This window comes from Rhododendron vialii, chromosome 6a (genome assembly GCF_030253575.1).
Source record: "Rhododendron vialii isolate Sample 1 chromosome 6a, ASM3025357v1".
NCBI classification, from domain to species: Eukaryota; Viridiplantae; Streptophyta; class Magnoliopsida; order Ericales; family Ericaceae; genus Rhododendron; species Rhododendron vialii.
Genome location: NC_080562.1, coordinates 32,281,713 through 32,555,868, shown reverse-complemented (window position 1 = coordinate 32,555,868; position 274,156 = coordinate 32,281,713). Strand labels below are relative to the sequence as shown.

The window sequence follows — 274,156 nt, the reverse complement described above, 5'->3', positions numbered from 1 at the left end:
CAAACAATTCTGTATCAAAACTGCAATCCGATGGTGGGTCTTCATGCCAATACAAATCTTAATAATCGCCTTAGCATTCAATTCGATTACTACCTTGGGATAGTTTTGTGCAATTCCCATGTGCACCTTACCGTATAGCTAGTGGCTCTGCTGTTCTAGAGGAGCTTATACCATCATGAAATTTACCCGAAATACCCAGTATTGCCCATCTGCTCCTCTAGCTATAGCACCAGTTTCCACCATGTTTAGCTCCTTTGAAACTATAATGTCAAGATTAATTTTTACCGTACTGATAAGTGCCAAAATATATATATTTTGGCATTCCAATTTACATTTATTAGTCTTTTTTTTTGTTAACTGGTTTTTATTTTGTGTTTTTATGTTTATAGATTGCTCGAGCCCGTTGTCTGAGACTTTGGATAAAAAGAAGATTTTAAAGAAGTTTGGGATTAATGTGAAATGATTCAAAATTGAATAGTTGATTTATTATTTCATGAAGTCTAAAGGGCCTTTGTGTAATTAAGGTCTGCAATTCCCTGTATAAGCATTTACCCTAGGGCGCCGCTATGCGCAGCCCTCTATTTACTCCCGTAGCCCACTAAATTTCGGTAAATGATTGTTGAAAATCATAAATAACATTTCGGTAAATTGCTGTTGAAAACAAGATTATATTTTAGTAACTACATGTTGAAAATATGTTCAACTTTCGGTAAACAACTGCCGAACATGCATTTTCGGTAAACATCTGTTGAAAAAAATATTATATTTCGGTAATTGGATGCTGAAAATATATCTCAATTTCGGTAACTAACTATCGAGTATAATTGAAAATTTTTAACGGGTTATGAGAGTAAATAGAGGGCTGCGAATAGCAGCGCCCTTACCCTACAGATGACGTGAGTGCTGGCCCTGCGTGAAAAAGAAAAAGGGTTAAATACCGAGACACCCCTCGAACTATTCTCGTTTGTCTCGCTCACCTCCTAATAGAACTTTGCCTACGGAGAGAACCTCTCATTAAAGTTTTATTGTCTCGTACACCCCTTCCGTTAGGGTTCCGTCTAGAATCGTTACTCTTTTCACCTAAATTCTGTCAAAAGTTGTATAATGTTCCAATATTACCCCTAATATTTTCCCCACTTTGGCCAAAAAAAAAACTACTCCATCTCTCAATTCCCATCATCAATGACACCCACCTCCCATCTTTTCTGCGCCTTACCAAATGACACCCACCTCCGCCACGCACCACCACCAAACGCCGCCGACACCGTCTCTCCTAACTCCCATTTCTCTCTCTCTCAACAAACCCCAAATACCTTCCCAAAAAACAAGATGTCTCTCTCTCTCTCTCTCTCTCTCTCTCTCTCTCTCTCAACAAACCACAAATACCTTCCCCAAAAACAAGATCACAACGAAGAGGGGGGCTTCCTCGAGTTCGTTCGAAATCTCCAATTCGCTACAGGACTCATTCCCCGGGCCCATGGTCTTCTCCTAGAAGACGATCCCCTATTGGATTTAATGGGCTTTCGAAATTAATTCACAGGAGATCTCTCGGTAATGATTTGAGGGATCTGGAAGAGACCATGGTCATCTGAGGTCTGCTATGCCCAATAGGAGAGGAGCCCACCTGACTAGGTTTCACCTTGAAGGAGATTTGATATTCTAGATCCTCGAGAGAGGACAGATAGCGATGACAATGAATATTTTGGTTAATTTCATGAGCTTGACGGTGACAGAAATGGTGATGAGAGGAGAAAGAGGTTGTCCTCCGCTCAATGTAATATCCGACGACGCTCTGCTCTCTCCGGCGGCCTACGACTTTGATTCCTTCGTCCTCCAGCCTTCAATTCTGTCGTCCTCCATCGTCTCCAACATCGTCTTACCCAGTGTAATCGTGATTTGTGATTATGTATTGAGATATTTTCGTAGTGTTTGTGATTTTGTGATTTCGTAGTGGTTGGGTTTGTGATTTTCCTAGTGTGATTGTTGCGGTTGAGTTCGTTGTCGATCAGCAGGGTCAACTTCGTCGTCGTCAGTTCTTCTTCTTCTTCTCTCTGTGTGAGTGTGCCAGGGAGGGGAAGGAAAACATGGGGTATTTTGGTCTTTTTATTCATTCTGTCCAAAGATGTTACCCCTCCACATGGAAACTTTGCTCAAGGGGTCTGGCCGTAGGCAAAATTCCATTAGGGGGTGAGCGAGACAAACAGGAATAGTTCGAGGGGTGTCTCGGTATTTAACCCAAAGAAAAAAAGGCTGCTGCCATGGAAAAATATGGGGAGGCGATCAGGAATTGTTTTCAGCACTAACGTACGACGGGGAGCTACATTTTTTGGTTCGAATATTGTTTAATTTTCTTTGTACTCTCTTTCTTTCATGTTATTTAATATTTGGTTCAATTATTCGTATTCCGGTAATTCGGTTTAATTTTTATTCTTCATAAAAGTTTTTCGTTGGTTCTTGTTTAACTTAGATTTTTGTTTATTTTTCATCTCGCGCAATAGCAGTATGTTTTAAGTTAGGGTTTTTTTTATTTTATGCGCAATGATTAATGAGTAGTCATATGAGTAGGGTCGTGGGTTGATTAGCACATCATGGACAGTCCAGGCACTACTTTTATTTTCAAACAATGAAAATGACAATTTTAGATTAGTAAAATATTTCTCGTAGACGAATCCAGGCATTGTCAGAGCCTATGTGAACGGGGGAATGGAGGTCCAAAACTCATTCTCCGCTGCGCATGGGTAAACGGCGACAATTAGGGTTCACATCTTGTGGGGTATCTTTTCCAATCTAAAGTTGAATGTTTTTAAGAATACTGAATGGAGTAGATAATTTCGGACTGATTGCGAATGCTATAAACCCTACGACTGTACCTCATTTAATTATTTAAAAAGTACAATCAATTTCTTAGGTTTAATTAATATCTCAATCAATTGTCAAGGGGTGGCTACCTAAGAGCCAGTTTAAATTATAACAACCCAAGTTTTTAGTCAGCACACATCACTGTCTCTGTGGTTCGACTCCGGACTTACCAGATATTTTGCTACGTCGGTCTCAGCCCTACGCTTGGGGCAACCCATTATTTTAGGACTAGAAATCCATCAAGCACGTACTGTTTACACCCATTTTTGGCTAACATTTTGGGCTTCGGTTGAATTAGGCCTCGATTGAATTGGGCCTTTGATCGAATTTGTAGTAGGCCACAATTAGGCCGAATTGAATTTGGAAGGGCTGAATAGAGTTTTGAAATTAATTTGGCTGCATCATTTTGAAGCCTGGCCCAATTAGTTAAAACCCAAGCCCAAATCAATCGAGTAAGGCCTAGGTTCATTGTCAAGCCTTGACCCATTTAGCCCATATATGGTTTAGGCCTTGGCCCAATTAATTAAAGTCTGAACTAGTTGTTCAGGCCTATTTAGCCCAATTGATATAAGGCCAATATTCATTTTCAGGTCTGGAATCAATTTTTCGAATTTATTCAGACTTGAAAATGAAAAGGTCCAAATGAATATATAGTGGAATGAGAAGTAGGAAATAAACTACCTCGGGCTAGGGGACCAACCACCTAGGATCAAAAGCCAAAGAAAACAGCCTTCAACTAATTGCCTTTTTTGAGAAGGCATAAACTGCTCACAAGCAGCTCAAGGCTTGAATGGCCACCATCCTTCAGCATGAAGCAATGCTTGGAACACATGGCAGCCATGCATGGAGACAGCCCAAACAGCTCAAAAACCTAGAAGATTCTCTCTGAACAACTCACAAGCAGTTCAATCAGGCCTACACAAGCTGCTCACAAGCATCTTACTTAGACCTGCTTGGCCTTTTATTGCAAGAAAAGAGGGCACAAGTTCCAAAAATTCCTCTTGTCTTGAATCTTCTTGCAGAAGGAACTAATTTAGGAGCATCAAGGGCCCCAAGGGACGAAAAGTGGCAGAAAAGTCTTGGTCTTTACAAAAGATTTCGGCCTTTAACCTTAAAAGTCCCAATATTTCCTTTTTTTTGCAAATATTTATGCAAAAAGAGTCAATTAATGCCTGAAATAAGTTGATGAAGTTTTGGAGTACAGAGCAAGGTATAGGGCCACGTGGCACTCATGCATTGATCTAGGCCAAGTAGCTCAAGCTTGGAATGGACACATGGCAGCTCAATCAGGCCTGCAGAAGCTACTTAGTCATGCCTACAGAAGCAGCAATCAAGGCCTGGAGCTTTACCTATAAATACTAGAATTGAAGGTCTTAGGAAAGATCTCCGACCATCAAGCCTATGACTTATGCAAATTTATCTTTCAATTATCTTTACTTTTCAGCAAAGTATTTTACTGTCTTGTTCAATCTGTCCAGTCTAGATTTTATTTCCTTTTATTTCATTGTACCTAAACTTCGTTAAACCATTAATGAATTTCTCTTAATTTCCATAGCACCTTGTTTCTTTTTCTTTCCATTTTCCACAACGGTTTGAAAATTTTAAGTCTTTATCCCGCAAAGGCAAACTACGAATCACATAAGGCCTCACCCCTTAGGTCGTATGCAATCGCTCTAGAAAAAGTCAGATTTGAGACATTCAGACCTTAGCACGAAGTTGGCCGGATTGCAATCCAGTTCTAACACGCCCGCAACGCAAGTCAATTTGGTTTTGCTCTTTTTGAGAAAAACACATACCTTCGTCAAGACGTTTCCAAGTATTAGCACCAGAATTTGAATCCCTGAAAATGGCTGAAGGATCCTTCTCGTTTGCATATAGAAACTCGTAAAAATCAGCTTGAGCTTTTCCACTGACCGCTTCTGCTGTTCGTCTTGTTCCATTAAACACAAAATCGTTCCTCATATGCCAAATCCATTGAACCATCTTGTTCGAGTGATGTATGGTATTATATTTTGAGGCATGGTAAAGACTCGATCGTCACACAAAAAAAAAACCAAAATTTCATGTAAAACTCTATCTTAAGATAGTCGTTCCATAAAAGCCAGTCTCTTTTTTTTCTTTTTTCTTTTTAATAAATAGGGAGATAATATAAAACTAACCAAAATAGATTTTTGGATATTTAGCCCCTACAGAGTCATCAAGAAAGTTGAACCAAAATAAACAAAGGAGCACAAACTAAAGTACTGAGGGATAACCCAGCTCACCACTCACTGTGTAATCTAATTTTGCATTGCATGTACCTTGTGGAGCAGGTCACTACCGTGCAAATTAGCCACGTTTATCGGGAACAATACAAGTGCGCAGATATTCTTGTCAATGAAGCTCTTAATCATGCTTTAGGATTTATTTCTTTTTATGTTCTACCCCAGACTTATTATTTCAATTTAATCTAATTTCGCGCGTTCATTACCAAAAAAAAAAAGAGTTGAAAGTTGAAACCATACCAATTGGGATCATAGGTCTGCTGTCCTATTTGCAATTCCTTCCACACTTGACAAATCTCTCGCACATTGCAGTCTGAAATCACGAGTCAAAGCACTCAAAGAATGGTTACAACCCTCGATCGACAACGAGATTTGTGATTCCAAGATTTATTGCTAAGAAGGATAGGCCGTCGCGAAGAGTTTTTCAGGGGATTTTTCGGATGAGCTTGTCATGTTTTCCATTGGGCCAACTGATGTTCTATGTGGGCTTTGTACGATTCAATTGTTGCTTCGGTTTATGTGGCTAAAAACAACAGCCGCGAGCTCCTGGGCCGGGCCAATGTTTGGCCCCTTTTAATCATTCAAACTTCTTCCAACCTCACTAGAACAGTCGTTTATGATCATTGATCAGCAATAGAAGTGTGTTTATATAATTTCCCAGAAAAAAAAAAAAAAAGATCATGTCATGTGTATTTCTTATTAATCGGAAAAAGGGATTTTAGTACTATTATGGAGACTTCAGACATTGAAATTTGGGAAAATGACGGTCAATGACGTGTTTTGATAATTAATACGTGCCAAGGACATTTTCAACATTAACAAATGTTCTTAGCTTGTCCTTGGCAGGTATTAATTATCAAAACACGTCATGGACCGTCATTTTCCCTTGAAATTTTCATTTTTGGATTCTTCATTTTATGAGCCTGTCAATATAGGATGTTTTATTCAACCTTTATTAGTGGAGATGCTGGAGACTGTAGACAACGTGGATTTTTATATATGTATCACAAGACAGTTGAACTGTTGAACAAGGTTTTCTATAAAAGCGTCAAGCTACGTAACTCTAATAGCCGCGATGTAACGGTATGGGGAATATCGAATGATATGTAACGAGAATGGTAGTAAGTTGTAACGGGCGGGAATCTTTTTAAAACTCATTTTGGACAAAAGAAATTTTCATGTGCCTAAATAACAAGCTAACAGGAGTGAACCAGTACGTGAATCGAAAACGTACCGAGACCATGGAAACCGGTAGATACGCTCGCGATTTTCCATCTCAACGATACATAAGGTTATAGTGGTATCGAGCCTCGAAACAGTTACATATCAGCAGATGCAATACGTAAACGATTTTCTATCTCAACAAAACATTAGGTTATAGTGGTATCGAAGGCTCAAAGCAGTTAGGTATCGGTAGATGCAAATACATAACAAGGAATATTTCATAGTTTTCATTAGAACAAGGAGAATTTCTTAGAACTTTGGAGGGAATAATTTCTGTCTTTACGTAAAAGACGTTAGAGGGAAGTCTTCTTCTTTTTTTTCCCCCTTTTAAATCTCAGTATTTTTTGCCACTTTTAAAATTTGTAAAAAAAGTATGTGTACTATTTGATTGAGGAAGATATCCTACAAAACTAAATATAAACACACGAACCCGTCTGTTTGTTGTCCCTGTCAAGGGGCTTATGACCCAATATCATCCGGAATTCTTTTATTCTCGAGAGAAAGGAGGTCAAAAGTTCAATTTTCTTTTCCAAAGTGCTAATTTACCCATTCTAACAATACTGATTTTCTTCAATAAATAAAAAAATGTGCGCTTCCTTTATAATATGGACAATAGTAAAATCATAAATAGTGCTCCTCTTTTTGCCAATTCTAGTTCTTGTTGGGAAAAATTTCAAAAAACCTCCCAAAACTTTGACATCAATTTTAATAGACACTCAAACTTTCTTAAATTTCAAATAGACACCTAAACTTTTGAGGCGTTATTCAATTAGGCTTCTATCGTCTAAATCTGTCAAATTACTAACAAAAATTGCTGATTAGAATTAATTTTTCCCGTTAAATGGGCCCTTTTTATTTTTTGGACCAAATCGAGCCGAAAACAGAGAGGATCGATTAGACAGAGGTGGGTGAGTTCATGATTAGTGGGTTTGGATGGTTCAATGGCTCGAATTGATAGAGTTCGAAATGGGATTTTGAAAGGGGTCTTGGCTTAGAGTGAGCAGCAAAGAACTAGTTAGTTTTGAAAGGGATTTTGAAATGGTTTTTGGTTTTGGTTCAATACCCTAAAAATATTTTCCTCCACACCTTAAATTTTCTCTCCAGTAATCTTAATTTCTCCTTAAACCCCTAAATCCATGATTAGCCCTAGTTGGTATTGAAGTGGGTTTTGGCCTGCACGGGTACAGTCTTACAATAACGGGCCGGCTTGTAAGGGTCCCAAAATTTAATTATCCGGTCATTCATAGGACTTCGATTATAAAAAATGGTCAATGAGTGCGATGACTGTGATGAAAATTTTGATACTTTGCCACCATGTGGCAAGAACTTAAATGAAGTTATTAATTGAAAACAAGTTTTATTCAAACTGAGCACTCAGTGATCGGCTTATACTATTGTGAAAATAAGTTTTATTCAAATCATTTTGATGATTTTTTACTTCAACATAAACATAGAATCTACTATATATTTTAAAGCACAATCTATTTTTAAAATTACAAACAGCCAATTTGAGAAGTTAGTCAGATGAAATTCACACACGTTGTATTTGAAATTATACTCAAATCTAAATTAAACTATCCACCTGTTAAATGTTTAGATTTAAAATTTGAATAAATTTTATCCATTATGTTTATATATAAACATCACAATTACTTTATGATATATTTCCTATGAGCACGTTCTATATACTTTTCTTGTTTTGCATTAGTTAGACGATTAGCTTGTCTTTATCCAAGATCTTTGTAATGAATTCCGTTTTGTAAGTGTCGTTGGGCTTATATTGATACAACTTATCTCTTTTGACCAAAAAAAAACTAAAATACAAACTTAATCCTTATTTACAAAAATAACTGAGAAAATTGAATACAACTACTTCCAGTTATTTGAATCTTTACTAAATTACATCATAATTCCTGATTATTAGCTACTAATATGCTTAATACATAAATAAGTATTTAAAACAATACATAGGTACAAGTATACATTTTGGGTGATGCCGAAGGCCCGTCGCCCCCTTATAGTGCCGCCCTTATTGCACATTATTTTATTAGCACAATTTGACAACTTCAACTCAAATAAAAGAAGGAAAAGGTCCCTGTTATTGGATGTTTTTTTAATCTTCAGTTGGGATGTGCTTCTCTAGTTTGATGCTTCGTTTGCATCCCCTCAATGTACCTGTTATCGATTCAAAATAAAGTTCTTTCGCCGATCAAATAAAAAATTCTATGTTACTTCTAACCCTTAATATGTGTTTCCATCTATAAAAAGTGTGTTAATGCTCCAAGGAATTTAACCATCTCTCATCCTTAATCTTAGCCAAAACATGTCTTCTTCAAGACTTCTATCTGCTCTGTATCTTCTCTCCCTCTCTCTCCTCCTCCAACTCGCTCTTGGAGCCAACCTCGTCACCTATACATGCTATGGCTCTGGAAATTTCACTCCAGGTGGCGTTTACAACCAGAACTTGAACAGCCTCTTGAATATTCTCAACTCCAATACCCCGCTGACTGGGTTTGCTTTTAGCTCGCTGGGCCGGAGCCAGAATATTCAGTCCTACGGCCTTGCTATCTGCCGAGGTGACATCAATACCACAGCCTGCCAATCCTGTGTTGACGAGGCAACCACAGAGATTCAAAACCTTTGCCAATTCAACAACGAAGCAGCCATATGGTATGATGTTTGTCAAGTAAAATACTCCAACGTCGATTTCTTGGGCGTAGTCAGTACCGGGCAATGGGAATTAATATGGAATACTGCTAATGCGAGAAACCCAGTTTATTTCAATAAAAAGGTCATAGAGTTATTCAGTCAGTTGAAGGGAGAAGCTAAAGATAGCCCAAAACTGTATGCTGCCGGAGCGTTGGAGATTGGAAACTCGATGACAATATATGGGTTGGTTCAGTGCACCAGAGATCTTTCCAGTGATAATTGTGCCAAGTGTATTGATGTGGCTGTTAAGATTATTGTGCAAGATTCATATGCAAAATTAGGAGCGAATTTCCTGGGTGAGAGTTGTGATGTGCATTATGAGATGTACCCATGGGTCTAAAGAAAATGTACCATGATTGTTAGATGGCAATGATGAATAAGACCCCGTTCCAGAAATCTTCTTAAAAAATAAGCAGCTTATTTCACATTTTCAATTTCAAAAATAATGTAAAAGAAAAATATATTTTCAATTTTTTTTTTGCATCGTATAAAAGATCTCGATGAGTTCTTTCAAACAAGATTCATATTGCATATTATTAAATTTCAATAAGTTCATAATATTTGAACTTGAAATTGCCTTTTTAAAAAATAAGGACTTTTTTCGCGTTCTGGAACGGGCACTAAGTGTTATAGGAACACCAATCTTTTGAGGTCATTACATGTTGTTTTTTTGTACTAAATGGATAAAATAATATTTAGTTATTGTTTTGATTATATGGGATTCCCCTTTCCTTAATTAAGGCCCCGTTTGATAAACGGATTGAAAGTTAGGATTGGATTACTAAGGTGATGGTATTAGTAATTCTTTGTTTGGTTTTCAAAATTGGTTCGGATTGGTAGTCCCATGGGATAAACAATCCGGGCTATAGGGGGTATTAGCAATATCCCTTGGGACTTAGGGTATTCGTAGTCAAATCACATTTCCTCATTGCCAATTCCTTCTATTAATCCAATCTCATCATCTAATCACATCTCAAACAAACGTACTCATTATCAATCCATTTTCATTAGCAATCCCTTTTCATTACCAATCTCAATTTTAATCTCATCTCCTTATGAATCTCAGCCATCTATCACTGTTATCAAACAGAGTCTAAACATAGTACGTTTACGAAGGAATTGAAGTAGTCTTGATCTATAAAAGCAAACTAGTAAAGTATTCTGTAGAATTAATTGAACAATCATTATGAAAACTTTTCTCTCTCTTTCTCTATGTTATATACTCGGTAATAACGGACAATAACGACAAGCTTTACAAACTTTCTACTATGTGTCCATAATTTACTCTATATGTGTATATATATTTTTTAAGTGAGTATGACTTCTCTGCATGGAAAACCAATTAGCCTAGACCCATGCTGTAATACCATTTCAGCATACTATTTTTCTTGGGTTTCGAGAGCTCCAAGGCAAATTTGAGAAGGCACAGCCGCCTTGTTTTTTTTGCCTGGGAGAGGCGCCCCTCTCCCTCCTCCCCTGGGCTCCTCCTCCTCCTCCGCCTCTCCCTCCTCCCCTGGGCTCCTCCTCCTCCTCCATCCGCTTTCCCTTCTCCGCTCTCCTCTTTCTTCCCCTTCTTTCCTATGGTTTTTTTCTTTTTGTTTTCTTCTCCCTCCGATTTGACCCTCTCTATTCGGGGGGTTCCGCCGTCACCGAAGTCATTTGTCCGCATGTAATCCGTCACCGGAGCCCTTGTGGCAGCAACGGTGGAGGTAGTGAGGGTTGCGATTCGTTCAGCGGTTTTTGGGCAATGGGATTTATAGCAAGATCTGGGGGAGTTTTGTCTCTCATTGTGAGAGTTTTGTCTCTCCTTGTGAGTGTAATAAAGTTCACCTGTGGGCGATTTGTTTATTGTTCGGGCTCAAGAAGATTAGTATGTATCTATTGGTGGTTTGCTAGAAATTCATTAGTGTGTTCATTTTTGGTCGAAATTCATTTGATCGTCTGGGTTCTTATTGTCTTTTTTTCTTGGCTAGCAATGTATTTCTTTTTGAGACTGCTATAGGATATATGAATTTTTCGCTCAGCAAAAGATGCATAAGGCGATACCTGGGCTAGGGATGAAAGAGATGATTAGTTTGGCTTTATCCAAATTATCTGTAATGAATTTTGTTGTGTAAGTGCCGTTGGATTTTATTAATGCAGTACCTCTCACTTTTGTCTAAAAAAAAAAGACTTCTCTACATGTATCTTAATTTCCTAATATATAAATGTACTTATGCCACCATCAGATCGATTTTGGATTTGTATGTGGTAGTTATTATTAGAAATAGAAAAAAAAGGAATTTGAAAATTTTTTCAAATAAAAATAGTTTGTTTTTAAAAAACAGTTTAAAAAAGGTTTTTGTGTAACTAGAGTTTGTAAAAAAGTAATTTTTATATGAGAAAAAGTTTTTTAAAAAATAGTTTAAAAAATAGATTTTCAATTTGTATAAAAATTGTTTTTGAGAAACAGTTAAAAAAATAATTTGGGGGAAAAAATAGGTTTCTAGTAAAATATAAAGAGAGAGAACGTTTTTGTGTAATGATGGCTGTATTTAATTGAGAATATGTGAGATTCATTAAATTTGGTTATTGGCGAAAGATTGTTAATTTTGATTATCCAAAACCCGAATTTGATTTTTTTTAAGGAGTTTGTTAGGTTTGATTATAGCGTTGTGGATACCCTGGGAGTGTCTCCAATTTGATAATCAAAACTAAAAAAAAATTGTAAAGTTAGTAACGCTGGTCCAATAAATGGCTCACGATGGTATAACTAAATTTAGCAACCCCTTAACCAATAATCAAATTTTGGCATTTGGATAGCCAAAACTAAAAATCTTTTCTCTTTCAATAACCAAATATAATGGGGACCACACTCTTTTTTTCCTCTCTATTTCTATTTCCTCTCATCACTATCAATGAGCCTAAGAGTATCCACAACGGCATAATCAAAAGAAATATGTTCAAACTAAGCAACCTCCTTAAAAATAATCAAATTTTGAATAACCAAAATTAATAACCTAATTAACCAAATTTAATGAACCCTAGATTCTCAATTAAATACACCTATCATTAAAAAAAACGTAAACCCCCCCCCCCAAACCCAATTCTTTTTCAACAATGTTTCGGAAAAAAATATTTTACTAAAGAAATTTTTTTTTTAAACTGCTTTCCCCCAAAAAAGTGTTTTTTAACTGTTTGTAAAAAACATTTTTATGCAAAACAAACTGTTCTTTTTTTCAAAAAATTATTTTGTTTTTAAAACTGTTTTTTTCAAGACATTTTCTTATATAAAATTTATTTTTTAAAAGAAAACAATATTTTTGAAAAAATGTAAAAATTATTTTCTATTTATAATAAATAGTTTTTATTAGTCTCAAAACTATTTTTAGAAAAAACTATTTCCTATGTTCACAGTTTTAATTTTTTTTTAATTTGAAAAAGTAATATGACATGTTTTGGTTGTTCAATTTTGATTATGCCATTATACACCTATGCATTGCTAACCTTAGCAATCTCTTAAATGGATAATTAAAAGCTGATGTGAAAACTTTTTGTTATCCAGTTTTGATTATAGCATTGTGGAGACACTAACTATCCACTTACATTTATTCTCAACTCTCTCTATCTTTGTCTAATAAAAATAATTTTTTAACCACGAGCCATTGTGGGATATCATGATATTAATTCTAACAACCTCTAAATGGATAATCAAACGATAAAGTGATCGATAAGTTTTATTTACCCAATTTTGATTATGTCAGTTAAGATACCCTAAGTCACATAAAGTAAGACATGAGATCACGAGTGTGAAAGTTTCTTTTTAAAATATCTCAAACCAAAATTTTGCTAGAGTTAAATTAAGAGACAGGGTGTGAATGGTGAATAAGGTTTTCCTGAAGAGGCACAGCAGCTGTGCACAGCGGCCGTTTTCTCTCGCCTCGGGTCGCGCAAAGATGATCTGAGCCGCTCATTTTGTGCCTAAATTCTGAAGTGATTTTGGGTGTTTTGTTAACGCCTCTAATGATATTGAACGAAGCTCATTTTTTACAGAGACCTTAAACGATATATTTTGAACAAAATGAGCGGCTTCGATCATCTTTGCGCTACCCGAGGCGAAAGAAAAAGGCCGCTGTGCACAGCTGCTGTGCACGAATCATTTCTGTTTCCTGAAAAGTTACTCGTACTTGACCTAAAAGTTTAGACACTCGTTGGTTTTGCTCTATGTGTTTATTGATTATATTTTAGTTCGATCCGGATTGGGTGTATCCTTATTTCTGTTTTGATCATGAAAACTGTAAAATGCCGTATAGTTTTATTGAATGCAAAATTGCATTTTGGATCGGAAAAAAAAAATACTCCCTCCGTCCTTTATTTTGTGTCCAGTATTTCATTTTGGGCTATCCCTTAATAAGTGTCCATTTTGTAAAGTTAGGGGTAAAAGTTGGTACATTGTCTATTTTGTCCCTAAAAATAGATTTTATTTTAAAAAGTGAGTGAGTAAAAGTGTAATGATGATGGGTAAGTAGGGAAAGTGGAGGAAAAAGTTGATGTGAAAGGTGTAATGATGATGTCTTTTTAATAAGTTGGAATTACAAAGCAGGACACTTAAAAAGGGACGGAGGGAGTACTATCTTTTTTTTTTTTGATCCGCCAAAAAAAAAAAAAAACACTATTGCAAAAATACTACTATAGTGGCTCCAAGAAATGGAGCTCGGACCAATCACCGAGCCCTAGTACACTGAGTGAGATCTAGAAGACCTCTGAGCCTCGTGCAACATAGGGCCCGGGGACTCCGCCAATTGCCCTCGGGAGCATCGCTCGATAGGTGGAGTCCTCTCGGGTTATGTCACTATCTAAGGGAGCGGAGCACTCCCGACTCGACTCCCTGAGGCTGCTTGAAGGAAGACGGTTACTCCAAGAGGGCCTTATGCGGTTACGCCACGAGATTAATCATTGGGGTCTGACCTGGCTATGTGCTCTGTAACTGTCTTATCCCCTACGTCACCTATGACGTCGCCCAAGGTGGTTATCCGAGCGTACTCTCCACGCACTAGCTTAGAGGCCAAACAAACCAAGGTCTATAAAAACAAAGGGACTCTAACCTATAGAGGTATGTCATTCTACCATAACCCTATACCTATTCACTTTTCCCTACATCTAACTTGATCGTCGGAGGGTCACCGAGCTACCATAACCCTAGTGACTTACTGCGGGTCAAGCGGCGGGCGCGCAAAACGAAAGATGAATGAACCGGAACCGATCTACGGTCAAGATCCCGATAATTCGAACCCCTACAACTACTACTACTCGTGATGATGACCTTTCATTATCACACGTAGCTGCTTCTGCTTGGTTTGTTTTGGGAGTTAGCAGGACAACTTTGGATTCTTCCTTTGATATTTGTCAAGTGTGATCAGATGGATTATTGCAGAGAAACAGAAACAAGTCATCTCCATCAGTTTTTAGGAGGGAGGGGGGACAGCAGCATGCTGCACCCCATTTTGGGGTTCATCCAGGTCTCGCTCCGATAATTTGAATCATTCATTTTGTAGAGCTCGTCGAGTAGAATAATTATGCAAAAAATCAGCTTAATTGGATATCATTAAGTATCTGATCGGAACCTTTTTATCTTAAAAAGAATAGATCCGAAACACTGGATCAAATCCACTGTAACCCATAGACTGAGAGTTATATGGGCTCCGATCAGGTACTTAATGAAATCCAATTAAGCTGATTTTTTGCATAATTGTTCTACTCTATAAGCTCTACAAAGTGAACGATTCAAATTATCGGAATAAAACCGAAATGGGCCCCAAAATTGGGACAGTAGCACGCTGCTGTCCCCTCGGAGACAGCAGCCCCCCCCGCGTCCCAGTTTTTATGGCTTGAGAGGAGAGTTGAGGTACGTACAGAAGCAATCAAAACACCTACCCAATTCCGCCTAGCCTATGATGATTTCCGCCTAGCCTATGATGATATCATTTCATTTCTCTGTTTCTAGTACTACTACTACTTCCAAAAGCATCAGATCCCATGCTTTTTTTGAACCAAAAATTTCTATTTTCATTTTTGCACGCAACCAAGCATGGTACCGTTTCTGACCGTGAAGAACCGTCACTCTCTCTCTCTCATCGGTAGATGGAGCGTGACGACAAATTTTGTAGTACTAGTTGTTTTTAATGACATTAAAAACTTATCAGATGAGTTACCAAATAAAAACTTATCAGATTAGTTTTTAAGTAAATGTTTGTCGCTAAAAGTATTTTGTGACAACCATATTGTGTTACTAATGACTTTTATCTAGAGATGACTAAGGGGGTGTTTCTGCTAATCGTTAAGTTATGGGATTGTTCCGTTCCGCTGAATTGATCAGGTATCGTATTGTACGACGGTTCTAATCTCATCTCGACAATGACCGACTGCACTCGGTGCACAGCAAGATTGTAGTCCATAAACATCAAATATTTTCACTAAACTACAACAAGTTCTAGAAAATGTGCTGGGTTAGTAGAAGAGAATGTGTTAGACAACAAAACAATATAAATTAGGCCTAATAAACTTTCAAATGATATAATCGAGGACTCGTTCCGTTAAGAAAAATAAGTACTTACTTTTCAAATAAATACCCATTTTTTGAATAAAAAATAATGTATTATGAGAGAATGACATGTCCCATAAAGCGAAAATCTGTACTTAAAAAATAAGAACCTTAACGGAACGGGGCTAAATACTTTTATTTTATATATAGATCTTTGTGTTCTTAAAAAATAAAAGTATTTATTCCTGTCTTTGTGTATATTCTCTTGTTTTATTTTATCAAGTTAATAGTAGGAGAAAATAATCTTTGCATTTCTTATCACTTTCATTTATCCTTCAATAATTATCTTTTCTTTCTTAGTTTGTACTAATCTATAATGTGAAGGATAAAAGATAAAATTCATTAAATATTGTCCATTTAATTTTGAAGTGTGACAATGTGTTTGGGACAGCAAAACGTACTAACTGAGACAAAAAAATGGGGATAGAGTGAGTAATTTTTTATTTTTATGTTTTTATTACCGTTGTACAAAAGGCTAGAGCTGCCTCTGGCATGAACGTTTGGCTCTTGATATATCGGTAGAACACTAGTATTCAGGAGGAATGTACGTTGTATAAGTGCTTCTCCAGGAGGCTCGCTTAGAGCTCCGACGAAGTCTAACAGGCAAGAAAACCCCCATTTTCTGGTTCCCAACAGCTTCAGCTAGGTCTCGCCAGTTGAGCCCCTCGCTCGATCACCTCGCCTAGCCCAGCGAATACGGAAGGCTCGCTTCAGCCCCTCTCCTCGAAAACATATCGGCAACGCCCTTCGACAAGTCAGATCTGGTTGCTCCGGTGAAGGAAAAAACAGTTGTCATACTTCGAGATATTCCGACGAAGACAAAACCCCTCATCTCACAGTCGCCCTCCTCTCTCTCTCTCTCTCTCACGGATATGGCTGTCGTTTTGGTTGTCGCCGTCGTTGCTGTTGTCGGCTGTGGCCAGATCCGGCGATAGTGGCTTCAACGGAGACTTAATCCTAAAATTGTTTTGAGTCCAGAGGATTGTAGATATCGTCGAGACGATTCCAACGCCACCGATCCCGTCGGCAATTGAGGTCACCGGAGCTCTCATGCACCGATCAAAGACCGCGCATGAGAGAGAGTCAGATCTACTATCGCACGTGTTGGTCACGCTCCCGTCTGATTTTTTTTTTTTTTACTTTGTTGAGGTTTTTATTGAGGCTGTTGGGTGATGAACATGTTTTGTGGCCAGCCAAGAGGAAAATCCTACGGTAAATGGCTAAAATTATGGCTACATTGCTGGAGATGCTCTAAAGAGGTTAAATTTATTGCTTCTACTTATTAATAAGACGTTGTATCAGACTACTTATCAAAAAAAAAAAAAAAAAACGTTGTATTAGACTTGCTCCCTTCTTTAATACAGCGAATGCTATATGTTCTCTTCTCCATGATAACAACAGTAAAAGAATGCTATACTGTGAATTAGGTTATTCAAAGTCATATTTTATTGTAGTGTCCTTCTCCACGTGACAAAATATATTTGGTAAACAACAAATGAATTCTTTCCAATTACCATTGGCAATTTGGCACCATAGACTCTCTAATAAATTACCAATCTACCTACAAAATATTAAGGGCAAATTACATTAAACTCCCTTCAACTATACCTCGGTAATGAGTTATTCCCTTCATCGTTTAACTCGGACACTTAACCCCATTCATCTATTATATCGCTAGAAATTGAAGATGCCGTTAACAGAACGTGTGCAATTACTAATTTGCCCATCTGAATTTATGAAGGGAAAAGATAAGAACATACTCTAAGATCACGATTGGAGTTTGGCAGGAGACCAAACCTATTTCCCTCCAATTTGACCTTGAGATTGGCACCCTTTCTCGTGTATTGTACTTTGTTTAACTACCCATTTGCCCTAAATGGTGCTCTTATGCCACAGTTGTACAACACTTTTAGATTCTCATCGCAAGATCTAGTGCTACCTTCCATCACCGAGAGAGAGAGGGGGGGGAGTAGTACCGTTGGGTGATATAGATGGTTAGAGAGAGAGAGAGAGAGAGAGAGAGAGAGAGAGAGAGTACCATTGTAGAAGATGATACATATCTCTATGTACTTATAAGGGCAACACCAGTCATTAAAAATTCATGTGATACTCACATGACCTTCTTCCGTTTGAATCCAAAACGACTCACTAACAGGAGATGGTTAGGTGTCACGCGATAACAGATCAAGGAGGTTAAGTGTCCGAGTTAAAACGATTGATGAAGGTGCCAACTCGCTACCGAGTTATAGTTGGAGTGGGGTTAATGTAATTTGCCCAAATATTAATGGATCCACAGTGGTGGAGCTGAGATCAAAAAAAGAAAAAGTGGATGAGTCATGAGTGTATTACTATATCGGTCTTGCTATTATCAGCCTACTGGGCTGACGATAATCACACTAGAAGACAAGAAAAATATATTTTTTTATGTACTTTTTATACCTTTTAATACTTATTCATACACTCGTTAGTGTCAGCCCACTGGACTTATTTTAAAATTTTCCTTACTATATCACCATCAGATTACCTCTGCAGAACTAAAGAGTTTACAGTACAAGCTAGTAGTAGTATCTAGTTTTTGAATCATATAGGGGTAATATTACTATTATATAATGGACCCCCTCCATAATTATTGTCACCCACATCATGTCCTTCCATACAGATCATAACCAAAACAGAGAAAACCAACCCCCATCTGAATTTCGTGCCATAACATTCGAGGAGTCCAAATACACTGACACCACCCCCCCCCCCCCCCCCCCCCGGGCAATGCATGCGCAACTGTTCTCGTTTTCCCTTATCTCTCGCACACCGAGTCACGCGATTCGCGCGCGTACGGGAGCAAGAGCGCAACACAAGCACTAACGAGTCTTTACAACATGGTATCTCAAACTATTCAAATTCTCGATCGAGAGTGAGAATTGAGGATGCATGGAAGCTCACACGCACAATTGAATGCTCGCTCTATCTCTTACACAGTTGACAATAGTCTAGGAGGGTAGGTTATTACTCCATTAGAGTTGTCTGTACGATCCCAGTCACTCTTACCTGCCCCATGGCCCCTACCAAATTCACATATTCACCCATATCTCATCTCTTCTTTTTTTTTTTTTGTTTGAGAGATCATCTCCCAAGCTCACTTTAACGATTTTCAATTTGAAAATTGGGATTACTACTTGTTAATGGAGTAAAGTAAAACACAAGCATTAAACATGGCACACATCTCTAGTACTATAGTAATTATTAATCGAATTAAAACCGATAGGCTAAAAAAGAGAAGATTTTTGGTGCAGCGAAGAGAGAGAGAGAGAGAGAGAGAGAGAGAGAGAAGGTAGATGGGGGACGGGACGGATGGATGGTAGCACTGTGTAGTGCGTCCTTGGTACACTCCAGCTGGCAACGGAAATTCTAAGAGTAGCAAGAAAGATTTCTCAGGAATCATCAAGAAAAAATATGTTTTGAACTCATTTCGAATATTATAAAAGTTTCAAAAAATATTCATAAAGTTTTTAATATTATTTTATGGAGTTCTGTAAAAAAATCAACTCCAACGGCCATCGATAAATATTATTTTTGGATTCGTAAGTGCGATTATAAGATCCAAAATGAATTCAAACACATTTTTTCTTGCATGATTCTCAACAAATGTCCCTTGCGAATAGCAGAGCTCGGCTGGCAAGGCCTCTCAGCAAAAGCAAAAAAAAAAAAACAAATAAAGGGGGGTGGGACCCAAAGAAGATAAAGTGGAATGCCCTCATTTCGATGATAAACCCAACTCATACTTGCAGGCAGCTGGACTCTCTTTTACCAAAAATTATACTATGCCCTTGGGGCATGGCCATGTGGTGTTTCAGGGGCTCTCTGCACTATACAAATATGTGACCCACATATTTGTATAGTGCAGAGAGCCCCTGAAACACCACATGGCCATGCCTCAGGGTCACATATTTGTATAGTGCAGAGAGCCCCTGAAACACCACATGGCCATGCCTCAGAGGCATGGAATAATCTCTCGAATCCAAAATTTTTTTTTTATGAATTGACTACATATAGTAAATATGCAGTTATATTTAACAGTACCCTTTCTTTTTTGCCCATGCACTGTTTCCTGCTTCCTGTTTTTTGTTTTGTTTTTTCTCTTGTCTAAATTTTTTCCCCCTTCTTCTGTTGTCAATATATCTATGTATGGTATTAATACAACAGAAATGCTAGGGTACAGCAAATTCCGTACAGCAGTCGAGCACAGATTCATTTTGCTTCCGTCTCGGGTCTCACAAAGATGATCGGGCCGCTCATTTTATTCAATATATATCGTTTAGGGTCCCTGTAAAATTTCATCTCAATCCGATACCGGTTAGGGCATTTACGAATCATACAACTTTGCTTAATAATTTGGCCTAAATTTCTGAAGCAAAGTTGGATGATTCGTAAATGCCTTTACCGGTATCAGATTGAGATGATTTTTTACAGAGACCCTAAACAATATATTAAGAACAAAATGAACGGTTTCAATCATCTTCGTGAGACCTGAGATGGACGCAAAATGAATTTGTACGCGGACGCAAAATGAATTTGTACGCGGCTGCTGTACGGAATTTGCTGTACCTATAGCACAACTATTAATACAATACCTACCCACCCTTTTATTTTATTTTTTTTGTTGACATTTATCTTCTACGTCTTATAATATTAGGAGTACTTTTAATTCTAATGCTTCTTTGATTTCCAATAAAATACAAAACCAAACAAAATAACGAAGGAACCAAATAATGAATCAAATCAGGGCCGGCTTTGAGTATAGGCCAATAACACAACCACATCGAGCCCTCAATTTTTTCCTATTTTTTGGGCCCAAAAAATTTATGCCCTAATGTCATCTATATAGATATCATTACAAGGAAAAATGCCTAATTTAAATGGAAGATCAAAATGAAAGGCCCAAAAAAATGGTGGCTAAACTTGACTACAAGAGCTTAATTTCTACATTTTGCCGCAAAAAATGCATTAAGTGTGATGTTTAAGTAATAGTACACTCTAAATTAATAGAAGCGGGGACGAAACTAGAATTTTGTAAAAGTGAGAGCGGAACTATGAACAATAAGATTTTGAAATTTCAAAGATTGGAAATTTAGAGTATTTAAATGTCTAAATTAACACCGGATGCAAAACACAATATATTGGTGCCCTTAACGAACAAAAAATAACTAATATGTATATTAAAATTTTGAAAAAACCTCGAAATTACGTGGGGTTCTTGGCCCCCATACGCCTACTCTTAGTTTCGTCTCTGAATAGAAGGACTATTTAGTTTTTTGTTAATATGATTTTGAATACTTGTAGTAATTTTATTTTACTTTTTTACTTTTTAGTTGTGAATTATAAAAGGGCCCCATCTTGAAAAATCACACAAAGCCCAGAATACTAAGAGTCCGTCCTGAATCAAACTACAACAAATTTTGTCCGTGTTTGTTGGTCCATTTTAGACATGTTTATTCGTGCCTTTCAATTTACAATATTGGGTTTCTTCATGATTTTGAAACTTTTGTATGATAGAACTAATTGAGATCTATCAAATAAGATTCATATTGAATATTTGAGGTTCGTAATAAAAGATATGTACAATTTTTCAAAGTGTATGAAATAGTAAAAGTGAAGTAACAAACACGGATCGGATAAAAAAAAAAAAGAGAGTAACAAACACAGACGAATGTAATATTAAGCTTTGTTTGGAAAAGTTTTTATTTTTACTTTTTTATTTTTGTTTCCGATATTTTTTGTTTCAGTAGTATTTTGAGAATAACAACTTTGTGCATATTGTTAAAGGTTAGGTTTGTATCTAATCATCCATTTCTTATACTCCCAATAATTGAGGATTACATGAGTTCTGTTATTGTGTTGTTTTCGATATTTTTTAAAGCAGACACCGTAAATATGTTTGTGTTACTGTTTTTGTTTATATAATACATAATCAATTCCACTAATTTACGAAAATTCTAAAAACAAAAAAAATTGCGTTTTAATTTTTTCTGAAAACACTTTCGGCAACCCAAAAAAAATAAATAAAAACTACTATTATGTTACCAAACATGTTTTTTGCCTGTGGTTTCTGGGAATTTTGTTTTTTTTTAGTACTTCGGAATATTTCTGGAATTTGTTTCAGCCATGGCGTATCCTTCACTCTAAAAAAACGTCTCGCTCCCATGCAGAGCGAGTAGCCTCTGTACTACCGTACGCATGAGCTCCGTGCTTTAACTCCTTTTTTTTAAATGCCATCATCAGTGACAACTGGACGTCGATCAGCGGCCAGCTGTAGGAACCCAGGTGGCGCCATTCCATTGGGTACGATCTGCGCTCGGCCTTTTTCCCACACAGCGACAAGACGTACCGGGTACCCTCCCTCACCGATCACAGGACCATTTCTGGCCAGCTAATCCTACACCCCCCTCTTAACGGCTACAAAATTTGATTTTTATTCTCACATCTTACGTGGAATCCTACGTGGCGCGTGGCCCCCGGCCCTCGGCACTTGGCTATAAATTGCCCCCACTTTGCTTCCATTGGTTTGTACAGAGCAATTTCCTCAGTCTCAGCTTCTCTCTCTCTCACTCTCTCTAGAAATCATGGCCTCCGCCTTCTTTCGTTCCCTTTCAATGTGTGCGGCTTGTGTGGTGGTTTTGGTTCTCTTGATCGCTGGTGTGACGGCGGGTTCGGTTCGCACTTCTAGGTTCGATGAGTTGTTTCAGCCGAGTTGGGCGCTGGACCATTTCACGTACGAGGGAGAGGTTCTCAAGATGAAACTCGATAACTATTCTGGTAAATCCATTTGCTTGCTTTTTTTCCTGATGAAACGATGAGTTTTTCGTGCTGGGTTTTCTGGGTTTTGTTTGCTTGGCAAAGATCCCCTGTTCTCTGCGCTCAATTTTTCTCGAGTCTTTTTTGTGAAATTTCAAGTTATTTTTTACGTTCCTGCGATGATATTTCATTGTTGTTTTTGGAATTCAGGTGCTGGGTTTTCCTCAAAGAGCAAGTATATGTTTGGGAAAGTCACTACTCAGATCAAGCTTGTGGAAGGGGACTCCGCTGGAACTGTCACAGCTTTCTATGTGAGTTCACAACAGAAAAATTTACAGTAGTATTTCTATGCTTATTTCTTCACACAAACGTACCATCTAAAATAAAAAATAAAAACTGGGTTTAATCCTTTTATGCCTTTAATCATCACCGCATTTACGATCCCTTTCCAGTTGGGGAAAATTTTCAAAGTTCTGAGGTCATTTGGATTCATGAAAAGATATGTCGTGACTGTTGCTTTCAGGCCCCGTGAATGGATTAAATGGCTTTTACTTTCGCGTTTTAATGGGAGTCCCACCTACTATTTTGTCCATGAAACATTAAAAACTTTCTTGTGGCGAAGCTCTTTTCTCATTGGCTAGCTTTGCTGTGAAATCGAAGTCGTAGCCTATTGATTATGACGGTTCTAGCTAGTAGCTTTACTCTTTCGTTGAAGGTTGATACAGTGATACTGATAGTATTTGTGATGCTGATATAGTAGTGATTTTCTGTGATGTGGGCAGATGTCATCGGAGGGTTCAAATCACAACGAGTTCGATTTCGAGTTCCTGGGCAACACCACGGGGGAGCCCTACCTGGTTCAGACCAATGTGTACGTCAATGGCGTGGGGAACAGAGAGCAAAGGCTCAACCTTTGGTTCGACCCCACCAAGGACTTCCACTCATACTCTCTCCTCTGGAATCAGCGCCAAGTTGTGTAAGCCCCTTGCCCCTCTCTCTCTCTCTAGTAATGGCAAAATGCCCTGCAAACGTGAGGCATGCCATTGCTTGTGCAGTTTGCAATGTAACATTGATCGTGGGGCTTTAAAAGAAAGCACTGGAAAATTTGGAGATAAGGTTCTCTGGACTGTGATATTAATATTCTACTCTTGACAGTCAAGCAAAATCTTGGGTGGTTTATACAAAGCGACAAACGAAAACAAACACATAAAATGCGTTGGGCGGATCGCATTCCAATGAAGGGTCCCATTGGGATTCCCACAAACACATTACCGATGCTCTGTCTTTGACGTACTCATGGATCACGATAAATAAAATTCTGGATAAATTTTCAGAGGAACCAAATAGCCTCGTGAAGTTTTGAGTAAAATTTGGATTCTCTTATGTCGAACAAAAGGATGTTATAGGTTAGTTGTTCGTGATTGTAACGAATGTCGGCAACTGAGGACCTCCCCCTTAAAGTCGAGCTTGAGTGGGTTTTAAGAAATACTTCACCTAAATTTGAATCCGAATATAAAAAAGGCAAGGGGTGGAGATGCAAGAGCTTGTTTAATTGGTTCTGAATATTAGGCACTACTTTTTATTGGATTTTAGGCTCTATTTGGGAGGTTTTTAAAATCAATTATGTGGAGTGCTTTTACAAAGTACCTTTAGAAACTTGCAATGTTTTCTCGGTATTGTTTGTTAATATTAAAATGTTCCATCTCAGAAGGGTTTAGAAAGAGGTTGCCATAATGGTAAGGGCAAACTGTGCGCTGCAACAAGGCATGATTCAATTCCTTCCGAAAGCAAATCATGATTTAATTGGGGGTCCTAGCGGCCCGTAAACTGGTTCGAACACCTCGATTACCCAAAAATAAGAAAAGGGTTTAGAAATTGTTAGCCATGAAAGTGGAGTAATAAATAACTCTTCCAGAACAGTAACATTGGTTATTTTATCAGCAAATTATAATTGTTGTTTTGTTTATTCAGGTTTCTGGTGGACGACACTCCAATACGTGTGCACTCCAATCTGGAACACAGGGGAATCCCCTACCCAAAAGACCAGCCAATGGGTGTCTACAGCTCAATCTGGAACGCAGACGATTGGGCCACACAAGGCGGCCGCGTGAAAACAGACTGGACCCACGCACCCTTTGTAGCCTCCTACAAGGGCTTCCAAATCGACGCCTGCGCCTGCCCCGCCACGGTGGCGGCCTCTGACAACGCCCGGCACTGCTCCAGCAGCGCCGAGAGACGGTACTGGTGGGACGAGCCCACCGTGTCGGAGCTGAGCACGCACCAGAGCCACCAGCTGTTGTGGGTGAGGGCGAATCACATGGTGTACGACTACTGCAGCGACGCGACTAGGTTTCCGGCGACTCCCGTGGAGTGTCAACACCACCGCCACTAGTTATTTTGTTGGTTGAATGTCACCTTTGTAAAAAGAAGGGGAAAAAAAAAGTGGGAAAGTCAAATTCCTGGACGTGAACTCCGTGTTCTGTAGTTTGGGTGATTTTGTTTGGTCTTTTGGGTTTGTGTAAGATAAGGATGTTTTAGACTTCAATTTACAATCTTTTAGTTCGTTTATCCATGTATCTTTGCGTGCCTAGCTAAAATAATTTGGTCAGAATTTGGCAATCTGCAAACCATTCACCCTACTTTATTTTATTCTTGATCTCAAAAATTACATCAACTATCTACGTGTATAACAAGTATTTATTACATGACATATACATCACATGAATACGCTTATTTAAATTTAGGGTGGGTGCCCTGTTTTGGATCCTGCGACCTGACTGGGTAGGTCGATCCCCCCATAGTCTTGTAAAGTGCTGATCAAATTGAATCAGACTTCACATACCCAATAAGACGTCCGTGCATCAAATGATTACCTGATTACCGGCGTATATCTAATTTTGTGCACGCGAATTTGTATCCTCACATTTCTCTAAATCTTATCACCAAATCATGCGGTACATTTAATCAATGCTTTTCAAAACTCTATGATATAGAATTTTGGCATATTTTTAAGGTCGGTGGAGGTTTGTTTGGAATTTTAAATTCCATTTAGACAAACATTTCAAACTTTTAGGTTAGTGAAAGTTTGTTCGGTCGTTAATTTCAGGGTTTCAGAATTAATCGATGTTTGCGCACACTAACTTAGATATATATCCGGTTATAAAAAAAAAAATATGTTAATGCCTCGTGACAACTTTCCTCATGTAACATGTGGAAAGTGTGCTATATATAAGTTTGAAAGGCTATATTATAAGCTCCATAATTAATTGATTGGGGTCCCGGTCCCATGAATGTAAATCTCAAAAGAATATAATCGGTCACGGGTTAGGTCACGGGAGCCATATGATGGGAAAATACTGGACCCAAGTGGGGGGGGCCATGCTGACTCGGTTGGGGTCCAAAATCTAGTGGGAATATGAAGGGTACCCTTTTCTTGTGGGGTCGATTCAAGTGCCCTTGGAAGCAGGGTAAAGACCACACAGCTTGAAATTGAATTGCTCCAACAGAAACTTCAAATACTGGAACAGCTGGAGCTGGTACATAATCCCCACAGCTACATGAAAATGTAGAAACAAAAGTAAGAGAATGTGAGGTGTGGATGAGGTTTATTTATTTATTTATTTTCGCGCATTAGGAAAATTACAATTTGTTTATCTAAGAGGAAGAGGAGAGAAACATGAGGTATAAACTCCCGGCCACCATTACGGGAATACTCCAAATGGTGAGATTCGAGCGAGCGACTCTGTTGGGACAACCAAAAAAGTGTCGACTTAACTACCCCATTCGCAAGGCTTTGAGAATTTGAGGTGGGTATAGTTAGTCAATCGGGTAATCAATCTCTACAAAAGCTACAATTGAGTATTACTCTCTTCGGCTCTTGGTCCACTATTTTATTTTGAAATCTCTCTCAAAAAAAAAAAGATATTAGATAAAAATTAAACAAAAAAAATATGTGTTGAGATTTAGATTTGAACAAAACTTGGAGGACATTGGGTTTTTTGTCGTAAAGTATCTTGTATTTACTAGAAGAAGAAACCCTCCTACAAGTTACAAGGCAGAGTTTAAGGGCTAGAGAGTAGAATTTAATCTAAAAAATTCTTTTCTGGTGGGGAATTCTGAAAGAACTAGTTCGGTCATATTTCGTTAAGGTTCTTATTTTTCAAGTATTTACTTATTGCTTTACGAGACAAAATCATTCTTTCGCAATAAATCACTTTTAATTAAAAAAATAAATACTTATTTTAGTCAGTAGAACACACGCTTAATTAAATTAATGCAGAATCATTGTATACAAATAGCAATTATTGCATGAGTTTATTTTAAAGAATGTCTGTGTTTAGTATCTTCTGCTAATTAATCAAATAACAAAAGGATGATGGCAGCAGCACTAATGGAGTAGCGAATATGTCCAAAGTGCAGTCTCCGTAATTTTATCTACTAATCAATTGCTACTTAACTGGACCACAAGGTCAATCATATCACTCCCAAAATATACTTAATTAGTTTGAATGTGATAATTAAGTGGGTATCTGACTGACCTAGGGGCACAATCATGCAATTTACGGAGTAATTCCTAACCTTATATTCTATTAGCCATTCGTTGACAAACCATGATTAAAAAACTTTACAGTGAGGATAACTGTATGCCACTTGTTTCTCTCCTCTAGTGAAACTCCTTTTTCATTGCAAAAGCAACAGACTTTCGAGTGCAAGGACAAAGCTACTATTTATTTCCTGTATTTCTCTTGGAAATGTGTGCTTTTCATGTTGGGAATTACACATGCAGTGGATTGCAAAAAGCCTTGTTGCTAGGGAAATTCTGCAGTGCAAGGCCATGCAACACGAGTCATCAATTTTGACAATGAATAATTGAGATATGATTTTTAATTATTACAAGTTTATCGGTCATAATTGATTTTTGATCTGAACTGTTGATTAATGAGATCGACGGCCGTGTGTTGCCCTACACATGCACTAGACGAGGGTGCACCACAGTACCCCTAGATCCGACTACCCACACCATGTATATACTCCCGCGTCCCAGAAAGATGATTCCAACTGCTTATTTTGTTCAAAATATATTTTTTAAAGTCCCTGAAAAAAATATCAGCTCATTTGGACCCGCTCATTGAATATTTCATAAACATGCTTACCGATATTCAAATGAGCAGAGACTTTACAGGGATCCTAAACAACTCATTTTGAACAAAATTAGCGCTCGAATCATTCTTATGAACCCAAAATGGGTCCCAAAGATGTGTGTACGCGAGAGTATGTACATGGTGTATGTACTCATATTCTTTTCGTTTGAACTAAATGCCTTTCGAAGAACTTAAAATGTACAATTGCAATTGAAACGAGCAAAATATATAGTATTATTCTCTCGATTGTTTCTTACAACTCCCTCACGGAGGCTGAAGGTAGGTGATGATGCTTTCCGGACATACTTTAGATCTTACGACGGAGAAGTTTTTAGGTACCGCAAATAAGGTATGGGACACGTAGTATCCGGTGCACATCCAAATTGTGAGTCCTTACGACGATGCTCATCTCGCTATCCTCTTTCACCCTCTCTTTCAATTTCCTCTTCTCTGTCTCTTTATTTTGCATCTTCTTTGGACAGAAACTTTAAATTCTCAATTGCGAATGCACAATTTTTTAATCACACTAATCGCTCTATGGTTAGAACTCAGTCGAAGGGTAGGAAAAGGAGTGATTATGAACGCTGCTTTGGTTTTCCCAAATAAATTAATCATGACGCGTACATTAGCTTGCTGCTCTTTTGCAAAACAAAATATAGCAAACCAGACTGCAGGGTATTGATTACTCAGAGCATTATTGAGCGGTGGGATGATTAGATTAGGTAGGTGGAGATGCCCATTCATAGTGGGCCCTAATCTTTTAAATCGGCCATGAACGTCTTTCCATTTTACTACTCCTGAGTGCCCCCACAATCTTGTACTCTTCTCTCACTAGTAATGGGGGCGACCGACTGCTTTTAATTTGCTCTTATCGACACCAGTAACTCTCGATGAAAAATCCCTCGGGCCTTGTTCGTTTTGAAATCTTGAAAATATTTCTGGGTACGGTCTTCGATAAATTAGATATAGATTTCGACAAAGATGTGCCCGAAACTCTCACATGGATAATGTCGAATTCACGTCGGATTCGTGTACAGTCTATATTCTTAACATTACCCTCCACTCAATGCATGGACTCCAAGAGAGAGAGGGGAATGGATTTGGACCATATCAAGTGATGGACAGCAAAAAGAGAGGTTAGTAGGTATCAGTTTTGAGAATAAATTTCTTCATGGGGGACCAACTGATGTACAACCTGTGGTTTTTGGACACTGTTAAAAGCATTTCTTTGATGTCTTCCCAGAAAAAGAGGACAATTGGTGCAAGAAACTCATACATATCAGAAGCTAACAGGAAGAAAAAGCCTTTTGGAAGTGTTCAAAAAGGGATGCCGAGAAGTCTTTGGCCCAACGGCATCGGAGATGCACTTAGCTTTTAGGAGAAAATAGGTCATGAAATCAAGTTCTCTTTTAAGGTGTTAACCTTAGCATTCTAACCGTGCTGAATTTCGCAGACTGGTTGATCAGGAAAAAAAGAAAAGAAAAATGGAACTGTCTGAAAGGGTTTTCAAGTTAAGGCCAATTATTACACTTATGACTTATGTATGCCCACATACATCAAAAATATCGGTTGAATGAATGAGGGGTTCGAAAAGATCAGTGGGAGAGGAAATGAGAAGACAAAAATAGACAGACTGGCAATTTTAACCTAGTTAATAATATGGCTGACTGAGAGACGTTTCTTTCAAATTATGAAAATTCTACAATACACAACCTTTAAAAGGGTGTATCACATGTACCTATTTTATGGTTCATTCATAATATTTTAGCGTGTTTCGTAACTTTTGTTTTAGAATTCATAACTTTTCAACAATACGATTCATAACATTTTCATTATGATTCATAACATTTTGGTGTATCTCGTAACTTTTATATGATTCGTAACATTTTGTGCATATGATACACATCCAAATAAAGGGTGTGTATTGTAGTATTTTCGTTCAATTATATCATGCACTTGCATTTTGGAAAATTAGGCAGAAGAGATATTTTCAAAAAATCCAAAGTGGCTCTGTGTATTATTGGGGACCCTATTTCAACGTAGTCTGTTGAAAACTTGAAATCATACAATAATATGTGTCCAGAAGCACTTACATTGTTTAGTTAACTGGGGAAAACACTCAGTTTCATTATGCAAAAGTTGAAGCTACATTCCCCTTGATCATTGTTCTTTCCCAACACGCGCGCTCGCGCATAAATCCAAAATAAACAATAGAAAAAGACAGAAAAAAATAGAAAAGAAAACTCAACGTCAGGCAGGTAGTCTCTAAATATCTCTCGCTAGGTTGTTTTATTCGCTGCCTTGTATTTCATTACGTATCCGATGGGGGGTGTCCTCGGAATTGTCGGCTGATAGTTGAGTAGTGGTATGCGGATTGGAGATGTACTGCGACCATGATCCAGTAACTTGGGTCATGTCCAAGTTAACATCAGTTCTATGCTTTCAAGGCCTATCCACATACTATATAGGTTTGAGTGGGTCAGTTGCAAGAGCTCGATTGTCCGGTTCTGTGCCGGTTAGGCCCAAGCTTTCCATCTAATAAGTCACTGCTGATCCAAGTTGCGGGTTTCAACTAGTACCATCTTGGTTGCAGCTGTGTCTAGCACCTCCTGTCATTAGATTGGCTCCTTTTGTCCGTGGGTTTCTTCTCCCTCTCTTTTGATGGATTGCAAACACGTGGTTGGCTCATTCTCAATTTCCATGTACGTAGCCACTTGGCCAAGTACTTTCATTTCTTTCCTTTTGTTTTGTTTTTTTTCTCCTGGTGTATGTCTCTTGTAGACTGTATATTCGGATAGTCTCTTTTATATTTCAAGCTGATTTACCCACACAGAAAAACTCAACGTATGTTAAGAAAAATCCTATAATTTGGGGTGTGAAAAAAACCGACGGGCCGAAAAAAAACGAACCATTCAGATGAGTTTTTGGTTGGGGTAAGGGTAGGTTTGGTTGGCTTCGCTTTTGACCGAACCGATATATGCCAAACCATACTTTGGATTGATTTCGACCAATCAACCAAAGCCGTCGATCTTAAACCCAAAAAGAAACAACAAATCTCAACCGTCCATTTCAATCTTAATGCCGGACCAAAAAATCAAAAAAAAAAAACACCGATCGGACAGAACCACCTTGTACCAATTTCAGTCCATTTTTTTCTGGTCGGGGTCGATTCCCGGCTACATTGCCCTGAACCGATCGGTTCAATCTTGAACACCCTAAAAACCGAACCGACCGATTTCCCAAAAACCGAACCAACCCGACCGACTTTCACCCTATTAATACCTATAGAATCACTACATGATTATAGTTATAGATATTACCAAAAAAACACTGAAATAGAAGTAAATCATTGGTTCTTTGTTCTCTCAACGTCAATCCTAGTCCACCATTAATTATAGATTACCATAATTAGTCACTAATTTCCGGAAAATTAGTCAATAAAAGAAAGGATTTCGGTTATGAAAAGGCATGATTGATTCAAAAACATGTAAAAGGATTCAAAGGCATGTTTTGTTTCCTTAAAAAAGAAGGTATGTATTGAAAGAGATTTCTGTGATTAAAAAGACGGTACTCCTTATATTTTCAAATCAAATGTGAGAATTGTATTTCCGTAAAAGGTATGTATTAAAAGATGGTATGTATTTTGATTTCGGTGAGAATTGTATCTTCAATCCAATGGTGGAAAATATGAAAATATAAACCACCATCACATATTATATAGATATAAACGACGGAACCAGATCTGGCCACATATCTCCGGGAAACTCAAGAAACCCACCTATCAAACTCACCGAGAAACTCGAAAAACCCACCGGAGGAAGTCGAGTTCGAACGGAGACAGTTGAACGGTGAAGACGGCAAGATCTGACTTACCGGGTTGAGTGGCGGTTGATTGGTCGGTCTTCCATCCACCAAATTATCACTTTGAAAATACAACTTTAATATAATTTCATATGTTTGTTAGTCCTTGCAAATTGTATATATGTATGCCGACGATTAAACCATACATGACCTTTACGGCTTTCTATAATCAAAATTAATCCTCACATTGCTCCTAACATAAAATTTTCTCTAGTTTTTTTTCCCCCCTTTCTAGGCAGCAGCGATAGAATTCTGATCCCGCCACTGCTTCTAAGGAAATCAATATCACAGGATAGGCTCCACTATGTATGACGATCTGTTTACACTCGTTTTTGGCACCTAGTTCTGAGCAAGCGTTGGAAGGCTATTTAATTATCTTTTAATTAAATTGGGCCAAAAAATAGAGATGAATTGGGTTAAAATTAATGGGCCAAATCCATGTTGACTGGGCCCAATTAATTTTAGTTTGGTTCGGGCTCGAGTTTGGAGGTTTTGGGCCAATTTGTAAAAGAATTCAACTGGCCCAAATGTTGATATGGGCTAAATATGTTAGTAGGCCATTTAATTTAATTAAATAACCCATTACCCAAGTGGCCCATGAAAAGTGGAAAGAAAGAAAGAAGTTGTTACCTGGTGAAAGCCATTTGACCGAGTCAAATGGCTGGGGGTTTTTTGCTACCCACAAAAGAAGGAAGAGAAATAGGCCCATTATCCCATTAATTACCTATGATCAAATAAACACGTGGGTAATTGTTATTTACCTCCAATAACTACCCATGATCCCACTAAATATGTTAATGGGTAGTTACTAGGGACGCGTGGCAACATCTGAGGCCTACTCGGGACACATGTCAGCTCGTGGCGAAGGCGGGAAACTCGGCCTAGATCTGGACCAGTGCACTATTTGCCCATGATCTTTTGTAACTTCCAATAACTACCCATTACACCATGATCTCATGGAGGAGAAGTTACAAAAGACACATAGCGCCATGAGAAGAGGACAACAAGCCCTTTACATGCAGAAAATCGAAGACCCTTGGCCTATAAATACTAAAAGACAAGAAGAAAAAATGGTTCACACACCAATCAAGCTCAACGCTTAAAACCAAAGCTTTCCCAGTGAAGCAACTATCTCATTTCTCACCTATTTCTATCTCTCTTATACCCCAACTTCGTTATTACGACATAACAAGTTATTCATATCTCCCTTGTATCCCTAACTTTATTATTACGACATAATAAAGTTACTTCTACGTTGTTACTTCTTTTCTCACACGGTTGGGAAATTTTAAGTCCACTATCGTTGTGGCAAACCACGAACCTCATTGTGGCCTCACCCTTTGGGTCACACGCAGTCGCACTACATACGAAGTCAGATCGAGGCGCACTCACGCTTTCCATACGTTGGACGACGACAAGTCCTGGCACGCCCGCACTCACACAGCACACGCGCCATTGGATTTTCCGCTCACGCCTACCTGGCAGAAAAGTGGGAAACACAACCCAAACCCTTTGTTGAGGCCTCAGGATGAAAATAAAAATAAGACGTGTTTATTGGGTCATCAGACGATGATGGTTTGCTCCACTGGTTTGCCTTCAATATAGAATGAGAAAAGGGAGAAGTGAAATGCTAAGTGCAAATAAAATGGGCAAATAAAATACCCTTAAAGTGTACATGAACGGTTCAAATGCACTGCACAGTGAATCTGAGCCGTTCATGTACACTTTAAGGGTATTTTCTTTGCTAATTTTCTTTGTCCCTAGTACAGTATATTGGATTCAGTACTTGCACAAAATTTTGGAGAGAGAGAGAGAGTGAGAGAGATTCAAGATCGGTGTGATAGGAATGATGGAGCTGTTGCTGATCAGTTTCCGAGAGTTGGACTTTATGGTGAGTTGAAACCGAAGCCTGTGTTCTTAACAGGCAGGCCATTAAATGGGGAAATTGGGCCTGGACTATGAAAGTGAGGTTTGGGCCCAATGGTTTCATATTTTGATCCTTTGACGGGCCTCTTTGTGACCTGATTTAAGAGAAAATGACGGTCCAAGACGTATTTTGATAGTAATTAATACCCGCCAAGGACAATCTAAGAATATTTGTTAATGCTGAAAATGTCCTTAGCGGGTATTAAATATCAAAATACGTCATTGGCCGTCATTTTCCCTTGATTTTAACGATGTATGGTCATAATAGCAAAGATATCGTATGTTGCATTAATTAATAGGTTAAAGCCTGACTAAAACTTGGTTTTATATATATAGTATTTTTTAAAACAAGTGAGATTATATTGATAAAAGCTCGGCAGCATTTACATATCAGAATTTTTTACAAATATTTTGTATTAAATCAAACAAATCATCTAACTAATAGAAAATGAGATAACGATGTTATATGGTTGCTGACCCATTGTGCATATGTGGGTGTGAGGGGGCCCGTCTGAGGCTTTCCACACAAAAAATTGAGCCATTTTGTAATTTCAGTATTCTATTTGGATAATCAAATTTGGAAGCTGGCGATTTCAGTATCCACACAAAGCTGGCAATATTTTCTTATTTTCTTTTTGATAATCAAATTTAATGGAGATCACATACTCTCTCTTTCCTTTTTTCTCTCTCCTTCCATCACTATGAATGAATCCACCCACTAACATTTTATTCTCAACTCTATCTACCTCACTCTACTAAAATGATTTTTGATTATAAATCAATGTGGGACTTCACATTGTTAATATTAACAATCCTTAAATGAATAACCAAAAGACGAGGTGACAAGTTTTGAATCTTTTAATTATCCGATTTTGATTACGCCCTTAGGCAGAAGAAGAGGAGGCCGTACGAGTGTTGCCATGATTGTGAAGGGAGCAGGATGGCCATGTCGTCCAACTCGTTCGTATATAATTCCATCCTCACCCTGAACGGATTGAAAATTTGGAGATCTGTTTGGAGATTGGGTAGGATATGGAATTTTTTTTAAGAAAATTTCAGGGATTGGGTAGAAGGCGTGGACAGACATATCCCTGCCCCAAATCTATTTCTCATTTGCTCACTTATATTTTTTTAGGATTACTTCTCATTCCCACTCTCATTTCCCAGTTCTCACTTTTGTAGCGCCACACACATTTTTTGTGCCTCTATTGTTCTTTGTTGTTTGGTTGCCTCTATTGTAAGCAAATTTGTACTCATTTTATTTCAACTTCAGCTATAAAAAGTTTCTTTTTTATTTCAGCTTTAACTATAAAGTCCTTGAAGTTCTGCATCTTATTTTGAATCTTTTATTCATTAAAGGTTTCCTTTGTTGCTTTCTATTGTTTAGGAAATTTTTATTTATTTATTTTTTTTCAGTAAAAACTTTGGATATACTCGAATCTCCTTGGGGATCTCCGTTCGGAGCAGGGATGGAGGGAAAAAACAAATCCCGTTGGGGATCGGGGCGAAAACGAGGAAGGGGTTCAGAAATTAGGGACTGAGATAGTACTCTTCCACCCCGATCCGTCCCCATTGCCTACCCTAGAAGGGAGGAGTGGGAGGGACGCCCTGTTTTGCACAAAGACAGCTTATATGTACCTCTATTAAATGGCTTGGAAGATCTTGACAGCCACACTCTAGTAACTCTACAAGTGTGTTTAAATAGAGAACTCTCACTCACATTGTAAAGCTCACTTCTTTTTTTTTTGGTTATGTTTAATAGAAACGCTAACGGTTCTAATTTACTTAAAAGTACAAGGGCTTCAAGTGTTCAGAAATATACTTCAGGCGATGTAAGCGAAAAGTAATTTTTTGACTTTCAATTTACGTAAATTTTACAGGTTTAAAGTTTCCGATGAATTTTTTAAAAAAAATAAGAGAAATGATTTTCACTTCTTTTTTTTTTTTTTTTATAATGATGACACTCCATTTTTTTTAAAAATCTTTTAATGAATCTTTCGTGTGCATTTTTTCATTAAAAGACAAGAAAATGAATGTCTCATAATAATTAAAAAAAGTGAAAAAATATTTTTCAAAAGAAATTGTTAGACACGAGATAGAGCCAAAATCCGGGACTGGACTGGTCAAAATTTCTTCCAAACTGTGAGGAGATGGTTCCATTTATTTTGGTGGACTAGTATACTGTTGCCATTGACTGGACGGTGCACAGATCCGGAGCAAAACAATGCCGTCCCGAGATTGAAAGCTTGATCTGAAACATTCACTTGAAAGATCTCATTGCTTACTATGGCCTGGCGAAAAATCAGGTCAATTAAACATCGAAAACCTAGTGAACAAATCCCTCTTTTTGACTTAATTTTGGCTGAATATTTTGGATATTGATAATAGCACCATAAACAATAGATGATTCGTTCGCTAGATTATCGACATTCGATCGAATTAATTTTTTCCTAAGCCATAGTATGCAACGAGATCTTTCGATTGCCGAACGTTTCAGATCAAGTTTTCAGGCCCGGGATGATGTCGTTTTGCACTGGGACAGCAGCCTCGCAGCCAAAATCCGCACGGACGGCCGGTACATGTATGCTGGATTCTCATTGACTCGTTGTCCCCATTCCTCCACGCGTCGGCTTAATTGGGACTTCCAACGGTTTTAGTTAACTTTTTTAAACATTTCCCACTTTGAAAAAAAGTAGCTCGCTAAGGCCATCCACAGTGGTATAATCAAAAAATGATAATCAAAAGTTGACACATCAGCTTTTGATTATTCACTTAAGAGGTTGCTAAGCTTAACAATATTAAGCTTTACTATGGTCACTTCTAGTCCATAATCAAAATATGGGGTCCACTACAATTTCATTCTCTCTCCCCCCTGTTTTCCGTCATTCACTTCCCTCCATTTACGTTTTTTATGAGTTAAAATATATTGATTCCCTCTCTTAATTTTGAAAAAAAAATCAGTGATTTCCTTCCCTCCTATTATGATTTTTTTCTCTTTTTTTTTCGGGGGTGGGTAGTAGAAACAGAAAATAAGAGTGAAACACCTTAATCCGGCGACGATGAATTGAGTTGTAGATGATCGAGAGATATGAGTTTCACTTTTGGAAGAAAAGAAAGAGAAATAGTTTGTTGGCGAAGTGAAAAAGATATAGAGTAGCGAAAAAGCTTGGCTACATAAAATTTTTATTCTTCAATTTTATTTTTTTAACCAAAAAAAAAAGAATGGGCGAAGAAGGAAAGAAGAAAATATTAGTTGAAACACGTGTGTATACAAATTTTGGAACTAGTTAACTTATGTGGTGTAGGATCCATAAATTTTGATTATTGAAAAAGGTTGTTAGTTTTGGTTATCCAAAGCTCAAAATTTGATTATTTCTAAGGATGTTGCTAAGTTTGATTATACCATTGTGAGTAATCTTTTACACCAACATTGTTAACTTTAAAAACAATTGGCATTTGATTATACTACTATGGATGGCCTAAGCTAGCCACCTATTTTGACCAGAACCTCTCGATCCAGCCTTCGCGGTCTAATAATAAAAAGTCCTCCATATATATATATGGTCATGGTCTTTTACCAAAGACTTCTTTTGACTCGTGTGAATGCAACGCCCATCTTAGGAATTTGACACTCCTCTAGTCTTTGGTGGTTGGAATATTCACTTGTAAGCGCAACTCTCGTTTCTCACTTGGTCGAGTTGAACTGAAGACCCCACTGGTTGAGACGGGTATACTGTTAACTAGAGCTGGGCAACAGACACGAGACACGATAACACGATACGAACCGAACACGAAGTTAGCGGGTTAGGGTCGAATATTTTTGACACGAAACACGAAAATGACACGACTCGAGAACACGAATTCTAAATGTGTCGGGTTCGGGTTGAACACGCGAGACACGAAATTGACACGACCAACACGGTTACGAATCTGTGTCACCCATTTTCACGAACATATATACATAATATATGGTATATCTGCAATTCTATATAGAGTTAGGCAACACACACGATAACACGACACGAACCGGACATGAAGTTAACGGGTTAGGGTTGAGCATTTCTGACACGAAACACGAAAATGACACAACTCGAGAAACACGAATTCTAAATGGGCTGGATTAGGGTTGGGTGATTTGTGACACGAACCCGACTGACACGACACGAACACGACCCGACCCGACATGTTACCCAGATCTACTGTTAACCGAATATCAGTGAATCACATTCATTACATCCTCTCTTGCGGGGTTTTTTTTTTTTTTTTTTCCGGTGAGGAAACTTTGTGGAGTTAAAGAATTGTTCGGTTCTCAACTTAGTTTTAGTTTTAGTTTTGTTTTCAATCATTACCCTACTTTTTTCTCCAATCATTACCATATTTCTCCAATTATTACTTTTACATCTCTCTCTATTTCTCTCCAATCATTATCCCTATCTTCAATCATTACTCTATTTCTCTCTTTACCCACTACCAAAACTAAACTAAACTAAACTCTCAACCAAACACTACCGAATTCAAAGAAACTCATGAATAAATCATATGATGGCATGGAAACTAGCTACCACACAGTACTCTTTTGACTAACTCCGAATTTCAAGAAGCAGCAAAAAGATTGGAAATGGACTAGAGACAAATATTATTGGAACAAGCAACCAGCCACATTCCAGCTGTGACCGCCAACTGTATATACATTACATCCTATAGTTGATAATGATGTTCTCTGACTTTTCTCTCTCGGCTGTAATCCCAAATTGGGATAGTTCACTACTTCTTAAACTACTCCTGCAGGCAAACTTGAATCTTGCATTGATTTGGCTGGCTGGCTATTCTGCACGATGATCATCAAAGGACCTACGCCCGGCCCCCATATATAGAAACAATCCTAGGGGTGGGTAGAATTTTATTATCTGGAGGCCAGGCCAGTGGGATGAGTGATCAGTCACTGGTCCCCAAACAGCCAGAATACTTCTGAATTTGGACTTCTTTCCTCCTCTGGGCCTTAGGCTTCAACATAGCCTAATAAATTAATGGAAATGCACTTTTATGCAATTACTATTCTCTTAATTAATAGCTAGAGCTGCAAATTAAATGAGCCAAACTAAGTACAATGTTGGAGTTTATATAACTTGATGTGAATTAGTTCAACACAACCTTGAGTCACGTCATTATTGTTATTTTTTTTATAACAAAGTGTCCAGGCTAGTTTTAGTGCGTTTCGACTAATTACCTTCAGTTATCTCAATTATGTGAACGAAGGAGCCTGCCTCGAGGTTAAATTCAAACTATACACAAATAGATAGAAGGGAGGACACTGAATGTGTACGAAACAGCTCTGTTCGATGTCTAAAAGAGTATAATCACAAGAAGTTATAGTTCTCAGCTTTGCAAACTTGCTCAAAAACAAACCATAATATATAGATGGGTCCTAAATATATCCGTAAATCCTATCTCATGCGAGATTAGCATTACAACACTCGCATCTAAAATCTTTTCCTCATATAATCGGAGTGTTTCTGGATTCTGTTTCTTTAGGTTGAACACTTCAAACATGTACCATTTTCTTTTGTACGATTTTAACCGCAAAATTACACAAAAAAGAAGAAGAAAGAAATACTAAATAAATGACTCCCAGACTCCGGTTGGTGGTAAAGGGAGTGTTTCAGGTAACCTTTTTTTTTTAAAACTTTTTTTCTTCAATTTTCAAATTCAAATATAATGAAAAGAAAAAATAATTTTTTGATTTTTCTTGCACCGTATAAAAGATCTCAATGAAATCTATCAAGCAAGATACATATTGGCAGAAAAATTATTTGCGTAAACAGATAATTTTTGAACTTAAAATTACCTTCTTTTTTCCAAAACCTTCCTTTTGTTGGAACACCACCAAAGTCCCTAGTTGTTCTGTGTCGTACCCAGCACAGCACCAGTTGTCTCCTTCATATGTGCACTATTGACACAAGGAGTCTGTGTACAGATTGTGCACAGATTGCGTTGTGGAACTCATTAATGGTTTCATACAAATAATTCGATCTGTTAATTATGTTTAAAACATTTTTTCAAGGGCCTTTGCAAAAAATTAGTTCAATTCGATACCTATAAGTGCTCGATCTACCTATAAGTACTCGATCTACCTATAAATACTTGATCTAATCATCTGACTTTTCATTTAGGTTTTTAGAGAATGAAAAGTTAGACGATTAGATCAAGTATTTATAGTATCGGATTGATCTGATTTTATGCAGAGACCCTTTAAAAAATATTTTAAACATAATGAACGATTCAAATCATTTGTATGGGATCCGTAGTAAACCTCCACATAGCAATCTGTGAACAAATTTACTGTGTCCACAGGCTTTCTGGTTTTTTTATTACACTCCACAGTCCTCAGACTCCACACACACCTACTCCGTAACTTCCCTTCTTTTCTCTCTACTCTCTCTCTCATGGTTTTTTGGACAGCTCTCTCTCTCATTCACACCCCAACTTTACCATGTGGCCCCCAACCCCCCCACCTGAATCTTCTCCCAAGTTTCAAGCCTCACGCTCACAAACGCGCAAATTAATCTCCCCATTCCTCCCTTACACTATATATAGGGCCACACCCTCACACTTGATCTCCCACACGAAGTCTTAGCAAAAAAACATAATAATCCCATACTCATTCAAACTTCCCGAGCTGAGTCAACTCAGCGATCTTGTCTAGTGAGTTAGTATGAGACAAATGGGTCGATTAGTTCTATCTTTCATGGTCTTGTCCCAAATCTTGCTGGCTCAAGCAACGGCGGCAAGACCCGACGGGGGGAAAGAAGCACTGGTCCGGACCGGCGACGAGGCGCACGCGGCGGTTGGTATTACGACAGCGGTTCCACCGTCGTTGTCGAGTAGTAGTAACGGCGGCGTAACGGAGTCGTCATCGGAGGACGAGGCACGGCCGTCAGGTGCGACCCAGCCGCCGGGGATCGGACGGCTGGGAAGGCGCCACGCGCACGCGCCTGATAAATCGGTGGCGGGTGGTGGGGTCATCATCGGTGGACTGGTCACCGCCGTTTTCGCCGCTGTTTACTGCTACATACGCGTCACCGGAAGAAGAGCCGATGAGGAGAAGCACTGATAACTGTTTTTGGTGGCTAGATACGAGAATATTCCAGTGTGATGGTAAAATGAGCTTCGGGAAAACAGTAAAACAAATGTGAATAATAGGGTAGGATCGATTATTATAGTTAAACGACATTTTCGTGTATTTTCTTGCGTTCCGTCTCTAAGCCTTTCCGCCTGTATCCCTAATGATCGGGTACTAGATCGACTGTTATTGTTGTGATGTACTCCGATAGCTAGAAAGGAAGTGAATGGAAAAACAAATACGAAGTGAAAAATTTTGATAGTGAAAAGTGGAAAGTTCTCTTTATAATTTGACCAATATTAGGGTCATCATGAATGCTTAAGGTTCCTAGTTGGTAGATTCCATACATACATGCTACACTGTCTCTTGGAGTGTCCCTTTTACTTAAAGTTAATCAATTCTCATGAAGCACTGTTACGTGGTATTTTAGATCTTTCATCAATCACGTCGTAGGGGAGGGGTTCGTAATGAGGTGCTTACGTGTGAGTGTTTGTAAGCTGGAGGGGTTCGTAATGAGGTGCTTACATACATGCTACATCTTTTGTTTTCCTTCAATTCTCGACGGCAACAACTTTGCCGACCTTTTAGGATATGTCATCAGAATATAAAAAAATATTCCCAGTGCACGGATGTTACTCAATACTCATGGCTTATGATGAGCCATGCATTATACAATTCCCCAACCACGCCGCCCCCCCCCCCCGGTATTAATTTCTCATCTTCACAGGGCCCATTATACACATCATCACCCCAATCCATTATTTGGAAATTTGTCAAAAAACCAAGATATAATCAATTTTGAGTTGTGGAAGAAAATCCGACAAGGTTTCCTAAGTTAAAAATATTCTATAATTGAAAAAACAGAAGAAGGTAAATCTAAGAAATCAACCAATTTTGCCCCAAATTGATTTAGGTTTAGGGTTTTTAATTTCAAAGTGGAGCCGAAGGGTTCATTATATCACCTGATATGGTGTAAAGAAAGTTAATTAAAGGCCCTTTGACTGCTGTGTGGTGTTCAAAAAAAAAAAAAAACACCCAAGCTTTTGCTTGCCATGGTTGTTTGAAAATGAGAGAGAGAGAGAGAGGGGGGGTTCATACCTCCCATGAATCCTTCATGGCGACTGAGAACTCATTGGTGATGAAACAAAATGTTTTGGGGTTTCTGTGGGGAAAGAGATAAATGAGATTCTATTTTGCCCCCTTTTTTACTTAGTATCAAATCTTTGAATGGGTTATGGCAAATTAGTATTTTAAGTGGGGTCAAGTAAGTAAAAATTGGGTTAAAAGTATACTAATTCCTAGCAAAATTTGGAAAGAAGTGGGGTTAGCTGACCCAATTGTCTCTCTTTCCGTCCGCCCTTGAATGTGTTGTGTATTTGTTCGTGTAAATTATTTGAGGTTGTAAATGATTGATACTTAATTTTTTTAATGGGGGCCAGAGAGGACAGGTTAACTTTGTGGTGCACTTGGGGGCAGTTGGGCCCTTTACAATCTACTAGTACTAATTTGATCAGTTTGTAGACTTTGATGATTAAAACAGACCGGTAAAAAATCTTTCAAACCCGGGACGAGTCGCACTCCACTTGAGGCACCGATCGAATACTGGACTTTTTGGTAAATTGAAATTGTTGGGAATCAAAAAGAAATTTTTTTTCCATTTAATGCCTTCGTTCATTTTTTTTTCCCCTTTCGATTGCTTAATCACATAATATATTAATAATATACACATAATTAATTTACTAAATTTATAATTTAAACAATCTTAAAATATTTGAAATTCAAGATTCTGAGATTACCAAATCCAAAGAAAAGACTAGTATAGGCTATATTGACATTCGGACTACATGTACAAAGTAGTCCATGCCCAGCCCCGTCCAGCCCAATCCAAAGACCCATTTCTTCTTTCCCTCCCAAATAACGAACTGTACAAAGCGCGGGAACGGTTAGCTCCTCTCTCTCTCTCTCTCTCTCTCTCATGGCGGATTCTTGTTCACACTGGTGGCACTGCCCATTCTACTTCGCCATGTCCATAACCCTCGCCCTCGTAGCAATCTCCGCATCCATCCATCTCAACCAAACCCCATCACCCCAAACCCCCCTCCCCCACAACCTCTCCTTCGCCGCCTCCCTCACTCTTCGCAGACACGGCTTCGCCGCCACGGCCACCCTCCTCCAAATCTCCCCCGAACTGCTCCTCTCCTCCCCCAAAACGACCCTCTTCGCCATCCGAGACTCCGCCTTTTCCAACATCTCCGCTCACCCGGATTCCATGAAACAACTCCTCAAGTACCACGCTTGTCCTTTCAGACTCCCAATGGGAGAGCTCTCCAAGAATCCCAACGGTACTTGTTTTTCCACCCTTGTTCCTCGCAAGAGCATCGCAATCACGAGGATCGACCCAAAACAGGGGAGTCCCAGTTCGATTGAGATCAACAACGTGTTGATTACCCATCCGGATTTGTTTCTCGGGGGACCCATTTCGATCCACGGTGTTCTTGGGCCTTTCTCTACGTTGCCCATAAAGGAAACCGATCGAGATTGGGAAATCACTCAGCCATCCGTCTGCAATTCCAGCGGCATAAAAATCTCAAGCGCAGGGGAATTCAAGAACACGGTTGAGTGGAACCGGATTGTGAGCTTTATGAGTTCTAACGGGTTCGTGTCGTTTGCAATCAGATTGCGTTCGGTTCTTGATGGGATTCTTGTCGATTACCCGGACTTGAACACGGTGACGATTTTCGCCCCGTTGGATTTCCTGTTCGTGACCCCGTCCTGGCCTCTGCTTGATAGGATGGTGAGGTTCCATATGGTTCCTCAGAGGCTCACTTTGGTCGAATTGGCTCCGTTACCGGAGAAATCGATTTTGAGCACACTGGTTCCGGGTGGAAATCTTGTGATCACTAGAAATGCTTATTCTGTGAGGAGGGCGGTGGCTGTTAACGGAGTGGAGATAGTAGCACCGGATAGCTTTTCGTCGGAGCATTTTGTGGTTCATGGAATTGCTGGAGCTTTTACGATGGGGGAACTTCCCAGTTTGTGAATTGGTTCAGAATCATAGTTAGGGCGAACATTTTTCGCCGATTGCGCTGTTGATTCCAAAGACGAAGTAGATTTGGATTTGGATTTCATTGTAGCTCTTTTTTAAAAAATTTGAGACCCAATTCAAACTGGACCAATGTAAATGTGAAGATATGCTTAATAGATCCTTTTTTCCCCCTGTAGATTTGGATGAATGTGGTATATAGTATATGGAGGAGTGCAGCTGATCTTCGTGGTTCCTACATTTTTGTTAAAATCATTTTGTGCATGCATATATATGGTACGAGCATATTATTATGGTCTGTCCTCACAAAAAAAAATGGCAACCCAAACAAGTCACTAGAGTTTAGTGTGTTAAGATCCAAATAGTGAACTGTAAATGAGATCAGAGACTTTAGAAATACAATTGACATTCAAAGCCTACTAATCTACAGCAGTAGCTTGAAAGTGAAAATTTGATTATAATTATAATGGGTTTCGTGAAGTTGTTAGTGTTTTTGTGTCTAATGGCTATGCATAAACAAAGAAAAACGCAAGAATTAGTGAAAGACGATAAGTTATCTAGATTTATGTCTTCACGGTACATTTTTATCCGCACGATTTGTTTTAAATTTCTTTTTAGATACTTCTTTATATGGTCATGTGGCTCGGGTCCTGTTTCCATCAAATGAAAATACATATTTATTTTTTGAATTAAATGTGATGTATTTTTAAGAATCTTAACGGAAGTAGCCTAAAACTACACCGAGTTAAAGAATATCCAGATTTTCCGGTTAGATCAACCGGACTCCGAGACACATCCCGAAAAATACTTTTTTTTTTTTATCAAACATAAACTTATCATATATATATATATATATATATATATATATATATATATATATATCCAATAAAAATGGTACATCCATCGTTACAGGTTACAACCCAAAGACAGAATCAGAAAACACAAGGCAAACAAAAAACACATCCCAGTCAAAACAAAGAACAAAGACCTAACATAACCAAACAAACATGCAAGATTTGAACATAAATAAAACACCCCACAAATCGCAAAAGAAAGCCCCAAACAAGCTCTCAATGCCGACCATGCCACAAACGATACCATAAACCTGCAAAACAAAAATTAGGCCCAGAAGAGATAAGTCAATGAAACGCACGACGTTGAGGAGCACGATAGGAATGCGGGTTAGCCTCTATAACCCTTTCCCTTCTCCACTTCCTCCGAATGGAATGTGGGAGTGACTTATCACCACCAATACTGCCTTTGACATTAACGACATTCGTCTGCTTCTACTTGCCAGAGTATCTCACAAAAACATTATCACAATCCTCCATCTGGTATCGTCTAAACACCACAATCCTCTTCGCTCACAAATTCTGAGGTCCCAAAGCAGAATCTTGACAATCATTTTCTCCTCCAACCCTATCATACGAGGACTCCTCAACGCTCAACTGATGATGGTCAGGTATTGGAGACAGTCACACAGTTGATTGGTGAAGAAGGAATCTCTTCCACCACTTCCATTCGAGAAGGACTAGAAAAATCAGGCTCTCCAACCAAAGGATTATCAACTTCTAGGACCTCAACTCAAACCTCCTGAGACATATGTCAATTAGGGCCACAAGGATGGTTGTCTGTCAAAGATGGCTCTAGAACCTTAACTTCCACATCTGAGAGGCATGGCATATGGAAAAATTGGAACCTCTTATCCGAATCCCGAAGGTAGTGGCGTCTTACTAAAAGAAACTCTCACCCCATAATAACCTTTTTTGATTGATGGCGAAACTTCATACCACCCTGGGACACCAAATTCTTGCCAAGTCCTTGAGGCCTTTCAAATCTATCAACGGACCTCGAGCAACCAGAAGGAAAGCTATATAGTCAACCTTAAACTCTGTAGCAACACAACTAGAAGAAACCATGGGATCCTTGGACACAACTCCCAAACAACCAATCCCATCCACCTCGCTTACCTCCACTGTAATAGTAGACCGTGAAGATTCCCCAAAATGAAAATTAGTAGAAGTAGAGGAACCCCCGCAACATTGGTTAGAAAGCTCCCTAACCTCGTCATCCACATCCTCCGAGTTGGAATGGTCCCAATTGCCACGTACTTCCTCCCACTGCTCTTACTCCTAATAAAAAAGCTCATGAAACCTAGCTTCTGCCGCGACCCTAGCTTTCGCTAAACGAGAAGGCCAAACCCAATCAGCTCGAAAATCCTCGGGCCCACATCATCCAAACCATATCCCGTTCCGAAAACAAGTTTAGAGACTTCACAATACCCTAACCCTTAGCCGCTTTAGATAGACAATGAGAACCACGAGAAGACCTCGTAAAAAAACTTTTACTCAACCGAAGGCTCTGTTTGGAATATATGGAAAAGAAAAGAAAGGAAAGAAAAAGAAAAAAAGGAGGAAAATGAGCGAAAAATAGTGGGAAAAAATTACTATTATTTACTAAATTTGAAATTTGTATTTTTTTCTCTCTTTCTCTCCCAATCAAATAATTAACGGGAATTGTTTTTAATTTTTCTTTCTTTTTCTTTCTTTTCTATAAATTTCAAACAGAGCCGAAATTTCTTGGCCATCCAGATTTTGGATAAACAAAGCCCTAATCACCACCCAGATTTTGGATCTTCCAGACTGATAAACAAAGCCATAAACTTGCTTAAAGATAAAATCTTTGAACCAAATCACGAACCTCGAACACAACCTCCAAACCACTGGTTACCCCCAAAACAACTGATTATCCAGATTCACATCAAGTGCCAACAAACCAATGAGGCACCGATGATGCAAAGAGAACCCGTACCTGAGAATCTGAGAACGAAAACCTCCGACGATCAGGAGAATCAGCAGATTTGGATCTCTCTGTGTGCGATGCAGAACCGAGATCTTCGTAAGAATGAAAACGGATCCCGGAAAATACACTTGATTTGGTTATTTGTTATCTATTGAAACTAGACAGGCTGAGTCAGGCTCAAATTCATAACCAAACAGATCGTGGGGATAGCCAAACAGCCTGTTCATCTCTGAAATCGGCGCCGTTGAGCTTGTACCCATCACCACCACCCTCCTCCCCAATTTCAATCGCTCCGGAAAAATCCTTGAAAATCCTCCTTCGGAACCCCACCGTCCAGCGGGAAAACCCACCGCCTCTCTCCCCATCACCAATGTACCCATCCATCCGAATCTCTCTCTAAAAAAACAAAACCAGAAAACTCACTTAGAGAGAGAGAGAGAGAGAGAGAGATGGAAAGGCACATACAGATCCTGCTAAATCGGCTATCCTTCGCATCAATCACCATCGCCACACTCACCCTCCTCATCCTCTTCCTCCAGACCCCACAAACCTGCATAACCCTCCCCCACCACCGAGGCCCCCACGCACACGGCCCACACCCAAAATCCACCTGCGACTACTCCCACCGCCCCCGCACCACCCTCTCCAAGAAAAACCACCGCCTCTGGTCCACCAACAAATGGCTCAAAACCGTCCAGTCCTTCTCCTCCCTCTTCCTCACCCTCAAATCCCTCTCCCACCTCAACAACCACTCCCGCGTCCTCTGCGTCTCCGCCGGCGCCGGCCACGAGGTCAGGGCCCTAACCCAGATCGGCGTCAAGGACGTCACCGGTGTCGAGCTGGTCGACTCGCCGCCGCTCGTGAGCCGAGCCGATCCCCACAACCTGCCGTTCTTCGACGGGGTTTTCGATTTAGGGTTTAGTGCGCACTTGGATCAGGCGCTGTTTCCGTCGAGGTTTGCGGCGGAGATGGAGCGGACGGTGAGGGCCGGTGGCGTGTGCGTAGTGGCGGTGGAGGAGTGTGGTGGGGATGGGGTGAGAGAGGTTGCAGGGTTGTTTCGGAAATCGAGGTTTGTTAATGCCCAGAATGTTAGCTTGGTTGATTCCAAAATGACGACGATTATATTGAGAGTTACTGCACCTTCTTGATTTTTTCCTATGACGGTGTTTTTGTTCGATTTATTCGTTGATTTGTATAGGTTACTTCCATTATTTTACTGTGAATGAAAATGTGTTTAGTGTTTTTGGTGTTCACTTGTCGTTCATTGGAAATTTGTTTACTTGTCATGTACCAACTGCCATTGATCTCGATTGAACTTAATGGAAGCCGAAATATAGGACATTTGTGGATTGAATTTGTTGAAGTTGCAACATGTAGGCGATATAACGCGTTGAACAGGCAACAACCTACCAACTAGTTCGATGGTTTAATCGGTAGTCTTCAAAATGTCATCAATTGAAATGGTGGTTTGTTTATTCAATTAGTATGTGATTTACTTTACTGGTATTTGTTTGATCCTAGTTGAATTTGTCTTTCTTTGGTTAACTTCGTTTCGAAAACTGAGGAGCTGAATGCAACTAATTCATCAGTTTAGCTGCCGAGACTGCGATTCAAAGTCTTTCCATATCCTTGTCAAGATATAAGTAGTTTGTCTCAGAACTAACAAGATCTCTAGTAGTTCATCAATTGTGGTAGCATGTTATTATTAATAGTATGAGGGTTCATATTGAAAATGGTTCATTTTTGAACTGAAGCTAATGGTATGTTGCCCTTCCCTTGGTCAAGAGATAGTGAAGACTGACTTCTAGTTACTGGTCCAAGCAAAAGAGATTAGCCTCTACATTGATCGATCCATTAGATAAATGTGGAAACTGGTTTGCTTAAGTTTGAGATCAGCCTATTGTGGTCACCAATTCAGTCCATGTTACTTTATTAGAATTGATAAGCTGCAGTAGATGCATTGCGTTGTGTTTATTGTTAGGCATTGCACTTCATTGATAAGCAATCAGGCTTGGATTTATGTGCTCTGTCAATATTTTCGTTCTGAATCTGTTATCCTCGAAAAAAAAGGTTTACCATGATAAGTCGGATTTGTTGTCTTGGATATAATTGTGTCTGAATTTTCTTTTGTGGTCTTGCTTTCAAAGTGCATGTGCTTAGCCATACTTTATACAGGGCGTTTCAGTTTTCTCTTGATTTTCCAAGCCATAAGAATTGTTATTTCGTATGATTTAAGAGGGAAGGCAAAAGTCTTCTATATTTTCACGAGTTGACCATCACTGTTAGAACCTATGTCAAGTGTAATATTTGGAGAAGGCAGGGGTATTACTCTTTCACTAGTACGGTGAGTTTTGATTGTCCTTCAGGTTTACCTTATTCATCAAATCATCGGCCTGTTCCACGTTTGTGCAACCTTTGGTGTCCTGAAACAGTTTCTCCCTATCCTGGATTGGAGTCTTACAAGCTGTAGGTTTATGTGATTCTTGGTGCGGTGTTTGTTTGGGTCTAGCTTTCTTTTGTGAAGGAGTTGTATCAAAATCCGTAGTTCAAATATTGGAAGCTTTATGGCTAGGCGTCACGTAACCTAAATGTTGTTTGTTGTTGGAGGTTTTGTTTGAAATACCAAAACAAAACCTCCATCCTTTTCTATATTGCCTGTTACGTTCTTGATTTTTAAGTTTGGCATGCATTTAAGGAAGGGTTTTGTTTTGCATTTCTTTTTAGTGTGGCATGCACTATCAAGGGTTTTCTTTCCTGTCTTTGGGGGGTTCTCATTCCTAATGAGGCTTCTTGGCTTCTGCGCAAGTTGTTGAAGCTTTGTGGTTTATGCAAAGACTGGATTAGGTATGTCATTGGTGATGGAAATGACACTTCCCTTTGGAAGGATAATTGGCATCCTTAGGTGCTTTGCGTCAAAGATTTGGTGAGCTTCTTTTTAGGGATAGAGGCCAGGCCTTGAAAGCTAAAGTTGCATCGATCATTGACCAAGGTTCTTGGAGTTGGCCAAATCAGAGAAACATGGTTGTTATGCAAATTATTTGGCACACTCCTGACAAATTTCTTTCTTCTCCTTCCAATTGTGATAGAGTTGTGTGAACATTGGCTGCTGATGGTGTATTCTCTGTGAAATCTGCATGGGACGCATGCCGCCATAGGAATCCCATTCAGAATTGGCATAAACTTGTTGGGTTTAGTCAAGGGGTTCCTAGGGGGAGTTTCATAGCATGGTTAGCTATTTGGGGAAGGCTGTCAACCCGGGATAGATTGTTGAGTTGGGGTCTTGCAGTGAGTCCCCTTTGTGTCCTGTGTGCTGATGGAATGGAGTCTCATTCCCACCTCTTTTTTGAGTGTCAGTTCTCTGCTGCTGTTTGGCAACAGGTTCTTGCTAGGAATGGATTACTTAAGAGTAGGGATTCCTTTGTCTCAAGAAATTGATTGAGCTGTTCAAAACAGGAAGGGAAAAGGATTCAAGGATGGGATATATAAGTTGTCTTTGGCTGCGTCCATCTACTTTCTGTGGAAGAAACGGAATGGTATAATTTTTCAAAGGAAATCCAGTTTCGAGTCAGTCGTATCTGGTGTTATTCTTGAAGCCATTAGGATGAAACTGTGTACTTGGCACTCTGTGAAGTGCACTGCTCAAAACAGGAAGTTGTGTGACGAGTGGTTGCCTAATTCTAATGGTTTTTTTGGTAAACCACTGTAGATAGTTTCCTTTCCTTGGTTGGTTTGATTATTAGTTTGTTTTCTTCCTTGGGATGTATCTGTTTTTTTGCCAGAGGTATGCCTGTGTGGTTGTTGCAGCTGGTGCTTTTCGGTGATACTTACAAAAAAGAAGAAGAAGAAGGTTAATAGTGCTGAGAGAGAGACGTCAATTGGGCTGGGAATAACTCGAACAGTGTTATCATTAACATTTTCTGTTTATTTTTCTAGGATGATCTTGAGTCACTGATATCTTGACGAGATTATTTTCGTTCTTGATGAAAGGCATTTTTCAGCGAATCTTCCGATGACCACTCGAAGAAGCAAGTTTTTTAGGTCCAGAGACCATGAAAATGTATGCAACTGTTTTGTGTGGTGATGATGGCATACTTTGTTTTGAAAAACACACTAAAAAGTTGCTTGGAAAAGAAATCCTTTGTCGCTTCAGCTCTTGTTTATTTTCTGTATCATTGATTTGAGAAAAAAAGTTATCCGAATGCCTAAACTATGCACTCCTAGCTAGAATAAACAAGACTGATTTTTTTAATCACAAAGTGAGTGGTTCAGTGGGTAACTATTTGAGTTCAAGTTTTCATAGCAACGCTAAATAAACGGTTTAATGCTCACAACACGCAAAGAGATTTTAACTTCAGTCTTGAAGTAGGTGCGGTAAGAATAGCTATAGGGTGATGAGAATAATAATATGATTGACGTATAGAATATTCTATTTTTCTGTTTTGTGAAGGAAAAAAAAACAGTGCTTACTAAGAATGCACCTTACCCTCACTGAACTGTGTATATTGGCACAGAGAAAAAGCTGGTGTCGTTAACCGAGTTCTGGTTCAGTCTCCCATCCGTCTAATCTAATTTTGAGTTGTTATGGGTCTACTTTGAATCCATGGTGATTGAAAACAACCATATGTAACATATAGTCGAAATGTACACCTTCGTAAAATTAACTCGATTACACATCAAATTTTTTTTTTTTGTTTTGGGTACTTCAGAATATTACACATTAAAAACTACTCCCTCCATCTATTTTTAAGTGTCTTGCTTCGTAACTCCAACTTATTAAAAAGACATCATCATTATACCTTTCACATGAACTTTTTTCTCCACTTTCCCTACTTATCCATCATCATTACACTTTTCCTCACTAATTTTTCAAAATGGAATCTACTTTTAGGGACAAAATAGACAATACACCAACTTTACAAAATAGACACTTATTAAGGGACAGCTCAAAATGGAATAGTAGAATCTAAATAAGGGATGGAGGGAGTATGTCGAAAAGCAACCCGTTTATTTATGGAGACAAAACGGACGAAGAATGTGATTTCTGAATTTCATCCTTCATTTTATCTTTAACAATTGTATGTAAACGATGTAAATATCAATTGTCGATCAAGCTAATTATAGTAGTGACATACTTTTTCCGTCTCAATTTAATAGTCTCTTAATCTATTCTAATAGGATAAAAAATTAGTTATATCTTTAAATTGGTAATGAATTTATTTTCAATATGGATCTTGTTTGATAGATCTCGATTATTTCTATAATACAATATTTTTAAAATCACATAAAATATTATAAATTACAAGATATAATCAATTGAAAAATGACATGAGCTCCCAAAAAAGACTATTGAATTGAAACGAAGGGAGAGTCTCTATGAGATCTAAATATCTAACGTATAAATGGTTTGGATTATTGTTATGGGCCCAAAGTGACCAACAACATCCCAAAATTAGCCCAAATTGGAAGATAGGCACCGTCTTGGATCCATTTCTGGTACTCTAGGAAGTAAGAATTTGGTTGTTATTATTAGGCCCCGTTCCGCAATGAGGAAAAAATCCTTATTTTTTAAAAAAACAATTTCAAGTTAAAAATTATGGACTTATTAAAATCTAAAAATATGCAATATGGATCTTATTTGAAAGATCTCATCGAGATCTTTTATATGATGAAAAAAATTAAAAAATTATTTTTCATTTATATTATTTTTAAGTTTGAAAATATGAAATAAGCTGCTTATTTTTTAAGAATGTTTCTGGAACGGAACCTTATTATTTTTTAGTTACACTTTGTTTGTTATTGGTAATAACAAAAATGATGATTTTTCTTGGAAAATAAAATTAATTTTTTGAACTCTGTTATTTGACAAGATAGAACCCAATAAAAAGACAGGATTCACGTAGCCGACAATAAAAAGACAGGATTCATATCCGACTCACATGGACACAAGGCCCATTTAATTTTTGTATATATATCACGAGATAAAGTCACAAAACCCTGCGTCCAAGAACCCTCCAGCCTAAATAGAAGCCGAGAACAGAAAAAACCACCACAGCAAAATCCATGGCAACACGGACCTCCAAGAAGAAGAAGGATTAAACCCTAACGCTGAAAACAAGTCGAAGATGGAGAGAATCATTAGACCCAGAACAAACATCGATCTACCAGAAGAAATACTCCACCATATATTCTCTTTCCTCCCAATCAAAACCCTCGCACAGACCACCGTTCTCTCCAAACACTGGAACCAACCATGCCTGTGGCCTTCCCACCCTCATCTCTACTTCCCCTGTCTCACTCCCGATTCCGTGGAATTGATACGCACTGTGTTGTCTCGCCGTCAAACGGACTCCAATATTACCACCTTTCGCCTCTCCGGTTATGTAACTGCCTCTTGCTTGCCCGATTGCATCGACCAAGTAATGAAGCACGGAATCGAACAGATTGAGCTCGACGTTAGATTAGACCTTTCCTTTACTCTTCCTCCGTGTTTGTTCGGCTGCAAAACTCTCAAGGTTCTCATATTGAATTGCCAAAATAAGGTACAAAATAATTGCCTTGAGGCGGATACTTGTTTCAAGTATCTTACTTCAGCAGGCCTTCCGTCGGTCCACACCTTGTCTCTAACTAATGTATACTTTTTAAGGGGTTGGGATTTTTTTTCTGGGAAAAACTTCCCTCTCCTTAGGAAACTGTGCTTGAAAAATTGTAGAGGACTTACTAGTCTTCATATCAAATGCCCGGGCCTAGAAATTTTAGAACTTGAGCGTTTGTGGCTAATTTGTTTGGATTTTTCTGGCATTGGGTTACTGGAATTACGAGTCACAAAGTGCTTCCGAGGTCTCAGTTGTTGGGCAAATATTCTGGCCCCAAGTCTCCAGAGTTTATATTGGGAAGGCAAAGTTTCTCTGGATTTTAGAGTAGAAAGCTTCAGAGACCTCAAAACATTCTCCCTTTGGTTTTACTACAAAGTACCAAATAGAGCAACATTGCAGAGTGTATCCACCTTACTGTCGGCAATCTGTTTTGTAAGATCTATGATGTTTGTCAGAAGTGGAAGCCGAGTTCTTGAGGTCAGTTTCTCATCACTAGATTCGTAAAATACAGCTCAGTAGCTTAAAAAAATGAGTTTAATTGCTCCTTCTGTGTGAGATCAATTTCGCGTTTTTTTGCCTTTTAACATTTTTTTTAGTAATTGGGTTGGTTTAATATTCTCAGAAGCTTTTGTTGAACTTGGGGTCTCTTTTTCCCACTTTTTCCATTTCTCCTATAAGAGGATAAAGAATGTAAACGAATATGACCAGAGTTATAAAATTCATCGAAACACAAAATATGTCAAAACTTGAGTTGTTTTCATGTAAACGACTATGAGCAGGGTTCTAAAAATTCACGTGTGCTATTGTGTTGGATCCTATTTTAGTATGCTCTCTTCATGTAATCCCTAAAACTTGGGTTGTTTTCATGTACCAAAAGAGTACTATGATCCATGAGTGATGAGTCAAAGGGTTCAGAAATCACTGTCCAGGGGTTGGAGTTTTATTACCCCATTCTAGTTTTTCTGTCTTTGTCGCATTGTTTTTTAATCCCTAGTCTTTTGTTCTCTCCCTTGCAGACTTTGGCAAAAATAGAATCTGAAGGTGGTCTTCCATGTTCTTTCAATAACCTCATAACCTTGGAGCTCCATACTAAGATGACCAAAGATGAAATCACAGGGATAATATGCTTGCTTAGAAGCTCTCCAATACTCCGGACCATCACCATCACCATAACTGCAAATAGTTGTTCCCACATTGGAAATGAGGTAATTATGAACCTAATTATTCAGCATACTCTTTTGAAAATTTGTTATGGAATTTTCTCGAATGTGGCCTTTTTGAAATGCCTGCCTTCTAAGAACGAGGGACAATGCATGATACTCTTCTGAAACTACAAAGCATGCTTGATGTTAGACTATGCTTACGACGGTTGTGATTCTCTTTTGATGCATTAGTTTTATGGTTAGTTTTTAGTTGTATGTTTTCAGTCGGGGTCGGTAGGTAATTTGCGGTGGTGGTTTATTAGAGTTTTATTTGTTTTAGTTTTCAGTTGCATTTGTTTCAGTAATGTTCTTGTATCACTGCAAACACATTTTACACACTTCCCACACTGTGCTCCGTTCTCTAGGCCTTTGTGGGCCTTCGCTCGTCGTCGGAGACCCTAGGCTTTTTGTGGGCTTTTATCTTCTGCGATAGTATAGTTTTGTGTATTTTGTGTTTTGCGGATCAATACTCTATGTTTTGTTTTTTAGGCCCTTGTTTGGTCTCGTTTGCTGCTGGCGTGTCTTATTATTGGAACAACGACAACATAATTGTACTTTTCTTTCTATATAATGGAGTTTCTTGCTCTGTTCCTACAATAAGAAGAAGCATGCTTAACATTTTTCTAAGGGAAAATTTCACGTAAGCACCTGATCTTTCACACAAATCACATATAAACACCTGATCTTTCTTAAATTTTATATAAACATCTGAGCTTTCTAAAAACTCATCAATTTAACACCTGACCTTTTTTAAATTTCATATAAACACCTGAGCTTTCTAAAAACTCAGCAATTCAATACCGGCAGTCATCCCTCCGTCTAAAACCAAAAGGAAAAAAAATGAAGTGCTCCAATTTTTTATTTGTTTGAACCAGTGCAAAGATCTTATTTTTCTGATCATTTTATCCTACAGAATCATAATTAATTTTTGACTCTAAGGCTCTCGTTAGTTAGCCCTAAAGAAAGTCGTATAATCAAACATCTCTTAGGGTTAACTAACGAGAGCTTTATAGTCAAAAATTAATTATGATTCTTTAGGATAAAATGATTAGAAAAATAAGATCCTCGCACTGGTTTAAATAGATTAAAAATTGGAGCAATTAATTTTTCAAGCATGTATAGACCGTTTATATGTTAAAAAATATGGTTAAAAAAATTAAGTGCTCAAATTTTCAATCCGTTTAAACCGGTGCGAAGATCTTATTTCTTTGATCATTTTATTCTAAAGAATCATAATTAATTTTTGACTCTAAAGTTCTTGTTAGTTAGCCCTAAGAAAGTCATATAATAAAATACTTCTTAAGGCTAACTAACGAGAGCCTTACAGTCAAAATTAATTATGACCCTTCAGAATAAAATGATCAGAAAAATAAGATTTTCACATCGGTTCAAACGAATTGAAAATGGGAGCAATTAATTTTTCAACCATGTATAGACTGTTTATATATTAAAAAATATGATTAAAAAATTAAGTGCTCAAATTTTCAATCCGCTTAAACAGATGTGAAGATCTTATTTCTCTGATAATTTTATCCTAAAGAATCATATTTAATTTTTGACTCTAAGGCTCTCGTTAGTTAGCCCTGAGAGATATTTGATTATACAACTTTCTTAGGGCTGACTAACGAGAGCTTTAGAGTCAAAAATTAATTATGATTCTTTAGGATAAAATGATTAAAAAAATAAGATCTTTGTACTGGTTTAAACAAATAAAAAATTGGAGCACTTAACTTTTTTTCCGTTTGGTTTTAGACGAAGAGGTGACGGCAGGTGTTGAATTGATGAGTTTTTAGAAAAATCAGGTGTTTATATGAAATTTAAGAAAGGTCATGTGTTGAATTGATGAGTTTTTAGAAAGCTCAGGCGTTTATATAAAATTTAAGAAAGATCAGGTATTTATGTGTAATTTATGTAAAATGTCGGGTGCCTACGTGAAATTTCCTCTTTTTCTAACCTGTTTTGATTAATACAATTAAAGTTAAGATAGCGAACGTTTCACCGCATTGCTTCAATACGTTTTATCGTTCTCTGTATGTGATAAATCTCTTCATACTGATGCATATTACGGAACACAATTTACGCACCCAAATGTATTTCAAATCATTTAACTGGTGATAAGATCTTGAGTATGCAATGTTTTGTAATCATATTGAATTTTTTTTTTAAATATTTAAATATGGTTGATATGTTAGTAGTTAATTTATGGTATTTGTGGCTTTTATTATTTCATGTCGCATATTTTGCAATATCTTTGAATAATTTCACATACACATTTATAACGATGCAAATTGTTTAACCTTGTGGAAGGTGTGTCATGACGTGTATTTATTGCAATCTATGTGTTGAACAATATTTGCGTGGTTCTCGATGCGTGTCAAACTGTAATTGAAAGTAGAAAACTTTTCTGCATTGTAACGATATTATTATTTTTTGCATTACTTTCAGAAGTGGAATGAAAAACAATACTGGATATCTCAAATTCCAAAACTCAAGTCAATCGAGTTTCATCTGAAGGTTGCAAGGAGTAATGTGCGAGGTAGTAAGATGCATAAGAGTGTAGTCTAGTTAGTGAAATTATTGCTTGGGCATGGAAGAGCGTTTTCGGAAATGACCCAATTTTAAAGAGCAAACGGGTTGTTCCTCCTCTCTGGCGATTAATGATTCGTTTTGAGATAGTGAAGTTTGCACGGTCATCTTATAATGTTATAATTTCTTTTCTTTCGTAGGACCCCTTAATTGAGGGAGACGCTTTTATTATAAGTTCTTTGGCAACGACTTGTAGGATGGTTTATTTTAATTTTTTTATTATAGTTTGCCTAACATTTCTGTCCTAAAAGATTTTGTTGTCCTTGCCTTTTCAAAATGCTTTGTGCTTAGCCATAGTGGTGCATCATGCCTTCAGTTTTCAATACATTTACCAGAAGTCTAGTGTGAACTCTTGTGATGAAGTTCCTCTTAAGTTTTCAGCAATTGTCTCTGTTGGAATATGGTTTAAGTTTAATATTCAGAAAAAGGCAATGTTGTGACTCTTTCGCTGGTACGACGACTGTGAGTACGAGTGAGTTTAGCCTTATTTAATTTTTCTCAGAGAAAGTCGGTGCTATTAACTTTAAATGATCATATTGTTTAGACCTTCTTCAAAATTTGTGAGAGTAATCATTATTAGGGGAATTGCAAAACAATAAAAAAAAGATTCGAAGTTGAACAAAAATCAGATAAGAGGACACTAAACCAGATTTTTGAATTGTTTAGCGTCTTTAGTGAATTTTTTTCTTTTAGTCATATTTTATAACTTTTGTAAATTTCTCTCGCTCGTTGAGATGAATAACTAGTTTAAAAAATTTGATGCAAGTATAACAAAAATTTAATAAAATAATCAAAAATTCAGGAAAGACAAACAAAAAACCTTAGTATTACAATGTCATTGAATTTATGCTGAAAGGTCCCTTACGATGCCATTGAATTTCAGAAATTCTAATCGCAAGGAAGATTTGCAGGGAACCATGCAAGGAAAAATGCGTTTGGGCCTATTTTGGGTCCCACAAAATCTAGAAAAATATCCACAAATTTTTGAATATTATTTTATGGGGTCCTGTAAGAAATCAACTCTAACGGATATCAGTAAGTATTACTTTTGAATTCGTGGGGATGAACTGAGCAGTAAATTAATAGTTTCTCTAAGAGATGTATCTATTATTATTGTAGGCTTCGTTCCAAAAATGGAATAAGAACTTATTTTTAGTTCAATAATAAGGCTTGTTCCACAAAGATAAGAAAGATGTGCTTATTTTTGAAGAATTTATATAGGTACCAAACTTATTTTTTGTTCAATAATAAGGCTTGTTCCACAAAGATAAGAAAGATGTGCTTATTTTTGAAGAATTTATATAGGTACCAATAGGTGCCGGGGAGGGAAATCGTACTGATGGTGGCGCCGGGCCGTCTCCAGCCATTGGACGGCCGATCCGAGCCGTCCAAAAATTTTAAAAAAAAAAAATCGAGGGGGCGGGCGCGGGAATCAATGGCATCCGAGGTGTGTAGGGTGTTTGATCCGAGCACCCCTTTTCCATGTATATATGATGATTCCCGCGCTACCCCCTCGGTTTTTTTTTTTAGAATTTTTGGACGGCTCGGATCGGCCGTCCGGTGGGAAACGGCCCGGTGCAGCTGCCGGTACGATTTCCTTCCGCTGGCGCCCATTATCATAGCAACAGTCTTATTTTTTGTATAAGGCAACTTCAAGCTCAAAAATCATGTGTTTATGCAAATAATTTTTTTATCACTATGAATCTTGTTTAATAGATCTCATTGAGATCTTTAATACGGTGCAAAAAAAATTGAATTTTTTTTTTCATTTACATTATTTTTGATTTTGAAAATGTGAAAGGAACTTTTTATTTAAGTTTTGTGGAATAGCCCTTCTTATTTTTTAATGAGAAGTGGCAAAATAAGTACTTATTTTTTAAGAAAGTTTCCGGAACGGAGCCTAAATCTCAAAGGAGGTCAATGAAGGGGTATAAATGTAAATTGATAGTTTCCGTTACAAGAAGTTACCTGACATGACAAAACTGATAGAAGCTCCACATGGAGTGGAAGTAGAAGCTCCACATGGCTTTTTCATCTGAGCATTTTGTGATTTATGGGAGTATCAAAAAGTTGAAAATAAAAAGTCAAAAGTAGACTCCCAAATATCCCTTTGATATGATCAAATATGCAATCATGATAATCTCTGATTGTGCAGGAAGGGGTTACACCAAAGAGTCACCAGGTGTTCCTGATTCCCAACATGAAAAAGTAGATTTAGGCTCCGTTTCAAAAGTTTTTTAAAAAAATAAGTAGTTTATTTCATATTTTTAAACTTAAATTTAATATAAATGAAAAATAATATTTCAATTTTTTTTGCATCGTATAAAAAATCTCGATGAGATCTTTCAAATAAGATCTATATTGCATATTTTTAGATTTCAATAAATTTATAATTTTTTAGCTTAAAATTGCTTTATTAAAAAAAAAGAATTTTTTTTAGTTACGGGGCCTTAAGTGGTTGAAGTTTTGAGACCAAATTCTAACTAGACTATACTGAATGGGACCAAACTCAAAGCCAATGTTTTGAAGGAAAATTCTATATACCCCAAAAGAGTACCCAGAAATTATCTCGAATTTGAAAATTAATGATCCAGATTTACTTAAAATCAATCTGAAAAAGTAAACCTGAACCATGAATTTTCAAATTCGAAATAATTTATGGATACATTTTTGGAATACCTAGCACTCATGAAAGGGTAAAAGGCAGACCCAAAATTCTGCCACCACACAAATGCAATTTTACACCTTTCGCGCTGTAGAAGGGGTAAAATCAGGAATGGCTTTGTTATTTACTGTGTTGTGTCCTAAACTCGAGGGACGGGTTTCTTGAGGGACGGGTTTTTAGGTCCCGTTCCGGAAACGGAAATAATTACTTATTTTTTAAGAAGGCAATTTTAAGTTCAAAAATTATGTGTTATGTAAATAATTTTTCTATTAATATGGATCTTATTTGATAGATCTCATTGAGATCTTTTATACGTTAAAAAAAAAATAGAAAAATAATTTTTCATTTATATTATTTTTGAGTTTGAAAATGTGAAATAAATACTTATTTTTTAAGAAGGTGTTCTGGAACGGAGCCTTATTCCTTGGAAAAAGAAATTAATTGAGACCTGCTATTCCCCCGGCCCCACCTACCTTTCCCAGATAACCCCCCCCCCCCCCCCCTCTCTCTCTCTCTCCCTATTCTTTCTTTCTTTCTTTACAGTTTGTTCTTTTCTTTTCTTTTTTCTTTTTATTTTCGGTTTGGTTTTTTTTTTTTTCATTTTATTTCCTTTTCTTTCTATCCGGTTTGAATTTTTCTCTCTCTTTAATAATAGGTCAAGTCTAATTCTAGACTTTGTAAAGTAATTGAGAGAAAAAAAGTGTTTCAATTGATTATGTTTATCCGACTGTTTTATTTTTATTTTTTTATCCTTTATAGATTAAAAAATATAGTTACGAAAATAAGTGTTTCAATTTTCAATCTGTTTGAACCAGTGCAAAGATATTATTTTTCTGATCATTTCATCCTAAATGATCGTAATAAATTTTTGGCTTTAAGGCCTTTCAATGGACACCCTAAGAGAGTCTTGAAACTAAATAATGAGTCTTAGGGTGTTTGTTGAAAGGCCTTAAACCAAAAAATTTAACCATTTAAAATAAAATAATAATAAAAAAATAATCTTTGCTCTGATTTAACTGAATTGAAAATTAAAGCACTTAATTCTTGAATTATATTTTTAAATATACAAATGGTGTATTTATAGAAATTAAATAAATAAGATATAAGTAATTAAATAAATAAAAAATTAAAAAGTAGGGGGGCCCGAGGGCTCTGTTGTCCCCATTGGCACAGTAGCCCCTACGAAACCCCTAAAACGTTTCCGTTTTAGTTTAAAAAAAAAATAGAAACTAGTCATTTGCAATCATATGGAGTGGATACGTGATTGAAGCAACATACTACTGAATCAGTTAAGAGGATCTATGCTAAATAATGGTTAACAAATGTATTAAATTGTACTATAGTTAAAAAAAAGTAATCCTAAATATAACATTTGTATTCTAGATTAATATGTCGTTTGCAAAATACATTTCGTAATTAGTTCCCGAACACTAATTGTAATCTTAATGAATTTTTTGCTTTACGACCTTTCAACGAGCACCTTAAGACTCACTATTTAGTTTAAGGACTCTCTTAGGGTGTTCATTGAAAGGCCTTGGAGCCAAATATTTATTACGACCATTTAGGATGAAATGATCAGAAAAATAACATCTTTGCATTGGTTCAAACGGATTGAAAATTGAAACACTTATTTTCGTAATTATATTTTTTAATCTATAAAGGACAAAAAAAGAAAAATAAAATAGTCGGATAAACATAATCAATTGAAACACTTTTTTTTCTCTCAATTACTTTACAAAGTCTAGAATTAGACTTGAACCTATTATTTAAAAGAAAAAAAAATTTCAAACTGGAAAGAAAGAAAATGAAATAAAATGAAAAAAAAAAAGAAAACCAAACTGGAAATAAAAGGAAAAAGAAAAGAAAAGAACAAACGGTAAAGAAAGAAAGAGAGAGAGAGGGGTAATCTGGGAAGGGGGGGTTGTGTGTGTGTGTGTGTGTGTTTGTGTGTGTGTGTGTCGGGGGGGAATAGCAATGTACAATTAATTTTTCTGTTGTATGACGAGATAGAGCTCAATAGAAAAATAACATTTATGTAATTGACTTTAATTAATTGAGACACAAGGCTCATTTTGATTTGATTTGTTATACTGACGAGACAAAGATCCCATTCGATTAACTACTTTTTTCGCGTTTGATAATTTTGTGTTTCACTTTTTTGGTTTTTCAAAAAATTTATGTCTTTGATTTTTTTTATACTTAAAAGTGGTTATTTTTTAAAATATTTAAATAAAATAAACTTTTTAAAACTTTTTTGAGAATCAATAAGTTACAAAAGTTTGGCACAAAATTAATGAACTCGAAAAACGTTTAAATAAGGACAAAGCTATAACTTTCAGAAAAAGTTTAGTTGAACAACAAAAATATTACTCACATAACGATCTAAGCACAATATCAAACATAACCCCTCATATACATATAAAGCCCGCATATATTACTATGTGTGGGCCTCACATGTATGTGAGAGGAGGTTATGTAAGATGTTATGTTTGAATTATTATGTGAGTAGCATTATTAGTGGAACAATCAATTAATATACAACCACATACACCAACACATAATCACACAGTCTCACCCACATCAAACTGATCAAAGTCACAAAATCGGAAAAATTTTCAGTGCCGAGCGGTTACCAAGTGATGCTTGATCGTGCATTCAAGATGTCCATTTCGTTTTTGAACGGCTCAGATTTGGAGAGAGGAAAGGAGAGGGAAAGTGTTGGGGTAAGAAAAAAGAGAGAGTTTTAATCCGAACCGTCTAAAAGTGTATCAGACGGTTTGGATTCGTCGAACGGATACCACGTGATGATATACCCGCTCGGCTATGAAAAATCTCTCGTAACGCCGAGAACAGAACTCCTCCCGTCTCTGAACCCTCTAGTCTAAGAGCAAGTTTACCAGTGAGGGTAAAAAAGCTTTTTATCTATTTTAGCTTGTCAAAATAAAAAAATTGCTTTGCACCAGAGTAGCTAAACACAGAAGGTAAAATAGCTCTAGGTGGTTTGGCTCTCTATTAATACATTAAAACTAGGGAACAAAATTGAAATAGTCTCTGTAGTTAAGTATTTGTGTCAATTTGGTCCCTGTAGTTATAATTAGCTCGATTTACACTCTGTACTTTTCATTTTTTTCAATTTGGTCCAATTACTAACTTCCGTTAGTCCTTTAAACAACAAAATCATATGGCCCACTTTTTTGGGGTTAACATAGACTGGTTAGACTAAATAAGCCAACTGGCTTATTTTTATCCTTATTGAAATTTTTTTCATATTTGTTAGTTTTTTGTCAATTTTTTTGGGGTTGCATTGCATCGTCATGACGAGAGAAATCTAAAAAGTAAAAAATTATGATCGAAATCCAATTTTTTTTAGTAGAGACCAAAAAATTGACTTATTGACTTATTTTTGTCTTTATTCAAAAAAATTAGATTTCGATCGTAATTTTTTACATTTTAGACTGCTCTCGTTATGACGATGCAATAATTTTCAAAAAAAATGACGAAAAACTAACAAAAAGGAAAAAAATTGAATAAGGACAAAAAAATAAATAAGTTGGCTTATTTAGTTGAATAGGATTACTCATTCCCCTCTTACCCTAATATACATCTGAACCAAAACACAGCTCATTCTTCCATTCTCCATTGATAAGGAGGCACTTGGGAAGAAATTTGGTTATAATTTTTTACAAAAAGTTGCCATCGAATTCAGCATTTTCATGTTCAGCCATGAGGCATCATAATCACTGATATTGTCTACATGTTCAACTTGTGGACAAATACTGAGATGCCTTATTTTTTTTGCGTAGTACTGAAAATGCACATAGAACCATGTCCAAAAGTCACAACATGACATAGATCCAAAAGTCACAACATGATAAATAACAATGTCCAAAAGTCAGAATATTATATAAACTCAGTTCCAAATTTACCATGTCATAACCTAATACATAGATATAACAAACCACTCAATTAGGTTACAATAAACTTAACTTAACAGCCCAAGTGGTTACAAAAAATAGTGCTCTGTCATTCTATTCATTTTCCTACACTTGGCCCATGTACAGATGCACTGATTCCTGACTAGGAATGTTGAAAAATAAACCTAAGCCAATTTTTTCGTCTTTATTAAAAAAAATTGAATTTCGATAATAATTTTTTACTTTTTAGATTCTTCTCGTCATGACGATGCAATAACCCCCAAAAAATTGACGAAAAACTAACAAATATGAAAAAAAATTTGAATAAGGACAAAAAATAAGGAAGTTGACTTATTTAGTTGAACGGGTTTGTTTTAACCCCAAAAAAGAGGCCATATGATTTTGCAATTTAAAGGACTAACGGCGGACTAACGGAAGTTATTAATTGGACCGAATTGAAACAAAATAGAAAGTACATAGTGTAAATCGAGCCAATTATAACTACATGGACCAAATTGACATGAACACTTAACTACAAAGACTATTACAGTTTTTTTTCCTTGAAACTATTCATGAGTTATCCCATTAAACAATAATTATTTCTCTCTCTTCCTCTCTCTCTCTCTCTCCAATAGAGCTCTAAGAGCATGTACACCAGCTTCTCTATATCACACTTTTAGGTAAAATAGAGAGAAATTTCTCAAAAAAGAGGCTGCACCAGTCTAGCTATCAGCATATGTATTTTACAAATGGGCACTGTAGCTCTCCAAAAGAAGCTAGGAACTGTAGCAAAGGAAAAAATAAACAAATAATTATCTCTCTAATGCAGGCTTGTTCTTTTCTCTCTCCTCCAAGAACCAAACCCAGTTTTATATAATTCTTAAATAGTGATGGAGAGAGTAATAGAGAAGATTGTTGTAGTGTGCAAGTAAAAAATGAATAGGTAAAATAGATTTTGCACTTTTTAACTAGGTAATATACCTACCATTGGTTTACATGCTCTAATACCGGATGAATAGTAAATTTTTATAGTATTTTATAAAAATAGAGATGGTAATAGAAAGGATTAGTGTAGGGTTGAAAAAGATTTGAGTAAATAAAATGAAAAAAGTAAACTGTTGAGTAGTTAAAATACACAACTATTGGTGTACACGCTTTAATACTGTAGAAGCCGAGAACAGAAAAACCCTACGACAGCAAAATTCCATGGCGACACGGATCTCCCAGAAGAAGGAGGGTTTAAACCCTAACGCCGAAAACAAGCCGAAGAAGAAGAAGAGAATCACGAGACACACAAACAACGATCTACCAGACGAAATACTCCATCACATATTCTCTTTCCTCCCTTTCAAACCCCTCGCACAGACCACCGTTCTCTCCAAAAACTGGAATCACCTACCCCTATGGCGTTCCCACCCTCACCTCGACTTCTCCAACCTCTCTCCCAATGCTATCGAGCTCGTACCAACGCTGTTATCTCGCCGTCAACCCCACTCCAATATTACCGCCTTTCGCCTCTCCGGTTGTGTAAGTTCCTCTTGCTTGCGCGATTGCATCGACCGAGTAATGAAGCAGGGAATCGAACAACTCGAGCTCGACGTTCATTTTGAAGATAGCTTTGATCTACCTTCGAGTTTGTTCAGTTGCGACACGCTTAGGGTTCTCACATTGAATCACCAAAATAAGGGACAAACTGAAAACGGTGCACGCCAGGCACGGCAGGCCTTCCGTGGGTTCACACCTTTTCCGTCGGTCCACACCTTGTCTCTAAGTAATGTACGCTTGAACTGTGGTCGGGATTTGTTTTCTGGGAAAAACTTCCCTCTCCTTAGGAAACTGGGGTTGAAAAATTGTGGAGGAATTTCTGGTCTTTTAATCAAATGCCCGGGCCTAGAAATTTTAGAAATTGACCGTTTGCGGCTAAGTGGTTTGGATATTTCTGGCATTGGGTTACTGGAATTACGAATCACAAAGTGCTTCCAATATGTCAATAGTTGGGCAAATATTTTGGCTCCAAGTTTACAGAGTTTATATTGGGAAGGCAAAGTTTCTGTGAAATTTACAGTAGAAAGCTTCAGAGTCCTCAAAACATTCTCCCTTTGGTTTTACTACAAAGTACCAAATAGAGCGACATGGCAGAGTGTATCCACATTACTATCGGCAATCTGTTTTGTAAGATCAATGACCTTTGTCGGGAGTGGAAGCCGAGTTCTTGAGGTCGGTTTCTGGTCACTAGATTTGTAAAATACAGTTCAGTAGCTTAACAAGATTGAGTTTAATTGCTCCTTCTGGGTGAGATGAATTCACTTTGGTTTGCTTTTAACTTTTTTTTTAGTAATTGGGTTGGTTTAATATTCTCAGAAACTTTTGTTGAACTTGGGGTCTCTTTTTACCACCTGTTCCATTTCTCCTGATAAGAGGATAAAGAATGTAAACGAATATGACCAGAGTTATAAAAATTCATCGAAACACAAAATATGTCAAAAAAAAGCAGTCCATGTACCAAGAAAGTACCAAGAAAGTAATATGATCCATGAGTCAGAGGTTTAGAAATCACTGTCCAGTCCAGGTGTTGGAGTTTTATTACCCCATTCTAGTTTTTGCATCTTTCTCGTGTTGTTTTTTAATCCCTAGTCTTCTGTTCTCCCTTGCAGACTTTGTCAAAAATAGATTCTGAAGGTGGTCTTCCATGTTCTTTCAATAACCTCATCACCTTGGAGCTCCATCCTAGGATGACCAAAGATGAAATCACAGGGATAATATGCTTGCTTAGAAGCTCTCCAATACTCCGGACCATCACTATAACTGCAAATAGTTGTTCCCACCCTGGAAATGAGGTAATCATGAACCTAATTATTCCATATACACTTTCGAAAATTTGTCATGGAATTTTCTCGAATGTGGCCTATTTAAAATCCCTGCCTTCTAAGAACGAGGGATAATGATACTCTTCTGAAACTCAAAAGCATGCGTGACATTTTTCAAACCCGTTTTATTATTAAAGTTAAGATAGCGGACGTTTCACTCACACTACATCTATATGCCTTGCTTCAATATGTTGAATCGTTCTCTGTACGTGATAAATCTCTTCATAGTGATGGTGTTATGCATATTACGGAACACAAGTTACGCACCAAAATATAATTCGAAACATTTAACTTGTGACAAGATCTTGTGTATGCACTGTTTTGCAATCGTATTGAAATTGTTTTAAAAAAATTTAAATGTGGTTGATATGTTAGTAGTTAAGTTATGATAGTTGTGGCTTTTAGTATTTTATTTCGCATATTTTCCAATACCTTTGAATAATTTCACAAATGTCACATTTATAATGATGCAAATTGTTAACCTTGTGGAAGGTGTGTCATGACATGTATTTTTTTGCAATCTATGTGTTGAGCATTTTGTATGTGGTTCTCGATGTTTGTCAAACTTTAATTGAAAGTAGAAAAGCTTTCCGCATTATAACGATATTATTATGTTGTGAGTTCCTTTCAGAAGTGGAACGAAAAACAATATTGGATATCTCAAATTCAAAAACTCAAGTCTATCGAGTTTCAACTGAAGGTTGCAAGGAGTAATGTGTGCGGTAGTAAGATGCATAAGAGTGCAGTCTAGTTAGTGAAATTGTTGTTTGGGCATGGAAGAGCATTGCAGGAAATGACCCAACTTTAAAGACCAAACTAGTTGTTCCTCCTCACCAGCGGTAAATGATTCTTTTTGAGATAATGAAGTTTGCACGGCCATCTTCTAATGTTGTAATCTCTTTTCTTCCATAGAACCCCCTAATTGAGGGAGAAGCTTTCTTATAAGTTCTTTGGCAGATGGTTTTTTTTTTTTTTTTGGCACATTTATGTTTGAAACTTTTATACTAGTCATTGGCATTTTTGTCCAAAAAGATTTTGTTGTCCTGGCCTTTTCAAAGTGCTTTGTGCTTAGCCATAGTGCGTGCCTTCAGTTTTCAATGCATTTACTAGAAGTCTAGTGTGAACTCTTGTAACAATGTGGGTGGTTCAATGGGTAACTGTTTGAGTTCAAGTCTTCATAGTATCCGTAGTCCTCTGGTTGACTCCACCGATCTGCTCTGGGCTGCTCATCCGTCGATAAGATCACCCGCAGACATGATGAGAAAGTGTGAGTTTGCTGGGCGATTTTCTTCAGTTCATCGGAGCTTTGGTCGCAGTGAATTTACAGTCTATGTTGACAATCTACCCAACTGCTGCGCGACGCCATGGTTCAGGTTGGTCTTTTCTCAATACGGCTTCATTGATGAAACGTACTTACCAAACAGGAGGAGCAAGAGAACGGGGACCAGATTTGGCTTTGTAAGATATATAGAAATTGGGGAGATGCTAAGTCGGCGGTAGCCATGGCTAACAGGCTGCTGTTCGTTAGCCGAAGTATTATTGTGGAAATGGCAAGATACGACAGTGGCTTCAAGCGGCGCGATTCTACGCGATTTGGTTCAGGATCTCAGAACCATGAGATTTCTAGGGTTCCGAATGCTAAAATACCCCATATTCAGGATGATTTCAGAGCACCAAGAGGTAAGCCAAAGTCTATTCCAGTACCTCAAAATCATTTTCACACTGAATCAAGCCAGATCCCCAATATGGGGAATCTTAAGGAGCTAGAGAAAGGTTACACTAAATTTTCAACCTACTGCTTCTGGTTGGTTGATGACAAGTGCAGTTGCCAAGCTAAAAGAAATTACTACTATGGAAATTGTACAACAAGCTCTTGAAGATCTCGATTTTCAAGATGTTTCAGCCAAATCGTTGGGAGGTATGGATTTAATTATTACTTTCCAGTCCAAAGAAGATAGACAAGCTGCATTAAGAAATCCAAAGATCCAGGGATGGTTCAAATCTTTTAAACCATGGAATGGTGAACCAAGTGGGAAATCTCGATTGGTGTGGCTTAAATGTAGGGGTATTCCACTTAACGTTTGGAGCTTGTCCAGTTTTAAACGTATTGGGGAGATATGGGGTGATTTTATTACACTTGATCAGGAGACGTTGAAAGAGGAATCTTACGGTGTGGGGAGAATGATGATCGCATCTGAGTATTTAAATCGTATTGATGAATGGATTAATATTACAGTAAGAGGCAGGAATTGCCACACAAGGATTTGGGAAGAGGATTGTGATGATCCTTTCAAAGAAAAACACATTCGCGATTGGATCAATAACCACATCTCCATCCTGGTGACAAATCCCAAGTCCAGAGAGGATGTCACTGGTTGGGATGGTGATTTGGCAGAGGAAAGAGCTCTGGACAAACCAAATCTTGCTGAGTTGGAAGCAAAGTCAGCAGATAAAGCAGTTACAGAAGGGAACTTGACATCTACTTTGCTGCTAAAGGATGGAAACTCAAGAATAGTGCATGTTCCTAGGGAGGATGTTATTATTGCAAATGCAACTGCTCAAGAAGCTGAACAGTCTATAGTGGGGGAGTCTCTGGCTCAAAACAATCAACCAATAGGAAATAAGGAACAACAAGCTGACCTGGAGGAGATCCCAGTGAAACAAGCCGAAGTTATGCATAACCAATGTGTTATCTCAAACCCTGATGTCCAAATAGTGTTACAAAATGTCACCAATGAGGCGGCTGCTGGTGACATGCTATCTTCATCTTCGGGGGTTGAGAAATCAGCCATGGGAAGTGGAAAGGTCAGGGGAAGCGTTGGGGAAAGAAATGTAAATATTGTTTTTCAAAATATCAGTTTGGCCCCTTTAACTATTATTGAACTACATAGAAATATGCAGTTTCCAAGGGCAAAGCTGAGTAATTTGGTAGATGATCAAGTCAGTTGGGTAGCTAACTCTGTCAGTGAAAAGCTAACATCAACTGAAATTTCAAGGGAGGAATATGATGAGGATGAACCTCTCCTTGATCATAATGAAGACAATCCCATTGAGGAGGAACCTATTCTTGCTCCTATAAAAGCTGCCATAAACGGGGTTTAGGGAAAGAAGAGGAGGAAGACTATTGATGACATCCTAGGCTTCACAAAGGTCAACTCCGCTAACAAGGGAAGGAAAAATAAACAAAAGTGTGAGGTTTACAGATCAGCAGTTGCAGCACTTGCATTATCTGCTTCTATTTCTTCTGGAGGATTTGTAAACAGAAATAGAATTTTATTGAATGAGGCACAAGCTGTTTGGGCATGCAACAAAATCATAGGCTTGGGATATGATGGAGATGAAGATGAAGTTGTAAGTAAAATTGCAGAGATGGAAGCCCAGGACTTGGACAGAGCTGACGGAGCAAAAATCTGTATCTGAGGACTCAATATGGTGGAATGATGTCTGTGAATTTTGGAAGTAGATGCTGTTGGAAGCACTGGTGGCCTTCTCTATATCTGGAACTCAACTTTTTTGCTTGGAGGAAACTGTGGGATCAAGATACTGCTTGGCCTTCTCTTGTTGCAGCAGGGGAGCTCATGGCTATCCGCTTACAACATTGAGTGGATTTGGCTGCTTCATTATCATGACCAGGTTTCATTGATGGATTGGATTCAGTGCTTGGATGTTGCCTAATCCCTTGTGCAACAATTTCTGTTGTTTTTTGGAGTACTACATTTTGGTGGACTGAGGCAGCAGTTCTACCGATCTTTGGACTGCTGCTTATTGCTGTTTTTGGTACTGCTGCTCTTGCTTTTTGGATTGCTTCTTGCTGCATAACCTGTTGATGAACTTATGTTGATCTGAATTGGATGCCCAATTTACTGAATGGGGTGGAATATGCTGATGAAATATGCCACTGCTGTTCTCTCTTGGAAGTTATTTCAGACCTTACCTTACAAAAGGTTTCAACCTGCTGCCTTGTCAAGTGCATGGGATACAGATGAGGATTTAATGCGTATTGTTGTGCTACTATTGGGAAAAGACTTTTAGGGTGAAGCATTATGCTTGTAATTTGGGTCTATGAACCTTGAAATTTGGGTGTGTTGTTCGGGTTAATTTCATAATTCCCAAAATGACTTATATAGTACCTTGGTGGTGGTGGTGGTCGAAACAATGGGGTGGATCCACTCGTCTATCTTGTTCTTCCATTTCTTCTTCTCTGTCACGATTGTTGAGAGGGGAAAAGTGAGAGATGGAACCAGGAATGAGAAATTACTGCTTATGAAATCGAAAACCCTAACAGATCTCAATCGAACGAGAGATTCGAACCCTAACTCATGGGATCCATAATGAGACAAACAAAAACCATAATATCAGTCTTAGGGCTATTCCTAAGTAAACTCAAAAAAAAGAAAAAGAAAAAAGGAGCAAATGGCTAAGCATAGTAAATCTCTTCTCGCACTTCCCTGACACACGCACCTCCTGACCCCACCTCTCCTCTTTCGAAAATACCCCCACGCATCCCAGAAATATCGAACCCATTTTCTCTTTTTTTATTTATTTACATACAATGTTTATACAATGTAATCTGCATTTTTTTTCTCTTTTATTTATTTAATATTATTTTAGTATTCCAATTTTCAATCCGGTTGAATCGGTGGAATTTTTTTATCATTTTATCTTCAATAGTTATAATGAATATTTGGCACTAAGAAAGTTGTATAATCAAATATCTCTTAGGGCTAATCAACGAGAGTCCTAAAAACAAAATTTAACTATGACCATTTAGGATAAAATGATCAAAAAACTAAAATCTTTCCACCGGTTCAAACGGATTGAAATTTGAAACACTTAATTTTTTAACCTCTTTAGACCGTTTATTAAAAAATATGGTTAAAAAATTAAGTGTTCCAAATTTTAATCCGTTTGAACCGGTGGAAAGATTTTAGTTTTCAGATCATTTTATCCTAAATGTTCATAATTAAATTTTGACTCTAAATCTCTCGTTGATTAGCTCTAAAAGATATTTGATTCTATAACTTTCTTACGGCTAATTAACGAGAGTCTTAGAGTCAAAATTCAATTATGACCATTTAGGATAAAATGATCAGAAAACTAAAATCTTTTCACCGGTTCAAACGGATTGAAATTTGAAACACTTAATTTTTTAACCATATTTTTTAATATATAAACTGTATAAAGAGGTTAAAAAACTAAGTTTTACAAATTTCAATCCGTTTGAACGGGTGGAAATATTTTAATTTTTTGATCATTTTATTCTAAATGGTCATAATTAAATTTTGACTTTAGGACTCTCGTTGATTAGCCCTAAGAGATATTTGATTCTATAACTTTCTTAGGGCTAATTAACAAGAGTCCTAGAGTCAAAATTTAATTATGACCATTTAGAATAAAATGATCAGAAAACTAAAATCTTTCCATCGGTTCAAACGGATTGAAATTTGAAATACTTAATTTTTTAACCATATTTTTTACTCCCTCCGTCCATTTTTAAGTGTCCTGCTTCGTAATTCCAACTTATTAAAAAAACATCATCATTATACATTTTACATCAACTTTTTTCTCCACTTTTCCTACTTACCCATCATCATTACACTTTTACTCACTCACTTTTCAAAAAGAAATCTACTTTTAGGGATAAAATAGACAATGCACCAACTTTTACCCATTAACTTTACAAAATGGATACTTATTAAGGGACAGCCCAAAATGGAATACAGGACTATAAAGAAGGGACGGAGAGAGTAATATATAAACTGTATAAAGAAGTTAAAAAAAATTAAGTTTTCCAAATTTCAATTCGTTTGCATCGATGGAAAGATTTTAGTTTTCTGATCATTTTATCATAAATGGTCATAATTAAATTTTGACTCTAGGACTCTCTTGATTAGCCCTAAGAAAGTTCTAGAATTAAATATCTCTTAGGGCTGATCAACGAAAGCCTTAGAGTTAAAATTTAACTATGACCATTGAGGATAAAATGATCAAAAAACTAAAATCTTTCTACCGATTCAAGCGGATTGAAAATTGGAAAAGTAATTAAAGTAAAAATAAAAATAAAACAGTAATTAAAGTCTTAGTAAAAAAAATAGTGAAAGTAAAAAAAAAAAAGTATTTAAAGTCTTCTAAAAGTAAAACTAAAAAGAAACTAAAAAAAAACTTAAAACAGGGGGCAGGGCGGGAAAAGGGGAGGGGAAAGATGGTGGGGCCCAGAGGAGGGGGGTTGTCAGGGGGTGTGAAAAGAGCATCTCCTAAGCATAACACACATACAATGAAATTCAAACTCTATACCAGTCGGTTCAAAACTCTATACCAGTCGTTTCTCCTTTGTACAGAAATCAAACGCTAATAAACTGAAATCAAACCCTATACCAGTCATTCGTTCTTCGAAGTCCTAAATTTTGGGTTTCTCAAAACGAAATCGAAAACCCTAAGGGATGGAGAAATCGAAAACTAAAACCCTAATAGAGAGAGAGAGAGAGAGAGAGAGAGAGAGAGAGAGAGAGAGAGAGAGAGAGAGAGTCGTTCGTTGTTCGTTGCTGGGACTGCTGCTCGTTCTTCTTCTTCTTCGTTCTGACTTTTCTCTGTCTCTCTCTTTCTCTGGTCTGAGGTCGCATGAACTGGACTCAAGGGGGGGGGGGGGGGGGGGGGGGGGGGGGGGGGGGACCCGCGTGTTCCCCTTTAAAACGTGAGCCCTTGGATTAGATCCAAGGGCTGGGAGTGAAGTCCCGCTTGGAGTAGATTTTCCGGGATCCCTTAAGGGAACCGGAGTGCGGTACCATATATATTACTACTAGCGCAAACTCGTACCTAAAGGCACGATTCGAACAATCAGCATATGCATGAATTCGCGTGCAGTATATCAACTCCTCTATTTAACAAATCCAAATGTGCCAAAAATAAAAAATAAAAAATTATAGCTTAAGAAGCATGCATGGTCACATAAACACCCAGGAATTTTTATTTTTATTTTTGCTTAAATACATATAAAAATTATGAGTTAGCCTTTCTTTGAACATCCAATCCAAATATTAATGAACACTCAATTCTCATACTCCTGAACACCTAGCCCAAAAAGACTTGAACACTCAACCCAAAACCAATTGACCACTCAATCATAACCCAATTACAACCCATCAATCCACATGCTACACTATGGGTAAAATGTTAGTCTCGATGCAATATATTTTTGTTGTTGTAAAACATTGGTTTGCTAATTACTTCTGCCTGCAGAATTCCGCAACCAAAAAAATAATAATCTGTTAAGCCCCGAACCCGTGTGTACAACAGCAGAGGCAGAGGTTCGAGCCCCATGGTAGACGAATTTGGGGTTCAGGGCTATAGATAGCCTCTGGGCCCCTGTTGACTAACATACTAACATCTCGCTAACACCGCTAATGTATACAATAGTGGCATATAAAAAAATGTGTGTATAACACTACCAATGATGATCCCAATCGCATAAACTGCATTGATAGGATACAAAATTAGATATATTAATTCAAACCATAAAATTCAAAACCAATATCATGTTGCATTCATAGGATCCAATTTCAGCATGCATAAAATTTTTATAATAGAGTCAATTCGATACATAAATGTAGGGAAAAAAAGGTGCTCAAAAAGTTCATCTTCAACTGTCTTAGTTACTCTTCTATTGTCTTGAAATTTCTCTTCAGCTTCCGGTTTTTGTACCAACGCATATCCACTTCATGCAAATTAAGAACACAATTAGAAACATGAATAACAACCTAAAAAAATAATTAATGCAAGAATCCCCTCTTGTAAAAATAAAATCGTGAGTAATATAAGTTACCTTAATTCTAGATATCGTTTATTCGTCTCACCACCATCATGATACGATCATAGCCTTTGTGGATATACTTAACAGGGTAAATTGTTAAGTATTGCAATTGAGTAAATTGTTCTTAGCAAGTCACTATCGAGCTGCATAGGAAAATGAAGAATTAACCGAATGCATAAAAAACAAATAATTTGATTATTAAGACCATGATATAAAATGAAATGGATCAACTCACTGGCCACAAATGCTTAAATTATCCATGATTAATTAAATTTTCAATTAGTTATTTGAAATTTGAAAGGGATCAACATTCAAAAGTTATCATGAAAATAACAACAGAAACTCTAGTTTGCTGTGTTCGACTAACATCATAATATTTATATCGATGCATTTACGGTACCCTTTACAACTCTATGGGTAAATTTTGCGAAAAAGTAGTGCTGCAACAATTATCAAGGTAAAAAAAAAAGGTGTTATTTAATTTTGCACTCCTCTTTCTTTTCCTATGTCGACAGATTTTAAAGAAAACCAAAAAAAAACTCTTCTAGATAGATTTCTCTATTTAATAGATAGTTAGTTTTGATCAACATATGCCTACACATAAGATATTTTTTGAGAAGTATTATACCAAAAATACATAAACAATGAACTTCCCGATACAATAGAGGAGAGAATGGATCCGTTCATGGATGTTCAAAGTTCTAGGATTTTTTAGGAGTATCAAATGGGCGGATTTGGGCCAAATTGAGTAAGTAGTAAGTGGGTTGGGCCTCTAATAGGTCATTGACCCATTTGGAACCCATTAATTATGAGGCCAATTACTCATACTCAACCCGTCTCATTTATTTAAAATTAAACCCGACCCACTCATTAACCCAATTACATATATGTTAAAATTTAAAATGACTAAAACACCAATGTATATTGAAATGAACACATTACCCTTGTACATCTAAATGACTAAAATACCCATGTATACTAAAATTATCATATTAATGATAATATATTTGAACATAAATCTATTTCGAAAACATATTAATCGATATCAACTAACCTGATTTCTTAAGCTATTGATATTCTCAATGAGTGTTGTGTAATTTTAATGTACTCGCAAGCGCACGAATCGTATCGAAGTATAGTAATGCAAGAGCGAGGTCGAACTCACAGGGACTTGGTGAGTTTTTGTAGGAAACTAAATAAACTTAAATCGATTAACCCTAACCTAGTTGACAAAAGGGTGATTGATTTTTAAACTAAAAATGAACAGTGAAAACAATTAACTAAATTATCAAAGACAAGAAAATTAAAGCTTCTTTTTAACCAAAGGAGAAAGTACATTACAACAAATTACACAATTCCCGACTAAAATTGCCAACTAAAAAAACTTTAGTCGCTAATAATAGATTTTTGCCGACTAAAAGTAAGTTTAGTCGGGAAAAATTAATTTTTTAATCAATTTAAAAAATTAATAAATAAAATACATGATCTCGGCAAATTGTTGTGGTCGGTATTTATTCATATTACCCGACTAAAAATAGGTTTAGTTAGTAAAAATAATTTTTAAATTATTTAAAAAAATCAATAAATAAAATATATTTTTCCGACTAATTAATTTTGTCTAAAATTATTGATATTAGCTGACCAATAAGAATTTTAGTCGATAAAAATAATTTTTTACGTATTTAAAAAAATCAATAAATATAATATATTTTCCCGACTAATTACTTTTGTCGGAAATTATGGATATTAGCCGACTAATATGAAGTTTAGTCAGTAAAACTAATTTTTTACGAATTTAAAAAATCAATAACATAATATATTTTCCCGACTAATTACTTTTGTCGGTAGTGTGACCATTAGAGTGAATCTTGTTTTTTGGTCATCCGTTTATTGAAGTAGAACTTTTTAGTATTTTGCGATCTAAGGGTTTGAATACATTTTGTTACGAAACCTAGATTTTTTTATTTTTTCATTGTGGTTGGACGCTTTATTTTGCGCTCTAGGAATTTGGATACAAGTTGTTTAAGTATTTGTTGGACACCTCTACTTATGAAAGCATGTATTTATTTAATGGAATTTTTATTTTGTATTAATTGCATTAGGTTGGCAATTTTGTGGATGTAATGATTGTCGGCTGAAATTTACAGGGAATAATTATGTGTAAAAAGTTTGTAGAAAATTCTGAAATGACAAATTGGTATGGAACATTTCCCGACTAAAGATTAGTCGACAATAGGCCACAAATTAGTTAATTCGAAAAGACATTTGACAACTAAACAATTAGTCAGTGATAATTAAAACACATTCCCCGACTAAACAATTAGTCGGCCAATAGGTAATACCTTCCTCGACTAAATAATTAGTCGGCCAATGCGTAACACATTCCCCGACTAATCCATTAGTCGGCCAATAATAGCACATTCGCCGACTAAAATGTTAGTCAGCCAATAGTCTAATCTTTGCCGACTAAACAATTTTTAGTCGGCAACAACCTTTGCCGACCTTCTTCCACCGACCAAAATTTTTAGTCGGGGAAGGCTTTTGCCGACTAAAATGCCTACAATTGCCGACTAAACTGTTAGTCGGGAATGGTGTTTTTTCTTGTAGTGGTACTAAGGTTTCGGAATCCACACCCATTAACTAGTATCATTATATATTCAAGATTATTGACTTTATCCAAAATTTCTTCGTGATAATCTAAAAGCTAATTCTGTTACCACGGAAAATATCATCGTGAAAGTTCATCAAAAAGTCTAATGTTTGTTCCTCTCCGCTCGCAAGTATAAAACCAAATCATTAATTGTATCCGCTTTTAACAAACACAATAAATATCCAATTTTATAGTTAAAAACCAGCTTTCAATGCTAAAGACAATTCCAAATCACGAGAAAAACATAATTGAACTCATATCCAGAATCTATCCCTAACAATTGATTTGGAGTAAGAATAATTTAATCAAAATCAAACCACATATTTAGGTAAAATCAAATCTCTTGAATATATAAATAATAATCGTTAATGAGGCTTCATCCTCAACCTTAGTTTAAGAGTTTAGCTGCTCATGGAGTATGGAAACATGTTCATATAATAATGGAACTCCATAGAACAAAACTTACGAAACGAAAACAAATACTGTAATTCTTTCCGTGTCGACTGTGTTGTAAGTTTAGGATGCTCAGCTCGGAGATTTGCTTTCGCAAATCTGCGTTTTCTTTTGCAAATTTGCGTTTTCTTGCATCGCTACTTGTAACCCTTGGGTTAATGTTTTTATTTGCTCCTGCATCTGAGCAAACGCTTCCGAGGTCATCTGAGCATCTCCAGTTTTGTTTGAAGCGGCGACCTTGGCCACTGCTACCGCCTTAGCGGCTTTTTCGGTAATGGCGGCGGCCTTGGTAGCTTTTGCTACCTTGGCCATCTCGGCAGTCTTGGCGGCCTTGGTGGCGTCGTCGACACCCATTTGTGGGGGGTCTGAAGCCATTGTTGTTCTGCTCGATCGGGTCTCTACCATACAAAGTAATTCACCGTAAGGAAAAAGTCGTTTCCCACAGACGGCGCCAGCTGATGAATCAGCTTTGTCTCTAGCTCCGACCTGATCCTACAAAACAAAGCAAGAACTCAAGTCACCGGTGTGGTGACATGCCAACCACCCTCCGATGCTTAAGTCAGTAGAGAACTTGCCATATAGAAGGCGAATTAGGGTTCTTTGTTATGAGTTGTCTGTACCTTTTGCTGGAGTTCTACCGTTGTACTTATAGGCATTTTAATAGGAGGTTGAGTCCTAGTAGGACCGTATCCCGGGGATTTCGGATCGCTTTAACGAAGTGCGGGGAGTCCTGCCTTAGCTGGAACTCCACGTTCACCCTGCTTTAGCATGGAATCCTAATCCGTTTTTAATCGTGTTTATCACTAGCATTTTATGCTTATCTTATCGACATCTTTCGATTATGGTTCTTCAGAGTGGTTTCTTTGATTTGAATAAGTATGTTCAGTGAATATTACTTATCCAGCCTTAGCTTTGTGTCAGAGCTGGTCTTTAGACCTTATGACAGCTCCGTCTGGTGGACGGGGCTGGCATACCCTAACTTTCTCACAGGTGATACTTTCCAGTGGTGCATAGGCGAAGCTGACCATCACTCCCCAGGTCCATATTTCTTGCAGTGTTGACCTTCATAGGTCTACCATACTTATCAGGCCCATTTTTCACTTCTCATTTTTGTGTTTTGGCTGTTTGGCTGAAAGTGGCAAAATGTGTTTTCCAAAAAATGGGTTTTCCATTTTGAGGTTTCTAAAACAAAAGCCAAAAAGAAAGAGCTCAGGAGGAAATCGTTCTCCTTAAAGATTCTTTAATCTCTCCTCAATCCCTACCAAACCGTTCTCCGTAAAAATTCTTTAATCTCTCCTCAATCCTTACCAAACCGTAAGTCTCTCTCTCTCTGTTTGTGTGTGTTCATTAAAACCTTTTTGAGTGACCCATTTATTTGTATGTTACACTGCTTTGATCAACAGTTTCCACATGTGTTTAATACTTTAACAACTACTTGATTCTCATAGTAACGTGTGGAAACTATGGAACCTAATGGTCAACCTGGAAACGTGTTCGTTGGCGATGATCAAGACATGGAAAATGTAAGGGCTTTAATTCGGGATTGGATTGTTGCTTACCGTATCCGTTAGATGAGTTCTTTGGTGTTGTAATATGTTTGTTCAATTTCTGTAATTTTTTTTTAATCCGAATTTCTGTAATGTTTTGTGTTGTATTGTTGTAATGTTTAGATTCTCAATTTCTGTAATGATGTTTGGTTTTTCGATTACTTTGGTTTAAACTTAATTATTATTTTAATTTAAAACATAAAAACATTATTGGTGGAAAAGTAAGAGCAAAGAATAATTGAAATAATAAAAATATAATTTAAAAAATAGTGTTGACATTTTCAGTTCATGTAGAATAAGCAATTTCGGAAGAAAATTAAAAAAAAAATTGATTAAAACATTATTTATATACATTATACACCATTATTAATAACCGGGGGCAACATAGTAAAAAAATCAATTCATAATTCATTTTCATTCCATACCTCCCAAACATTACTCCTGTTGCAAAATGCATTCTGCACATATCATCCAAATACTCTACCAAATACAAAATACATTCTGATCATAATTCCAAAAGCCAAAAAGGTAAAAAGTTGAAAATGAAAAACTAAAAAGTAGGCTCTCAAACACCTCCCCTATTAGAAACCATGATGGACAATGCGTGGTGGATATACTCATAGAAAGATTAGGGCATCATTCAGTTTTCTTGCAAAATTTTGGGCCTTACAAGATGGATTAAATTTAGCTATATACCAAAAAACAAAAAAAAAAAACCTTGGCTGTTATTAGTCTTGGGAAGACGGACTCCCAACTGGTGGTTAACATGATCAAAACCAACGGGACGGGTCATGGTGTTCTAAGCAACATCGCCTTTTATTGCAGGTTTCTCCTTGCCCAGTTGGGATTTGAAGTGAGACATGTGGAGCGAGAAGGATATACAAATGCGAGGACGTAATTGATGGCCAACTTCAAGTGGGAAAGAGAATAGTGTTTTTTTACTAGCACCTCTTGCAGTTTTATTTAATAATTAGTAGTGTGACAACTCTTATGGGGTAAAATAGCTGGAAAGCTTCTCCGTTACCCTATGATTGGTAGCTGCCGGCTGGTTTGGTGACACTTCCATCAACAAGATGAGTGCACGCTATCGGTGCCACCCTTGATTGTTCAAATTCTCTTCCAAAAAACTTGGTTAGTAGTAGTTAGTACCCAAATCCCCGTCAACGGATTCCATGTGTTAGTTACGTCGATGGCTTAATTACTAATGGAGTTAAAAGTTCAGGTGTCTAATTGTCATCGACCAAAGGACAGGTGGGATACTGCAATTTTGAAAAAGGACAGGGCTATTCTTCGTAATTTTCCCTTGTATATAGTATAAGGATAAAAACCCAATTCCTAGGGTTTTCTTTCATGACAAAAGATCGAGTAGTGCTACATGTACCGAAGGGGGTCGGTACCGAAATCGTAGGGACGGCCGCGTCGGGCCGTCTCCGGCACCGGACGGCCAATCCGAGCCATCCAAAAATTCTAAAAAAAAAAAACGAGGGGGCCTACGTGGGAATTAACGGCATCCGAGGTGTGTAAGGTGCTTGATCCGAACACCATTTTTTCGTGTATATATGTATATTACGATTTCGGTACCGACCCCGTCGGTACCAATATCATTTCCGCAAAAGATCAAATCGTTTTCAATACAGTACCAATATATCGGAGCCCTGCTAACAGCAGAGACAATTCGCAGAGAACCACGCTGAGACAAACGTGTTTGGCCTCATTTCGGGTCCCAAAAAAATCTAGAAAAATATACATAAATTTTTGAATATTATTTTATGGGGCCCTGTAAAAAACCAGCTCCAGTGGATATCGGTAAGTATTATTTTTTGATTTGTAGAGGCGAAAGGCGAAACTGCTCAATTCGCCCATACGAATCAAAAAGTAATACTTACCGATATCCATTGGAGCTGATTTTTTACAGGGCCCCATAAAATAATATTCAAAAATTTATGGATATTTTTCTAAATTTTTTTGGGACCCGAAATGAGGTCAAACGCGTTTATCTCTGTGTGGTTCTTAGCGAATTGTTTCTGCTCATAGTTTTTTTGCAATATATCTCCCTCCGTTTTCGCTCGATTTCACTTCCGATGTCGATGAAGAGGGATTTTGTGGGTTCTTCATCACCATCATGGAAAAGAACAAGGTTTGATTTCGACGATTCTGAGGTATATCTGCTTTACAATCTCCACAGTGGTCCTGTTAGATATGTGATGTACAAGCTTCATACTAGTGCTATCGGTAATGATGATGATAAGGGAAACGATTCGACTAGGATACCAAATTTAACTACTGTATTTGAACTGCCTCGTGAGAAATATCCCGGCTCTATGGGCTCTTTCGCCCTGGGCTCTAGGATCTATCTGCTCGGGGGTGAAGTCGGACTTCACGGTGAAGTCGATTTCGTTCTCCAGGATGGCAGCAATACTCAACGCATCTCCAAAAATGTGTATTTCTTTGATACTGCAGCTGCCATTTCCTCCCCTTCATCTTTATCGGTGGCACCTCCTATGGAAGGTGGTAAGAGGTTACCGCGGGCAATTCACGTGAATGGGATGGTATACGTCATTTCAGATATTCCTAGTTTCTATACTTGCTACAGCGAGGAGGAGCCATTATTCGAGGTTTTCGACCCACTGGGTAATGAGGGTGAGGGAAAGTGGTCTTCCTTGCCCAGACCTCCTTTCTATTGCCGCTCTAGTAACCATGGGAGCCATGAGATTAACGGTGCAGGCAGGATTCTCTCGCATGCTGTTGTGGCCCATCAGATTTTTTTCTTCACCACCAAAAAGGACCAAGTGAACGTTTTTGATGTCTACAAACGCGGATGGACGTCTTTGAAGGTCTACAACGGGCGTAATAACCGTTTGCCCTTTGGGAAGACAGTCATGCCGATATTTGACTCTGTGTGGGTTGCCCTTGGTACTTCTCCCTGCCGTATGTCCCCCATTAGTACTTTCAATCTCACAGCAGATTTTAGATTGGTAGGGAAAGGGGTCGAAGGCCTCGAGACTATCCGTTTTACTCACGAGCCACCTCTAGCCTATGGCATTTATTACCATCTCCTTGACATGGGGATTGGCTTGGTTTGTCTTCTCAAATTTGGCAACGATGAGGAGGGCTTCATGAAAGGGAAGGCATACGTTTCTGCTACCGTGTTTCACCTTGTCAAAAAGTGCACGGATAAGGTCTCTTTTGGCGAATCAAATTATTGGCTGGGTCAAAGATTGTTGCCCTTGCTCCCACCGGGTGTCCGAATGCATGATTACAGCGAGGTTATTGGAGAGATACAAGTATTTGGTGCTGAAGGACTCCGCAGCTCTTTGTTTGCCCCTGGGGTCGAAAACTACAATACAACCTATGCCGCAGTTGGTAGCTTCGTTATGTAAGTTGCTTCGAACCCCTTCCCTTTCTTTTGGTTTCAATTAATTGCTTTATCCCATTGCTATTTTCTGTCAATTTTTTTTATTTTGTTTTCTATTTCCTTTGGAACCATATTTATTTCATTCTTACAATATCACCTTAACCTTTATTTTTGCCCCTCGGAGCGTGGATAGTGAGTGTTTTTGTCTTCTATTTCTATTTGTATTTGGTCGAGAGTATATCCCCAAAAGCCCATTTGACTCCTTAACTATTTATCCTATCCTTTTTTAGTTATCAGTTAGGTTGCCTGCTTTAATGTTGGAATTGACGGGAGGTAGATCTTAGAGTGATAACGAGTTGTCACTATGCAAGGGAATATGCTTGAGAATACTGCTTAATTAATATCTAGATATGAACCAGAACTGCAGATGACATTTTGAGGGATTGAGCATGATAACCATCTGTTGCGTAATGAGTAGTTATGGAGTCTGATCCTCCCAGCAAGTACTTTTAAACGTGATTAGGAAAAGAGTTTAGTGGTAAACAGTCTTAATGATATGTAGTTTGTTTTCTATGTGTTGAAGATCTATGGTCTTATTTTGCTTCAGTTTTTGTCCTATATTTTATCTTCGAGGAGATCCTTGTGTCAGTAAAGATTGCTTTCGATGATCAAGAACCAGAATTCCACAGGTCTTGCTGCAGTAGATGCCCTTATTTCTTGAACACCAGTGGGCAAGCTATATGCTATAGTTTTTGTGGGTCTGGTCCATGCTCTTTGTTGTGGAGCTAGTCGACCTAATTTGTCTAGTTAATCTGGTAAAGGACCAACTCCAATACGTCTTATAGGGGTTCGAAACGATCTTACACAACAATGGTTTTTTGCTAAGTGCCGCAGCCCTTGATATGGAATTGTAGTAGGTTGTTATATTCTCAACTAGATTGTTCACACCCTGATGCTAATTTGGCAAAGAGCAGTAGATTCTTGCCTAAACGTGGTAGACTAAAAAATTAATTTGCTGATGCCTTTGGGTTGTATGTGAAGTTACCTTTTCGTAGATTAAAATGGGTTGGAAGCAGGTTGGTCTTGTACTGCTTGTACGAAACCATTACTTAAAGTACTAGATGCGGGAGAAAGGGATAGAGTAACTTAACAAAAGGACGTTTGTTTGGGCAACCTCAGCTGGCCAGGGGGAAGGAGGGAAGAAGCCTTTGCCCTGTGTGTTTTTCATTCCTCCTTTCATTGAATATCTCTAAGTGTCCTAAGCAGTTTCCACGTTCTAATGACCTCATTGTGTATGTATCCGTGTAGCCGTATAAATGACTATATATCTGTGCACACAATTTACACATACGTACGAATATTTTTATGCTTGCATGGGTTTGAAGAGAAATTTGAGGGGAGTGTATTTTGAAGCTCCCCAAGAAGAAAGAAGAATGATGTTTGTAAATGTACGAACTTATCCATCTCCGGTTATTGTATCTTGGGGTTTGTTTTGTAATCCTCCATGTTTTCAATTCATGACTTCACAATCTAGATGAACTACCAGGCAAACACACATGTGCCGTTTTCCTACAACACGCCTTGTCTACCTACCTGGTTCCTCCTCTTTTAGAACATCAACAAGCATGGATCAATATGTGTCAAACTGCAGCTCTTTAATAAGATGAGGCCCTATATTAATAGGTTATGAGAAATGGACAAAATTATGCACCTCAATGTGAAAACTGTTCTAGTTTGGTGGTTTTTGTGTCTCTCCCCATGAGTTCGTACAGGTTAGATGAATTGTGAAGGAAAAAGCTGCTCAGATAAGTACACTTCCATTTTAGTTCCAATTACTTGCAACAAAAAAAAGTTGCCCTTAGCAAGATCAAGAATGAGGCAATTGCAGAGAAACATGAATTGACGGGTTATTTCACTTTTTAAAGCTTTGCTGACATTTAAACTTTTATGTTTATCGTCAGAGCTTTTGAATTTTTCTGAATCTTGCAGGAAAAAACAATCTACTCGCTCTTAATATACGGTTGGTCTTGGGGAATAGCACGCAGTTAATCTTGTAGTGCTGGTTTGAGTCGAGTTGGAGAGCTTGCTTGATAGTGGTAACGAAGCTTGGATCGATTAGGCAGTTTCCTTTCTATCTTTCTTTTATTTTTCCGAGTTTATCTAAGAACATCATGTAATTATATGGTTTGAGGAGACATGATACTTAACTTATGTAGCTATCATTTGTTGTCTGGGTAGCAGTGGATTGACATTGTATTAATGTATTATTTGCTGATATTTTACCTTTGCATGCTAAAGTATTTGTGTGGATCTTGGAATCATGGTGAAATTTGTGGCGCAAATAGCACTTGTAATCGTGCCGTTCCACGGCCCAATCTTTGGCAGATATATTTGTTTCATACAGTTAAAATTATTGTAAGAACGAATTTTGAGAAGCTGAAGTCGAGAAGTTTTTCTTACAAGGTTTTTGTTTTCCTCCAATTTTAAGATGTCTTTGCCTCCTAAGTGGAAATTAAATTCAACTTCTCGTCTTGAATTTGGTTTAGGTTTGAAGTTAATCGGGTTGCTGGCACAGTATCTCTTTCAAATTCCCCGAATATGTGAGTTTGGAAACGTTATTATGTTAAAGTTTCTGTGGCAACAAAACACACAATTCTGCATTTTTATTTCACAAAGATGAACCGCATGCCCTGCTGGGTTTCCCTGGCTGCAAAACAAACCATGCGGAATTTTCGCGAGATACTGATTTGTTATTTGTTTCAACTTGTTTGACAAACTACTCTGGGAAATTGTGTTATAATTTTCCCATGCTCTCTAGGAAACACCAACCACGAAGTTGTTTCCGAATGTGAGGAACCTGTTTTCATCGATAAATGAAAGCAAACTTAGATGCGTTTCAGAGTTTAGGAGTTAGGAGTTTGCACGACGCATTTTGAGACCAGGCGGATGCATCCTTTTTTTAGATAATGGGGCTTGTCCAAAGGAATTTAAAAATGGGTTGATAAGGCAACTGGGTGCCTATTTCGATTCAATAATGCCCTTGGTTTGAACAATTCCGTAACTTTAAGTTGACAGCTGTTTTGATTTCATTTTATTGCCTACAATGAATTTGGGGGACAAAAATTCATTGTTAGAAGAGCCAACCATAAAACTTGGCTTAAAAATTTAGAACTCAAAGCAAGTTGAGTCATGAAAATAATTTGACTAGAGTTTTTAAATTTAAACCATGGATGGTCGAAGTAGAAAATGATCCCTCTGCTCCATCTATACTGGTTAAGAATGATGAAAACATAACCATGGAGTATGAGTTCAAGCCAATTATGGCTGTGAGTTATGAACAATTATTTGTTCAATATGAATTTTTGGTCAACATTATTTGCCCAGTGTTGAGTAAAGTGTTTGTGTTTTTGCCAAGTAATGCTGGTGAAAATGTTCCTTTGCTCGACGGTTGAAGATTTTTGTATTTGTTAAGCGTCCCTATTGAATTTCCAGAGCCATTTGTATGGCTTTGATTGGAGACAAATGGCCAATTGTTCATATCGATAATAGCATGTTTCTGTCACTAATATGCCATGTTCCTGTCACTAATAAGCCATGTTCCTGTCACTAATAAGCCATGTTCCTGTCGATTTTGTCACTAATATGCCATGTTCCTGTCACTAATAAGCCATGTTCCTGTCGATTTTGCACATACGCCATACACTTGTGTCGATAATGTACAGGGCTTTGCCGACAAATATTGCTTACACTGTCGAAGCACGGTTCTTGTATTATTGGCTTTAATCATAAAATCATGTTTTATGGGCCAAAAAACCCTGTCAATAAATGGAGTATAAAAATTGGTGATTGATTAAATAATTGCCATGTATTAGCCCTTATTGGTATAACATTAATCCCAACTCTTCCAGAATTTGAATTATTCATTCTTTCAGAGTTGGGGGCAATGTTTGCACCATAAAAATTATCACCTGTCGATATCGAGAGGTGAATTGGAACAAGTGCCATCGATTTCGCATTTGATTCGCTTGCTATTTCACATCCAATGATGTCTTGAAATACGGTGTCATGATCCAAACCCGTGAGTTTAAAAAGTCAATGACTAGGTAGTGCGTCTAAGTCATCCTAGGCCTAATTTGTAAAACAGTTAGGGATTTTTTTTTTTTAAAACATACTCTTTTCAGTTGAGCAGCCGTAAATGGACTTGGCTTTACTCCGAAGCCAAAGTCTTTTTGGTTATCTCTTTTGATGTGTGTATAGTGTTGTTTTGATGTGAATATAGGGCGGTGAAACCTTGTAGACTCTTGTTTTCTTTAGCCGATTTTGTGGTGGCCTCGGTTACCAGCTCGGTAACATGGCCAAATGGTGTGAACCGACATTTGAAGAAGGACCAGTCCGCAGCTTGGTACCAGCTGCCCTCGGTACACTGTTCGGGTTGAGTGTTTGGGAATAAGCCGCTGGTCGCTTCGGATCTATCAACAGCATTGTATCTGTTCCAGTGCTCCCAAAGCCACCTAAGAGAAACAGTTACGCCAGATGGGTCCCATGAGGATTGTGCAGTAGGTGTAATCATTGGGATCAGGTTTAACCATGTGCCCCGTAACCGCTTCTTTCCTTTCGTCATATATGACGTCACTCGAGGCGGTTACCTAAGCGTGCCCTCCACGAGCTAGCTTGGAAGCCAAGTAAACCTAGGTCTATAAATACAAAGGGATACTCACCTAGAAGAGGTATGCCATTCGACCTTAACCCTAAACCTACACACTTCCCCTGAGATCTAACTTGATCGTCGGAGGGTCACTAGGTTATTCCAGCCCTAGTGACTTGTTGTAGGTCTAGTAGTGGAGAGTGCGGAGCTGCGGAAGAAGGAACCTAGCCAGAACCGTGGTCAAGATCCCGATAAATCGAACCCTTACAATTGGCGACTCCGCTGGGGATCTAGCCGCCTTCTCAATCGTTCATTCCCTTCCCCTCCAAGAACTCCGTTCAAGCTTCCTGAGACAGCTATGGTGGAAGTTGAAGATCCACATCCCAGTGAAACTACTCTCGGGCTCGGCCCTCTCAGAGACCACAACCTAGCCTCCGGTGGAGCCAACGCCTTGGGAAAGGCCCACATGTCCATCGGAGTTGGAGCCGAGACCTCGACGCAGGACGTAGGGACCGTGTAGACACCTCAATCTGGATCTCCCAATTGTTTTACTTCATTTTTTAGTTTCTTGTTTCCCCGATGATGAACCGGATCAAAAACAATCTTGAGAATGGAAAGGATTGAACTTGGAATGAGTGGAACCCCACTTGAACCTTTTGAACCCCAAAACCTCAGTCAAAACCCTAGCCAAGGTTTGACTAGCGTGCGTTGGTGTCACATCCAAGCGTGTGTGTCCATTTGCCAGGTGTTGGTCAAAGTCAAAGCACTGACTGTTGACCAGCGCACGAGTGATAGCACACATGCGCTCCTGTCCCACTCTCACGCGCGCAGGTCAACACCTGTCCCTATCACTTTTTTCTAGCTGAATTTTGTAATCATCAGGGGGTCTACAGGGCTGTAGAACCCCGTTTTCGTTGCCAGCACAACTGTTGTAGGTGCATGGGTTGCACCACCCTCACAACCACTCCCATTAAGTTGTTGGCTTGTTTCTTCACTAAGTAAGGCCAACCAGCCTTGTTGGCTGGTTGTTTGGCCTTGTTTGCGTACCTAGCTCTCTCCCACCTTCTATAAATACCCCATTGCACTTCTAAGTCAAAGGTTACCAAAATTCAAGCAAAAAAGGCTACACAATCCCAAATACTCTTGACACTTCCTCACTCTTGCCATTTTCATACACTCATTTCACAAGCTACACCACCTTATTCAATCCATCTTCCAAACCACTTAAGCAAAGGTATAACCTTTACTGTCTGCTTACTGTTTGATCCCTAAGGGGGACTGGCAGGGCCAAGGCTGGTAATCAATACCAGTTTTGGCTCTAAAGTCAGCAGAGTTACAAGAAATCATGCACTAGCACACCCGCGCGCGCTAGACCCACATGTATGCGAGCCTGTCAAAGGCTGCACGTGATGGTCCACGTGGGGTTGGGATGTTAGTTATTTATGGTTTATGTTGTATTAAAGTTCACTGTGAAGCATGTTTAAAACTAATTCACTGTTTTTGCATGTTAAAATCCATAGTCTAGCTTAGACTGCCTAATCATTTGCTTTGGAATGCCCCTAAGTTGCTTCTGAACATGTCTTAGAGCCCAGGCATGCAAAAGCAATTCCTGAAAGTCCAGTCATGACCCACGCACGTCTGTCACTGACCCACGTGCACTAGTCAGTTCATTTCCAGAGACTGCCTTTGCATGGGCAACTTGGCCCTTGGCCTTTGTTTTAATACCCCCACTGTTTAGGGGTTGTGTTTTAATTCCATTTATTCTGTTTGTAATTATTACTTACTTTCAGTACATATAAACTGTTTGATTTGCCCACTGGGTGAGCACTGGTCCTTCCAGACCCTAAAAGGGGAGAAGATTCAACCTGTGGAAAAATGACAACACACGAGCGTGTGTATGGCTTTGGCGCGCATGTCAGCTTGCATGTACGTAGATCCATGCATGAAAGTTGGTCACTGTGCACGTCGAATCCATATAAAGCACTATTTTGACATTTAATCACGGTGTTGGGTTTTATCCCATTTATTTTTCAAACATTTCATCCATCCATGCTATTTTGATCACATCCTGCAAATTGTTACAGTTTTAATCCCCGATTAACTGTTTCTCCGCTCTAATTGGCTAAAAATCGATTTAAAAAAAATAAAGAATCACAATATTTTCACAAAATGCCTAAGTAGAGACCGATCTCCGAATTGGGCGAGAGGGGTGCCTTAAAACCCTTTTCCTCTCATAACTTGGCTCCTGAACCCAGATATGGTTATGACGGATTGGTTCCTTCACTTTTTCAAATCAAATAATGCCACAGGTGCTTCGAAATACGGTTCCTTGGGTGTCGGACCTTCAAACCCGAGTGGCGACTTTGTATTTCGAGCGCTTGCCTCTCTGCTCGTGCTCCCTCGATTAAACGGGCCCTGGCTTTGGGAAAGGAACAGAATCCTTCCCAAGGGCATGCTGCCCACAGTGGCGACTCTGCTGGGGATAATCGAACCAATATTAATCTATACTTAGAGTTTAATACGTTTGCGAACAATTCCTTAAAAGTCTGCCAAAATGGTGAGCTTCGCGTTGCCGAAGGTTGGAATGGTGATTTAACAGGACCTCGTGTCCGGCCAATCTGATCTGGGACTTTTTCAATTGTTCACTTGCGTAGTTTTTTCTAAAGATGGACTACATAAAATGAGCCAAATTTGAAAAGGCATTTTTGCAATCTTGTGATTCTTCTTCTTCTTAATCAATTTCTGGCATCTTTCTCATTTGCATTGATGTGGGATAAGCCTCATTGGAGCATTTTGGAAATCTGGCATGATTTACCGGAGTCCGGGGACCCCAAATGCCCAACAACCTTCGACGATGATGGGTCATTCTGCCGTTCGATTGTTGCTCTGCAATTACACGGGCAACAGAAGGTATATCTTTGGCCTTAGTCCGAGGAACCTGTTACGAACCAAAACTGGCCTTTGCATGTACAAAGCACTAAAACTCTCCAATCTAGGACAGGTACCTACAGGGTAAGATCTATTTGCATCTAACCCCATATACCGTCTACGTGTTACTGATTTTCCTATCTCCATGCACTGTACATACATTCCGTCTTGCGTAGGAGCATGTTTAGGGCGGCTTTTAGGTTCTCGATCTTTCGAGTCTATCTTAAGCTTATTAGGACACTGCTTTGGCCCGATGAGGAGTCGTGTATCACGTTTTCAAGCTTTCAAATCCTTCGAACAATGGGACTTTAGGAAGTCAAAAGCTTTCTATACCCTTGTCTATATACCCGATTGAGGTTTCAAACAGAAAACGAAGAACAACGGAGAGAATGTCATGTTGCTTACACTAGTCAAGTAACAAGTACCTCGTCACTTACACCGCCCGACTAACAGCGCCGTGCCGCTCATGCCATTCTGGTTCTGATATCATGAGATTCATACCGAGTTGTTCCAACTTCAAACAGCGGAATAGCCAAAGGTTTAGGATTCTTTTTGACATCCTTTAGCCTCATTTGTTTCAAGTAAGGATACACCTTCGAAAAGAATTATGAGGATTCTGGCAATGTCCGAACATCTTGAGACGGATTTGTCTTCTAGTTCTAGAGTCTAGGGCGACACTGACGATGCTGGCTGCATTTGTACTCTAGTCTTTTATTTAGATTAAAGTTATTGCAGGACCCTTATTAAGCCTTATTTTACTTTGTTGCAAGTTTTGAGCCATTGCACCACCGAAAAGGGAATCTTTTGAAAAATACTCTTCAAAAAGTGTTCCAAAAAAGGTATTAATCAATTAAGTAATAAGTGATTCAGTAGATTTAATAACAACATTTTATATTGCTTAACAAATTAATACGTATTAAAATATATGCTAAAAAGTTGAAAAAAATTAGGAGCTTTGAGCTACTTAGGCTCCGTTCTAGAAACTTTCTTAAAAAATAAATAGTTTATTTTACATTTTCAAACTCAAAAATAAAGTAAATAAAAAATAATTTTTAAAATTTTTTTGCATCGTATAAAAGATCTCATCGAGATCTTCCAAACAAGATCCATATTGCATATTTTTAGATTTCAATAAACTCGTAATTTTTTAACTTGAAATTGCCTTCTTAAAAAATAAAAGTTTTTTTTTTTGTTCCGGAACGGAGCCTTAATTTTGGTTAAATTCTTGTATATTTGCATTTAACCACCACAATCACTCTCACCACCACGACCACCACTACTCCCTTACTACTATGACTTCACCACCATTACCATTAATTCACTACCATCACAATGCTATCGTTGCACTACCATCACTCCATCGCCAACACCAACTGCCACCATTACATAGCCACTGCCACCATTATGCCACCACCTCACTCCATCACCACCACCCCACCACCACAATCACCACTCCATAATTACCACAAATACATTGTAGCCATAAGTAAAATTAAGAGAGAATAAGAACTAAAATTATTAATCAATTTTTTAATTCAATGTTTAATATGTTTATCAACCACTTTTTAGCTTAAAAAATTTAAAATTCAATACTTAATTTTTTTTCTTTCAGTTTCCAGTTTTATAAACGGCTCCTAGTAAAGCACTGAATTTCAAGAGGGAATGGGACACCGAGGTCTTCGTCCTTGTGTATTTTCCCTCAAATTTTTAATGGGTTTTGCGAACAAAACAGGGTATTGTGTTTGTTTGGAGAGAGTGCGATGTGGGAGGGATACACCCCGTCGCCTTTGAGAGAGCTATGTTCAATCGCTGGGACGGAATGATTTTTTCCAAGTGAAACTAGCTGGGAACTTGTGACGAGGATCGAAGAAGATGACAACCAGGAGATTTTCTGCCGTTTTCTCTCTCTCTCTCTCTCTCTGCTTTTTATCTCTTGATCTTGAAAACGACCTCGTTTTTATCAAAAAAAGAAGAGTCATTTTGGGCCCTTGGATCTTCTTTCGCAGTTTCACATTTAAAACCTTACATCATCTTTTCTTGATAGGTTGTAGCCTCATCTGTGTATTTTTTTATTTTTATCCAGGTCTCATCTGTGTATTTGATATCTCAATTCTTCAATTTTCTTTAAAACAACTTCCTTCGGGTATTTTAAAATGCGGGTTTGAAAAAGAATCTTAAGAGTGTGGGGTTGGGACCGGAGAGTCTCTTTGTATATGGAATTCAAGGAAAGGAAAGAAAAATTAAAAAAAAATATCCCTTCTATTGTTTGATTGATCCTTGGAGCTTGAATAGCATATGGTTGTTGTGGTGCAAGGTGCCAATTTAGTGGGATGTTACTCTCATGTTGTGAACTATTGTACTTCTTTCATTATTAATATAATTCTTTTTTTCGCTGTTCAAAAAAAAAGTCTTTATGGTATCCCTAAATAAACTCTTTAATGCAGTAGGTGCGGTGAGAATAGCTATAGGGTGGTGAGAATAATAATATGATTGACTCAAAAAATTCTATTTAGCTGTTTTTGAGGGGGGAAAAAAAAAACAATGCGTATTAAGAATGCACCTTACTCTCACTGAATTGCGTATGATGAAGCATTTAAAATCACTCCAAAAAAAGCAATAATGTTGCTACCGGGAAAAGCGGTTGTTAACCGAGTTCTGGTTCAATCTCCCCATCCATCATTTTTGAGTTGTTATGGGTCTACTCTTTTTTTTTTTTTAGAAAGTAAAAAAGAAAACGACCATGTATAACATAGAGTTGAAATGTACACCTTTGTAAAATTTAAGTCGATCACACATCGATAAATATGTTGAAAAACAACCTCTTCATTTATGAAGACAAATGGACGACCAAATGTGATTTCTAAATTTCATCCTTCATTTTATTATCTATAACAATTGTGTACAACAGTCTTAAATGTCAATTGTCGATCAAGCTAATTATAGTAGTGGTATATGTCTACCAAATCTAATGTATAAACGGTTTGGATTATAATTATGGACCCAAAGTGACCTACAAAACCCCCAAATCAGCCCAAAGTAGAGGATAGGCACTGTCCCGGATCCAATTTTCTCGTACTTTAAAAAATTCTAATTTGCTTGTTATTGGTAGGGCTGTAAACAAGCCGAGCTGAGTTTTGTTGAGCTCGGCTCGTTTACTAAACAAGCCATCAACTTGAACTCGAGTCTTAACGAGCCAAATTTAGTCATTTACTAAATGTGCCTCTTTAATTGAGTAGAGCATAGAAACACCGGTTTAACGTGATTTTTTTCATGATCAATATTCTCTATGAACTCTGAAAAGTGAACGATTTCGATCATTATTTTGGGTCTGAAAAGGGCCCGCAATAAGTCCAAACTAATTCCAACCCAAACTAGATGTGATGCGGTCCCGAACCCTCTAGCGTAATAGAAGCCGAGAACTCCAGTCCAATCTAAAAATGCACCATCAAGAACAGGTTCACACTTAATTTCTTACATAGATTTGCAAAAAAATACATATTTCTATGCACTTTTTCACTTTCCAATAATTATTCACACATTTGTTATTATCAGTCTATTTATTTGATTTTAAAATTTTCCAAATAAAAATGGGCCGTACCTCTAAATGGAAAATAATGGACAGTTTTGAGTATGGTCCGTAATTTATCCAACATAAATACAGCCGCAGCAAAATCCATGACGACACGGACCTCCAAGAAGAAAGAAGGGTTGAGGCTCTGTTTGGAACATATAGAAAAGAAAAGAAAGAAAAAAAAAAGAATAAGGGAAAAATTACTATTTACTTAATTTAAAATTTTTATTTTCTTCTCCTTTCTCTTCCAACCAAACAATGGAGGAGAAATTTTTTTAACAAACCCTAACGCTGAAAACAAGTTGAAGATGAAGAGAATCATTAGACCCACAACAAACATCGATCTACCAGAAGAAATACTCCACCACATATTCTCTTTCCTCCCAATCAAAACCCTCGCACAGACCACCGTTTTTTTTTTTTTGATCCGACAGACCACCGTTCTCTCCAAGCACTGGAACCAACCATGCCTGTGGCGTTCCCACCCTCACCTCTACTTCTCCTGTCTCACTCCCGAGTCCATGGAACTCATACCAACGGTGCTATCTCGCCGTCAACCGGACTCCAATATCACCGCCTTTCGCCTCTCTGGTTATGTAAGAGAATCTCCGGCCTTCACTCATATTTTTTTTTAAATTTGAGTCAAATTTTGGGTAGATACATCTCCAACCATCAAATTCAAATTTTACACATCTCCTTCTTTCTTTCTCTCTAACTAGCCGTTGGAGAAATGGGTCAAGACAAAAGTTGTTTCAAATTTGGGCAAAAAAATGAGTAAAACCCAAAATGGAGAAAAATTTGGGTCAAAAATTGGAGAGAGATTTTTGTGATTTTTGCCCCATTTTTAAATTTGAGTATTAAAATGGGTCAAAGCTCTCCAGCCTTCACTCATATTTTTTCTCAAATTTGAGTCAAATTTTGGGTAAAAATTCATTTTGGGTAGACACATCTCCAACTATCAAACCCAAATTTTACACATCTCTCTCTTTCTCTCTCTCTGACTAGCCGTTGGAGAAATGGGTCAAGGCAAAAGTTGTCTCAGATTTAGGCAAAAAAATGGATAAAATCCAAAATGGGGAAGGATTTGAGTCAAAGATTGGAGAGAAATTTTTGTGATTTTTGCCCCATTTTTAAATTTGAGTCTTAAAATGGGTTAAAGCTGGAGATGCTCTAACTGCCTCTTTTTTGCGCGATTGCATCGACCCAGTCATGAAGCACGGAATTGAACAAATCGAGCTCGACGTTAGATTAGACCTTTGCTTTGCTCTTCCTCCGTGTTTGTTCGGCTGCAAAACTCTCGAGGCTCTCACATTGAATTACCAAAATAAGGTACAAAATAATTCCCTCCCGGCGGATACGTGTTTCAAGTATCTTACTCCAGCAGGCCTTCCGTCGGTCCACACCTTGTCTCTAACTAATGTATACTCCATTTTTCAAGGCGTTATGATTTGTTTTCTGGGAAAAACTTCCCTCTCCTTGGGAAACTGTGCTTGAAAAATTGTAGAGGACTTGCTAGTCTTTGTATTAAATGCCCGGTCGTAGAAATTTTAGAACTTGACCCTTTGTGGCTAAATGGTTTGGATGTTTCTGGCATTGGGTTACTTGAATTACGAGTCACAAAGTGCTTCCGATATGTCAGTAGCTGGGCAAAGATTTTGGCCCCAAGCCTCCAGAGTTTATATTGGGAAGGCAAAGTTTCTCTGGATTTTACAGTAGAAAGCTTCAGAGACCTCAAAGCATTCTCCCTTTGGTTTTACTACAAAGTACCAAATACAGCGACATGGCAGAGTGCATCCACCTTACTGTCAGCAATCTGTTTTGTAAGATCCATGACGTTTGTCGGGAGTGGAAGCCAAGTTCTTGAGGTCAGTTTCTCATCACTAGATTTGTAAAATACAGTTCAGTAGCTTAACAAAATTGAGTTTAATTGCTCCTTCTGTGTGAGATCAATTGCGTTTGTTTGCTTTGAACTTTTTTTTAGTAATTGGGTTGGTGTAATATTCTCAGTAGCTTTTGTTGAACTTGGGGTCTCTTTTTCCCACTTTTTCCATTTCTCCTATAAGAGGATAAAAAATGTAAACGAATATGACCAGGGTTCTAAAAATTCACGTGTGCTATTGTGTTGGATCCTATTTTCGTATTCTCTCTTCATGTGATCCCTAAAACTTGGGTTGTTTTCATGTACCAAAAGAGTACTATGATCCGTGAGTGATGAGTCAAAGGGTTCAGAAATCACTGTCCAGGTGTTGGAGTTTTATTACCCCATTCTAGTTTTTCCATCTTTGTCGTATTGTTTTTTAATCCCTAGTCTTTTGTTCTCCCTTGCAGACTTTGGCAAAAATAGATTCTGAAGGTGGTCTTCCATGTTCTTTCAATAACCTCATAACCTTGGAGCTCCATACTAAGATGACCAAAGATGAAATCACAGGGATAATATGCTTGCTTAGAAGCTCTCCAATACTCCGGACCATCACCATAACTGCAAATAGTTATTCCCACACTAGAAATGAGGTAATTATGAACCTAATTATTCAGCATACTCTTTTGAAAATTTGTTATGAAATTTTCTCGAATGTGGCCTATTTGAAATGACTGCCTTCTAAGAACGAGGGACAAAGCATTATACTCTTCTGAAACTCAAAAACATGCTTGACGTTAGATTATGCTTACCACGGTTGTGTTAATCTTGCGATGCATTAGTTTTAAGTTTATTATGGTTTGCAATAAGTTTTCCGCTGTATATTTTCTGTGTGTCGGGGTTGGTAGGTAATTTGCGGTGGTTTCTGAGAGTTGTATTTGTTTTAGAGTTCAATTGTATTTGTTTTAGTAATGTTCTTGTATAGCTACAAACATATTTTACACACTTCCCACACTTTGCTCCGTTCCTTAGGTCTTTGTGGGCCTTCGCTTGTCATCGGCTCCCCAAGGCATTTTGTGAGCCTTTATCTTCTTTCGATAGCATAGTTTTGTATATTTTGTGTTTTGTGGATTAGTACTCTGTGTTCTGTTCCTTAGACTCTTGTTTCATCTTCACTCATTGTAGGCGTGTCTTATTATTGTAACGGCAACAACACAATTGTATTTTTCTTGCTATATACTGGAGTTTCTTGATCTGTTCCTAAAAAAAACAAAACAAAAAGCATGCTTAACATTTTTCTAACCCGTTTTGATTAAATTTAAGGTAGCGGACGTTTCACTCACACTACATATGCATTGGTTCAATACGTTGAATCGTTCTCTATATGTGATAAATCTCTTCATGTTGATGCATATTATGGAACCCAATTTACGCACCCAAATGTATTTCGAAACACTTAGCTGTGATAGATCTTGTGTATGCCTTGTTTTGCAATCGTATTGAAATTGTTTAAAAAATATTTAAATGTGGTTGATACGTTAGTAGTTAAGTTAGGATATTTTTGGCTTTTAGTATTTCATGTCGCATATTTTCCAATACCTTTGAATGATTTCGCATATTTCACATTTATAACGACGCAAATTGTTAACCTTTCTGAAGGTGTGTCATGACATGTATTTTTTGCAATCTATGTGTTGAACAATTTGTGTGTGGTTTTCAATGTGCGTCAAACTGTAATTGAAAGTAGAAAATTTTCCCGCATTATAACGATATTATTATGTTTTGTGTTACTTTCAGAAGTGGAATGAAAAACAATATTGGATATCTCAAATTCAAAAACTTAAGTCAATCAAGTTTCACCTTAAGGTTGTAAGGAGTAATGTGCGAGCATAAGAGTGCAGTACTCTAGTTAGTGAAATTATTGCTTGGGCATGGAAGATCGTTGCAGGAAATGACCCAACTTCGAAGAGCAAACTGGTTGTTCCTCCTCTCTAGCGGTAAGGGATTCGTTTTGAGATAATGAAGTTTGCACGGCCATCTTATAATGTTGCAATCTCTTTTTCTTTCATAGGACCCCCTAATTGAGGAAGACGCTTTTATTATAATTTCTTTGGCAAATTTTATTTTTTATTTTATTTATTTTTACTTTTGTCACATTTATTAATGAAACTTTATACTATTCATTGACATTTTGGTCCTAATTTGTTGTCCTTGCCTTTTCAAAGTGCTTTGTGTTTAGTCATGGTGGTGCATCATGCCTTGAGTTTTCAATACATTTACCAGAAGTCTAGCGTGAGCTCTTATGATACAAGTGAGGCGATAACATTCCTCTTGAGTTTTCAGCAGTAGTCTCTCTAATGGAAAGATGGTTCAAGTTTAATGTTCACAAAAAGCATTGTTGCGACTCTTTCACTGGTATGACAACTGAAATAAGAATGAGTTTAGCCTAAGTTAATTTTTCTTAAAGAAAGTCGGTACTATTAAATTTAAATGATCTTTTTCTTTAGACATTTTTCAAAATTTGGGAGAGTAATCATTCATCTCTACAAGGGGAATTGCAAAACTATAATTTATGAACCGAAGTTGAACAAAAATCAGATGAATGACTAATTTAAAAAATTTGACGCAAGTATAACAAAAATTGAAAAAAGCAATTAAAAATTCAGAAAAGGCAAACAAAAAAACCCAGAAACATAATTTATTCCTAAAGGTCTCTTACGATGTCGTTGAATTTTACCTTATTCATTGGTATGTTCTCATTACTGGAACCTTATGAATCCCCTCTCCTCGGGTATTGTCATATCCACTCCAAATCCTCTGTCTTCATTCAGTGCCATTGGCGCATTGTAACGTGGGGTATGCACATATTAGATAAAAATAAAATTACTCTCGTGCATAATTTTTTAATTTGCACTAATATAAATGTCTTAATATGTTGTTTAAGTTAATAAATATTTAAAAACTACTATATAAAAATATCAATTTCTTCTCACAACAATAAATTATGTGTCGGTCTATTTATAAGAGTTGATAACATGTAAGTTCAATATTCAATCAATTTCCTTGACTTGTTAGTAAAATAAAAAAATAAAGAGTGTAAGAAATTATAAAAGAAAAGACTTTTTTTTTTCAACTGAGGTATCTATTACAGTATTATTATAAATCTTATGGGAGGTCAATGAAAGGGTAGAAATGTAAATTATTAGTTTCTGTTAATAGAAGTCACCCGAACTCTGTTAATAGAAATGTAAATATAGAAAAAAGTTTCTATATTTGTCAGAAATCTCTGGGGAGGTAAGTGAAATTTACCCTTAAAAATTTCTAATTTGCTTGTTATTATTGGTAAAAACAAATTGTTGGTTCGTTCTTGGAAAGTAAAAATAGTTTTCCGAACTCAGTTATATGACTGACGAGACAAAATCACAAACCTTCCAACTCTCGACCACAACTCGAGAGTTGGAGAAGTTTTTTGGAGACTCAAAAAGTATATTCTATTCAAAAAGTAATTTCAGAGAATTAACAATTCCAATTCAATTCTTCATTATTTACCTCCAAAACTCTCCCCCGGTTCTTTTTCCATTTATTGTTTGATATTATTTTTTTCCTCCTTTCATTAGATGCATGTTTTTTTTTCCTCATTTCAACTCATTATTCAAACCAATACAATGATAGGATAGTGTAAATGAGAAAAAATAATTTTATGAGTTCAAATTGTTTGAATTTACATTTGATGTTATTTCAAAATGCATTTACATATACTTAATATTAGACTCATTTTGAAGGGATTATTAATGTCTTTCTAATAATACCAATTTTATAGAAAAATGATGTGTAATGTAAAAGTTATATGTAATTAATTGACGAAATTTTAGCAAAAAAGTAAATAGAATATTAGTGAAGGAGAGAAATGGAGATGGGTCTCCAATTGAGAGGTGATTCTCCAAATATGGAGAATGAGAATTGAATCTCCAAAATGGAGATGGATTGGAGAGCATGAATTCTCCAAAATGAAAAGTTTTGGTGCTCAAATGGAGATGGGTTGAAGATGCTCTAAAAGTAGAGTTACTACATTTCAAGAGTAGGCATCACAAGAGAAACTAAGTTCATTTCGGTGTGAGAAAATAACCGGCACTAGGGCCTAACCTTCCAATGACTGCCTTCTCGTTTCTTCTCTGTTCTTATTTCTTGTTTGATTTGAGTTCCAGCGTTCCCACCTCTGCCCCACACATGTGGTATCTCATCGGCAATTCTAGCCGTTCAAAGACGGTCCGGAATTTAGAAAGAAAAAAAGAGGAGAGAGAGTGGTGGGATGAGGGGAGGGGAGGGGAGGGGAGGGGAGGGAGAGGAAATAAATCTGAACCGTCTAGTACACATTCAGACAGTTGAAATCGCCGACAGATACCCTTCATGTGTTACTCGCTCGGCACCCAAAAATTTCTCCAAGAGTTGTGTATGTGACTTGGGGCCGTCCTTCAACCCTCTAAAGTCTAGCCTAAGTACTTTAAAAGCCGAAAACAGGAAAACCACCACAGCGAAGTCCATGGCCACACGAACCTCCAAGAAGTCGAAGAAGATGAGAAACATCAGACCTACAAACGTTTATCTACCCGACGAAATACTCCAGCACATATTCTCTTTCCTCCCATTCAAATCCCAAGCCCAAACAACGGTTCTTTCCAAACACTGGAATCACGCATCCCTATGGCGTTCCCACCGTCATCTCGACTTCTCCCCTCTACCTCTCAATCACCGTAACTCGCGACTCAGTCACGAACTCCGATCCAAGGCCACCGAATTCATACCCGACGTATTATCTCGCCGTGAACAAGACTCCAACCAGGATCGGTCCAAAGGTTTTTAGTGCCCAAAACCTAATAAAAAAAAGTGTGCCTTTAAAAATGTTTTTTGCACGGTTCCCCAAAAGGGGCAAACAATTTGGGATAGAGAGATTAATACTTAACAATATTTAGCACAAAATTAAGCACCACCAGCCAGGGCTTTGCATTTAACAACATAAATATAAATTTAAGCACCACCAGCAAGGGCTTTGCATAATAAGGAAATACTTAAGTACTTGAAGCCTCGCAAGCGAATAGAAGAGATATACTTTAAGACTGCGCAGCGTAGTATATAATGGTCATTCATTTCAATTTCTAATAAACTTAAGCACAAATCAAATAGAGAATAAAAAAAAGCCTTAATATCACTATCACTATTCTTTACTTTCTTTTTCTTTTTTCGTGCCCAAAAAGTAATATTTCAAAGTCCAATGAACATGATTTTTGACAAAATTATTATTTTTGCCGAACTCTATAAAATGAACGAAATCGATCATCAAAATATAATAAAAAAATAGCCGAAAATTTGAAAATGGACCGGAGGAGACACCACCACCACCCCTCCTTTCCGGGGGATATATAAAAGTTTCTCCTATAACATGAGACAAAACCCTTGGTCGTCGAACAGTTGAACCCGCTACCCCAGTAGATGTAGAAGCCCTAAACAGAAAAACCAACCAGAGCATCCCAATGGGAACACGATCCTCCAAGACGAACAAGGGTTAAAACCACAAGGCCAATAACAAGTCGGAGAAGAGAATCATCAGACTAGAACTGGCCTCTTGCCTAATAGAATCGGAGAACAGAAAAACCACCACAGCAAAATCCATGGCGACACGGATCTCCAAGGAGGAGGGTTTAAACTTTAAACCCTAACGCCGAAAACAAGTCGAAGAAGAAGAGAATCATTCGACACACAAGCAACGATGTACCAGACGAAATAGTACTCCATCACATATTCTCTTTCCTCCCTTTCAAACCCCTCGCACGAACCATCGTTCTCTCCAAACACTGGAACCAACTATCCCTATGGCGTTCCCACCCTCACCTCGACTTCTCCCACCTCTCTCCCAATGCTATGGAGCTCGTACCAATGCTGTTATCTCTCCGTCAACCCCACTCCAATATTACAACCTTTCGCTTGTCCGGTTGTATAAATTCCTCTTGCTTGCGCGATTGCATCAACCAAGTAATGCAGCACGGAATCGAACAATTCAAGCTCGACGCTCATTCCTTGCAGACTTTGTCAAAAATAGATTCTGAAGGTGGTCTCCCATGTTCTTTCAATAACCTCATGACCTTGGAGCTCCATACTAAGATGACCAAAGATGAAATCACAGGGATAATATGCTTGCTTAGAAGCTCTCCAATACTCCGGACCATTACCATAACTGCGAAGAGTTGTTCCAGCATTGGAAATGAGGTAATTATATGAGCCTAATTATTCGGTATACTCTTTTGAATTTTTTTTATGAAATATTGTCGTATGAGGGACAATGAATGTGGCCTATTTGAAATGCATGCCTTCTAAGAATGAGGGACAATGAATGTGGCCTGTTTGAAATGCTTGCCTTCTAAGAACGAGGGACAATGATACTCTTCTGAAACTCAAAATTAAGCATGCTTGACATTTTTTTAACCCGTTTTGATTATAACAGTTAAGATAGCGGACGTTTCACTCACACTACATATATATGCCTTGCTTCAATGCGTTTGAATAGTTCTCTGTTTGAGAAAAATCTCTTCATAGTGATAATGTTATGCATATACGGAACACAATTCACGCATCCAAATATAATTCGAAATATTTGACTTGTGATAAGATCTTGTGTATGCCTTGTTTTGCAATCGTATTGAAATTGTTTAAAAAATATTTAAATGTGGTTGATACGTTAGTAGTTAAGTTAGGATATTTTTGGCTCTTAGTATTTCATGTCGCATATTTTCCAATACCTTTGAATGATTTCGCATATTTCACATTTATAACGACGCAAATTGTTAACCTTTCTGAAGGTGTGTCATGACATGTATTTTTTGCAATCTATGTGTTGAACAATTTGTGTGTGGTTTTCAATGTGCGTCAAGCTGTAATTGAAAGTAGAAAACTTTCCCGCATTATAACGATATTATTATGTTTTGCGTTACTTTTAGAAGTGGAATGAAAAACAATATTGGATATCTCAAATTCAAAAACTCAAGTCAATCGAGTTTCACCTGAAGGTTGCAAGGAGTAATGTGCGTGATAGTAAGATGCATAAGAGTGCAGTCTAGTTAGCTGTTTGGGCATGGAAGAGCGTTGCTAGATATGACCCAACTTTAAAGAGCAAACTGGTTGGTTGTTCCTCCTCTCTAGCGATAAAGGATTCATTTTGAGATAATGAAGTTTTCACGGCCATCTTCTAAAGTTGTACGTAGTATTTTTTTACTTTGGCACATTTATGTTTGAAACTTTTATGCTACTCGTTGGCATTTTTGTCCAAAAAGATTTTGTTGTCCTTGCCTTTTCAAAGTGCTTTGTGCTTAGCCATAGTGCGTGCCTTCAGTTTTCAGTGCATTTACCAGAAGTCTAGTGTGAACTCTTGTGATATAAGAGAGGCGATGAAATTTTTCTTAAGTTTTCAGCAGTAGTCGCTTTGTTGGAATATGGTTTTAAGTTTAATGTTCAGAAAAAGCATTGTTGTGACTCAGTGGCGTAGCCAGAAATCTATGTAAGTGGGGGCATATTTTAAACACATTTCAACCATAAAATTTCGTTTTAAGCAATGTTAAAACATTTGTGCTAAGAATTGAAAAACCTAACATAATTTTTTAATATAGTAAAATACATATAATATAAAAACAATCGAACTACTTGAATTGTCTCAGCAAATCAAGTCTAAGAGCAATTCACTACACAATATTTAGCATTATTGCTCCCATTGTTAATAATTGCTGAAGTATAAAACATATAACCCATGATTTAGGCATTTTTGAATTTTGGACATAATGCATTAGAGAGTTCCAAATAGTAAGTGACGGCTATTTTTCACATTAAACATCTTATTTTGCCGATACAATGACAATGTTCAAATATGTGGAAAAGAAATTGAGAATGAAATGATAGTCGACTAGAGAAAATACAATTATGAAATACAATTAACGAGAGAAAATACAAAATATACATTTTAAAATCTTAAATTTAAAAAAAAAAAAAATTGAGCGGGGGGCAAGCGCCCCTGCTCGTCCTATTCTCCTCTGCACTGTTGTGACTCTTTTACTCGTACGACAACTGGAACACGAGTGAGTTTAGCCGAAGTTAATTTTTGTTCAAGAAAGTCGGTATTATTAACTTTTAATGATATTTTCTGTAGACCTTCTTCAAAATTTGGGAAAATAATCATTCATCTCGATGATGGGAATAAGAAAATTATAAAAATGAATCGAATCAACTAAAGATAGATTGGGGAACCGGAGCTTGTCGGTTACTTCTTAGTGTGTGCTTTGTGGGGGACTCATTTGGTACGCGAGAGTTCGCGAGAGAAGAAAAGAAATGGGGAGAGAGCTCAATCTCTCACTTGTTTGGAAGGGGAAGAAGGCGAGAGAGGGTGAGAGATGGAGGGAGACCAGAACCCCTCCCAAGCCTAGTTCCATTTCTCGCCAAAAGTGGCGAGATTTTGTGAGAAATGGGAGCGTGTGGTCCACCCTCTCGTCGTCGGACGAGTGGCTGTGCATCGCTGGAGAGAGAGAGAGAGAGAGAGAGAGAGAGAGAGAGAGAGAGAGAGAGAGAGAGTACCAGGTTTGCTGAAGATGAGAGGGAGAGAATTTCAGCTCGTCGGAGAGTCGCCGGAACTCTACTAGTCACTTGTGAGAATTTGATTTCTCACCGTTATTTGGATGGGAGGGTGAGAAATTACACCAATTTATTTTCTTTTCTCATTAGTGAGGGAGAACACACCCCTTTCTTTGCTTTTCTCACCCTTCTATCCAAAAGGGCTGTTAGAGTCCCATGCCTCTCTCTTTTTTGAATGTTCTTTTGCCTCTGAAGTGTGGAAGCAACTTTTGGTAAGGAATGACCTTGTTAGGTTAGGAATGTTTTGCCTTTGTCTCCGGAGCTTGACTAGGCTGTGCAGAATAGAAGGGGGGAAAGGTCTGAGAAAAGCTATTTACAAACTCTCTCTGGTTGCTGCAATCTACAGCTTGCGGGGGGAGTGTAATTTGAGAATTTTTCAGCAAAAAAGTCGTGGTGTGGCTGATAGTACTGGGGTCATTTTTGATGCTGTCAGGGCTAAGTTGCGCTCTTGGTCATCAGTGAAGTTCACTGCGTGCAGTAGGTGGATTTGTGACGATTGGCTTTTGGATTCTCGTATTTTTGATGTAAACAATTGTTAGATAAGTTTCCGTTCTTTGTCAATAGATGACAAAGAGCTGAGCTTTGTTGCATGTTACCTGGGATATGCCCCTGTGGTTTGTAGCTTCTGCTTTTTTTTTTTTTTGGTATAAATGAATTTACTTACCGAAAAAAATTTGATAAGGCGACATGAAGACAGATTTTTAATTTTTTTTTGCATCTTTAGTGAATTTTTTATTTCCTTTGGTCATATCTTTTCTACTTTTGTAGATTTATATCTTTGAGACGAATGACTAATTAAAAAAAGTTGATGCAAGTATAAATATTTGAGAAAAGGCTAGCATAAATTGAGAAAATACGAAAAAAAAGATGCTGCATACACTACATTGTTCTACTGCATTTCATGCGGGGCCCATTCCGGATTTCACAAAAACCCCAAAAAAGACTCATAAATTTTAAAATATTGATTTATGAGGTTCTATAAAAAATCAACTCCAACGAATATCAGTAAATATTGTTTCTAGATTCATATAGACGAAACTAAACATTTGAGCAGTTAAATGCGCAGTTTCACCCCTATAGATTGAAAAATAATATTTACTGATATTTGTTTAAGCTGATTTTTTACCTTTGTTCATAAAATAATATTTTAAAATTTATAAATATCTTTTTTGAATTTTTATGGGACCTAGAGTGTAACTCACACGAAATTCATGTAGTATACCATGTGGTACCTTAGGCTCTGTTTGGAACTTAAGGAAAAGAAAAGAAAGGAAGGAAAATAAAAGAGAAAGAAAATGAGAAAGAAAATTTACTATTTATTACATTCAAAATCTTTATTTTTTTCTTCTCTCTTCCTCTACAACCAAACCACAGGAGGGAACATTCTTTAATTTTCCTTTCTTTTTCCTGAGTTCCAAACAGAGCGTTAATCTTTTTCGTCGCTGGTTTTATGAGAAACAGAGAAACGAGTACTACTCTATTTGAATAGCCGATGATCTCACAATCCTTCATTCAAATTCGAAACCCTAATAAAAAGAGAGAAAACAACAATGGGAACAGCCTCCGAGGAGAACAAGAGCTCAACGGTTGGGGCAGAGATTAACAAGATGGAGGAGGGGAGAATCAGCAGAGACAGAATCAGTGATTTACCGGTCGAATTACTCCACCGCATATTCTCTCTCCTCCCATTCAGATCCATCGTCCAAACCGTCCTTCTCTCCAAACACTGGAATCACCTATCCCTATGGCGTTCCCACCCTCATCTCGACTTCTCCCGCCTCTCTCGCAATTACATGGATATGGATTTCATACCAACGGTGTTATCTCGCCGTCAACCGGACTTCAATATTACCACCTTTCGCATCTCCGGTAACGTAAGTGCCCCTTGCTTGCAGGATTGCATCGATCGAGTAATGAAGCAAAGAATCGAACAACTCGAACTTGACGTTGATACAGGCTGTTGCTTTGATCTCCCTTCGAGTTTATTTTATTGCAAGACGCTTAGGGTTCTCGATTTGAATATTAGAGTCAAATCGAATATATCCAGGTACGGATTTCCTAGTCCGGTTTTGTTATCGCCTCGTAGTTTACCTCTCCTTAGGAAACTGTGCTTGAAAGATTGTAGAGGAATGTATGATCTCAATATCAACATCCCAGGCCTAGAAATTTTGAAACTTGATGGATTGCGGCTGAAAAGTTTGGATATTTCTGGCACTGGGTTACTGGAACTACAAGTGACGAGGTGCTTGCGGCTGAAAAGTTGGGTCAAGATTCTTGCTCCCAATCTGCGGAGGCTCTACTGGGAAGACAACTTTAATGTGAAATGCGTGACGGAGAGCTTTGAAGACCTCAATACAGGATCCGTTTGTTTTGCCTGTATCCCACCAAATCCAGCGACATTACAAAGTGCAGCGGCTTTTATATCTGCACTCTGTTTTGCTCGATCTCTGTCTGTCAGAAGCCATGTTCTTAAGGTCAGTTTCTCACTGAATTTCTATAGCCCAAGTCATTGTTTTAACCGGATCAATATAAACTGTTGGTGCCTTGGTGGTGGCACTACAAGAAAAATCATTTTTCATAGCGGACAAAAAACGGTATCAGTGTGTTACAAATAGCATTCATAAAAATGCTATGTTAGCCCATGTTATTAAAAGTCTTGCCTATTAATAGCGTTTAGTGCCCGCTATGGTTCAAAAGATTTTATAGCGTTCGTGGCACGTTGTGGTTAAGAGTATATTATAGTGTTTAATGACCACTATGGTTTAAAAGATTTAGTAGCATTTATTGAACGCTATGATTTATTAAACATTAATAGCGTTCATCTGCCACTATGTCTAAGTAATCTATTGTAGCACAATATAAATGCTATATTTTATTTCCCTGTAATAGCATCATCTGAACTCTATTAAAACGAATGCTTCCATTGCATTTCTGGCCGTTAGAACTGTTTCATACATACAACTCTAAGTCTGCTAAACTTTTCATTTTGAATAGCAAGATCAAGAACAATCTATCAAATCCTATAGCGAATCCCCCAATTGCTTCAAAAGAAATACCATTGCATTCACACATCGCTCCTTCGAAAACTACTAGGAGACTTGTATTCCTCCAACATCAGTATTTAAGTAGGAGTACAAAATAGAAGGAAATTAGTAGCTAGCTATCCTCCACGTGCTAACTCATTTGCAAAGAGATCATATGCACTTTCAAATCTCTCAAAACTAAGTTGCCTAGCTACATGTCTTGTACAAAAAAGGAGTTAGCATATTCCAACCAACACTAGCACTAATATCTCCATCTTGAGAAAAAGTGACGAAGTATTGATCTTCTCTTTCAACCAATCGAATTAATACAAGCTAATTAAGGAATCAATTTAGCCATCTTGGTATTTGTCATTTGTTACTCTAGCTTGTAATGTTGGCACCGAGAGAAAGCTATTGTTAACCGAGTTTTGGTTCAGTCTCCCACCCAGCCCAACCCAAAGCCCATCGGGCTCCCACAAAAAATTGGGCCCGGCCAAGCCTGCCCAATGTCCAAAAATCTAGCCCAGACCCAACCCTAAGCGCTAATGTATCCGGGCTTGGGCTTGGGCCCTGGTTATTTAGGGCATTTTTCTTAGAACTTTCATATATAGAAGTAAAAATAATATTTTAGCGTAGTTTTTATTTTAATTACTTGAAAATGAAGGATTTTTTGAACTTCATGGAATCATATACAAGTGTTTATTGAGTGCATGACTTTAAGGCAATGTATTCAACATAATTGAATAATGTAGGCAAAAAATATTGAATAAAATATGTCTTTCTATTAAATAAACCATGAATGGCACATTCTAAATGATTTCCAATTAAAATGAGTTAATAAATTGCTTGTCGAGCACATTTCAACTACAACATTATCGCTCTTCATCAATGCTAATAAAGTCACTACCAATATTTTCATTAAGATCCATAAAAGAAAAAGGCACTACTAGTAACTAACCAATTAATTCAAAAAACTAAATAGATGTCACACAAAGGGGAACGCAAAATAAAAGTTGGCTATCGCAATTATTGTGAGAGGAAATTTTTGGAGCTTGAACTTGAAGCTTTAGGAATTTTTTTTTTCTTTTTGAAATTCAAATCCTTTAGGAACTTAAGAGCTTTAAAATGGAGACATTAGAAATAGTGTTGTGTTGAAAAAGTACAAAAGACGTGTAAGGAGAGAATTGTGCAAAAAGAATTGAAAACTTGTAGTATTTATAGAGTTAGAAACTAACTGCAATATCGCGCTTGAATCGGGCTAAAATGTTTGGGCTTCGGGCCGGGCTAATCAGGTAGCCCAATGGATCGGGCTTTTGGGCCGGGCTAGGCTTCAAAACGTCTACTGCAAGCCCTATCCATAGAGATTGGGTAGGGCCTAGGGCCGGGCTACCATTGGGTCCGGGTTGGGCTAAAGTTCAACGGGCTTGGGCGGGCTTCGGGCCACTAGGCCGAATTTACACCCCTACTCCCATCCATCAGATCTAATTTTGAGTTGTTATGGGTCTACTTTTTTTTTTGAAAGGAAAAAAGAAAACGACCATATGTAATAGAGTCGAAATGTGCACCTTTGTAAAATTTAACTTGATCACACATCGATAAATATGTTGAAAAATGACAAAATGGACAACAAATGTGATTTCTAAATTTCATCCATCATTTTATCTATAACAATTGTATACAAACGTTTTAAATATCAATTGTTGATCAAGCTAATTATAGTAGTGATATATGTCTACGAGATCTAATGTTTAAACGGTTTGGATTATTATTATGGGCCCAAAGTGACCTACAACACCCAAAAAATAGCCCAAAATGCAGGATAGGCACTGTCCCGGATCCAATTTTCTTGTACTTTAAAAAAGTTTTAATTTGCTTTTTATTGGCAAAAAAAATATATGATTGTGTTTGGTTGGGAGTTTAGTTTAGTTTAGTTTTGGTAGTGGGGGAAGAGAGAAATAGAGTAATGATTGAAGATAGAGATAATAATTGGAGAGAGATAGAGAGAGATGAGAAACTAATAATTAGAAAAATAGGGTAATGATTAGAGAAAGAAATAGGGTAATGATTGAAAACAAAACTAAAACTAAAACAAAACGGTTAACCGAACAAAGCCATGTTGGTTTTTTCTTGGAAAATGAAATTACTTTTTCAAACTCTGTAATATGACGAGACAATAGAAAAATAAGATTCATGTAGTCTACTCCAATTAATTGGGATACAATACCCGACTTGATTTGGTTTGGTTTGTTGTACTCCTATATATGACGAGACAAATTCACAAAACCCTTCGTCCTTGAGCCCTCTAGACTAGAATAGAAAAAAACCACTAGAGCAACATCCATGGTGACACCATAGTTGTCACAGGCGAAAAGCGCACCGAGGCGCAAAGTCTTGTTGGGCTTGAGGCGAGAGCCGCAAGGCGAGGCGCACCTATGCGGAAAAAAATAGTAAAAATAGCACACACTAATATTTCAATTAATAAGCACTACTAAGCCAATGAGTTTACCATCCAAAAATACATAAAAATATTCATGAAATGTCAAATAGCCACCGAGCTCGCATAGACAAAAACTAAAACGTCAAAATCAATAAAAGACAAGCATCCAAGTACTTTTCCTAGTTGCACTTCAATCATCCTAAGGAGTCAGGAGACTCAGGATAGGATAGGATAGGAGACAGACAAGAGAGTTGAAGTCTTGAAGAGATCGTTGACAGCAGCAGCAGAGATCGACGACACAGTAGCAACAGAGATCGACGAGCAGTAGCAGACAGAGATCGAGTGAGAGAGGCATCGGCTGAGACCCCTTTTGTGTTTTTTTGTTTCAAATCTAACGGCGAGGGTAAGATCTTTAAAATCCTAGGGCTGAGATCAAATTTTAAGAGAAGTGCGCTTTTCTTGCGCCTCTCGCCTTTTGCGCCTTCCCTGCGCTTTATTGAAGTCGCTGCGCCTGGGCTACCTCAAGGCGCAAGAGGTGCGTTGGGCCTCGCTTGGCGCCTAGGCGCGCTTTTGACAACTATGGGTGACACGGATCTCCAAGGAGGAGGAGGGTTTAAACCCTAACACCGAAAATAAGTCGAAGAAGAAGAGTATCATTACACACACAAACATTGATCTACTAGACGAAATACTCCATCACATATTCTCTTTCCTCCCTTTCGAACCCCTTGCACGAACTGTCGTTCTCTCCAAACACTGGAACCACCTATCCCTATGGCTTTCCCACCCTCACCTCGACTTCTCCCTCCTCTCTTCCGATGCTATGGAACTTGTACCTACGGTGTTGTCTCGCCATCAACCCCACTCCAATATTACCACCTTTCGCCTCTTCGGTTCCATAAGTTCCTCTTGCTTGCGCGATTGCATCGACTGAGTAATGAAGCACGGAATCGAACAGCTCGAGCTCGACATTCCTTTAGAACATAGCTTTGATCTCCCTTCGAGTTTGTTCAATTGTGACACACTTAGGGTTCTCACATTGAATCACCAAAATAAGGGACAAACTGAAAACGGTGCAGGCCGGGTCCAGCAGGCCTTCCATCAGTTCACAGCTTGTCCGTTGGTCCACACCTTGTCTCTAATTGATGTATGCTTAAGCCGTGGTTGGGATTTCTTTTCTGGGAAAAACTTCCCTCTCCTTAGGAAACTGTGGTTGAAAAATTGCGGAGGAATGACTAGTCTTTATATCAAATGCCCGAGCCTAGAAATTTTAGAACTTGACCATTTGTGGCTAAATGGTTTGGATATTTCTGGCCTTGGGTTACTGGAATTACAAATCTCAAAGTGCTTCCAACATGTCAATAGTTGGGCAAAGATTTTGGCCCCAAGTCTCCACAGAGTTTGTATTGGGAAGGCAAAGTTTCTGCGAAATTTACAGTAGAAAGCTTCAAAGACCTCAAAACATTCTCCCTTTGGTTTTACTACAAACTACTCCAAAGTTGTACTCCCTCGGTCCCAATTTAAGTGTCCACCACGGTTTTGCGTGCCATTTTCAATTGCTTATATCTCTCAATGTATATTGCTAAAAATATGCAATATGAATCTTGTTTGATAGATCTCAATTATTTCTATAAGACAATGATTTTAAAAACATAAAACATAATATATATTAAGAGATATAAGCCATTGAAAATGGCACACAGAACCGTAATGGACACTTAAATTTGGACAGAGGGAGTACCAAATAGAGCGACATTGCGGAGTACATCCACCTTACTATCTCCTGACCAGAGTTACAAAAATTCATCGAAACACAAAATATGTCAAAACAAGCAGTTTTTTGATTCATTAATTTTATTTGTTCTGAATTGTTTTAAATATAGTCCTTTTTTACTTTTTCTAATTTTTCTCATTGAGACGAACCTAAAAATACAAATGTTTAGTATAAAAGCTAAAAAAAACTATCACTAACTGCATGTTTTCGCCCGTCTACTCCATTTTAGATGCGTGGCGGTAATGGATGTTTTGAGGTGAGTATATTCTAGGATAGACTATTTGCACTGAATTCTTTTGGTTTTCATCAAATGGCACTTCTTTGTCATCCTTTTTATATGACACGCATGAATTATAATTTAAGTGTTTAAACCAGAAAATTTTGGTAATTTTGTTTGTCAACGAATACCTTGCTTGATGGTGATAATTTTTAGAATATACTGTTTTTAGGTTTTGATTTGTGCCAGGATGGTATTCACAGTTTGATCGCGGTGTAGAACATGTTTATACAACTGATAATCTCCGTCCAATTTACTCCCCCATCTCACATTCTATTTCTTGGTCCGTGTTTAGAACACATGATATTAAAGGACATATGCAATTATTGTAGTCAAACTTGGATTGGGAGGCTTTATGTTTCAAAAATTGCACATTAATTCTTGGTTTTGAATATATTCGTAGCCAAGTGCAAATGATAGATGTGAAAAATTACAATTTCTACTAGTTTGTGACATCTCAAAATGAAAAGATGGGTAAGCAATTTGGGATGAAAGTTGAAGTTCATTCTTACAATGTGTGTTTGATTTCAATACTGGAGGCTTGCTCTACGTTTTTGGTGATCCTACAACAGATTACCTCTACAATGGCTTAATACAACTTAATTAAGGAATCAATTTAACCATCTTGGTATTTGTCATTTGGTACTCTAGCGGTCTAGCCTATAAGATGGACACCTGTGCTATTGTTTTGTATCCTATTTTATTGATGTGAATCGCGATCCCTAAAACTTGAGCTGTTTTCATGTACCAAGAAAGTAATATGAACCATGAGTCAGAGGTTTTAGAAATCACTGTCCATGTGTTGGAATTTTAGTTTTTCCATCATTGTCGCATTGTTTTTTAATCCAAAGTCTTTTGTTCTCCCTTGCAGACTTTGTCAAAAATAGATTCTGAAGGTGGTCTTCCATGTTCTTTCAATAACCTCATGACCTTGGAGCTCCATACTAAGAATCCCAAAGACGAAATCACAGGGATAATATGCTTGATTAGAAGCTCTCCAATACTCCGGACCATCACCATAACTGCAAAGAGTTGTTACGGCACTGGAAATGTGGGTAATTATGAACCTAATTATTTGGTATACTCTTTTGAAAATTTGTTTTGAAATGTGGCCTATTTGAAATGCCTGCCTTCTAAGAACAAGGGACAATGAATGTAGCCTATTTGAAATGCCCGCCTTTTGAGAACGTGGGACAATGATACTCTTCTGAAACTCAAAAGCATGATTGACATTTTTCTAAACCTTTTTGATTATAAAAGTTATGATAGTGGATGTTACACTCACACTACATATATGTGCCTTGCTTCAATACGTTGAATCGTTCCCTGTACATGTACATGATAAATCTGTTCGTAGTGATGATGTTATGCATAATACAGAACACAATTTACGCACCCAAATATATTTCGAAACATTTAACTGGTGATAAGATCTTGTGTATGCACTGTTTCGCAATCATATTGAAATTGTTTAAATAAAATTTAAATGTGGTTGATATGTTACTAGTAGTTGAGTTATGATATTTGTGGCTTTTAATATTTCATGTCACATATTTTCCAATACCTTTGAATAATTTCGCATGTGTCACATTTATAACGGTGCAAATTGTCAACCTTGTGGAAGGTGTCATGACATGTATTTTTTGCAATCTATGCGTTGAATATTTTGTGTGTGGTTCTCGATGTGCGTTCAGCTCTAATTGAAAGTAGAAAACTTTTCCGCATTATAATGATATTTGTTATGTTTTGCATTACTTTCAGAAGTGTACGTGGCAGGAAAAACAATATTGGATATCTCAAATTCAAAAACTCAAGTCAATCGAGTTTCACTTGAAGTTTGCAAGGTAGTAACCTCCATAAGAGTGTAGTCTAGTTAGTGAAATTATTGCTTGGGAATGGATGAGCATTGCAGGAAATGACCCAACTTTAAAGTGCAAACTGGTTGTTCGTCCTCTCCAACGATGAGATAATGAAATTTGCACGGCCATCTTCTAATTCTTCCATAGGACACCCTAATTGATTAAGATGCTTTATTGTAAGTTCTTTGGCAACAACTAATAGGATGGCTTTTTTTTGTTTACTTTGGAACATTTATGTTTGAAACTTACTATTCATCGACATTTTTGTCCTAAAAGATTTTGTTGTCCTTGCCTCTTCAAAGTGCTTTGTGCTTAGCCATGGTGCTTGGATCATGCCTTCAGTTCCAATTACATTTACCAGAAGTGAGAATCTTATGATATAATAAGAGAGGCGATAAAATTCCTCTGAAGTTTTCAGCAATAGTTCTGTTGGAATATGGTTTAAGTTTAATGTTCATAAAAAGCATTGTTGTGACTCTTTCACTGGTACGGCAACTGAAATAGGAGTGAGTTTAACCTAAGTTAATTTTTCTTAAAGAAAGTCGGCACTATTAACTGTTAATCATCTTTTCTTTAGACCTTCTTCAAAATTTGGGAGAGTAATCATTCTTCTCGACGAGAGGAATTGTAAAACTATAAAATATGAACCGAAGAATGGGGGTGTGTTACTACGAATCCCATCCCATGGGATTGAAGTTTTGAGACTAAATTCTAACTGGACTGTATTGAATGGGACCAACTCAAAGCAGATGTTTAAAAGGGTAAAAGGCACACCAAAAATTCTAGCACCAGAAACACACTTCTACACTTTTCGCACTGTAGAAGGGGTAAAATCAGGAATGGCGTCGTTGATCACCGTTTACAGTGTTTGTAGTGGCACGGAATAACGGGCCTGGACCGGGTCTGAGACACGAACCCCCGGGCAACGACCAAATTGGTTCCAGCATCCATCAGGGTCTCTCTCTGAACAATGCCCGAACCACCAGCGTGCCGAGGCTCAGTATCAGTGTCGTTCGTTACAAAATAGTACGATCATCTACGATGCTTCGGGTACTGAGACTCGTCCTCTGGTACCCGAAAAAGTTGCTCCACCAGCGCCATCGTGACGCGGTCAGACGGTTATGCCAGCAGGACCCTCATTAATGATGCTAACTTGGCCACGTGCTTTGTAACTGCCTCGCTCGGTATGTCACCTTTGACATTACTCGAGGCAGTTACCCGGCGTATCTTACAAGTGCTCCGTAACTGCTTTGCTCGGTACGTCATTTCTGACGTCAACTGAAGCGGTTACCCGAACGTGCCTTGCACGCACTTACTTGGGGACCAAGTAAGGTGCGGCCTATATAAGGGAAGGAAGATCAACCCCAAAGAGGTGCGCCGTTCCTCTCGATCCCTACTCAAACCCTACTTACACCACTTCTAAGATCTAACTTGATCGTCAGATGATCACTGGACTGTCTTCAGCCCTAGTGACTCGCTGCAGGTAAGGCGGAAGGAGCGCGGAGCAGCTAAGGAAGAGAGCGGAGCCCGATCACGGTTTAGATCCCGATTAATTGAACCCCACAGTGTTGTTTCCTAAACTCGAGGGACGGGTTGACTGTGTCCCTGGAGGGCCCAAGTCGCTCCAAATGAGCTACTAAATCCAAAATGGCCTTGGAATGCCACGAGGACCTATACCCGGGATGTTGAGAGACATGTCACATGTGGTTTGGTGGCTAAAAACAAGGGCTTCTTGTTGGGTCTCAAGGATAGGTCGGTGTGAGACACGCAATGTAGTTCATGTCGCGATATTTTCGGGCTCTACCTAGCAAGATAAGAGTGGGACACTAATCTTCGACAAATTCAGGATAAGCTATAGAAAATCTCGGAATCTATATATTCTGAAATGAAACATATCAAATCTGTAAGAGCATCTCCAATCCATACTACATTTCTTCATTTTGGAGGAAAAACATTCTCCAACCCATCCTCTAAAACTCTCCTCCATTTGGGAGGATGAACTTTGATCCTCTAAATATAGAGGATGAAGGAAAAAATAGAGAATCTCCTCCAAATATGTGTTGGAGTTGAGAAATAGAGTGTTGGGTTGGAGTTGAGATAAATAGTACAATTCTCTAAATCTAGTTTTCAAATAAAATAGATTAATTTGATCCTTTCAAATAGAGATTTGGAGGGTGTTGGATTAGAGATGCTCTAATAGGTGAGTCCTATAACCTTACCCTAAAGAGAGGGTTATGCTAGTGTTAATTATTCATTCTTGATACATAAACCTTGTACTCTCACTGCCGTCCACTCTAACCTAGTCAGTCTAGTTTTTTTTTTACCCTGTGAAGGCCTCTACAACTTCCGTTACTACACCCTTTTCAATCTCCGTCTCCTCGGTTGCGTGGGGCCCACCCGCGTGGGGCCCACCCACAACGTGAGTGACAAGTGTGTGTAAGTGTAGTGTGTAGGGAGCCCAGCCACAATGTAGGTTTAGTGTAAGTGTATGTGTATGGTGCTAACAAAATTGGAGGGAGAACTAGAGGATCGAGTTTCGGTTTAATTTTCTATCTCTCAATCAGTTCAATATCGGGCCGTTGTGAGACTTTTCACAACGGTGATCAACATCATTAATATTTTACCTATAACTTGAAAGTACGTACGTCCTTTAAAAAATTAAGTCGATTGAATATTGGTAATTATTTCAACCATTCACATTTTTTAAAGACAAAATGAACGGCAAATACGAAATTTAAACTCCTACCCTGCGTTTTCTATTCAATAGTTCCGGATCGTTGACATAACTATCAATGTCTGATCGAGCCAAACTTTTTTAAAAATTTGGAAAAAGCATGGGTGTGAGTCTTTCACTAGTACAGTAAGTCGAATTATGATGCCCTTCAGTTAGGCCTTATGCATTGGCATGTCCTACGTTTCTGGACCTCAGTCTATTGAAATACGTGTATTTGGTGCAATGAAAGTCGCAAAGACCTGCACTATTCTCCCTCTCCTGAATTGGAGTCTTGCAAGCTATTGGTTTAGGTGATTCTGATCGCAGTGTCAGGTTGGGTACGGTCTAGCTTTCTTTCATGATTTAGTTGTACTAGAATCCATAGTAAAAATACTGGAAGCTTTATGGCTAGGCGTTACATAATCCTACATGTTGTGTTTTGTTGCTCAAGATTCCTTAGAAAGCTAGCTTGAATTACAAAACGAAGCCTTAATCCCTTTCATATTGCCTATTATGCTGTTGATTTTGTGTGTGGCATGCGTTTAGACAGGGGCCTCTTTCCCGTCACATTTTGCAATAGCATGCGTCATGGCCCTGGAGGATTTGCAGGGATGATGGAAGCAAGTTCCGGAAATTGTCGGAAGAAAGAAGGTCAGTACTATAAGAGAATTGCAACAATTAGGCTGAAAACCAGTCGAATAGTGTTATCGCATAAACATATGGTTTGTACTCCCTTTTCGGGAGACGATCTTTAATCCATTGATATGATCTAGACTTGATTATGTCCTACAGTTTTTTTCAGCTCTACTTTTTCGACGACCATTGGAAGAGGTAAGTTTCACTTTCGACTCCCGCAAATACGACGAAGTATGTTCGTGTTACTATTTTTTTGAGGTGAAAATTACGTCCCTTGTGGTGGAAAACAAACACTAAAAAGTAAAAGCAGAGGAAGAGGCCTACTCCATATTTTTTCCTGAAAAAAAGTAACTTGGATAAATAATTTTTCTTTTCTCTTTAGTTGTTCCAACATCCACTCCAAGATCAATCAAGGCTAATTACTGACCAATCATGTCGATTCAATGTCATCTTACCTTTGGTCTCAAAATAGGTACGGTGGCATTTCACGTTTTGGGTGATATTTGAGTCGACTATCTAATTTTTCACTTGAGGGTTAGAGAGGGACACTATCGAAAATGGCTGATAACGATTGTTCCCTACTCTCACTGTCTAGGGGTGATACCAGTTCGGGTTCGATCGGGTAGAGATGAAAATTTTGAGGACGGATTCGGTTCGGGGTAATTATTTTCAGGACCGATCCTGACTGGAGTTAAGTTTGGTTTGGTTCGGGCTGAGATTGGTCCAGTCAGGGACTTCGATCCGCCCGAAATGGGGCCAATGGCAAGTGGGCGAAATGGGGCCAATGGCAAGGGGGCCAAATGGCCCAAACCCATGAGGTGAAGTTGTGAACCTGTTTTTTCACCAATTTTGTTTTACCACTTTCACTAGTTTTTTCACCCATTTTTCCCCCTGTTTTTCAATCACATTCCACCAGTATCTAATCACATTCCAAGGAATTTAAAGGAGTTCCATAACATTTTAAGGAACAGAAACTACAGACGCAGCTGTAACATCTTAGGACTTAATTACCGAAAAAAAAAAACCACCTTAGGACCCAATGAAATCCCTATATTCCGCCCATAGCATTTTGATATAAGCAGACCCTTGTTAAAACTTGCTAGATTGCCATAATAACTTTGCAAAGTTGCAATGACGAATGGTACTAGAGATCTCAGAGTCAAAATCTCAAATCAATCAAGCATCACTTGAAGATTGCAAGGATTGATGTGAAGGAACAAAGATGTCTAAGAGCGCAGTCTATCCAGCGAAATTTTTGCTTAGGCATGAAACAACATTGCAAGAAATGACCCTGACTTTAAAGAGCAACCCTGCGGATCCTCCTCTCGTGCGACAAACAATTAGTTCTGAGTTAATGAAGTTTGCACGTCTCTATTCTAATGTTATAATCTCTTTTGATACTTATAAATTGATCGGGAACAGGAAATCAATGGTGGTTGAGGAGAAGCTATGGGGATCTGAGACCACGTCAAATTTGGTTTTTAACCACTGCACCGCACCGCACCGCACCATACCAATTTGATTCTCTCTTCTCTTTTTAGTCTTTCTGTTCAGTGTATGTATTGTATATTCGAAAATGCTAGTACATCTTTCTGATTTTATATTGATTCAGTTTGGTTTGATTTGACCAATTTATTTCGATTTGGAGCAACAACGACAAAGATTGCATCCAGCAACATATATATAGATAGACTCAACGATTTTGAAGTCTAGCTAGCAACTAGCACAAAGCAAAACAGCTAAAACCAACACTAGAAAAAATGCCTACATACATCGAATTGATACATGGAGCTCATGACCTCTTGACCTTGGAGCTCCATACTGACTTGACCAAAAGTGAAATAACAGGGACAACATGCTTGCTAATTAGAAGCTCTCCAATACTCCACACACTGACTATAATTTCAAATAGTGGTTCCAGCACCAGTTTTGTGGTAATTGTGATCTTGATTAATTCTGTATACTCGATTGGCAATTTGTTATGGAATTTACTCGGAAGTGGCCTGTTTGAAATACGTGGGACACTTATATAGAGATGAATTTGACACCAAAACTCGTCAGAAACTCTAAAGCATGCTCGACACTTTTCTCCCACCCGTCCCGATGAAGTAAAATTTATGGTATCAGACACTTCGTTAACAGTACTGCACAAACATTTGGTTAACAGTACTGCACAAACACTTCGTTAACACTTTTAGCAACGCTTTTTGTGTTTTTTAGCAACGCTTTTTGTGTTAAAAGCAATACCAACGGTTGGTGAACTGTTGGCCAAACCGTTGCGAGATATCCGTTGGTGTAGAGGTATAGCAACGGTTTTGACGAGCGTTGGTACAGATTGTTTTTTTAGGAACGGTTACCGTTGCTAAAGGCAATTTTTTTTTTAAAATCTAGGGTAATATATGACATGGCAGCCACGTGGCTCATGGAAGGCAACACAACAATTTTGCTCCTCCTGGGATTCGAACCCAGGACTTCGTGTATGCGCGCGCGTGTGCAAACCAGCTGGGCTAGCCCAACACTTGTGTAAGATTAAGGGCCTTCTAGTATTTATACTATGCAAACCGGTTGGGCTAACTTATGTCATTAGAGTTTTATCGATTTATTCTTAATCCAAATTTTTAAATTCGGTTTATACTATACAAACACCTACTTTTTTTTTTCCGATTGGAACCGTCTATTTTTTACATAGTAAAGATAGCTACGCTTGTTCGGACAAATAAGCCGAAGTGGCTTATTTGTTGTCCTTATTCAATTTTTTTTTGTATTTTTTAGTTTCTCGTCAATTTTTTTGGGATTATTGCTTCGTCATGACGAGAGGAATCTAAAAAGTAAAAAATTTCGATCAAAACTTCATTTTTTTGAATAAAGACAAAAAATAAGCCAATAAGCCAATTTTTTCGTCTTTATTAAAAAAAATTAGATTTCGATCGAAATTTTTTACTTTAAACGTATATATTTTAAATATAATTACAAATCCGATTGAGTCAAATTTTTACGAGAATGATTTAATCAACATGAAAAAAAATCAACCGTCTCGATCGTTAGTTCGAATTTGGAAAACCGATCGCATGAAAGAAAATTGGTTTTGGCGGTGTGAAAATCTACTAACGGTTAATGAAAACCGTTGCTATAGTCCGGTTTATAGTAACGGTTATTGGAAACCGTCACTATAGTCCGGTGTTTAGTAACGGTTATGGAAAACCGTTGCTATAGTCTTGTAATCTAGTAACGGTTGCATGAAAACCGTTGTTATAGTCCTGTTTCTAGTAACGTTTTGCAAACCGTTGCTAAACACCATCTATACCGACGGTTTTTTCAACCGTTACTAAAAAAACCGTTGGGAGATCCCAAATTTCTTGTAGCTGTTATGTATTGAATTTCTCTTAGACTTGATCCACTGAGATAATTTAAGCAATTGCGTTGTTTTCATATATAGTTTGTGTAACTATGTAGCTCTTTTTTTTTTTTATATTACATTTACAGAATTTTTTTTATAATTTTATTCTAGCATGCTTATTTAGTTTTTAAAAGTGCCTCTGTAAAGCGAATTCATGGTTGTGTCACTGTATGAAGGGTTCATAAATCATAACGATGTAAATTGTCAAATTGTGGAAGGCGTGACATGACCTACATATGTTGGAAATCTATGTGTGTGATAGTCAATGTGCCTGAAACTCTAATTGAATGTAGAAACTTATTATTTTTGGCGTTTTTGCAAGATCTCAATGAAAAACAATATTGAAAATCCCAAATTTGAAATGTCAATGCGATCGAGGTTCACCTGAAGGTTGTAAGAATTGATGTACAAGCTGCTAAGACGCATGAGAGGGCAGTCTATTTAGGAAAATTGTTAATTTGGCAAGAGCATTGCAGGAAATTGACTCTAAATTTAAGGAGCTACCGTGTGGTTCCTTCTTTCGAGCGACAGAGTTCAGTCTGAGATTATGACGTTTGCACGTGTATCTTCTAATGTTATAGTCTCTTTTCTTCCACTGCACACGCAAACAAGAAAGGACCTTTTATTATAAGTTCTTTTGCCCCAACTTATGGCATATTTTTTTTGTTTTTTCACTTAGCCACATTTACCTTAGATAGTCACATTTTATCTTAGAAACTTTTATAATCATTAACATTTGTGTCTGAAAAGATTTTGTTGACCTCGCGTTTTCAGAGTGCCTTGTGCTTAGTCATGCCTTTCAGTTTGCAATTCACAAGTAGCAGAAGCCACTGGCGGCTCTACAGACATGAACGCCCAAAATAAAAATTTCTTAGAACACATGTAATTGTTTTAGGTTTAACTCTCTGAATAAACAACCGGTCCATATATCAATGAGCACCCAATTTAATGAACAATTTTGTTAACTAGTAAAATCTTCTTTCGAATTCAGGACTACGTACGATAGAAAATTTCGTCATATCGTCTTAAAGAAGAGTCTATCTTCGAAAAGGTTAGTCTACCTATTCACCACAATTTCTTTCAAATGGGTATTTACTAAATTAATAAGCCTGTTTAACATGTTTAGGACGCGGGGGCTCTACTGCCCACCATGGCACATCAGCCCCTACCCACACCTCACACGGCACCGTTTTGGGTAGGGAAAAAAAACCAAACTCTTCATTTACAATCCTATGGAGCAGAAACGTGATTATGAGAGTCCTAGAGTTAAAAATTTAATTATGTCTCTTTAGAATAATATGATCAGAATAATAAGATCTTCGCGCTAATTCAAACGGATTAAAAATTGGAGCACTTAATTTATTAATCATATTTTTTAATATATAAACTGTCTAAAAAAATTAAGTACGCCAATTTTTAATTCGTTTGAACAAGTACGAATATTTTATTATTCTGATCATATTATTCTAAAGAGATATAATTAACTTTTGCCTATAGGGCTCTCATAATCACGTTTCTGATCTACAGAATCCTAAATAAAGAGCAGATACTTAATTATGAGAGTCCTAGAGACAAAAATTAATTATGATACTTTAGAATAATATGATTAGAATAATAAGATCTTTGTATCGGTTCAAACGAATTAAAAATTGGAGCACTTAATGTTTTAACCATATTTTTTAATATACAAACCATCTAAAAAAATGAAGTGCTCAAGTTTTTAATCTGTTTGAACTGATGCAAAGATCTTATTATTCTAATCATATTATTTTAAAGTATCATAATTAATTTTTGTTTCTAGGGTTCTCATAATTACATATTTGCTCTTTATTTAGGATCCTGTAGTGCAGAAACGTGATTATGAAAGCCATATAAACAAAAGCTAATTATATCTTTTTAGAATAATATGATTAGAATAATAAGTTCTTCGTACTTGTTCAAACGAATTAAAAATTGGCGTACTTAATTTTTTAGACCGTTTATATATTAAAACATATGATTAAAAAATTAAGTGTTCCAATTTTCAATCCGTTTGAATTGGCGCGAAGATCTTATTATTTTGATTATATTATTCTAAAGATACATAATTAAATTTTAACTCTAGTACTCTCATAATTACGTTTCTACTCCATAGAATTACAAAGGAGAGTTTGGTTTTTTTTCCCTTCCCCAAATGGTGCCGTATGAGGTGTGGGTAGGAGCTGCTGTGCTATGGTGGACAGCAGAGCCTCAGCGTCCGTTTATCATTGACTTGAGATATGAAACATTATCTAAGAAATTATAAAATTACATTCCCTCCATTCAAAGAATATTGTCGACTGTGCAAAATGAGAACTAAAAAAATTTTGAATTTTTTTGACGGAAGGAAATGTATGTATTTAATTTTCTTATTTTGCCTTGGTAGACAATTCCTATCGATTGAGCTTATGCTTTTTGACCACACTATCATGTATAGCACTAACGAGAAATTTTTCTCCATCTCTCATCTCTCTCTGCTCATTATGAGAAATTTTTCTGTGTCGGATGGGTGTCAGGTGGTATTTCGTTCAGTGCATCTGAGCCGTTCATTTTGATTTTGGACTGCTCGAATTTAGAGAGAGAAAAAAGTGAGAGAAAGAGGAGAGAAAGTGGTGAAGTGAGAGGAGAGGGAGGATTTCAATCTGTGTCGTTCAACACACATTACATCGGCACGGTCGCGTGGTACCCACCCCTTACCAAAAAATTTCTCGCTCTTAGGAGACAAAACCCTTCGTCGTTGAACAGTTGAACCCTCTGCCCAGTAGAAGTAGAAGCCCTAGACGGAAGTAGAAGCCCTAGGCGGCGAATTTCCGCTTGACCGAAAAAAAGAAGCAGCAGACAGAAAAACCAACCAGAGCATCCCAATGGGAAAAACGATCCTCCAAGAAGAAGCAGACACAACAAGCATTAATCTACCGGACGAAATGCTCGAGCACATATTCGCTTACCTCCCAACCAAATCCCTCGCACGAACCGACGTTCTTTCCAAACACTGGAACCGCCTCTGCCTTTGGCGCTCCCACCCTCATCTCATCATTCTCGACTCAGTCAGAGACCCGCTACTCAGTCACAAACTCACCAAATTGCTACGCGCGGTGTTATCTCGCCGTCAACCTGACTCCAATATTACCACCTTTCGCCTCTGCAGTTACCTAAGTCCCTTTTGCTTGCGCGATTGCATCGACCGGGTGGTAATGAATCACGGAATAGAACGACTGGAACTCGACGTTTATTTAGACTGTAGCTTTGATCTCCCTTCGAGTTTGTTCGATTGCAACACGCTTAGGGTTCTCACATTGAATCACCAATATGAAGAACCTGTTGATGATAGAAGGTATTTTTCATTATGGGAAGAAGGAACACCTTTACCCTCGTATAGGCATTTCAATTATCCTGATTCCAGAGGCCTTCCGTCGGTCCACGCCTTGTCTCTAACTAATGTATACTTTAGGGGTGGTTCGGACTTGTTTTCTGGGGATAACTTCCCTCTCCTTAGGAAACTGTGGTTGAAAAATTGTAGAGGATTGTCTCATCTTAATATCAACTGCCCGGGCCTAGAGATTTTAAAACTCGACGGTTTGCATCTAAAAGGTTTGAATATTTCTGGCACTGGGTTACTGGCATTACGAATCATAAAGTGCTTTCGATATGTCGGTAGTTGGGCAAAGATTTGGGCCCCAAGTCTCCAGAGTTTGTATTGGGAAAGCAGAATCTCTGTGAAATGTAGTGTAAAGAGCTTCAGAGACCTCAAAACATGCTCCCTCCGTTTTCACTACAAAATACCAGATAGAGCCACATTGCAGAGTGCATCCACCTTACTATCGGCAACTTGTTTTGCTAGATCTATGTTTGTTGGAAGCGGGAACCGAGTTCTTGAGGTCAGTTGTACAATAAAGTTTAGTAGTTTAACAAATTTGAGATCAATTGTTGGTGGTAGCTCCTTGTCGTGGATTTGGGTCGATTTTGTTTTTCTTACTTTTTGAGTAAAAAAGCTTAACAAATATTGATAAAAGTTTAAAGAAAATCACTTAAAACAACAAATAAGTTCAAACATACACAGTTTTTGTGCTTATTTTTTATCTCTTCTGAATTTTATGAATCATGATTCAAATGTAGAAACCAGACAATAGATGTTTTCAGGTTCTGATCTGGGCTAGGATGGTATTCACAATTTGATTGCTGGGTTGCACAAAGGAGATGTGCGATAATTGTAGATATACTTGTATTGAAAGGTCAAACTTCGCTTGGTTTAACTTTTTGAGTGTAACTTTTAAATCTTAGCACAATTTTCAATAAATTTTTCTCTCTATCTCTCTCCACTTATTACCACTCAACTATCAAAAATAACTTTCTAAAAAGTAAACCAAACAAAGCCATTTTTCAAGATTGCCCATTTATTCTTGGTTTTGAATATGTTCGTAGAGTAGTGCAAAGCACAGATACGAAAAATTAAACTCTTACTGCTAGTATGGGACATCTCAAAATGAAAAGATGGGTCAGCTATTTATTCATTCTCATGATTTGTGTTTGATTTCAATATTAGTGGTTGGCTGAATCATTTTGGTGAGTCTATGCCACATTACCTCTACAATGGCTAAGACAGAGAAGATGAACACAAGATGAGGAATCAATTTAACCACTTGGTTTTGGTCTTTAACTGTTATTTTAGCCGTGAAGTTCGACTCTTGTGCATATGCAGTTTTCATGTGATCCCTAACATCAATTGTTTTGAGGTACCAAGAAAGTACTATTAACCATGAGTCCGAGGCTTAGAATTCGCTGTCAATGTAGTGGAATTCCATTATCTATCGTATAGTTTTTCCATCTTTGTCATGTTAATTGTTGATTAATCTGTAGCCTTTTGTTCTCCCTTGCAGACTCTGTCAAAGATAGATTCTGAAGGTGGTCTTCCATGCTCTTTCACTAACCTCGTGACCTTGGAGCTCCATACTTACTTGACCAAAGATGAAATAATAGGGATAACATGCTTGCTTAGAAGCTCTCCAATACTCCGCACAATGACCATAATTTCAAATAGTTGTTCCGGCACCAGGAATATGGTAATTGTGATCTTGATTAATTCTGTATACTCGATTGGCAACTTGTTATGGAATTTGCTCGGAAGTGGCCATTTGAAATACGTGGGACACTTCTATAGAGATGAATTTGACACCAAAACTTGTCAGAAACTCTAAAGCCGACACATTTCTAACCCGTCCCAAAATTTATGGTATCTGACACTTCGTTAACAGTACTGCACAAATATTGTGTGAGTATCCTTCGTATGAGATGAAGTTCTTCATGGTATAATGTTATGCATGTTTCGGAACGTAGTTTACATGCTCAAATATATTTAATTCTATTCTAGCATGCTTATTCTGTTTTTAAAAGTGCCCCCAGTAAAGCGAATTCATGGTCACGTTACAGTATGAAGGGTTCATAACGATGTAAATTGTCAAATTGTGGAAGGCGTGACATGACCTGTATATTTTGGAAATCTATGTGTGTGATACTCAATGTGCCTCAAACTCTAATTGAATGTAGAAAACTTGTGACGTTACAATTGTATTACTTATCTTTGGTGTTTTTGCAGGATCTCGATGAAAAACAATATTGGAAATCCCAAATTCAAAATCTCAAGTCGATTGAGGTTCACCTGAAGGTTGTAAGAATTGATGTACAAGATGTTCAGATGCATGAGAGGGCAGTCTATTTAGGGAAATTGTTACTTTGTCACGGAAGAGCATTGCAGGAAATGACTCTAAATTTAAGGAGCTACCCCGTGGTTCCTTCTTTCGAGCAACAAAGAGTTCAGTCTGAGATTATGACGTTTGCACATGCATCTTCTAATGTTATAGTCACTTTACTTCCGCCGCACACATAAACAAGAAAGGCGCTTTTATTATAAGTTCTTTGGCCACAACTTATGGCATTTTTTTTTTCTTTCTGCTTTTTCACTTAGCCACATTTACCTTAGATAGTCACATTTTATCTTAGAAACTTTTATATTCATTAACATTTGTGTTTGAAAAGTTTTTTTTTCCAGTAGACCCTCTGTTGGAACATATATTGTTCAAGTGTAATGTGCAGAAAAATCTGACTCTTTCGACTAGTATGACATCCGGAATTGGTATGCAATTGAACTTTACCTTCATTCATTGGAATGTTCTCCATTGGTGGAACATCCATGAATGCCGTATTCCAGTCCTCTGAGCATCTGGAAGTGCTTCAAGCCTTGGACTTTAAGCAGATGATCACCAGCTAGCTAGCAATTGATTTGGTCTGCTGGTGGCTGTGGTGGGTGACGCCTACTACCATAACTTGCTCTTGTATTCTCCTTCTTGATTGGAGTTTCGCATGCATTGAGCCCTTCAAATCCTCTGTAACTATTTTTGGTAGAGAATAAATTCTTTACACCGCCGGTGTAAACATTTGTTTCCTTCAAATTAATTGCATTGTGACACGTCGTTATATTTTATTAATTGGGATCACTGTTTTAACATGTGTTGTGATGCAATTGATTTGGAGAAAACAAATGTTTACACCGGCGATGTAAAGAATTTATTCTCTTTTTGGTATACTGGTGGCTGTGTTTTCAGTTTGGCATGCTTAACTTAAGATTAATGTTAGCATGTCTGTTTGTTAGCCGAAATAAATATCTACATATACATATATAATCCCCTTAAATCGTTGGAGTACTTTCGAGCACACCTATTAAGCCAAATGGCTTTTTTTTTTTTCCTTATTCAATTTTTTTTTTCTTTTTTGGCCTTTGTTAGTTTTTCGTCGATTTTTTGTGGATTATTACTTTGTCATAAACGAGAAAAATCTATAAAGTAAAAAATTACGATCGAAACCCAATTTTTTGAATAAAGACAAAATAAGCTACTAATATAAATTTTAAAAATTATTCATCGGCTCAGATCATCTGTGTGGGACTCGAAGTGGACCTCACGTGCCCGTCGGTACCCCATCGGTTTCCACTCGGCGGCCCCTTTAGCTTTATCGGTAGTGTATCCAAATAAGTCTGAAACAGAGGATTCGGCTGTAATTTTGCAACCTTTATCTTTTTTTTTTTGTCCGGGGCACTTCCCAAATTAATAATCGCACTCTTAAATGAGAGTGCCATAATCATAAAAATGATTGAAAGTAAATGAAATCTAAGAAGAATCTTTTGAAAAATATTTTTTTAAAAAGAGAAGCAAACACAGGGGAATGAAATAAATTTAGGCCCCGTTCCGGAACGATAAATAAGTATTTATTTTTTAAGAAGGCAATTTCAAGCTTAAAAATCATGTGCTTACGCAAATAATTTTTCTATCACTATGGATCTTGTTTGATAGATCTCATTGAGATCTTTAATACGGTGCAAAAAAAATTAAAAAATTATTTTTCATTTACGTTATTTTTGAGTTTGAAAATGTGAAATAAGTTTTTATTTTTTAAGAAGGTGTTCTGGAACGGGGCCTTAGTATATAAAGGTCATAATTTTGCAACCTTTGTACTCCCTCTTCCGGATTTAATAGTTTTTTTTTGAGTTTGTGCCATTTTTCAAACGATTATATCTTGTCATTTATAATATTTTATGTAATTTTAAAAATATTGTCAAACAGAACTAATTGAGATTTATCAAACAAGATCCTTATTAAATATAAAATTTATTTATTATCAATTTAAAGATATATAACTCATTTTTTTTCGATTAAATTGAACGATAGTGTATTAAATCCAGACCCATCCTGGTTGAGACCCTGTAAGAACAGAGGTACCCAAAAATCTGAGACCAGAGAGATAAACAACAGCACAAAAAAATCCATGGAAACACGAGCCTCCCAGAAGATGAAGCAGAATGTTGACTTTTGTAGCTCCAACTCACGCCTGCATTTACTTAGCAGACAAGGAGCCTCCCAAATCTTCATCTGATATCCTCCAGTATACTTCAGCCTCCTTTGGAGTAAATGAAGGGAGACTACCGTGGCAAATGAACAGGGTCTCATCTGGCTATAAATGAAGACCTTTGGTTCAGAGTGTTGTATCAGAAATCAAAGAGAAGAGAGTGATACATGAGTGGATTGTGAGGCAATACTGTGTGAGTTTGAGATTGTTGTAATATTCCTCCAGTAAATATAGTGAATCCGCTGCCCCTCCGTGGACGTACCCGATTATTGAAAACCACGTAAATCCTTGTGTTTCTCTGTGTTGTGTGTGTTTGTGTTTGCTTGGTTTGACTCTGATTTGGCACTGCACAGAAGAGCGAGTTGAAGGAGAGAAACAGCCGACGCAGAGTCAGTGATGTGCCAGACGAATTACTCCGCCACATATTCTCTCTCCTCCCATTCAAATCCATCGTCCAAACCAGCGTCCTATCCAAACACTGGAACCACCTATCCTTATGGCGCTCCCACCCTCATCTCGATTTCTCCCATCCCTCTCTCGATTCCACAGCTATGGATTTCATACCCTCGGTGTTGTCTCGCCGCCAACCCGACTCCAATATCATCACCTTCTGCCTCTCCGGTCCTGTAAGTTCCTCTTGCTTGCTCGATTGCGTCGAACTAGTCATGGAGCAGGGTATCGAAGATCTCGAACTAGACGTTCATTTAGACTGTGTCGTTGATCTCCCGCCTAGTTTGTTTAGTTGCAACACGCTTAGGGTTCTCACGTTGAATCACCATACCCTAATCTTCGGGCTAGTTGTCCAGTGATTTTGGCTGTAAAGGTCTTGTATACCAGGGCAAGCCTTCCGTCAGTCCACACCTTGTGTCTTACTAATATATGGCTCAATGCTAGTTCGGATGTGTTTTCGGGTAGTAATTTCCCTCTCCTTAGGAAACTGTGCTTGAAGGGTAGTGTAGGAATGTCTGCTCTCAATATCAACTGCCCGGGCCTTGAAATTTTAGAACTCGAGGGTAGCCTAAATACTTTGGATATTTCTTGCATTGGGTTACTGGAATTACAAGTCACAGGGTACTCCCCATACATGAATAGCGTGGCCAAGATTTTTGCCCCAAGTCTGCGGAGATTCTACTGGGATAAGTCTGACATTTTTCGTGTGCAATGTATGACGGAGAGCTTTGAATACCTCGATACAAGAAAATTTTATTTGCTCCGCTACTGAAAACCACAAAGTCCAGCGGAATTGCAGAGGGCAGCGACCTTTATATCTGCACTCTGTTTTGTCCGATCTCTGTCCGTCGGAAGGCCAGTTCTCGAGGTCAGTTTCTCACTAGTAATTTATACCTTTTATCTTTAGCTGTTGGTGCCTTGGTGGTGGTAGCTCTTTCTGTTGCATGAGATGAATTCACGTACTTTTATGTTGACTTTTTATAATTGAGTAATTTTTATCTTTCTTTTTTTAAATTTTTATTGCAACGGAATATTACAAAGGAAAAAAGTTCAAGGCAAAACTGCATGTTTTGTCCCTGTATCTATTTTGATGTAAGTAACAGATGCCTGCGAGAGAAGGGTGAGCGAGTGAGGTGAATATGATCTAGGCTAGACTACTTGCACTGAATTCGAATCCCTTATCTGATTTAACATGACATGCATGAAATTGTGATTTAAATGTTGAAACCTGAATATTTTGGTGGTTTTCTTTGTCTGTTAATCACCATGCTTGATGGAGATGATAAATAACTGTAGCTTTGTAGGTTCTGAACTGTGTTGCGATGGTGTTCAGAATTCGTTTGCTTGGTTGCGCAGGTTCTTGAAGGCTGATAGTCTCCTTCTCGATCTACTCCCTCAATTTCACGTTCTTGGCCCTTATTTAGAACTACTTTTAGAGGAGATGTGCAGTAATTGTAGTCAAACTCAAATAGAAAGGTTGTACTTTACATGAATGCCCCTTTATTCATAATCTTGAATATATCGTTCATAGCCTAACGCAAAGGATAGTTATGAAAAAGTATTTTCCACTAGTGTGTGACAGACATCCCGAAAAAGAAAGATGAATCTCGGAGGGAGTAGGTCATAGGATTCTTACAATTTGTGTTTGATTTCATTGTCAGTGGCTTGCTTTCTTTCCTTTCCTTTTCTTTTTTGTTTCAAAAAGGGCCTAACTAACATTAAGAGTTCACAGTTCTGGGGTATTTAACCCCTACAATTTATTTTTGTAATTGAAATGAAATTACGTCCATAGGAATAGTAAAATAACTAAAACTTGTATGCAGTCCAAAACTGCTTTCGCTAGAATATCAATATGCCCATTAGCATCCCTGTATCCATGGCTGATCGTCGCTGAGGTGAACCACAAGAGGAACCTGCAGTCAGAAATAAGTGTGCTCAAAGGATGTCAATCAGTTGAACCTTGGTCTTGAATAAGCTGGGTAGCCATAACGGCATCCTCCTCCGCCTCAATGCTAGGTAAATTTAGGTCCTTCCCTAGTTGTAAACCATCCCGTAAAGCCCAGAGTTCAACTGCTAGAGGTGGACTTGTTCCTCTGTTATGTCGGTATCCTTCAATGCAATTACCCAAACTGTCCCTAATATTATCCCCTGCTTCAGCTTGTTGAGATTTGTCCCACATTGGTTAATTATCTCCTCCAAAACTAGTATATGAACCTTGGCGGCCTCTCCACTCTTAGCCAATTGGTTTAGAGTTGGATGCTTTAACTCCGCTCTTCCATGTGCATCAAATGCACGATCTGTATTAATTTTCACTCTCCCAACGTTGAGGGGCTCCCAACCCAGCAGTAAAACACTAGTGTGAGGTGCTCTTTTAGGTTTCTAGGCAATAAAGTACCGTTCTTGGGCCCAACCAATAATATCTTGGGTATTGAACAATTTATCCGTTGTCGGGTTAAAACTTTGAGAGGAGTTAAAGTGGGATCTATTTCGATTGAGCCACAAGCACCAACAAGACACTGTAAAAATGATTTGCCAAGGGACGCCTGTAGAACGAACAGCTTTGAGTTTGCAATTGTATTTGCGTCAAATAGAGAGATGACAGTTGAAAAGATCAGGAGAGTCACAGGGGTTGTGAAGACCACAGCTCCCTAGCTACATGACAATCTCTAAGGACATGCAAAGTCCTTTCGACATTGTTTTGACATGAGGGCAAACAGGTGAGTTTGTGATATTTCTGGTGCAAAGATTGTCCAAAGTGGGAAGACGTTCCTGGGCAGCAAGCCAAAGGAAATGGGGGATTCTAGGATTCGCCGGGGTTTTCCAGACCCTGTTCCAATCCAGAATAGGACTGGTACTCTCTCTATCAACACATAAGTTGTAGGCATCAGTAACTATTAATTAAACAAACCATTCGGGGAGTTCCAACACCTAGTGTCAGGTTTGTTAGAGTACCATTGGATGGTTTGACTAGTGATCGCCGTAGGAGGATGAGGAGGAAACGTAAGGGAAGTATTACCCAAAGCGCAGAAGCCCTTCTCCCATACATCCCGGGCCCTAAGGTTATGTTCAGTAGGACTGAGGGGACCCTCAACGATCGAAGGTAAAGTACCCTGGCCTAACCAATTATCAAACCAAAAAAACTAGTGGTAAGACCCCCTTTAATCACCACCCGCATTCCTTTATTAAACAATGCTTTTCCTTTGTACATGCTTCTCCATAATTGAGAGGGTGTATAGTTGCGGTTATCAGTGCTACTGTACTTACTCTTAAAAACCCTAGCCCATAAAAAGACTCCGTCTCATTGTGAAATGCCAATTGAGTTTCGCAAGGGAAACAACGTTTGCATGGTTCGAACTGCTAATGCCCAAACCCCTACGGATTTAGGTTTAGTGACTTTAGTCCAACCCACCACATGCATCTTTCTACACACTTCCTTCGAGCCCCATAAATATTCTCGCCTGTCAATAGAAGCCTTTTTTTTTTTTTTTCTTTTTTTGGAAAAAGGCAATTTTATGAAGGGACCAAGCCCAAAAGACCAAGGGGATAGCCTTGGAAGAGAATTACAACACTACAGCCAAAACAAAGGCTACCAACCTAACAAAACAAACAACTAACAAAAGAAATGAACCACCATACAAACAGACAAATCAAGGCTAGTTATCTGCTCTGTCTGAAATCCCCCATTCTTGGCACACAGCAACATCAGAAGCAGAATGGCGGGAAGACTTCAAAGAAGCCAAACAGGCTTTGATCTCTTCCTCAATTCTCTTAACAAGGGCAGAGGAATCTTCTCCAATTTGTCTTAAAATTGTTGAATTTCTCTCCCTCCAAAGGAAATACTCAGAAGCAGCCAAACTCCACTGGAAAATGATAGATGAAACCGACTTGGAGCAATTCTGGGATCCCCACTGGATTTCAGACGACAAGCTCAAGCTATCCCCATGCCTATGGCACTTGGACTAATTCCAGTCCAAACCAAGGTAGCATATTGACATTCAAAAAACAAATGCCTGTGTGATTCCTGACCACCATAACAGAGGACACAGTCCCTAGCCTTCTCAATAGAAGCCTTACCAAACAAAATGATATCGTTGGCAAAGAACAAATGGGATGATTTGAGAAGATGTGACTCTCGTGTATCAGTTCAAATCCTATTACCCTTGAGGTTATAAGTCCCTTGGTTTCAATTGGAAGGTTTGAGGTTCCAATGGGAGGGTTGAGGCTCGAGCTCATTGAAGAGCATTGAACGCTTGCTTGTAATCTGACACACCACTAACGCCAATAATTTGTTGGCGAAAAAAAAAAAGAGTTCACTTAACCATGGTGGGGCTCACTGTCCATGTAGTGGAATTTTTTTTATCCACATCATTGTTTTTCCATCTTTGACATATGAATTGTTGATTAATCGCTGCCCCCCTTTTTTTTTCTCCCTCGCAGATTTTGTCAAACATAGATTCTGAAAGTGGTCTTCCATGTTCTTTCAATAATCTCGTGACCTTGGAGCTCCATACTGAGTTAACCAAAGATCAAGTCACAGGGATAATATGCTTTCTTAGAAGCTCTCCAATACTCCACACCATCACCATAGGTGTAAATTGTTCCAAGAATGCACCAGAGGTAATACATGTGTGGTTTAGTATATGTGGTTTAATACTGAGCTCGTCTCGTCTAGACAATCCTCTCTTTGTTTGGTTTAATATATGTGCTTTAATCTGTGGAATCATGACCGGTTTCTTTTATAAGTAATTGATGTGTAGATATTTCTGTCTGCGACAATGTGTTTCAAACTCGTATTTAACATAAGAAAACTAGTTGTCATTATAATAAATTCTATTCCATTACTCTTAATTGCAGAGTTGCAATGACGAGCGGTATTGGAGATCTCAGAGTCGAAATCTCAAGTCAATCGAGCATATAACCTGAAGGTTGCAAGGATTGATATCCGAGGAACTAAGATGTTTTTGCTTAGGCATGAAACAACATTGCAAGAAATGACCCTGTCTTTAAAGAGCGACCCTGCGGATCCTCCTCTTGTTCGACAAACATTTTGTTCCTAGATAACGAAGTTTGCACAGCTATATTCTAATGTTATAATCTCTTTTCTTCCACAAGACCAGAGCCCCATAGCAGAGGAGCTTTAGTAGAACTTGTTTGGCATATTCTCATAAGATAGATGCTCCTTTTACTTTGTTGCTTTGTTTTCAATTAAAGCAGACATTTGTTTGTTTTCTCTTCCGAATTGAAAAGGCCCCATAAGTAGTTGTAAGTTTCTTTGAATCCTATTTCATGATGGGAAAATTCTCTTTGTTACCACAAAAGTAGAAAAAGAAGTTATTATCGTAGAAAAAAAGATATTGTCTATACTTTTTATCCTTATAACCGATTGGGATCAAGAAATCAATGGTGGTTGAGGAGAAAATTTAACGAACAAAATTTAAATAGTAAAATTTCATAACCAAATGTTCAAAAAATTAACGAAAGACGGAAAACATCCAAATGAGATTATTATTTTTGGTTAGTCTTTTCTGGAAACTATTTAAGTTAAAATTCACGTTTTCTCAATTCCTCCTATCCTAATAAATGATAAGTAAATAGGAGTAATACTACTTGAATTTTAACAAAATTAGTAAAGATTTATCTTGGTAATGATTTTTGCACCCCACTTTTCTACTAATGCACTCTAAAATTTGTGATTCCGTGCTCAAAGTTATACACAATAAGAGCACTTAAAGGAGTGCACTTATATAAAAGTGAAATGCGAAAATTATATTCCAAATTTATTAAAATCCACAACAGCCATTACTTTGAAAAATAATTTGTCCATAACTGCGCCTATATAACCAAGGAAGAAGATGGGACCTGCTTGCACTTGAGGGTGTTGGAATTTGGGGTCGGGTCCGGAACCAAATCGGGTCGCCCATGTGGGCATGATCCGGTGATCTATATAATATAACAGAGTGGTATTTGAATCCGTATATTTTCGACCATTAGATTGGTACACATTTTTTAAACGGCTGAGATTACAAGATAGAAAACCTAGCAATATACTATTAACCTAGCCAACAAATTGTTTGCAAATCTCGACATTCCTTTATCACAAAAGATTTAAGATCTATATAATATAACAGAGTGGTAATTGAATTCGTATATTTTCGACCATTAGATTTGTACACATTTTTTAAACGGCTGAAATTACAAGATAGAAAACCTAGCAATATACTATTAACCTAGCTGACAAATTGTTTGCAAATCTCGACATTCCTTTATCACAAAAGATTTAAGATTCTTTTATAATCAGAACCATGCATGCAATGATTCCTTTATAATCTCAATCACGTATTGCTAGATGCCGAGATTTTGGGAGGGTGGGATTATCACATTAGATTTAAGATTTGATTTAAACTTCTATTAACCTAGCCGAAAAAATGGAATCATTCATGGAAACCTATAACGAATGTGAGATTTTGGGTGATTCGTTCCCAGTGATTTCGGGAAATAATGCTACCACAATTACCAAACTAAAGGAAAGGAAACCTACAATTTACCTAGCCGAATAAACCTTCACTACTCATGCATTTAATAGGGGTGAGCAAAATAACCATGAAACCGTGAATCCAGTCCAAACCAATCCAAACCGAATAGTTTGATTTGATTTTTTAATGATGTGGTTAGGTCTCGGTTTAAAAAAAATAGAAACCGTGTTAAATAGTTTGGTTTATGGATTTATGTTAATGGTTCTAGTTCCAAACTAATCCGAACCGTGTGATATACACACACACATAGTATATAATTTGTTTAGATATACTTAATAAACTTTATTTCCTTATCTAATACTCTATTCCACCACCCTATTCTTTTCTTTCACTTTCAATATTAATTTCCTAACCTTCCTATTCCTACAATTTCATTACGCTAAACATACACGGTTTGGGCTTAGTAAAGTGATTTCCTACTCTTTTATCTCGGTAACTTACTTTCTAATGTATTCTATTCTTATTTAGTTGATTGATGTTAGTGAGTTTTGATGATTTTAATATATTAATTTCAATATAACTTTTAGTTTAAGTTATCTATGCAATTTTAAGTACTTAAAATAGTTTATAGTAATGATATCTCAATTTTAAACAAACCGTGGTTTAAAACCGAAACCAGACCGCCTTTGAATGGTTTGGATTGGTTTGGTTTTATGAATTTTATGGATTGGTTTGGTTTTCTAAATTCTTAATCCGTAAGTAGTGGTTTGGTTATTGGATTACTATAAAACTAGACCAATCCGATCCATGCTCACCCCTAGTTCAAGATCAATTTAATTTTTTTCACAAACAACTTTCTGAGCGAACGATTAGTAGACAACCTGCTGTTTGAATGATTTTCCAACAAACGATTTTACACAAGCATATATGGAAACCAACAAACGATTTTTTTTCACAGGCATACGTTTTGTCACGTTTTCCAACTTCTGAATGACCATTCCCGATAGTGAGGTAAGTTCGATTTCTTGAATTTTTTCTCAATTCTCATGCAAGAGATTCAAACGTCGAAGGATTTTTTCCAGTTCTCATGCAAGATTGATTTTTTTCTGGAATGATTTTTACTCATATTGCGTGTCTTTTGTCGAAAATTGGGTTCAGCAATGGCAAGGGATTCAACATCGAAGGATTTTTTTCAGTTCTCATGCAAGTTCGATCTTTTCTTTGAACAATTGGGTTAGTTTTACCGAAAATTGGGAGAAAAAATGAGTGTGAGAGAGAATAGTTTTAGTTTTTTTGACAACCTTGGATCTTTTACGTTAATCCTAACTTTGTTGTTTTCTTCTACCTTCTTCTTACTTTCTAATATTTTACTGCAAGAAAGAATAGCAAAAATATATTTAGAGAAATTTGTCGAGCTTAAATTTGAGGTATTATTAACAATTTTTTTTTTTTGGATTGGATGGTTTTGTTTCTAATCAAATATGTTTGAGCCGTGCCTTTAGATTTTCTGTGTTTTTTCTAATTTTCTCTTCCTTATATTTATGAGATGAGCTTGGTTGGTATTAACTCATGTTTCAGTACCACGTCAATTTATCAAGTCCACCATTTCCTGATAAAGTATATTGTGCTAATTTATATAGATATACTTTTGCAATATTTGATGCATGATGGGCAATGTTTGGCGCATAGTAGTGCAATGTTTTCACCTTTTCCTGTAAAATCCATGATGTTAACAATTTAGTCTCTTGGGTAGTGAGGTAAGTTCAAATCACGATTATTTTCAGCTGAATTTTTTTCTCTATTCTCATGCAAGGGGTTCAAACATCGAAGGATTTGATATGGGGCATATCCTTCTATCCGTTCCACTAGGAGCTTAATGTGCGCCGAACATATTATTTTGTATTATTCTTACACAATGCTCACCACTGCAACCGTTGGAATTGTGAAAACGATTTTTTATAAATATATGTGATGATCTTGCGCACAAAATTCGCGCGTTATTTGCCATTCCTAATCCTACTGAGGCTCATATTGAAGATTATGGGTTTGTCTAAAATCCGTATTATAATCAACTTTTAAATGTCTCAACCAACCAAAAATTAACTTCTTGAGCCCAAGTTTGTTGCTATTTCACTTGGAAGCTTGCAACTATATTCTTAGTTGTTTTTTTTTTTTTGATAAGTTATATTCTTAGTTGTTACTTTAACGTGTTTGAAAAAGAGGACCAGAAGCATCTTAGAATTTAGTGAATTGCTAAACTTGAGATTTAGGGACAGTTAGAACGCTAATCGGCTATGTGAAGTTGAAACGTTTCACCATGGCTGCTGAATTGTCGCTAGCTCAATCAATTACTTGGTTGTCTTTTGTTAGTAAGTTTAGTGAAACTGGGTGCTTTGCTATTTGCGTTCTATTCTTGCAAGTGTAGTATTAGTTCTTGACTGATTCTGAGGGAATAATACCACCCCCGTCGTGCCTTTAAGTTTAATAAGGCTTCCGTCCAATTAAAATTAATATTGAAATGTTGGAATGAGATTTTTGGGTATCATTTTTCATTATCCGTAACCCTTTTACTGTTTATATCAAATTAGCTTATCCCAATTTTTTGGGTTCTTTCCCTCGCGTTAGGCATCTTTCAATCTTGGGATTAGAGGAACTTAAAGGCAATGGCTAGGAAAGGGAAGGCAACACATGTGGGCAATGGAGAGGAAGATTCACAGGTATCACCTTTAGGCATATCTTCTATTTTCTTTTGAAAATAACATCGGGAGTCAACTAACTAAACTACAATTTGATAGTGTTTTAATTTTGTTTGGAGTATTGGGATTACAAAAATAATTCTCATAAGATTTGCTTCTACACATACTTTAGGCACAAAATGGTAAAGAGCTATCAAAAGCATCACTCGCACAACGTGCACGACGAGACCGAGAATGAATTTTAAAGCAAAGCATTGCTCAGAGATCAGAACAACACTTGCCATATCCAAATGTAAGACTCCTATGAATCACGGAAAAAAAAAGGGGTCAATTATCAATATCTTCTAACCATGCTTTTTAATAATTGTTATTTCTCAATTGGCTTGATACGTAAAGGTTCAACCTCTCCAGGACAGCAACATTGCCATCCATGTTCACGAGGTAAGTGGCCATACAAATACGGATTTTTCTGCAAATCCTATTTAGTAACCCTTATACATTATACGTATCTTTTAACAGGAAATACAAAGAGTAGAAGCAATGGCTAGAAAAGAGAAGGCAACGTACATATGCAATGGAAATGAAAACTCACAGGTATCACACGTTGACCCACATTATATAGCTTTTTCATTAGACAAAAAAAAACATCGATACCCCTTTCCAATCAACTTGCTAATGTGGTACTGCTACTTTTTTAAGGAGTATAGTTTGATAAATAGTGTGGTACTGCTACTTTTTGAGACTCTTATGAATCAAAAACATTGTCGACTATCTACATCTTCTAACAATGCTTTTTAATTTGTGCTATTTCTCAATTGACTTGATACGTAAAGGTTCAACCTCTCCGAGATAGCAACATTGCCGTCCATGTTCACGAGGTAAGTCGCCATTGAAATACGAATTTTCTTGCAAATCCTATGTAGTAACCCTAATACATTATACGTATCTTTTAATAGGAAATACAAAGACTAGAAGCAATGGCTAGAAAAGGGAAGGCAACGTACGTATGCAGTGGAAAGGAAAACTCACAGGTATCACGTGTTGACCCACATTATATAGATTTTTCATTCGAAAAAAAAAATATCGATACCCCTTTCCAATGAACTTGCTAATGTGGTAGTGGTACTTCTACTTTTATAAGGAGAACTGGTTTTAAACTTATCAATACTCTTCTATAAAAGTAAGGAGGGTTGAAAGTAATACCCAAACATCACTACCCCATTCCAATGAAGATAAAATTGATGGAAAAATGATATTCTAGGTAACCAGCGGTAATATGATATCAAAAGCAACATTGGCCCAACGTGCACGTCGAGACCGAGAGAGAATTCAATCGGGACAACGGTCGCAAATAGATCAAACCAGGGAATGTTCAGGACCAATCCCACATGTGAACTCTCCATCTATAACACCCAATCGTCGTCCTCTCAACTGCTTCGGACAGGGATCAAATGTCACTAAATCTGCAAAAAAGTGACAAAGGGTTGCACAAACTTCCATGTCTCCATCCTTCATGCTAAACACATCTTCCCCCCGCACACGAATCGGTAAGCCTTTTTTTTGGACGATTGCATCTCCTAGATTTTAACATCTTCAAAATACCCGTATTTTTCCCAACGAATATTTCTTAATTTTTGAAGGCTTACTCTTACCGACCAAGTGGAACTTTGTTGTGAAGACGGATTGGATGATGAATCAGAAATGCCTATGAATTTAAAGGGACCTAGCTGAGCTCACAACAATTTAGTTAGGCATTATCTTGGCAAGATGGATATTAAATGTACAAATTGTAAAGCCCTACATTGGATGGATGAGAGATTGACAAAATCTTCTAGAAGTCGTCCCTTATTCGGCACTTGCTGTTTGCAAGGAAAGGTCAGGCAACATACACTTCTTACACCCCCAACGCCAATTCGAGCATTGTATGATGGGGATGATGACCGATTAAAATCATTTCGAAAGCATGCTCGAGGGTACAATGCAACCAATGCTTTCACTAGTCTTGGTGCTACATTGGATCCACGAGTGTCGGCTGGAAGTGATCCTACATCTTTCACTATCCATGGGGAATTGCGGCATGGAGCAGGTTCACGACTACCACAACATGGAAAAGATGCAAAGTATGCACAACTGTATATTTTTTATCCTACTTCAGCTTTGGAAGTTCGGAATCGTAACAATGAGCAGTTGAGAAGGGATGCACTAGAAACTATCCAAGAAACTCTATTGCAAGTTAATCCATTTGTGGATAAATTTCGTCAAGCATATGCAATTCTGGATCAACTGGACGTGGCGGGACAAACTCTACCAGCCCATCTTCACTATAGTTCGTCAAAAGATCGACGAATGTATAATCTACCAACGACAGATGAGATTGCGGTAGTTATACCAGGAGATGGTTCTAAAGCTAGCGGCAAGAGAGATATCATCTTGCATTTGAGAGGAGATAATCAATTGATGCAAATTAACGAATGTCACCCAGCGTATTTTCCATTACACTACGTCTTGCTATTCCCACATGGAGAACTTGGATGGGAACCTGAGATGAAATAGTGGGATGTGAAAAATAATCGACCTGCGACAGTGCGACTAACTCAAATGGATTTTTATAGTTACTATTTATTTGAGCGTACAACAGAGTATTCAACCATTTTGAGAGGAGAAAAATTATTTCAGGAGTTCTTGGTAGATGCTTGGGCAGCAACTGAGCAGAATCGATTGACATACTATAAGCTTAATCAAGTGAGACTTCGTTCTTCTCTATACCAGGATTTGACTGATATTGGTCCTGATGGTTTGAACCCTGATCAAATTGGTAAAATGTTTATTTTGCCATCTTCATTCACTAGTAGCCCAAGACATATGTTTGAGATATTTCAAGATTCAATGGCTATCACGAGATATAACCATCACCCTGATATTTTCCTCACCAAGACTGCAAATCCCAAATGGCCGGAAATTACTTCAGCTCTATTGCCTCATCAAACCCGCTGTTGACTGTCCAGATTTGGTTGCCCGTGTTTTCGAGTTAAAGAGAAAGGCTTTGATGAAGGAGGTTGAGAAAGATAAAGTGTTTGGTCAAAAAATTGCCCACGTATACACTATTGAATTTCAAATCGTGGTCTCCCACATATGCATGTACTATTCTTTCTTAAAGGTGGGGATAAAATCCGTACTTGCGCTCAAGTTGACTAGTTAGTTTGTGCCGAATTTCCAAATCCAGAAGATGATCTTGAACTGTTCGAAACGGTCAAGAGTTGTATGGTACATGGGCCATGCAGTGCTCGAAATCCACATGCATCTTGCATGGAAAATGAAAAATGCACTAAAAGGTACCTCGTGACTTTGTAGAAACCACCACCATGGACGAAAATGGATATCCCATCTATCGCCGTCGTAATGATGGGCAAGTGTATATTGTCAGGGGGCACGAAGTCAACAACAGGGATGTCGTGCCATATAATCCTCATCTATCCAAAATGTTCAATTGTCATATTAATGTAGAAGTTTGTGCTGGGATGAGATGTGTAAAATACATTCACAAGTACATTTACAAGGGTTATGATCAGACAACAATGTGTTGGGATCAGCTAATGAAATTAAGCAATACCTTGATGGAAGGTATATTGGACCACCAGAAGCTGCTTGGCATATATTCGGTCATCATATGCACGAAGAGGTTCCAATGGTTACCCGACTCGCTCTCTATTTACCTGGAATGCATCGCGTTAATTTCAATCCCAAAGAATCATTGGAAGACATTATTGCTAGAGCTGCAGTAGAAAAGTCAACTCTAACTGGGTTTTTTGCATGGTATGCTGCCAACCCTAATTCTACACCCTATACTTATCAAGAATTTCCATAGTATTTTGTTTGGGATCGGATAAACAATGTGTGGACACCAAGAAAGTTTGGATTCGCAATCAGGAGAATGTACTTTGCCAGCCTTAATTGTGGTGAGAATTTTATCTACGTTTGCTATTGACTATTGTCAAAGGACCAAAATCTTATAAAGACTTGCGCACAGTAAACAATGTTGTTTATGATACTTTTAAGTTGGCATGTGTTGCTAGAGGGCTTTTGGAAGATGATGATGAATGTGTTCAATGTCTTTAAGAGGCTGCAATAATGAAGACTGGGTGTCAGTTGAAGAGATTGTTTTGTGTTATTTTTACACAATGCTCGCCACTGCAACCGTTGGAATTATAGAAGCAATTTTTTATAAATATATGCGATGACCTCGAGCACAAAATTCGCACGTTATTTGCCATTCCTAATCCAACAGAGACTCATATTGAAGATTATGGTTTGTATCTTCTCAATCAGATGCTTGAAGAAACATGTAAGAATTTACATGACTTCCCACCTATGCTGCAACCTATCGAAAATTGGAGCACAATTGTTGGTAACAGATTGATTTTGGAACATCGACAACTTTAGATCCAAACCCAACAGGCAAATACAGAGACTAATATCGGCCGCCTTAACATTGATCAACGCAATGCTTATGAGGCCATTATTTGCTCTGCCTTTGGAAATAAAGGAACTACTTTCTTTTTGAATGGGGTGCCGGCACAGGAAAGACGTTTTTGTATAACACCATTGCACAAAAATGTCATAGTCTCGGGCATATAGTGGTTATTGTTGTTTCATCCGGAATTGCTTCTCTGTTATTGGAAGGAGGTCGCATTGCACACTCAACGTTTGCCATCCCATTAGATGTGCTAGAAAATTCTGTCTGCGGTTTTACCAAGCAATCTCTACAAGCAGAGTTATTTAGAGAAACAAAATTGATAATATGGGATGAAGTTCCTATGCAACATAAATATTGCATTGAAGCAGTTGACCGCACATTACGTGATATCCGTGACAATCCTAAACCATTTGGGGGTATCACCGTAGTGCTTGGGGGGGATTTTCGTCAAATTTTACCAGTTGTACCTAAAGGAGTTCGTGAGGAAATTGTTAACGCATCACTTAGGCGCTCTGTTTTGTGGGCTGATATATGTATCTTGACATTGAATTTGAACATGCGATTGAATACGACAGATCCTGAAAATGCTACTTTCGCAAATTTCTTAATGGAGGTAATATTGCATAATAATTTTGATCATTCTTGACGTTGATTATTTTTTTAATGAATCAGTAATTCTTCGCACTTTTGTTTGATTATTGATTTGTGCTTCAATATTTTTTTAGGTTGGAACAAACCCTCAATAAGTGGTACACCTTCCATTGACAATAGGTAGATGTCAAAATCTAAATGAATTATTGTCGAGAGTTTATCCTCTGTAGGGGGATGAAAACAATTGGTACTATGAATCAACTGGATCGCAACGGCTTATTCGTGCCTCTTCACCGGAACCCTAGCTCGACGTTTGAACCCTAATCTGCAAAATAGACAGGGGGTGAGTGCACCTTTGCCTCTCGTGGCAAAGGCCCTCCGATGCCTTTGTTAGTATCACGTACTAGGAAACTCAACCCTAATTATCAGTAGGAAAGCAATAATAATGCAACGTATTGCGTACCTTTCACCTCTAGGTTTACCTCATATTTATAGATTTATGGATGCTTGCTGTCCAAGCATCCTTGTTGCCATAGGATTCCTAACTCGTATAGGAGACCCAGGATATCAAGGAGTCTCGTTTCCTTTATCAGTTTATGGAAAAGAGTCCTTTTAGGATTCTTTTCCATTAAGAGCCGATCATCCCATACTTGTTGGGTATCTTTCTCAGATCCTATATTCTTGGAATCTTATTCCTTTACGGAACATGACTATTCTGGAATCTTCCAGAGTATTCCCTCTGCTCCTACTCTCGATTGGAGCTCCATCTTTGTTCGGCCGTCTCATGGCCGAACAGACGGCTTGGACCAGTTACTTCACATATAACTGGTCCTTGAGCCCATACAACCTTCCTGGACCGTTGACTTCTCATGTCATTGGTCCATATTGCCGAACACTTGTTTAGCACGATGACCGTCCTGTCTATATTCAAACTATGGTCCCACGTACCATTTATTCGGATATCGATTGCACTGCTTTAAACCTATGATCACTCGTATCACGTGCTAGGTTCTTTACATCATCTGTTCGGCTGTATCATAACCGAACAGCCTGCTTGGACCAATTACTTCACATGTAACTTGGGCCAATGTAATCGGAATGTCTCTAACTGCCGAACAGTCAGTTTATAGCCATAACTTCTCATATCATTGGCCCTTAATTTTGCCGAATAGATTGCATGGATTAATGACTTCCCATATCACTGGTCCATATCGCTGTTCATCGAACTGTTCGGCGGTAAGTCCTGTCATACTTACCACGTGCTCCCGAATATCACGTGTTCGGCAACTAAATGTATCTTCTCGGGAATACCTCCCTACAATTGCTCCCCAGCTTCATGTATTTACCACTGTTCGGGGGCAATATATGATGCTTAGAAACAGAATTCCATCTAGACCAAACTCTTTTGATCCTATGCAATCATAATTTCAATATCTCATTGATGCCTTTTGGCGCCTCTGTCATTATACCATTTCGAGGTAATGACTCCACGTGGCACGTTTCATATGCCTAGCATTAACTTCGAACTGACGTTCTATGAAACGGCGTCAGAACGGTTTCTGCTTTCCGTTACTTTTACCTGTAACGGCGTGAGAGGAGACATTTCGTCTCCGTCTCTCACCTTTAAACCGCTGAAAGGGCTCTTTTTGGTTTTTTATCCAAAACATTCGAACTTTCAGTCCTAAGCTTTCCGCCATCGCCGCCATCTGCAAATTCGATTGTATTCCAAGAAATCGTCACGGTATCGTTGTAAGACTCTCGTTCTAACTCCATTTCTTCTGCTTAGGTTTTCATCTGAGATTTCATTCTCAGATTGTGGTTATTTCTAGGGTTTCAATCACGCCCATTCTTACATTTACGTTTTCTTCGAGTATATCCATGGCGGATGAACATGACACCCCTCCTAGACCCAGTAAGTTTAGGAAATTCTGTGATACCCCCGCCGCAATGGCGACGTTTAGGACGGATTACAATGTTCCTGATAACGTAGGTCTCGAACTTGCCCCTCTAGGAGCAGATAGGGATAGTGGCTCATGGGACAGAATGTGTATCCCTATCGTAGCAATTGTTGAAGGAGGAGTCCGTTTTCCCCTTCATCCACTCCTTCGTCAGATCCTAAATTGGTACCGCCTTACTCCTATGCAAGTATCAACAAATGTTTTTAGGCTGATAAATGGAGTAATTGCTTTAAATAGGATTCTAGGGACCCAGCTAGGGATCTGGGACATTCAGTGGTGGTACAGTATTGTACTAAACCCTGAATATAACACCTTCTATTTCAAAGTAAGAAGGGCAGAAAAGCGTCTCGTGCTCAACCTGCCGGATTCTGCTCGGGATCATGAGATTGACTTCTTATACGTTACTGGAGCTTTCGAGCCATTAGGAGAGGATGGTCAAGTGGTGGGACTCCACTGCCCCCACATATGCGGATACCCACGTAATACTCCTCTTTCAATAAGTTTGTAATATTTTCGTTTACCGCTTTCTCATAGCCTTTACATGTGTCTAATCTTGCTGTTACAATTTTGATCTGACAGCTGAAAACGCTAACTATCGTCCCAGACGCGTTCCGAGCAACATCCGAACAGAGGACATCAACAAGGGTCTAAAATATACAAGCGAACCTGGCACTTCTACAGCTGGTCAGGGTCGTAACGCAGAAGTACTTCTGGGATACGACCCTTCATATAGAGGGGTTATAGACAGAAGGCTCGCTCACCCCAGCACCAGTACTGCTTCCACCTCCACTGCTTCCCAGCTTAGGAGTACCAGAGCTAACATTGGAGTGACAGTAGCCGGCCAACTGGGTGAAGTCCCAATTTCCGAAGGAATTCCGTTACCACGAGTAAGAGTTCGAAGATCCTCACGGAGTCAGGCCTCCTCTCTACCATTACCCGAACAGCCAGCTCCGATCTGTGTAACTAGCCAATCCTCATCCTCAGGTTATTCTCCATCTCCTCCTATCTCGAGCACTATGACACGCCAGCCCTTAAATCTCAGCTCCCTCGTCACCGTCTCTTCTCGGGGACGTGGGACTGGGCGGGTGGCCTCAACTGGAGCCCCTCCCCCACGATCTCGTCATAATAGGGGGGGATCCGCACGGTCATCATCTTCTCCTCGAGAAGTGGACGCCACCACAGAGGCTGCTGACCTTCATAGAGACAAACGCCCAAGGGTAGATGATCAAGATGGTACTGCTTCTCAAGCAGATACTGAAACTCATCAACCCAATTCACCAACTGCTCAAATCCTTCCTCAGATATGGACTCCTCCTCTTATTAGAGGAGATCGTCCTGTACATGTCGGAGATAGTGCCAGTTCATCTGAGACTGCTCTAGCCTTGGCTCAAGGGTTAATGCTCCCTGTTGATGTGCAAAAAGAATCCTTGTCTTCGCTTGATCGGCTGGTGTCTACTGGTCTTGTCAATGGAATTAAGGTAAAAAACTTCTTCTTTGTTTTTCAAGCCCTACCTTTGTGTTGGTTAAAAATTATAACCTACATATGGTATTTCCGCAGTTTATTCAAAAGATGGCTACTCTAGGCAAAAAATACCAAGAAGCTGATGCTGAAAGAGTCAGGCTGATGAATGACAACACCCGAATGCTTCGAACAATCGCCAGGTTGGAAAGAGAAAGAGATAAAGACAAATCCGACTTCAATCAAGCTAAAGGCAAACTCGAAATTGCCGAAGAAGGCCTCAATCATGCTTTGTCAGAGATTGACAGTGCCAAGAAAGCTGCATACGAAAATGGGTACCAGAAAGGTTTTGACTCCACAACTGCTAACTACGTCGAGCAGATGCCTGCCATTCAAGATCAGATCTGGATTGCCTGCTGGGAATCGTGCCTTACAAAGGTGGGAGTTGCTGAAGATTCTCCCATTTGGGTTGAGAATGACCTACCAAGTCGTCAAGTTACAGCTCCTCCTGACGATGTTGATCAACAAATCGACGACTTTGCAGATGTTGATGAAGAAATACAGGTAGAATCACAAGATGATGTTGATCATTCGTCTGTTCCGGATGTGACCACTGAGATTGTTATCCTAGAAGTACAAACTGCTGCCGCTGCTGCCATTGCTGAGGCTGATGTCCCTCCAGAGATTCAGAACCTGGATTAAAAAAAACAAGCAGGTAGTTTGTTGTTTGATTTCAATCGTTGGGCTGGTCTTGCATGACCTTGGCTTCTTTACCCTGCGTGGTACCAGTACTTTCTCTATTTTGACAACACAGGTATTCGGCCCTTCGTGGCATAACTTTTATGTTCGGCTTCTCATGTTTGCAGCATCTGTTCGTATGCAAGTTCAACCTAAGTATTTCGTACTGTTTACGCATCATTTGTTTGCATAAGTATTTCGTACTTTTAGCAAATCGTTCACACATGATTTCCTGTTCTGACTTTTAAGTTTCACGTACTTAAAAGTGTTCCACCTTGAATGTTCTTAAGTGTTCATGTACTTTAAACAAGGTATATAAGTGTGCTCATACTTAATGTTGTTAAGTTTTTCATACTTAGGAACTAAGTTTCACGTATTTAAACTAAATGTGGCTTACATTTAAGTCAAGCCAATATAGTTTCTCAAGTATCACGTACCTAAAATACCATATAAGTATCTTGTACTTGCTAAGTATCACGTATTTAAGAAAATACATACAAGTGTTTTCATACTTGCGTTCAAAATGTATACCCAAGTTTCACATACTTGAAATTCTATACAAGTGTTTCGTACTTGTGTTCGTTAAGTGTCACGTACTTAAAAATGTATAAAACTTTTAAGTTTCACATACTCAAAAGGCTTTTAAGTTTCACATACTCAAAAGGCTTCTTTTAAGTTTCACATACTCAAAAGGTATACCCTGCTCCCCAATACGAATAAGGAGAACCAAACTCGTAGTTCGTATTTAAATACCACAACAGTTATTCGAAAGAAGTGATTTTATTCATAATCTGTAAAACGCAAGAGGGCGTTACTCGTACCCTTTGCAAAAATAATCAAAACTAGAACAAAGGAATTATATTCGTAATTCCCACACAATCACGTAGTGTAAATTCAAAACAGATTTTGATACTTCAAAACAAAGAACTTTCGTAAATTATGAACATTCCAAGGCCTCGGAATTGGATCACCATCCAGATCTGCCAATCTATATGCTCCTATGCCCACAATCTCAGTTACTCTATACGGGCCTTCCCAGTTGGCCCCAAGCTTGCCTTCATTTGCCACCTTGGTGTTGCCGAGCACTTTTCGTAGCACAAGGTCCCCAACACCAAATTCTCTAGGATGAACATGTTTGTTGTAGCTTTTCATCAGCTGTTCTTGGTAAGAAGCAAAATGTACCAAGGCCTTTTCTCTCTTCTCCTCGGCAAGATCAAGCTCGATTTCAAGGGCCCTGTCATTGCCTCCACTTTCAACCAAAGCTGTCCTGTTGGTCGGCAGACCCACTTCTAGAGGTATGACAGCCTCTGTTCCATATGCCAACGAATAGAGGGTCTCTCCCGTAGACCTCCTAGGTGTTGTTCGGTGAGCCCACAAAACTAACGGTAACTCATCAGGCCATTTTCCCTTTGCTTTGTCCAGCCTCTTCTTTATCCCATCTAGGATAGTTTTGTTGGATGCCTCTGCTTGCCCATTACTCTGAGGGTAGGCCGGAGTGGAGTAATAATTTCGTATTCCATACTGGGCACAAAAAGCCTTGAATTTCTTCTGAAATTGGGATCCATTGTCTGTAATCAATGAATAAGGGACCCCAAAGCGAGTGATGATGCTTTTCCACACGAACCTTTCTATCATAGGTTCAGTGATTTTGGCCAATGGTTCTGCCTCAATCCACTTCGTAAAATAATCAGTTGCTACAAGCAGGAATTTTCGATTCCCAGTTGCTTTATGCAATGGGCCCACGATATCCATTCCCCATTGGGCAAAAGGCCAGGGACTCGTCAAAGGCACCAGATCCTCGGCAGGTGTTCGAATCATTGGTGAGAATTTCTGGCACTTCTCACAAATCTTTACATAAACTTTTGCATCTTCTTGCATGTGTGGCCACCAGTAGCCTTGAGTAATTGCTCGGTGGGCAATGGATCTTCCTCCAGCATGGCTCCCACATGTTCCCTCGTGGATCTCATGAAGGAACTTCTGTACCATCTCAGGATGTACGCATAGCAAATAGGGACCTGTAAAGGATTTCTTATACAACTTACCCTCTGGGGACAGCCAAAACCTAGCAGATTTGACTCTTATTTTGTGGGCCTCCTTTTTATCAGAAGGGAGTATCTCGTCTCGTAAGAACTCCATTATTGGGTCCATCCAACTTGGTCCTTGGTTCACGTCCAAGACTAGGTCTACACTCCTCCCAATGCTCGGCTCATTTAGATATTCTACTGCCACCCTTCTTTTGAACTCTGTTGGTACTGCTGCAGCCAACCAAGCTAAAGAATCTGCATGAGCATTCTGTCCAGAACTTATTTGCTCAATATATACCCTCTCGAAGGTATCAAGCAAGTCTTTTGCTGCCTGCACGTAGGCTGCCATCTTTTCATTCCGAGTCTCGTACTCGCCGGACAGTTGATTCACAACGAGCTGGGAATCACAATACACCCTGACCCGTTCTGCCTTAAGGGTCTTTGCACTTCTCAATCCTGCCAAGAGTGCTTCATATTCAGCCACATTATTCGATGCACTGAATCCAAGCCGAACAGAGAGTTCAATCAGAACTCCTTGAGGAGGAAAGAGGACAACTCCAATTCCAGAACCAGTATTACACGCTGATCCATCAACGAATAACTTCCATTCTTTGGGATCCTGTTCGGCTACGGGTTGATCCTTCAAGGATGATGTCTTAGCTGCATGTTCCTTTCTCGTAGGAGGCAAGGGAGCAACAGTGGGGGAAAACTCTGTCACAAAATCAGCCAACACTTGGCCTTTAATTGCTGTGCGTGGCTGATACTCGAGATCATACTGACTTAACTCTACGGACCATGTCGAGATCCTTCCTGAGAAATCTGCCTTTCGAAGCAGTGATTTTAATGGATACTCAGTATAAACCACAACCTTATGGCTTTGGAAGTAGTGTGGCAATTTCCTGGTTGCTGTCCTAAGTGCCAGGACGAGTTTTTCTAGAGGCAGATATCTCGTCTCTGCATCCAACAATGTCTTGCTAACATAATAAATGGGGATTTGCTCGATCCCCAAATCCCTCAACAAGACTGCACTTACTGCGTGCTCGGAAACAGCTAAGTACAGAATTAAAGACTCACCTGGCTGTGGAGTTGACAACAGTGGGGGTTCGGCCAGGTATTTCTTCAGATCCTGGAAAGCTTGCTCACATTCTGCTCCCCATTCAAATCCCTCCCTCTTTTTCAGTAGCTGAAAAAAGGGTCTGCATTTGTCACTTGACCTGCTGATGAATCTGTTAAGTGCTGCTGCCATTCCAGTCAGCCTCTGGACTTCCTTGGTAGTTTTGGGACTCTGTAGTCTCTGTAAGGCATCAATCTGATCGGGATTTGCCTCTATCCCTCTCAAAGTTACCAAATGGCCCAGGAATATTTCTGAACCAACTCCAAACGCACACTTCGAGGCGTTGAGTTTTAGTTTATACTTCCTCAAGATTTCGAACACTTCCTTTAGATCAGAAATATGCCCTCCCTTTTCTCGGCTCTTTACCACCATATCATTTATGTAAACTTCCAAAGTCTTCCCGATGAGCTTCTTGAACATAATGGTTGCAAGTCTTTGGTATGTAGCCCCAGCATTCCTTAGTCCAAAGGGCATGACACTGTAACAGTATAACCCTTGTGGTGTGATGAACGAAGTCTTCTCTTGATCAGGTTCAAACATAGCAATCTGATGATATCCTCGATATGCATCGAGAAAACTCATTCGCTCGTAACCATAGGTTGCATCAACCAATTGGTCAATCCTAGGCAAAGGAAAACTGTCCTTAGGACATGCTTTGTTCAGGTCTGTGAAGTCCACGCAGACACGCCACTTTCCATTCTTCTTCTTTACCACAACAGTGTTGGATAACCACTTTGGGTAATAGACTTCACGTATTGCCTTGGCCTCCAATAAACGATCGACCTCTTCAATCACAGCATCTACATGCTGTACGGCTGCCCTTCGTTTCTTCTGAATGATCGGCTTATGCAGAGGATCAATGTTTAAATGGTGACAGATCACATCTGCATCCACCCCAGGCATTTCCTCAGGCACCCATGCAAAAACATCCATATAGTCTTTTAGGAACTTTACCGATTCGGCCTTTTCATCTGCTGGCAGTGATTCTCCAATTAAAAAATATCTTTCAGGATCAATCTCGTTGATCTGAATCTTTTCCAAGCCCTCAACCACTTTTTCAGCCGGGCTTCTTCCAACATCCTCGATGGTTGGTTGATCTGGTACTTCTAATGTGTGAACATGGTGGACCTTCGGGGCTGTTTTGATGATGGAAATCAAGCATTGCTGTGCCACCTTCTGGTTTCCTTTAAGGACTTCAATCCCATTTGACCCTGGGAATTTCACCATCTGGTGATAAGTCGAGGAGACTGCTCTCATTTTGTGCAACCACGTCCTCCCTATAATCGCGTTATAGGAAGATGGGACATCGACCACCAAAAAGTCTGTTCTCAACACCACTGATCCGGCCCGAACAGGTAACGTTACCTTTCCAAGGGGCCAAACTGCTCCTGCACTGAACCCAATTAGAGGTGTTGTTGATTGTTCTAAGTTTGATTGGGCCAGGCCCAGCTTTTTGAATGCATCATAGTACAATACCTCTGTACAACTCCCCGAGTCCACTAGAATTCTTTTGATGTCGTATTCCCCAACTCGTAGGGTTACGACCAATGCATCATTGTGGGGTATTTGGACCTCCGCCAAATCATCATCACTGAATGCCATGCTCTCATTGCATACATTAGTCTCTCGCCCTCTCTTGTTTCCCAATCGCATCACGTGCTGATCGTGTTTGACCTGTCTTTGCAACAGCCTCACCTCACTCCTCGTATAAGGTGCAGCCAACCCATGTATCATATGGATCACGCCTTTAGGGTGTTGCTCGTAACCCAGCTCCATAGCCTTCCCTTTCTCTTTAGGGTCCTCCTGGATAAACTCCTTGAGATAGCCCCGAGAGACCAAATCATCAAGGTGCCTCTTGTATACCTCACAATCCTCGGTCATATGGCCCCAATCTTTGTGATAACTGCAGTGCTGATTCGTAGCACGTTTTGCATCTTTGTCTCCGCCTAGACTTGGGGGCCATTTAAAATATGGCTGATTCTTTATTCGATAAAGAATCCTGTATATTGGCTCCTTCCAAACCGCAGTGATAGAAAAGAAGGACTTGCGGTCAGGAGCTTGCTTGTCCTTGTATGGCTCTTTCTTAGCCTGCCCGTACTCTCTTCTGTCTTTGTAAGACTTGGGTTCTGGCTTATCCACTTTTTTGGCAGGTGCCTTCGGATGTTCGACAACCACCCTGCCATCCTCACGGAGTATGTCATCCTCCATTCTGGCGTGTTGCTCTATCCGTTCCATCAATTTAGCCAAGGTGGCTACTGGATGTTTATTCAATGAACGGCGCAGCTCTCCCCGAACAGGCAAACCAGTTTTGAACGTAGCAATTGCATACTCTTCACTGCAACTTTCAATCTCGTTGAAAGTTTCCCAGTATTTCTTTGCATAATCTCTAATTTGCTCGTTCTCCTCCTGTTTCATGGTGGAAAGACTCTCAAATGTCTTTGGGGCCTTTCTGCTTGTCAAGAACCGAGCAGTGAATTCCTCGGCCAACTGTCTCCATCCTTGTATGGATCGTGGGGCCAATTTATGAAACCAGGATAAAGCCACCTTGCCAAGACTGGAGGGAAACATTTTACACAAGATGGAATCATCCCCTTCATGCATAAACATGGCCTGTTGATAATGCTGTATGTGAGCCACGGGATCCGTATTTGTCTCATAAAGTACGAACGCTCCGTGCTTCACTCTGCTCGGCAATCTTGCTTCTTGTAGCCTTTTTGTAAAGGGGGAGGCTGCAATATTACTCAGGGCCTTGCGCGCTGCTTCTCGTGCAGTTACTGTCCCATCCTCTTGCTCCTTTGACTTGTGGGCCGAAGCCTTGACCCAATCAGCATCAGGTCTCTCGTACCTGTTTCGATGATGCTTTCTCGTGTCCTCTTCCTCGGGGGTAGAACCTCGGTCTCTGCTCCTCCTTTTTCGTGAAGAAGTCCTTCTCTCTGGTGTTCGGCTTCTACTTTTTCTTCTCCTTTTTCGTGGAGAAGCCTCATGACGCCCTATAACAGGACTTCTGCTCCTGCTTCTGCCCCTTCTTCCTTGTGAAGGAGTTTTTCTGTATTGTACCACAGCATACCTACTGCCTCTAGAATTTCTTCGAGACAGTCCAGAATCCTCCGGATGCTCCCTAATTCTTTCCAATTCGCTGATCTCATGCTCTCGTTTTTTAATCAGACGAGCATACTCCTCGACTTCTTGCCTCTTTCTGTCAAGAACGTCGTCGCTATGGTGCACACTCCTGGAGTGTGCAATCGATTCATCCCTTTGATGGGATTTACTCCTTCTCGTGGATCTCGAAGCCGTCTCTCCATCTTCTCTATTTTTGGAGTTATGATGCACGGTAAGGGGCGGTCCTTACTCGTGTTCCTCCTGTGCCCACCCTGGGGCTTTCTCGGAGCCCCAGGTGGTGATTTGTTCCTTCCTCCATCTAACACATCTTTTGGTTCATGCAGTGTTGCTGGAGTTACTTCCACCATGGTCGTATTTCAAAAGGGAATTCTTTCGTTTCCCACAGACGGCGCCAATTGTAGGGGGATGAAAACAATTGGTACTATGAATCAACTGGATCGCAACGGCTTATTCGTGCCTCTTCACCGGAACTCTAGCTCGACGTCTGAACCCTAATTTGCAAAATAGACAGGGGGTAGTCAACCTTTGCCTCTCGTGGTAAAGGCCCTCCGATGCCTTTGTTAGTATCACGTACTAGGAAACTCAACCCTAATTATCAGTAGGAAAGCAATAATAATGCAACGTATTGCGTACCTTTCACCTCTAGGTTTACCTCATATTTATAGATTTATGGATGCTTGCTGTCCAAGCATCCTTGTTGCCATAGGATTCCTAACTCGTATAGGAGACCCAGGATATCAAGGAGTCTCGTTTCCTTTATCAGTTTATGGAAAAGAGTCCTTTTAGGATTCTTTTCCATTAAGAGCCGATCATCCCATACTTGTTGGGTATCTTTCTCAGATCCTATATTCTTGGAATCTTATTCCTTTACGGAACATGACTATTCTGGAATCTTCCAGAGTATTCCCTCTGCTCCTACTCTCGATTGGAGCTCCATCTTTGTTCGGCCGTCTCATGGCCGAACAGACGGCTTGGACCAGTTACTTCACATGTAACTGGTCCTTGAGCCCATACAACCTTCCTGGACCGTTGACTTCTCATGTCATTGGTCCATATTGCCGAACACTTGTTTAGCACGATGACCGTCCTGTCTATATTCAAACTATGGTCCCACGTACCATTTATTCGGATATCGATTGCACTGCTTTAAACCTGTGATCACTCGTATCACGTGCTAGGTTCTTTACATCATCTGTTCGGCTGTATCATAACCGAACAGCCTGCTTGGACCAATTACTTCACATGTAACTTGGGCCAATGTAATCGGAATGTCTCTAATTGCCGAACAGTCAGTTTATAGCCATAACTTCTCATATCATTGGCCCTTAATTTTGCCGAATAGATTGCATGGATTAATGACTTCCCATATCACTGGTCCATATCGCTGTTCATCGAACTGTCCGGCGGTAAGTCCTGTCATACTTACCACGTGCTCCCGAATATCACGTGTTCGGCAACTAAATGTATCTTCTCGGGAATACCTCCCTACATCCTCAACTGGATGTGACAAATGCATCAAGCCCAATATTTTTAATTGAACGCACAATTCTCTCTGCTCGGAATGATGACGTGAATGCTATAAATGGTATTGCACTAAATATTTTTCCAGGAAATTGATACACTTATCTAGCTGCAGATAAAATGTCTGAGGATGACGGAATGGATAGAAGTATCACTAACCGGTATCCCAACGAGTATCTTAACTCGTTAGATCCTACTGGGCTACCGCCTTTTAAGCTCAAGTTGAAAGTGGGTTGCCCTATAATATTGTTAAGAAATATTGCCCCAAAAGATGGATTTTGTAATGGTACAAGAATGATGGTCGTCAGGTGCGGCTCCCGTATTATTGAAGTCAAGATTTTAACAGGCGAACAATTTGGCAAATTGGCCTTCATACCAAGAATATCTTTATCACCGTCATCTTCAGATTTTCCTTTTCTTATGACAAGGCATCAATTTTCAGTTCGCTTGACATATGCTATGACTATTAACAAATCACAAGGACAATCTGTCAAATTCGTTGGAGTCGATTTGCGCACACATGTATTTAGTCATGGGCAACTATATGTGGCATTATCAAGGTGCACGTCTTTTGACTGTATAACTGTCCTTCTCCCCGAAGAAAAAACAGATTCCACTACCAATATTGTTTACCCTGAAGTTCTACTCTAGTTTGCTTTATCATACCAGGTACAACGAGTTGTAAAGTATTATAATTTAATTTTCCTCTGTTATCATATATCATCCCTTAAACAAATAATTTGGCGTACTAACTGGTTGTCTGTTGACATATCATTCTTTTTTAGGATTGTGATCGAGAAGCCTCGAAGCTCAAAAGGAACAATATGCTTGAAGATTTTTAGTCTTGATATGTTTCATGTTCTCCTTTTAGATGTCTCCTTGAGGAACGCATCTTCATTAAAGTATATTATTTTTTATTTTCATCTGTGTTTTGGATGGTGTTTTTTGATCCGATCAAGATTTATGCGTTTGAGTTTGTTCTATGCGTCTTAGTTGGTTAAATTTGTTTTCCAGTTTTAATTTGCGTGTGTTGAATGTTCGAGTCGTGCCTTCAGGCACGAGCATTCGCTAGTACATTTATATTAGAGAGTCCTATCTTATCTTGGAGATAAGATAAAAAAGAGTTCTAGGAAACTCTCTATTGTTCTCCCTCTCTACTGTATTAAAGAGCGATCCGAGTTTTTGCACTTTGGAACTGGAGGTGATACTCAATTCTCGTAATATCACTCCATCACAATAGATGGTTGTTGTTCTAGTATGTGATCCGAAATACATAATCCATCCACCAAGGTCTAGTTCAGTTAAACCCGCTTTTGCACTGTTATGTACTCCTTCCGTCCCTAAATAAATGAACAGCCCGCAAACCTAGACCTTTAAAAACATGTATATTTTGGGTTCAAAAATTTTGAAAAAAAAATACTTTGGTGGCGAAGGTATTTTTATTTTTATTTTTTTCAAATTTTTTGAAAAAAAAAATGCATTTATTTAAAAACTTAGATTTTTATTTAGGGACGAAGGGGGTATATATTGTTAACAGAATGAAATCGAGAAACCCTACGTAAAAGAAACAACAATGGAAACAGCCGATGAAGGAGAGAAACACCATGGCAAGAGCTTAACGGCTGAGGCAGAGATTAACAAGATGAAGGAGAGAAACACCAGCGACAGAATCAGTGATTTACCGGTCGAGTTACTCCACCACATATTCTCTTTCCTACCAATCCAATCCCTCACACAAACCACCCTTCTTTCCAAACACTGGAACCAACTATGCCTGTGGCGTTCCCAACCTCTTCTCGACTTCTCCAGTCTCACTCCCAAGTCCATGAAACTGATAAGCACTGTGTTATCTCGCCGTCAACCCAACTCCAATATTACCACCTTTCGCCTCTCCACTGTCTCCGGCTATGTAAGTCCCTCTCAGCTGCGCGATTGCATCGATCGACTAATGAATCACGGGATCGAACAGCTCAAACTTACCGTAGATAAAGGCTGGTTTGTTCTCCCTCAAAGTTTGTTCATTAGCAACAAGCTTAGGGTTCTCACGTTGAACCACCTACGATATCGGGATAGTTATTATAAGCCGAGAGGCTGTGATCAAATATTCAGCTATACAGATTTTGGGTCTTCTCCTCCGGTTTTGTTCCCCACGGTCCACACCTTGTCTCTAACCACTGTAGTTCTCAGGGGTTGTTCGGACTTGTTTTCGGGTTGTAATTTCCCTCTCCTCAATGTCTGATCTCAGTATCAATTGCCCGTGCCTAGAGTATTTGAAACTTGATGGTTTGGAGCTGAAAGGATTGGATGTTTCTGGTCGGAGGTTACTGGAATTTGGACTCAGAAGGTGTTTCAAAGACATCAATAGTTCGGCGAAGATTTTCGCCCCGAGTCTCCGGAGTTTCTATTGGGAAGATATCTGTGTCGCTGTGGAATTTGCGACGGGGAGCTTCGGATGCCTCGATAAAGGCTCCGTCTATTTTCTTGGCACATCACAAAACGCAGCGACATTGCAGAGTACATCCAACTTTCTATCTGCTTTCTCTTTTACCCGATCTATTTGTCTCGGAAGCCTAGTTATTGAGGTCAGTTTACAGTATAATACTACTACATAACATGTGATTGTTAGGAACATGTGTGAAAGATTGAGTCCTACATCGGATAAATAGAAAAAGAGTTGGACCTTAATATACAATTAGATGGCTCACCACTTACAAGACTTAGCCTTTTAAGTGGATATGGGTCATTCAATATATATTGGGTTCAGGCGATGTGGTGCGGACTTTGTGGACACTCCCCAACGGATTGGGCCTGCGCACACACGGAAGACCTCAGGCGGACTAGACTCCTAACAAGTGGTATCAAAGCCGATGGCTGACGATCTTTGGGCGGACTCAAATCGATTTGGTGGACTTGCACGGGGACTCTCGATGGAGTGAGAAAAATCAAAGGTGGCTCTCGATGGAGCAAGGCTGCAGGCGGAGCGCTGCATGGAGGCTCTCGATGGAGTTAAGGGGTTGGCTCTCGATCGATGGAGTAGGTGCGGTGAAGTCCGGGGTTAAATCGGTGTTGGAGAATAAAGATCATGGATCAAGGGGGAGTCAAGAGGATCAAATCGAGGGGGAGCTAGGCCCAATGGATGGTTCACACATGAGGGGGAGATTGTTGGGAACATGTGTGAAAGATTGAGTCCCACATCGGATAAATAGAAAAAGAGTTGGACCTTAATATACAATTGAATCGCCCACCACTTACAAGGCTTAGTCTTTTAAGTGGATATGGGTCATTTAATGTATATTGAATTCAGGCGATGTGGTACGGACTTTGTGGATATTCCCCAACGGATTGGGCCTGCGCACACACGGAAGACCTCAGGCGGATCAGACTCCTAACACAATTTACAAGTCTGCTGGTAGTTTTTTTTCTTTTCCTGCTAAAATTTAACAATGGTGTTCCCCGCCAAACCCCCCCCCCCCCCCCCCTTTTTCGCACTTTACAAGGGATGATATAGTAATATGAGGTTTGCTTATTCACGGAGGAGTCGTGCGTTCTCAGCAGTCCATTTCGGCTTTAGACTGTCTAGATTCAAATGAAACTTTTCTGGAGAAGAGAGAAGAGTTTCCGAAAAAGTTTCATTTACATCTAGACGGTCCGAAACACTCTTGGACGGTCGCGATTCACCTACGTAAATAATTGTTCATGGAACCTCCGTTAAAAAGATTTTCTCTAGAATAATCTATATATTGCAACCAGAAAAATTGAGTGGTTCTGTTTCTGTTAGTTACCCTGTTTTTGGTTAGATAAAGTAATTCCTATATTTTCTCTTGCTCATCTAGTTTGTGATGCTACTCTCAATTTGAAGGCTAGGTTGTAATGATTTATAAAGGCTTAAGATCTCTTCCCGATTTAGTTCATTCTGCTTTCATGATTAGTGTTTGATTCTAAAGGACTTGCTGAGCTTCTTTGATGATCACATGACACAGTAGCTCCAAAATGGTTATGGCGTAGAAGATGGATAAAACTGTAAAAATCAAAATAATGCCCAAACTTGTATTGTTTGTTTCAAATGTTTTCAAAGGCTATGTTGAGGGCCGCAATCAAGGCTAGGCTATACAACAACAACAAAAAAACCCATTCCTCGTTTGTTATCTTACAGAGCAGGTGGATTGTGTGCATCAGTTATAATGGGGCTGCTATTTTGGTGGTAATTTTTTTTGAGAGCAGTCATTATAAATATATTGGCAAAGATTAGGTCTGTCTCCGGTCGTCCCGCATTGGATTACATGGGTACTGTTGTTTTTTTGTGATAAAACATGATCTTTTCATGTGATCCCTATCTACTGCCTCTTCCACTCATTCGGTTCGGATCGGCAGGAAACGGCGTGAATCCACCCCAAGCATCACAAGGCCCACCAAAGAAGCCCGTAACAGAAGCCCAATTACAGAGCGCCTCGAGCCTCCCCCGGGATAGCCAAAGAAACCACGTTCAAACCTTGCCAATTTATTCAGTCCAATTTCTTTGGCAATTTTAATTATTCATAGTACTATCATTTGAATTTTACATCATCACTAGCCTTTTGCTTTCCCTTTCAGTTTTTGGGATACATAGGTTTTGCTGGTGGTCTTCCATGTTCTTTCAATAACCTCACGGCCCGTTTGGATGGAGGATTTGATTTTGGATGGATATAGAAGGATGGTGTATTTGAGGGTGGATATAAAATGGGGGGTGATATGTAAGAATGGTGGGCCCACTTCATAAGGAGGGTGAATTTGTAATTCAGTGTTTGGATAGTTTTTTGAGAGGAAGATATAAAAGGTGGATATGAAGAGATAAGTTATCAAATGACTCAATTGCCCCCAGTTTATATTTTAATGGACAAATTAAGTTAATTTATTATAATTCCAGTAAATACATATTTATTATAAATTGTGAAAAATAAATAAATTCATTTTGTCTTATAAATGTTTAAACTTTAATTTTTATTAGAAAAAAATGGTTTTTTGGAAAAATACTCTAAAAACCAATTTGTCCCACCCATCCACCCACACTCACTCTCTCTCTCTCTCTCTCTCTCTCTCTCTCTCCTGATACAGGGGACTTTCTTCTTCTCTCTCTCTTCTGATACAGTCGTCTCTCTCTCTCATCGATCAAAACAACGACCCAGAAACCAGTGCAGGCAACAGGGCCAAACCACTGGTATGCTCCTCATCACCCTCTCTCCCGCAGTCGTTCTCTCTCTCTCTCTCTCTCTCTCTCTCTCTCTCTCTCTCTCCTTCTCAATCTAGTTTGTGGGATGAAGAAAAGTGAGCGAAAGGCGCGAGGAATAGGAATGGAAAAGGACAACCTCGTCTTTCAACAATGCCGCATAGCCAACGATGGGGGTACCCCTGTCGTTGGTAATCCACCCACATCCATTCCGCAGGTGGATATGTAATCCAGAGTCCCTCTAATCCGACTTCCGTTTTTGCCAGCCGAAGACCGGAGAAAAGGAAGGGAGGGATTTGTAATCCGGCTGCTTGGTATATCCGGGGGCTAATGCCCCATCCAAACAGCCCGTCAGGACCTTAGACCTGCAGACAGACTTGCGCAGAGCTGAAATCGAAGGGATATTATACTTGCTTAGAACCTCTCCAATACTTCAAACCATCACCATAGATTCACCCAGTCGTTGCGAACCCGAAGATGTGGTAATTATGCTCTTTGTTTCATTGTGATCTTATTAACATTATCGTTTGGAAATTTCCTTGACTGTTGCATATCCGAAATGACACTCTTGAAAGCATTTTCCACTCGTTGGGATGAGGAAAATTTCTTTGGATCCTAATTATCATCTTATCTTCTTTCCCTTTTTTTTTTTTTTTTTGTTAATTTTCAGCTTTGGGACGACGAACAATACTGGGAATCTCAAAACCAAACTTTCAAGTCACTTGAGCATCACCTAAAGGTCGTAAGGATTCATATTCAAAATACTAAAGCGCTCACTAGGGTACATAAGAGCACTATCAATTTAGTGCAATTTTGTCTTAGACACGGAAGAGTTTTGCAAGAAATGACCCTAACCTTATAGAGCTTGCTTTATGAACGTCCCGTCCAGAGACCAAGCATTCGTTATCGGATGATGAAGTTTCCACGGGCATCTTCTAACGTTAAAACCTCTCTTGTTTACCGGAGAGTATGAGATCGGAGGCCTCAACAGTGAAGAAGGTTTATTAGTCCTTGTTTGGCTACATTGTAAGATGTCTTTATGTGTTTATTTCCTTATTATACTTTTGCTTTTTTAAGTAATTAGCAAGAATAAGAATAGCAAAAGTTGTTGGGCTACTTGATTTTTGAGTTGCTTTTGTACAGTGCTAAAATTTTATTCATGGCTATGATCAAGAAGCACGTGTAATACATTGTTCAAGCATGACATGCCTAAAGTGTGAAGAAATCTTGCGTAAATTCACTTATCAATAGGTCGGCCCTTGGCATAGGCCCACCAGGCCACCAATTTTTAGACCAAAATAGGGCCCATTAATGCAATTGTATAATTATTACTAATTGACCACTTAGAGGGGAAGAAGTTTGTGCAACCTGAGGGAGAGAGCTCCAGAGCTTCTCTCTAGAGATTTCTAGCACTCCTCCGGCATTCTTCGGTGACTTTTCCGGTGCGCTCATAAAACACTCAGGGTATAGATCGGGCTGTTCTATGCATATGGACTGGGTTTGAGAGCTTTTCTCTCACTTTGAAGGAAAATATTATTTCCCTCTTGTATCCTTCATACATTTTTGGGTTTTCTACCCCCACGATAGTTTCCTTCACTGTACTATTGTGGATGATTCCACATCCGGCCGACTAGTGGTCCTTGACAAGCTTCAGACTAAGATCCGGTGAAGTTCAAGGGATCAGGTGCAGCGAAGTTCCTTTAATTGGTAGATTTGTTTTTTTAGATGTTCTGGTTTTCCTCTTTGTTAGGCTTATGGGGCCGTGTAATTTGTATCGGTGTTTATTGCAATATAATTTGCATTTTGATTGTCCAAACTATTACTGTAGTAGACCGAATCTAATGGTCCGAGCCCATTGGGGAGCGGGGCGAGATCAAGCTCGGCGACCGTCTTGAAGAAGTAGGCTTTCAGCCTCGGCCACCTTTGAGGAATCTCTTCAGGTTCGGCCACCCTTTACGAGGCGGTTCCGTTGGACTTCCCCCTCGTGTTGTCCGCCAGGGTCGGCGAGATCTGAGTTCGGCCACCCGCTGAGTCACGTGCTCTCTCACGTGACGAAGCGGTTATATTAAGGGATAACGATGAAAACACATGGGGGCTGCCAGCTCACGCACAAAGACGGTTATCAGATCTGCTCAGTGACGTCAAGGCGACGTCACCTAACCCGTGCAAAACACACGCCCGTGCTTGGAGAGCAAGCTAGGAAGGCTCTATAAATACTGAAGGAAAAACCCTAAAAGGTACACACACTACGCTATCTAAAAACCCTAGTCCCTTACTTAATTCTCTGCACATTCTCATCCTCTCGCCGGAGGGCCTTGCCGAGCAACCCCGGCTAGGTCTTAGTCGTGCGTTCACTGTGCAGGATTTAGCGAAAAGGCTAGGAAACCCACAAACCATCGGAGGAGGATCCCAGATCAAGGGACCACGGGCCACACAATTGGTGAACCTGACGTGAACTTAAACTTCTGATCCAGACGGCTCGAACATCCTTTAATCCACCCTCCTCCTCTCAACAACCACCACAGCTTTAATCACCATGGGCGGAGATCTGACGGACGTCACCGTCTCAGGGGCCAAAGACACCAATGGAAACACAATCCCTCCACCATTTTCGGAGAGACACATGTCTATTTCACTCCCCCCTAGTTCCGGCCTCTCCCCAGCGGCGGACGACGTAACAACGGCTTACATTCGCTTGTTACAACGTCGCGACGAAGATAGGGACAACGAGCTGGCAGCTCTGAGGGCGGAAGTTGCCCAAATGAAACAACGAATACAGCGAGACACCACTCTTGCTACATCTAGATCCGCGGGAGGCAGAAGCGGGAGGCAACGAAAGCAAACACCACCCCCACCACCACCACAATAACGTCCTCATGAAACCGGCCATCGCGGCTCTGTCAAAGACCGCTTTGTCATCCCACCAGACCCAGGTAATGCAAGGGAAATCATACTTTACAAGCGACCTGCAACATCCGGAACACACCGCTCAAAGAGCTACCACGATTGAACCAATACTAGGGACACTGAGTCGTTTACAAGCACATACTTGACTGGTTGCGCGGAGTTCTCTCGTACAACGATTTCCCACCGTAGCCAAGATTTCGTGGAGACCAGACGCCACGTATCTGACTGTCTCGGGGAAATCCCGGCAGAAAATTTTGACAATAACAACCAGGCTCGACGGAACGGAAAAGGCGTGCATATTGAAGAGCCGAACAACAAAACCAAATCCCGTAGGGGCGGAGGAAAGTCTGTTGACGACCTCACTGATCGACAGTAGATTTACGAGACAAGCTTCGGCATTGAAACCATGAAAAGTCCCCGGACAGAGACTCTAAGAGAATGAAGACGGATGGGCACAGCAAGCCACCGCGCCCTGGCTTTGAGCGGCAGCTGAAGGACCTCGGCTTTTCTCCCTTCATGCCCCACATAATCAACATGACAGCCGAACTCAACTTCCACTTACCGAAGTTTACAAAGTTCGATCCTACCACTTGCGAAGCTTATACTCACCTGATTCACTTCCATCAAACCATTGAGCTATGCACTACAAAGGACGAAATCAAATGCAAAGCATTCCCATCCAGCCTTGGCTCCCTTGGACTCCAGTGGTTCAACAAATTGCCCGTTGGATCTATACGGAACCTAGCCAACCTTGAACGCGCTTTCAACACCAGCTTTATCACAAGCAATAGGACCACCAAGGAGCCTGAGTCATTGTCCCAAATGCGAAAACTCCCATCTGAAACTCTCCGACAGTACGCCGAACGATATTGGCAACTGTTCAATGAAATTCCTGAAATCGACGAGTATTGGGCCGCAAGAACCTTCAAAAATGGCTTGGACATTAACAGAAAGATTCTGGATGAACTTGCTATTCACCCACCCCATGGCATGGGCAAGTTGATGCGCATTGTGGAACGGTTCTGCGCTCTTGAAGAATTTTACGCGGACCGTGCAGATCAAGGGCTAACGAACTCAACTACAAGCTTCCCAATGGTCACACCTCAGCTGCCAGCACCAGTCACAACGCAGCAGCCTTAGCCAAAGAAACTTGTCCACAACATCAAGGAAGGAAAGAAGCGCAACTGAAGGTACATGACTATGTGGCCGAGACCACATACTTCAAAGAACCCATCTGGTCTTTTTTGAAGGAAATCATGAGACAACTGTGGTTCGAATGGCCAATAGGAAAGCTGGGCACAGACACTGGCCAAGCAGATCAGAACCCACGAAAGAAGTGCTCATACCACGACGAGCTCGGTCATTACACAACCGCATGCGCACCATACAAAGCACTATTGGAGCGTTTGGCAGCACAAAGCCATCTCGATCAGTACATTGATCAAACCAAAACACCCCCCCATCCACCTGCTGGCAATCCCAACCCAAATGAACTGCGATCGTCGATACACGTTATTCACGGCCCCGTGACAAAGGAATCTGAATCCAATCTTTGGGTCGACCTCAATCGTGCATCCACTTCCAAGCAGGTAATCGCAGTAGTACCTGGATCCAAACGTCTACGACCAGAAGAGTTACCCAAATGGACAATAACTTTTACTGAGTGCGATCTCGAACATGTGCAAACACCACACTCCGACGCCCTCGTCCTAACTGTCCAAATTGGAGTACATGACGTCAAGCGGGTTCTAATCGATCAGGGAAGCTCGGCGGAGGTCATGTACTATGACTTGTTCAAAAAGCTTGATCTCTCAGAGTCAGCTTTGCAACCCGCCGAAGTACCCCCTCATCGGATTTAACGGAGCACCCGTTTCGAATCTTTCTGCCAGTCGTCGTTGGCTCGAAAATATTGAGCGTCGAATTCATCGTCGTCAACGTACCTAGCCCATACAACGCAATTCTTGGCCGAACCTGGCTACACGGCATGCAAGCAATCGCCTCAACCTACCACTAGGTCGTTCGCTTCATCAGCATCAATGGGAGACTGAAAGATCTACGAAGTGGCCAAATAGCCTCCAAAAAGTGCTACTTCTTAACCGTCCACAATTCCACCAAAGCCAAGCAAGTGCAATGGGTCGAAATTCCAACATTGTCGTGATTGATGATGTTGGCCAGCAAGCTGAAGACAAAGCGGAAGAAGACCTCGTCTTGATGCCCATCAACGAGGATGGCTCGCGATTCTTTTTAATCAGCTCTTCCATCAGCGAGGCCGATCGCGAAGAAATGTTTCAATACCTCAAGAAAAACATAGAAGTTTTTGCTTAGACCCCCAACGAGATGCCGAGTGTCGATCCCGATTTCATCAGTCACTCTCTCAACATTAAGAAAGATGCTAAGCTTGTCATCCAGAAAACACGGCGTTCTGTAGCCGAACATGCTGACGTCATCGTTGAAGAAGTCAAATGTTTGCTGGAGGCCAACGCCATCCAAGAAGTACAATACCCAACATGGTTGTCCAACACAGTGGTCGTTAAGAAGAAAAACGGCAAATGGCGAGTTTGCGTAGATTATGCCAATCTCAACGACGCTTGTCCAAAGGACTGGTTCCCACTCCCGAAGATTGATCAACTTGTGGACGCAGCGGCAGGCCATGCTCGGTTAAGCTTCCTTGATGCCTACCGTGGCTACCACCAAATTGCCATGGACCCCGATGACATGGAGAAAACTGCTTTTATCACACCATATGGCATCTTTAGCTACCGCGTCATGCCCTTCGGGCTCAAGAATTTAGGTGCAACATTCAACAGAGCAATATTCAAGATATTGCAAGAACAAATCCGCCACACCATAGAAGCTTACATTGATGACCTTGTTGTCAAAAGCAAAAAAAATCCAACCACCTGCAAGACTTGGCGGAAGTCTTCGAAGTCCTTAAACTACACAAGCTAAGACTAAACCCTGAAAAGTGCGCGTTCGGCGTAAACGCTGGGAAATTCCTTGGACACCTGGTCACCCGACGTGGTATTGAAGCCGACCCAAACCAGATAAAGACCGTCAAAGACCAGCGCCCACCAAGGACAATCAAGGAAGTACAAAGACTAACTGGGATGGCCGCAGCTCTAAACCGATTCATCAGCAAGTCCTCAGACAAGTGCCACGCATTCTTCCATGCCTTGAAAGAAAAAAGTCGACGCAGCTTTGAGTGGACCCCAGATTGTACCTTCGCCTTGGCCGAACTCAAAGAATAATTAAACTCGGCCCCGCTATTAGTAAAACCCAAGGAGTTCGAAACTTTGTATCTCTATCTCGCCGTTTTCTCCCACTCAACCAGTTCACATGTGCGGCGGGATGGCACAGATGACATGCCAATCTACTTCACAAGCAAGACACTCCTTCCAGCTCAAACACGTTACCTACCCCTTGAAAAGTTAGCCCTTGCTCTCGTTTCAGCGGCTAGGAAACTCCTGCCTTACTTCCAATCACACCCCATCGTTGTCTTAACAGAGCACCCCCTCAAGAGCCTTTTTCAGAAGGCTAATCTATCCAGCAGGGTCTTCAAGTGGGCAGTAGAGCTAGCAAACTTTGACATTCGTTTTGAGCCACGAACGGCAATCAAAGGGCAGGTTCTTGCTGACTTCATTGCTGAGCTTACTTCAGAAGATACAGAACTTCTCAACACACCCACCCCAACACAAACGGTCGCTGAGCATCAAGTGTCGCCGAAACCTTGGCACCTTTTCCAAGGGGACACCTGGCGCCTACATGTTGACGGAGCATCTAACAGCAACGGAGCAGGGGCTGGGGTCGTCCTAGTCTCCCCTTGTGGAACACTACATGAAAGTGCTATCAGCATCGAATTCCCTGCCACCAATAATGAAGCCGAATATGAAGTCCTCCTCGCTGGCTTACGCTCCGTAGTTGTGATGGAAATCTTCGATCTTGTCATTTACTGTGACTTCCAACTCATAGTTAACTAAGTACTTGGGGACTATGAGGCTCGGGATCCACGGATGTTAAAATACCAGGCAATCGTAGCCAAACTCATCACCCACTTCCACAATTTCAAAATTGAACAGATCAACCGCGAACACAATGCTCATGCGGACGCACTCGCTGGCCTTGCCTCAGCTTCTAAAGCCTCCGAATTCAGGACAATTAGCTTCGGCAGCATTGACCATCCAAGCTTTGACACAACTCCTGAAATACTCAACGTTGAACTCGGTCCAAGCTGGATGGACGAGATCATTGCGCTTCTCAAGCATGACACTTTACTAGCAGACAAGAAGGAAGCTTACCGCATCAGGAACAAAGCCGCTTACTACTGGCTCTCCGAAAGTGGCCAACTCTACAGGAAATTTTTCTCAGGCCCTTATCTCCTCGTTGTCCACCTAACCCAGGTACCGAATATTCTCATCGAGCTTCACTCAGGTAGCTGTGGTTGCCACTCTGGCGGCCGCTCGCTCTGCCAACGAGCACTAAGTTAAGGATATTTTTGGAAAAAATGAAGAAAGACTGAGAAGAAGTTGTCCGCAAGTGCCGACCGTGCCAACTTTTTTCACCTATCCCAAAACAGCTAGCCCAGAATCTATTTCCCATCACAAGTCCTTGGCCTTTCGCCCAATGGGGGCTTGACATCGTAGGCAAGCTCCCAACAGCACCAGGTGGCTTCAAATTCTTGATCACCGCAACGGACTACTTCTCCAAATGGGTTGAGGCCGAACCTCTTGTCACAATCACCGAAGCCGACGTTCAAAGATTCGTCTGGAGGAACATTACGACCTGGTTCGGCGTCCCTTACGCCATCGTGTTAGACAACGGAAGCCAATTCGTGGGCAAGGACCTCTCCAGCCTCTGCGCTGAATTTGGGATACGCTTCTTCAACTCTACTCCAGCTTACCCCCAAGGAAATGGCCAAGCTGAGGCAACAAACAAGACCGTCTGTGCTGGAATCAAACATCGGCTAAACTCCAAAAGAGGAAAATGGGCTGAGGAATTGCCACGTGTCCTTTGGGCTTACCGTTCTACCTCGAGGCGCTCAACAGGCCGAACGCCATTCTCTATGGCGTTCGGCATGGAGGCCGTAATCCCACTAGAGTCCAGGTTCCCCACTCTAAGAACGGAGAACTTCGATCCAAAGACTAATGACGAAGCCGTGGAACAAGAACTAATTTTAGCAGACGAGAAGCGCGACGACACTCGACTTAAGCTCGCCAAATACCAACAGCAAGTAGCAAGAGGATACAATCGAAGCGTTCGAACCAAAACCTTCAAGCTAGATGACTTGGTTTGGCAAAAAGTGGTACAAGCCAATAAGAAGCAGAAATTCAAGCCCAACTGGGAGGGTCCCTTTCGTATTGTCAAAATTGCAGGCGAAGGTGCTTACGTACTCGAGGACATGACTAGGAAAGTCCTTACCAACCCGTGGAATGCATAGAATCTAAAGAGGGCATACATGTAAATAAAATACCAACAGTGCGCCTCATGTTCGGCCACTATCTATCCTGTTTTATTATCTTCTTAAGCTTTTTTACGGCAAAATTGGCTTCGGCCACTACAATGTCAATCTCTTTATGATTGGCTTCGGCCAAAATCTTTACATTCAACTTGTATTTCACGTTTTCCAAGTAAAAGAAGTATCTTGTTTGGCAATCGATGTCTTCTACAAATTTTTACTTGTCTTCCTTACTATAAAACTACACTCGGAATACTCCGCCAACCCCAAACGTTGACTTCGGTCACACCCACAAACGGCTTTTACGCCCCTGCTTCGGCCACTATAACTGCCCAAAAAAGCAAAAACCGGACATATGGTCCACCAAGCCTAAGACACACATTACGGATGGAATTTAGGCTTCGGTTCGGCTTGGCAAGACAGTAAGGTCGGCCAGCGCCTGGTTATACTCACGCTTTGGTGAGCAAACCACCCACAAACATTCAATCTCAAACTTGGAGTTGGGAGATTGGCCGAACCCCAACCATACAAAGGGGCACCAAGCGACTTTTTTGTTGCCAACATTGGTATAGTCCACAAAACTTGAAAAATGGACGCGAAAAAAGCCAAGCTCGGCAACGTATCAACAAGACTTATCCACTGTACTTTGGTCAAGGCTCGGCAACCATACGACAGCAAATTAAGCAACTTCCACTTCGGCCCATGACCAACTTCTTAGCCGAACCCAGACCAAAGTGGGGGCTACGGATAGCTACCATTCAAACAAAAAAAGCATGATGACAAATTTGAATAAGGCATGAGAACAATCAACCAAGTTCGACAAAACTGAAACATTGCAAATGTAAAGCAAAGCCATTCATTTGAAGAAAAACAAGCGTTGCAAAACCCCCTAAGCTGAGAGGTATGGCATGGTAAATCATTCGTGCCGACCCCCCTTAAACTATTACATCTGGCATGGCAAAATCCAAGCTCAGATCCGTCCAGTCCAACAAAAATTCAGAATTCGAAACAAAGAAATCAACAAACAAAAAGGGAAAAAGTGAATCCTCTCAAACTCGAGCAGCATCCTCAGCAGTGTCAGCTCCAACCTTAGCATTTTTATCAACACTTACTGGTTCCTGATCAGCCTCCCCAGTCACCTTCTCAGCACCTTCGTCAACCCTCTCATTCCCGACCTCGCCAACACCCTGCATGGTGGCCACATCTCCACCCTCGGCATCATTCCCAGAAACATCTTCAATATCTTCTTCACTCTCGGGAAACTCCTCGGGTGGAAGCGGTGCACACTCCTTGTCTGTGTATGGCAGGACAAGTCCGGGAACAACAGCTGCTGGAATTGACTTGTACAAATTTGAATCAGGTTCCAACTGAAGAGCGTTGGCAGCGGCCGCCACGCCATCCCTATAACCTCTCCGATACGCCACAGGCACCCTCGCCTCACCCTCGTCATTAACCATCTTTCGGGCATCCCACATATACTTGGCCCCGGCTTGGTCAAATCCAGCCTGATAGGCCTTCTCGTCAACTTCTTTCATCTTCCTCTTTTCCCTCCTCAAAACCTTCCCAAGCTTGCGTTCGGATTTCTTCGATTTCGTCTCGGCCTCATCGTTTTTTCTCTCCAGCTCGGCCACCCGTGCTTTCGCCGCCTTCAAACTAGTCTTTAATAACTTCACTTTTTCGCATTCGACCTTGAGATCATCACGGTAACGAGACCTCTCGGCGGTGACTAGCTCGGCCTTAGTTGAAGCCTGGAGCAGAGCCTGCCCAGCCTGCTAAGTAAAAGAAGATAAGCACAGATGCCAAGATACAAATACAGATTCGGGAACTAACACAAGGAGAACGTTTCAAATAAGTCAGGGTCGGATGAACCTGGACAAGATAAGCACTGGCGTGCACCAGGCTCGGCTGCAGGTCCTCTGGAACTTTTTGCATGTGACATGGCAGAGCCAGACCATGAAGCATTGTAACAGCCAGCCTCGGCTCCATCTTGACAAAATCTTCCACTGTAACGACCCTACCTTCGGCCAGAACGAAGGATGGAGCAAACTCCTGAACGTTTGGGCCAGCCGAACCTCCGGACTTTTGCAGCCCCTTCGAGCCACTTGCACAAGATGTCTCAGTCTTGTCCTTCTCACTTGGAAGTGGAGTCGGCGGCTTGGTTGGGAAAAAGTCGTGGGTAACTTTTTGCCTCTTTTCAGCAGGCTCGGTCACATCGGTCCCTTTTTGCCGAACAGCAGCGCCATCCCATTTCTCCCGTAAGATCAGGTATGAGGGTTTGAAGAGGGATGTCTATGCCGGGAAACTCGGCCTGCTGACTCTCTTGGAACCAGAATTCGGCTGTCTTCCTAAAAGTCAAAAACTTCACCCTTGGCTTTTTTCCCTTCTTGATTCCCCCCTGTCGGCTCTTCCCTGCCACGTGTTCGCCCTTCTTTTTACTTTCGACTTTTTTGGCTCGGCATTCCCTCCTTCCCTTTCTTCCTCAACTTTCCCTTATATGAGGGAATATATCCCAACAGGGTCGACGCGTCTCGGCAAACTTGTGCCTTTAGAATGTCTACATGCTTTTCAACCGCCAAAGATTGCTGTGTCTTGGTGATTGACCGGTGATCTACGAGTAAAACCGGCAATCAGTTCCAGTAAAACCAGATGTTAGAAAAGATGGCCTCTACCAAGTAAAAGAGAATGACGAACTACCTCAAAAATCTTTTATCTTCAACACAGCGTACCTACGAAGGGATTGGTCGCCGAACTTAAAATTCCCGTTAACTTCAACATAGAAATTAGCCCACTTGTCGGTGTCAGGCAACCCATCTATCAAGGGCTCCTTATCCCTACGCGTCGACAAATATCGACGCTCGGTCTGACCATGTCTCGACATGATGTACGTGTGAAAGAGATTGGCAACCGTAAATTCTAGATCGTGGAGCTCCTTTAGTTTGATTACAGACATCACTATTCTAAAGCTGTTGATGGCAAAATAATAGGGGACGAGGCTGAACCGAGCCAGGAGTTCCCTCAAAAATGGATGAAGAGGGAACCGCAGCCCAGCCTCACATATAGCCATCAAAGGCACGGTGATATGTTCGGGACGATGCTCTCTCTTGTCTCTTATCCTATTGCTAGCAACTTGGCTAACAACAACGTCGTCGGGGATATTGTACTCTCGGCAAAAATATTGGTACTTGCCAGGCTCCCCATTAAAGAAATGGGCGTAGGGGCAAACCTGACCCCTCTCATAGAGGTCGGCGATCTCTCGATTCTTAGATTGTGATTCGCTATGACAAGATCGCGTAGAAGAGGTGGCTTCGGCTTGAGAATTGAGTCTAGACTCGGCCTCCGGTCCGAGCTGAGGCTCGGTTTCAGAATAGGTTAACGATGTGAATGAGATTTCAGGATCAGTATTGAACTATTCCCTGCCATACTTGTAATCACGTTCGGCGTTTGAGTCACCAGTATCTACCAACATATTTGAAGCGATCGAAGAGATCTTTGATTAAGGGTGTTATTCGGTCGGTTCGGTTCGGTTCGGGGTGGATTTGCCGCACCCCGATCGGGTTCGGGGTATATATTCCGGAGATCGATCCCGACCGGTATTAATTTCGGTTCGGTTCGGTTCGGGGTGAGTTCGGTTCGGTCGGGGATTTCGGGGCGTTCGGTCCGCCAAAAATGGGCCTTAGTTGGGCCATTTGGGCCGTTTTTAAAAATTAACAATAGACTACGGGCTATCTTTGGACTATTTTTTCACCCATATTTGGGCCATTTTCACATGTTTCTCATCCATATTTGGGCAATTTTCAACCTTAAGTCAATCACCCATGTTTGGGCCATTTTTTCACATATGGGCCATCGTAATTTGTACCTTTTTTTTTTTTTTTCAAACACCAATTGAAAAAAAAAAAAACATACAACAAGTATGCTCAAACAATTACAACTTTTACAAGTACTCTTCCACCATCTTCTTTTTTTTTTCAATCGAATGGAAATATTTTCTACACTAGTGTATATAACTTGGAGGAGTTAAAGTAATTTAGAACAGAGAGAGTAATCGATTGGAAAATTTTGCAAAAACGTAAATAAATCAAGCAATGAAATTCCAAAAAAAAAAAAAGTAAGAGCCAAAAGTTAACCATTCAAAACAATAAGAGCCAGAAGATTAAAACAATTTATACAAATATATATATAATATATTTATATATTATATAAATATATAATATTCGTGCTTGGTTCGGTCGGTTCGGTCCTCGGTCGGTTCGGTCCGGGTTCGGTTCGGTTCGGTTCGGTTCGGTCGGTTCGGTCCGCATTCGGTTCGGTTCAGTTCGGTCGGTATAGATTTCCAGAAAACCGAGACCGAACCGACCTAGGTTCGGTTCGGTTCGGTCCACCCCGAATCGAAAAAAAACTCCCTTAGACCGACCGAAGACCGAATCGATCGGTTGGTTTTTTCGATCTTTTTCGGTCTGGTCGGGTTCGTAACAACCCTATCTTTGATGCCTTTCCAAGTACTCTTGGATTATCAAATCTCCAGAGTTGTCTCCTGAGCTTTCAAAGTCGAAAGATATAACAATAACCGTGTGAGCCAGACCTATTAGCACAAACAAAAAAAAGAAAGAAAAGAAGAGGTGAGAAATCTTATCGTCAGCAAAGGACGAGGATCCTCCTATGCTCGGCTACCCTACTGGCCCACCCAAATTGTACCCTATAGACTCAAGCTCGGCAAGTACTGATGTCTTGGTTTTGAGGCTCAGCTAGCAGACTCAGCGTTGGACAAAAGCCAACTTACACCTTGGCTGGGGCTCGGAAGAACAGGTTGAAGATGAAGATGAACAGACTGTTCATCCCCAGCAACGTACTGTTCATATAGAACAAAAAGCCCTAAAAAATCCCAAAAAATGAAGAAGAAAGTGCATAAAAACTGCAGAAACTAAAAGAGCAACAAGAAACGAAGCATACCTGAAGTTTTCTAGATGATTTGATGGTGGTTCGAGGAAAAATCAAGACTGGAAGATGAACGGGTGGAGGTTGAAGCTCTACAATGGAGGTTTAGAGAGAGAAACGTTTGTGACGTTTTCTCTCTCCTCTCACCCTTCTTTATATAGGGGAGGGTTAGGGTTTCAAAACTCCCGCCCAGTGCTGCACAGCCGAACTGACAACCAATCAACACTCGACACGCGGCGATGATGTGATGACCTTACAGGCTTTCACGCGTGCCAGCCGTCCCCCCCATCAGCCGTACTGAACCACGGAACGACACCTGGTGACCCTCTATTGGAACTTGTCCATGACGGCTGCTAGGGAGACGATCTGGGCCCGGCCAAATTTCTACCCACCACTGTGATTCACATTCGGCCACGATTAGATCCGGTCATGCTCATCTTCAATCTCCACCACGCGCTCGGCGTCAGCAAAGATTGAGGGGCTATTGTAGTAGACCGAATCTAATGGTCCGAGCCCATTGAGGAGTGGGGCGAGATCAAGCTCGGCTATCGTCTTAATGACGGCACGACGGCTTAATCAAGCTCGGCGACCGTCTTGAAGAAGTAGGCTTTCAGCCTCGGCCACCTTTGAGGAGTCTCTTCAGGTTCGGCCACCCTTTATGAGGCGGTTTCGTTGGACTTCCCCCTCGTGTTGTCCGCCAGGGTCAGCGAGATCTGAGTTCGGCCACCCGTTGAGTCACGTGCTCTCTCACGTGATGAAGCGTTTATATCAAGGGATAACAATGAAAGCACATGGGGGCTGCCAGCTCACGCACAAAGACGGTTATCAGATCTGCTCAGTGACGTCAAGGCGACATCACCTAACCCGTGCAAAACACACACCCGTGCTTGGAGAGCAAGCTAGGAAGGCTCTATAAATACTGAAGGAAAAACCCTAAAAGGTACACACACTATGCTATCTAAAAACCCTAGTCCCTTACTTAATTCTCTGCACATTCTCATCCTCTCGCCGGAGGGCCTTGCCGGGTAACCCCGACTAGGTCTTAATCGTGCGTTCACTGTGCAGGATTTAGCGAGAAGGCTAGGAAACCCACAAACCATCGGAGGAGGATCCCAGATCAAGGGACCACGGGCCACACAATTACTAATCCTAACCACTATTGTGCACTCAAATAAAGAGTTAAAGGGACCACATGATTAACAATCCTATCCCAACCCTTGACTCACTTATCAAATGTGATAGACAGACCGACCCCTCCGATCGGCCACATTTAATAGAGCTCCTATCATTTTCTTTTTTTTGGATGACAAAAAATTGGAATGGAAATGGGTACTTGCTTTGCCGCAACCTCACCTCTTGGAAAGGTTCACACCCCAAGCGTAGGGCTAGGTCGTTGAAAGCATAATAACCGGTAAGACCGGAATCGTTCCTGCAGAGAAATCTTCTTTAGCAAATTTGGATTAGATGTTGCATAGAGAGTTGTGGCGTTCAAGCGGCCAACTTTGGTATTTGATTTGAATAACGAAATTTAAACTTGAAATTGAACTAGTTGGTCGAGTCAAAGGGATCGATTCACCCACGACTTAGCCGTCAAACGGTTCCTTCATCTAACTCATGAGTGAACTGAAACCGTCCGGATTCCACTTGAAGAATTAAAAGTTGAAGACTACTTATAACTTAACTCAAAGCTCTAATTCAAATTGAACTCATTTAACGCAAGTGAGAGATGAAAAAGGATCATTCGCACGCGTAGGATTATCAAGCACGTAGCACAAGGCGATAGACTTCGTTGATCAAAGAAGCCACCAACCCCATGATCAAAGCTACAAATCATGGGTTTAATTCATTCAAAACCTTGAGATTAAGCTAAAGATAAGAGAAACCATTTAATGGACTAATCCATAGGGTGAACCTCACCCCTTGACCGAACCGATTAACTACTCACTCATAATAAAAAGACTAGAAAAAGAGTTAAGCATAGAAAACATGATTAACCGATGAAAACGAAAATAAACTTGATTTATAAGAAGATCCAAACCATAGCTACAACATTAATACTTGAGAATTAAACATACAACCAATACCTTGAAGTGTTCTTGAAGGAAATGATAAGAAAAGCTTGAACAAAGCTATGGAGAAACCTAGAGCAAAAACTAGAAAACTTAGGCCTAAAAAACTAACTAATGGCCATCCTATCCATAAATGGCATACAAGCCTTTTTATAGGGCTTATAAAATCAGCCTTACAATGGACAAAAAGGCCCCCAAAATATCTCAAAAATATACTAGAAGTAGAAACTTTCCATATATGGAAGGTTGAAATATTCAGCAAAAAAGGTGCTGGCCAAAGGGCATTGGTACCGGTACCTCAAAAACATGGTACCGGTACCAAACCAACTGTTGGCAATATCAGAGAAATGGTACCGGTACCTCAAAAACAAGGTACCGATACCTTGTTGCAAAAACTGCAGAACTGGTTCAGCTGGGGCTATCATGCCTTGGCGTGACCCGACGGCCTTTCATTGCTTGATTTCTTGATCAACGGGACTTGACGGAGGTATGCCATGTGGCCTTGGTCCCACGGATGTCCTTGGAACCATGCTTGATGCGTTTGCCTTGCTTGAACCACTTTGGCTCACTCCTCGCCAACTTTGACCACCGAACGACCTACGAGGCTCCATATGATGCCATTAGGATCCGGTGACAATGAAATGTATACCGCCGGGCACTTGAACACTTGGTTGCACCCCGGAACGTCTCTTGGTGTTCAAAACCGCCTTATTAGCACATTTTACCTGAAATACACAAAAACGTACTTTACGTGCAATATCGCATAAAAACGATAATATATATGTACAAACACAACATACTAGAGGACTTAAGCACCAAGAATATGCATTATTGGGTGCTTATCAGTACTCTGGACTGGAGGAGATAGTTCCGATCGAGACCATTCATTTGTTGCGATTAATGGATTGGATGTATTTTTAAGCTTTTACCGGTGAGAGTGTATTCTTACTGGTAAAAATGTATGAAAAAACCGAACCATTGAGTTTACCACTAGACGGTTCCGATCTGGACTGTTTCGTCCAGTGCCATTGGATTGGAGAGAAGCCAGACCCAATTAGAAAAAGACTATGATATTTTAAGAGAGAGAATGTTGGGCGGGTCTTAATTCGTAGTATTAAAATATATAAACGATTGAAAGCTGATACAAATTTTGAAAAACAACAAAGAAAATAGGACGGAGAAAGTATCCATTGACACGTCTTTTCTCTCCACGGAGACGACAAAGTCTTCTCTTTGTAAAATAGGCGCCTAGATTTAAAACTTCAAACTCAAGTTCTGTGTTTAAGCAAAAGAACCGAAGACTATTTTAAAAAAATACACTACTTAAGGGCTTTTGGCTAATTCATTTGGATTACTATTTTTTGTCTTCATTCAATTTTTTTTGCATTTATTTTTTAAGTACTTAATCTCTGTTTTACGATGTAAGTCATTCTTTTTTTTTTTTTGATAGGCAAGAGTAACATTTTATTGAGGGAAGAAGGGAGGGGAATTCAACAAAAAATTGGACAAATACAGCCACATGGGACAAGCCCAACCTCATAGGGACAAAGTCCAGTATAGCAAAAGGCCACCTACAAAATTTATAAAGGCCACGAGATACTTTAAGGCTACAAATGCGTGCATGAGTTCCATTTTCTCATCTCCCTCATGATTATTCATGCAAAGTTTTTTCGCATTTTTTAATTTTGCGCCTAACTTGTGGGGATTATTGATTCGTCTCATCAAAACGAATTAAAAAAGTAAAAAATTATGATTTTTTTCCAAATATTTTTTGAAATATCTAAGATAAAGCCCAAAAAATCGGCTTTTGGTTTTTTTCTTATATATTTTGAAAAATATTTGGGTAAAAGTCATTTTTTATTTGGATAAAAGTATTTGACAAATACTGTATGTTGCATTACAGAAGGCAAAAGCCAATGGACTCTTGTCCTTAGGTTATGGAAGGCTTGGAACATCCTTTTTTTATTTATCATACATACATGACTGGGTCTAGGTGTTTTTAAGTATGAGGAGTCCTTTTGCGTATAGGTGGGTGAGTAATAAAAGGGTACTACTGGTATTAACAGAAAATAGCATGGGCAAAGAGGTCATTTTGCATCACAGAGCTTGGGATTGGATTACTAATACCTAGTGGGAGGTGGTATTGATAATCCCATGAAATGGGAGGATTGGTAATCCCATGGTATTATGAATCCCCACCACTATTGTGCAAAATCAAGCATAGAGTTAAAGGGATCACATGATTAACAATCCTATCCCAACCCCTAACTCACTTATCAAACATGACAGACCGACCCCTCTGACCGGCCACATTTAATGGAGCACCTACCATTTTCTTTTTTTTGGATGACAAAAAATTGGAAAGGAAATGGATACTCTGGACTGGAGGAGATAGTTCTGATCGAGATCGTTCATTTGTTGCGATTAATGGATTGGATGTATTTTTAAGCTTTTACCGGTGAGAGTGTATTCTTACTAGTAAAAATGTATGAAAAAATCCGAACCATTGAGTTTACCATTAGACGGTTCCGATCTGGACTGTTTCATCCAGTCCAAACCATTGGACTGGAGAGAAGCCAGATCCAATTGGAAAAAGACTATGATATTTTAAGAGAGAGAATGCTGGGCAGGTCTTAATTCATAGTATTAAAAGATATAAACGATTAAAAACTGATACAAATTTTAAAAAAGAACAAAGAAAATAGGACGGAGAAAGTATCCACTGACACATCTTTTCTCTCCACTAAGAAGACAAAGTCTTCTCTTTGTAAAATAGGCGCGTAGATTTAAAACTTCAAACTCAAGTTCTGTGTATAAGCAAAAGGACCAAAGACTATTTTTAAAAAAATACACTATTTAAGGGCTTTTAGCTAATTCATTTGGATTACTATGTTTTTTGTCATTATTCAATTTCTTTTTTATTTATTTTTTAAGTACTTATTTTCTATTTTACGAGATAAGTCATTCTTTTCTTTTTTTTGATAAGCAAGAGTAACATTTTATTATGGGAAGAGGGGAGGGGAATTGAACAAAAAGTTGGACAAATGCAGCCACATGAGACAAACCCAAGCTCATAGGGTACAACAAAAGGCCTAGAAGCACAGATAAAACAATACAAGCACAAAACCTCTAAATGGGCCAAAAATACCCTAATCTAAACAATTAAGCCCAATCTGAAGAAAACCCTAAACCTAAAATCATTAATTTGTGCACACCCAACAACCGCCACCCATCGATTTAGACAAGCAACCAGCCAACCAACAACAGATCCCCGCCACCAAGCTCCACCACACCACCACCGGTAAACCTCACCTCATGGAAAACAGACATATCTGTCACACCCAAACATTGCCGCGGAAGCATCACAAGCCATTAAGCAAATACCCAACCACCCAACAATGATAAAGGCAGACGACCAACACCATCCATCAACACCACCGCAAGCCCACCCTAGTCGTTCTTTTACAATATATTTTCTTTAATTCAAAAGTAAGTACTTATTTCCCTTAGTGGAACGGGGTCTTGTTTTTGTTTCATTTTCAATGATTCTTCTTCTTTATCTATCTGTTTTGGCTCAATAAGTTATGTGATTTTTTTTATTGTTAATCAATTTTTCTTTTGCATATTATTGAGTTTTTTGTCATTTTTTTTTTTTTGTGTATTATTGCTTCTTCAAGATGAGTGGAATCTACAAAGTAAAAAATTATGATCGAAACCCAAATTATTTTGAAAAAAGACGAAAAAATTAACTTATTGATTTATTTTTATCTTTATCAAAAAAATTGGCTTTCGATGGTGACTTTTTATTTTTTAGATCATTCTAGTCATGACGAAGCAATAATTCACATAAAAATTAATGCAAAATAAACAAATGCACAAAAAAAATGGAATAAGGACAAAAAAATCCGTTTGGCTTATTAGGCCAAACAACCCCTCCTAGGCCTTTTTGGCTAAATTAGCCAATTTTTTTTTGTCTTTATTAAAAAAATGCATTTGTTAGTTTTTCGTCACTTTTTGTGCATTATTGCTTTGTCAAAACGAGAAGAATCTAAAAAGTGAAAAATTATCAGTTTTACGCAAGGATTTTGAGAAATATCCAAGTAGAAGCTCAAAAAATCAAACCTTTTTCTCGGATGAGAAATTTATTGAAAACTGTGCAGAGTAAAATGTTTTTTTCAAAACTTGTTAGCAAACAATGTTTTAATTTTCGATTTCTCTTGTTGAGAGGAACTAATAATGCATAAAAGTTTGGCCCAAAACTTACAATCGCGAAAAAAAAAGTTGATTAAGGACAAAACTAGCAAGTTGTGGTCCCCAACAACTTGAAAATAAAACAGATGTAAAGTAATTGGAGAGAGAGAAAAGCCAGAAATTAAACTTGAAAAGAAATTAAACTTCAAAAGAAAAGGGTAGGTAGACTTTAATGCCGTTGCATTCCCGTTTGCCTTGTTTGTCCGTCAAGTGAGATGTGGCAAAGGTATTGACAGAGTTTAAAAGGGCAGATTTTGATTGGAGAGAGGCACCACCCGGCAAAAATGACATGTTGCCCCAAGGGCAACGAATAATTTCTCTTTCTATTTTGCAAGTTGTTGGTTAGTGACAACAAAAGATAATTATTGTACTCTATCCATCCTATTTTGCTCTCCTCTCATTTTGGAACGTCTCAGAAATCTCTTGAAGGGTTTCCTTTTATCGGATATACTCCATTAGTTGGATATATATATATGTGAAGTATACATTGTGTGTGTGTGTCTATATATATATATATATATATATATATATATATATATATATATATATATATATATATATATATATTCATACTCATCTCCATGATTTTCTTTTGCAATTGCAATGTTAAATAATTGAAATATCTGCTTTTAAAAAAAAAAATAGAACTTCCGTAGGTATTCCTGCTCCTCGTTTCAGGCGGGGATGGAGGGTAAAAGTAAATTCTCGTCAAAATTAGTGAGGAGACTGGGAAAGGATTTGGGCATCGGGCACTGGGATAGTAATATTTGGTCCTGATCCGCCCCGATGACAACACTCTAGCTAGTTCAAGCTAACCCTGAGTTCAAAAAATTCACGTCCTCTAACTTTACAAAAGTTTTAATTTGATTAGGTTTTTCAATATTATTTCTTATTTCTTTATTTTAAACCTATTTAATTTTAGTCATTTATGACTAATAACTCATGACATTTCATTCAACTCTTTTTTTTTTGAAATTCTCGTCATGTAATTAATGCACATAAACTTCATTATAATCAAACATTAGTAACTATGTCTTCCAAAAGCATTTTTCTTCGAAAAAAATAGTTGTAGGTGATTTTTTTTTTTTTTGGCCAAACTGTAAGTTAAATACTCACCAACCAAGTAATTATGTCTTCAAAATGTATTTTTTTTTTCGGAAAAAACATTTAAGAAAAATAGTCGTAGGTGATTTTTTTACAAAACTGTAAGTTAAACTCACCAATCAAATACCCGGTGTGGGCCGATAACTGACGCACAGGACACACGCTTGACCCCATTATTAGTAGCTTGAACCCGTGAATCACCGGGAAAATACGATAAAGTTGTCGCTGCATATAGGTCAATCAGTGGCGGCTCCAAAAATATTTGGTAGGGTGTTCAAAAAAATCTTAATCCCCGACTCTGTTTAACAAGACTGAAATATTAGTATAAACATGGGTTGCTAAGTGTTCAAATGTGAATTTTTTTTGATAATTCAAGTGTCTGAGCCAACTTACGCGCACCTCGATTAATCATGTCGCCCAATTTCACCGCCCACTTGCATAGAGCCCTATTAAAGCCGAAGAAAGTATTCAAATCTAAGTTGATTTGTGGTTCTCTCAAATTGATGAGCATTCAAACTTTGTTTGGTTCGGAGTTCAAAGTAGGGGTAGAATGAAAATGCACGTTACTCAATGTAGCCTAGATAATTTCTAGGGTTTTTAATTGAAAACGCAACCTTCAACATGGAGCAGCCTCCGTACAGGATGTTCCGGACCAGCTTGGGTACACCTCGGACTACTGACTACAGTCCTTCCCGCAGCCGTTTCACACACTTACACGTGGAGGTGAGGTGACCGCAAAAGTTGTTCTCAAGAAAAATCAAATCTGAGATTTTAGGATGAAGCAAATATCTAAGTCCCGAGCCAAAACCACTTGGCCAATCTTTGAGGTTATCACTTACCAACTTATGTTCCCCACAGTCATCAATTTTAAGAAAGTAACGTTGTTGGGAAATGATTATCACATTTGTACTATAGATCCGTATAAGATGCAAACTCTTACATTTTCAATGGGACTACTTTCATCAATGGAACTACTTTCATCTAAGAACCACAAAAAGTTCACCTTAAAGATTTAAAAAAAAAACATGAGGCCAAGAATACATTTACGTGGGTTATAAACAAACGCTGCGGATTTGGCTACACGATTTGGTAATCAGTGGGAGTGACGATGGTGCACGAGGCACCCCTGCGCTCTTTGACAAGGGACCCCCACTTCATTACTACTACTACTAGCTAAATCATCGCACCAGAACATCATGTCCCCAGTCCTCTTTTGTTACATATGTCTGAATCAGCTTACGTACTACTATTTTCCTACTTAGTCTGGTCAACGACGACAGAAAATTCATGCCAGGACTAAGGGATTTACAAGATTTCTCTTTAGCGGCCTGGCCGCCAAAAGTTACCAAGTTTAGAATTCAAGATGTCTAGATTCATTTTTTAACACATCAAGAGATAATGTAATCAATTCACATCAATAAAAAGTTTAAAATTCAAAATGTCTGGATTCACTTTTTAACACATTAAGAGATAATGTAATCAATTCACATCAATAAAAACAAAAAAGGGGGAGTGCGGATGGTAAAAGGCAGTAGCAGCTCCAAAAATTTGTGATAAGGTACTCAAAAATTACATTAACTCTACTAGCTGATATATTAACCAATAATATATATATATATATATATATATATATATACACACACACACACACACACACACACACACACACACACACAAAATCTCATATAGTTGTGTAAATAGTACAATTAAAAAACATAACCTCTATTCTAAAAAAATTAACTGCGAGGCAAAATGACAACTTTAAAAACATATACTATTGTTTTTAACAAAAAATTTATTTTTTTGAAAATTGTTGTATTTCGTAGTAGATAGTGTTTCGAGAATAAAGAGGTCGAGAATGGATGTGGTAAAATTTTACAGTTGTTCTAGAGAAGTTTTCATATTTTGTGCCAACTTTTAACTAACAAATTAAACTACTAAAATCCTTTTGAAGGAAATTGTAGCGAGTACATTGGGGTTGACCTTCTCAAAAATATGTTGTTTTTTAGGATGACATAATGAGATTTTATATCGTAGTCTTAATTTCGAATGAATATTATTCAATTTAACTTGATTTGCCATGTAGTTGAAATTTTTTAAAGCTCTGTCCGTAATCTTATAAGCTAACTAGAAAAAAAAAATAAAGTAATTATTGTCATGAATGCAAAATTAACCCATTTGGACCATCGACAATAAAGATGGAGAGAGAAAACAGAGCATAATACTTACACCAAAGGATTATTCATTTCGATCACTTTCTTTTTATAATTTTTTAAATTATGATTAAGAGCTTTATTTGAGGTAATATGTTAGGTGTTCAAATATAAATTACCTGGATTGATGGACTATAACTGGGTTATGATTGAGTGTTCAATTAGTTTTGGGTTAGATGTTCAATTCTTTTTGAGTTAGGTGTTCAAGACTTTTAGAATGGAGTGTTTATTGATATTTACGTTGGGTGTTCAAAGAAATGTTAGCCCATAATTTTTACATGTATTCTAAATAAATAAAAAATTATTCGGGTGTTCAGTTGACCGTGGAAGGGTCTTAATAGAGCTGCCTCTGAGGTCAATAAAATGATAGGAGTATTAATTAGGCATGCATGTGGCTGGAACTATTCTATATATAGCTGAACATTTGGAACAATAATCATGCACCAATTATTATAACTCGGAAAAAGAAGAGAGGCCAGCCAGGTGAAAGAAGAATAGAGAGACAATGGAGTACTACTCCGATGAGAGTGATATGCCAGTGAGCCCCAACGGACAATACTTCAACAGCTCGGTGTTATCATTCTGTATTCTGGGTGTTTGGGAATTGGAAATTCCATTTGATGACTCACAATCATTGACCTTGCTCAAGAATCTCATCCTCCCCATCAATCCACGCTTTTCCTCCGTCATGGTATATACATTCTCTCTCTCCCTGGACGGAACCAGGATTTTATCTTAATAGTGGCAAAATGTATACTAAAAAAATCTAGTGGTGATAAGACTATATAATTTGGGCATAATTTTTATTTTACATATAATAATTGCATTTTTTAAAATTCTTGTCGTTGTGGTCGCCACTACTAGAACCCCTCTGGTCCCAACCCTCCCTTTCTCTCTCTCTCTCTCTCTCACACACACACACACACACACACAAAATACACACTTAAGAACAATTTCAAGCGTTACTACATTATTATCTGCTAAACTTATGACTTGATAAATTTTTTAAGGGGAATTAGTACTTAAACCCCTTGTACTTTGCCCAATTTGTAGAGACACTCCTGAGCTCCATTTTTAGCCACTTATTACACCCATGTACTTTCATTTTTAGGCATTATCAATCCTATTGGCCATTTCTTCCACGACTAGTGTTGTGTATATATTACTACCACAATTGTAATAAGGTAAGATCACAAAATAAATTAGTAAGATGGATATACATAGTGCTTTTTTAATTAAAATTTCAACGCATGCACCTTATGTTGTAATTAAATTCCTCACTTATTAGTTAAAACTCTTGAAAAAACAGGTTGGAGACAGGAAGGGAGCCCAAAAATGGAAAAGGGTGGAAGTGAAGCTAGAAGACCATATCAACATCCCTTCTTTCCCTGCCGGAATGTCGCCAGAATTTTACGACGAATACTTTAATGACTACTTTTCAAAAATATCCTTAGATCGATTCCCGCAAAACAAACCGTTATGGGAAGTTCACATAATCAAATACCCTACTAGCAATGCAGCCGGACACATAATTTTTAAGCTTCACCATGCCCTCGGCGACGGTTACTCTCTAATGGGAGCTCTTCTTTCTTGCTTACAAAGAGCTGACAATCCTTCTCTCCCCTTAACATTTCCTTCTCGTGAATCTAGCTCGAGAAGAGATGAAAAAAATAATGGGATTTTTAGGGGTTTGGGTCATGTTTTCGCTGGCGTTACGAATACTGTATTGGATTTTGGTTCGACCTTTGTCAAAGATGGGCGAACACCGATCCGGTCCGGTGAAGATGGAGTGGAGTTCCGGCCCAACATAATAACTACCTTAACGTTTTCTCTTGATCGCGTCAAACAAATCAAAGTCAAGCTTGGAGCTGTAAGAATTTAATTACTTGCCAAATTTGTCTCTCCCTCCCTCCCTCCCTCTCTCTGTTTTTTTTTTTGCCATTGGAGTGTCTTCTATCTTATGACAAGGAGATACACATATTTACAACCTCATATTAACAACTTCATATGAAACGTTTCTTAAATTCTTATAATTTGAGGGGAAAATGACATAGGGAAGTAATCTGTAGTTTGCCTATAAAAAAAAAAATCAACCTTTTGTGTTAGCTAAAATACCCGAGTCTTTTCAACCTTGCTAAACGATTATTCAATTACAGACGATAAACGACGTAATTACGGGGATAATCTTCTTGGGAACTCGATTGTACATGCAACAATCATCAACCAAGGATGATCACGATAATCAGCAGCAGGGGAACACAAATGCCACTGCACTGGTGGTGCTAAACACCAGAGCCCTTCGTGGGTACACGACAATTGAAGAGATGGTGAAACCCAAGTCCGAGATGCCATGGGGAAACCGCTTCACCTTCTTGCACGTCTCCATACCTAAGTTAACTGGTGGTGCTACTAATGATCATGCTAATTTAAACCCACTTAGATTTGTGAAGAAAGCACATTCGATCATCAAGAGGAAAAGAAACTCTGCTGTTGTTTATCTCACTGGTTGGATACTGGAAATTTTGAGGAAGTTTAGAGGCCCTGAGGTACGCATGTACACTTTGACTTGATTTTATTTTAGGGAGACTTAGTCAAAAATTCCTCCTATTTATATTTTTTGAGCTCAAGGACAAGCACCTTTTGCAATCAAACATAAGGACAAATGTGCTCTATGAAAGTGCCTAAAATCCTAGGGTACCCGATGAAAGTGCCTAAAACCTTGGGATACCCAATATATGAAAATGCCTAAAACTTTAGGGTACCCTATATATAAAAGTGCCTAAAACCCTACAGTACCCTATGAAAGTGCCTAAATTACTAAAACTTTATAATAGGAAAGTGCACCATAAACCCTATGAAAGTGTCTAAACATGTTTTGGCCTTATGGCTAAAAAACTAAAAAAGTTGAAGGACCTCCACTGAAAATTATGTTACTAATGTCCTTACTCTAAATGAAAACTATTTTACCATTCTTATACCTAATTTTTCCTTCTTTATTTTTTGGGTGATGTGTTTGATATTTGTTGGTTGCCTGCACAAGAGCATTTACACAGAGGCTTGGTATAAGTCTTACTCTCTTTACAAAATTTTCTAAAACCATGATGGTTTATAGAGTTTGGTTCCCGAAAAAAAGAAACGATGCTTGTTTTCTCGATCATAAACGAAAATTATAAAAGTCATGAAACTGATATTGCAGGTTGCAGCTCAGTACTTTTACAACACGATGAAGAACTCGAGCATAGCAATGTCGAATTTGATTGGGCCAGTTGAGAAAATGGCTTTTGGCAAACACCCCATTAAAGGATTATATTTTACATTTATCGGCAGTCCAAAGGTACACTATAATTAGCTGATTAATATAACTTTATTTTGTTTTTTCTACAAATCTAAGTATTTATATATCAATGGTTTTTGTATGTGTATATATGTCTATTGAATTTGTCATCGTACTTGGTCTCATGCTCAAGTTTGACTAAACGCTTTATGAGATGATTGAGTTGATTTGCGGGGTAGGCTCAATAGAGTAAAATAGGCCACCAATAGAGTTTATGAAGTTTAGTGAATCATCCAAAATTTAGGGAAATAACTCTATTTCGGTGTGTGCGGTTCACACAACCAAAAATGTACATATATATGTGATTTAAAATGTACAACAATATTCAATTTCTTTAACTAGTTGTTAACCTATGTGTCATTCTAAGTCTCTACCTCGAGAGTCATTCATACCCTTAACCACCAAGTTATAGCCCTGTTATTATTCAAGTACTCCCCCTTGTGCAAATAGGGGATGTATGATTACTTCTAAATTATCTACTCGGTTGAATTTATCTGCGACCATCACAAGAGGCCTAAACAAGCCCATGGAATGCACTTATACTACATATCCAACCTTATCCTAAAACATATTCACCAAAATTAATCAAAACCATGTCCACTTAGGATTCCACATCATAACTATCCTGGGCTGCGTAAGTCACCTACAATCGTAGGACCCTACAGGTCGCCCACAATTTTCAACATGATCCATATCATTTCCTTTTATTCCTTTACGTCACACGAATGATGATGAACTAGCAATGAAGTACTTTAATTCATGCTACACTAAATTATGCGAGTAAGCCAATAAGCATACTATATGCGTCTAGGTTTTTTTGGGGGTAATTCTAAACAACTCATAGTCGAAGTCTAAATCTGTACTTTAACATGCATGGAAAAACTGTAATTAATCCTACTTTGGGTTCTAAATTGTAATTAAAATTTTTAAAGGATTTAAAGCATTATAAAACATACTCCGGGGGTAAAGTGGCGATAAAGATACTTTAGCTTAATTGTCAATAAGAATACTTTAGGGGTCTAACTGTAATAAGATATATTTTAAGGATTACACTATAATTAAGCATGTTACATGGCTATAATTGTAATAAAATAATTTCAAGGACTTAAGTTAAACGATGTAAAATTACAATATAGGGGCTAAACCATAAATATAAGAATAAGTTGTAGGAAACCAAATAACCCGCAGGAGTTCTGTTTGGAGGAATATCAATGGGATGTTATGCGGAAGCCAAATAAACAAACGATGATTATGAATATTGAATTAATCAATGGGCTGTTCTGCAAATCAAACCAAACGTGAGAGATTGTGAGAGAAATCAAACGAAATGAGAGAGGGAGACACAAATTTATGTGGTTCGGCTTTATTTGGAATGTAAACCTACTCCATGAGTAGTCAATCAATGGATTCCACTAAACAAGGGCAAACAGATGCTCAAATAGCTATAAAGGAGAAAATTTGCAAAAACCTTATAACCAAAATCTCACCAAAACCAAAAACAAAGACAAAAATCTCCTAAACCAAAACCCCAATATTTGCTCTCACAACAATAAAAAGTTCACATAACAACTATGTATATCTAAAGACAAGTTGGGTTACCAAAAAAAAAAAACCTAATTGGGTTAGGAAACCCCTTAAAAGTGGAGTCTTTTCTCATAATCCCGGATTGATTTCCGTTCGGGTGAAATTTTTTGAGAACCAAGTTGTCTAGATGGGAATTTCAGAGATGCCCAAATCGAGCCAAATACTTCATGGGCGTAGTGGTGGCCGCTAGTGTTAAAGTGGAGGGCGCAAGTTTGGTTTGTCCGGACGGATACGATTAGTCAGAATTGATTTTTTGTCCAGAAAGTTATGATTTTTTCGTTTAATATATGCAATGTTAATTCAGTAAGATAGTATAACAAACATGAAAAGGGTTTTGGATAGATCAAATACATCTCTCTCCTAAAGATTAATTGTCAAAGGAGCAGATCTGCGGAGAAAACGGCGCAGGGCGGCAGCAATGGAGGCTTTGCCAGGTGCTTGGGCCGACTTCCCTCTCCCTCTCCCTCTCCCTCTCCTCCTCTCTCTCTCAGTGGCAATGTTTGAAAAAACAAGACCGGACCGGCCGGTAGGACCGATTGGACCATCAATCGGACCAAAGTCCGGTCTGGACGAACCACATAACCGTTATATTTTTAAAACCGACATATTCTAGGAAAATTGCTTCGCCTTCAAACCTCGCCTTCAAATATAAGGTTGAAAACCCCAAGCGTAGGGCTAGATCGTCGGTAGCATAATATCCGGAAGTCCGGGATCGTACCCACAGAGAATTCGAATATAGCTTAATCGGAATGTAGATTTTGTAAGATGGATTGTGGCGTTTAAGACGACCAACTTGGTTTTGCTTTGAAACAGTGGAAAGGCTAAAGTAACAAATTAGATACGAGCTTAATAAACTAAAAGGAGGCAAGTCTAGGGATCGTCTAACCCTTGACAAAGGATGTTACCGGTTCTCAATTTAACTCAGGCGAGAGTCACGACCGCGTGCTCATGCCCGAAAGATTTAGTTGTAAAAGACTACATTTATCGGAAGATGTGATTAACCGGAATTAAATCAACTTATTTTTGCTAATGTATCTAACACGTAGGGGGCCACGAGCCCTCAATATGTCGCTTGCCAAGACCGCTTGACTAAACTTCATACCAAGGAGTTAACACGCCTCGCTTAGACCAAAAAGACTAGATTAATGAAATTCCGAAAACCAAGATTTTAAGCCCGAAGGTTTGAGAACCAAATAACCACCTAAGTGCTCGGGAAAGATTACCCCGAGACTTGGCCTATCGACTACTCACACATAGCTAAAGCATAAAAGAGGGCATAAAAACGAGACATGACTTTTAACCGATAAAAACGAAAACAAACTTGATATTATAAAAGATCTAGTCCGTAGGAACAACTTTAATAAATGAGAAATTAACAAACGAGAATTACTTACTTGAGTTCTTAGAGATTACACTAGAAAAGCTTGAAAGAACATTAATGGAAGAAAAATTAAAGCTAATAATTAACTAGATACAAAGGGGAGAGAGGAGACCCCTATTTATACACAATGGGTTTCTCTCTCCTCAAATATCTAAAAACATACTATAAAAGGCAAGTATTCCTAAATGGAAAGTCCAAAAAGTAGCAAAATATCTGGCCGAAGGCTCTCCGTATCGATACAGATTAAGCAAAGTATCGATACCACATCATTAAGCTGAAAAAGCCAATCTCCCGTAACAATCCCGTATCGATACAGATTATGGCCGTATCGATACGGGGAGCTCTGCTTGGAAAGGTAACAAACGCGTATCGATACACCATAAATCCGTATCGATACGGAATGCTTATCTCTGGTTCTTCAAGCCAGCCTCCCAATCTTGACACCCGACGACCGTTGGCTTGCCCGATGCTCCTCGCCTTCGTTCTTTGGTCACTTTGGCACAAGTTCCACCGGGCGATGATTCTTGAATTAACTTGGGGGTTGACTTTGCACTCAAAATATGCCTTTTAAGGGCGTTTTGCCTGAAACACTGAACAAACTACCTTACGAGCAATATTGACTAAAAACGACAAATAATAGCTAAAAGCACTTCTAACTAACGGACTTAAGCACCACGATCAAGCAATCTTAGGTGCGTATCAAAAATCGACCGGTTAAACCGGAGAACCGGTCATAGTTTGCCTGACCCAAACCGGTCTGCGAAAATTTTGAAACTCAAGGGCAGACCACATGTTAGACAGTTGTTATAGACAGCAAAGTCTACAGCGTGGACCACAAAAGATGTAAGGCTAAAGTCTTAAGTTGGTTTTCCCACCGATGTGAACAATATATAACTTCAATTCCCATCGGGTGCTTGGGCCGACTTCCCTCTCCCTCTCCCTCTCCTCCTCTCTCTCTCTCTGTGGCAATGTTTGAAAAAACAAGACCGGACGGGCCGGTAGGACCGATTGGACCATCAATCGGACCAAAGTCCGGTCTGGACGAACCACATAGCCGTTATATTTTTAAAACCGGCATATTCTAGGAAAATCGATAAAATCGACCGGTTAAACCGGAGAACCGGTCACAGTTTGCCTGACCCAAACCGGTCTGCGAAAATTTTGAAACTCAAGAGCAGACCACATGTTAGACAGTTGTTATGGACAGCAAAGTCTACAGCGTGGACCACAAAAGATGTAAGGCTAAAGTCTTAAGTTGGTTTTCCCACCGATGTGAACAATATATAACTTCAATTCCCACCGGGTGCTTGGGCCGACTTCCCTCTCCCTTTCCCTCTCCTCCTCTCTCTCTCTGTGGCAATGTTTGAAAAAACAAGACCGAACCGGCCGGTACGACCAATTGGACCATCAATCGGACCAAAGTCTGGTCTGGACGAACCACATAACCGTTATATTTTTAAAACCGGCATATATTCTAGGAAAATCGATAAAATCGACCGATTAAACCGGAGAACCGGTCACAATTTGCCTGACCCAAACCGGTCGGGGAAAATTTTGAAACTCAAGGGCAGACCACATGTTAGACAGTTGTTATGGATAGCAAAGTCTATAGCGTGGACCACAAAAGATGTAAGGCTAAAGTCTTAAGTTGGTTTTCCCACCGATGTGAACAATATATAACTTCAATTCCTCCACTTTAACTTCACGAAACATTGGGATAAATTTCTATTTCAAATTTTATTCTCTATATACAACCGGTTATAATTAATTTATAAAATTAATTAGTTTATATAATTATGACATCACGGTTCTACTCTGGTGGAACCGGTGACCCATTCACATGGTACATTTTCTGGTTCACTCACAGATCCGATTTTCAAAACATTGCTATTTGATGCACAATAGGAGGGAATGAGAAGGGTTTGGTACTTGTGGAGGGAGGAGGGGTGCTAAGGTGTGGGGCTTAATTTGGATGGGCCACATCGATTCACGATAGGTTGAAAAGTAGGGAGTATTTTGCTATTTTAGGGTAATAGGATACATATCTTTGTATATACAAGCATACACCTACTGATCGTACACAAATTTCTATACAAACTCAACTTATATTAAAAATGCTAATAAAAAATAAAGAAATTTTACATGTAATTTATAATTGCAATATCAAAATTACGGTTGTTACACTTTCATTTTTTGGGTACATATTACGATTGTTACACTATGGACATATAAGACTGACCAACTTACTATTTACAATCATGCAAGTTAACTTTTTATTTTTTAACTAGTAGAATACAACATGTATACTAGTATAAACTTAGCATGTTGATACAGTATTTTTTATTAACAAAAGCACTAGTTAAAATATGAGTAGACTCGACATGACCCAACTTAGTCAACTTCTATCCCTTCCTTTTTGCATGACCTCTTATGGTGCCATTTTTTTTTTATTGGCAATAGTTAATAGTACCATTTGCACATATAAGGTAGACCAGTATATGAAAATTTCATTTTCCTAAATAACATCCCATATAGCAGTATAACTCTCATGGTGTGTGTTGATGAATGATGGTTTTGCAGAATCTAGCAATAACAATTATGAGCTATATAGGCGAGTTGAGAATCACCATCCGGATGGAAAAGGGCTTCATGGATCCACAAAAATTCAATTCATGCATTCAGAAGGCCTTTGACATGATATTTGAGGCGGCCGTCCAAAATACTCTACCACCAAATTCACAGGATGTTTGATACAATCAAACTTTGTGGGAATAAACCTGGAATAAAAAAAAGATGGGATTGTGTTTTGGTCTTGTGTTTTTTTGGTTTGGTTTGTATCCTTGTTTTTCTGATTTGGAGGTGTGTTGTCTGGTGTTAGGTGTCTAGTCTTTGATGTTGGAATAATCTGTCCTGTGTTTTTTGTGGTTTGGTTTGTATCCTTGTTATCCTGATTTGAAGGTGTGTTGTCTGGTGTTGGATGTCTAGTCATTATTGTTGGAATAATCTGTTACTTTAGGTGATAAAACCAATAAAATGAGTGCAATAAAATTAATACTCAAAATCTGAAAATAGATGCAAACAAATTGGTGATCAATGCATGTGTGACACTCTTTACTTAAGAGTTGTGAAATAGGTAGAGGTGGCAATCTCAATTCATATTTTTCTAACCCGCCCAATCCGCCCACTTATAATCCAACCCAACCCAACCCGTCTATATTATATAATGGGTTTATATGGGTTGAACCCATATTTATATGAGTTTAGCTGGGTTAAAAATGGGTTCAATATAGGCTAGACTTAAAAAGACCCAAATGTCTCGCTACGCTTTCTTTTTTTGTCTCCATACTCTTTCCTTTCTCTATCACTGTGACCGGTAGTAAACAACTGTGGAACACAGAATTTTAAAAAAGTTTGAAGAAGAGGGGAAAAGAAGGAAAATGAGCTGAGGATCGGTATATTTAAAATACTCCAGTAAAGAATTTCCTTTCTATATTACTGTGTCACGTTTTTCTTTTTACATTTCCAACTACTTGTATAAAATATTTTCAATCACTGTGTCTCGTTTTCCCTTTAAAATTGGGAAAGAAAATACTCCAGTAAAAAATTAATTTTCGATTCTCTCGTCAAGACGAACTAATAGGGATAAAAATTTGTCGCAAAACAAACAAATACAAAAAAAATTTGAATAGAGACAAAAAAAAAGTCACTTGACTTTTTAATCCAAACCTAAGTGATGGCTTCGGCGAACGTAACGAAGACCGAAACTGTATAATCGGTGCAATCATCGCCTTTCAGACAATTCTTTGATGCGGCCTCTGACTCCTCGCCGAAGTTACATTACTATTTGGAAATGGAACAAAAAGTAAAAACCTGATTTTTTAAAAGTTTTTTTAGCCTCTAATTGCTTCATTTTTATTTTTAAAAAATGAGTTTTAATCATAAAATTTTACTTTTCTGAATCCCCCTATTGAGACAAATCGGGGGCGAAAAGAGGGGAAAGGGAAGAGAAAAAAAAAAAAGAAGAGGAAAACGAGTCGGGTTGGGCGGGTTTGGATTTGGCTTAACCCATATTCGACCCGACCCGTTTCAACTCATTTTCCTTTTGACTCATATTCGATCGGCCCATATTTGACCCACGACCCGTTTCAACCCGTTCAGACCCGTCCGTTTGCCACCTCTAGAAATAGGAAAACTCTCAAATACTCGTTTTTTCCCTTTGTGGTACAACTACAACATATACTCTATCTTTGAGAATAAATTTTACACGGACCCTCCGTGTACACGGGAGGGTCCGCCCAACCAATTAAAAGTAAACAACTCAGCTTTTCTCAGCTTTGCAAGGACAGCCGGCAATTTTTTTTTCCATTTAGGATGCTATAGAGCAGAAACTCGATTATAAGAGCTTTAGAGACAAAATTTAACTATGACACTTTAAAATAATATAATCAGAATGACAAGATCTTTGTACCGGTTCAAACGGATTGAAAATTGGAGCACTTAACTTTTTAACCATATTTTTTAATATAGAAATAGTCGACAAAAATTAAGTACTCCAATTTTTAATCCGTTTGAATCAGTGCGAAAATCTTATTATTCTGATCATATTATTCTAAAGGAACATAATTAAGTTTTATCTCTAAGGTTCTCATAATTAAGTATATGCTCTTTTGTTTGAAACTTTATAAAGCAGAAACCTGATTATGAGAGTCCTAGAGACAAGAATTAATTATGACTTTTTAAAATACTATAATGAAAATAATAAGATCTTCGCATTGGTTCAAAAGGATTGAAAACTGGAGCGCTTAATTTTTTTAAATTTTTTATATATTAAAAATATAGTTAAAAAGTTAAGTGCTCCAATTTTCAATCTTTTTGAACCAATGCGAAGATCTTATTATTTTCATAATATTATTTTAAAAAGTCATAATTAATTTTTGTCTCTAGGACTCTCATAATTAGGTTTCTGCTTTATAAAGTTCCAAACAAAAGAGCATATACTTAATTATGAGAACCTTAGAGATAAAACTTAATTATGTTCCTTTAGAATAATATGATCAGAATAATAAGATTTTCGCACTGATTCAAATGGATTAAAAATTGGAGTACTTAATTTTTGTCGACTATTTCTATATTAAAAAATATGGTTAAAAAGTTAAGTGCTCCAATTTTCAATCCGTTTAAACAGATACAAAGATCTTGTCATTCTGATCATATTATTCTAAAGTGTCATAGTTAAATTTTGTCTCTAAAGCTCTCATAATCGAGTTTCTGCTCCATAGCATTCTAAATAGAAAAAAAAATTGCCGACTATCCTTGCAAAGCTGAGAAAAGCTGAGTTGTTTACTTTTAATTGGTTGGACGGACCCTCCCGTGTACACAGAGGGTCCGTGTAAAATTTATTCTCGTACTGTTTTTATGACAAGGAAACGTCTTCAATACAGAGAAACGATTACTCCTCCATTTGAATAGCCGATGCTCTCAGAATACTTTATTCAAAATTTGAAACTCTAAAAAGAGAAACAGCCTCCGAGGAGCACAAGGGCTCAACGGTTGGGGCAGAGATCAACAAGATGAAGAAGGAGAGAATCAGCAGAGACTGAATCAGTGATCTACCGGTCGAATTGCTCCACCACATCATCTCTCCCCTCCCCTTCAAATCCATCGTCCAAACCAGCCTTCTCTCCAAACGCTGGAACCGCCTGCGCCTGTGGCGTTCCCACCCTCATCTCGACTTCTCCCTTCTCTCTCCCCATTCCGGGGCTGGAAATTTCTTGCCCGAGGTGTTATCTCGCCGTCCACCCGACTCCAACATTACCACCTTTCGCCTCTCCGGTTGTGTGAGTGCCGCTTGCTTGCAGGATTGCGTCGATCGAGTAATGAATCAAAGGATCGAACAGATCGAACTCGATGTTGATACAGACTGTCGCTTTGAACTCCCTCCGAGCTTGTTTTATTGCAACACGCTTGGGGTTCTCAAATTGACATGGGAGTCAAATTGAATACATCCAGGTCATAGTTTAAAAACCCGGTATCGGTCGCGGTATATCGGTATCGGGACGTATCGGTGAAACGTAGCGGGAATCGGGTGTCGCGGTCGTGAATTTTCAAAAATCATCAGCAACATGTATAAAACTTGAAAAATATACTTTTACCCCCAACATTGGCTTAAATTATCACATTTTAATTAATTTAAGACATGTAATAGCCCATTCTTTTCATGTGAAATATCCGATAATTTATCAAAATCCGCAAGTCAATAAGATTTTACAAATATGAGAAAAATGCAACATTATGAGTTTTGATATAATTGACATAAATAGCAAAAATAAGATGAAGACATTAAAATAAACACACTATAGAGGTTTTACATTACATAATCACTAGCCACATTATGTTTTTTTTGCCGAACCGATACGAACCGGCCGAATCGGCCGAACCGGTCCACAAATTGGTTACATACCGATACGTATCGAAAATCGGCCGGTTCACCTGTGAATTTCAGTCTCCCCGTTATACTGGCCTATATCCAAACCAGAAGTCTCAAATACCGGTACGAACCGGCCGATACGAACCGTATCGGCCGATATTTAAAACTATGATCCAGGTACAGGGGTTTTGGACTTCCCAGTCCGGTTTTGTTTCCGGCAGTCCACACCTTGTCTCTGACTAGGGTATGTAGTGTCTGGGGTTGGTCGGATTTGTTTTCACCTAGTAATTTACCTCTCCTCAGGAAACTGTGCTTGAAAGATTGTAGAGGAACGTACGATCTCAATATCAACTTCCCAGGCCTGGAAATTTTGGAACTTGATGGATTGCGGCTGAAAGGTTTGGATATTTCTGGCACTGGGTTACTGGAGCTACAAGTGACGAGGTGCTTGCGGCCGAAAGGTCGGGCCAAGATTCTTGCCCCAAATCTGCGGAGGCTCTACTGGGAAGACAACTTTAATGTGAAATGTGGGACACAGAGCTTTGAAGACCTCAATACAGGATCCGTTTATTTTCCCTCTAAACCACCAAATCCAGCGACATTGCAAAGTGCAGCGGCTTTTATATCTGCATTGTGTTTTGCTCGATCTCTATCTGTCAGAAGCCAAGTTTTTAAGGTCTGTTTCTCACTGAATTCCTATAGCCCAAGTCATTATTTCAACCATTAATATAAACTGTCGGTGCCTTGGTGGTGGCATGCACTACAAGAAAACTCACTTTTCATAGCGGACAAAAAACGCTATCATGTGTTATAAAAAGCATTCATAAAGACGCAATGTTAGCCCACATTGTTAAAAGTCTTGACTATTAATAGCATTTAGTGCCTGCTGTGGTTCAAAAGATTTTATACCGTTCATTGCACGTTGTGGTTAAAATTATATTATAGCGTTTAATGACCACTATGGTTTAAAAGATTTAGTAGCTTTTATTGAACGTTGTGGTTTATTAAACACTAGTGTTTGCTCGTGCCTAAGGCACTATCCACTCTTTGATGGCATTTTTGTAATATATTTGTAAGAGTGTGTGTATTTTCTTAAGAGAGTTAGTGAGCATACATCAGCCCTTGAATCACATGAATCTCAGCCCTTCTTTCAACTTGTGTTTGAGTGATTCCCACACCTTTGTGTCTATTAGGTAGATTAATAGCGTTCATTCGCCGCTATGTCTAAGTAATCTATTGTAGCACAATATAAATGCTATCTTTAAGTTCCCTGTAATAGCATCATCTGAGTGCTATTAAAACAAATGCTTCCATTGCATTTCTGGCCATTAGAACTCTTTCATACATACAACTCTAAGTCTGCTAAACTTCTCATTTTGAATAGCAAGATCTAGAGCAATCTATCAAATCCAATAGCCAATCGCCCAATTGCTACAAAAGAAATGCTATTGCATTCGCACATTGCTCCTTAGAAAACTACTAGGAGACTTGTATTCCCCCAACATCAGTATTTTAGTACAAAATAGAAGGAAATTAGTAGCTAGCCATCCTCCACTTGCTAACACATTTGCAAACAGATCATATGCACTTTCAAATCTCTCAAAACTAAGTTGCCTACATGACTTGTACAAAAAGGAGTTAGCAGATTCCAACCAACACTAGCACTAATATCTCCATACCAACACTAGCACTAATATCTCCATCTTGAGCAAAAAGTGATAAAGTATTGGTCTTCTCTTTCAACCAATCGACCTACAAACAATATAAGAAAGAGACTTAGTGCATAACCTTATATAATAGTCCAAATAAGAACACAAGCACTGTCCTATTCAAGGCAATAATACAAAAAATGGCCAACACACACACACACTCTCTCTCTCTCTCTCGCATTGCAAAACTAATTATACGAGGCTCACAATGCAAACAGACAAATCATTTTTTATACCAGCAACCAAAAAACAAATCCAATAATCACAGCCAAGAAGCAAAAAATCAAAGCAACACAACTCTCTATTAAAACACCGATAAACTACAGCTTCTCATAAATAAGCTTCAGAATAGAGATAAGATCCAATAATTCATTTTGGTAGATCATTAAATTGCATACAAACAACATATACAGAATCAATATGGACCGTAGATTCTTTGCACCCATAATCACAGTGGGGCCATACTTTGGTATTCAACAAAATCAATATGGACTGTAGATTCACAAGTTTGAATTCTAACCAACAGTTGACCATCATTCCAAATCAAACTCTCAAGTTTTAATTCTAGGAATTAGGAAAATATATTGCCTTCTCGATATGAGTGAGGGAATAATAGTACGTTACCCTAGCAAAGAGTCCATAATAACATGGTTAGTAGGTCGCAGTTAGCAAGCCATTTGACGGTAGTTCCCATAGCTTCCTTGATATAGGTCAATGTCACTAGTAGTCCTCCACAGATACACTTAAAATTTCTTTGCTACATCCACCCAAACTTTCATTGCATTAGGTCCAATTGGAATATGATGAACAAGTTATTTTGGATAACTTGAAGACCAACGCCCTCACCAACTACTTTTCCCATTCCCATTCAATCTAGCAACTTGCACTTGGTATTGTCAGTGGTGTTCACATTCTTTACTAACAAATGGATGCAACAAAAATAAACAAGGTTAGTGCAAGTAGATGGCAACTGAACATTTTACTAACTACATATTTCCACAAATAAAAGCATCTTCTAGCATTAAACATCAAAGACCTGCACTAAATTCATTTTTTCTACTCTGTACCAACATTAAACATCAATTACTTTACTTAATCTATATTCTAGCTCCGTATTTAGCACTTTCAGCACATTGCAACGCCATTTTTATTAATTTTATTTTTCCTGTTTTCAGTAAGTAAAACATCACTTAGCAACAGAGGAAATCAGAAAAAAGGAAAAGAGATTGGCACCAAAAAATTGGTGAAACACCATGGTTGAGTTAATGAAAACGCTATGGTTTTCCTTCCGCTTTTCTCCGTGTCTCTCAATAGCAGGAATGCTATTATTTCCTCTTGTTAGTCCTCTACAATGGCATTTCTATAAGAATGCTATCAAATTCGGTGTATTTGTAGGCTCCTTCAGTGACTTGAGATGAATTCACATTTGTTCTTTTGCACTATCAAGTAGTTTTGACGCGGGTTATCATAAAAAGTTATGTCAAAAACTTAATTAGAACCATGAAAGACAAAATAAGCTTACTTTTTTAGGCTTATTTTCATTTTTTCAGAGCTTTTTCAAGTTTATTTTATATTCTTTTACTCCCTCCATCCGGATTTAATAGTCCTTTTTGGGAGTTCGTGCTATTTTTCAATCGATTACTCCCTCCGTCCCTTTTTTTGTGTCCAGTATACCATTTTGGGCTGTCCCTTAATAAGTGTCCATTTTGTAAAGTTAGAGGGGTAAAAGTTGGTGTATTGTCTATTTTGTCCCTAAAAGTAGATTTTATTTTGAAAAGTTAGTGAGTAAAAGTGTAATGATGATGGGTAAGTAAGGAAAGTGGAGGAAAAAGTTGATGTGAAAGGTATAATGATTATGTCTTTTTAATAAGTTGGAGTTACGAAGCAGGACACTTAAAAAGGGACGGAGGGAGTATATCTTATAATATATAATATTTTATGTAATTTCGAAAACATTGTCTTATAGAACTAATTGAGATTTATCAAAACAAGATCCATATTGGATATAAAATTTATTACCAATTTAAAGATATAACTCTTTTTATCCGGTTAGGATTGAATGAGACTATTAAATCCGGACGGAGGGAGTGCTTTTCTAGATGCTAAAATTAAAGAAGTTTGCTTAAGAGCAAAATCAAAAGAAGTTTAATTTTCTAAAAGCTCAAGTTTATTTTATACTGTAATGTGTAATCCTATTTAATAACCTTACTATTGAGGTGCAAGAAAGTGGATTGAACAATGGTTGATTAGTCACAGTCCATGTTATGGAATTTCTTTTTTGTCCATTGTGTTTCTCCCATCACTGTCTTAGGAATTATAGATTAATCCCTTACCTTTTGTTCTTGCTTCCAGATTTTGTCAAGCATGGATTCAGAAGATGGACTTCCTTTTTGTTTCAACAACCTCACTACATTGGAGATCCATACTCACTTGACCAAATATGGAGCCACAGGGATAATATGCTTGCTTAGAAGGTCTCCAATACTCCACAGCATCAACATAAGGGTAGATTGTTCCAAGCTCGGCAATAAGGTAATATTCGTGTGTGTGGCTTACAAGTGTTTGTGAGTGTGTCTCTAGCAGGGCCAGCCCTAAACACAGACCCTCTAGACAGTCGCCTAGAATCACTAATTTTAGGACAAAAAATAGGGCCCTTCTTTCAAAATGTTTGTGAATGTTTCAAATGTTTCACATATCCAATGGTATAGCTCAGCAGTAAGCAGTGCATTTTCCCCTCGTAGAATGTTTTTTTATTTATTTATTTTAAAGTCAGTGGTTTAAGTTGTAGGTAGTGAGGCTTGAACCCCATTCTTATGCATTGGAGTATATTGTGCCAAACATTTGGCTACCAATCCACTTGCAGTATAAAAATAGTATTAAGTGTGTATTTGATACAATGTTTTTTTGTTCAAAACACCTTCAAAGTACTGTTCTCAGTTATGTGATTAGTGATATATATATATATATATATATATATATTCTGTGAGGAAATTTTTAGCAAGGATGTCTATTTCCTCGCTAAAGGAAGAGTTTTGGCGAGGAAATTATTGTTTCCTCGCTAATGGTGTTTTTTTGCGTGGAAGACATATTTTCCTCGCTATTTAGTTGTCGCTAAAGAGTATTTGCGAAGAAGTTTCAAAAATCCTCGCTAATTGTTGTCGCAAAAAACGTGGCGAGAATTTTTTATGTAGGCGAGAAAAATGAATTTGCGAGGAAATACATATTTTGTCGCCAAAAGCCTATAGTGATTTTTTGTGGCAAACTTATTGGGACGCTAAAGTTGAAAACCTTTTGCGAGGAATTAGTTTTCTCGCAAAAACATTGGTTATTTGCGAGAAAATAAAGGATTCATCGCTAAAGACTATGGTTACTTTTTGCGGGAAATTGTGTTCCTCGCAAAAAACCAATTTTTTGCGAGAAAATAATATATTTGTCGCTATAAGTCTAAACTTCCTTTTTTTGGCCATGTTAGTCCATGCAACAATTAAAAGCACAGTCTGCGAGGAATCGGCGTTACTGCAAAAAGAAATTAATGCGTTCAAAGAAATTAAAGTCTTATAGTGCACCGCATGAGGCCTTCTTTTGCGATCAAAATCGTTTATTTTTTATGTAATATGGACTAAATCACTTTGTACCAAAAATGAAGTTGATCGTGTATCATTAGACACTTGATCATACTTAAATTCTTCATTTTATTAACAATTTTGCATATCGATGAAGGGGATTTTCTAAACCGATTGAGCCAAAAATTCACGTGAATGATTTAATCGACAAGGTCAAGGAAATCAATGGTATTGATCGTCATGATTGTGTTGTAGTGACGTGGCTACTGTACATTCACCTACAACACACGACTAGTTTACTATCAAGTAAGTTAAACATATAGATTCTAAAGGTCATTGTTGAGTCTATTATTATAATGGGCGATCTAAATCGTTAGAATTTCATATTCTACCAATTCAATAAGTGTCACCCAAATAGAAGATCATCGGATATCAACAACTACTTGATCGGAAGACATTCATTGCATCCAGAGGTATTAAAGTCTCATAATACACCACCTCAACACCACTCGAGCAATTTATTCGCGATCAAAACCGTCTATCATTTGTACCTTGTACTACTGATCATTCCTACCGAAAGTGAAGTTTAACGGACACATGTAACCACCTCATTGGAATAGTTTATTCATGCCAAAAAAATGGTTTAGACTCATCTAATTTTTTTAGTGTATAAAAGTATTTCGATGAGGTAGTGTGGATGTCCGATCAATTTGAACTTTTGCGTGGAGATTCAATTTGACGAGTTCTGCAAGATGAATGGTTTGGATAATCAAGTAGAGATCCAAATCACTACGAGAAAATGTGGTGATTATGCACTTCAATCGTTCCAGAAACACATGAGAAATTTCATCCCTCCTAAAACGACGTCGTCTATGGTATACCCAAAATCTCGTCCATATTTCCCTCCTCCTTTTTTCACTTTCTTTTGAACTACCCTCCCAAATAATCCTCCGCCCCAAACGAAAACCCCTTTTTCACTTTCTTTTGAACTACCCTCCCAAATATTCCTCCGCCCCAAACGAAAACCCCTTAAGACAAAAAGCCCCAAATCCTGATTTCTTTCTAATCGTCGTCGATCTCTCACCAGCAGCTTCACTAGTTTTTGATCTCTCACGGTCGTCGCAGGTACACACGATCTCCCTCTCTCTCTCTCTCTCTCTCTCTCTCTCTCTCTCTGTATGTGTATTTGGTCGTAACGCGATTTGGAGCAGACACATGCACAGAGTATGGTTTATCTCAAGTTTTGGGTTCGATCTCTCTTAACCTGAAGCTCTTCTGTTGCCGCCGTTGCTAGAGTTGTTTGACAGCATGAAGTATGGAGTTTTTAGCGAAAATCCAAAAGTACTGAATGTTGATTCATTTGTGGTTTACACAAGTCCTCGAAGCCGGTGTGTGTCAGTAAACTAAACAGGTAAAAGATCTAAAGCAAAACCCCAAATTGGTTGTTCGAATAAGAGGATAATATGGTTAGTATTGACAATTTCTCTTGCGTGGGCTAAATTACTGCTGCTTCTTTCTTTATTTTCCTTGATGGATTATAATTACCAAAAAAATAAAATTATGGGACTTATAAATGCAAAGCATTTTGTAGGTTATAAGATGTCGATTGAGTTTTTATAGATCCTTTATTGCTCTGCGTAGATGCCAGTGAAGGAGGGGAGTGGAAGTGGGGGATATTTTAAATTAAAGTTGGGGATATTTTAAGAAGGCAAGCTTGAACCACCAGCTTTTTGTTATAGGTAGTGTTAGTGAGTCGATGATATTCCATCAGCTTGAACCAAAAAACTCTCAGCACGTTAACTGTTGATATTCCATCAGCAGACGAGAAGACCTTGAACTATGTTTTTGATTCTTATGGGGATGTCACTAATGGTCAATGACATCTAAACTCGTTTACCCATCATCTAAAATCACCTCAGATATTTTTAACTAACTCAGTTCTCCACGTGTTTAAAGAACAACCATATTGTATGTATTCAAAGCCTGCTTGGTTTTTTCTTTAATTACTTGCTTGGTTAGGTACGGGTTGAAATGCCATAGCATGGCAGTATGGTTTAGCTGCATCGATTAGCAATGCACTTATGTTACGTGGTATTAGCTCCACCTCTACTGCACAAAAGTATGATGCAAAGTGCAAACCTTTAAGAAACTAAAAAAAACACAGCATTGGAAGTGAAAGATATTCCGAGAATCCAATGATGGAAATTCTAGATGTATTTTGTTTTTGTTTCCTGGAAGTGATCTGACTCGATTTATCACTGAGATTATGTGCTCCATAACTTGAAATAAATGTTCAGAACCAAATGTGGTGTTACATGGGGTTGATTCACGACTCTCATTTGTTCATTCAATAAGCACACTCCATTCCGACGTACGCGATTTAATCAAGTCAGTTTGTTTAATAGAGCATTTTCTGAAATGATATTCTGATAATCCTTGGAATATGTATCCTTTCGTTACAAGGATGTGCAATTTTGCATCCACTTTGACACTATCCATTCCTTAATTTCAGCTTTTTCTTCTTTTCCTCAGGATCTGAAGTTGACATCCAACTATAGTCTGAGAAAACTGTTGGTATGATAGTTTGACACTTTGATTACCTGTGCAATTTTGTACTTGAAAATCAGTGCATATTGTGGATATTTGGGCTTTGTGGCTGTGTGATCCTAATATGCTATTGTGGATGCTATATGCAATTGCGATCAATGTGCTTTCCATTCCTAACTGATTCCTTTTGCTGCTACGTTGGATGAGTTTGTCTCTGATCATTACGGAGGTGCTGCCATATGTCAACTAATGATTTTCAAAGCTTAGCTACTAATATTTTTTTGCCCTTTGCTGTATACAGCTGCACAGAAATTTTACATGCTGCTACTACTGCTGCTATAGTGTGCTGCTATTTCTCCTTAGATTGCATGAAGGTTACATTTCTACATAATGTCCAACTGATTTTGATGACTCTGTTACTGTGCTCTCCGTGTTCTTCTTTGCTGCATTTTTCTGATTCGACTACTTCAATGGGATGAATCTAAATTTGGCTATGCTAATGTCTATTCGTGCTTACAATGAAAGAATTTGGATTTGGAGAAGGGGATGTTGGATTTATAGGGGTCTCACTTGGGATGCTTGTGTTTATAGGGGTCTTATCAGTTAGATCATTTTTGCCATTTTGGTGGGTACCAATCTAGTAACAGATACTTCCTTGTTTTCCAATTATGCGATGGGATTTTAATTTTAAGTTATACAGCGATGCATAAATCTGCCCCTGTGGTTTTACAAAGTGTTAAATTTAATTCCTTTATGATATGTGCATAAATGAATCTGTCTCAACATTCAGTAAGCACACTCTACTACCTCGTACGCGATTTAATCAAGTAAGTTTGTTTAATAGAGCAGTTTGGAAGCTATAACTACAGGATTTGGAAGCTATAACTTCCTTCCCCTTCTTTTAGTTCAGGCACTCAGCCTTGAGCATGTGAGTATATAGCTAGAGAGGCTTACGTATGAATTTGTAAAGATTTAGATATCATTGATGTATGTATGCAAATCTATGAATTAGTGACTAAATTCTTGGTCACCGAAAGTATAATTTCTTGTAGTGCATACAGTAGCAATGCTTCTGGACATTGATTTGCTATCTTGTTTCTTATGATGAGTTTCTAAGAAAACAACTGAACAAACAAATAATCTTTTTCCCCTCAGCTATGTATGTGGAAATTGTTCTGCGGGGCTAGTGAATTTAATATATTTTGTTCAAGTTTGTGCAAGAGTTGCTATGTGCATTTGGTTTGAGTTTTAGCAATTTCCCAGGGGAACAAAGTGGAGCTTTGAGATTTATCATTTATCTCCTTCATCACCTATTGCTCAGGCTTATTTCTGGAAGTTGCGCTGTCTTTTCGCTACGATTTGAGTCTGGAAAAGATGTATCCGACTTTGTTAAGGATATTACCAGCTGGTTTTCAGCACAAAAAGAGAACTTGGAGATTTATTTATACCATTCCAGTGATCCAGTGGTGAGTTCTTTATTGGTTATATGTACTTGTCTATCTTTACTACTCCAATATTTCTTTTTCTTAGACATAGTGTAGATATTGGCTGGTTGAATTTGCGAGATATGTAGGAAAAATTTGATCTTCCTGAAGCAACTTATGTCTCTTATTATTTATAACAGATTTCAATCTTTATTGAGTACAAAAAAAGAATGTGATTCTTTTATGGCTTTAGTTCATCCTTGTTGAGCAATTGAGGTCGCTCAATCAGTCTTTACAACGTTTTTGCACAAAGCAATTAGGTGTTAAAGGGAATCAAACGTATATAGCTGGGGATACACCTATGTATTGGTTAAATGGTTTTCACTTGCTGAGTGGTGGTACAACGTTACTTTCCATAGAGTGGTGGTACAATGTTACTTTCCATAGAGTGGTGGTACAATGTTACTTTCCATATCTCTACTTGTGTCACTGATTCACTCCCTGATTGATCACTATGAAGTGGTTTAGTCAACCACGGTCAGTTTAAAGCAATTGTACCCGTGCAAGCTAATATCTGAAACTCAGTTTGCTTGTATTTCCTAGCTCATTAACTAATTTCAGCCTTAAATATGCTGGATCTGAAACTAAGTTGTTAAGCTTATGTTCTTGGACTATTGCTAAGAGACTAGTACTTTTAGAGCAACTCATTATAGTTAGTGTTATCTGTTTAAGGACTCTATTGCTGCTTTATTTCTTGTGGTTAAGTCACAATCTATGCATTAAGCTACTAGGGATATTCATGTTTAGTAGCGATGACATATTGTAATCAATTATTACTCATGACTATAATTTGTAAAGCTTTTTATTGTGTTACATGTAGATTTCTCAACAATCGATGGTGATCATTTGGTGGATGAAGATACAATGTAGTAAGAGATATGAGATGGAACAATGTTTTGGAGGGACAAAGCTGCCTTTTGTCTTATGTTTTGGTACTACTAGATGGAAGAATGATGTCTTTAGTTTTTGGTATATGACAGTACACATTATATATAGTCCATGGATTGTGGTTCTTGCCTTGGATACTTGAAGTTATGTTGGGTATTGAAGAAGATTAAGGTTAAGATACCGTGTTTTGACTTATGTTAACTGGTTTAAGTTAATGTTATTCTATTGCCTTTGAGTTTGATGAATTGTCTTTGAAATCATGACAAGAAGCAAAAGAAAGCACATAGCAACTAGTATTTTTGTGTGATGATTTAGTTGTCACAAAAAGAACTATTTTTGCCAAAAAATTAAAATTCATTGCTATAAGAAATTCCTTTTTTGCGAGGGGCTAGTTTCCTAGCAAAAAGGATTCACCGGTTTGTCAAGGGAAATCGTCTTTGGCGAGGTATTTCTTCCTCGCAAAAAGAAATCACCTTTTGCGATGAAAATATTCCTTGCAAAAAGCAAGACCTATTTTGGCAAAAGGAATAGTCTTTTGCGAGGAATCTATTCCTTGCTAAAAGATTTATTGTTTTAGCGAGGAAACTCTTTGTCGCCAATGAGATAGTTTTTGCAATGAATGGCCCACTTTTGGCGACTAATTTATTTAATATTAGCGTCTAATTAATTTTCTCGCTAAATGGTGTACTCAATTGCGACAAAGTCAATTTCTCGCAAAATGTATCTTTTTTGCGAGGGAAAAAAAATTCCTCGCAAAAGAGAATCGGAGACTATATTTTTGCGAGGAACTAACGACGAATGAAATTTCCTTGCAAAAGACTTTTGGCGAGGAACAATTCGGATTTTGCGAGGAATTATGCTCCTCGCAAAAAGCCTGATTTCTTGTAGTATGCACAATAGTCAAAAATCGTTTTATTTTTATTTTTATGAGACCGCTATCTCTTTGATACAATTACTAAAATTACGTTGATCGAACTTCTAATTCAAATGTTCAGCTAAATGTGAGGCAACAAAATCATAGGTTTATGTTTTTCCTTTTCATCCTTAAGCTAACATTCTTAAATTAAACTTCATTATATTTAATTTCTTAATAACAATACACGGGGCCCAGGTCACTAGCATTAATGTTGTTTTCTCATGTCTTGTACTCCCTCCGTCCCATTTTCATTATCCATTTTTGAATTGCGTATTATTTTTTAATTGCTTATATCTTTCAATCTATAATGTTTTTCATAATTTTGAAAACTTTGTATTATAGAACTAATCGAGATCTGTCAAATAAGATCCGTATTACATATTTTTCAAGGTCCACACTAAAAGATATAGGCAAAAGACATAAAAGAGAAGGAAATTGAATTCTACATTCTCTTTTTGACATTTACACACTTTTTTTTGTCGTCTAGGAAAAAAATTACATACACTTTCAACACTAAAATCCAAAAAAAAGAGTGTAAATGTCAAAAAAGAAAGTGTAGAATTCAATTTCCTTTATCAATGTAGATTGTTAAACTTGTGTAATGTGACCTGTATTTTTTGGAGCCAATGTGTTTAATGTAATGTGTCTAATGTTTTGTATGAGATACTCAATGTGCCTCATACTCCAATTGGACATAGAAAACTTGTCGCCATTGTATTGGTACTATAACATTTTGTTTTATTTTTCAGAGTTGGGATGACGATCGGTATTGGCCGATCTCAGAGTTAAAATATCAAGTCAATTGAGCGTCAATTGAAGGTTGCAAGGATTGATGTTGGGGGTACTAAGATGCCTAAGAGTGCATTCCATTTAGTGGAATTTCTACTTAGGTTTGAAACAGCTTTGCAAGAAATGACCCTAACCTTAAAGATTGACCTTGCGGATCCTGTTCTCGTACAACAAAACATTCGTTCTCAGATAATGAAGTTTGCGCAGCGGCTGTGTACTAATGTCATAATCTCTTTTCTTTCACAAAATCAGTGCCCCTTGACAGCAGAGGAGCTTTATTAGAACTTCTTGGCAATTCTTACAGGTGCTCTTTTTACTTTGTTGTGTCTTCAATTAAAAAGCAATCACTTTTTTTTTTTTTAAATAGAATAAAAGAAACATACGTTGTTTCAGGACTCGAGTAGAAATAGAAGTTTTATTATCAAAAATAGAAAAAAGGACCTTATGTATAGTTTTTATCCTTACAAATTAATACAGGTTGGTTTTATATTTGTCCGGAAATGCTTAAGCGCGTCTATTTAGTATTTCCTGTAAAATTTCAATCCTATCCTTGTCGTCAATAGAAGGAAACGAGTGAGGTGAGTTACTATGAGAAATCAATGGTGGTCGAGGAGAAGGTAAGGGGGTTGAGACCACATGAAATTTGGTTTTTAACCTCCACACCACACCACAGCACACCACAACATAACGATTTGATTCTCTCTTCTAGTCTATCTACCCAATTAGATCTTTAATTCAGTGCCAAGAAATTAATTGAAAAAATTATGCACGGAAGTACTTTAATTTTTTGTTTGAAAATTGCACGTTCTTTCGTAGGAAACACTTATTTAAGGACAGAAGGAGTATCTTGCTCTTGTTTTACATGGAGTATATTAGGACTCCACCCCAATAGAGTTGTCAATGTTTTTCTAATTTAGAATTTGTCAAACACAATAAGCAATGTAGAATTGGGGAGTTGCCTAAGAGCAACCACAGCGGTTGTTTTCTTGAGAAAATTTGTTGCGATTTCTCAAAAAAGGCAAAAGAAATGGCAACTACCATCCCACACTCACAAACTTGAAAGTTTCTCAAATATGGAAAATTTCATTTTAGTTGCCAATTTTGAGAAAATGTATGGCGAAGTTGCCATTTTTTATTGAGAGACGGAGAAAAATGATAATGGCCGGCAAAATGGCATACATGGATGGAGTACACTTGCAATTTTTATTCTTATTTTTGACAAGTTGACACTATTCATTGGCCAAAAATGAGAACGGCAAGGATGAAATGGCAAACACTGGTGTAGAGCATCCACACTCCTAAAGCCAAATTTGCTGTTGCCATTATTTGGCAATCAAACAATAAGTGCCATTTTGCAAAAAAAAAAGAAAAAATGGCGAGTCTGTGTGCATAGTGCTCTTTGAAACTAATTAAAGCGCAATCATGCGCAGTGTCACATAGGTGTAAAGATAGGAGTACAGCAACAATTGTACAATAGCCAGGTACAGATCTCGTTTGCGCCCTTTTTGGGTCCCGCAAAAATGATCGGAATCACTCATTTTATTTAAAACATTTTGTTTAGGGTTCCTGTAAAAAATCACCTCAATCCGATATCGGAAAGGGTGTTTATGAATCATCAAACTTTGCTTCAAAATTATTGTAAGACAACCTAACACTGTCGTGGCATTAAAGAAAATTTTCGTGGCATTATCGCCACCCTTTTTAGTTATAAGGCCAAAACATGTTTAAGCACTTTCATAAGGTTATAGGATGCACATTCCTATTATAAGGTTTTAGTGATTTAGACACTTTCATATATAGGGTACCTTAGAGTTTTAGGCACTTTCATATATAGGCTACCTTGGGATTTTGGACACTTTTATAGGCACATTTGTCATTATGTTTGATTGCAAAAGATATTTGTCCATGAAGTCAAAAAATGTAAATATGAGGGATTTTTGACTAAGTCTCCCAAAAAAACTTAGCCAATTTTTAAAGTTATATTATGAAATATTGTTTTTTTCTTGTGCGCAGCAAATACCTATATCTGTTGATTGAAAGTCTCGATCCATTTTCTTTTTTCTTTTTTGCTAATTAGAGAGAATCAAATATTTCCAATAAGTGAAGGAAAAAAAATAAAAATATTTAACTTAAAATAACGATTAAATAAAATCCAACTAATTACAAAAAAATAAAAATACAACAACATATGAGGAGAATTTTCTCAGTCTCCACCCCAATAGAGTTGTCAGTGTTTTCTAATGTTGAGCTTCTCAAACAATTAAGCAATGTAGAATTGAGGAGTTGCCTGAGAACAACCACAATGGTTGTATTTTTGAAAAAAAAATTGTTGGGATTTCTCAAAAAAGGCAAAAGAAATGGCAATTACCACCCCACACTCACATACTCAAAAGTTTCTCAAATATGGAAAATGCCATTTAATTTGAGAAAATATAGGGCAAAGTTGCATTTTTTTTCTTAGGTATTTTTTTGACTAAATTTTACTTTTCATAATTTTTTGGAATATAGTTTTACGTTATAATCTTTGGGATTAATCGTCCCCTCTTGACGAGAGGAATCGAAAAAAATATAAAATTATGAACCCAAGTTTAAAAAACAATTAATATAAGACGATACTATAGACAAACAAATACAATTTTTGATATTTTTCGTCTTTAGTAATTTTTTGTTTTTTATTTTTGTTATAATTTTATACTTTTTAGTAGACTCCAGTCGTCTCCGCACAAAGCATGTATACGGACCCTCCGTATAATCTCACTTGAGTAGCCGATGCTCTGTTCAGAATCCTTTATTATTGAAATTTGAAACCCTAAACAGAGAACCAAGAGAGGAAGAGAAACAGCCTCCGAGGAGAACAAGACCTCGACGGCCGCGGCAGAGATTTACAAGATGAAGAAGGAGAGAATCAGCAGAGACAGATTTAGTGATTTACCGGCCGAATTGCTCCACCACATATTCTCTCTCCTCCCGTTCAAATCCATCGTCCAAACCAGCCTTCTATCCAAACGCTGGACCCACCTATCCCTATGGCGTTCCCACCCTCATCTCGGTTTGTCCCATCTCTCTCCCAGTTACGGGGTTATGGACTTCGTACCCACGGTGTTATCTCGCCGTCAACCGGACTCCAATATTACCACCTTTCGCCTCTCCGGTTGCGTAAGTTCCTCTTGCTTCCTGGATTGCGTCGATCGAGTAATGAATCAAAGAATCGAACAGGTCGAACTCGACGTTGATACAGAAACAGACTGTTTGTTTGATCTCCCTCCGAGTTTATTCAATTGCAACACGCTTAAGGTTCTCAAATTAAATAATAATCTTTGTCTAATATTCTCCTGGTACAGGGATTTTAGATTTCCTGCTCCGGTTTTGTTTCCAGCACTCCACACCTTGTGTCTTACTAATATATGGCTCGAGGCTTGTTCGGATGTGTTTTCGGGTAGTAATTTCCCTCTCCTTAGGAACTGTGCTTGAACAATTGTCTAGGAATGACTGATCTCAATATCAACTGCCCAGGCCTAGAAATTTTGAAACTTGAAGATTTGCGGCTGAAAGGTTTGGATATTTCGGGCACTGGGTTACTGGAATTACAAGTGATGGGGTGCTTGCGATATACAAGTAGTTGGGCCAAGATTCTTGTCCCAAATCTGCAGTGGCTCTACTGGAAAGACACTTTTAATGTTAAATGTGTGACGGACAGCTTTGAAGACCTCAATATGGGAACCGTTCATTTTTCCTACCTGCCATTATCGTCACGAAATCCGGCTACATTGCAAAGTGCAGCGTCCTTTATATCTGCACTCTGTTTTGCTCGATCTCTAAATGTCAGAAGCGGAGTTCTCAAGGTCAGTTCTCACTCAATTTCTAAATCACAAGTCATTATTTCATCCGTGATCTAAACTGTTGGTGCCTGGTGGTGGACAAATCATTATTTCAACCAATTTTATCTAAACTCATGGTGCCTTTGTGGTGGCAACTCCATAAGTAACTTGAGATGAATTCGCATTTGTTCATTTCTTGTTTTCAAAATTGACTGGGTGTGTTCCGCCAACTGAAGTATTTTATTTTTTGAATTAAAAGTGATATAATGTGACAGAATGATCTGTCTCGTAAAGCCGAAAATAAATACTTGAAAAATAAGTAAGCCAATTTTGAAAACAAGAAATGGACAAATGCGGATTCATCTCAAGTTACTTATTTGCTGATCTTCTTTTACTTTATTTTTTGTTTGATTTGGGATCTGTGTTTGCACATCATAAAAAACAAAATTCAAAAAGTTAATTAAAACCATTAAAGACAACATAAGCTTACTTTTTTACGCTTATTTTGATTTTTGTAATAAGCATTACAGGGGAATGGAAAGTAGCTGAAACAAGTTCCTGAACAAGACTGGCAAAGAGTACTCTCGAGTCTTGACAAAGTCTCTATTTCCCTATAAATTATTATTTTGATGATTAAAGAAGAAAGCAATAACACAATCAATTTTTAGCAAGTAGAAGTAATTAACAAACATTAGAAGAAACTTTGTCAAACTCTACTTCAATAAAATCACATAAGAAATAGATGACGATGTACATGTATGTGTAGGACAATGCGATGGTTGATATCATCAAGGAAGCGTAGCAAAATATGCATCTTTGGAATTTTTTCTTGTTCGTAGTGGAAGATCTTATCAAGAATTAGAAATGACCTCCTTAAACGACGTCCAAAAGACAAAAAGATAAGAGGGCTCAAAACTAACCAAAACTTTTCCAAAACCCAGTAGGAGGACGTTGCCATTTACGGACATTACTATCCTCAAGTGCACTGGGGATGGAGGAGACAACTCAAAGTAAACAGTTGCTAGAAAACCACCATTCACTGAGATAGCATGACAAAAAGTTCGCTTATCACAAGGCAAAATTACCAGAAAATATGAAGTCAATTCGACTCTTCCATATAGACCAACACACATGAGCAATTAAACCAAGTTTGGGGAACTGATCAGTAGATAGACAATCAAACCATTTGATAGCAGAACTAACATTGAAATCTCATATTTCTGATTGCTCTTCTGATATGTGTTATGCCTATCTACGCAACTTCCAGGACAAGCAAATCCACTCAGACATACATACGAAAACGCTAAATGAAGTGTACTTAGGAATGAAATTAAAAAGAAGTTGAATTTTCTAAAAGCCCAAGTTTAGTTTACAATATGTAATTCTGTTTAATAAATTCTCTTGTTTTGAGGTACCAAGAAAGAACATTGAACGATGTTTGATTGGTCACAAGCTCGGAGTTGATCACCGTCCATGTTTTGGAGTTTCTTTTTTGTTCATTGTATTTCTCCCATCACTTGTCTTATGAATTATAGATTAATCCCTTACATTTTGTTCTCGCTTCCAGATTTTGTCAACCATGGATTCAGAAGATGGACTTCCTTTTTGTTTCAAAAACCTCACTACATTGGAGATCCGTACTCACTTGACCAAATATAGAACCACAAGGATAATATGCTTGCTTGGAAGTTCTCCTATACTCCACACCATCAGCATAGGGGTAAATTGTTCCGAGCACGTAATTAAGGTAATATTCGTGTGTGTGGCCCCTAAGTGTTTGTGAGTGTGTCGCCCGTAGGGCCGGCCTTAAGCATGCCTAGAGTCCCTAATTTTAGGACCCAAAATTGGCCCTTGTTTTAAATTTTTAACGAATGTTTCAAATATTTCATTTGTCCAATGGTATAGCTTAGCAGTAAGTGGTACATTTTGTCCTTGTAGGAAGATTTCTTTTTTGCAAAAGTCAGTAGTTGTAGTTAGTGAGGCTTGAACCCATTCTAATGCATTGGAGTATATTTTATGGCCAAACACTGGGCTACTGCTCCACTTGCAATATAAAATTTTTAGTTAGTGGAACATACTTTTAGTGTATTTCATACAGTGTTTTTTTTTTTCTTTTCCAAATCACCTTCAAAGCAGTGTTCTCAGTTATGTGATGTGATATGACTGCTATACACAAGATTCAAAAATCGTTTTTTTGATGAGACCGCAATCTCCTTAATACAATTACTAAAATTACTTCGATACTTCTAATTCAAAAGCATAAATTTATGTTTTTCTTTTCATTTTTAACTCTAACAGAGTAACATTCTTAAGCTAACCTCCTTATATTTAATTTCGTAATATAACAATACATGGGGCTACACAGAGCACAAGTTCGCTTAGGGGCCTAATAATCTCAGGGCTGGTTCAGGTCACAAGCTTAATGTTGTTTTCTCATGTCTTATATTGTGACAAGCTTTTAGCAACCTAGATTGTTGACTTGTGTAATGTGCAATGTATGTTTTGGAGTCGATGTGTTTAATGTTTTGTAGAAGATACTCAACTTGCCTCAAACTCCAATTGGACGTAGAAAACTTTTTGTCATCGTATTGGTACTATTACATTTTGTTTTATTTTCAGAGTTGGGATGATGATCAGTATTGGAGATCTCAGAGTGAAAATATCAAGTCAATCTTGCATCAATTGAAGGTTGCAAGGATTGATGTTGGAGGTACTAAGATGCCTAAGAGTGCATTCCATTTAGTGGAATTTCTACTTAGGTATGAAACAACTTTGCAAGAAATGACCCTAACGTTAAAGATTGACCCTGTTGGAGGTACAAGAGATTCGTTCTGAGGTAATGAAGTTCGAGCGCAGGCCATGTACTAATGTCATAATTTCTTTTCTTTAACAAGACCCGCGCCCCTTAACTGCGGAGGAGCTTTATTAGAACTTGGCAAATTTTAATAGGATGCTCTTTTTACTTGGGTGTTTTGTTTTCAATTACAGAAGCAATCATTGTTTTTTCCAAACAAAATGAAAAAACAATGGTAACTATGAGAAATCAATGGTGGTTTTTAACTGCCCATTTTGCTAACTTTTGTTTTTTTAGTTGATGGGAGTATATGTTTGAAAAGCACAAGAAGTTAAAAAAGTATCAAATGCCCAAAAATACTCTGAGAGGAATCGCGCTTCATTTTCAATTGAGATCATAGCCAATCTCTTTAATGATCTCTTTTGCGAAATGGTAGTTCGACGATACAAATAAAAATCATGTTAGGTTGCTTGATTTATTTTAACTAACTTTTTTTTCCATCAAATGTAACATATCACGTATAGATTATTGTTGGGAGGAAAAACAAAAAGAGATAGAATAAAAATTGAGGATGCAAACAAAAAAAGACGTAGAACAAAAAAATGGAGAAAACCAAAAAAGAGCATGCCTGGGAATCGAACCATGCACTGCTGATGCTTTAACATGTCAGTGATCACTGAACCAATCAAAAGATTGTGCTATTGAGGGTTACTTTTTTCAATTTATAATATAACTTGAAATTTTTTTTTTGGGTTGCCCAAGACCGAGGGCTTGTGGGGCTTACTCCGGGACCGGCCCTGATCTTGTTCTTGCTTTACGTGGAGTACTATATTAGGAGAATTTTCTCAGTCTCCATCCCAATAGAGTTGTCAATGTTTTCTCTATTGTTGAACACAATGTAGAATTGGGGAGTTGCCACAACAGTTGTATTTTTGAAAAAAAATTGTTGCGATTTCTCAAAAAAGGCAAAAGAAATGGCAATTACCATCCTACACTCACAAAATAAAAGTCTCTCAAACATGGCAAATGCCATTTTATTTGCCAAATTTGAGAGAATATATAACAAAGTTGCCTTTTTAGAAAGAGAGGGAGAAAAATGATATGTCGTACCCTTGCCTTTTTTTTTTTTTTTTTTTTGCGTGTGTGGGCAAAATGACACTATTCATTGACAAAAATGAGAATGGCTGGCAAGGGTGAAATGGCAAACACCACACCAGACTCTAAAGCAAAATGGCAAACACCGCCCTGGGTTAGCAGGCTACTTACATTTGTTTTCCGTGACCTGCAATAGTGCCATTTGATTAGCAAAACAAGAGGGCTGCATCTGTTTACTTGACTGACTTGAATGCTAGCTGACTTTAGTTCTTGTTGAATGAAAGTGCATGTGAAATTTTTACAATTTTAACGTTAACATAATGTAATTTCTGCGGAAAATTATCGTATTGATCAAAACGCATGTGTAATACATTTTACAATCATGGCATGCCCAAAAAAAAAGAGAAAACCAATTACTGGATGTTTGACCTAATTAGTTTTGAGGTTTATGCTTGTTTTTTTTTGTACTTTTGTGTTTCGTTTTGATTATAATAAATTATAACTCTTTTTCTTTCAACCTCAATTCATTCTTGTAAAAATATCCAGTGAACATGATATCTGGCATGGTCAACAATTTCAATGAGTTTTAGAAAAATGAACATCAAAGAAGAGGCCCATAATGGACGAACATAATCTATGTTAAGTGCTCTTGGTGTGCATTCGTGCGAAACCCTTTGGGCATGTTTTCCCAGTCGACGACGGTGACGTCTGATGGCGGCGGGCTGGACTTTGGACGGTGGTGCTATTACGGGTTTGTTTGTTGCTGGTCGGAGTTTTGGCTGTTTTGGTAGTTGGCTGGTTTTCGCGTAGGTTTTTGGGCCGGTGGATGTGGTGGCTAGGGTTAGGGTTTTGTTTTTCTTTGTGGGGGTGTTTTTTGGTGTTTGGCCTAGGCTTCGGCCATTGGGTCCGTAGGTGTTTGTTGGTTCTTTACCAAAAGACTTTGGGTGTTTTTCTTTAAAAAATTGCAAGATAATTTGGGTTTCTTTTTGTTTCATTATTATTAATGACAGAGGAACTTTTTTTGCTGATAAAAAAAACAAAGTAACACTCCAAGCCCTTAGTTGCCCAGCGCTATTTATTTACAACTCTACATGGTTGTGATTTGTGTGGTTGTTTGGGCCCTAAAACACCATTTGATCATGCACCACTCTCATGTGTGAATATGGATCATCCATTTCATTTTCATGCGCCCCATTTGTTTGGATCCAGATCCTCTCCACAGTTTTTTCTCTCCACATCTGCCCCATCTTTTCACCACAGCATGACAACACATTAATGAATACAATCGACGGCCAAGATTAGATTTCAGCTCCAGCTTTAATAAAACTACGTCATTTCTTTTAATTCCCCTAACGCAGCTAACGTCTTCTCCTCTCTCTCCGTTTGTTCTCTTTAACCGATTAACGCCATCAAATTCGGAAGAAAAAATAACCCACCCTCGTTGATTCTTTGTCCCCAAACATGGAGAAGAAACACAACCCCTGCTCCCAATCCGTCCGGTGATTCTGGTTCGATAAGTCCGGCGACTCCGGTGCAATCATTCCGGCGACTCTCCATTTGATTTTGTTTTGGTTTGTGTTTGTTCTAGAAAACTAGGGTTTTGTTTGTACTGTGATTTGATTTGATTGTGGTTTTTTATGCTTTCCATCTGGATTTGGATTTTTTTGATTCTTCACATAGTTACACCTTGCATGCAGGTCCATTCTGGATCATGATTTTGATCTTCATCCCAATTATTGGTTTCTAAAAAGTACGGGAAAATTCCCAAAATTTAGATATGGGGGTTTGAGTGTTGCAATTTATACTGAGATTTTTGACGTCTTTCTTTAAGCTTTAACATACTAAGTGAAGAAAATGCTTTCAGGGGTCTACACATCACCAAGATCATGAGCTGCTATTCGAAAACAAGGAGAGGGGTTTGAAAGCATCCCTTGGCATTTTCAAAGTAAATGACTGATCAAGCATTGTGTTGGTTGATACTCAATTGGCCTGGATGAGAGATATTTGTGTAGTGCTTTTGTTTTGTATAGTGTAGTGTTTTTTTTTTGTCTTTGGTAAGCTTCAAGGCTATTCCCTTAATTGGCTTGACTGTTTCATGGAAGGATTTCATAAATGAAAGAATGACTTTTCACAAGTGGTATGTGGCTTTGATGATATCCTTCTTTTGCATGTGTCTTGAAACTGATTGCCAGTCATGGAGTTCATAAATCTACCTTTCAATAATGCATTTGAATCATTGAGTTCAATAATTCAACAATAGCTAATTCATTAGTAGCTAATAGAATTCTTCACCAAGAGTACATCAGAAGAATTATAGCCCAACTGAAGCTTTGCCAAAAGAAAGGGAAAACAAAGCACCTACAATTTGACTGCAATGCATTGTGTCTAGGTACATATACACCAAAAGATCAGTAGCTAATAAATATATCATCAAGGGTTCATAAATACAAAGCCCCCACATAACAAGGAGTAGGTAGCAGAACTGCTTCTATGCAAAACAAAAAAGGGATCCCAAAAAAGGCTAGCAAATTACGACAGCTTACAAAATACTACCAAGACTTTCACCTACTGAGACGGTGCAAAACATGCCGCAGCAGCAGCATTCCATGTTGCAGGCATCGAATTGGGTAGTTGAGGACACTGTGATAGTAAATATTGGAGCATATGTGGAGGTACTTGTACTCCCTGCACAGGGCATTATTTCAATAACATGGAATGCTAAAAAAATTACCAAATAAAATAAATAAGAGTTAATTAATGTGTTACCTGAGATGAATGTCTTTTTTGTCTTGTCACAGCCAATGCCTTCTCCACGCTACTTCTAATCCGTCGCCTTCTATGGTCATAAACAATCCTCTTCTTTAGTCCTTTGGGTTTGATAGCATTTTCATTATCCGCACAACCTTGCTTTTCCTTGCTCTCACCCATGCCAACTGTTTCGCAACTAGTGTGGAATTGTAGCATGCCTTCAACAGTTTGAAGCAACTTTGTGCCTTGCTCAATAGACACCTCATACATATCTTTCAATTCAGAGGCCCTAGATGCAATTTTGTTAAAGAGGGAGCATAATGACTTATATCAGGTAAGGTTGTGAGGTCGCTCACCGGGGTCCACAGCCTAACTACACAGTACACACAATTGGTAGTTTGAGGTATTTTTTTCGTCCCATTCATGTTTCTTTTTTCCGTTACTCACCGGGTTACATGGTTTATATTTTGGGTTTTGAATAGAAGAGTAAGAGTTCAGACTTGGTGTAAATTCCATTCTATGTGCCTTTGCTTCTGCATTGTGTCCTGTTTTATGGCCAATTTAGCATGACAATCTTTTATCGACAGTGATGCAATTATTTCAGAACTTAAGAGTGGAAAAGTTACAGCCTTGCGGGCTAGCTACTACCAAGCTGAGATGAGGTTGTGGGTTAATGGATTGATTTAACAAACAGAAACATGACAGCAAGTTTAGGGGTTACCAACGTGGTTTGTAATTTGTTGGACGAATAGACCATGTACAGATCTAATTCAGAACCTTTCGTTTGTGCAAACAATGTTGAAAGTACAGATATAAATCAAGATAACTCTTGATTTAAGATAGTATAACTGTACTTGTGTTTTCTGTATCATAAACGTTGTGGTTTCTTTATGCTGGGGTTACTTGGCCGGTGACAATTTCATTCTCATTGATCATCTTGTCAGATGCTAAGTTTTATAGACTGCTCATTGGATTGTTGTCCTTATTGGTTTATAACTTCATTTCTTCTTGTCTGAAGCTTCTGAAAACCAAAGAAGTTCTCTCCGAAGGTCTTGCGTTCGACAACCTTGTGTATTTTGACTTTGAAACCGGGTACACTTAAGAATAATGTGATTGGTTTTGCTGTTTTTCTGGAACTGTGTCCAAAACTTGAAACAGTGGTCTGGGATTACTACGGTGAGGATATCAAAGGGATGATGCTGTGAGATCTTGACACCACTCTAGCTTCTTCAAACTTGTTCCCAGGAAATTGAAAAACTCACTTGTTTTCAACTGACATGTCCTTTTAATTCTCAGGCGAGGATATCAAAGGCATGACTGAATGGAGGGATCACAATTAGCTTGCTTGATGGCGCAGCCCTTGATTGGTAGGAGCGGAAGAATCCTCTTTGGAAGCCTCGAGTCAAGTCACATGGGAATAAATCTTTTTGGTCCAATCGTTCTGCTTGGTAGTTAAGTTATTTGTCTTTTGTTTTAGGATAGGATTTCTTTAGTTTGAATCTTTTTAAAGGTGATGGGACAAGATTTGACCAGCGCGCGCGAGTCTCAAACTGGCGCACGAGCCAAACCAACACCTGTCCATTTGCGGGTTCCACACCAGCGCGTGCCAGTAGGATTTTGGCTAGGTTCAAGAGTTTTGTAAACACTCAAAGTTCAAACATGCTATCATTTCCGGGGTGTTCTTGATCAGTTTCATCATCGGAGAATCAAAAACCGAAAGTAAACTAATCTGAAAAGTCCAGATTGGGGTGTCTATACCGTCCTTTTTTGGTGGCCTTGGGTGGCTGTTGCCGGTATGCTTTTGTTCCGTTTAATCTTTGTAATCGTTTATAAAGATTAATAAATTCTTTTTGCTGAGAAAAAAAAAAAAACAAGAATGACGGACACTTCTACCGATACTTCTCAGTAACTCTAAAGCATGCTTGACACTTTACGAACCTGTCCTGATTAAAAACAAATTATGACATTGGACACTTCAGTAACAATAACATTTTTTCAGTACTTGAATTGTCTTCTGTATGTAAGGAATCTCTTCATAGTAATAATCTTATGCATGTTTCAAAACACAATCTAAGCTCCGAAATATATTTCGAAACGTTTACATGATGATAAGATCTCTTGCGTATGAACTGTACTGCAATCGTATTGCATTATTTAAAGAGCAATAATGTGGATTATATTTTAGTAGTTAAGTTATGAAATATGTTGCTAATTTAAATTTTGGGTGGTGATAATGCCAAAAATGTTTTTGTTGGTGCCAAAATTCCAGTGCATAAAAGTCGTGTACATTGCACATGGTATAAGTCTTTTGTACACTAGAGTTTTGGTACCAACAAAAACAGTTTTGGCATTATCATTTCTCAAAATTTTAATTTAACGTCATAGTGTCAGTTGCCTTTGAATAATTTCACGTGTGACTAGTTTATAACGATGTAAATTGTTAACTTGGCGAAGAATTGTTATGACCCATATTTTCTGGAATCTGCGTGCTGAAGATTCTCTGTGGTACTAAATGAGCCTGAAACTATAGTTGTACGTAGAAATTAACACTTGTCCTCGGTGCAATGGTATTAGCATCTGGAGTGTTATTTTCAAGGTTGGGATGAAAAGCAATATTGGAAATCTCAAATTCAAAACCTCAAGTCGATCGAGTGCCTGAAGATTGTAAGGATTGATGTAAGAGGTACTAAGATGCACAAGAGAGTGCAGTCTAAGATGCACAAGAGTGAATATACAGGAGTTCAACTCAAATTTTAGGCATCTCATGTTGAAAAGTCTTTACATGTGCATTTCGATCCTAAACGAGCATCTTCAATGTAATAAGTTACGAAAATTATCACTCAAAAGTCAAAACTGCAGGAGAATTGCATAGGGGTGTTTACCAACAAACAAGAACTAATGTCAATAATTTGGGTCGGCTACATAGTCCGATTGATTATATTCGAAGTCACAAAAGTGAGTTAGTGAGTTGAGTTTTGAATGTATGCCAAGATGAATAAATGACTTGCCGGTAATAGCTAAATTGGATGTAGCTTGTTCACAAAAATCGGACAGCTTCAGGGTTCAAAAAAATCAGATAGCATGTATCAAGCATCTCAAAATCATTTCTATGAATTTCGATTCGGAATTTTGGATTCTGAGCTGATAAGATGTTCAAGAGGTTATTTGTTGTTCCATTAAAAATAAGACGATTTTTTCCCAATTTCAATTGATTAGTACTCTCAAAAGCAAAAAATTAATGAAAGCTACTCATATTGTCTCTTTTTAAATTAATGTCCTCGTAATTCCAATTTATTCAGAAGACATATCATTATACATTTCGCATCAATTTTTACTTCTACATTTATTTACCCATTAACTCTTTCGTTCATTAACTTTTCAAAAGGACAAGATGATAATAGTACAAAGTTTTACCCATCAATTTTCAAAATAGACATTTATTAAGGGATAACCCAAAATGAAATACTTAACTCTTATTTGGAGACTAAGGGAGTATTATTCAGCAATAAATATTAGCATTCTTGAAAAAGAACTTAAAAATCAAGAAGTCACAGCTTGCTATCTACTTTAAAAAGCAAAAGTAATACCACAAAATAGAAAGAATAAAGAAGGAATCTCATAATGTAGCCAGTGAAGGTCTAATAAGCATTCTTCACCGTTGAGGCCTCAAATTATCATTCCCTCCAATAAACAAGAGAGATTTTGACATTAGAAGATGCCCGTGGAAACTTCATCATCCGAGAACGAATGCTGGGTTGCAGAATGCGACGATCCCCACGTCTGCTCTTCAAAGTTACAGTCATTTCTTGCAACACTCTTCCATGTTGAAGAAAAAACCTCACTAAATTGGCTGCGCTCTTATGTACCCTAGTGAGCATCCTAGTATTTTGAATATGAATCCTTACTACCTTTAGGTGATGCTCAAGTGACTTGAAAGTTTGCTTTTGAGATTCCAAGTATCGTTCCTCCTTCGAAGTCTGAATTCAAAGAAGAAGAAGAAGAAGAAGATGCAGCCGCTAAGATTATAAGCACAATCCAAAGAAATTAGCATCTCCCTAGAAGCTTGATGCACACTGAGTTGCACATAAATGGAAAAATAAGCACAAAGACTTCAAGGAATTCAGGTCATGGCAAGTATAATTACACTTTTAACAACCTCTTTCTGTTTTTGAATTAGTATCTGTCAGATATTTGAATAGTTATACAAAGGCAATGAACAATGAGTGTATAACAGTAATTCTTTAAAATATAGGGCCATACACTTCATAACTCAAATATTAAAATATAATAAAATATATTCCACCTAAAAACTGCTTTTTAAATAATGCAATACTATTACAAACTACTCTAATCCACATGATTCAATCATCATACTAATGTCTCGATATACGTATAGATATAGATATATACACACACTTTGAGTGCACAAATTGCATTAAAAAGCATGCATTATATTGTTATAACGAGTTTCATCACATCATAGGACATATTCCGTATTCAAGAACTGTCTGTGAAGTATTGGTACGTACGTAAGTGGTTGCTACTATTAGTGAACACAATTTTTTTAAAACTATGCCGTCTAGAATCTCTAGATTCTAATTCATAGCTTATTGTATCTTATCTGATGTATAATTTGGGACGCTTATGGAGATATGTATACATAGGAATATTCTTTGATACATATAATTGAATGTATCCCCAACGTATCTGTGTCGTGTCACATCATATCCGTGGTTATTAGAACTACACAAGATCTAATCATTGCAATTCACATACATATCTCTCAAAAATATATTCAACAATATACTTGGAGTGCAGAAATTGCATTAAGAAGCATGCATAACATTGTTATAAAGTGATTCATCACATGCATAGATAGGATAGGATGTATTCGGGGTTATCAAGAACTGCTCGCAAGGTATTGGTAAAAGTGTGATATTATAGAACACAATTTTTTGAATTGACACGTTTACAAACATGTGGAACATGATTTCAAGAATGGCTGACCAGATCAGTGTCCGACCCTGTAGAATTGTCCCTGCTTCTTAGGATGAAAGGCATTTCGGATAAGCAAGAGTCAAGGAAATTACCAAAACAATGTTGCTAATAAGATCCTAATGAAGTAAGTGCATAGTTACCGCATTTTCGGAATTGAGCCAACTGGTTGAATCTATGGTGATTGTGTGAAGTATTGGAGAGCTTCTAAGCAAGCATACTATCCCTTCGATTTCAAGTTTGCGCATGTCAGTCTCCAGGTCCAAAGTCCTGAGGTTATTGAAAGAACATGGAAGACCACCAGCGCGATCTATTTTTGCCAAGATCTGCAAAAGAAAGCAAAAGGCTAATGATGAATGTAAAATTCACATGGTAGTAATGGGAAATTTACAATGGATTGACGAGAAGTTGGACTAAATCAATGGCGAGCTCTGAGTAACTAACCATGGTTAATTATCAACCTCAAAGGGGTTATTAAGAGAAACAAAACAACTATAGTTTCCAGGTTGCAAGATAGATTACTATTTCGTCCCATGTAAAATTACATAAGGAATCGAAGAAAAAAAAAAAACCATTGGATTTGAGCAGGAGCCAAAAAAAGCAGCGCAATTTACCTCATTCGCTCACCCTTGGCTCTCTAACATTGATTACATACATGCATACAGGACGGAATAGATGGGAAAAAAAATGCAGAGTTATTTCAAAGTTCAAACACAGAGCTACCAGCAGACTTGTAAATTACAAACGACGTATAATTTTATCGAGAAACTGACCTCAAGAGCTTGGCTTCCAAAACAAATAGATCGGGCAAAACGGATTGCACATAGAAAGATAAATGCACCCTGCAATCGCGCTGCACTTCCTGGTTCGTAGAGAAAACAAATGAAGCCTTTATTGAGGCATTTGAAGCTCTCCGCCGTAATTTCCACATTAGCATGGTTTTCCCAATGTAAACTCCGGAGACTTGGGGCAAAAATCTTGACGGAATGAGTCATATCTAGCCTTTTGAGTTCAAGTTCCAGTAACCTCACACCAGAAACATCCAACTCCTTCATCTCCAAACCATCAAGTTTCAAATCTTCTAGGCATGGACATTTGATATTGAGATGACAGCCAATCATTCCTCGAACATTTTTCAAGCACAGTTTCCTAAGGAAAGGGAAATTACCACCCAAAAAGAAATCCGAACCTTCCACGAGATATATATTAGTCAGAGACAAGGTGTGGACCGCTGTATGCAAATCCGTAGGAGCAAGCCCGAAACCCTCACGCGGAACTGTCAGCGAAAAATGTCGCCCATCGAGGTTTCGACGATCTTGGTGATTTAATGTGAGGACCCTGAGAGTGCTGCACCTGAACAAACGCATGGGGAGATCAAAGCTACAGTCTAAATTGACGCCGAGCTCGAGTTGTTCGATTCTGCAGTACATTACTCGGTCGATGCAATCGCGCAAGCAAGAGGAACTTATGTAACCGGAGAGGCGAAAGGTCGTGATTTTGGATTCGGGTTGACGGCGAGATAGCACCGTGGGTACGAGGCCCGTAGCCTCGTAGTAGGGAGAGATGTGGGGGAAGATGAGATGAGGGTGTGTACGCCATAGGGAGAGGCGATTCCAGTGTTTGGAAAGAAGGGTGGTTTGGGTGAGGGATTTGATTGGGAGGAAAGAGAATATGTGGTGAAGAATTTCGTCTGGAAAATCAATGGTCATGGCTGTGCTGTTTTTCTCGTTCAGATTGTTGTTCTCTGCCTTGGCCTTTGACCTCTTCTTCTCCTCCTCCTCCTCCTCCTCCTCCTCAGGGGTCCGTGTTTCCATTGTTGAAGTTGTTTCTCTGTTTAGGGTTTCAACCAGGACAGAGAGAGCATCGCCTACTTGACAAAAGTATTTGAAAATAGAAACAGGGATTGGATAATAATACCGAATAAAATTCTGGGGGAATTTAGAGTATATTCGGGCAGAGCCGCAGAGATTTGTCCGGCACCGTCCGATTCCGATGTGTATGCATGGATCCAGTTTTTACGGATTGAGAGATGCTGCCAAGCAGAGGTGCTTGGCAGCGGTGCCGAGCGCATCTCAGCCATCCAAAAGTGTTTTGGATGGCCCGGATGTAAAACACTACTTTTGAAAAAGAATAAATTCTTTACATCGCTGGTGTAAATATTTATTTCTTTCAAATCAATTGCATTGCAACACATGTACAAATAGTGGTCCCAATTTGATAAAACATGAGATAAGCTTTGATTCTGCGTCTTTCTCACCATTTTGATCAAATTCAAGATGTGTCATGATTGATAAGTGAATATACAGGAGTTCAATATTCACATTTAATGCATCTCATGCTTGAACAGCCCCTTTGGATGAAGTGATTTCAAGATAAAAGAAAAAAAAGGGTTTTGATTTTTAGTCAAATCACTCATTTGGATTGACTATTTCGGTGAGAAAGAAAGAGAAAAGTACAAAAATAAAATATTTTGATTGACTTCTCCCCTTTCTCACCTAATCTCACAAAAAATGATGAGATTTTGTGAGAAATAGCTCCCCTTTCTTACCTTACTCTTTCTCACCATCCAAAGGGGCTGGAAAAGTGTTTACATGTGCGTCTAGATCCTAATTAAACGAGAGCATCTTCAATGTAAGTTAGGAAAATTATCACTCAAAAGTCAAAACTGTAGGAGAATTGCAAATGGATGCAGTTTACCAACAAACAAGAACTAATGTCAACGAGCTTTGTCCCAACAATTTGGATCGGCTACTTAGTGCGGTTGATTATATTCGAAGTCACAGAAGCGAGTATGGGAGTTTGGTTTTTTTTTTTTTAAACGGAAAGAAATTACTATTAAGCGAGACAATCAACGTCAGGAAAACAAAGTAATGTCATACGGAAAACAACAAAGGTCTAGAGACCCAGAAACTAAGTTCTAAGGTGTCCCACTCCCAAGGAATCTGCCATAACGACCCCCTGGCAGTGAGTGGGACAGTAGAGGTGATGATCAAGACTTCCTCTTGTTGGGACCAAGACGGCGATGCAATCAACAGATTGACTGGCTTGGCGGAAAATGTGAGCTATGGTGGATTTGGTCCGAGAAGCAATTCGACGAGCTTCTTCAACAATATGCCGTTGTTGATGGTCCGGAGGTGGGCCTTCATTACAGAACTTCACTGCCTCGCTAAAATCAAACTCGCTTTCATTACAGAACTTCACTGCCTCGCTAAAATCAAACTCTATTTTCACATCGAGGATGATTGTGAGGCCCCTGGAAATCACCCAAATTTCTGCTTCCAAGCTGCATTTGCTGGAGGCTTTGCCATAGAAACCCAGAATCCACCTTCCTAAGCTAACAATAAACACTCCTCCAAAACTAGATTTGCTGTTGAAATCATAGAAGCAACCATCTGTATTAAACTTTATTTCTCCTGTATGGGGCAACAACCAATATACAAGACACCCTTTCCCAGAATTTTCCTCAACAGACTGACACAACCTTGAGGCTCATGGATGCTAGTCTCCTCATTGTCAAAGTTCATCCTGTTGCGAGCCTACATAAGCGGCTGCTACTATATTAGTGAACACAGTTTCTTAAAACTATGCCCGTCTAGATTCTTCATAGCTTATTGTATCTTATCTGGAAGCTTATGGTGATATATATACATAGAAATATTCTTTGATACATATAATTGAACGTATTCCCAACGTGTCCGTGTCATCATATCCGTGGTTATTATTAGCTGTTCAAAAATAAATAAATATCCGTGGTTATTAGAACTACACAAAATCTAATCATCATATAAGTATCTCAAAAATATATTTGACAATATACTTCAAGTGCAGAAATTGCATTAAAAAGCATGCATAACATTGTTATAAAGTGATTCATCACGTACACAGGATGTATCCAGGGTATTCAAGAACTGCCCGTGAGGTATTGGTAAAAGTGATAATACAGAACACAATTTTTTAAATTGACACGTTTACAACATGTGGAACATGGCTGATCAGATCGGTTTCTGACTCCACAGTATTGTCCCTGGCTCCCTGCTTCTTAGAATGGACACACATTTCGGATAAGCAACAGTCAAGGAAATTAGCAAAACAATGTTATTACTAAGATCATAATAAAGTAAGTGCATAATTACCACATTTCCAGGGTTGAACCAACTAGTTGAATCTATGGTGATGGTGGGAAGGATTGGAGAGCATCTAAGCAAGCATACTAACCCTTGGATTTCAAGTTTGCGCATGTCAGTCTGCAGGTCCAAAGTCCTGAGGTTATTGAAAGAATATGGAAGACCACCATCACAATCTATTTTTGCCAAGATCTGCAAGGGAAAGCATGCAAAATGCTAATGATGAATGTAAAATTCACATGATAGTAATGGGAAATTTACAATGGACAAGAAATTGGACTAAATCAATGGCGAGCTCTGAGTAACTAACCACAGTTAATTATCTTTGATTTCTTCACACATCCTTTTTTTTTGGAAGGTTCATAAATGTAGAGATCGCATAAAAAGGTAATATAAAGTCATAAATAATAACAGTACACATATTGTTAGGTGTGCGGTGAGGGAGGACATACATCAGATAGACCATAGCCATTGGCAATGCATTACTCTCCGAAAATTTTACCACCGAAAAGAATTCAATGAACGTATGCTTTGGGCATGAGAGAACTGATGTACTCAAATCCATCTCCTTGATCTGATAGAATAACAAACAGACAGTGGACTTTTTCCAATCCATTAGTTACACTAGACCATCATGTTGAGGCGTAAGTCCCAACATGGGTCTTATCCAATAAGTTCATTTTGTATCTCCAGATTGTAAACATCCTTGACAGCAATCAGTTTGATAATCTTAGTAGGCACGTGAAATATCGTCACGTACTAAGGAAAAAATAATGGCAAAAAAACTGAAATTTATTGCCTAAACATAATCGGATCATGCTATGTTTTTTTATGAGCTATACCTCGGGGTTAAGAAAACAAATAGATCCAATCATTAATACGGAAGACACGGTAAAAACCACGAACGTCACTAGACAGTTCAGTCAGGACGATTAAACAAACCAATGCTTTTAAAGGCACAAGCCCAGTGGGAGGATTTTATCCCTCACAAGGTGAAGCGTAGTTCAATGCATTGAGGCAAAACAAAAATTTGTATTTTAAATCTTAAGTAATACGTACAGAAAATCATTTACAATGCTAGCGTAGAGAGAATAATAACATTTCTAGATAAAAGTGGAGTCAAAAAACCTCCTCTAATAACCAAGGTATGCACACACATATTTATTTGTTTGCTAATATTAGTATAAAATCAAAGATCATTCAATCTGCAAGCTAAAGGTATGGACATATGAATGTCACCTTATTTAGTATACCAATTGATTTCGAGAAGAAGATCAAAAAATAAAATAAAAATGAGGCATTATTCCTAACAATTGTGCATAGATGACTTTCACCACTTGTCTTCAGCATAACTACTTCTGCAAGTTTAATCTCAGAAGCACTATCTCTTTCTTGGATATTGTAAAGATCCATAGCCCATGTTATTCCTAAGAAGACGACACCTCAAATCAATTGCGTAAAAGCGCAGCACAGCCAAGGCATAGGTTTTGGAAGGTAAAGCATAAACTTGAAATTTGAAACTTGAAAGCCTTGAGGAGGTGTTGTCTACTTCTCTATATCCTCATGATATACGCAATAGAAACTCCTCCTTAATTAAGAAAGCTCATTAAGTATATGGATACTGGTAATTTCCAATAAGGAGCTTGGTTGTTTTGATGATTTGGAGGAGGGGGCCTCCCTTTCTAAGGAGTTCTGATTTGCATTTTAATCTGTTTCGGCGTATGCTTTGTTTGTTTCTGCTGCTGTCCGTTGTTGGTGGTTGTAGCATTTGCCGGGGGTTTGCTTTGGATGATCCTCTGGTTGGGTTTTGATTTGCAGGGATCCTGGCTGCTTGGTGGGTTGGTTGAGGCTGTTTTTTTTAGTGTTCTTTTGCTTTTAGGAGCTGTTGTTGGTTGTTTTAGCTATTGTTGTATGGTCTTGGTTTATGCAGTTTTCGGTGTTTGGTGTGTTCAGTGCTATCATTTTTCTTTTGAGTGGTACCTTTTACTTGCCCTTGTTCCTTTTATTCTTTATACCCTTTTCAGATATTAATAAAAGTTCTTTTGCCGAGCTAAAAAAAAAAAAATTTTTGAAAGCATTGAGGTGCTTTTGGATAGCCAAGCTCTTGATAGTCGATACAAGCATCAAAGCAGCCCTCAACTTAGCTTTGAAAACAATGAAATAACCAAACAGCAGGCTGTGCATTATTGATTTTTCAGTTTTAACCACCTTCTAATTCATAACCATCGTGGAGGTAATGTGACATGAAGACGTTCAGCAAGTCCACTGGTATTGAAATCAAACAAACATCATAAAAGCAGAATGAACAAAGTAGAGAAGAGAACATAACGGTTTATAGATCACTTCAACCTCACTTTCAACTGGATGCGGAAAAAAAAACACATACTACTTTATATTATCAACCTCAAAGGGGTAATTAAGAGAAACAAACAGAAGGTTTTCAGGTTGCAAAATAGATTACAATTCCATCCCATGTAAAATCAGAAAAGGAATAGAAGAAGAAAAAACCTTTGGATTTTAGACGAAGCCAAAAAAACAGCCCAATTTACCTCAATCGCTCACCCTCGGCTCTCTAACATTCATTACATACATGCATTCGGGATGGAATACAGGGAAAAAAGAATGCAGTGTTGTTTCAAAGTTCAAACATAAAGAGCTACCGGTAGACTTGTAAATTAGAGACTGTATATAATTTTACTGAAAAACTGACCTCAAGAGCTTGGCTTCCGAAACAAATAGATTGAGCAAAACGGATTGCAGATAGAAAGTTGGATGCACTCTGCAATCCCGCTGCATGTCCTGGTTCGTAGAGAAAACAAATGAAGCCTTTATTGAGGCATCTGAAGCTCTCCGCCGTAATTTCTGCATTAACATGGTTTTCCCAATAAAAACTCCGGAGACTTGGGGCAAAAATCTTGACCAAATGAGTCATATCTTTGGTGAGCCTTTTGAGTTCAAGTTCCAGTAACCTCACACCAGAAACAGCCAACCACTTCATCTCCAAACCATCAAGTTTCAAATCTTCTAGGTATGGACATTTGATATTGAGATGATCGCCAATCATTCCTCTCTAACATTTTTCAAGCACAGTTTCCGAAGGAGAGGGAAATTACCCCCCGAGAACAAATCCGAACACCCCACGAGATATACATTTTTCAGAGACAAGGTGTGGACCGCTGTAAACAAAGCCGGAGCAGTAGTAAACCCAAAATCCTCACACCTAACTATCAGTGAACGGAGGGTTTGATGATCTTGGTGATTCGATGTGAGAACCCTGAGAGAGTTGCACGTGAGCAAACGCAGGGGGAGACTAAAGCAACAGTCTAAATCAACGTCGAGCTCGAGTTGTTCGATTCCCCGGTTCATTACTTGGCCGATGCAATGGCGCAAGCAAGAGGAACTTGCGTAATCGGAGTGGCGAAAGGTGGTAATTTTGGAGTGGGGTTGACGGCGAGATAACACCGTGGGTATGAATCCCGTGGATTTGGGAGAGAGACAGGAGAAGTCGAGATGAGGGTGGGTGCGCCATAGGGATAGGTGATTCCAGTGTTTGGAGAGAAGGGTGGTTTGGGCGAGGGATTTGATTGGGAGGAAGGAGAATATGTGGTGGAGAATATGTGGTGGAGAATTTCGTCTGGTAAATCAATGACAATGATCATGGCTCTGCTGTTTTTCTCGTTCAGATTGTTAACATTCTCTGCCTCAGCATTTGAGCTCTTCTTCTCCTCCTCAGGGGCCCGTGTTTTCCATTGTTGTTTCTTTGTTTAGGGTTTCAACCATCGCCTATTTGACAAAAATATTTGGAAAATCTAAATAACAGTGATAATAATACTAGTTTGATTCGCGGACGATGACTTGATAATGGACATTTGTCGAGATTAACAATCACGATATTAATTTTATTCCTATATTGGGTAAAAAAGACGGATTATTTTTAAAAATATTCGGATGATATTGGAATTGTTCTCAAAGAGTATTTTTCAAAATTTATATCGAAAAATATGTTTTCCAAAAATAATTTAATTAAAAAACTATTTTTGAAAAATATTTTCCAAAAATATTTTCAAAACTTTCTTTACTTCAAAAAATAATTTGCCAAATTGTTTTGAAAACTTCATTTTTTCTAATTTGCCAAATATTCCGACAGAGATTTGTGTGATGGCTTGTGTGATGTCTTCACAGAGATTCAGGTGCTGGATTGTGTGATGTCTTCACAGCCAGCCATTACGTCTACGCAGATTGGCTGAGTTGGACCCACTTCACTTAAGGAGGATGATAAGTTGTGGAGGTGAAGGATTATCGTCAATTGCAAAAGTGAAGGAGGATGATAGGTTCTGGACCGACAGCGAGGGCGACAGAGAGCGACAGAAGAAATCAATTTTACCAAGTGCTACAGTACGTGACTCGCCGGGTCTAGCGAGTTAACCTGGCCACCCTCCAAATCGGCAAGTGCTAGGTCATGCAATTTAGTGTTTAGGTAGCCACTTTAGCCAATTCGATTGGAAGGAAAGAGAATATGTGGTGGAGTAATTCGTCAGGCAAATCGCTCATTCTGTCACTGGAGATTCTGTCCCTCACCTCGTTCTTCCATACAGCCGCGCGTTGCTTTTTTTTTTTTGTGTGTGTCAATCGTTAACTTTATTATTCAATTACGCGACATAACATCCACCATAGCTTTTGTCATGACCCAACTTGGGAAATCGTTGAACCAAGAGAGAGAAGTATCAATATATAGAGCATACTTTGCAACAACATGGGCCACCCTATTACAATTACGATGAACGAAATTAAAGAAACTACAGAAAAACTTCTGGGCAAAGCTAAAACATGCATCACTGATAATGACTTCAACCTCTTGGATTTTTGCTGGGAGGGTCTACTTGTGAAAACTCAAGGGTAACCCGTACCCAATGAGTTATGTTTCTTTCTATTCGAAAAAACACCACAAATATTTGCTTGTTTAATTGAAAACAAAACAACAGAGTAAAAAAAAAAAGAAGATGCTATGAGAAGTTACCATGCAAGTTCCAAAAGACACTCTACTGTTGAGGGGCTCTAATCTTGTGGAAGAAAAGAGACTATGACATTACAAGATGGCGGTGCAAACTTCTTTATCTTAGAATGAATTCTCTGTCTTGTGAGGTGGATCCGCAAGGTCATTTTTTAAAGTCAAGGTCATTTCTGTTGAAAAACCAGTAAGCTTGATTTGGAACGTGTGGAACTATTGTTTTGGAGGCTATGAATGCTTGCAAGTGGAAGGGTAAGTTGGTGAAGAATGAAAGTCAGATAAGCCTACAAGAAGAACAATAACAAAAACGTGGGTATTGAATTTAAGCTTCCGTATTTCAATTTGTGATCTTTGCATTTATTGCAAAATTATCTACTTGTCTACTTGATTTGCCTATAAAAGAATGTATTCTGATTATGTAAAAGATATGAGTGGAGTAAGAGAATAAGAGAGTTACAGAGAGAGAAATTCCTCCTCCTTGTATGTTATTTTCAGATTGAGTGAGTTCAATATATTGTGAGTGTGTTTGTGCAATTCTCTTGTGAGTTTCATACATTGTAAGTGTGTGATCAATACTCCACCCAACAATTTCTTGCAAAGCTGTTTCACACCTAAGTAGAGATTTCACTAAATAGATCACACTCTTAGATACCCTAGTACCTCCAATATCAATCCTTGCAATCTTCAGGTGACGCTCAGTTGTTGACTTGAGATTTCGACTTTGAGACCTCCAGTACCGACTGGCATCCAAAATCCAAAATAAGATGATTATATGTAATAATATAATATAATTACAGCAATGACAAGTTTTCTTCATTCAATTAGAGTTTGAGGTACATTGAAATTCTCATACATAATGCTTTACGCATCGATTCTAAAAAATATAGGTCACCTTATACAAGTGAACAGCTGACGTTGTCATAATCTTGGCATATACTTAATTATCCAAATGCATTGGAAACTATGCAGCATGAGAAAGCAACAATGCTAGTGACACATACAAAATTATACACAAACTCACAGCCACGGATGTGAACATTACCTCGTTGTCAAGCATTCGAAAAAAATTCATATGACAAAGATGGAAAACAACAAAGGATAAAAAAATTCCAATACATGACCAGTGAGGTCCGAGCCTCAACCATCGCTAAATTTATTTTCTTGGTAAATTTTTCTTCAAAATCGTACTATCTTGGTACCTCCAAACAAGTGAAGTTATTAAAATGGGCTCACATAAGAAAGAGCATATTAAAAGAGGATCCAAATTAGAGAGGGGAGAAAACATACACTTGCGACTTTGAATATTTTTTTTGATTTGGAATATTTTGGTTCCATGTAAACTTCTTTTAGCATTCGAAAGAAAAATACATAAAAGAATATAAATCAATCAACACCAAAAGAGCTAATGATCAAAAAAAAAAAATCAACACCAAAAGAGCCGAAAAAAGTAAGCTTATTTTGTGTTTAAAAAATTTAGATTGTGTTTGTTGAAGTAATTACTTGTGCCATACCAATTTAGCGAGAAACTGACCTCAAGAACTTGGCTTCCAACTGACAGAGATCGGGCAAAACAGAGTGCTGATATAAAGGTCGCTGCTCTCTGCAGTTTCTTTGGATTTGCTGGTTTGGAGCAGAAATAAAAGGATCCTGTATTGAGGTATTCGAAGTTGTCCATAGTACATTTCACATTAATACTCTCTTCCTAATAGAACCTCCGCAGACTTGGGCCGAAAATCTTGGCCCTACCATGGTAACGGAAGCACCCGGTGACTTCTAATTCCAGTAACCCAATGCAAGAAATACCCAAAGAGTCCAAACTATGTAGCCCTAAACCTTCAAGTTCTAAAATTTCAAGTCCTGGACAGTTGATATTAGGAGCAGACATTCCTCCACAATGATTCAAGCACAGTTTCCTAAGGAGAGGGAAATTATCCCCAGAAAACAAATCCGAACCCCACCTGAAGCACACATTAGTTAGAGACAAGGTGTGGGCCAACGGAAGGCCTGCTGAAGTACGATAATAAAACTGCCTGTACAGGGGGTCTATTCTTCCAATTCCACCAGCAGAGTCATAATCTTCACGAACAGGGTGTTTATTATGGTGGTTCAATGTGAGGACCCTAAGAGTGTTGCAATTGAACAAACCCGAGGGGAGATTAAAGCCGGTATCTAAAAAAACGTCGAGTTCGAGTTCTTCAATTCCATGATGCATCACTCAATCGATGCAATCCCTTAAGCAGGAGTAACTTACGTGACCGAAGAGGCGAAAGGTGGTAATGTTGGAGCCCTGTTCACGGCGAGATAATACGTCGGGTACAAATTCGGTGGCCTTGGATAGGAGTTTGCGATGCAGTTCGGGAGAGAGAGGGAAGAAGTCGAGATGAGGGTGGGAACGCCACAGGCATAGGTGTTTCCAGTGTTTGGAGAGAACTGTAGTTTGTGTGAGGTATTTGAATGGGAGGAAAGAGACTATGTGGTGGAGTAAATCGACCGGTAAATCACTGATTCTGTCCCTGGTGTCTCTCTCTTTCAATTGGTTCTTCTCCAAAGCTGCTCGCTGCTGCTTCTTCTTCGACGCTCGTGCTTCCATTGATTTTGGTGGTGATGCTCGTCCAACTCTCTGTTTTTAGGGTTTTCACCAGGGCAGAGGTTTTAAGGACCGAGGGTTTGTCTCATATAGGAGAGCAATTTTATTTACCTTCGCTTTGTTCACTCTTGACAGGGTTCGCTTTGTTCACCCTCAACGAGGGTATGCTCATTATGGGTCTCACTTTGCTAATGGAAATCGTTCAATTCTTTCAGATTCAATTTCTAAGAGACTGATAAAATATAGCTCAATCAAATATCAATAAGTGCTTCATTTAGGAGTTTATTTATTTTCTGAAAAATTCTTGATTAAAAAATTAAATTTTTAGATCAAACACTTACCAATATCCGATTAAGTTGAATTTTTGCATAGTCTCCTGAGAAATTAATTTTGACAAAATGATCACGGTCTTGATTATTGTAGTGAAGCATGTAATGAGTATACCCTCGCTGAGGGTGAACAAAGCGAGAGTGAACAAAATTGCTGGTGAACAAAGCGAGAGTGAACAAAATTGCTCTCTCAATATGAGTCTACGGCACTTCAACTACAATTAAATAGATGTGTGACTAAATACTTTTCCAATTTTAACGCATGCTAAAAACATTGAAATTCTCTTTTATTTTTAACGGAATTAAACTTTATATTAATGAATTCATGGTTGGTCTCCACCCATTAGATTTTGTGACGAACACTGCATTAGATTTTTTCTCGCTCTTAAAATTCATCGCTCACAATAATTTTTTTGTGAATGACAACAATTTTATTGAGAAAATTTTGATAAGAGGTACATCACTCACCATCTTGCTCAAAACACAATCAAATTAAACACATGCAACGCGTAAAATACAACATTCACAATCTACGAGCACTAACAACATATACAAGTAATTTAGATGTATAAATACATATACAAGTTAAGAAAATTCTCTAATCTAAAGAGATTGAAAATCCACATTAAGCACTCAAGCCATTGTCAAATTTTAATTAAGCCTTTTATTGAGCATATCAATCATTTATTGAGTTATTATTGAGCCAAGCCAAGTCGAGCTTCGAGTTGCTCAAGCTCAGCTAATCTACCAATCGAGCTTGATGTTAAGGCTCGAGCTTGTACTGAAACTTAACGAGCAGAACTTGAGAATCACTCAATTCGCTTCAACCCGATGATTGATCCTACACTTAGATATTCCTGGAGTCGCCACTGTGATATCATCAGCTTTGTGGCTTTTACTGGTTTATTTGGAAATCGCGTAATGGGTTTGTTGTTTCGAAATGTGTCTGTTAGTGTTAACCCTTTGGAAACTATGGCTAAAGCCAATTTTGCTAGAATGGGTCGATAACACTTTGGCGATGACCCCGGTCCGTATGGACAACCAACCCAATGCAGATGTTTCCTCTCTTCAAAATTAAGAGAGAAAATCGATATATTTTTGTCAAAAAAACCGTAATGGAGGAAAGTGATCAATGGTGAAAAACATTTGTCACCGCATTAAGGTATTTCACTTTTTTTTTCCGTTTTTATTTTATTCTTTTTTCGTTCCTCTCCCTGTACAATAAAGAACCTTACATTTTTTTACAAATTCAAGAACACATCTATTTTTTTTTTTTTTTTTGGGTACATGATTTTTTTTCCAAATTCATAATATTAGGGAAGGAAGTCACCAATTTTTTTCCCAAAATTAAAGGAGACAATCGATATATTTTTGCCAAAAAAAAAGTGTAATGGAGGGAAGTGATCAATGGTGGAAAACACAAGGGGAGAGAGAGTGTAATTGTAGTGTATCCCTTATTTTAGTTATGGACTAGAAGTGACTATTGTGGACTAAAAGTGACCATTGCGGACCTCAACATTGTTAAGCTTAGCAACCTCTTAAATGGATAATCAAAAGCTGATGTGTCAACTTTTGGTTATTCATTTTTGATTATGCTACTGTGGATGGCCTTAGCCACTTACTAAATGAGTCTCTTTAATCGAGCCGAACTCGCTAGCTGCTCAGTTCATTTGCAACCCTGGCCACCCGTCAATCTTGAAACTCTAAACCCTCACCCCACCCCTCAATCTTAATAGTCATCCCATCCTGACTTTTCCTTTCTACGTACTCTTAAAAAACAACTCCAATTTTCAACCATAATCACGCTCGTTAAGGTTCGATCAAATCACTGTTCGACTTGTTTGACTTAAGGTGTTTTACAATTCAATCTACTCAAGATTAATTCGTGATCAGCTTGATTAAAGTTCGTTTGAGACTCCTGGTTCATCTCATAAAACCGAGCTCAAACATATTTTTAAAGCTTGTTAAGTCTTCAAATCAAGCTTGAACAATCACTATTCGGCTCATTGGGTTCACTTATCAACCCTACTTGTGAGAGTGTTGAGAAACATTTGGGTTGCATTGGTCAGTCTTGCTTGGTCTTGGGGTGGATTAACTATTTTTGCGCGGGTTTATTTTCAAGCCTGTTTCTTACTTACATAAATCTTACTATCATTTAATGATTTTTATTGTTTTTTTCAGCTCTCAACATAAAAAAAATTATGGTCCACAGTTGGGCTGAAAAAAAAGCTAAACAGAAAAACGTTATTATGCCAAGCTAGTAAGCTACTTCTTTTGCCAAGGAAATATGGTTCGTTGTTTTCCTAAAAGTAATTCTTTTTCTTCTTTTTTTATATAAAAAAAAAAAAAAAAAACAAGCCATTGTCACCACAATGAATCGATAAATTTCAATTTTGCTGAAATAAAAAAGTCAAATTTATCTTGGTAAATGGTAGTGGGAGAATGGTCGCTGAAAACTTATTAGAGAGAACATAATCGAGTAAATTAATATCGAAGAAATTAAATAGGCATCCTTCAAGTTATGCATGCAAAACTGAAACACCGGTAGATAAAAAAATGGTTAAACAGGATTTGAAGGGCTAAATGTATTGCCAAACCGATATCAGAATGTATGTAACAGAAAGATCAGGACACCAAATCCGTGCATGCCACACATGTTCAGCAGAACCTACAGAGAAACAGAGAACTCGGAGTAGATAAGACATGGCCATGGAAGAGAGGATTCAAAAGGTTCCACTAGTAACCCCATCGGTAGCTCAAGTGGCCTCAGGGATGACCTGGAAATCCAAACATTCTGAGTTTGAAACTTGGAAACCTTTTGGAAGAGAAAAAAAAGAGAAATCTCATATGAATCTCCTAGTCCCAGCTTGTGTGCGTAAGCTATGGGGTCTTTCTTGTTGACGGGTCCCACGGAAGAAAAGAGATTATAACATTACAAGATGCTCGTGCAAATTCCATTATCTTAGAACAAATTCTTTGTTGTTAGGAAGGAGGAACCACATTGTTTTTTGAATGGAGGAACCACATGGTTGCTCCTTAAAGTTAGAGTCATTTCCTGCAACTCTCGTCCGAGCCTAAGCAATAATTTTACTAAATCAACTGCACTGTTATGCATCTCAGTATCTTGAACATCAATCCTTGCAACCTTCAAGTGAAGCTCGATCAAATTGAGATTTTGAATTTGGCATTTCCTATATTGTTTGTCCTTCCAATTCTGAAAAGAAGAAGAAGAAGATAATATACCACTAAACGAGTGAAAAAGTATCTAAGTTTAATTACACTTTTAGGCACATTGAGTATCACACATAAAAAAAAAAAACACAGATTTCAAGAAAAAACACACGCCATGACACTCTTTCTGCGAGTTAACAATTAACATCAATGTATACTCTTTGTGCGTGCATTTATTCCAAGGTATTGGAAAACGTGTGAGAGGATAAATTAATAGCCACATATCTCATAACTTAACTAGGAGTACTAAAATATTTTTTCCAAAAAATCTACTAAATATTATCCACATTATAATTGCTTTTTCAAATAAAACACGATTGCAGATTAATACATACACAATATCTTACCATCGTAAAAAAAGTTTGGTTCATTGGGTGTGTGCATAAGTTGTCAGGTCTTTCTTGTTGACAGGTCCCGCGGAAGAAAAGAGATTATAACATTACAAGATGCTCGTGCAAATTCCATTATCTCAAAACGAATTCTTTGTTGTTGGGAAGGAGGAACCACATGGTTGCTCCTTAAAGTTAGAGTCATTTCCTGCAACTCTCGTCCGAGCCTAAGCAATAATTTTACTAAATCAACTGCACTGTTATGCATCTTAGTATCTTGAACATCAATCCTTGCAACCTTCAAGTGAAGCTCAATCAAACTGAGATTTTGAATTTGGCATTTCCTATATTGTTTGTCCTTCCAATTCTAAAAAAAAGAAGAAGAAGATAATATACCACTAAACGAGTGCAAAATTTTCTAAGTTTAATTACACTTTTAGGCACATTGAGTATCACACATAAAAAAAAAAAAACACAGATTCCAAGAAAAAACACATGCCATGACACTCCTTCCGTGAGTTAAAAATTAACATCAATGTATACTCTTTGTGTGCACATTTATTCCAAGGTATTGGAAAACGTGTGAGAGGATAAATTAATAGCCACATATCTCATAAATTAACTACTACTCTCTCCGTCCTTTTTTAAGTGTCTCGCTTCGTAACTCCAACTCATTAAGGAAATATCATTATTACACATTTCACATCAACTTTTACCTCCACTTTCTCTACTTACCCTCTATGGAGACATCATCATTATACTTTTCCTCACTAACTTCAAAATGGAATTTATTTGTAGGAGCAAAATAGAAAATGTACCAACTTTTATTCACTAACTTTACAAAATGAACACTTATTAAAGGACAGCCAAAAATAGAATACTAGACTATAAAAAGGGGACGGAGGGAGTAAAATATTTTTCCCAAAAAATTTTGAAATTATCTAATGCACTACAAAATCCCAGAGGGGGGGTGAATGGGACGACCAATTTAAAATTAACTCAACCACCAACTTAAACAATTCAAGCTACTATCCAAACTCCATGTCAATTCTATCCAAATTAATAATATAAGTTAAGAGCAATTAATCTAAAGAACGCAAATACCGAGATATACGTGGAAACTACTTAGGATCAATCACACCCTAAGCATAAAACCACGGCCTAACTACCAAAATTGCTATAGATCAAAAGGTTTACCAAGTGCTAAGAGAGGAATAACAACTTTACCCCAAAAGCTTACCCTAACTCCACCACTTTGATGTAGCTCCCCGAACTCCTTCTTGATCCCATAGCCACCACGAGTCCAACGCCTCGATCTCCGTTCACCACGGCTCCGGTATCATCCGGCCAAGTAGTATCATAGATATGAAAGTATGGATTTTGTAAAGTGAAGATTTTTATGCAAAAGAATCAAACTAGAGATAATACGTGAATCAAGAAAGTATTTCTCTAGATTGAACAAAGATGATTGAATGCTAGATTCAAATCATTCAACTGCAAATGAAAGCACAAGAGCAAAAGAGATAATGTTTTCTCTCTCTAAAGTGGGCTATATCACTCTTGTATACCCTAGAATAATGAAAAACAAGCTTATATATGACCAAGCAAGAAAAATCCTGGAGAGCCCTACAAAGGCGCTCTTAGCACGCGCACAAGGGCCTTACTCGGCTAAGGCACTACTAAGGCTCTCTTAACAAGCATGCAAGGGCCTTAGTCTGGTAAGGTGCCGCTAAGGCGCTACTAAGGCGCAAGCACTTAAAAGGCCTTAGACAAAATTTCCCTTCAAATAAAACAAGGCCAATAATATAAGGTCAGTGCATACATGATATTTCATAAAAGATTAAGACATTGAAAACCTTTAATGATGCATGGAAAAATATTAAGCTAAATGCACATGAGATGCATATACCTTTTCAAGCAAAATGCACGGCACGGCCTTTGTTATCAACTCTTGAACCAACGAGCGGAGTATCTAATTTAGACAAAATAAAATCATCTCTCAAACCCAAATGGAAAAAGAATAAATACAGACTCTAATGGTTTGTCGCATCCGGAAATTGCCAATTACATTAACAAATCTACTAAATATTATCCACATTATAATTGCTTTTTCAAATAAAACACGATTGCAGATTAATACATACACAAGATCTTACCATCATAAAAAAAACGTTTGGTAATATATTTAGGTGTGTAAATTGTGTTCCGAAACAGGCATAACATTACACTATGAGGAGATTCATCTCATACAGAGGACAATTGGAACTCCTGAAGCATTATTGTGTCCCATTCTGTAGAAGTTTTATTTGTGCTAAGGAGCCACGTACTTTAAATAGACACAAGCATTCGCAGAAATTCCGTAATAAATTCTCAAAAGAGTATATAGAATTAATTAGGTTCATAATTACCTCATTTTCGGTGTCAGAACAACTGTTTACACTTATAGTGATTGTGTGGCGTGTTGGAGAGCTTCTAAGCAGGCAAGTTATCCCTGTGATTTCATCTTTGGTCATGTCAGTTTGGAGCTCCAAGGTCATGAAGTTATCGAAAGAACATGGAAGGCCACCTCGAGAATCTATCTTTGGCAAAGTCTGCAAGGGAGAACAAAAGGGTAGGGATTAATTGATGACAAAGATGGAAAAACTACAATGTATAATGGAATTTCAATACATTTACAATGAGCTTTGAACCTCGGACTCATGGTTAATAGGACTTTCTTGGTACCTCAAAACGACTGAAGTTAGGAATCACGTGAAAAGAGCATACAAAAATAGAATCCGCGACAGATGCACAATAGTCCATGTTCACAGCCAAAAATAACAATTTAATGACCAACAGCAAGCTGGTTAAATTGATTAGCTTGGATTCAAATTCTATGCCTTTGCCATTGTAGAGGTAATGTGACATAGGCTGACCGAAAAGGTCGAGCAATCAACGAATGTTGAAATCAAACACAAATCATAAGAATGAAATAGTACTCCTTTCATCCTAGGCAATGTTCTAAAAATCGCTAGGCGCTAGTCGGGCAGAAAAGGGGCGCCTAGCGCCTAGGCAGGGACTAGGCGCCTGATCAACTAGTCGGCTGTCTAATCTAGGCGTTGGACCACCGCCTAGAGCCTAGGCAGGGACTAATCGGCCAAGGCGGGCCGCCTTTTAGAACATTGATCCCAAGATGAAAGTGCTAACGCTTCTTTCCATTTTGAGATGTCCCGTGCTTGAAGGAAGTTTCATATTTCATAACCATCCTTTCCACTCGGCTACGAATATAGTTTAAAAACAAAGAATAAATGGGCCGTCTTGAAACGTAAAACCTTTCCATTCAAGCTTGCATGAATATTGTTATTGCATATCTCCTTTATATATACGTTCTAAAAACAGACAAAAAATGTGACATACGGGTAACAAAGTGGAAGGAGATTATAAGCCTTATAAACTTGTGCGAGCCATCAATCAAATTTTTTACTACATCCTGGCCCAAGTCAGAACCTAAAAACGTTATAGTATTACTAGTGTTAATTCAACGTGCATAGAATGTCACCTTCTACTCATTGGTGTAAGGTTATTTTGAATTGGTCTTCATCAATCGATATGTTTTCATAGTATGTTGGATTTGTTTTCTAATAAGGTTGATATGGGCAAGAAGGTTCGGACTTTGGACGAAACACTTCTAAAGTTTGTCAGATACGTACGCTACAATTATATACCAGAATGATCCATAAGGGTGTTTAGGAAAAGTGGTAGCCTAAAGAGGACAAGTTTTGTACGTTCGAGTAGAGTTTGAGGCACATTGACTATCACACAAACAGAATGCTCAATTCATAGACTCGCAAAATATACAGGTTAGGACACACCTTCCACAAGTTAACAATGTACATCGTTACAAACTAGCTTGTCTTGTGTATTATTCAAAGGTATTAGAGGCTATGCAACATGAAAAATTAAAAGTCACATATCTCGTAACTCCTAAAATATCACCCGCGTTAAAATTCTTGTTCAAATGATGCAATACGATTGCAGAATAGTACAGATATGGCTAAGCAAAAAGAGAGAGAGAGAGAGAGAGAGAGAGAGAGAGAGAGAATACAGAATTAATCTAGTTACAATTACCACATTTCCGGTATTGGAACAACTATTTACACTTTTGGTGATTGTGTGGAGTATTGGAGAGCTTCTAAGCAAGCATGCTATCCCTGTGATTTCATCTTTTTTTATCATGTCAGTATGGAGCTCCAAGGTCACGAGGTTATTGAAAGAATACGGAAGACCACCTCCAGAATCTATCTTTGACAAAGTCTGCAAGGAAATACAAACGGCTAGTGATTAATCAAAAATTCACATGACAAATCAAGATGGAAAAACTACAATGGATAATGGAATTAAAAATAATTTCTAATACATTGAGAGTGAACTCGGAACCTCGGACTCATGGTTAATAATACTTTTCTGGTACCTCAAAACAACAGAAGGTAGGGATCACATGAAAAGAGCATGCCCAAATAGGATCCAAAACTGATGCCAAGATGGTCAAATTGATCCCTTAGCTTGGATTCATCTTCTATGCCTAAGCCAATGCAGAGGTAATGTGACATGCTCACCAAAAAGGTCCAGCTAGCAACTAACATTGAAATCAAACACAAATCATACGAATGAAATACTCTTGTCATCCCAAATCGCTGACCCATCTTTCCATTTTGAGATGTCCCAAACTAATAGATGACCCATCTCCCCAAGTGTCCAACTCGGAATTTGCTGCACTATCTCCAATAGTTACAATCTTCTAGTTTCGCGGGTGCTAGATGACTTTTACAACGAGCAATCTATCCCCAATCGCTCCGACTAATTTTGACTCCAGTGCTAGTCACACCTAACCCAATTAGTTTTGACTCCGGTGCTAATAACACCTAACCACCAAGTGATTTTCTCCAAAATCACTCACAAAAAGTAATCACTCACAAGAGTATGAATAAAGGTGCATGTATAATCCTTTTTTACAATAAAGATCAAAATAATAGCTCTCCCACAAAAGTATAAATATCAAGATGAAGAGTTGAGTATTGAGAAATTGATGTGTTCCTCAGAGTATTTCTGTGAAGCTCTCTGCTTGTCTCTGTTTTTTTTTTTCTTCCTTAGCCTTGTATATATTCTTCACAATTGAACGTTTGAAGCACCAACCATATTTGGAAAATTGTCCAATACAATATGGCCGTGATTGAATAAATTCTTGAAAGGTGGTGATGTTGGAGTCATGTCGAAGGCGATCCAACACCGTGTGTACCAACCTGAAGAGTTCCTGACTGGGTCGTGGTTGTTTACCGGGTTCGGGAGAGAGAGAGAAGAAGTCGAGATGAGGGTGGGAACGCCACAGGCATAGATGTTTCCAGTGTTTGGAGAGAAGGGTGGTTTGTGAGATGGATTTGATTGGTAGGAAAGAGATGTGCTGGAGTATTTCGTCGGGTAAATCAGTAGTGATAGTGTCACTGGGGTTTCTCTCTCTCTTAGATCGTTCTTCTCCACAGCCGCTCGCTGCTTCATCTTCTTGGAGGCTGGTGTTTCCGTTGATGTTTTGGTTGTGCTGGTTGTGTCTCTCTGTTTTTAGGGTTTTAACCAGGGCAGAGGTTAAGGATGGAGAACCGAGGGTTTCGTCTCGTATTAGTCTTTTGTTTTAGTATTATTTTCGAAGTCACTCATACGAGTCTACGACTACCACTACAAGTCTACAAGAGGTTGCATAATTACAGGTTTGGATTAATAAGCTTCCTGGATTATTTTTTGTCTTTGTATATAAAAAAAATCGCCTTTATTCGGTATATGTTTGGAAACATATGGACGTATGGACCAAAAAATCCATCCTCCGCAATTGCGTGGCATGTCCTTTAAGTAATCGTCATCTTTTTTCTGTAGAAGAGGATGGTCCTGCTGATGGTAGCTAGTGATGGTCGGGGCAGGGGAGGGAGGTGGCGGCGGAGGAGGAGGGAACTTTACAGGACACAAGTTCGGAACATGAGTTTGGAAGAAAAGAGCAAGACCGTAAATTAACATACTTGGTATAAGTATATTAAATAAAAATGAGGGTGCAAATTGAATTACTCTCAATAGTCCGTCTCCCGTAAAAACCACTTCATTTTAATAAAATGCGGACCTCCCTTTTTCAATTGAATTTTGATGATCCGAGCCGCTCAATGTGTTCAGAACGTGATTTTAAGGGTACCCGCGAGAAATCAGCAAAAAAAATGACTGGGAAGGGCTTCATCCGAGCAGTTTTTGTTTGTTTTTTATTGAACGGTTCAAACAAAAACTGCTCGGATGAAGCCCGTCCCGGTCATTTTTTTGCCGATTTCTCGCGGGTACCCTTAAAATCACGTTCTGAACACATTGAGCAGCTCGGATCATCGAAATTCGATCGAAAAATGAGAGAAATGAAAAGATCCGCATTTTAACTAAAATAAGAATTTTCTCATTTAAGACTGACCGGTACTCTCAACTACTTATATTTGTCCAACTTTTGCATGCAAAATATAAGAACGGTCCCTCCTAACCACAATCTCGGGACCTACACTCTAAAACAAACTCTAAAACTCCATCCCTTATCTACTTCCTTCATCATTTGAAAGTTTCAAACTCCTACACTCACTCCTCATAACACTCTCTCTTCAAAGATAGCCACCATAATCGAAACCAGTAATATTGAGAACAAAAACAGCTGCAACAAAACCTCCTCATGGAAACAAGATCTGCCAAGAGGAGGAGACTCTCCATTTCCCAAAACGAATCTGATCGAAGCCGCGAAGACCTAATCAGCGACCTCCCCGACGCCATCCTCCAACACATTCTCTTCCTCCTTCCAATCAAATCCACCGCGAAAACCAGCATTTTGTCGAAACGATGGCGGTCTCTCTGGACCTCGTTACCCGATCTCGATTTCACTACAATCACCCACTTCCCAAACAACAACAACAACAACATCATAACCACTCGAAAGAGAGTACAAACCAAAGGGTTGGAATCCATGGAATTCATCAACCACGTTTTGTCTCGCCGTGATAACAACTGCGATCTAAGGACCCTCCGCTTCTGCGCTCAATTCACCTTCTCTCGGCTCAACAGCCTGATACGTTGCGCCGTTAGGCACCGAGTCCGAGAACTTGATATCGAAGTTGCCACCAATGATTACTTCAATTTCCCGAGATGTATCCTCACGTGCGATACGTTACGGGTTTTCAAATTAAAGTCTCGGTATCCGGGCTTTCGACTGCCGCCTCCATGTACAATGAAAACAGGGTTCCAATCACTCCACACTTTATCTCTCTCACTCATCATTTCATACGATCACTCATCGCTGAACGATTTATTTACAGAGCCTTCGTTCCCAGTACTGAAAAAGCTGAATCTCGACGCTTGTTTGGGGCTGAAACAGCTTAAAATTAGTTGCAAAGGTATTGAAGATTTAACCGTGGAGAATTGTCTTCAGCTGAATGATTTGGAGGTTTTTTCTGGGAAATTGGAGAGATTGCGGGTGGCGAGTTGTTTCCATGAGTATAGTAGCGATAGTTGTGTGAAGATTGATGCGCCGAGGCTTAGGATTTTGGCTTGGGAGTATAATGCCCTCACGGAGCAATGTTGTGTGGAGAATTTGAGTTCAGTTGATGAGGCCTCTGTTGGGTTCTTCGTGCTTCATGAGGCTATTACTGCAGCAAAGCTTCGGAGCGTGTCTGATTTCCTATCTGGTCTTTGCCATGCAAAATGTTTTACACTTGAAAGCCAATGTGTTGAGGTATCTACTTATTTTCCTCTTTCTTACTTGTTTTCCCCTTGTTTGGGATTTAGAAGTTGGATCACAACCCGACATCCAATGAGCTCCGGAGATGAGAAGTTTTTGCACCGGCCCATATCCGAGCACTCTCTCTCTCCTCTTTCCCTCTGCTCGGATCTGGGCGGCTCGGATGGGTTGCTGGGTACCACGTGGATTATACCCAACTTGCACCCAAAAATTTCTCGACGGTACTTGGAGCCACATACATGTAGGAGTCTCATGCACTTGTAGGCCAAATAAGACCCAGATGTGTGACTTCCAAATTTTGTGAAAGCAAGACCAAGAAGCACTACTGATAACAGAGCAAATTTTCTGCACTCAAAGTTTTATAACATGTCATTTTCAATTGATAACAGAGCAAATTTACTGAATGATTCTGTGACATTAGATAATCTTTCTTAAGAAGTAACTTCTGTTGTCCAAAATTTCATTTCTGCAGAAGTAACTGTAAACCTCATTGTATATTTCCGTTTCATTTTCACACAATCTGTATTCATCTTGCCTTTTGATATTGAATGCAGATTCTGTCGAAGAATTACCATTTCACAAGTACAATTCTTTCGCATCCTTTCAATAGTCTCAAGACCTTGGAATTACACACAAGTCTCGACAAGCATAACATTCCAACACTAGCATGCCTGTTTCGAAGCTCACCTACGCTCCACACTCTCGTCCTGAAGGTCATCAACGACTACAAGATTGAAAGGAGAGTGAGTTCCGACATTGCATCACTTATTTCTCTCCTAAATGATAAAATCGTGTTTACGTCTTTTCGTTAGTATTAGCTAGTGTGCGACTTATAGCTTTTCTTCCTGATTTCAGCGATGGAACAGGGTGTTGTGGGACGTATGTAGCTCAGGAGAAGAGCGGTACTGGGAATCGCAAACACAAGCATTGAAGTCCTTCCTGCATCACCTAAAGGTAGTAAAGATTCACGGGTTTTCAGGGTATGAGAATGATGCAAGTCTTGCAAAGTTTCTGCTCATGCACGGAAAGGTATTGCAAGAAATGACTCTCTCGTCAGGACAAAACAATTCTAGGGATCCCCTTCGGAGAGAAAGAATCAGGTCACAGATGATGGGATTATCCAGAGCTTCTTCTGATGCGAAACTCGCTTTCCAATAAGTTTGGCTGGAAGATCTTGAAAGAAATTATCCTTAATTTGGGTTAGTACTGTGACGATGTAGGGTTTGGTTTCCTTCGTATTTTTTAGGGATTTTGCATGTTGGACACCTGAAGTACGATTCAACTGTCGACATGAGCTAATACAGAGAATGGAAAGGAAACAAATTGGCAACATTATTTTTGGTTGGATTCAATAAGCAAGAAACTATCATCAGGACAAATGGTTCCTGTTATAGAAGGTTTCCTCTTTACAGAACTGAGACTCGAAATTGGAAACATCTTTAGAGTGGTTATATAGTTGTAAATTAAGCCGATAAAAAAAAAATAGCATCGTAAATTATGGAATGATTATGGTAACAACCATCCATTTTCTCCTCTTGAAGTCTGCAACAAACAGGTATGAGAGGCAGGACTGGACTAGTACCCACTTACAAAATCTTTACATCCATTTTTACATCTCTCACACAAGTGATGGTAGGACCCACAATACTATTTATAGGGTCCCATGCACGATTACTTATTAGAAAAGATGTACAAAATCAATGTATAGTTTGATCGATGTGTTCCTAGCATTTTTGTGAGTTCAAATCCAGGAGTTTGATATCCACGGTTTCGTTACGATGGAATTATGATGAAACTGGTTCTTCTTTCTTCTTTATATGACACCAAAAACAAAATAGAGAATCCATTGTAATAAAGCAAAGTGAGTATAAAAGTACTAATATCCGCTTCTGGACACTCTTGTCTTGAGACCATGAACTCCGTGAATCAAAGTCTTGCAAAGAAGTCAAAATCTCTCATGTAAAAGCCGCCAACAAAGGTTGAAAAGGATATTTGATATATGCACATCTTTGTCTCTCACAAAGAGAAGAGGGTGGGAATACGAGGCTGACCAGTGGCAATTTTGTCAAAAGGAGGTCGAGGATGTGGATTTTTCTCAGTTCCAGACAACTAGAATTAGAGATCTTCTTAGAAGACTGCATGTGTGTATATTTGTACTATTAACAATTTGTTGGGAAAATTCCAAAGAACATCTTGATCCCTTTATTACAATCTAGAAGTGAGATAATCTTAAAAGGAACTCATTTGATACGTAAACTTTTGGATATAATTGTTGAAAGATCCAATGCAGGTTGTGAGTAACGAAATCGATGCTCAAAACCCTCGTTTTGAGCGCCACATCTATCGAGTGGAACTCACATGCATCGATCGATTTCAGAGACATTTGTGTTTGGATCTGTGCACTTCTGCGTGTTTCTATAGCATTCCTCTCGTAGAAATCAACTTTCTCACACAATTTTTTTTTTCCATTTTTGTCACGTTAAATCCCTTCTATAAAAACAACTTTTTCATTAAAGTATATAGGAATTGGGTGAAATCTTGAGCTTGGACCACAATATATGGGACGAATTTTGAACTAAATGACATGCAAAATTGTACCCCTCTGTCCCAAACTTTTTGTCCACTTTTACTATTTGGACACTTCAAAAAATTGTTTATATATATTTAAACGTAAATGATTTTTAAATGTAGTATGAATTTTATTTGATAGATCTTATTTATTTTTATTAAACAAAATTATCAAAATTATAAAAGGCATTATAGATTGAAGAATATAAGTAATTTACAAATGACACGCATGCCAAAAAATGGACAAAATACAAACCTAGACATAGACCTAGAAAGACTACCTAGTACTTAAGTATACATATATGTAGAGATATATACTCATGGTACTAGAGAGAGAGAGAGAGAGAGAGAGAGAGAGAGAGAGAGAGAGAGAGAGAGAGAGGGTGTGTCATGTGTGCATATATATGTTTTGTACACTCTAGCAAGCTACCATACTAACACCTCTTAAAACCAACCTCACACCTCAAGCCAAAGTACTACTTTTCAACCCATCTTTAGGCCACTTGAATCCTAAAACCTAGCCTTTAATCATCCTAGAAATTTACTTACAACCTAGACTTGGGATTGACTAAACATGGAAGACTACTTTTTTTAGCCTAGCTATCATTATCTTTTTACATATCCATGAAGCTTTAGGAAGTCTTTTGATCTACAAACAATTTTTCACCGAAACCACTTCGATTCGAAAGTAGATTTAATAAGCTTTTTAATGGTTCTAACCACGTGCAAATCGGATTTCAAGAGCGTCCGTAGCATGCGCGCGAAGTTTGGCTTGTTTGGAAATTTTGAAGACTGCGCACAGACATGCGCCTGGGGCGCATGAAATTGCGCCTGAGGCGCATCAAAGCTGTCGAACAAGTCAATCTTTGCGGGTTTGTCCCGGACACTCCCGAACACCGTTTTACGAGTGGTTTGAACTGTTACAAAGCTTGTTAAATAAACTATCTAACCCAATTGTTTTTGATTGAAAATTATACATCAAAAGAAGTGACCATTTTACCCTCAGTTGATCAAAAAATAATTCATTTTGGAAAAACACTCGCATCTCTCTCATTTTAAATCGGATCAAGACCTATTTTGTATAGATAAATAGGGTTTTAAAAGTATTAAAAGATGGTGGGTTCTGACTATAAAAATATTTTGGTTTCGTTCATGGAAAAAGGGTGGAAAGCATACCACTGTAGAAATCGTCGGAGCCACTAAGCCAAGAACCCATTTTTAAGTTTCATTCAAAGCTCAAATCCCTTATTCTTAAGGTTTTTTTTCATTGGTTAAGTGTTCCACAGAGTTTATAGACCATCCACATTTCATGGAAGCGTACGGAAAGTCATTTCATCATCGAGATTCGTTCAAAGCAAGGCTTAAACGTTTACGAACAATTTTGGTCATGTCTTTTGAATTACAAACAATTTTGGACCAAAACCACTTCGATTAGTGCTTGACCGATTCCTAGACCTAAAATAATGGGTTGCCCCAAGCGTAGGGCGGAGACCGACGTAGCATAATATCCGGTAAGACCGGAGTCGAATCCACAAAGACGGTAATGTGTGCTGAACAAAAACTCGGGTTGGTACTAATTAAATAGGCTCTTAGGTAGCCACCCCTTGTCGTTTTGATTGAGATATTAACTAAAACAAGAAATTGATTGTACTAATTCAGAAAATTAAAAGAAGGTACGGTCGTAGGGTTCACAACACTCACAACCAGTCCAGATTAACCTGCTCCATTCATGTTCTTAAAAACGTTCAATTTTGGATTGAAAAGATACCCCGCAAGATGCGAAACCTTAGGGTCGCCGTATACCCATGCGCAGCGAAAAATGGGTTTTGGACCCCCATACCTCTGTTCACATGGGCTCCGACAATGCCCGGGTTCGTCTACAGAAAGTATTTTTCAAACTAAAATCACTTTTTTATCATTTGAAAATAGGAGTAGTGCCTGAACTGGCCACGGCGTGCTAATCACCCCGCGACCCTACCTAAACGACTACTCACTATGCATTGAACAAGAAATACAAGAAACCCTAGAATTAATCATGCTTTTAAAACGCGAGATAAAAATAAATAAGAAATAACAACTAATTGAATAAAAACAAATAACTTAAATTAAGAACAAAAGTTGAAACGAATTACCGAAGTGTGAGTAATTGAACAAAACTCTAAGAACTTGACTCTAAGAACTTGACGGGGAAAAACTTTGAATGAAAGAAAATAAGTACGAAGTTGCAAAGTAATCTTTTTTTCCGGAGCTCTGTTGTCGCCCCGTTCTTCGTTTTCTTTTTTTCCCAAAAACTGCCCTAGAAGTCTTCGCCCGTTCCTATCAAACCTAATGAAAATAATAATAATCAATCTTTTTTTCTGCGGCAGCCGTTCTTTTCCCTTTTATAAAGTACTACGTACTGTAGCTGACCTCCCTTGTAAAAACCTTGGCCCACCATTTAACTATTTGGTACACTTAATAGTAAAATAAATTCAAGCCCAATTCATTATTTCCGGTGAACATTAATTCCGCCAATTTAACTTGCGAACCATTACTCCAATTGCAGTCCAGACCTTTCACTTGATTGAATTCGAACGGCCCAACGTTGAACACCATTTAATATTTCAACTTTGCAATCTTTTGTATCAAACTCTCCAAATACCTACAATACAAAAATCAATCATTAAAACTCTAAATAATAATATAAATAGACTTAGCAATGGTAAATTAGGGGGCGCGTATATGAACATTTACGCGCCCATCAATTAGAAAATTGATTTAACAAGCTTTTTAACGGTTCTAATCATGCGCAAATAAAATTTCGGGAGCGTCCGTAGCAAGCACGCGAAATTTGGATTGTTTGGCAATTTTGAGGACTGCGCCCGGGGCGCACGGGCGCATGAAATTGCGCCTGAGGCGCATCAAAGCTGTAGAACAAGTCAGTCTTTACGGGCTTGCCCCAAACACTCCATGGTCATTGATAGTGCAAACAAGGTAAATTTTTATGGGGGCCGGGGCAATGAATATCTTAATCCTGTTCACTGATTTCAAAATTGTAATTGTTCAAGCTTAGTTATGAGCTTAACGAACTTGAAAATTATCTTGCTCATGCTCAGGCTGCTTAGCTTGTTAACCAAACGAGACAAACGAAGACCACCTTTAATCGAACCGATCTCGAGTTTCTTAAACATTTTAGATATCATAAACCTAAAGAGTCGAGTTTTAACTTGTCCAAGCTTGATTTGAAAGCTTAATGAGCTTTAATATTCCAGCTTTGGTTTGTTTACGTAACAACCCGATCTTAAACGAGCTTTCATCGAGTGGAAACGGAACAAGTGTTATGGAGTGTGGCTTGTGGCCACATTATTCGGAAAGCGTGAAACGGAACCCCACTTCTATTTTAACTTTGGCCACACACTTTTACTCTTGGCCGCACTATTTACTCTTGGACATGACAATTTTACTTGTGGCCGCTTAATTTTGCAACGATGCCGTGGCCACATTATTCAAAAAGTGTGAAACGGAACCCCGCTTCTATTTTAACAATGGCGCGCCACATGTTTTAACTCTTGGCCGCGCTATTTTGCCGCACGTCAACCAAACTCGCATCTTTGGAATGCGAATTACGTACGACCTCGAATTACTTCATCAGTGCCCTATCCTCTCCAACTCACCGTCTGTCAAGTTTTTAAATTTTTTTTTTAAATTTTAACATTGGGGGCTAATCTGAAGTAGGCTATGTTTGGAATGTTGATAATCTTGGGTGAATTAGGATTTGATTACAGTAACGGATGATATACCTGCGGTATTGTGCATACTAATGTTCTGGACTATCAATGAAGGAAGAATGGTAATGTGCACATAAATTGAATTGGGTCTCTAGGCCTGCCCTCTCTGATGCTATTTGGATTTGATTTGGGGGCATGGTTGTGCAGAAAAATAGGTATAGGGCCCACTGTTTCAGTGGTATTCTGAGAGCAACCAATTTGTGCATATTGCCAATGGTTAGGTCTATCTCCAATCCTCCTCCGCCCATACCTCCAATGATTGGGGACTATATGGGTTCTATTATTGTTGTTGTATGAATTATTTCAGAAATTAGGATCACGAACATATCCATGAAGCTTTAGAAAATCTTTAAAGTTCAACATTTCTTCTTTACGGGCTTATTTTAGTGCTACCAAACCTGTTAGGCAAGAAGCCGTTAGAGGTTACCGACAAATAGAACTCGACCGATGGATGGTGTTAAACAAGGGGAATTTTAAATAATAGGGATACGGACACGGTGGAAGACACGAGCAAAAATATGTCAAAATTAGTTTGTCCAAACTCCTACTACTTTTTCCTTCTATTTTTGGAATATCGTAACCCCAAGAGAAGTTTGCAATACTATGGATCTATCCTTACAATATTTCCATCCATGTTCAAATTTGAGAAACGAGTTCTTAAAGTGTCCCCCGCTTAAAAATAATTAAATTTATTTGACATGTCACATGATGTGTTCCATACGTGTTCCGTGTGTCTCCCGAGTGTCATTGCGTGTCTTCGAAGTGTCCGATATGGATACAGCAGGAAGGTAGGAATGTCAGTGCTTATCTAAAACTGAGGCCGGTTGATCTTGCAGTGGCCAGGACAAGGAATGGCCAATTATGCATGTACTCATCATTTTTTTCCCTATTCGTCAATCTCATTCAGTCGTTTTGGCATAGTCTCTGAGACTACTAAACAGCTGACATTGTTATAATGTCTTTGTCCTAGTTATCATTAATTCGATTGGGTCATTGAAGGGGACCAATGGAGTTGACACAACTGAAGTGTTCTTGGGGTGCTACGATCGACATTCGATTAACACATTAATTCGGTGAAGGCCCGTTCGATTTCGACTTAAACCTAGGAAAGCTCAGCTCAAGCTTAGCGCGTCAAATAGCTCGAGTTTGCTTAAAAATTAACTTAACGAACGAAGCTGAACATCCTAAAGCTCAACTCGGTTCATCTCGTTTGCAGCCCTAAGCCACACTTTAACTCTCTTTTTCTGACCTTTCACATGTTACTGCCCAAGACTCTCACTAGACGGTCACATTCCACAATAATTGATTCATTGTTAAAGGGAGTTAAGAATCTGATGGATTCATATGCCTAGCTAATAAAATTTGGTATTTGTGTTTTTCAAAAGATAATTCTACTGCAAATGCACATTAATAAACACAGCATAGCAATTAAGCTACTAAAGTTGATGAGCCATGCATAAAGGTACATGGTGCACGAATAGACCAAAATGGGAACTGACCAAATAATAGACCAGCCCTATAATCTTGAAGTCCACAAATATTACTACTTACTGATCTCACCATAGTTTGAGTATATAGTAGAGGTGGCAAACGGGCGGGTCTGGGCGGGTTGAAACGGGTCGCGGGTTAAATATGGGCGGGTCAAATATGGGTCGAAAAGCAAGCGGGTTGAAACGGGTCGGATCGAGTATGGGTCAAGCCAAACCCAAACCCGCCCAACCCGACCCGTTCTTCTTCTTCTTCTTTTTTTTTTTTTTTAAATTTTTAAAAAAATTATATTAAAATAATTCCCCTATATCGAAACTCAAACTTGCTAAATAAAAATACCACATCTACGAACTTTTCAGAATCAATAAGGAAAAAAAAACCCTAAGTCATGCCTTAAAAAAAAACACGGCTCTGGTTTTACTATGAAAATCAATGATGCATGTACAAGAATATGGTTAGTTTATGTATGCAGAGAGAGAGAGACTTACGAAGAGCCGAAGCCACCGCTTAGGTTTGAATTAAAAAGGGTTGCGGTAACGCCGAGAGAATCGAAAAAGTAAATGTTTTTTACTTTAAATCTTTGTCTCTATTCAATTTTTTTTTGTATTTGCTTGTTTTGCGACAAACTTTTTACCCCTATTAGTTCGTCTAGACGAGAGAATTGAAAAAGTAATTTTTTTTTACTTTTACCCTAATATTTTTTTCTACTAAACATGCCTAGTTTGGGATTTTCAGATTTGAAGAACGTAGTTCGATTCGTTTATTTACGGTATATGCCGTATCATATTCATGTTCGTGTTCGGTTTATTTAGTAAAAAAGTCTTAACTCAAAAGGAACCGAGCTTGAGATAATTGTAGCTCGGCTAGTTCGATCGCGTAGATAAGCCCGTAATCTTATTTATGTATTTACATATGTCAATTGGAGGAAATTCGAGACTAAATTGTGTGGACCGTATACTTTACCTTCTTTCTTGGGTCTTGGAGAGAGAGAGAGAGAGAGAGAGAGAGAGAGAGAGAGAGAGAGAGAGAATTTATGAGCATGCATTTTTCTCTTTTTTTGTCTTGTACAGGAACGGCACTGGTACGTACAGGAGGCGTATGTACGTACACGAGCAAATTCTAGTTTCACTCTTTTGCAAGGATGAGTATTTTAATTTCAATCCATATTGAACCCATTTTTAACCCATTTAAACCCATGTAAATATGGGTTTACATGGGTTCAACCCATATCAACCCGTTATAAAATATGGGCGGGTTGGGTTGGGTTATAAGTGGGCGGATTTGGGCGGGTTACAAAATATGGGTTGAGATTGCCACCTCTAGTATATAGTTTATCATCTTTAGAGGGGGAAAGCAAATTGTGTTTGGGTATTAATATACTATGGTATAATTATTCAGCTGCCAGATCGAAGCACCGCCACGTGATACTTTGTATTGCTTTAGAACCATCATGCATTCTTGTGGGACCCATGACTAACTGTACAACTCCCACGTAAATGTTCGGTGAGTTCTAGAGTGATCTGGAGCATCACGCGACGGTGCTTCCGAACTAGTACTATACAATGCGGTTCGACTTAAGTTAGAAACAAGTTGACATCCTAGCGTATATTCTAATTTTTTTCTTCCTTGTGAATGTGAGGTGTGACAAAACCTAGAGAAATAGAATAGAAAGCCTAATTCCAAACTTCATATACATCTTTCGTGGTTGGAAAGCTCTTTAGGAAGTTTCTTTAAATCTAACTACTTTCATAGTGGCTCTGATCATTTTTAAAACGGTCTGCTTCTGCGCGACTTACTTTTCATAAATGAAACTTTATTATTTTCATTATTCATTTCCATCGTGCTTTAGGACTTTGAAAGTCCTATTCATCAACATAGAATTGCTCTTGATCCGATCGATGTAGAATGAGGGGAATACAAGCCTTTTATCCAAATGATGTGTTTTTCGACTCATTGAGGGTAAAATGGTCATGTCTTTTGAATTACAAATAATGTTGGACCAAAACCACTTCGATTAGAAGGTAGATTTAACAAGCTTTTTAACGGTTCTAACCACTCGCAAATCGGATTTTCGGAGTGTCCGTAGCAAGTGAGCGAAGTTTGGCTTGTTCGAAAATTTTGAGGACTGCTCCCGGGGCGCACAGACATGCGCCTGGGGCGAATGAAACTGCGCCTGAGGCGCATCAAAGCTGTCAAACAAGTCAATCTTTGCGGGCTTGTCCCGGACACTCCCGAACTTCGTTTTACGAGTGGTTGAAACCGTTACAAAGCTTGTTAAATTTATTTTCTAACCCAAGTGGTTTCCATTGAACATTATTTATACATCAGAAGAAGTGACCATTTGACCCTCAGTGGATCAAAAAATAATTCATTTCGGTAAAACACTCGCATCTCTCTCATTTTAAATCGGATCAAGACCTATTTTATATAGATAAATGGGGTTTTAAAAGTATTAAAAGATGGTGGGATCCGACTATAAAAATATTTTGGTTTCGTTCATGGAAAAAGGGTAGAAAGCATACCACTGTAGAAATCGTCGGAGCCACTAAGCAAAGAACATATTTTTAAGTTTCATTCAAAGTTCAAATCCCTTATTCTTAAGTTTTTTTTTCATTGGTTAAGTGTACCACACAGAGTTTATAGACCATCCACATTTCATGGAAGCGTACGGAAAGTCATTTCATCATCGAGACTCGTTCAAAGCAAGGCTTAGAAGTTTACAAACAATTTTGGTCATGTCTTTTGAATTACAAACAATTTTGGACTAAAACCACTTCGATTAGAAAATAGATTTAACAAGCTTTTAACGGTTCAAATCACGCACAAATCAAATTTCGAGAGTGTCTGTAGCATGCGCATGAAATTTGGCTTCTTTTGCTATTTTGAGGACTCCGCCCGGGGCACACAGGCATGCGCCTAAGGCGCATCAAAGCTGTTGAACATCTTCAACCTGTTTACTTATTTCAGAACTCTAATAACTTTGATTCCTTGCGTTGCTTCCCTCACATGCACTCCAGTTGAAACTGTTGGGTGGGTACTTCCTAGTTGATGGGTCCACAAGGGGGCTTATTAATTAAGTCCAAAATGTTATGGGGTTATCTTGTTATTCTTTCAATGACAAAGGGAGAACTTGTAATTTCCACCGTGGGATTACAAAAGAAAGTCAGGAAACTTGTCTCATTTTGACTGCTGATGGTTTCGAGAGATACAGAGAGTTCAGAGAGCTGCCGAAAAAGTGAGGGTTTTGCTTCTTAGTTCAAGCCAAGATCGAACCACCGTTGCTACTCTGATTTTGATGAGATTTTGGTATGTTCTTCACGTCGACGAGCTCTACGCACTGATCGTAGCAGATTGGCATGGTTCTCTCGGGTTCTAAGAGTTTAGGAAATTCACTTGGTGAGACCTAAACTTGTACTCTTTGTTGATTGTTGAAATCTACCTTTGCGTAATGTTTGTATGCCTCTAGTAGCTTGCTAAGGAAGAACTCTTGTAACCCCATTATCATTAGTGGAAGATTTGGTAGCGATTACGCTCCCATGGACGTACCTCTAATTTAGGGGGAACTACGTAAAAATTCCTGTGTCTCGTGGTTTGCTTGTTGTTGCTTATTTTACTTTTGGCTCCTAGATTGCTTGTTGTTGGTTATTGTGGTTGCGATAATTTAGCCTATTCTCTATTTGCACAATGAGGGAAAAATATTCGTAGTGTTTTGGGTAGTTTTTCCCAATAAGTGGTATCAGAGCTACTGGTTTAGGGGTATGCTCGTCTGATTCTTGTGTGAATTTAGAATGGAGGAAAATTCGGGGGCCATGATTAAATTGACTTCCGCAAATTATGCTATATGGAAACCACGAATGGAGGATGTCCTTTACACTAAGGACTTGTATTTGCCGATCTATGTTGATACAAAGAAACCGCAGGGTACAAGCGATGAGGATTGGAAGATAACGAATAGAAAAGCCGTTGCCTTAATTCGTACTTGGGTTGATCAAAGCGTGTTCCATCATGTGGCTCAAGAAACCAACGCGTATGAGTTGTGGATGAAACTTGAGGCTATGTATGAGAGGAAAACGGCACAAAACAAAGTTTCTTTTATTCGAAGGCTTGTTAATTTGAAGTACAAAGATGGTCGCAGTGTTGTGGAGCACATGAGTGACTTCCAAGGGTGGATAAACCAGTTGACTACGATGAAACTAGTGCTAGATGAGGAGTTGCAAGCACTGTTGTTGTTGAGCTCTTTGCCTGATAGTTGGGAAACGTTGGTTGTGACAATCGACAATTCGGCTCCAACTTGGATGGTAACCATGGACATGGTGAAAGATGGCATGTTCAATGAAGAGGCAAGAAGAAAAGAGCAAGGTACTTTGGTTGACACTGAGGCTCTTGTTGTTCAGAATAGGGGCAGGAGCAGAACTAGAAATTCTGGTGGTGACCGTAAAAAGTCCAAAGATCGATCAAGAAGCAAGTCAAGAGGAACATCTAAGCTGAGGAGTGAAATCAAATGCTTCCATTATCATAAAATGGGGCATATGAGAAAGGAGTGTCGAATACTTCAAAAGGAGCTAAAGAAAGGGAAAGGTGTCGAAAGTAGTGGTACAAAAGATACAGCCGCAGTTGCCTCCGATGGAGAAGTTATCATTGTTTGCGATGATGGTTTTGTTGGGCTCACAGGGCAAGACTTGAGTTGGATGATTGACTCTAGTGCTTCCTTCCATGTTACTTCACAAAGGGACTTTTTCGCATCTTATACACATGGAGACTTTGGCCATGTCTGGATGGGTAATGAAGGTGTGTCCAAGATTGTGGGGATGGGAGATGTTTGCTTAGAGACCAACACGGGTTGTAAAGTTGTGCTCAAGGAAGTTCGACATATTCCCGATATTCGGCTCAATTTGATCTCCGCCGACAAGCTTGATGATGAGGGGTACAAGAACCAATTTGGTAATGGAAAATGGAAGCTTTCCAAGGGTTCTTTGGTTGTTGCTAGAGGAAAGAAGAGTTCTACTCTTTATTTGATGCAATCTAAGCTAAGCAAAGGGGAGGTGAATGCAATTGGGGATGAAGCCTCCACCGAGCTATGGCACAAGCGGCTCAGTCACATGAGCGAGAAAGGAATGCAAATTCTAGCCCAGAAAGCACTTCTTCCGGAGGTGAAAGGTACGTGTTTAAAGCATTGCATTCATTGCTTAGCTGGTAAACAACATAGAGTTGTATTCAATAGAACTCCTGCATCTAGAAAGCCTAATGTTTTAGATTTGATACATTTCGATGTTTGCGGTCCAATGAAAGTTAGAACACATAGTGGCACACGTTACTTTGTTACTTTCATTGATGATCATTCTAGAAAAGTTTGGGCTTATGCTTTGAAAACTAAAGATGCTGTGTTGGAAGCATTTAAACTTTTTCAAGTGAATGATGAAAGGGAAACCGGAAGGACTTTGAAATGTATCCGAATTGATAATGGGGGTGAATACAAAGGCCCGTTTCACCGATATTGCATGGAAAACGGCATCAAGCTTGAAAGAACCTTTCCCAAGACACCTCGACAAAATGACGTGGCAGAAAGAATGAATAGAACAATTGTGGAAAGAGTGAGATGTATGCTCTCACATGCAAAGCTGCCTAAATCTTTTTGGGGTGAGGCAATGAGGACAGCAGTTGCTTTAATCAATCTTTCTCCTTCAGCTCCACTAAATGGTGATGTGCTAGAAAGGTTTTGGTCAGGAAAGGAAGTTTCCTATGGGCATTTGAGGGTGTTTGGGTGCAGGACATTTGTACATGTTCCGAAGGATGAAAGGTCAAAACTTGATGGCAAGACAAAACAGTGTATTTTTCTGGGGTATGGTGATGAAGAGTTCAGTTACAGATTGTGGGATCCAGTTGACAGGAAACTTGTGAGAAGTAATGATGTCGTCTTCTTTGAGGATTAAACCATTGAAGATTTGGACAAAAATGAGAAGCCAACACCATCACATGAGTACCCAATGAATCTTGATCTAATTCCTCCACCCATGGTGCATGATGATTATGGGGGAGATGTACAAAATGATGATGATGTTGAAAATACTCCTGCAGCTAAGGAAACAAAACAAGAAGTGCAACAAGAACAAGTTCTTTCCGAACCACCTGAAGAAGAACAGTTGAGAAGGTCAACTAGAGAAAGGCAACCTTCAAGAAGGTATCCCGTTGATGAGTATGTGATGCTTACAGATTGTGGAGAACCTGAGTGCTACGAAGAAGCTCTAACTCACAAGCACAAGGGGGAGTGGATGAAAGCCATGCAATAAAAGTTGAAATCCTTGCATGAGAACCACACTTATGACTTGGTGAAATTACCTAATGGTAAGAGAGCTCTAAATAACGGTAAGAGAGCTCTAAAAAACAAGTGGGTGTATCGCTTGAAGACTGAAGAGAAAAGCTCACAGCCACGGTACAAGGCAAGGTTGGTTGTGAAGGGTTTTGGCCAGAAAAAGGGCATTGACTTTGAAGAAATTTTCTCACCGGTGGTGAAGATGCCGTCTATACGGATTGTTCTTGGGTTGGCCGCTAGCTTGAATCTTGAGATTGAGTAGCTTGATGTAAAGACCGCTTTCCTTCATGGTGATTTGGAGGAAGAAATTTACATGGAACAACCGGAGAGGTTCAAAGTCAAAGGCAAGGAGAACTTAGTTTGTAAACTAAAGAAGAGCTTGTATGGGCTAAAGCAAGCACCACGACAATGGTACAAGAAGTTTGATTTGTTCATGGTTGAACATGGATACAATAGGACTTCTTTGGATCATTGTGTGTTTATGAAGAAATTCTCCGATGGTGACTTCATCATTTTATTGCTCTATATGGACGATATGTTGATCATTGGCCACGATGCGGGAAAAATTGAGAGGTTGAAAAAGGCGCTTGGCAAATCCTTTGCTATGAAGGATTTGGGTCCCACGAAGCAAATTCTTGGCATGAAGATCACCCGTGATAGGAAGAATGGCAAGCTTTGGCTATCGCAAGAAAGGTACATTGAGAAGGTGCTTGAAAGGTTTAACATGAGTAAGGCTAAACCGATTGGCACTCCACTTGCTAATCATTTCAAACTTAGCTCCAAGCAAAGTTCGGCAAGTGAAAAGGAAAAAATTGAAATGAAGAATGTTCCATATGCAACGGCGGTTGGCTCGTTGATGTATGCAATGGTATGTACTAGGCCCGACATTGCCTATGCGGTTGGTGTGGTAAGTCGATTTCTATCTAATCCGGGAAAGGATCATTGGGCTGCAGTGAAATGGATTTTGCGTTATCTCCGCAGTACTTCCAAAATGTGTTTATGTTTTGGAAATAGTAAGCCTTTGCTTGAAGGCTATACGGATGCCGATATGGCGGGAGATGTTGACTCTAGAAAATCCACTTCGGGCTACTTGCTGACTTATTCAGGGGGAGCCGTATCTTGGCAGTCCAAGTTGCAGAAATGTGTTGCATTATCTACCACCGAGGCTGAGTACATTGCAGTAGCAGAAGGCTCTATGGGTGAAAAAGCTTCTTCAAGAATTCGGTTTTGAACAAGAAAGGTATATTCTCAATTGTGACAATCAAAGTGCTATTCATTTGAGCAAGAACCCAACTTTTCATTCACGGTCAAAACACATTGATGTGCATTATCATTGAATTCGTGAGGCGTTGGATGAAAAATTGTTACAGCTTGAGAAAATCCATACGGACAAGAATGGTTCCGATATGATGACTAAATCTTTGCCCAAGGAGAAGCATGTGTTTTGTTGTTCCCAAACGGGGTTGGTTGAACTCCCCCACCTAAGTCGGGAGGGGGAGATTTGTTGGGTGGGTCCCTCCTAGTTGATGGGTCCACAAGGGGGCTTATTAATTAAGTCCAAAATGTTATGGGGTTATCTTGTTATTCTTTCAATGACAAAGGGAGAACTTGTAATTTCCACCGTGGGATTACAAAAGAAAGTCAGGAGACTTGTCTCATTTTGACTGCTGTTGGTTTCGAGAGATACAGAGAGTTCCAGAGAGCTGCCGAAAAAGTGAGGGTTTTGCTTCTTAGTTCAAGCCAAGATCGGACCACCGTTGCTACTCTGATTTTGATGAGATTTTGGTATGTTCTTCATGTCGACGAGCTCTACGCACTGATCGGAGCAGATTGGCTAGGTTCTCTTGGGTTCTAGGAGTTTAGGAAATTCACTTGGTGAGACCTAAACTTGTACTCTTTGTTGATTGTTGAAATCTACCTTTGTGTAATGTTTGTATGCCTCTAGTAGCTTGCTAGGGAAGAACTCTTGTAACCCCATTATCATTAGTGGAAGATTTGGTAGCGATTACGCTCCCGTGGACGTACCTCTAATTTAGGGGGAACTACGTAAAAATTCCGGTGTCTCGTGGTTTGCATGTTGTTGCTTATTTTACTTTCGGCTCCTAGATTGCTTGTTGTTGGTTATTGTGGTTGCGATAATTTAGCCTATTCTCTATTTGCACAAGGAGGGAAAAATAATCGTAGTGTTTCGGGTAGTTTTTCCCAACAGAAAAAGTCCGACAGTCGCGAGAGTTGGTTATTATGTCCAAGGAAGCTAGCTAGGCTTGTTACAATATGCACCAAGGACAACAAATGCTTATGGCTGCACACAACCGCCAGTTGATATCTTAGTTTGATTTGAAATCTTTGCTGCAATAATAGCTGCAAAGATATAAGAGTTCAGCTAGCGATCTGGGTTGTTCTGTTTCCTTGGTGAAGCTTATGTCTCCATCATTCCACTCTCTGTCCTTGATTAAAGTTAAACAATGACTGGATTGTACTCAAGGTACAAGACTGCTCAAAACTTCACTATTGAATTCCAATTACAGGGAAATTCTTCATACTTTTGCTACTATTGCTCATCCAGTCACTCTTGCCAATGAAAGTTTTCAGATTAGGGTTGCAAATGTTGCAGGGTAGTCACTGGGGTTGCAAAGTTGAGCACAATCTATGCATCTACTTTCTAACCCGAGAAGCACTGAAATGACTGTTAACCTTGTGTATCCATGTCCCGCGCAAGACTTGCTTTGGATATTTAGCTCAGAATCTTAGCATATAGGGTTAAGTGTTCATCACAACCGGCTATTGCAAATTACTCTTGTTGGATACCTTAGGATTGACAAGAACCATTATCTTACTATGGCAAAGAAGCATACAAACATCAGAAATCGTTGAAGGCTACCAGTGGAGAATTTCAGAACATCAAACACCTACCTAACAGCAAGATTTCATAAAATTAAAAAAAAAAAAACCTAGCAGAATACTTGATTAAACATCAGTGTCTTTGATCTAAGAAGCTGCCACCTAATTCTTCTTGGAATTTAATTTGAGAAGCACTAGCCCTGAGTTTTTTAAGCACATTGTTTGAATGGGCAGGGGACTCGATTATTTACCTGAAAGTAAGGAGATTCCTCCAATTCCAGAATCGCAACTATACTATAATGCAACCATTCAATGCTTTAGGACTTTGAAAATCATATTCATCGACATAGAATTGGTCTTGATCCGATCGATTTAGAATGAGGGGAATACAAGCCTTTTATCCGAATGATGTATTTTTCAACTCATTGAGGGTAAAATGGTCATGTCCTTTGAATTACAAATAATATTGGACCAAAACCACTTCAATTAGAAGGTAGATTTAACAAGCTTTTTAACGGTTCTAACCACGCGCAAATCGGATTTTGGGAGTGTCCGTAGCATGCTTGCGAAGTTTGGCTTGTTCGGAAATTTTGAGGACTGCACCCGGGGCGCACAGACATGCGCCTGGGGCGCATAAAACTGCGCCTGAGGCGCATTAAAACTGTCGAACAAGTCAATGTTTGCGGGCTTGTCCCGGACACTCCCGAACTCTGTTTTACGAGTGGTTTGAACCGTTACAAAGCTTGTTAAATTTATTTTCTAACCCAAATGGTTTCAATTGAAATTATTTATACATCAGAAGAAGTGACAATTTTACCCTCGGTGGATCAAAAAATAATTCCTTTCAGTAAAACACTCGCATCTCTCTCATTTAAATCGGATCAGGACCTATTTTATATAGATAAATAGGGTTTTAAAAGTATTAAATGATGGTGGGATCCGACTATAAAAATATTTTGGTTTTGTTCATGGAAAAAGGGTAGAAAGCATACCACTGTAGAAATCGTCAGAGCCACTAAGCCAAGAACACATTTTTAAGTTTCATTCAAAGCTCAAATCCCTTATTCTTAAGTTTTTTTTCATTGGTTAAGTGTTCCACAGAGTTTATAGACCATCCACATTTCATGAAAGCGTACGGAAAGTCATTTCATTGTCAAGATTCGTTCAAAGCAAGGCTTAAAAGTTTAAGAACAATTTTGGTCATGTCTTTTGAATTACAAACAATTTTGGACCAAAACCATTTCGATTAGAAAATAGATTTAACAAGCTTTTTAACGGTTAATCACGCACAAATCAAATTTCAGGAGTGTCCGTAGCATGTGCGCAAAATTTGGCTTGTTTGGCAATTTTGAGGACTCCGTCTGGGGCACACAGGCATGCGCCTGGGGTGCATGAAATTGTGCCTCAGGCGCATCAAATCTGTAGAACATCTTGATCCTATTCATTGATTTCAGAACTGTAATAATTTTGATTCTTTGTGTTGCTTCCTTCACATGAACTCCAGTTGAAATACTCCGACAGTCGCGAGAATTGGTTATTATGTCCAAGGAAGCTAGCTAGGCTTGTTACAATATGCACCAAAGACCACAAATGCTTATGGCTCCACACAACCGGTAGTTGATATCCTAGTTTGATTTGAAATCTTTACTACAATAACAGCTTCAAAGCTATAAGAGTTCAGCTGGCGATCCGGGTTGTTTCTGTTTCCACGGTGAAGCTTATGTCTCCATTGTTTCACTCTCTGCCCTTGATTAAAGTTAAACAATGACTGGGTTGTACTCAAGGTACAAGACTGCTCAAAACTTCACTATTGAATTCCAATTACAGGGAAATCCGCGATGATATTAGGAGTTTCACCGTTTTATTCTTCATTGAAGGTTACTAGTTGAGAATTTCAGAACATCAAACACCTACCTAAGAGCAAGATTTCATAAAATTAAAAAAATAAAACCAGCAGAATACCCACTATAAGATTGTTTTCCCTACTGAACAATTCCAGTGGAAGAACAATCCACTACTCAATGAACCCTCATTCAATTAAAAGAAGAAGATAATTAACTTGTATGAGTTATAAATAATCAATCATAGTAATCAGGCTCTTACCTAGATAACATCCCTGAAGCTGGACTGGAAGTGGTGCAAGAAATTCTTAGTTAAAATCCCACAAAATCATCTTCATCCACCGAGAAAAATGAGAGAAATAGTTGAAGGAATTATGCTGCAAAAGAGGGAAATAGAATGATGAAGAAGCTGAAATGAGGGAAATTCTTTGGATCACGAGGAATTAGGGTGTTCTGCTGCCCTGATCAGATGATCGAGAATTTCTACGCAAGTTTCGTTGGAAGCCCCGTGTATTCGTGTGAGAGGAAGATGCGTGGATCACGAACACGTTTACTAGTATTATAGAGTGTGGCTTGTGGCGACATTATTCGGAAAGCGTGAAACGGAACCACGCTTCTATTGTAAACAATGGCCGCGTGCTTTTACTTTTGGCCGCACTATTCTACTCTTGGCCACGTTATTCGGAAAGCGTGAAACGGAACCATGCTTCTATTTTAAACAATGGCCACGCGCTTTTACCATTGGCCGCACTCTGTTACTCTTGGCCGCGGAATTGGACTCCTGGCCGCTTACTTTTGCAATGGCACCGTCAAGGTGAAACTATCCTTCGAGCTTTCTTGTGGAAAGGAACTGTCTAAATACTTCAAGGGCAAAAGAATGCTAGATTTCTGTTTCAACCCTAGAAAAAGAGCGGGGGGTTGGATTTCAGGAAGTTACAGAGTGAGGCTTCAATGTTGAGACATCTTTGGACTATATGTAAGAAATCTGATTCTTCGTGAGTAAAAATGGATCCGAAACTGTGTGGTTAAACATAAGTGTCTTTGGTCTAAGAAGCTGCCACCTGATTTGCCACGCCCCAAATCCGGGAGCATGACCGGCCATGCACCATGAAGTAATCATGGGACACGAAGTCTAATTAAAAATATTTTTAACAACTTGAAACAAATAAAGAAAAACTGGATATTTTGTTACAATAAAATGCGCAACTCCAAACTAATGTTTTTTTAAGAAAATGACACAATATCCCATATTTTCCAATCTCCAAACCCCATAATGAACTGCCAATTAATAAAAGTGTGGAAGCAGTTTGACATGATAAAAGAAATAAAAATGCAAACGCCCTAGAGGTCCAAGCACAAGGTCCCGACAACGCCGCAGAGTCCACTATAATGCTCCATGAACTAACCTGAAAAATAATGTGGAATAAATCCGTCAACTGACGAGCTCAGTGAGTAGTTAAGCATGCTAAGGGTAATAATACAAAGTGGCATACGTATGAAATCAACGATAACAAGGCTCCAAAGAAATGGTGTCAAATTAAGGAAGGTCGAAGGTTCAACGAATAATACCAACAAACTAACGAAGTCAGAGGCTCAGTAAATAGGACCGAAAGATGAATGACTGAATAACGAATTATCACAACAACAATCGAACAATGATAACAACCATTTAATACCAATAGCCTGCTCAACAATATCGGAATGAGGAACAACAGTAATGAGGTAGTCCAAATCAAAGTGGGAACCATATTTACCAATTACCAATTATCAACTGCCAAATATTTTCTCAGGGCTTCACCCGTTGGATCCAACACCGTACTTATAGTCACCACAGGATGGCGCCTAGGACCTTTTCCCTAAGCTGATCCGGAATAGGGTCACAGGGTATTTCACAAGTCTTTTCCCTATCCGTTGAGCACTAGAGTCACAGGGTATTTCACAAGTCTTTTTCCTAGTGGCCAAAGTCACCACGATATCTCACGGGTCTTTTTCTTGGACTTAAATAAATATAAACATAGTCCATGGTCCCAAACACAAATAGAACAACGGCGAGCCGGAGGCACCTGCAGCAGGATTATTCTCCGTGTCGTTGCAGAGTCACAATAATATTATGGAGTCAACGAATCGACGACAGTAAAAGTAAGGGCAATCGATCAATCACAAATATTCTCAATTAACCTTGTATGCCAAAGGGTACGTCAATTGTCAATAATTATGAGAGCAATGAATAAGATTAATTATCATCGGATCACAAGAAATAACGAAATGTCAAGAATAGATTGGCTTAAGAGGATTCCAATAAGGGATCACATACTTAACCACTCACCTCGATTGGATAGATAAAAAAGCAATATTGCTCGAGTACTCTGCTAGTCTGAACAAAAAAAATACATGTACGAAAATCAATTCAATGAAAACGGCTACTCTAGTTACCACTGAAACTAATAACAATATAATTATTGCTAATATTGATCCTCGTTAAGTTAACTCCAGGAATAACCTTATGGGTTAATCTCTTAATTCTCTCGTCTCGACACACGCACACACTGCACATGCATACAGGTTCATAATATATATATATAATATATATATACACACACACATATTAACACATGCACGCACACCTCTTGCTCCTCGCCACCAAACAAAATTCCACCGTCGTCAAATCAAAATCCATAATTCTATGTATATCTATAACTACTATAAACAATATACCCAGCAAGGAGAAAGAGACGATGAAAACATTAAGCTTACCCGACGATTTACTGATCCAGAAACTATCAAACGAATTTTCAACTGCGGCTACTCTTTCACGTTCTCCTCCCCAAGGAATAAAATAACCCTACTTCTCAGATGTTTCCTCACCCTAATAAACTGCCCACGTTCAAACTTAAAACTTATCTTGTCTAATTACATAATCAACCCAACATTATTCTTGACGTTAACTAATCACTTGCGAGGACCCATTCCCAGTTTAACCAAACTTAGCATTTTAAGCGATACGTGTAACTGATGCCAAAAAATAAGTAGCCAACATATTTTTTTTTTTTAGCAAGAAGTTTGAAAAGAAAAATGAAAGATTTAATTATTTGCATTAAAAATATTATTATTATTATTATTTTAACTGAAAAAGTGGGACGTCACATGATTCCTCTTGGAATTTAATTTGAGAAGCACTGGCCCGGAGTTTTTAAGCACATTGTTTGAATGGGCAGGGGAGTCAATTATTTACCTGAAAGTAAGGAGATTCCTCCCATTCCAGAATCACAACTATACTATAATGCAACCATTCAATGTTTCTGTTATCAGGATTTCTGGGCTCCACACTATGAATTTTCTTCTTTCTCTCTTGGGATCTTCATTGAGATTCAATGTTTTTCTTCATTGCTTAAGTGTTTCACAGAGTTTATAGACCATCCACAATTCATGGAAGCATATGGAAAACCATTTCATCATCTAGATTCGTTCAAAGAAAGGCTTAAACGTTTACATACAATTTTGGTCATGTCTTTTGAATTACAAACAATTTTCGACCAAATATCATTTTGATTAGAAAGTAAATTTAACAAGCTTTTTAACGATTCTAACCACGCGCAAATCAGATTTCATGAGTGTCCGTAGCATGCGCGTGAAGTTTGGCTTGTTCAGCAATTTTGAGGACTGCGCCCGGGGCGAACAAAATTGCGCCTGAGGCGCATCAATGATGTAGAACAAGTCATTCTTTACGGGCTTGCCCGAAAGACTCCCGAACTCCGTTTCACGGGTGGTTTGAACCGTTACAAAGCTTGTTGAATTTACTTTCTAACCCAAGTGGTTTCGATTCAAAATTATTTAATAATTACTCTTGGCCACAAAAAATTACTCATGACCGCATATAATTACTCATGGCCGCAAAGAATTACTCATGGCCGCATAGAATTACTCTTGGCCACAAAAAATTACTCATGACCGCATATAATTACTCATGGCCGCAAAGAATTACTCATGGCCGCATAGAATTACTCTTGGCCACGAAAATGCTCATGGCCGCAAAGAATTACTCTAGGCCACGTAGAATTACTCTTGGCCACAAAAATGTTTCGCGGCCAAGAGTAGTTATTTGTGACCAAGAGTAATTTTTCGCGGCTAGGAGTAGTTTTTCGCGACCATGAGTAATTTTTTGCAACAAGGAATAATTTTTTTTGTGGCCAAGAGTAATTATTGAAGGGTTTGACCATCCGAATTGATTCCAGCATTTGAAGTATTTATAAGTGATTCAAATGTAATTTTCCACATAATGATTGTCTACACGACATCTATATTATTAAACACTAGTGTTTGCATGTGCTTATGGCACTACACACCCCGGTTGAAATTGGCCTACGGCACTTGCTAGCTAGTGGCTCAAACACTAAATCGATTCATTAGTATGTAGTATGTGATCCTCTTCTTAGTGGCACGAAAGAGATTTACCGGAAAGCAGGATGTCACAATCTACCCCCCCTAAGGATGCAACATCCTCGTTGCACAGGACCAGCAACCTCCCCTGGGGTCCATGGCAGTAGAGCGCATCCTTTCCACCATTTTGCCCAGGGCGGGACTCTGATACCATTTGTAACGACCCGCTCCATCTTTGTACAATATTGTTCGCTTTGGATGCCTAAAGCCCATAGACTTTCTAGTAGGTCACCCATCTTGGACTACCCCAGGATAAACATGCTTAACTGTGAAGTTTCTATGCATTTGGGCCCGCCCTCACGGCTTTAAAAGGCCTTGTACAAGTAGGAGGGGTGATTTGGATGACTGGGTTGTGATGTATAGAGTCAATTTACTCGGAGGGTCATCCAAGACGATGACTGGGTTGCTTCGTTGAAGGTCATCGGAGACTGGGTTGCTATAGAGAGAGCATATAGGGGGAGAGAGATAATCTGGAGAGAGAAAGAGGAGGAGAGAAACGTGTGGGTTGTGGTGTGTAGAGTCAATTTACTCGGAGGGTCGTCGAAGACGATGACTAGGTTGCTTCGTTGAAGGTCGTCGAAGACTGGGTTGCTAGAAAGAGAGCAGATGGGGGGAGAGAGATAATCTAGAGGGAGAAAGAGGAGAGAAACATGTGGGGTGTGGGGATGAGAGCTCAAAATTAATTCTCTATTTCAAATTTTGAACCCAAATCAATGCTGACCTTGGATTTGTTTCAATCTCAACCCTCAAATCCCATTTATTTACTAAAGTGCCATTGGTTTGTATATAAAAGGTGAAGAAATCTGAACCATTGAATTTGTTTGTATGGGTAGATAAAATTTGTGTCAGGAGAAAATCTGAACTGTTGGAAAGGAATATTCCTAAACACCCTTGTGTTTTATTAGATAGATAGCGGTTTTTGTCTACACATACAAACATGAGCACCTCTACAGTCGTTGATTGCCTTCAAGCTAAGATCATAGCCGTCCAATTAGGAGAATGTTTCCTTAAGTTATACTTTGACCTGTTTTGTTAATGTATACACTTTCCTTTCCAATTTATGACCTTTTGATTTTTTTCATTTTAAGTTGATATTATTTCAAGAGGGTTGGTAACTAACCTATAAATTATTGCATTTTATCTATTCTCTCTACTTTGGCATGAGCTTTTTAAAGTGAGGCAGAGAGTGATTAGGTTATATTAGACGGGTAGAGCAGACAAGTTGGGATTGTATTTTGTTTGGATGTGCCTTTAGGCACGAACATCCGCAAGTGATTTTATATGCTTGAAGGCGTTTCAATGAGACATTTCGGTTTGGGATTTGTAAAGTATTTTCTCATCTACCTTAATTTGTTTTCGATATAAGTGGACCAACGTCTAGCTCCAGTAATCATTTTAGCAAGTGACAGTTAAACGGAATAGCAAAAGTGTTTGATTACATAAGGTCATTGACAGTGCAAGCAAGGTAAATTTTTATGGAGGGCAATGAATATCTTGATCATGTTACACTTATTTTAGAACTGTATAAATTTTGATTCTTTGTGTTGCTTCCCTCACATGTACTCCAGTTGAAATAGTCCGACAATCGTGAGATCTGGTTATTATGTCCAAGGAAGTTGGGCTTGTTACAATATGCACCACCAAGGACAAAAAATGCTTATGGCTGCACAAAACTGCCAGTTGATATCTGAGTTTGATCTGAATGCCCGTTGGCACTTGTACTTTGTTTGGTTCAATAAAACTAACTAACCAAAAAAGAAAACGTTTTGTTAATTCTGACGAACTACAATGTACATCAGGCATACAGTTTTTAGCCATACACTTAAAACCATCTCAATACCAGCTTCCAAGTTGGAAAGTGTTTTCTACTTCACCGAGCTCTGTGGGAAGAGAATCGACCACAGCCAAAGATGCACCATATAAGGTTTTTTGATAACTTAGGTGTCTGGGCTAACTAACGCGCACCTCAATTAATCCTGGGACTTAATCCCACCGCTCACTCGTGAGGAGCCTTATTAAAGCCCTTAGGACTAGCAGAGAAGAAATGACTTCGTCACTACTTGGACTTAATTCGTTGGTTGGAGAAAATCTCCGTATGGATTGGCCCCAAAAAAGTTGATAGCACCTGAGAAGTTTCGAATCTGAGACCTTATGAGGGAACAAACCCCTAAGTCCCAAGTCCCAGGTCTTGACCAGCAGGCTAACCCCTCGAGGTATCCACCATATAAATTAGGTAACATGAAACAAAGAAATCGAAAGCTTGATTTGAATCGTATATAATTCGTAGAAAAATTGGGCTTTTGTCAGAATCAGTTACCAGATAAATGTGGACAACGACCGATGATCTTCCTCACTTTGGGGGCGTCGGGCTGGCACACATTACAAACTTGCATTTAACAGAGGCGAGGTTCAGCAAAATGACGTCGAGCAGGTTTCCTCAATATTTTGCATTTTGAGCATGTGAGGTTTTTTCTATAATCGAAACTGTTCAAGTTGTAGAACTTGTATAGATAATAAACTGTCTTCTTCCTCTTTCTCGAAGAAGTATATTACACCTTCCTCATCAACGGTTAGAAGCCCGTTGACACACGGAATAGGGACACCCCCATTTCCTTTTGAAACAACCTAAAATTCATGCCATAGAATTTGAAGTTCACTTGTACAATGTTGAGAGCTCAATGCCTAACACATCATTTCGATAATTGCCCATCCTTCTCTTTCAAATCCTCTGTGTTTTTTCCCTACTAAACAATTCCGGACAATCCACTACTCAATGAACCCTCATTCAATTAAAAGAAGAAGATTATTAACTTGTTATAATCAAGCATAGTAATCATGCTCTTACCCAGGTCCCTGAAGCTGGACTGGAAGTGGTGCAAAAACTTATTAGTTAAAATCCCACAAAATCATTTTCTTCCACATAGTAAAATGAGGGAAATAGTTGAAGGAAATCGAATGATGAAGAAGTTGAAATGTGGAAAATGCTTTGGATCATGAGGAATTATTGTGTTCTTCTGCTGCCCTGATTAGATGATTGAGAATTTCTACGCAAGTTTTGTTGGAAGCCCCACGTATTCGTGTGAGAAGAAGATGCGTGGATCATGAACACGTTCACTAGTATTATAGAGTGTGGCTTGTGGCGACATTATTCGGAAAGCGTGAAATGGAACCACGCTTCTATTTTAAACATTGGCCACGCGCTTTTACTCTTGGCCGCGGAATTTGACTCCTGGCCCCTTAATTTTACAACGGCGCCATTTGGATTAATGAGAACTCGCAATTTGGGAATACGAGTTCTATGCCCGCATGGGCGCCAGTTAGTTCACTTCCTAGAGGGTAGAGATGACGCCGTGTTCGACGCACGACCTCGAACTACTTCAGCAGATCAGGAACAAATTATATACCTCCGATATGAATTAGTTCGATCAGGATCATACATATCCATGAAGCTTTAGGAAGTCTTTTGATCTACAAACAATTTTGGACCAAAACCACTTCGATTAGAAAGTAGATTTAACAAGCTTTTTAACGGTTCTTACCACGTGCAAATCGGATTTCTGGAGTATCCGTAGCATGCGCGCGAAGTTTGGCTTGTTCAGCAATTTTGGGGACCGCTCCCGGGGCGCACAGACATGCGCCTTGGGCGCATGAAATTGAGCCTGAGGCGCATCAAAGATTTAGAACAAGTCAATCTTTGCGGACTTGCCCCGTACACTCCCGAATTCCGTTTTGCAGGTGATTTGAACTATTACAAAGCTTGATGAATTTACTTTTTAACCCAAGTGGCTTCGATTCAAAATTATTTATACATTAAAAGAAGTGACCATTTTACCCTTAGTGGATCAAAAAATAATTCATTTCGGTAAAACATTCGCATCTCTCTCATTTTAAATCGGATCAAGACCCAATTTATATCTATAAATAGTGTTTTAAAAGTATTAAAAGATTGTGGAATCTGAATATAAAAATATTTTAGTTTAATTCAAGAAAAATGGGTAGAAAGCATACCACTATAGAAATCGTCAGAACCACAAAGCCAAAAACACATTTTAAGTTTCATTCAATGCTCCTTATTCTTAAGTTTTTCTTCATTGCTTAAGTGTTTCGCAGAGTCTATAGACCATCCACATTTCATGGAAGAGTACGGGAAGCTATTTCATTATCCAGATTCGTTCAAAGCAAGGCTTAAACGTTTACAAACAATTTTGGTCATGTGTTTTGAATTACAAACAATTTTGGACCAAAACCACTTCGATTATAAAGTAGATTTAACAAGCTTTTTGACTGTTATAACCACACGCAAATCAAATTGTGGGAGGGTCCGTTGCATGCGTGCGAAGTTTGGCTAGTTCGGCAATTTTGAGGATTGCGCCCGGGGCGTACAGACATGCGCCTGGGGCGCATGAAATTGCGCCTGAGGCACATCAAAGCTGTAGAACAAATCAATCTTTGCGGACTTGTCCCAGACACTCCATGGTCATTGACAGTGCAAGCAAGTTAAATTTTTATGGGGGTCGGGGCAATGAATATCTTAATCCTATTCACTGATTTCAGAACTGTAATAGTAATTTTGATTCTTTGTGGTTCTTCCCTCACATGTACTCCAATTGAAATAGTCCGACAATCACGAGAGTTTGTCCATACTCCTACTACTTTTAACTTCTATTTTTGGAATATCATAACCCCAAAAGAAGTTTGCAATACTATGGATCTATCCTTACTGTATTTCCATCCGTGTACAAATTTGAGAAATGAGTTCTTAAAGTGTCCCGCGCTTAAAAATAATTAAATTTATAGGACATGTCACATTAGGCCTGTGCAAAATACCCGTGAACCCGCGGGTCCGACCCAACCCGAAGGGTCTCGGTCGGTTTCGAACAGGTATATCGGACGGTTACGGGTTGGGTTTTGGTAAAAAATGGGGTCTCGGTTCGGGGTTCGGGTTCTTATCAAACGGACCCGTCAGGTCCGACCCGCCCGACCATATTACGTATATTATATATGTATATACATATATATGATGTCCTGACTTCTGCTAG

General features: G+C 38.6%; 21 protein-coding genes, 3 long non-coding RNA genes and 1 other non-coding gene across 30 annotated transcripts; 22 read left to right on the top strand and 3 right to left on the bottom strand.

Moving 5' to 3' along the window:
* Positions 1-7,421: 7,421 nt before the first annotated feature.
* LOC131330611 (cysteine-rich repeat secretory protein 38-like) lies at positions 7,422-9,452 on the top strand. The gene has a single exon (XM_058364241.1). The coding sequence runs from the start codon at positions 8,671-8,673 to the stop codon at positions 9,394-9,396; it is 726 nt and encodes a 241-aa protein (XP_058220224.1). The 5' UTR covers positions 7,422-8,670; the 3' UTR covers positions 9,397-9,452.
* Positions 9,453-21,929: 12,477 nt separating this feature from the next.
* LOC131330609 (xyloglucan endotransglucosylase protein 6) lies at positions 21,930-24,993 on the top strand. Its single transcript, XM_058364240.1, has 4 exons — positions 21,930-22,446; positions 22,636-22,736; positions 23,208-23,401; positions 24,397-24,993. Exons 1-4 carry the CDS (start codon positions 22,254-22,256, stop codon positions 24,815-24,817), a joined length of 909 nt encoding a protein of 302 aa, XP_058220223.1. The 5' UTR covers positions 21,930-22,253; the 3' UTR covers positions 24,818-24,993.
* Positions 24,994-42,370: 17,377 nt separating this feature from the next.
* On the top strand, positions 42,371-43,755 carry LOC131330608 (fasciclin-like arabinogalactan protein 21). Its single transcript, XM_058364239.1, has one exon. It carries the CDS (start codon positions 42,449-42,451, stop codon positions 43,511-43,513), a length of 1,065 nt encoding a protein of 354 aa, XP_058220222.1. The 5' UTR covers positions 42,371-42,448; the 3' UTR covers positions 43,514-43,755.
* Positions 43,756-46,767: 3,012 nt separating this feature from the next.
* LOC131328639 (uncharacterized) lies at positions 46,768-47,466 on the top strand. Its single transcript, XM_058361556.1, has one exon. It carries the CDS (start codon positions 46,768-46,770, stop codon positions 47,464-47,466), a length of 699 nt encoding a protein of 232 aa, XP_058217539.1.
* Positions 47,467-52,310: 4,844 nt separating this feature from the next.
* On the top strand, positions 52,311-97,087 carry LOC131330606 (putative F-box/FBD/LRR-repeat protein At4g03220). Of its 2 annotated transcripts, none has more exons than XM_058364237.1 (3): positions 52,311-53,388; positions 95,430-95,612; positions 96,757-97,087. In XM_058364237.1, exons 1-3 carry the CDS (start codon positions 52,441-52,443, stop codon positions 96,850-96,852), a joined length of 1,227 nt encoding a protein of 408 aa, XP_058220220.1. In that variant the 5' UTR covers positions 52,311-52,440; the 3' UTR covers positions 96,853-97,087. The 2 variants fall into 2 exon arrangements, with proteins under 2 accessions (XP_058220220.1, XP_058220219.1); XM_058364236.1 differs by lacking the exons at positions 95,430-95,612; positions 96,757-97,087 and adding exons at positions 53,928-54,116; positions 56,559-56,909.
* Positions 62,099-113,304, top strand: LOC131330607 (putative F-box/FBD/LRR-repeat protein At4g03220). Its single transcript, XM_058364238.1, has 4 exons — positions 62,099-62,104; positions 105,168-106,100; positions 112,009-112,188; positions 112,902-113,304. Exons 2-4 carry the CDS (start codon positions 105,177-105,179, stop codon positions 112,983-112,985), a joined length of 1,188 nt encoding a protein of 395 aa, XP_058220221.1. The 5' UTR covers positions 62,099-62,104; positions 105,168-105,176; the 3' UTR covers positions 112,986-113,304.
* On the top strand, positions 64,438-70,478 carry LOC131330605 (putative F-box/FBD/LRR-repeat protein At4g03220). Of its 2 annotated transcripts, none has more exons than XM_058364235.1 (3): positions 64,438-65,495; positions 65,933-66,115; positions 66,777-70,478. In XM_058364235.1, the coding sequence occupies exon 3, from the start codon at positions 67,958-67,960 to the stop codon at positions 69,245-69,247; it is 1,290 nt and encodes a 429-aa protein (XP_058220218.1). In that variant the 5' UTR covers positions 64,438-65,495; positions 65,933-66,115; positions 66,777-67,957; the 3' UTR covers positions 69,248-70,478. The 2 variants fall into 2 exon arrangements, with proteins under 2 accessions (XP_058220218.1, XP_058220217.1); XM_058364234.1 differs by having other exon boundaries at positions 66,777-67,954.
* Positions 80,651-84,234, top strand: LOC131330604 (uncharacterized). Its single transcript, XM_058364233.1, has 2 exons — positions 80,651-81,978; positions 83,947-84,234. Exons 1-2 carry the CDS (start codon positions 80,684-80,686, stop codon positions 83,969-83,971), a joined length of 1,320 nt encoding a protein of 439 aa, XP_058220216.1. The 5' UTR covers positions 80,651-80,683; the 3' UTR covers positions 83,972-84,234.
* Positions 113,305-122,547: 9,243 nt separating the features above from the next.
* On the top strand, positions 122,548-125,668 carry LOC131330603 (putative F-box/FBD/LRR-repeat protein At4g03220). Its single transcript, XM_058364232.1, has 3 exons — positions 122,548-123,638; positions 124,638-124,820; positions 125,354-125,668. Exons 1-3 carry the CDS (start codon positions 122,625-122,627, stop codon positions 125,642-125,644), a joined length of 1,488 nt encoding a protein of 495 aa, XP_058220215.1. The 5' UTR covers positions 122,548-122,624; the 3' UTR covers positions 125,645-125,668.
* Positions 125,669-127,509: 1,841 nt separating this feature from the next.
* LOC131330602 (uncharacterized) lies at positions 127,510-133,375 on the top strand. 2 transcript variants are annotated; one of them, XR_009201154.1, is made up of 4 exons: positions 127,510-127,611; positions 128,013-128,974; positions 132,544-132,723; positions 132,961-133,375. It is a non-coding gene; the product is annotated as an uncharacterized LOC131330602 (long non-coding RNA). The 2 variants fall into 2 exon arrangements; XR_009201155.1 differs by lacking the exon at positions 132,544-132,723 and having other exon boundaries at positions 132,961-133,065.
* Positions 133,376-137,558: 4,183 nt separating this feature from the next.
* LOC131330601 (uncharacterized) lies at positions 137,559-138,817 on the top strand. The gene is made up of 3 exons (XR_009201153.1): positions 137,559-138,153; positions 138,232-138,306; positions 138,537-138,817. It is a non-coding gene; the product is annotated as an uncharacterized LOC131330601 (long non-coding RNA).
* A 2,731-nt stretch (positions 138,818-141,548) lies between these two features.
* On the top strand, positions 141,549-142,563 carry LOC131330599 (uncharacterized). The gene is made up of 2 exons (XM_058364231.1): positions 141,549-142,362; positions 142,475-142,563. The coding sequence occupies exons 1-2, from the start codon at positions 142,090-142,092 to the stop codon at positions 142,493-142,495; spliced, it is 294 nt and encodes a 97-aa protein (XP_058220214.1). The 5' UTR covers positions 141,549-142,089; the 3' UTR covers positions 142,496-142,563.
* A 13,284-nt stretch (positions 142,564-155,847) lies between these two features.
* On the top strand, positions 155,848-160,635 carry LOC131328638 (putative F-box/FBD/LRR-repeat protein At4g03220). Its single transcript, XM_058361555.1, has 5 exons — positions 155,848-156,183; positions 156,455-156,856; positions 158,865-158,919; positions 159,832-159,959; positions 160,148-160,635. The coding sequence occupies exons 1-5, from the start codon at positions 155,848-155,850 to the stop codon at positions 160,337-160,339; spliced, it is 1,113 nt and encodes a 370-aa protein (XP_058217538.1). The 3' UTR covers positions 160,340-160,635.
* A 3,005-nt stretch (positions 160,636-163,640) lies between these two features.
* Positions 163,641-164,243, top strand: LOC131328637 (uncharacterized). The gene has a single exon (XM_058361554.1). It carries the CDS (start codon positions 163,641-163,643, stop codon positions 164,241-164,243), a length of 603 nt encoding a protein of 200 aa, XP_058217537.1.
* Positions 164,244-166,394: 2,151 nt separating this feature from the next.
* On the top strand, positions 166,395-167,818 carry LOC131328636 (uncharacterized). Its single transcript, XM_058361553.1, has 3 exons — positions 166,395-166,812; positions 167,025-167,216; positions 167,289-167,818. The coding sequence occupies exons 1-3, from the start codon at positions 166,395-166,397 to the stop codon at positions 167,816-167,818; spliced, it is 1,140 nt and encodes a 379-aa protein (XP_058217536.1).
* A 15,016-nt stretch (positions 167,819-182,834) lies between these two features.
* On the top strand, positions 182,835-191,768 carry LOC131330597 (wax ester synthase/diacylglycerol acyltransferase 7-like). Its single transcript, XM_058364230.1, has 5 exons — positions 182,835-183,099; positions 183,718-184,278; positions 184,565-184,954; positions 185,605-185,742; positions 191,288-191,768. Exons 1-5 carry the CDS (start codon positions 182,914-182,916, stop codon positions 191,456-191,458), a joined length of 1,446 nt encoding a protein of 481 aa, XP_058220213.1. The 5' UTR covers positions 182,835-182,913; the 3' UTR covers positions 191,459-191,768.
* Positions 189,621-190,864, top strand: LOC131330598 (uncharacterized). Its single transcript, XR_009201152.1, has 2 exons — positions 189,621-189,954; positions 190,349-190,864. It is a non-coding gene; the product is annotated as an uncharacterized LOC131330598 (long non-coding RNA).
* Positions 191,769-194,147: 2,379 nt separating the features above from the next.
* LOC131330595 (uncharacterized) lies at positions 194,148-207,459 on the top strand. The gene is made up of 4 exons (XM_058364227.1): positions 194,148-194,716; positions 195,312-195,810; positions 199,196-199,375; positions 206,991-207,459. Exons 1-4 carry the CDS (start codon positions 194,691-194,693, stop codon positions 207,045-207,047), a joined length of 762 nt encoding a protein of 253 aa, XP_058220210.1. The 5' UTR covers positions 194,148-194,690; the 3' UTR covers positions 207,048-207,459.
* Positions 201,383-205,564, top strand: LOC131330596 (uncharacterized). Of its 3 annotated transcripts, none has more exons than XR_009201151.1 (4): positions 201,383-201,531; positions 202,939-203,113; positions 204,217-204,419; positions 205,258-205,564. XR_009201151.1 is itself a non-coding variant. In XM_058364228.1 (4 exons), exons 2-4 carry the CDS (start codon positions 203,097-203,099, stop codon positions 205,465-205,467), a joined length of 372 nt encoding a protein of 123 aa, XP_058220211.1. In that variant the 5' UTR covers positions 201,383-201,531; positions 202,939-203,096; the 3' UTR covers positions 205,468-205,564. The 3 variants fall into 3 exon arrangements, 2 of the variants coding, with proteins under 2 accessions (XP_058220211.1, XP_058220212.1); XM_058364228.1 differs by having other exon boundaries at positions 204,275-204,419; XM_058364229.1 differs by lacking the exon at positions 201,383-201,531 and adding an exon at positions 201,557-201,872 and having other exon boundaries at positions 204,275-204,419.
* Positions 207,460-209,778: 2,319 nt separating the features above from the next.
* Positions 209,779-213,924, top strand: LOC131330594 (uncharacterized). The gene is made up of 3 exons (XM_058364226.1): positions 209,779-210,872; positions 212,416-212,595; positions 213,468-213,924. The coding sequence occupies exons 1-3, from the start codon at positions 210,516-210,518 to the stop codon at positions 213,681-213,683; spliced, it is 753 nt and encodes a 250-aa protein (XP_058220209.1). The 5' UTR covers positions 209,779-210,515; the 3' UTR covers positions 213,684-213,924.
* A 3,147-nt stretch (positions 213,925-217,071) lies between these two features.
* On the bottom strand, positions 217,072-217,797 carry LOC131330593 (uncharacterized). Its single transcript, XM_058364223.1, has 2 exons — positions 217,504-217,797; positions 217,072-217,422 (listed from the first exon to the last, which is right to left on the bottom strand). Exons 1-2 carry the CDS (start codon positions 217,753-217,755, stop codon positions 217,303-217,305), a joined length of 372 nt encoding a protein of 123 aa, XP_058220206.1. The 5' UTR covers positions 217,756-217,797; the 3' UTR covers positions 217,072-217,302.
* A 3,136-nt stretch (positions 217,798-220,933) lies between these two features.
* LOC131330592 (putative F-box/FBD/LRR-repeat protein At4g03220) lies at positions 220,934-224,433 on the bottom strand. The gene is made up of 3 exons (XM_058364222.1): positions 223,254-224,433; positions 222,624-222,806; positions 220,934-221,462 (listed from the first exon to the last, which is right to left on the bottom strand). Exons 1-3 carry the CDS (start codon positions 224,292-224,294, stop codon positions 221,160-221,162), a joined length of 1,527 nt encoding a protein of 508 aa, XP_058220205.1. The 5' UTR covers positions 224,295-224,433; the 3' UTR covers positions 220,934-221,159.
* Positions 224,434-226,298: 1,865 nt separating this feature from the next.
* LOC131330591 (uncharacterized) lies at positions 226,299-230,550 on the bottom strand. The gene is made up of 2 exons (XM_058364221.1): positions 229,315-230,550; positions 226,299-226,796 (listed from the first exon to the last, which is right to left on the bottom strand). Exons 1-2 carry the CDS (start codon positions 229,666-229,668, stop codon positions 226,473-226,475), a joined length of 678 nt encoding a protein of 225 aa, XP_058220204.1. The 5' UTR covers positions 229,669-230,550; the 3' UTR covers positions 226,299-226,472.
* A 14,174-nt stretch (positions 230,551-244,724) lies between these two features.
* On the top strand, positions 244,725-247,217 carry LOC131330589 (putative F-box/FBD/LRR-repeat protein At4g03220). Its single transcript, XM_058364220.1, has 3 exons — positions 244,725-245,859; positions 246,420-246,608; positions 246,721-247,217. The coding sequence occupies exons 1-3, from the start codon at positions 244,807-244,809 to the stop codon at positions 247,021-247,023; spliced, it is 1,545 nt and encodes a 514-aa protein (XP_058220203.1). The 5' UTR covers positions 244,725-244,806; the 3' UTR covers positions 247,024-247,217.
* Positions 247,218-252,246: 5,029 nt separating this feature from the next.
* Positions 252,247-252,354, top strand: LOC131331626 (small nucleolar RNA snoR100). The gene has a single exon (XR_009201436.1). It is a non-coding gene; the product is annotated as a small nucleolar RNA snoR100 (small nucleolar RNA).
* Positions 252,355-274,156: the final 21,802 nt, after the last annotated feature.

What these genes read in the sequence shown, in the direction of transcription:
- LOC131330608 (XM_058364239.1), top strand. Translation starts at nt 42,449, where the DNA reads ATGGCGGATTCTTGTTCACACTGGTGGCACTGCCCATTCTACTTCGCC.
- LOC131328639 (XM_058361556.1), top strand. Translation starts at nt 46,768, where the DNA reads ATGGAAAGGCACATACAGATCCTGCTAAATCGGCTATCCTTCGCATCA.
- LOC131330591 (XM_058364221.1), bottom strand. Translation starts at nt 229,668, where the DNA reads ATGATTGGCGATCATCTCAATATCAAATGTCCATACCTAGAAGATTTG. An exon ending in TCGGAAGCCAAGCTCTTGAG is followed by an intron (nt 226,797 to 229,314) that starts GTCAGTTTTTCA and finishes TTTCCCTTGCAG; the next exon opens with ATCTTGGCAAAAATAGATTG.
- LOC131330597 (XM_058364230.1), top strand. Translation starts at nt 182,914, where the DNA reads ATGGAGTACTACTCCGATGAGAGTGATATGCCAGTGAGCCCCAACGGA. An exon ending in CACGCTTTTCCTCCGTCATG is followed by an intron (nt 183,100 to 183,717) that starts GTATATACATTC and finishes TTGAAAAAACAG; the next exon opens with GTTGGAGACAGGAAGGGAGC. An exon ending in TCAAAGTCAAGCTTGGAGCT is followed by an intron (nt 184,279 to 184,564) that starts GTAAGAATTTAA and finishes ATTCAATTACAG; the next exon opens with ACGATAAACGACGTAATTAC.
- LOC131330592 (XM_058364222.1), bottom strand. Translation starts at nt 224,294, where the DNA reads ATGGAAACACGGACCCCTGAGGAGGAGGAGGAGGAGGAGGAGGAGAAG. An exon ending in TTGGAAGCCAAGCTCTTGAG is followed by an intron (nt 222,807 to 223,253) that starts GTCAGTTTCTCG and finishes TTTCTTTTGCAG; the next exon opens with ATCTTGGCAAAAATAGATCG. An exon ending in GGCTCAATTCCGAAAATGCG is followed by an intron (nt 221,463 to 222,623) that starts GTAACTATGCAC and finishes CTTTGAATTCAG; the next exon opens with ACTTCGAAGGAGGAACGATA.
- LOC131328638 (XM_058361555.1), top strand. Translation starts at nt 155,848, where the DNA reads ATGGAAACAGCCGATGAAGGAGAGAAACACCATGGCAAGAGCTTAACG. An exon ending in TCGGAAGCCTAGTTATTGAG is followed by an intron (nt 156,857 to 158,864) that starts GTCAGTTTACAG and finishes TTTCCCTTTCAG; the next exon opens with TTTTTGGGATACATAGGTTT. An exon ending in ATGTTCTTTCAATAACCTCA is followed by an intron (nt 158,920 to 159,831) that starts CGGCCCGTTTGG and finishes AACAGCCCGTCA; the next exon opens with GGACCTTAGACCTGCAGACA.
- LOC131330604 (XM_058364233.1), top strand. Translation starts at nt 80,684, where the DNA reads ATGTCGATGAAGAGGGATTTTGTGGGTTCTTCATCACCATCATGGAAA. An exon ending in GCAGTTGGTAGCTTCGTTAT is followed by an intron (nt 81,979 to 83,946) that starts GTAAGTTGCTTC and finishes TGAATCTTGCAG; the next exon opens with GAAAAAACAATCTACTCGCT.
- LOC131330609 (XM_058364240.1), top strand. Translation starts at nt 22,254, where the DNA reads ATGGCCTCCGCCTTCTTTCGTTCCCTTTCAATGTGTGCGGCTTGTGTG. An exon ending in GAAACTCGATAACTATTCTG is followed by an intron (nt 22,447 to 22,635) that starts GTAAATCCATTT and finishes TTTGGAATTCAG; the next exon opens with GTGCTGGGTTTTCCTCAAAG. An exon ending in GAACTGTCACAGCTTTCTAT is followed by an intron (nt 22,737 to 23,207) that starts GTGAGTTCACAA and finishes TGATGTGGGCAG; the next exon opens with ATGTCATCGGAGGGTTCAAA.
- LOC131330589 (XM_058364220.1), top strand. Translation starts at nt 244,807, where the DNA reads ATGGAAACAAGATCTGCCAAGAGGAGGAGACTCTCCATTTCCCAAAAC. An exon ending in TTGAAAGCCAATGTGTTGAG is followed by an intron (nt 245,860 to 246,419) that starts GTATCTACTTAT and finishes TATTGAATGCAG; the next exon opens with ATTCTGTCGAAGAATTACCA. An exon ending in ACTACAAGATTGAAAGGAGA is followed by an intron (nt 246,609 to 246,720) that starts GTGAGTTCCGAC and finishes TCCTGATTTCAG; the next exon opens with CGATGGAACAGGGTGTTGTG.
- LOC131330611 (XM_058364241.1), top strand. Translation starts at nt 8,671, where the DNA reads ATGTCTTCTTCAAGACTTCTATCTGCTCTGTATCTTCTCTCCCTCTCT.
- LOC131330595 (XM_058364227.1), top strand. Translation starts at nt 194,691, where the DNA reads ATGGGAGTCAAATTGAATACATCCAG. An exon ending in GTCAAATTGAATACATCCAG is followed by an intron (nt 194,717 to 195,311) that starts GTCATAGTTTAA and finishes ACTATGATCCAG; the next exon opens with GTACAGGGGTTTTGGACTTC. An exon ending in TCAGAAGCCAAGTTTTTAAG is followed by an intron (nt 195,811 to 199,195) that starts GTCTGTTTCTCA and finishes TCTTGCTTCCAG; the next exon opens with ATTTTGTCAAGCATGGATTC.
- LOC131330599 (XM_058364231.1), top strand. Translation starts at nt 142,090, where the DNA reads ATGCAACATAAATATTGCATTGAAGCAGTTGACCGCACATTACGTGAT. An exon ending in TCGCAAATTTCTTAATGGAG is followed by an intron (nt 142,363 to 142,474) that starts GTAATATTGCAT and finishes ATATTTTTTTAG; the next exon opens with GTTGGAACAAACCCTCAATA.
- LOC131330596 (XM_058364228.1), top strand. An exon ending in ACCATTCCAGTGATCCAGTG is followed by an intron (nt 204,420 to 205,257) that starts GTGAGTTCTTTA and finishes TGTTACATGTAG; the next exon opens with ATTTCTCAACAATCGATGGT.
- LOC131328636 (XM_058361553.1), top strand. Translation starts at nt 166,395, where the DNA reads ATGTTAAAATACCAGGCAATCGTAGCCAAACTCATCACCCACTTCCAC. An exon ending in TCTCATCGAGCTTCACTCAG is followed by an intron (nt 166,813 to 167,024) that starts GTAGCTGTGGTT and finishes TTGACATCGTAG; the next exon opens with GCAAGCTCCCAACAGCACCA. An exon ending in CAACGGAAGCCAATTCGTGG is followed by an intron (nt 167,217 to 167,288) that starts GCAAGGACCTCT and finishes CTTACCCCCAAG; the next exon opens with GAAATGGCCAAGCTGAGGCA.
- LOC131330606 (XM_058364236.1), top strand. Translation starts at nt 52,441, where the DNA reads ATGGAGAGAATCATTAGACCCAGAACAAACATCGATCTACCAGAAGAA. An exon ending in GTGGAAGCCGAGTTCTTGAG is followed by an intron (nt 53,389 to 53,927) that starts GTCAGTTTCTCA and finishes TCTCCCTTGCAG; the next exon opens with ACTTTGGCAAAAATAGAATC. An exon ending in GTTCCCACATTGGAAATGAG is followed by an intron (nt 54,117 to 56,558) that starts GTAATTATGAAC and finishes CATTACTTTCAG; the next exon opens with AAGTGGAATGAAAAACAATA.
- LOC131330594 (XM_058364226.1), top strand. Translation starts at nt 210,516, where the DNA reads ATGACTGATCTCAATATCAACTGCCCAGGCCTAGAAATTTTGAAACTT. An exon ending in TCAGAAGCGGAGTTCTCAAG is followed by an intron (nt 210,873 to 212,415) that starts GTCAGTTCTCAC and finishes TCTCGCTTCCAG; the next exon opens with ATTTTGTCAACCATGGATTC. An exon ending in GTTCCGAGCACGTAATTAAG is followed by an intron (nt 212,596 to 213,467) that starts GTAATATTCGTG and finishes TTTTATTTTCAG; the next exon opens with AGTTGGGATGATGATCAGTA.
- LOC131330607 (XM_058364238.1), top strand. Translation starts at nt 105,177, where the DNA reads ATGGGAACAGCCTCCGAGGAGAACAAGAGCTCAACGGTTGGGGCAGAG. An exon ending in TCAGAAGCCATGTTCTTAAG is followed by an intron (nt 106,101 to 112,008) that starts GTCAGTTTCTCA and finishes TCTCCCTTGCAG; the next exon opens with ACTTTGTCAAAAATAGATTC. An exon ending in GTTGTTACGGCACTGGAAAT is followed by an intron (nt 112,189 to 112,901) that starts GTGGGTAATTAT and finishes TACTTTCAGAAG; the next exon opens with TGTACGTGGCAGGAAAAACA.
- LOC131328637 (XM_058361554.1), top strand. Translation starts at nt 163,641, where the DNA reads ATGAGACAACTGTGGTTCGAATGGCCAATAGGAAAGCTGGGCACAGAC.
- LOC131330593 (XM_058364223.1), bottom strand. Translation starts at nt 217,755, where the DNA reads ATGTATGAGGTGTCTATTGAGCAAGGCACAAAGTTGCTTCAAACTGTT. An exon ending in AAAAAAGACATTCATCTCAG is followed by an intron (nt 217,423 to 217,503) that starts GTAACACATTAA and finishes TGCCCTGTGCAG; the next exon opens with GGAGTACAAGTACCTCCACA.
- LOC131330605 (XM_058364234.1), top strand. Translation starts at nt 64,485, where the DNA reads ATGGCGACACGGATCTCCCAGAAGAAGGAGGGTTTAAACCCTAACGCC. An exon ending in GTGGAAGCCGAGTTCTTGAG is followed by an intron (nt 65,496 to 65,932) that starts GTCGGTTTCTGG and finishes TCTCCCTTGCAG; the next exon opens with ACTTTGTCAAAAATAGATTC. An exon ending in GTTCCCACCCTGGAAATGAG is followed by an intron (nt 66,116 to 66,776) that starts GTAATCATGAAC and finishes AGTTCCTTTCAG; the next exon opens with AAGTGGAACGAAAAACAATA.
- LOC131330603 (XM_058364232.1), top strand. Translation starts at nt 122,625, where the DNA reads ATGGGAAAAACGATCCTCCAAGAAGAAGCAGACACAACAAGCATTAAT. An exon ending in GCGGGAACCGAGTTCTTGAG is followed by an intron (nt 123,639 to 124,637) that starts GTCAGTTGTACA and finishes TCTCCCTTGCAG; the next exon opens with ACTCTGTCAAAGATAGATTC. An exon ending in GTTCCGGCACCAGGAATATG is followed by an intron (nt 124,821 to 125,353) that starts GTAATTGTGATC and finishes GTGTTTTTGCAG; the next exon opens with GATCTCGATGAAAAACAATA.